General features: G+C 36.1%; 2 protein-coding genes and 1 non-coding gene across 4 annotated transcripts; 2 read left to right on the top strand and 1 right to left on the bottom strand.

Moving 5' to 3' along the window:
• Positions 1 to 11571: 11571 nt before the first annotated feature.
• Wdr49 (WD repeat domain 49) lies at positions 11572 to 146629 on the top strand. Of its 2 annotated transcripts, XM_047564786.1 has the most exons (20): positions 11572 to 11707; positions 12225 to 12482; positions 31626 to 32066; positions 39905 to 40078; positions 40878 to 41052; positions 53257 to 53424; positions 55816 to 55964; positions 71519 to 71752; positions 79544 to 79708; positions 83022 to 83137; positions 94867 to 94997; positions 95657 to 95674; positions 96968 to 97066; positions 100898 to 101062; positions 103003 to 103190; positions 104308 to 104505; positions 109366 to 109547; positions 126622 to 126731; positions 128720 to 128881; positions 146121 to 146629. In XM_047564786.1, the coding sequence occupies exons 2-20, from the start codon at positions 12318 to 12320 to the stop codon at positions 146249 to 146251; spliced, it is 3171 nt and encodes a 1056-aa protein (XP_047420742.1). In that variant the 5' UTR covers positions 11572 to 11707; positions 12225 to 12317; the 3' UTR covers positions 146252 to 146629. The 2 variants fall into 2 exon arrangements, with proteins under 2 accessions (XP_047420742.1, XP_047420743.1); XM_047564787.1 differs by lacking the exon at positions 95657 to 95674.
• Positions 89303 to 89385, bottom strand: LOC124993841 (small nucleolar RNA SNORD60). Its single transcript, XR_007110359.1, has one exon. It is a non-coding gene; the product is annotated as a small nucleolar RNA SNORD60 (small nucleolar RNA).
• Positions 146630 to 154116: 7487 nt separating the features above from the next.
• Serpini2 (serpin family I member 2) lies at positions 154117 to 187582 on the top strand. Its single transcript, XM_047565574.1, has 8 exons — positions 154117 to 154363; positions 159145 to 159375; positions 160951 to 161145; positions 161227 to 161419; positions 177587 to 177684; positions 180839 to 180925; positions 183536 to 183625; positions 187506 to 187582. The coding sequence occupies exons 1-8, from the start codon at positions 154120 to 154122 to the stop codon at positions 187580 to 187582; spliced, it is 1215 nt and encodes a 404-aa protein (XP_047421530.1). The 5' UTR covers positions 154117 to 154119.
• Positions 187583 to 236550: the final 48968 nt, after the last annotated feature.

The raw sequence follows: 236550 nt of genomic DNA, 5'->3' as shown, positions 1-236550 counted from the left end.
GAGAAAATAAACATAGTCATTTGATACCACCACAGGGAAAGAGCAGTCATCTCTCTAAATCAAATCAGCTATTCACAAACGTGATGAATATTACGTTTTCTTCTATTGTTATCCTATGTGTCTGGCTTTTCAAGTATGAATAGGAAGTTATTCTGTATATTCACTAGTGTCTTTCTTAATTTTCGTTTTCAACAGTACTCACAAGTGCCCCCTTTCTGAAGGAAACTGCTTAACCCCTGGTTGCTACCCCATCCATTGCTGAAGAAAAGGGATCTGGCCTCTTCCTATGAGATTTCTCCCATCTCTGAGGATTAGACCAAGGGCAGAAACCTTATTCGAGGGTTAATGTTGCTGCCCATGGGCTTTTAGATAGCATGTCCACAGTATAGCTCTGCTCAACCATGATGAGTTGGGTCTTTTCAAATTCTTGGTCCAAACTCTGAACTTGGTAATTCTAAGACTAAGTCTACAGTGGGAGAGGAAACCAAATGAACCCCATGAGACGTAAAGCAAAAGGGGTCACACGAGAGGAAGAAGGAGAAACCCCTAGTAAGGATGAGGTAAAGAAACTGATCACAGGGTAAGTAATCAGTTGACAGTGGAAAAATAAAATGTAGAAATGAAAAAAGAAGCAGCTGAAGAGCTGCTCAAATTCCATTTAGATGAAAATTCAGCTGACATACAAGAATCCCCAGCCCTGGTTTGGTGGCAGAATGACCTCCCAGTTTCAAAGGGATTCACTCAGCTGTGCTATAATCCCTTTTGTCTCTGAACTTTCACTTTCTGTTTCCATTTCTGTCTCCCGCTTCCCTTCCCCCATTCCTGTCTCTTTCTTTCTTTCACTCTTACTCTTTTTAAGGACACATAGCCAGTATACAGAAAGTTCCCATTACTTGGCTACTTGAGTGAACCAGTTTTTTATCATCAAAATAGCCTGACTTACATTACCTAAATGGTTGTGTATGGGTAGGTCTCTGAAAGTAACAACATTTAGGTACCCCTATTTATTTTCCTGATGTCAAAATACCTCAGGTATTCTCTCAACTTCCTCATTTCCCCCACCCACCTATTTTTGTTTTGGTTGTTTTTAGATTTACCACTAAAATGGTGGAGGAGGGAGAAATGAAAAAAGTTGGCAGTGTAGTTATGTACTGCTCTTTCTGTTAATCTTCACAATTATCAACCATGGAACTCCCCTGGCTAAATCAGAATTTTAAGGAGTACAGTAGGAAATGGTTTCCTTATAATTTAGAAAAGATTGATTCCTAGCATTTTACCCATAACTAATGAAGAAAAGGATAGCTAGAGTTAAAAAAAAGAACTTCAAGAATAGTACAATACACGTATGAGTGTGCACGTATATTTATCATTGTTATGCAGTACATATTATTATTGTTGAACCAGTTGAAAATATTGCAGTCATAATGACTCTTACCTAAATAATTTACCATTTATGTCTTGTGAATAAATACATTCTTTTATGTAACCACAGAGCAATAATTAAATTCAGACAATTTCATATTGATTCAATACTAGTATCAAATATCATTCCACATTCAAATCTTGCCTATTTTCCCAATCCTCTTCCCTTCTGTCCACCACAAATTCTTTTTCTAAGAAAATTTAGAGATTTTGTGATTTAAGCCTTTAATTTCACAGATAAAAATTCTGATACCAGAGAAATTAAGGAACTTTACTATTATGGTGTGAATATTTAATGTCCTCCAAAGCTCATGTGTTAAGCAATACAGCAATGTCAGGGTAAAAAGATTGGATTATAAGAGGTGTAATCTCATCAGTACATTCATCCATTTGATGGACCAATAATTTGAATGGACTACTGTGTGGTAATTGTAGGCAGGTGGAGAATAACTGAAGGGAGTAGGTCACTAAGGGTATGTCCTGGGTCTCTAAGTGTCTCTGGCCCCTTCCTTTCTCTTTCTCCACTTCCTGGCTACGATGAGCTGAACAGCTTTCCTCTACTTGATTTTTCACCATGATGTTCTAACTCAACTCAGACCCAGAGCAATGGAGTGGACCAACCATGAACTTTACCTCTGAAACTGTGAGCCCAAAATAAACGTTTCCTGCTTCTGAGTTGTTTTTATTGGGTATTTTGGTCACAGTGATGCAAAGCTGACTAATGCATTCACCAGAGACAAGCAGCTGGTTATTGTCATAGATCTGTATCATTTTCCCTTTAATTGAAAATTTGACTCACTTCCCTAAATTTAGTATCCCATTTGGTAAAGCTGTAAGCCACACCATTGCCACTACTGTATTTTCCCAATATGTAGATGAGCTCTTCTCCTGTGCTAACTGCCAGCCTCCCACATCTGTAGTGGACATGAACACAATAATTAGTGCTTCTATCATCTGCTCAGAACATGCATAACTCTCTAACTAATTCAAGAGTTGCCTTTTTAAAGCTTGCCCTTAAAGAATCTCTTATTTCTTCCGACAGTGGAGAGAGTTAATTTTGAAAATTACAAAACCAAAACGTGTTAAGTAAATTGAGATTCATTTTCTCTGACAGCATTTGGGCCTAGGCAATGATTGCAAAACTCCATCTGCATTTTGTAAGATGCTTTCTCTGTGAGTACATGCGCAGCAACTTGATTTAGGAATGTATTTCGATATTAATTTGACAATCGCTGCTCCCGCTGTGAAGAAATGGAGGCCCTTAGTTTCAGGGCATTTAATCAGAAGCGCCATGTTCAGGAGCACTATGTTCTGTGAGAAATATTTATCGTGGGGTGTTCTCTCTTGGGACCACAGCTTTCAATCTTCTAAAGTGCCGTTTGTTTCAGAACTTTGATTTTTACAAGTTTCGAATTCCTTTTTATTGCCTTTTCCCCTTTATTTCTGCTTTCCTCCACAGAATTTCTTAGAGTAAACAAAGGTGAAGTGGCAGCATTTTTCACAGGAGTGTGGACTTTTCTGATTTTTTTTTCTTTTCTTAGGAAGTAGAGGATTGACCCAGAAAAAAAAAAAAAAAAAAATTTAAACAAGAGTAAGAAACAGATTTAAAAAAAATATATATTTGATGCCAATTCATTTCTCATTCTGTGATCTCCTTTTTGTTTATTAAAGCATTCATTCAATAAATATTTATTTGGCGCCTACTATGTGCCAAGCATTGGCTATGACCTTAATATTATATCATTGTGTTAAAGTGATTATACATATTACTATTTTATGTTAGTTTAATAATAGTGATACATATTAGCAACATACATTTCTATCCATCAACCGCCTTTCCATATAACCAACAGAATTAGTTTTACAAGGGCTGTCATAACAATGTACCACAAAGTCAATGGCTTGAACAACAGGAATTAATTTTGCCTTGGTTCTGGAGGTAGAATTCTATCATCAATGTCCAGCAGGACCATATTCCCTTCAAGGCATTAAGAGAGGATCTGCTTCTGGCTGCTCTGGTCGTTTCTGATAGTTCCTTGACTTAACTGCAAGGTGTGTATATACATACAAATCTCCCCTTTCTATATGGACATTGCACATATTGGATGGGGACCCACCCTATTCCAGTGGAACCTTATTAGCATAACTATATCTGTAATTACCTTGTTTCCAAATAAGATCATGTTCTGAGATACTGGGGATTAGCACATCAATATATGCATTTTGAGGATACACAATTTTAGCCACAACACAAACTCCAATATGATCTCTTCTAAAGCCATCTTGGCTCCATCCACCCAGCCTCCTCAACTCTATGTAAGCAACGTTTGTCTGTATCATTTTTTACCTATATAATTCATTTATATAGTTTAAATTGTTCTATAGATTTTATGCTCCCTAATGTTAGAACTCATCACTGATAGCTATTGGTATTACCAGAGTGAAGCCCTACATGTTAAGTAACACAAAAATATTATTAAATGAATGAAACAATCAACCACCATATAAATATTTCCACAGCCCTTTCTGGTTAGCACATATTTCCACAGACATGATCACATTTAAGCTTCAAAGTGATTATTTGAAATTTGAATAAATGAATGATTATTTCCACTTACAACTGAGAAAACTGAAGCCAAAAAGGGTAGGCTCCAAAGTCATACCAATGTAGTGTAGACTGCACTAAAACCCAGGTCTCCTGACTCTGAAGTGAAAACTGTTGTCCCATTATACTTTGTTCATTTCAGAGATATTTTAATCTGTATTTTACCTTTCTATTTCTCCAGTCAGTGACCAGTGCTCACCTGAAGCATTGTAACTTCCCTCAAACCCCCTTGTGAGGCAACCTATGTGAGAAATTCCCAGTCTCACACTCTTACTTGTTTTCTCTTTTCTCTCCCTCAGCCTCTCGTACTCCCCGTCTTTCTCTGTGTGTATGTGTGCATCTGTATGGCAGGAAAATGTTGATATATGTTCCCTTGGGAGTAAGTTAAAGGTGAGTCCATATTGAATTAAAATTCACTCCTCTTCTAGCACAGAGTTTTTAATACTATACAAACCGTAAGCACAAAATCACCGTTGCAGACCTCAACAGATTCAGCAAAGCCAGTTATTCATTCACAGACTCAATCAGTCAGGTACTGTAGGGGCTCATTTTCTGGGTACGAAAATGGCCTTTGGTCACAGAAGGGGTTTGAATTTTATAGGGTATAATGAGGGTTATTTAATCATTGGAAACTGTGGGTATGCTGATTGGACAGTTGGGGAACTGGTTGTACAGGTTAAAATTTTAACTCAGGAAGGCAGTTGTAAAAAGTATGAAACTCATTGTTAGTGGGAGGAGATAGGAACTCAGATCCCAGATGAAAATTCAAATCCTGCCCATTGCTTTTCCTCTTCCTTTGGGATTCATTGTTTCCCAGAGTTTCACTATTTACTGTGTCTCCTGTTCAGGACTAATTGGCAATGGGGGGAGGTCAAAGTTTAGGGCTCAGCTTTCAGTATCTGCCTCCTCCCTTTAAAACCCATTGTGGTTGGGAAGGGATGAATATTTGCTTTTAGTGGAGGTCCTGGGGGTGAACCCAGGAAGGGAGGAAAGTTTGCTTTTTCACTCTGGGCCCATTGTTACTGGGAAAGGATTTACTGGGAGACTTTAATGTTTGGCTAATTTCCCACCCTCCTCCTGAGTCACACTATCTTTCCATTTTTCCCAGGGGCTGTCTTGTAGGAATATTATTTTCCGTAACCCTTCATAAACAAAATATCTGATTCAGGGAATTCAGACAGTCATGTTATAACAGAGTAGTTACATTATTTTGGGTATCATTTCTGCTGTTATTAAAAATAGATTGATACAGTGCCAAGCAAACCAGGTCTTCTTGGGGAAGACTTCTATATTTTCATTAGCTCTGACTAACCCTTAGGCAGAAAACAGTTTTTCAAAGTAATAACCACCCCCTCCACCGCCTCCACCTCACATACACAATCTTTGCATAATCTTGAAATATTGATACAGCATTGCTCTCTGGGATGGATTCAGGCATAAGATCTTCCTAGAAGCAATGAAAATGATAACAGAATCTCAGCTTCAGTGTGAAATGCCACAACGTGGATTAACTTGGCTTCATTCTGTTTCATGATTGCAGTATTCCAATCCTTCTGAGAAGCCCTACCTGATCTCCCTGAGGTTGCAGGAAATTTACCTTTCTTAGACTATGTACTAATATTGATGTTATATGTGAATAATTTTTTCACAATTTACATAGAACTTTTGCCATATTTTCCCATTTCACCCTCAAAGCCATTCTAGGAGATAAACAATATTGCAACCTTCTCTTTGGGAATTGACTCAATCTGACCAAGATTATAGGACTAAACAGGAGAGAACCAAGACTTGAACCTGAAATTCTGACTCCAAATTCTGAAACCCTTTGACTTGATTACTTTGGACACATCTTAGCTCCCAAACCGCATTAAATTTATTGTGGTATTCAGCATAGATTATCCTACACAGAGCTTAATATTAGGAGTACATGGACAGATCTGGAGTTTGAATTCCAGTTTTATTACTTCTTTGCTGGGCAATCCTGGACAAGTTATGCAGTCTGGCCAAGTTTCAGTTTCTTTATTTAAAAACAGTGCCCATAGCATGGAATTTTCAGGGGAATTGAATGAAACAATGTATGTGAAATGTACAAAGCTGCTCTCCCCACCCTTTCCATTGCAGCCATTTCCCCGCCTCCCAGCTACTGTCAGTCTGTGAACATCCTAGCTAGTTATTGGTTCATTAGTCAGCTTGCAAGTATCCTTCTCCATTATTGGTCCCCTGTTAGCCCAGCGGGATTCTTAAAAATAGCTTCACTGCCATCTTTTCTCTTGCTTTCTCTTCCCCTGACTCACTTTCTTTCTCCTCCTCGCTTTTCACATTCTTTCTTGCGTGCGCCCTTTCTCTTTCCCTTTCTTTTCCTCTCATTTTCTCTCTTATCCTGCAGGGAGACACTTTGTTCACTTAATAAACTCCCTTATGTGATTTCCTGTGTCTGGCGTGGTTTTTGTGGGATTCCTTACAATATGTATAATTCTTAGCAGAAGAATTAGCATCTTTCCACTGGTATTATTGCATAACACAATTTGCAAGTTGTATGAAATTGAATGAGATACTGAATTTGCTTTAGTTCTCCAGTCAGAACTAAAGAAAAAGAAAATTGTATCTTTTAGGGATATCATGAGATTTACATAAAAAAAAAAATCTGTGAAAGTCCTTAACACAGTGTTTGGCATATACAAGGAACTTGATAATTATTCATTGCCAATCTACCTCTTTCTGTCTTTTCAACAAGGCAATCAATACACACTCACTGGATTCTCATTGACTCCTTTCATGCAATGATTTTATGACTTTTTTTTAGTGGTTCTACACATGGAGGCAAGTGTTCAATATCAAGGTGATTTTGAAAAACTGTTCAAAAGTTCCAAGTAGAATAAAATGCAGTGTTCTCTCAGTAAGGAAACATTTAAAAAAAAAAAAAATGATAACCTAGTTCACAGTAATTGCCCAGTTAGTGGCCCCCTGGTGAAAACCCTTCTGTTGACCCAAAGACCCCCACATGACTGCGAACAAAGACACTGGATTTCAAAAAGAAGCATGTGTTAAAGCAAAGATTGTCCTAAAGGGATTTGTGGTTGGGGATGCCCACAATAACTTGCACAAACAGATTGAACTTGAGAATATTTCTAAGTACTCGTTCTCAATATTAAATTCAGTGGATCCTAAGTGCCTACTGATAAAATCATTGTGTTAGTCAGTTTTGCATTGCTGTGGGGGGAAAATAAACCTGATAAGAACCTAGAGGAGGAAAAATCTATTTTGGCTCATGGTTTCAGAGATTCAGTCCATGGTGGGCCAAGTCCATTGCTCTGGTCCTTAGGTGAAGCAGAGCATCACATCATGGCAGAAGGCTGTGGCAAAGGAGAGTCACCCATCTTCTGACTGCCTGGAAGCAAAGACAGAGAAGAGGGACAAGGCTGCAGGAAAGGTTAAGTCCTCCAGGGCAGGTTGCCAGTCGCCCACCTCTTCCAAGCACACTCCACCTGCCTAGGTTATAACCCAGTTACTCCATTTAATCATTTCATCAATGAATATTTCTGCATTAACAAGGAGATTTTCAGGGACACCTCATATCCAAAATATAATAGTCACAGTGGCCTTTTTTCAAATAGTAAAAACAGTGAAATCAATAATTAAGGTTTTCTCTTGATTTTACATTTTGCTTCCTTATATGCATACATGAATATGTAAATGTGTGTTTAACTACTACTATTTGCCTGGACTAGAGTTTTACATATGATGGTAACTAATTTATTGTGAAGTTATGTATTAAGTCATTTTAGGATATCAATATTTCATGAATTCTGCGTTCAAATCATTGAAAAGTCTGGGGATTGCTGTTATGAAAATATAATCATGTTATTGTGAATATTGCTTGGTAGGTCAAAAAGTTTAACATGTGCCTATGGTTAAGCTTTCTAAGGTTTCTTAAAAGATAGGATTAATCTAAAACCAACGTTGACTGTTACATGAACAATGGTGGGCACAGAGATGGCTTTCACTTTACCTTTGTTTTTCTGGTGCCTAGTGCAGTGTCAGGAACAGAGCAGAGTCTCAACCCTTATTTGCATATACACCAGAACTATGTGTATAAAAATAGACTGCATAGGTGCTTGAATAATTTAAGTGGCTTAAAAACCCAATCTGTTCTTTCCATTTACAGTTTACTTTTTTTTTTTTTTAATGAGTGCACTGTAGATAGGTGTGGTGGGGGGAGGGGTGTGGAAGTGGGGGGAGGGGTGGAAAGCGCTGGGGATTGAATTGGAGTGGGTTGAGTTCCACACCATTGTGATAATGTAAGGGTGATCCTGGAGTTGTATAGAACTAAAAGGAATGAATTGAAAACATCCTAGGGGAGCACCATCAGAAAAAAAAAAAAATTCAATTTTGTTTCTCTTCATGTTTTTCTTGTTTTCAAAGAATCAAGCCTCTTTTTCTGACTTGGTGCCACCTACTCCCAGGACCCCTCACTGTTGGATAACTCAAGGTTGCCAGTGAATGCTGCTTTTGCCCATGCCATCCTACAAATGAGCATGCATCACTGCACTGCGGTACAGTTTGTGCAAAGCTCTATGTTGGACAATGTGAAGCTACAGGCATTAGTGGGGTATCATTGCTGCTCCTCCAGAGGTAATCTAGTGGGAGAGAGGGATACACAGACAGCTATTTGTATTACAAGGCAGAGAGGAAAAGTGCTGTGGTTAAAGGATAAAAAAATGCTGCAGTTGCAGAGTGGAAGGAGTAATTAATCCTCACTGGGAAGATTAGGAACAAGGAAGGAAAGAAACTAATATTTATTAAGGGCTCACGAGGCGCCCCAGGTGGGCTGGCGCTTCACACTGGGCTCTGGGAGGAGGTTGCCTTTAAACTGCTGTGTTTGGTCACTGGGGCCTCTTGGGGAAGGCCTGGGTTCAGAGACAGGAAGAGAGTGGGAAGATAGCCTTCTTCCAGCCCAGAGAGAGAGGGACAGGGACAAGAAGCAGCCTTGACTTAAGAAAATTTGATGGGAAATGGGATTAGTAAGAGGAAGCAGGTGTCAGTTCAAACCAGGAGGTAGAGAATTCTAAGCAAGGGTGAAGAATGTGAGAAGGAAGCAGCCAACACATGAATGGAGGAGGAAGAAAAGGAAAAAGAAATTAGAGGAAAGAGAAGTGGAGATCAATTATGGGAGAAGAAGAGGGCAGGGGTTTGGGTGTGGAGTGTGGAGTGGGGAGCTGGCATAAGGATCCAGACCAACGGGAGTGAGCTCAGTGGGGAGAATTATTCAATCCCTTAGTTTCGAAGAAAACAAGGGCTAGTGGATGGACCAGCTGACTCTGCCCGCCTGGGTGCTCGGCTCTCTGATCTAGCTAGCATTGGCCTGTTCCTGCAGGAGAAGGGAGCAAGCATCGACTTATTCCCTCTCTCCTGAGACTCAACACTCGGTCAGCACAGATGGCTTCAACCCTGCAACATTCCCTGTGGAGCCTAGTATTGGGGCATGGCGTGGCCTTTCACAAAGCCCTAATTGATTCCCAGTGCGCAAGGATTTGAATTTCAGCAGTCATGGAGCAAGTTACGATTTTACAGTGTCACAGAAATTTAACCTGAAAATTAGCCACATAGTTCTGGACGAAGGTTAGAGCTATTGAAGAGTTTACTATCAAGAATTCTAATGCCATAATTTTACAGAAAGAAAACTGTGTCAATTGATTAACTTTGCCTATAATTTGTTAGCTGCTCATTATACTTTCCTGTCTGACTAATGAAAACGTTTAGAGCTGCATCTTTATGGAAGCTAACTGGACCAGGCAGCTTGCTGGTCTTAGAATAATTAGAAAATTTTGCATTATCAGCCAGTGGGATACCTGCCTCTCTGGTGCAGCTTCACAGAATGTTTCTTCTTTTTCCTCTTCTCTTCCTCATTAGTGTCTGTTACTGAACTAAGCCCAACTCTGTGCAACTTCACTATAAAAATATAAACATTTATGAGGCTGATCCAGCTGATTTAAACTATTATTCATTTACTCACTAGGATGGTAGAAAATAAAATTTGTTCCCATGTGAAATAACTTAGGGGAATTTCTATTAGTAGGTCTTAAAAATGTTTTCCTAACTTACATGAAATGCAAAGCCAGGAAAGGCAAATTTGTAGCAAATATGCTCTCCCACCACCTTTCTGGGTCCATGATACATGTCTATAATCTATAATGTCCTGTCCTCTTAGGCTATCTTTGACTTCAGAATCCTTCTCATCACAGCATTATAAACAGCAAGAGGTTGGAACTGGTCAGGAGGATGAATTAAGCAGATAATTGCTCTATCAGACTGTAATCTCCTCAAGAGAAGGAAACAAATCAATCCAGGACTTGATGGTTCTTAATGAATGATTGAACAAACAATGGAAAGATATATGAATGTGTTCATGGATGCAGAGTGAATTTTACTTTTTCTAAGATGGTACAGGAATGTTTGCAGGATGCCTCCATCTCTGTGCTAGGAAATGCACCGCGTACACCCATGCACCTAGTGAACAGCAGCCCATAGACCCTTGATTGGAGTAACCTAAGAGAGCGTCTATGGCCAAGCTTTCAATTTACAGAGATAAAAACAGGCGCAGAAAGGACATTCAGTTATAATGCAAGCTCTGAAGCTTGGGAGTCATTCTGCTGCATTCCACATTTGGCTAATGTCTCCATGTGGCCCCTGGCATTTTTGTTGCAATTTCATTCATAAAGTGGGGAGAATGTTCACATCTGCTTTGTATAGTTTTGTGAATTTTAAGCAAGATGAGGAGAATGAAGTAATTAGTGTAGTGGCTAGAACATGGTATTTGAAAAAAGTTTTTCTTCTTTTTCTCCTTTTTTTCTTTTTTGCAGCACTTGGGATTGAATCCAGGGGTGCTCTACCACTGAGCTACATCCCCGGCACAGTTCATTTTTTATTTTGAGACAGGGTCTCACTAAGTTGTTGAGGCTGGCCTCAAACATGTGATCCTCCTGCCTCAGCCTCCTGAGTCAAGTAACTGGGATTGCAGGGGTGGTCACTGTGCCCAGTTCCTTTCCACTTTTATTCACTAAACCAGTGATATGACATAAGTAGTTTTGTTATTAGGTTTATCATGTCATGTTTTACTTTGCTTTTTTTTTCCCCCACATTTTCAATGCTTTGGAAGCTTTTCTGAGCCATCCTTATTATATATAAATAGAAAAGACAAAAACAATATAAGGAATAAATTTGTAATAGATGAGAATAAAACACTTTCTGTGTGAAAAACATAAATTTCCGGAATCTCATGCCATGCTTCTTTCCTGGGCTAATCATATTTTTTCATGATATACAACATGCTTCCTAGAAAATAGGTTTGTAAAAATTGTCTTCAAAGAATACAGGCTGCAGTTTTATACAAATATGAGTTTGCTGACCTGTTCCTTTAAAAAATAACTCACACGTAGACTGTGCATTCAAACCTTCAGTTCAGTCATTAGTCGGGGAGGAAAAGTTTAGGTTGGTTTGATGCTGGTTGCCAGGAAACATACAAAGGCATCAGGAACAGATGAAACAAACAACTCCACATTGCTGGGAAGGTGGCCTTCGGGGGCAGGCACTTCACTGGTGGGGCAACTTTGCAGCTGCGTCCTTTAATGTCCCCAGACAAGAAAATGGAGTCGAAAACCACAGCTTGTTAACGTGATCAAGGTTAGCCACAGAGATCTTGAGGAATGGCTGTTCTAATGCATTTAAATGAGGATCTGAAGGTGTTTCAGTGTCAGTGGCTGTAATCATGGGAAGCTCTACACATTTTTAATCAAACCAGGTTAAACAGTACAAAGAAAGGGGACTGTGAGTTTTAAAATAAACTATGGAACTGAGTAAGTAAGGGGATTGAGGATTTTCCTTTCCAATCCTGGCTGAGGCATTTTGCCTTCTAAGGATATGCTTTGAAAGGGTGGTGCTTTTCTTTCTTTTTGGGAGGGTGGGGAATAACCGGGGATTGAACTCAGGGGCACTCGACCACTGAGTCTCATCCCCAGTCCTATTTTGTATTTTATTTAGAGACAGGATTTCACTGAGTTGCTTAGGGCCTTGCTAAATGGCTGAGGCTGGCTTTGAACTCACCATCCTCCTGCCTTAGCCTCTTGAGCTGCTGGGAATACAGGCGTGTGCCACTGGCTCTCTTTGGAATTCTACTGCTAAGCTGAATTTCTTTTCAAAGGCACCTGTTAAAAGGAAAAAAGGAAGAAAGAAACAAACAAAAACAAAGAAAGCCACAGAAAGAATCGAAGGCTCCTGAAGAGGTGAAGCTATCATGAGTTACCAAAACGCTGCCCTTGATTTAAGCACCGGGTCCCAGCCGGGGCCCAAGAGCCCTGAGGGGACAAAAGGAGTGCCTGTGGATGATGACTATGGCACAGGCCTGCTTGAAAACCAGCTCAGCGTGGGTGACTTTGTGAAGATACAGAGGGCCTTCGAGGTAAGCGTCAAACTTGTAGACCAGACAGTTTGAGTGGTTCACAAAGGACACTAGGATGAATCAGAGAGAGGCTGCTCTTTAAAATTATTTAAATATATTTAATGATTAAAGCAGGGAATTGAAAATAATTAGGCCCAGCTGTAACATCATGTGCTTGTTAACTTTATCCCTCAGTTTTTTGGGATGAATAATAATATTTAGTTTGAAATTGCTGCCCATGAATATTGTTACCGTCCAGGAAGGACAGTTTATTCTTGGGCAACGTTTGTTTTCAAAATCGACATATTTTGGGGAGATCAAAAATTGTGGTTATGAATGAGAAAAGCCAGATTACTAAGGTAACTCCCAGTAACAGTTCTTGCATTTGACATGTACATAAAACTAAATAAACACAAATCTGCACATCTCCTTTGCAAAAATTCTCTCTTGCCTCACCCGGAGTGGCACAGCTCTCTTTCAAAGCTGATTTTGGCACTTGGTTGTCTCAAGATCCCACATGAGGGACCTGCCTTTCGTGCTTCTTGAAAATCCTGGAGCAATGCCCGTTAAATAAAAAATTAGAAGTTTTCATTTTAATTCCACATAGAAAATAAACCACAGGAATTTAACTACAAATGAATAATTTCCTTTTCCCTTTTTTAGTTAATTAATTTGAAATTCTGCAGCTCTGCATAATGAACAGCACATATCAAAGTGATTTTAGTGTCAAATATGAATAGGAAGAAATGCCTTCTGTGTTGTACAATTTAGGTAGACATGAGCCTCCATCCTTCCTGTTTCATTATGTTCACTAAAATATGATCTCAGGGCTTCATAAAGTCCTCCAGGGGGTGCTTGGAATATCCATATTAGTTCGAAATAGTCATATAATATTTTGGAAAACAACCTTGCAATTTATAAAACATGAAATGTAACAATTATATTGACCTGTAATTGGCACACAGTTTAATCTTAAAGCTATCAAAAGAGCAAAAAAAAAAAAAAAAACAAAAAACAAAAAACAAAAAAACAAAAAGTGTTGCTAATCATTGAAATTCTGCTATACTCTGTTTTGTATAACAACTTAGGTTGTACATTAATAAATTGATGTCCCAATAATACAGATCATTTCTTTATAATAGAATCTATCATATTCAGTAGTAAAGGTGTGCTCTGTCTTACACTTTTCTCATTTTAATCTTTATGTATTTGCTGTTTTTCTAACTGCATTTTGTCTGAAAGATTTCAGTGCTGCTCAATACCCAGTGCCCCCAAATGAATTTGGCATATTTTGATAGACATAGCCAGCATTTTGACAGCTTGAGGACAATCAGAAAAATGTAACAGTGGATTCTGATGACTTTAACTTCAGAAAGATATTTGGCAGTTTTGTTCTGGTGGTAAGAACACAAAGAATGTGAATGCTAGAGTCTATTAGGAGAGTGAACATCATAAAGTTGATGCATTATTGAAACTACTGCAGAGGGTTGGGAGTGGGTGTCTTTTCAAACTATAGATTAAACCTATCAAAGTTGGACCAGTAATTTTGAAATTACCAGTTGGAAAAACAGATACTGATGAACCAAAAGGAAGAAAAGGACACAATTCAGAGTTTCTGTGAACAAAGAGTCTGTGACAGTTTTTTTTTTTTTTTTTTCCCCAACTGAGCTTTGCAGGTGTATTTTCAAGAAACAGTGAAGCTCCTCCATTTTAAAACCATTCAACAGAGATAGATAGGAACAATCCAGTGGCAAGTGTATAGCCAGCACTAAGAGTGAGGCCCTTGAGCAAATGTGAATTCCAAACACAGCAGGGACACCTGGAGAAGATGGTATGCTGGATGAATCTAGTGGAATGCAGCCCTTCGCCAGGAGTGTGAGGCCCAGGGGCCACAGGAGAAAACTGCTGCAGAGGGTGTGTGTACTCCGCAGCAGAGGCTCTATAGACAGTGGGTGTGCTCACAGAACTGAAGACATACTCTTGGAGATCCCATGATTCTAGCACCAGATTCCTTTACCTCTTACTTTGTTTTGTTTGTTTTGCTTTCATACGGCTTGCTTATTGGGGACTGAAGGTTTGTCAGATGTTAGCTGAAGTTCATCTCCTTGAATAGCAGGGGCAAGGCTTAATGAAAGACAGGAAGTTTGGTCTTTGAATTGTGCAGTGAATGTTTTACATATATCTCTAAACAGAACATCCCATGCCAAATTAATCCTAGTAATGACATTTAGAAATAAAGCAAATCATTATGTATAATGAGTCAGAATCACTTAGTGTTTAAGAGGTAGGGGTCAGACTCCCTAAATTCCAACATCAGCTTTGCCACTTACAATGTGACCTTGTGCAAATCAACATCACTGGACCTGTTAACTTTATTTCTAACTGGGAATAACAAGTTTTTTTTTTTTGTGAGGATTAAGTGAGGTAATATTTGGAAAACCCTTGGAAGAGTGCTTGCCACACAAGGTAAGGGCTCAATTAACATTAGGTGTTACATATTTAGTCAGTAGAAGTTGAACCACATGACCTCAAACATTATCTTGATTCAAATTCATTTATTTCCTAAGGAAATTAAGCTTCCAAGGATACTTGCTACTTTTTTGTTTTTTTACATTTCTTTCTGTTGTGGTAGGAAATGGTAGCAACAAGTGTTGAAAAGGCAAATAATTATATAGAAGTGGAAAAAACCACATAGTTTTCCATCTCCCATTTCGCATTTTATTAGCAGGAAAAAGATTCTAATTGATGTCTTGATCCTGTTCTTTGGAACAAAGAAGTTACATAGATAGAAGGATGAGAAAAGTAACTTGTGGATTTAATTTTCTTTCAAGTGATGGTGTCAAAAGGCCATATATCATCCTGAAGGGAGTGAAACTTGTATTATTCATAGAATTTTAAAATGGTTGTTACTCAAACTTTCCTGCAGAACTTGCAATGCTTAGAGAAATGACATGGTCTCTGGATGTTCATATTATTTTCGATGTCAACCATATTTCACATTTTCTTAGATGCTTCAAAAGTCAGCTATTGTATGAGACAGAATGACTGTGGTTGATGATTTTATAGGAATGGTAAGAAGTAAAAATTATGGCCTAAGGGAAATGAGATTTTTGGAAAGTCCCATTGGGGATATATATATATCTGGGCATCTGGTTATGTAGACATCCAAGTATTTTCTTACTTTCATTCTCTGTTGACTTCAGTGTCAGGACGTTCTGCCTGAGATCCTGGATTCTCTGTTGCCCGTTTGATCTGGGATCTCTGGACTGCTTCAGCTCCTGGCACATCTGCTCTGGCCCAGGCTGTAGGTCCAGAGGCAGGGACTGGCCCCACATATCTACTGTATGTTACCACTTCCCCAAGCCCACTCTCTCTAGAAACAAAAACTCCTAAACTACATGGAACACAGGAGGTATTCATGCTCAAAGTAGGAAGGCCCAAAATAGTTCAGTGTGAGAACAGCATGGCTAAAATCCTAGCAGGAAGTCCCTAGAGACCATCCAGTGAGAATTCTTGGAACACATATGTCTTTGGAGTCAATGGAATCTAAACAATTGTCTTGTGATACTTTAATCTCAAAAGACCAGAAAAGTTCAGGAGGCAAATTGGTAAGTCCTAAAATTGTGCTTGAGGAATAATAAAATAATTACATTTACAGATTTTTATGGTACCTTCATTCTTGATTATCTTTTTAAAATTCCCACCATTCCTGTAGACAGATTCTATAGCAGGGCCTGTGAACTATATTCTTTGCTTTAACAAGAAAAGACGAGGAATCTGATACCCTGCCAGGCAGGCTAAGCTTTAAGGGAAAGCAGAAAGTCAGATTTGCCTCTTTCTTAACTTCTCATGATTTGTCCTTCTTTCTAAACTGTCAAACTTCTTTTCAATTTATTAAGGATCCGGAAGTCTCTAGGGCTTCTTGTTGCCCACCATAATTTCACTATTAAGGTACCTCAAAGGACAGGCCCTACAGTTGTACCTCATGTTCTATAGCTATTCTCATCTCTTGCTTCTTTAATTGCCACCCCAAGCACCACAATCTCAAACGTGTAAATAAAATTACTCAATTTGTTTTAGTCCCTTCTTTCAAAACATTTAGATTTTGTTGTCTCTGATAAAATATGAAATAGTCCACGAAGATCATTTAAATTTTTTTCTTAGATAAGACTGATAGTTAAAATATAAAATTAGACAGTGTTATTCAATAAGGTTCCAAGTTAGAAAATCTTTGGTCTTATAGGGTGTGCAAATTGTACAAAAATACAGTCATGCATCACTTAGTTAGAGCACTTATTCTGAGAAATGCACTGTTAGGCAATTTCATTATTGTGTGAACATCATGGTATATTATTACACAAACTAAGATGGTTGCAACATCACTAAGCAGTATGAACATATGAGACCAACATCCTATATTTTGGTTCATTGTTTACCAAAATGTCATTATGTTGTACGTGACTGTTGTTATGGTTTCAATATCAATATGTTCCCCAAATGTCTGTGCATTAAAGCCTTTGAACCCATAGTGGTGGTATGAGAAGCTGTTGATCTTGAAGTAGGCCTAGTAGGAGGTCATTAGGGGTCATTGAGGGTACACACAAAGGGAACCAAGGGACCCCCGTCTTTTGGTCTCACTTCTTCTTATTTCTGTACCTGAGCAATTTACTCTGCTGCACACTTTCACCATGATGTGCTGCCCTCACCAGAGGCCCAAACTATTAGGATCATCCAATCTTGGACCTGAACCTCCAGACCTGAGAATTAAAATAAAACTCTATTTACTTCTTAAGTAAGATGCCTCAGTCATTTTGTTATAGTGATTCAATGCTATAAATAATAGACTAACATGGTATATACTTCCTTCTTTCTCACGTAAAGTGGAAAAAAGACATTTCTAATTGGTGAACAGTTCTAAGTAGGGATTTAGGTCTTAAGCTTCTTACCTCTTCTGCTTTCCCAGCTTGTCATGCATCAAGCTGCAAGAAGAGGGAAAGCAATAGGGGAGCAGGTAGAGAATATCTCACTGGCTTGTGCTCAGTCAATTAGTCACCTGATGGCAAGGGAAGTATAGAAAGGTGTGTTCTCAGAAACAAAATCTCACAAACGATCCTCTTAGAGTTCTGGGGTAGAAAATGTCCCATCTCTCCTTACAAATCAATATATTTCACTTGCAATTTAGGGAGAGCCATGTGCCTAATTATATTTTGTGTTTTGTCTTAGTTCAAAACTAAGATTACTGTTCAATCCATACAACTTGTCTTAGATCTTCTGGAACAATTATTCACCATTTCTATTATATGACTCTTGTTCTTTTATCTATGCTGTAATGTTTTTTTATCACCTGTACCTTTGTTGTAACTGAACCTAAATTCTGGAAATCAGTGAAGGTGAAAGTGATGAATAAAAATGTATTACCTTTCATCTGGGGAAAGATTTTTAAAAAGCACTTCTGTGAGCATGATGTTATTTGATCCTCTCACCAGTCTGAAATCTAGGCAAGGCAGACATTTTTATTTCCTTGTTACACATAAGGAAATAGAGACTCAAAAATATTTAATTGAATTCCTCCATGGGTCAGAGCCAGGACTCAAGTGGATTGTCCATTTTCAGCCCATGCTATTGGATGACTTCTACTGGCCCCAAGGCAAACTTCCTTTGGGATGCTCTTCTAAGGAACAAGACTCAAATAAGATAAAGACTTCATTAACAAACAAGCATGTTAACAGTGTACAGGTTTAGGCTCTGCTAACTTGGAGTTGATGCATAATCAGCAAATAATCAACAATGCCTACAGTAAAATCGATGCAGAGAAGGGCTGAAGAATGAAAAGATAAGAATACCCCATTGCTTTTTATTATTTTTTTCTTTCTAAAGGCATCTCAATGGAGACTTGTGAAAAAGTAAACAGATAAAGCTTAATCAATAACTCTATTATACAGTGCAGAGTGCATTCAGTAGCCTCAGTCAATTCATTACCTGCTGAACAAAGGCAGCAGGTCAGAGCGTTCCTCACCCAGCTCCCTTAGTGGAATCAAAACACCTATTTTTGATGGCGAAGCAAATCAGTGAAGCTCTGCGGGTCCTCTTCCTCAGCATTAAGGTGATAGCATGAGGACAAATCCAATTTCACTGCAGCTGGCACAATCGGAAATGGCAGAGGAATTCTTTGGTGATTTTGCTCCTCTTGTTAAAATTCGTGGGTGATGGATTGCAAACGGTGTCATAACCAAGAGTCAAGGAAGTGAAGCCGTGTCAGGACAGATAAAAAATGTGTCTTCCCAAATGCTGCAGCCTTTGTGCTGAACTTTGTGACAAGTTCTAACAGCTTCAAGTCTTTTCCAATTTCTCTGTGTACTTTTGTAACAAATGCTTATAAATAAAAATTAATCTGGATCAGAAGAGGTGATGAAGAGAGATTTGGGGAAGCAAATGTTTTAACCTTGATCTTTGGCCAGGACTAGAGAAAAGAAGGCAACTAAGAAGCTTGTTATAAAGGAGGAGAAAGAAGGCAGAGATGCCCATTGCTAATCCCCTGTAGTGCAATTTAGTCAGACGTGTGGACCAAGGGCACAGCTTCTTTGTCAAATTTCCCAAAGATTAAACAAGAAAATGGACATTGCAAGAGTGTGATATGAGCCATTTTGATGTTGCGTTTGTCATGTTTTAGCAATCCAATCAAGACACCACCAGATCTGTTGTAGAAAGGACACCATATTGTCCCTTGGTGATTTCTGACCTTTTACCAAGGCTCTACCCATTAGGGAGGTCTGAGCAGTCGTATGCGAGCTGGGGGCATCAGGCAGCCCTACCGCTCCAAAGAACAACCAGACACGGGCAGAGAACCCCAATGGCGCCTTGCACCCACTTGTCACTCAGTGGGACCCCCAGCCAATTGCGGACTATAAAGATCCGGGCCAGTCCTGTACCCTGGCAATCCTGTACCCTGGCCTTCGCTCTGGAGGACTGGTGAATCTTGCCCGAGAGCCAAAACCCAAGAAAGCCTTGTTCGGCAGCTTTTGGTCTGACTCCTATCTGGTCACCCGCATCTGACCTTACACTACCTGGTATGTGTTCAGGACCAAATCCCAGAGTCTCTTCTCCCCTCATCACGTCTCACACCATTTTTGGTTACACTTGAATGGAACCCAGATTCTCTGAGTGCTGCCATTCTTTGCTGAGGACTACTGGGGCTGCTGGTTTCCCTACTCCTCCACCTCCCACATGTGTTTATCTTTCCCTAATTCTCTCAATTCACCTCAGGCTAGTTGTCATACTAGTCTTGCTGCAGACCTGTATTTGCCCAATGGCCTCAAGCTACATGTGGTTATATAAATTAAATAAAAGGGGAACTTAATACAATTTAAAAATCAGTTCCTCACAAGTACGAGCTATATTTCAAGTACTCTGTATTCAGATAAGGCTAGTGACTCCCACACTGGACTGCAGATATGATAGACCATTGTAGAAAGTTATTGTTCAGTGCTACTTCAGAGCCTTCTTCCTCATGATTTCCTACTAACTTGTTCTGTTTCCTCACTTTGGGCCACATTTATGTGGCCATGGGACAACTCTCAGCTCTTTAGTACCTTGGAAATGCAGCAGACTACCCGTACCTTAGAGTCTATAGGCCAAATTGATTTTTGGCCCCAGAGATAGCAGAAAATATTTTCCTTTACTCTAGACTAAGAACTGATTTTCTATGTTCCTTTTTGAAAACTGTGAAAAATAGAAATTCCCTTTCAGAGACTCCATCTTTCAGTCTATTCCCCTGCTCCCCAACTCCCAACACACACAGGTGTTTGGTCTGGATTTATGGCTCCAGCAAATGAGTCACAAAAATCATCTGACACTCAAGCATTACCCGAAGCGTTTCAATCACACCAGCCATATTATATTTACTTGAACATATTCCTGTTTTAGGGCTTACCAAATGCTGGTCCCTTAATTTGGAGTATTCCTCTCTCATGCCCAACAATTTTCCAGCTAACTTCAACCCATATTCATGTTTAAATATCACTGCCTCAGCAAAGTCTTCTCTCACTACCCAGACTTTAACAAGATCCTCTTTTTGCAGAGCTTCCTGTGCATTCCATTTTTTATTCTTATCACAGAGGCTTTGTTAACTACGATGGCATTGTTTAAAGGTGAATAGAAGAGCCAGAAAAGCTAGGAGAGGGAAGTCAGTGTGAGAGGATCTCGACTTAGAGACTGAGGGGAAGAACACAGGGGCAGATGAGGTGAGCTATTATCTCAGAGTGGAGTGTTTAAGACTGGAACCCAAGGAACTCCTTCAAGGTGTAGAGAAACAACTCTAATTGGGACAAGAAAAAATATGAAACAGGGTTATTTCCTGGAAGTAGAAAGAGAAGCAAACAAACAAAAAAAGGAGTGTAATCAGGCATATATGATTGCATTTATTTTTATGATTTCTATTTAATAATCTCTTCATCATTACAAAATTAGAATACATTATTCCCAATATAAGAAATCCAAATCAAACCTGAAATTTCCCTCTTGCCATGGCTCGCCTATATCCATGACATTCTTCCCAATAATTATTCTTAATGCTGTATCTTTTCAGTGCATTTTATGCACTTATATTCATATATGCACATACATATATCACATGTAGTTTTATTTTGCATAGAACCTATTTATCTACACTACAGTTTATGTCTTCAAGGGGAAGTGCCATACACATAGCTCGAAAAGTCACTCAATTTCTTTAGGAATTTGATTTGAAACTTTAATCAAAAAACAAAACTTCCTTATTTCAATTGTCAGAATGTAAAGATTAAAAGATCAATAATATTCACTGTTGGCAAATAATTGGAAAAACCGGCACAATTGCTAAGACTGTCAGTTGGCAAAGCTTTTTTGGGAAGGCAATTAGCTAATATATTTCAAACATAAATATCACATGTATATTTTTTGATTCAGAAAATCTACAAGTTACCCTGAATAAATTGATATGTTCAGAGAAAGATGCATGCAGAAGGATATTATTGTACCTTTATCTATAAACTGGAATATTTTTTAAAAACCCATCCATCAGTAGATGAATGGATAAATAAATATGGGGTACTTGTACAACTTATCTGTTAAAGAGAGTAAGGAAGATTTATGCAAGATTGCCAAGATTTACTGCTCAGCGAAAATAAGAAAATCATAGAATACTGCATAATACATGCTAAAATAAAAAGTGTGTATATTTGGGTGTGTGTATAGGCCTCAAGAATGGAAAAACTGAATTGTGTTTGTAGTGGGGGGGGAAGTTATAGCAAATGACTTTGTGGACATTTTATGCCATAATTCAAGGCAAAGAAAAATGTTACTAAAATGTCAATGTACCATAATAACAAAGCATCTGTGGTACTATTTCTAAATGTATGTCTCACAATGCTGAATTTACATAGCACAGGATTGTAAACATTTTGTCCTTCTACTAAGTAGTGTTTCTTCATTGGCGTCCTTTGAGTTTTAGCATCAAGGGAGAGACTATAGCAGACTATTTTACTGTCTTCATCTTAGAGATGATGAAACAAATATCCAAAATAAAGGATTTGTCATTCTTCATTTGAACTGTTGACAGAGTTGAAACATTGCCCAACATGGTTTGATAACCAATTTTTGTCTCTTTTATCTTGGTTAACAACTCTAAGCCAATCTCTATTCAAATCTTTTTTTCTAATTTTCCAAAGATATTTTACACATTATTATTTTATGCTCTTGGCCATCATTCTCTACTCTGATCCCCTCAAACTTGATATTATCAGAAAAATTGATAAACATCTCTTCTGCAGTATATAAAATTTATATTCATATAGAAAAAATACTTTCAATGCATTCATTAATTTGCTCCTTCTTACAACAAATATTTATTGGATGTCCATCCTGTGACAATTGAAAACCACTTATATTCAGGCTTTTCCTACTGGAGGGGCTTACTCAAAGTAAACTCTGTTACTTTGTAATTGCTTGGGGTTTTGAGAGGGAGAGAAGATTGTGGAGGGAGCACATATCTCATACCTGGGACAGGTCTCTGGGAGGGTTGTTTTGTAGGAAGTAACATCCAGGTTGCTCACTGAGGGCAGGATCTCACTCAGGTAGGTGGGACAAGCATATGTCCAGAACACAGAAGTTCTATTGTCACAGGGGAGAAGAAGGATATATACGCAGGGCAATCTGTAGGCAGGGTTCAAAAACAGCAAAGTTCCCACCTGATTGATGATTCCTGCTCCTTTCCATACCCTTTCTTCTGCTTCTTTATTCCTGTGAATTGGGAGTCAAACTTCTCTATTAAAAATGAACAAGGGAGTGATGAACCAGGAATTTGAAGAAAGTGTAGAATGCAACTAAAAGTTCAGCAAAGAAGCTTGGAAGGAACCCTAGTAATATGGAGAGACCATTGAGGTTGGAGATCACGTATTTCATTTTAGTGGCAACTTCTGCCCATTTGTGTGATCTTTATTCATCAGTTTTCGGTATCCTTGGTGTAGACCTGAAGAAGATTATTTTGCTAAATAATTGATAAATGGCAGATCAGGTCAGAGAATGTTGGAAGTGTTGAATCTTTGGTTTGAGAAGTTTGCAAGAAAAAGAAAGTTAAAATTTCATAGAAAGGTTTCTTTTAGAGTCTTAGAACCTAGTTCAGTCTTTCCATCTTCACTTTTTTTTTTTTTTTCAGTGCTGGGGACTGACCTAGGGCATTGCACATGCTAAACAAGTGCTACACTACTGAGCCAAATCCCCAGCCCATCATTTCACTCTTTACTTTCTAAGTAAAATTTAAGTGTATTTCTATATGAAACTTTAGACTTCTAAATATATAACTTAACAAAATGTATGAGTTAATTGGGATATACACATTCTAGCTTCATATCTTTCTCATTTAGTAATGATTGTGTCATCCTGGAGAGAATCAGGTTTTATTGAAGTCATTGTTACAGTGTGGTTAAAGTGGTTAGAAATTGGAAATCCTTAGTTTTCGGCCTGTTTCTGTCACTAGGGAACTGTGTGATCTTATCTATGTGGTCTTTTTAGTTTCCTGGACCTCAGTTTCCTCTTTATAAATGAAGGGTTTGGTATAGATTCTCTAAACTTCCTTCCAGTTGCAACATGCCATTAATTCATAATCTTATGGATGTGTGAAATTCTTTGCCACACTTTTTGCCAACAAAGAAAAATTATTTTTAAAATCTATATTTATGCTGAGATTATTAGATTTTCAAGTCAATATCCACGAAACTGAATTGTCTGTTGGCTACACCAGTCCATTGGTCAGGTTTCTCCACCCACCTGCTACCCCAAGTTTCTAACTTAGGCAAAAAAAGATCATAATGATGAATACCATCTTATATGTAGAACAGAGAATTGAAAACTTCCATAGACTTAGAGAAAAATAAGAACAATTAGATTTCTCAGGGAATATGATCATCCTTATTTAAAAGAGGAAGATGGATTTATTGATTTTGCTTTCCCTACAGCTCCAAATCACTTCTAATTCACCAGCTGGATAAGAAACCTAATTGTTAGATTTGGTTCGGGAGAGTTTGATTGTAAACCTTAAATTCAATACAGGGATTTCCAAGCCTGTATCTGTCTTGCACAGAGTACTCTAATTCCATTTGATTTGGTGAGCTAATTCCATTTGAATTGGTGAGCTCTTGAGTCATTAATATCATAGCACAAATGAAAATTAAAACCAAATCCATGGAAACAAGAAGAAACAGTGCTATGAACCTTAGCTAGCAGACTAGCCTCTCCTGTTCTTTTGCTCAGTCTCTCATGAATGTTCATTGTAGGTGAAAATTGCAGGGGATGATATAAACTGATGCATCTGGTTTGAAATAACATCTAATCTTCGGCTCCAGAAGATGTTCACAGGTTTGACAGTGAACCCTAATACATATTCATCACCAATATGCTTTGTAACCAAGGGAAATTGAGGCAAGTGCAACAGAATGAAGCATGAGAAAGCAGCATGTTAATTTTAAATTTAATTACAAAGATAGGAGAAAAGAATGTATTTTGATGGTGTATACTCGTTCAGCTGTCATGGAACATTACCCAAAAATCATGCCGAATGGCTGACAAAAGAGATATTAATTTGGGTGAAATGGCTGCTAAAAGTAGCAGGTACTGGAGAAAACAAGATTCTGAGATCCTATTATAAGCTATTTTTCATGTAGAGAAAAAGAAGCATTGAGGAATTCCAGTGATCTGAAATAAAAGCAAAAAAATTTACCAACTAAGGAAAAGTTTCTGATCCCTGTAAGATTTCTGTTTATAGATTATTTCATCATATTTAGAAGATACATTCAGTTTAAAATTAGAAGAAATAAAAGTTATGGTAATGCTTGTGACCTTATTATTTTTGGTAACCTAGAACAACAGGTCAGTCGGTGTGAATGACACACCTAGTATCTCCACTGAAGTTCAAGTATTTGAAGAGTGTTGACCTTGTCTGTCTTGCTCAGAGTTAATGCTGAGTGTTTAGAATAGCTTTTGGCATGGATCAGGCACTCAATAACTAATCATTTCATGAATAAATAAAAGGGTAAACCTACCTCATGCTGTCTTTTATTATGTACATACTTATCATGCATTTGCTAATGAATGGACCAGTGGATGGATGGATAGATGCATGGATGAAAATACTGCAATTCACCATTTCACCTTTATTTCCAGTACCTGGAAGCGAATACCAATGAATGAGGTCAGTGGTCCCTAGGTCAGTGTCATGCTAACCCACTGCCAGGCTTTGACAGAGGAGAGAGTATTCAGATTTCTGATGGAATTGGATTATGCTCTTTCCATAGTTGTAAACTTGGACTTGCATTATTGTCTTATGCAAGTCCTTACTTATAAAGTAAGAGAAAAAAAAAAAAGAAGCTTTTCTTTCTTCATTTAATCATTAAATATCATTATAGAAAAGGATTAGGAAAAAATATGTAAACAACATTTTCAAGACTCAGCATATTTTGAAAGACAGTTAAGTGTCTGCTTTGGAGAATATCATGCTGAGTGAAATAAGTCAATCCCCCAAAACCAAAGGCCGAATGTTTTCTCTGGTAAGTGAATAATGATACATAACAGGGGTTGGGGGCTGGAGGAGTAAGAGAAGAATGGAGGAACTTTTGATTGTGTGGAGGGAAAGGAGATAGGGGAGGGGACTGGGGTAGGAAAGAGTGGAATGAGACAGACATCATTACCCCGTGTACATGTGTGATTACACGACTGGTGTGACTCTACATCATGCACAACCATAGAAACAAAAGGTTGCACCTCATTTGTGTACAACGAATCAAAATGCAGTCTTTAAAAAAAATGTCTGCTTTGGGAACATATTACTCTTTTGTGCAAGAAAGTGTGTAAAAATTTAGGTTTACCAGAATTATTTTATAGCAATAGTTGACAAATCTTACAAATAATACCCAAGCTTGGTGAGGGTCTTTGGTATAAGCAACCTCATACTTTTTAGATGGGAATGTAAATTTTTTCAAGCATTTCAGGAAGGACTTGGCAAGACATATCAAAAATTTTAGGAATGTGCAAATGCTTTGTCTCAGCAATTCTTCTCCTAGGAATTTTTTCTCAGAAATTAATTGCTCAGTGGGCAAAGATATATGTGCAGGGATATTTGTTGCAGTATTGTTTACATTGCAATATATCAGGAATAGTTGAGATTTTTAATAATAGATGCCACAAATAGTTGAATGTTCCTTCCATAGATCTCATGTTGATAAAGACCAATATATATTGTAAGGGGCACAACTTTGTGATATGATGTGAGAAAATAACGTGTATATCATTACATTATTTGGTAAAAGTAGTCATTTCTATTTCTTCCTAGAAAAACTATGAAAGGTTTATCAGTATGGTGAATTTTAATTTTTAGCTTAATCTGTATTTTCTCTAGTAAGCATGGGTCATTTGTGCAAAATACAAACAATATTTGAAGCATATGGGTACACTCACATGTTGCCAATTCAAAACACAGTATCTCTTCTTAATGACAAAAAACAGCTGTCAAGTTTCTTACTTAAGATGTATTTTGGGAGTTTTACACTTAGATTTAAAGCTCAGTTTTCATGTAAGTTACAATGAAATCTAAATCTAACAATGCTCAGAGGCTGAAGAGAATTTTACAGAACTCATGCTTTAACACACACATACACACACACACACACACACACCAGACAGATACCTCGCTAGCACTAACTATAGCTGCAGAAAATGCTTTCAAAAGGAAATGATTTTTATAATGTTCTTTGAAGGAGATTCAGGAGGACAGAAAGATTTCCTAAAGACATAACGTTGTGCCTAGTGAGACAATCAGCCAGACCTTTTGAGTGTATTAGTCTTTTAGCTTTTTTATAAGAACCGTTAGGGACAATATCTAGTTATTTTCTTATTCAGTAGTTAAATAGGCATAGCAAAATAAATTTACAAATACTGTCTTGGGAAGCACTGAATGAGAATATGTTTTCTAATTGTTCATATACTTTTCACCTTAATTTGAAGTGTTGTTTTAAGTGCAGCAAGAGTACCAATTTTTAATTCATAAAGGCCAGACAGAATATTGATTAACAGAAGTGAAAGGATATTTCTTTGAAAACACTATCAGGTAGTTTTTGTCTGAAAGATTGACATTCATTTCAAAATGCATTTTCTATTGCAAAGAAGGCTTTATTAATGCCAAAGTAATTAAACTTTCAATTGAAAGGAATGAGAATTAATTATTTTATGCTGTTTTATAATGAAATTGATTTCCTAAATTCCTAATATTTCCCTGTCTGTACTAAATATGTGCTATGAATTTAGCTTAATATGGACACATCTTCAACAACAAAATGTTTGAATATAGCAGTTTAATGTAAAGATGGCCTTTTATATAAGTGTTCTTATTGGCACCTCATACAAACCTGAGAGATGTTATGACTGCCTCAAGATTACACAAATATTATGTACAAATTCAGGCATAAAATCCAGATGCTAACTTAAATTAATATTAACTTTAGTAAATACATATGTACATGTGTGTATATCAATGACTCAAAATAATTTATCAAAGAACAAATAATATAAACTCAAACTAATATAAACTCAGAGTTTTTGACAATTCAATCATGGCATATGCAAGTTCAGTTTTAGACTGATGAATTTCTTATGTTCTTTTCCATGGGGTTACCTCTTTCCAAGAAGTCCAGTATGGGACCTCAGCAGACTCCAATGACGCCTGGCAAGATAGAAACTATGGATGTTATCATGAGTATGTGAAATAGCTGAGATTTCTGGGAAAAGATGAATTTTACTTTTACAAGACTTACTTAGGACAGTGTTTGCTTCTGAAAAGCAGCTGAAAGAGTGTGCAAAGTTATCTCATTTTAAGCTCAAAACTAGTCTACACAGTCATGATAGCCATGGACATAGAAGTAGAGAGCTTCAGATTATCCTGTTGGTAGTGTCTTCTCAACATATTTCGACCCCCTCCCCCCAATAAATCTCTTAGAACCATCCAATTTCCAATGAGTCACTCCTCATAGAGAAGATCAATGTACTAAAATTAAAAATTATTGACACCTCAGTTTACACACACACACACACACACACGCTCAGGAGTTTAGGTAAATTCTCAGACAGTAGTCACTGATGGCACAATGACTTGATTTATAGAGTTCTTAATATTCTTTAAACCCTTTAGCAAGAAATTAACATTTATTGAATATAAATGTGCTATCGACACATTAAATTATCTCATGCGCTATACATACATGAAATTATCTATTAATCTTGATAATAACCCTAAGTTAGTTATCATTATTTGTATTTAGAAGTACAAACTATGGCAGGGGTTTAGAGCTCCAGTTACACTACCATGCAATCTCTCTACAACAGAGTACAATATGTATTGCTAAGGTGGAATGAATGAATTAATTCTAGTCCCAGAGGGCAAGTGGGAACCACTGATAAAATGAGAATAAATTGTGCGGTAAATATGAATGCTTTTATGCTTTTCAGCTTATGTAGGAAATCAAATACTGTATTAGTCAGTATTGTGTCACTGTGACAAAATACTTGAGAGAAACAAACAACTTAAAGCAGGAAAGATTTATTTTGGCTCACCGTTTTAGAGGTTTTTGTTCATGGTTGGCTGGTTCCATTACTATGGGCCTAAGCAAGAGCATCGGGGCAGACAGGGCATGGCAGAGCAGAGCTAGTCTCTCCCTGGGAAACTCAGGGAGAGAGAGGAGGCAACCAGGGATAAGATATGATTGCCAAGGGTATACCCCATGGATCCACTTTTTCCAACTAGGTTCACCTCCTATGGTCCATCACCCTCCATCCAGTAATGAATCTCATCCAGTAATGAATCTCTCAGTGGATTCATCCACCAATAAAGTTGGAGCCCTCATGATCCAATCACTTCACAGAGTTTCCACTTCTGAACACTGCTGCATTGGGGACCCACCCTTTAACACATGAGTCTTTGGGGGATACTTCACCTCCAAACCATAACAAGTATGTTAACAGTACATGTAAGTAATTTATTCAAGCTAGCATGTAATAGAATTAATCAATATAGGCCACATATTGTTTGAGACATAAGGCCTCTTGAAAAAAGGTAGGATTTTTTTTAGTAATAGCAAACTCTTAAATGTTAACCAAAGATGTGGTAAAAATATGGTTTTATTTCCAAACTTAAAATAAGAAAGTAATGGGTGAACAATTAGTAATGGAATTGTCATGGAAAGCATACATTTGGACTTTACTTTTTTATCAATTTCATAAATTGAGAATATTTCCTCTCTCTTTACCAGTGCATTTGGTATTATCAATGTGCAGAAAACTATGTAGTTAATTGTTTATGGTATTGGGGAAGAAAATCTGTTGCTCATGTTATATTTACATTTCCATATTCTTGAATGTAAAAAAATTTTTTTTTCAATATCTGTCAGAACATTCTTAGAAATAAAAATAAATTACTAGCCCATAGGAAGAAAATGCACTGAGATTCTGCTTTAAAATGTTGTTTTATTAATGAGATTATAATATATGTGAGATTGATTGATGTCATTATGTAATAGTTGAAAATAAAGATCAACATTGACTTAGTTTTCAAAAACATTTTGCAGTTTTGGTTCAGATGGAGTACTTTTAGGCACATATTTCTTTCTCTGTGCTAAATCTTTCTCTGCACTAAAATCTGGGTCACTGAAAAATTACCATCTATCTAAGCTTTCTAGACTAAAAAATAATTTAATAAAGATAAGATTGATAGACTCCTTCTCCTTTTTTTTTTTTTTTTTTTTTTTTTTTGGTACCAGGAATTGAACCCAGAGGTACTTAACCACTAAGACAAATCTCAAGTTCTTCTTATTTTTTATTTAGAGACAAGGTCTTGCTGAGTTGCTTAGTGCCTACTAAGTTGCTAAGGCTGACTTTGAATTCTCAGTCCTCCTGCCTCAGCTTCCTGAGCTGCTGGTATTATGGGCATGCAACACTGTGCTGGGCAAGACTGATACACTTCTGATTGGTTCAAAGGACCTGATGCTAATTATTTCTTAGAAAATGATTTAGTTAATTAAAAACCTATTAAACATCGGATTATTAAGTTCTTGCACACATGATACCTCAATCAATCCTTACAACAATTTTATCATTGTACTGATGTAGGGATTAAGGCTCAGCGATGAAGTAGCTTGCCAGTAGTGTTTACAATACTGGCAGAATCAGGATAAAACCTACATCTATTTGACCAGCTGTATAATATGCTGCCTTTTGGGCTGAGTGTCAATCTTGACCCCTTGCTCCAATGTAGTAAGAAAAATTGATTGTCTTATCACAAAACAGTAAACAGTCTTTCACCATTAAGCAACATACTTATTCAAAACACAATAATTATTATTCATGGATTTTCTATTTGTGAATTTACTTACTTCTTAAAATTTATTTATAACCCCAGTCAGTATACACATGGTACTTTCATGGTCCTTTGCCATCATGTGAAGACTAGGGAAAAATTTGAGTCTCCTAATGCACACATTTCAGTCTGAGGTCAAGCAAGGTGACCCTCTGTCTTTTTGTTCCAGCTTTCACACTGTGAATAAGCATCCTTTCCCCATCTACCTAGTGCCATCTTTTTCTCATTTCTGTGCTCTTTGTTGATGATTTTGCTATTTTAAAGGACCCCCAGGTGTAGTGGCAAAGTGCTTTTTAGTATTTCAAAGTGCAAGAAGGCTGTGAAGTGCCTTATTGAGAAAACATGTGAGTTAGCTTCATTCAGGCATGCGTTATAATGCTGTTGGCCATGAGTTCACTTGTGATGAATGCACAATAATATTAAAGAAAGGGTTTTTAAACAAAAATACACATAAAACAAAATTATGTATTCAGTTGCTTATGAAAATGGGGTGACCAGAGGGTTGCAGAAACCTGATCCTGTGTTCCTCCCTGAAAAACAGTGGTTCAGAGTCTTCTAATTCATATTTTATAGAACATTAGCATAAACAGCAATCCTCAGTGGCCTGTTGGTTTCATTGTTTTTGTAATGGTTTGTTTACAGAGGTGAACTACTTGCATTTGGATTAAAGTTTCACTACAATGTAATTTCACTCACTGTGGTAAAGCCTCTTTGGAGATTCACCCATTTTCTGTAAGGCATTATATTAATTTCCTATTCTGCCATATCAAATTATCACAAATTTGGTAGCTTCAACATGAAAATGTATTAATCTACTGTCCCAGAAGTCAGAAGTCCAAAATAGGCTTCACAAGGCTAAATTTAAGGTGGTGTTTGGATTGCAGGAGGCTACAGCAGGGAATCCTTTCCTCTCCTTTTCTAGCTTCTAAAGGCTGCTTGCATTCCTTGGCTAATAGCCCCACATCCCTCCCACCTCTGTTTCCACTGATAAACCTTCTCTGACTCTTGTCTTCCAGTTACAAAGATGTTTCTAATTGAGGATGTCAGCTTTTAGCCCTGTAAATTATTTGTCCTGTAGCCCAAATTCATTTAATATGGTGTCACTATAAAGTAAAAAAAAACATTTTTTCTTTGCATCTTGGAAGAATTGTTGATTAGATCCAGTGCTGGGGTAGCATGATGCTCTTGTACCTGTGGATGCTTTCACTATGGTCTTATTTTTTTTCTATTTCTAGTCTCCAGACCCAGGGGAAACCATTTGTATGTCCAGAGAAGAATTCATGCATAGGATGACAGAGATCGTTGGTTGGGGCCCCGCAGAAGAATATGGGAAACTCTTTGACAAAGTGGATGTGGCCCGGGAGGGCTTCATCAACTGGGACAGACTGACTTCATTTATCCTGTTATCACTTTATGAGAAAGATGCACGAACAAAGGCAACTGTGGTTCCTCAATGGAAGGACCTGGAATTCCTCCCGGGAAAACACAAGGACACCATTCAAAAAGTAATTTTCTTAAAAAGTTCATGCCATTATTTGACTATCAGTAAAGAAGGCTTATTAGGAATCTGGGGAGAAAATTTAAAGCTACAGGAAACATTTCCTATCACTTCAGATGCCACCAAACTGAAGCACCTCTGGGTGACATGTCTGGTTTCTCTGGAAAATGTAAATAAGGTACAAAGTCTTTATAAATAAATCTTTCTGTCATTTTATTTATTTATTTGCAGTGCTGGGGATGGACTGGGGCTATATGCATGCAAAATGGGGGGAAATGAGGGAACAGGGCTTCTAGTCAACATCAAGTGCAATGCCAGCAGAGACTTTTATCTGACCTGGAGGGCATAAAAGTAGAGCCAAGTGAGCTGCTCCACTTCCCAAGCTGTTCTCCTGGATGCCTTAAAATGACTCCACTGATAAGGACTCAGGTGCTGGATCTCTCCCACATGTGGCCATGCTGCATGTTAGCTTAAAGACTTTCACTCCTTTCCCAGTTTGCAGCAGACTCAGGGATCCACATGCAGGCAATTGTAATATATGGCAGAGCTTAATGCATTTACAGGGACATGGTTATCCGAGTCTGACCATTGCACTAGTCAGTTTCTTAATTCTAATAGGTAGGTCCTACTCAGTCCAAATATCTCCACATTCTTAATATATTAAGCAACAAGTAGAAAATTTTATTATGAACAATTTTAAATGGAAACACAAGCAGAGAGAATAGCATTAGGAATCAATTGATGTTTTCTGGATCTGCCCTTAATAACCATTTTAAAGTCATAGCTAATTTTGTTTCATATATGCCTTCCTGGTTAAGATCCAAAGCACCAAATATTTTGTCTGTAGGTATTTTCCTGATTGTTGTATGATTTTAAATATTTTGCTTGAATCAAGATCTAAGGTCCACATATTGGGTGGGTTTATATGTCTCCCTCCAACCCTGCCCGTCCCTCTCTGTCTCTGTCATTTAATTTATTTATTTGCCTACTGGGGAGGGACCCAGACCTTATCATGCTAAGCAGACACTTTATCACTGAGCTATACCTTCACCCCTGATATGTCTCATAGTTTCCTTCATCTATTCTTCTTTCTTGGAGTTTTTGGCTATTTCAACTGCATTTGTGTTAAAGGAACTTGATATTTGTCTTTGAGAGTTTCCTACATCTGGATATTGCTGACTGTACTTTTTTTTTTTTTTTAACAAGACCACTTGTTGTTTTTATTTCCAGCAAATCAGTAGTCAAGTCTAAGGCCTCAATTAGTTTCAGGTTTGTTTGCTTCATTCAAGAGGTACAAATACCTGGTTCTTTTCTTGTTTTGGGATGTTAGCTCTTAATACCAATTCTTTCTAGACCCAGGCACGTATTAGAGGTTGCCAGATGATGATATACTAATGTTGTTTCTTCTCCCTTTATGATATGGAATTCCTATATAGAAAGAAACTTCTTTCATGAATGACTTAGTTATCATGCAGGACAAATTACATAAGAAAGGGCAAGTGCTCCGTTCTTTACTTTTATTTACCAGTTTTCAAAATAATGAACTGTTTTTAGTATCCTCTAAAAGGATCTAAAGGATCTGTTCATCTAAAAGATGAACGAGGAGTGCTCATATCATTGTTATTGGTAAAATTGAAAATTCTTAGGTTTAAAAAGTTGATTTTTTAAAATCCACTGAGTTATTATCTCCTGCAAAAACTGTATCATCTTTACACAGTAGGAACTAACACAAGTTATCTTCTGAGTCTTTTTATAACTATAACAGTCTTTGAAAGCTTCGTTGCTTCCTGGTACGACAAGATGTTGCAGGATTGTCTTGTATATTTCCTGTGCCAGACCTAAGAATCAGCCATTTCTCCAGAAAATCAGGTTCTTTTTAGTAGGAAGGGTATATTCTACTGCCTGGAACCATAAAGAATCAGCGTCACTAGCTTCCTACAGAACAAGCCCCGATCTTCTAATCTTAGGAACCACCAAGTTCCTAATAGTCCCACTTTAAGGATGAGAGACTGAGCAAGAAGTAATCAATCTTGCTTGGTTCGTGGGATTCAACCAGTGTTGCCACAACTTGTAAACTGAGGCAGCTGGTCTTTGGAGCCTGCGCCTTAACAGTCTTCCCTGCCTGCATAGTGGCTGTGGGTATTGTCTCCATTTCTTTGCTGAGGATTCAGTGTTAATTCTTACAAGCATTAAATGACAGTTTAAAAGATTAAAACACATTTCCAGTCCAGATTACACTTGTGTACAGCATTCTGTTATCATCATATGATGTCTGTCTTGCAGGATTTCTTCTTCTTAGGACTGATAACTAAATCTTAGCCTGTCCTTTGTAGTCACTCTACATAGAATCTTCATATTGCCTTTCTGTTGAACGGTTTCATTGAGGCATAAGTATTCAAAATGTTCTACCCATATTAAAAGTGCCCCAAGTTGATAGTTGTTAATATATGCATATACCCATGAAAAACTAACAGCATGACAAAGATAATGAGCACATCCATCACCTTCAAAAGTTTCCTGGCACCCTTTGGTAAACCTCCCACCCCATCTCTTGTCAGGCAAGTGCTGATCTGCATTCTGTCACTATCAGCTTGCATCTTATAGAGTTTTCTATAATTGGTGTCATACTGGGTAATACTCCTTTTTTTGTCTGGATTTTAAAATTTGACATAATTATTCTGATATTTCTCATGTTGTTTGGTCAAACCATAATTTTTTTCTTGCTGTTCATTATTCTGCCATGTGGATCTAGCATCTCCTGATCAATACTAGATAAAATCAGGCATTGTTCTCTCTTAATTTTAGCCATTTTAAAAGGTTTATATTGGAATATTGTTGCAGTTTTAATAAACTGTTCTATAATTTCTAACCATGTTAATTACATTTTCATATGCTTATTTACTACCTATATATCTACTTTGGTTTAGTTTCTATTCAAATCTTTTGCCCATTTTTTTGCAGGGAGATACCAGGGATTGAACTCAGGGCACTGGACCACTGAGTTACATCCCCAGCCCTATTTTGTATTTAATTTAGAGACAGGTTGTCAATGAATTGCTTAGCACTTCACTTTTTTAGAGGCTGATATCCTCTTGCCTGCAGGGATTATAGGTATGTGCTACTGCACCCAGCTTTTGCCCATTTTTACTGGATTTGTTTTCTTATTATTGAATTTTTGGTGTTCTTCACATATCCTGGGTATATAGATTCAGATATACTTAACAGATATCATATCCAATCTGTGTTTCATCTTTTTATTCTTCTAATACTGCCTTTGGTAATTTCATTTTCAGATTGTTCATCGATGAAAATACAACAGTTTAAAAAAAAACAAATACATATCCTGCAATCTTGCTGAACTTGTTTCTTTGTTTTTTAGATTTTTGAGGTTTTCCTATAAGATTATGTTGTCTACAAATGAAATATTTAAATCCTTTAGATCCTTTCGAATCTAGATACTTTTTTCTTTTTCTTGTATAATTTCTATGGACAGCAGAAACCATGCTGAAAGAAATGGTGAGAGTGCACACTCTAGTTTTGCTCCTGAATTTAGGGGTAAGGCATTCAGTTTTCCACCATTAAGTAACAGCTAGAGATTTTTTTTAATTGTACATGCTCTTTACCAGAAAGAAGTTCCCTTTGATTCCTGAATTGTTGAGTGGTTTTTATGAAAACAGGTTGAATTTTGTCAAATGCAATTTTTTCATCTATTGGTCTGATAATATAGTAGTTTTTGTAGTTTATTCTATTAAAATGATTTCTTACTTAGATTGATTTTCATTTGTTCTTTTTAGATATACATGACAGTAGAGTATATTTTGACATATTATAAACACATGGATTGTAACTTATTCTAATTAGGATTCCATTCTTGTGATTATATATGATGTGGAGTTTCACAGTGGTATATTCATATATGAACATAGGAAATTTATGTCCTATTCATTACATTGTCTTTCTTATTCTTATTCCATTCCATCTTCTTCATTCTCCTTTGTCTAATTCACTGAACTTCTATTCTTCCCTTCTCCCTGTTATGTGTTAGCGTCCACATATCAGAAAGAACATTCAACCTTCATTTTCTTGGGATTGGCTTATTTCACTTAGCACAATAGTCTCCAGATCCATCCATTTTCTGATAAAATGATAAAGTCATTCTATTTTATGGCTGAGCAATATTCCATTGTGTGTGTGTGTGTGTGTGTGTGTGTGTATATATATATATATGCCACATTTTCTTTATCTGTGCATTTGTTGAAGGGCACCTAGGTTGGTTTGATAGCTTAGCTATTGTGAGTTGAGTTGTTGTAAACATTGATGTGGCTGTGTCACTGTGGTGTGATGATTTTTTTAACTCCCTGAGATATACTGAGGAGTGGGATAGTTGGGTTGAATAGTGGTTCCATTCCTAGTTTTTTGAGGAATCTCCATACTGCTTTCCAGAGTGGTTGCAGTCCCACCAACAATATGAGCATACCCTTTTCCCCACATCCTGGTCAACATTTGTTGACTGTTCATATTTCCTCTTTTGAGAAGTATCTGTTTAGTTCCTTTGCCTCTGTGGCATGGCTGAAAAAATGGCTCGTTCCTCTGTCCTCTCTAGGCAGCTGGGAGAGATGAAGCTTCTTTCTTGCACAAGGATATTGTGCAGCACATCTTTCAGGTTAGTCAGGAAGTGTCTTTGAGTTTTGATTTCTCCATATCCAGATATGTCACAGTCCTCCTAAAAATGCAGCTTGCTTTAATTCCTTTATCCCTCCACTTTATTTCCCGGGGGAGGGGAGAATGCTCTGGCTGGTGCCAGCAGTGGCAGTGGTTGTGGCGGCAAGGGGGATTTCTTCCTTATTTGACTTTATCCAGTTTCCTGAGAGTTCCCATTCTGCTTTCAATGTCCAGTATTAATTCACAGTGAAGTCCCTTTTTTTCTTTCACCCACCTTATTGAGAAGCTACCTATCTGCTTTCTTGGTTTCAGGCCACAGAGCATCCTGGAAAGTGACCTTCTCTATTCTGCCATCTTCCTCTTTCCCTGGGATTGATTTTTGTGTGTTGAAAAACCTTACATTAGTAGGATAAATATCATTTGGTCACACTATGTTAGTGTAATGGTAATGGTTTGGTGTGTTTTGCTATATTCTCTTTGCTAGTAATTAGTTGGGTATTTTTACATCTGTATTCACAAGGGATATTGATCTTCAGTTTTCTCTTCTTTTTAAGGTGTCTTTGGTTTCAGTAGTAGGATAATACAGACATGACAAGGTGATTTCATAGGAAGAGTCTGAGTAGAATCAGCATTAATTACTCTTTAAATGTTTGGTAGAATTTATCAATAATCTTCACTGCAATGTTCTTTGTAGTAACTTTGTTTATTGTTTATTTATTTATGTTGATTTAATCTTATTTTTTATAGTTCTTTCTCTTTTTGTCTGTAATTTGGTTAGTTTAGCTAAAGTTGGAAAATATTATTGATCTGTTCAAGAACTGTCTAGTTTTGTTGACTTTCTCTATTGCTTTCCTATTCTCTATTTTTAAAATATCCTGATCTAATTTTTATTATTTCTTTTCCTTTTGTTAATTTAGATATTTTTCTTAGTTGTAGATGGACACAATACCTTTATTTATCATTTATTTTATGTGATACTGGGATTGAACCCAGTGCCTCACATGTGCTAGGCAAGTGCTCTACATTGAGATACAACCCCAGCCCCCCCTTTTTTTAATTTAATAAATGCCAGCAATCATTGACTTTATTTTATCCTCCTAAGCTATTGACAATTTGGGCATATGGTCAAGTAGGAAAGAAAAATCATTTTCAGTTCACAATCCACCCTAGCATTGCAACATCAAACCACACTGACATTGTTAGTCGAAGGCATGTTTTTGTCAGCAGCTGGTAATATCCTCTCCTTTGCATGATCTTGGGACAGACCAGCATTATGTGAGCAACAACACCTTATTGATGTTCATGTGGCTTATGTGATGGTTTTGGTACAGTAAAGAGCAGAAAATAATTACATTTTTCTATCCAACTATCCTTTTACAAACAAAATTAAGATATTTAACATAATATGTTTAAAGAGTAGAATTAATAGCTCCACTAAAGACTAAATTAAAATAACACACATAGAATATACACATAAGAACAATTTTGTACCTTACACATAGTTAAAACTGTAACCTTCATTTTTCATTTGATACAATTAGAGTGCCCCTTGCTAAGTCACCTGAATACTTCCAGCGTCTGTCTTCTAAGGATGACTCTAGGGTTTTGGGTCAGCTTCTCTCTACCTTTTGGAAACATGGTTCTTGTGTATTCTGATTGCTACATGTTCTATCAGTTGGAGCTAATTAAAAGGTTGCCTCCTTCTACTTCTTGATGTAACCTTTTATTAAAAAAAATTTTTATTTGTCCTTATTAGTTATACATGATAGTAGAATGTGTTTTGACATATTATACATATATGGAGTATAACTTCTTATTCTTCTGGTTGTACATGATGTAGCATTACATTGGTCGTGGAATCACATATGCACATAGGATAGTAATGTCAGATTCATTCTACTGTCTTTCCTATTCCCCTTCCCCCTTCATTCCCTTGTGTACTCCAAAGTACTTCTATTCTTCCTTACACAGCCCCACCTTATTGTGAGTTACCATCTGCATAGCAGAGAAAACATTCAGCCTTTGATTTAGTTTTTACTTATTTTTCTAGTTTCTTAAATGAGAAGTTAGATGACTGATATGAGGTCATTATTTATATTGGTGTTTACAACTGCAAATTTCAATGTAGGCACTGTTTTTACTGTATTTCAGAAGTAATTGCAATTATGTTGTTTTCATTTTCTTTTCCTATTTTCTTGTTAATCTCACTCCAGTGGTTCCCTCCATTATTGAAAGTAGGAAACAGGTATTGAAATGCTGTTTTCTCTCTTCAACTCTTTCAGTTTTTGCTCCATGTATTTTGGGACTCTGCTGTTTAAAAATGCGAATGTAAATTCTACCTTGTTGGTAATTATATTACGTCTAAATCAATATAACAGTATGATTCTTTAATTAATAACATACTGTTTATTTATATTCTCTCTGATGAGATAGCAGTCTTATACCTTAAATTTAGTTCTTTTGATATAGTTTCCTCTAGTTGTTTTTTGTTTGTTTGTTTGTTTGTTTTGCCATAGTGTATATTGAACACACTAGGCAAGCATACCACTGAGCTTCATCACTGGCTCTTTAAAAAACTGTATTAAATTTAATTTATTGTCTTTTATTTTTTTGGTACTGGGAATCCAACTCAGGGTTTCCCATATGTGAGGCAAGTGCTTTGCCTCTGAGCTACATCCCAGTTCAAATTTTAGACAGTGTCTCACTAAGTTGCCAAAGTTAGCCTTAAACTTGCCTCAGCCTCCTGAGTATCTGGGATTACAGGCGATTGCCACTAAACCTGGCTTCTTTAATGATTTAAAATATTTTTAATAGCTGAGTTAAAATCTTTGTCTAATAAATACAATGTGTGGCCTTCTATAGGGATATTTTCTATTGACTGATTTTTAAGTTATTTAATCATTTGTCTTCTAAAAAATAGTCTTCAGGATTTTATATGACTAAGAATAAAACTTACAGTTTTATCAGTTGATTTCTGTGAACATCTCTGTTCACTTCATAAAACGTGGTTAGTAAAGTTTTTTGATATGGGATGCTATAGCTCTCTGTGGTTTGTCTTTCCCATGCGATGGGTTGTGTAGCCTTCCATGAATGGAAGATGTTGGTGGGTGTGTGGAGTAGAAATAGGAAAGCAAGTTTGTTCAAATGCCTTTAATGGGAAAAAATTTCATTTTTGGCTACAGTCCAAGGTTGGAATAAAGCACATGTGTGCCACTGTGCTGCATTTCCATAACGCTATTAAAGACTTTCAGGAACAATGTCTGATTTGGAGATCAGATCTGTATGTCTGCTTTGCATAGTGATGTCACTATATCTATCAGAAATTCTTTCTGATTTTTTACTCTGCTACTTTAGATTGCGGTGGCTTTTACAAGTAAAGAAATTTGTTTCTATGATCTTCTGTCCAAAGAATTTCCTTGTCAATATAAACTCCAAGGCCTGAAAGGAACACCGATTTGCATGGATTATTGGTGTGATCCTCTTGATGCCAATGAATCAATTCTTTCTTTTGGGGACATAACTGGAAAGGTAAGTGAGGGAAGGATAAGATTGAATGGTATGGGATGTAACCACCAAATTGTAGATCACACTATAAATTAAAGTGGTGTGAGTGTGACCTCCTACATTATCAATTATAAAGTCACACATTTGGACATAAAGAGATTATAATTTAACTTCTTGCTTATACAATCAAATCTTTACTGTATTTTCTTGGTCTGTGTATAGTTGCATTTCACTCATTCAGAAAAAAAATCTTGCTAAGTCTATACCATAGAATGCTTAATCTAACGGATCCCAATTTTAATGAGTGTTAAATATGAAATCTCTAAACTTATCTCTCATAAGCCTTTCAAATTAACTGTTCTGATTTTCATTCATAAGATTTTGGAATTCTCAGTGCCAGTCAACAAGGGGGTGCTCATTCTCTATGTCATGTAGAAATCAAGACAATGAATTCAATTATTTTTTGCTTCCTATCAAATTCTGTGTAACAAGTGAAAAATCCTTACTTACTGAATAACACTGGAATATGCCAGGGACCTCTCAAGTAGCTTAATTTGAACAATTTCGTTTACTAATTTTGAAAGCTTCTCATTCTTGCTATTTTTAAAGACAAGAGTATTTAAAAGCAATAATAAGCTGTTTTTGGGAATTGCTTTGCCAACTTATAATTGTTCTGTCCTTTATTATACTTGCCTGTATCCTTTCGATATTATTGAAGAAATTCTTATTAATTCATTATCTGTTCCTTATTAATCTTAAAGAACATAGAACTTTCTTGCAACAATCACCTTGCCTATACTTGTTTTTCTTTCAACGACTTAAGGTCCAAGCAATAGCTTTCACAGCAGCCTTGATCTCCCTGTTTGAACGGCCTGCTAGTGCATGTGATGACAAAGAAGCCACCATGACCATTAACTGGGCAGAACTGCTTTCTGGATGTCACAGATGTTGCCATATTTTAGGACATAAACTTCACCATGGAGATTGGGTCAGACAAGGTACTGAATTTGAACAGTAATGAAAGAAAACAGTCACCTTCGACTTCTACATTTGTATTCTTTGATGAAAATGTTTCACACAGAATGTTTAAGTTTAGAAACCAATAATTGGTTCTCTGGAGGGTTTGGTCTGGACTCTCTGCTATCCTCTGAACACTAGTTCAAATCACTTCTTTTCTTTCCTTCTAAAATTTATGCTTCATACAATTAATTCAGATGAACTGTGCACTACAGAAATTTCAAGAGAAGAAAGAAAATTGTCATAGAATCCATTTAGCTTCAATCCAACTTTGATCATTCAGGGCTGCTTAATAAAAGAATTTAACAAGGTCCCTCACAGTCACACTGTGGTTTTCTTTATGTTCTTATGGGAAGTATATTAGTTTGACTGATTTCACAATGGAATTGCTTTAATTTTCTTTTTTTCATTTCTTCCACTTTTTGATATAGTGACTTGAGTTCCTTCCATCTACAGTACTTCAGCAGCAATTCTTTTGTGGGATAAGATTATTTTATAAATTAGCATCTGTAGAATATCATAACTTCCTTAAAACTGAGTCACCAATGAATGAGTTAGTTTCATAATACACTTTAAATTTACAAAATTCGTATCTGATGTTCCAAATCAAATGTGCACTATCTGTACTGATATCTTGGTCCACATACTAAGGATTATGGTAATTTTCTTACTTCTAATTTGCTACATTAAGGAATACTCACTGAAAAGAGCAGAGATTAATAATCTCATTGACTTTAATGAGATTTAATGAGATTAATGATATTGGTCAGTTCCTGACATAGTTTGAAGAGGCAATCCAAATGGATGTGGGTGTTGGTTTTTCTGTTAGTTTTACCCTCTTTGGGTTTAGGAACTTGGAACTAATTCTCTAATGTATGCCCACAAAGATCATATCCTACAGGAGGAATTATACTTTTTGCATTTTTCTTCCACGTTAACTCACATCATGGTTTTTCATAACTTCCATCCATCCTTCAATTTTGATATGATACTAATTGGGGGAAATTTAATAGATGATGTTTTTTGGTCACCTGCTAAGTGCGACAGGCACAAATGATGTGTTGAATTTTCTGAAATAAGAATCAGTACTAGAAATAACTGAATAAAACTATTTCTGCTGCTTCCAAAAAACATTACATTTGACACATAAACCCCAAACTAGACCATAATAATAAAGCAGTGGTTCTTGTAGTGAGTTTTCTGAAGTTGAGTGTATTGAGTTCCATGATCTTAAATTAATATGGATAAATAAAGAGAAGTAGCCCATAGAATGATAGTTTTGAAAAGGTTGAGGATTAAGCTTTGAAACCTGTCAATGAGCATTTGTCTCTTAAGTTGCAGAATAAGAATTGTTCTCTAGGTCAATTTGAATTTGCTACTTACCACATTTCCATGATCTTGTTCTGATATTTGATTTCTTTATCTGCTGATAAAGAATTATGGAGCATAGCTTAGTATAAGCATAAATGATATTTGTAATCTAAGGAATTCAGCTTGAGTCTGGACTCTAAATCCTGCATATTAGGATTTAACTACAGATGTGTTATATATATATATATATATATGAGCAATTACATACATATCATTAAAAATCTTTGTTATCTTATCTGGATCAGCTATTTGAATCAAAGTTCATTTTAGTCAAGTGGATAATCTGGAAAAATAGCTGAAATATATTTATATAACAATATATATTGCAAGAGTAAATATGTATGTATACTTATTTTAGCCAGCTTATTTGAATTGTGGAATTGAAATACTAATCAATCAGAAATTATCTATTGATATTCTATGTGCTTTTTATAAACTATCTTAGGCATTTGAGAATGTAGGAGAAAGATTAATCATAGGCTTTGTAAGGAAATACCACGAAACCACGCTGGACACGGGAAATCACATAAGGGAATTTATTAAGCAAACAGAGTGTCTCCCTGCAGGGTAAGAGAGAAAATGAGAGGAAAATAGAAAGGAAAAGAAAGGGTGCGATAGAGACAGTGGAAAGCCAGGAGGATAGAGAAAAGTGAGTAGGACAGACAGAAGAATGGAAAAGATGGCCGGGAAGCTACAGTAAAACAGTTGAATCCCGCCGGGCTAACAGGGGACCAATATTGGAGGATACTTGCAAGCTGAGGATCGAACCCAGTGCCTCACACATGCTAGGCAAGTGCTTTACCACTGAGCTACAGCTCCAGTCCCCATATAATAGTTCTTAAGAAAGAAAAATCTTCCAGAGCACCTAGATGAGCAGAGATTTATAAACAAAACAAAATACAACAACGACGAAAATAAAAAATAAAAAAAGAAGGAACAGTCATGAGGAAAGCTTTAGAGATAGTTGGAAAACTTAAAGGCTGGAGAGGTGGAGGGAAGAAGAGAGAACATGATGAACTTGAGTAAAGGAAGATAAGGAGACATACTTGACAGAGGGAGGGATGGACATGAATAGAACAGACTGAGTACTGAGGAAATAAAAGTGAATAGATCAAACAGGGACATATGTGGGAAGATCTTAGCAATTAGGCCACATTCTTATTTGGTACAGTATGAAATAGTAAGGCATTGAAGGTTTTTGAGGAAGTTTAGACAGATCTGATGCAGACAGCATTTAGGGAAGGTACATTTGGGTAATTCCATACAGCACAGTTTGGAGGAGGAACGCGCATACACACACACACACACACACACACACACACACACACACACTCACCCAAATAAAAAAAACAAACCAAAAACCACAATCAGACTTGCTAGTTAGAAGGCTTTTGATTCTAAGAAAATGAAATTGTAGAGCAAAGACAGAAGCAAGCAACTTTCCAAACCAAGAATTTTCAGGATTTAAGATCTAAAACTGCAGAATGATGAGCCATTTTAGAATCTTACAGAAATTTCACCTGGTGAAGAAATTTCTCTATTTGCAGATCATAGATCCTCACCTGAGCCAAATATTCAGACTTTTACTAGATAATCTTCTCAACTTTGATCACTTCTGCAGATTTCTTCATTCTGCAGTCAAAGAAAAGTCTTTTTTAAAAAACCAGAATTGTTCCTGAAATTTTCCTTACCTTTTGCTATTTCACTTATTATCAAGCTCCTTTTTTCATGACCCATCTAATGGAAACAGACTCTCCACTGAGTGATATGCGAGAACATCAATTTCTGCTTTGCTCCTGGATTCTTCTTTAAAATAATGCTCTTAGATGCTGTTCAAACTGTGAACTAGACATATGAACTTTTGTACCCATGGTAGAATTTGAGTCCTTACTCCCATTACCCTTTCTACTCCAGGAAAAAAATCTGATGTCTCACATGCCAGTTACACTTACATATAAATAGAAAAAAAAAAACTCCTTTATTGATGAAGGCAATATTTCTTTTATTCTCCTTAGTGTCTATGTTAGTAACATAACACATAATGAAATATTTCATAATATTTCTTTTTAATTTGATTTGATGTGCCTTAATTTTTCTTGGTGTGTGCATATGTGTGTGTGTGTGTGTTGCTTAGAATTCATTTAGACTCTTGGACATGTTAATCTATCTCTAGTTTTAATTAAACTTGAAAATTTTTCTGTAATATTTTTCAAAGTTTTCTCCCCCCCACCACCTTTTTTTTTTTTTTTTTTTTTTTTTTTTAGAATTCTAGTTATTTACCTTTCCTTAAATTTTCCCAACTTCTGGCTGCTTCACCCTTTTGAAACTCTAATCTTCAGCTCCTCAACTCAGGAGGTTCTGGACTCTGTGTGGTTCCCCTGTTTGTGTATCCACGTTTGGAAATTTCTTCTAAGGAAGGGGTGATTGCAGAGTTCACTTCATTTGTTTCTCTTCTCTCAAGCTTTGCAGTTCTTTGTTGTCCGTTGTCAAATGCCTGAAAAAATAGTTTGTGCAGTTTTCTAGTTGTTTATGATGGGAGATTCCATTTAGCCATCATGTCTAGAAGAGGAAATTAAACATGATGCTTTTAAAATACTGAATATGCAACAAATATTTGTTGATGATTTAGTTTCTTTCCTTGTTGAGATCTTTCAGGCCCTTTAACAGCCCTTTACCTGCCCTGTTTATAGGAGCCTTTACCTGCACCTCACTCAGACAGCACTTGTTAAGTAGCTACTATGTAGCAGGCACATACACTGATAAGTTCAATGGACTGTGATGTCTAGCCCAGTCCTAAGAAACTGATCTTCCAATATATACACTAAGGAGAATTTTAAAATAATTACTTCAAGGTTTATTTATTATCATGATCACTTGGACGTGTTCAAAACCCAGCTGCCAGTCTGTAACACTTACTGAGTATCGGTATGCACGGAACATTGTGTACTATGATCTCTGTGATAACTGTGGTAGGAAACAATGGCAACTTATTTGCCAAAAGATACTAGGGGGAATCAATGTCCCTCTGAGCTTGGTTCAGGGTGGAAAAGAATTGGCAGTTTTATCAATTTCATGCCGAGAAATTAGGCTGTGTTTTGACAGGGAAATGCCAAATTGTGAACTACCTGAGTTCATGAGAAAGAATTTCATTAACATTATTTTTTCTTTCTTTCTCTTTTTAAAGTATTTTATTTGAGTCTAATTAATAATCCTATTAATTTCCTTTGTGAAAGTTTATATTTTGACTGTGTAAACAAAAGTCATTTTGCAATTTGGCTGTCAAAGTTCTTGGATAACTTATTGAGTAAATATTATTGAAAAATATAACAAGTAAAAAGAGATATCAAAAGAAATCATGCTTAATATTTGTAGAATTCCTTTTCTTATAAAAATAAGAACTTATAGATGTAATAAAAGCATTTAAAAATCATCTTTAGTTACATACTATATGAATGAATGTTGAGGAAGAGGCTGAAGAGGAGATTATTCAAAAAGAGGAAAGTAAAAGAGTAAAGAAGGTGAGTTATCTATATAAGATTTTAATCTTCTTTCAAGTTTTAGGCTGAGAGTGATGATGGACACCTGTAATCACAGTGGCTTGGGAGGCTGAGGATTGTGAGTTCAAAGCCAACCTCAGCAACTTAGCAAGGCCCTTATCAACTCAGTGAGACCCTGTCACTAAATTAAATATAAAAAAGAGCTGGGGATGTGACTCAATGGTTAAGTGTCCCTGAGTTCAATCCCTGGTACCAATAAATGAATGAATAAATAAATAAATAAATAATCAAGTTTTAGTTTTAAAACTCAAGTGCCTCCGAAAGGGGAACCTGCTTCAGTCTTGAGCAGCAAATGAGGAATTATAGCTAAGGATATTGCAACAGAGATTAGAAGTTTAAATATGACTTTTTGTTGTTTGAAGCTCAGTTATTTCAGTCTGAAGAGAAGGAGGAATACTGGAATGAAGAAGAAAGTAGAAGGAGAAGAGAGGTTGGAATCAAATATAGCACAGTGGAATTCACAGTGATTATGGATAATGCTCCTTGGCCTGCAAGACTTATTCTGTCAGCAACAAGCAACTTAGGGCTGCCTTTATTTTATATGCTTTTTTACTCCAGCAACATGAATTGATATTCTTAGAACCCCTAAGAAATATTTTTGGCGATTTTCTTCTCAGTGTGAGGAGGGAATATACAATTGAGGATAGAAAGAAATACTTGAGCGAGTATGAGAGTAAGCTTTTACCAGAGCTAAGGATAAAATGTCTGCATGGCTGAAATGTGAAAAGAAAAGCTCTGTTTCAGACACAAGAGTATTATTAGCACACTGCTTTAAGAGAACATTCAGACTTCTTACTTAAAACTTTGAGGGAGAAAATGTTTTCATCATGTTGAATGGTTCTGTGCCATATTTTAATAAAAATAATAATTGCATTCTGAAATGCTCGTAAAGTAAATGTAGAGATTTTGGGCAACATGGTGAGACATAAATGTCTTCAAATACAGAGAACTTTCCTTTTAATAATTGTCTTCTGGGGCTGGGGATATAGCTCAGTTCATAGAGTGCTTATCTAGCAAGCTCAAGGCCCTAGGTTTGATCCCCAGCACTGCAAATAAATAAATAAAATAATGGTCTTCTCAAATAGGCAATAACATTAGAAATCTTGGACATGATAGACTGCGAGTATAGCTACTGAAAGAATGATCATCAAATTGCCCAAATGAAAACCATTTTTTTTTTTTAAATCATGTTGATAGGTGTTTTCCCATCAGGACTAGAAAGAGATACAAAACAGTTGGAAATCATTAATTGCTGCATTATTTAATGGAGCAAGTGTCAAAGAATTTAAAATACAGACACCAGGTTGTGTCTCCTGAGGCAGGATTCATAATTGATAAGTTTGGAAGAGAAGCCAGATTTAGTGTCTTGCCTTGGTGTTGCTCTAATCCCTGAATCTGAATCAGTCTTCATACAAAACGGGCCCGCACCACTCAGTGATTCAAGCACCCTGCCCATCCTCCCAATTCCCTCACTGTGTTTAAGGCAGTTGATCAGCTACAAGCTGGTGGCCTGAGCTTGAAGAAAGAGCTGCCTACCTGCAGCTTGTTCAAGGGCATGGTAGAAGGGTAAGATCTATTTGTATCCAGAATGGGTATCAACTTTCTATTTTGAAAACTCATGAAATTAATTGTATTATTGTCTATAAGTAGGGTTAGCAGTGCTTCATTTTTTTTAAGTGCATTTGATTTTTAAAGAGCACATAGATAGTTAATCTTTCTTGTCTTTCCTCTTTGAAACAAATGGCGGTTGCTCAGCATGTACATCCATAGTGTTCTCAGGGAATGGAACTCCAATTTCCAAGTAAGATGAGAAGTAAAATTGAAAATAACCCTCTTCAAACAAAACAGTATCAAAGAAAGTTCAAAATAAGGTGTTGTCCCAAGTCACATGATGTATAAAAGCCTGAAAATTGATAACAAGAATTCCTGGTTATAAATGGCCCAGTTTTCTACCCTGATACAGACTCTCTCTGTTGGCAAATGCTTTAGAGAGGCTTATTCTGTCTTATTCTAAGTGCACTTAATAGCATTACTTACTTAGATTTTAGGGATCACTTTTCATTTCCAAATCATTTCCCCACATTAACTAATTGCTATTACTCAGGGTCATTTTGACAGCACATACAGGGACAAGGATCAAGAGCAGGTTCCCTTAATGCCTTTTTTTGTGACTATGTGGAGAGAGAGTGGAAGAGTTGAAAGTTAGCATCTTAATGGACAAATATATTCAAGCTATCTTTTTTCCTCTCAAAATGATATATAAAAGTAATTTTAAAGTATTTTCCTCTTCTAATCCTTAAACTTGCTGAGAATATTAAAAACAAATAATTTATTTTACCAGCTCATCCCATTCCCTAGCTTGATATTTTAAAAACATTTTTATCATGACCTATCGTTTTCTTACCTCAACTCTAGAAGTGAGGAAAACATTTTTATTTATCAGATAATTTGATTTTAAGGAAATGGCTTTTCTCTCACCTTTTACTCAAGCATCCTCAAGAGTTCTGAAGTTCTACAATTTAATCAGAAACCAGTTATATCTTGCTTTAGAAATAAAGTGTGAATTGTTGAGCTTCTGGTATATAACAGTGCAGAACCATAAATGTCGCATGGCAACCTGCGTGTGACATATCTTAAAGCAATATTCTGAGCACCAGAACAGAATGCACTTTTTTGTATCTTTCTTTATGGTCTCAAAACTAAAAATAATTCTTTGATATAATGGGGGAACATATGACAAAAGTAATCTGTGTAGAAATATTTTATTTTGATTGTACTATAATTATTTTATGGAATTTCCATGGATAAGAAGATAAAATTATAATGTAATATTGATTCACGGAGTGTCAAGTTATAATAACCCTTAACATTTTCAGTAAACAAAAGAAATATTGTCAACCAGACTGCTTTCTAAATGGTAATACATTCCATCAGGTTTATACTGTTGGTCCTGCCAATAAAGACTCAGTAGTAAAGCAAGCACTCAGGGGTCCTTATGTCTCTGGAATTAATTGCTCCTTAATGAAGCTGAAGATACCCCTTTTATAAGAAATCCATTATTAAATCATAGGGTTCCCTTCCCTTCTCTTCCCTTCCCTTCCCTTCTCTTCCCTTCCTTCCAAGAAAGACAATACACCTGAAATTCTAGCTATTTGGGAGACCAAGGCAAGACAATTGCAAATTTGAAGCCAGCCGAGGCAATTTAGCAAAGCCCTGGTTCAATCCCAAGCACCACACATCTAAGGAAAGAAAGGAAGGAAGAGGAAGAGAGGAGGGTGGGAGGGGAAGGGTAGGAAGCAAAGAAAGAATTGCAGATCTTGTCCTGGCATACACACAGCAGTGTGATTTACTAGAAGGAGGAGGATATAACGTAAAGGAAAGGAGAGTTCACAGCCAGATAGGACTGGGTTCAAGCTCATCTCCACCTGTAATTAGTGGCATGCCCATAGGCAAATTTGCTTTCAGAATTTCCATCCCCTCATCAGTAAACGTGGGATAATTTACCCACTGCAGACTTTAACAGGGTGAAAGCATCAGACATGCTGTCTGGTACATGTGAGGGATTCAATAAATTATCATAATTATAAAAAGTAATCCATTGGTCAAAAGGAAATTACATAATGGGGGATGAGCAAGAATTCATCCATGTGAATTCTAGGCAGACTGGAGAAATAGACCGTATTGCCTCTTGGCAGTCCCGTTTCACGACACACTTCACAGTGAATGATTCTGTGCCTGATGCTCTGTGAGGTAGCTCTGCTCTGGTCCCCTTTCTGAAAGTCTCTTTTACTTCCCAGTTCCTCTTTTTCCTCCTGAAATTGTGTTCTGACATTAAGAGGACCCCACTGGCAAAGGTCATTTAAACTCATTTACATTAAAGAAATAGAAGCTAATCATGGAAAGGTGGTTGTGCACTAACACAAATGGCATATATTATTGGTAACAGAAATTTTAAGAATTACCTGAGAAGCAGGTAGAGAATTACTTTCCAGTTCAAAATTATCTTGCAGCCAGAGGCTCATGTCCTGCATTTTTCAGATAGATCACTGTTGGGCTTTATAAACATTGATGGGAAGGTTCTTAAATTTCTGATATTTTATACAAACATTTGTGAGTATGCACATCTTTCTGGTGGAGAGAGTATATGACTTTCATTAGATTGCCAAAGTAGTGTTTGGCCTCACACATTTTAAGAAGTATGGATTGCTTCTCTAGAGTATAAAATGATGTCAGCACTTTCAAGAACACACTCTAGTGCCTTGTTACTTTGAGTGTGGTCCTTGGGGAGCATCAGCAGCAACTCCTGAAATGTGTGAGAAATAACCAATCTCAGGTTTACTGAAAGAGAAGCTGCCTTTGAACACTGATTTTCACGTGATTCATGCAGATATTAAAATTTGAGAAAAGTCCTGCTGCAGCTGTCAAGGGATCAGGTCCTATATTTTGAATTTGTACTCTGGCTCTGTCAAATTCTAATGTACTGAGCTTGGATATATAACATTGCATGTTATGTGACATTCAACTGCAACACTTTTAGAGTTCATCTCAGGACTCTAGGCCTGAGTTAGAAAATAATCAGTTGCTGACTTTGGCCAGATCATTGAACTTATGTGGGCAAGTCTGTTTCTTCATCTTTACTACAAAGAAGGTTAGTTTTCTTTAAGCTCTGAATTCTGGAGTTTACCATTTGTTTCCCACACAGATGTTTTTGTCATGACCTCTCATCTACTGATATGCTATCTTTTTGTCAATGTATATTAAATGTTTCCAAAAACCTGAAACCCATGCTGTTTTCTTTCTTTATTCAGCTCCTATTGTATTTTCGTACTACTCAATTTATCACTTTACTATGGGCTATAATTCTAACTGTTTGATATACATATCTTTATTTCCAAGCTTGCAGACATATGATAAAGGTTCAGGCTTTATCTATTTCTTCTCTTATTATCCTTGTCATAGCACAAGATGTATAGTAGATGCCCAATAAATCACTGAAGATTGGATGCTATGTTTTGATAAAGGTTATCTATAGAAGACACACTAAGTAGGATCGATTTCATTAACTTGTTACAAATTGTTCATGTTAAGCCATTTATTTCCTAGGGAGATAAGTATGAAATATGTTAACTTAAGCTATTCACATATCAATATCAGCTCTTGAATGAATACATTCTAGTTGCTTTTAGAAGCAATTAATCCAATTGAATAGGTCAAAGGAAAATGAATGTAATGAGCTATCTTATGCATTTCATAATTTCCTTGCCTTTGGTAATTATTTGGAAACTTATGTATACATATTGATATACATGCACATACACACGTATATATGTATGTATAAATACACACACACACACACAACTCACATAAAACACATTTAATTCTGTCACCAAAATAGTAGAACTTGATGGTCTCCTTAACTCTTTAATGAGGGATGCTTTGCTTTTTACAAAATTGCAAGTATTTTTGTACAAAAGTTCCTGTTTCAGTCTGTTCAGCTGCTCTAATAAAATACCCAAAACTGGGTGGCTTATAAACAACAGAAATCTATTTTCACAGTTTTGGAGACTGGAAAGTTTGAGATTAAGGCAGCAACATATTTGGTGTCTGATTAGGGTACTTCCTGATGCATACATGGGGCCTTTCTGCCATTTTCTTTCCCCAGATGTCTTTTACCAGGCGCTTATCCATGCAGGAGGCTCTGCCCTCACGATCTCATCACTTCCTAAAGGCCTCACTTCCTAATTCCATCACCTTGAACATTAGGATTTCTACATAGGAATTTGGGAGGAACAAACATTTGATCACAGCAGTGCTGACTAAGAACTGTGAAGGGTCTAACTTTTTATGCTGTGTTTAAGCTAGCTATTTGCAGATCAGCGTGCCATTTCTAATATAGTCAGCTACAAATAAAGTACTCATTTGGAGTGAATGATTAAAAAAAAAGATCTTACGGTGATAGTGGAAATGAAACTCCTATGTCTGAGAAAAGTTCTTTGTTATTCACAGGAGAGCAAGCAGCTTAAGTATTGGTGTACTAGTTCAGTTCCTCTGGCTACAAGTTCATAATAGAAATAAAGAGAGGCACAGATGAGTGTCTGCACAGGCAACACATGCATTATAGTAAAGGAACCCCCAAATTTATGGAATCTGAATCTTTTACACTTTATAGGATCTGTATTTCCTCCTCCTCTAGAGGAAGACACTGTCTTTATTATGTTGGACAAGAAGCATTCCTGCTATTTGCTCCAAAGGGAGACAGCTATCTCTACAATTCAAGGCTGTTTGCAATGCAAACATCTTTGAAAAGATAATCTAAAATAAAGGGCAGTCAGTGCTTAGTTTCATAAGAAGAGAAATGCAAGCGATCATGAAGGATTATCTTCCAGAACAGTCATGCTTGATTCTATATAATAAGTAGATCAGAAATAATTTCTGAGTCATTCTATTAAAGTGACAAAATCCTTCTCTATGGGAGGCAGGAATTTGAGGTCAAATCAGAAAATTTTCAACTTTGGGCACAATCACTGAGCAAAATTGAAAAAAAAAAAAGAACTTCCACCCAACTGTCGAGGGCATAGTGGTTTGAGCAGCTGTGTCTATTTGCCTCTGGGAGCTTGTGAGTCTGACAGGAATGGAAAGGTCCCGGTGGCAAAAGTCGTCAGGGCCGTTATCCTTGTTTGGAAGGTAAGACTTTGCTCTGCCACATCTGGCACTGGTTCATTGAGAACCCAGGCCAGACGTTTTGTCCTGAGCCTCTTGTTGTGTTGTGAATCTGGACAGGGAGTTGAGTCCTGGCCATTCAACACTCAGACATTCTAGACCAGTAAAATTTAAATAAACCATTGTTTGAGCATGAGCTGGACCTTTGGGGAGCAGCAGATGGTTCGTAATCTCTTGTTTGCCTGTTCCAGGCCCAGGAGGAAGAACATGGGAATTTGATCAATACTCATTTACATCTCCAGCATCCCATATGATTATTGTGATTAATATTGTTTCTTTCCATGTGTTCCATAAAATATTTTAAGGTGTCCCTAGAGAGAGAAGAAATTCTGAGTGCAGAATTTGCTGTAACTTCTCACTATAAATTCTTTGCTGGGAAGTGGGGGAAGGGTTAAATGAGGTGTTTTCTAAGTGTTGAGCTATATCTTCATCATCTGAGTTTAATTTTTTAAGATCACCAACTTAAACAGTTCTACTTTCCTAATGTCTTAAGAAAAATAAGCTAAAGATTGCTTTCCTCTTTTTAATTTTTTTCAGTGACTTATAATGCATCTTTGGATGTTATCATTTCCAGTACAACCAGCAATACAAACACTGTGGTGCTGGCTTGGAGAGAGAAATCAAAAAAGCATCTTAAAATTACATCCTTCAACATTGCCCAGGGCATTCATGCTTTTGATTACCACTCTCGGCTCAATTTAATTGGTATGTAAAATAAATCATGATAACTATGAGAGCCTCATAAATAGTCTAGCATGCATATTTGTATGCATGAAGTCTCTCTACCTTGTTGCTTTTATTGCCAGAGAGACCAACTTGAACAGCTCATATTTTATTGCCTGAGAATGTCTGATAATGATGCATTATTATGTGTGGTGTATATAAACTACATTGGGGTGAAAATATGAAAAAGTACCCCAATGCCTTAATGAGTATTTTTTATTAGAATTGGTAGGGGGTGCATAATGATACAGACAAAGAAGACAATTTGTGCAACATCTGCCATTCTGCCATCCTTCCCACACTACCAAATGCTGCACCCAAACAAATATGTCATTTTCATTGCGTACACACACACACACACACACACACACATGCTTGCCCTAATAGAGAACTGCAAAATGCAGAATGTTTTTCAATTACCTTTTTGGAATACAATTTTTGAAAAATTGAGCTTATCTTTAGTTTACTAAGGAAGAGTTCTTTTGATGTAAAATGGTATATTTAAGCTGAGGAAATAGAAAGGTTCTCAGACATTAACTGTTTAAATAAAATACCTAGACATTCTTAAAGTTGATATTTGATATATGTTAATGTTCAAACATTATAAAAATGTGAGGTGAATATGTATTATTTAAAAATTAACAAGGTAGTTACCGAGAACATTCATGGCTTACAGGTAATATTAATCCTCATTCATTAGGTATCATTCATCAAAAGAGCATTGATACTAGCTAAGGGACTGGATTCCTAAAATTCCCAACAATAATAGCTGACAATCAGGGTGAAAAGTATCATGAATGTCAACCCAGAATCTAAAGGAGTACTATCGCGTTCCCTCTGGCCGCAGAGAGAGACACGACAAACGTCTGAAGCTTTGGAAGTTTATTATGCACAGTCCCTCTCCTACACTTCTCTTACTCCCAGCTTCCGCGCACTCCCAGCTTCTCTTCTCTCAGCTTCTTCTCTCAGCTTCTGCGCACTCCCAGCTTCTTCCGCCCCCAGCTTCTTCCGCCTCCCCAGCTTCAGCTTCTGCCCCCCTACTCTCCCACCCACCAGGCTTATATACACTTCAACCAATTGGGGGGGGGCACACGAGGTAAACCGCGGACAGCTGCAGGCATAGAATAGGTACACGAGGGGGGGCATGCTCTAATCACATCGTTAACTAGCCAATCATTGGAATTCGCTGGTTGTTTACTGTATAGCTGGCCGCTTTTGGCTCAGCGTCAGGCGCCATCTTGACCGTGCTCAAGGCTGGGGGTCCCAGAAACCCTGACAGAGTACTATCAATTTATTAGAGAGGACTGAGGGGTGTTCATGGATTGATTTGGCAAGGAGTCAAATATCAACCATTTAATTTCTTAGCTGATTAGTTATTCATTCTATGTATACTGGATCACTATTTTCACTTGCCACAGTGCTGGGAAAATATAGGTGAATAAACTCAGCTCCACAGCTGGTCCTCAAGTGGGAAACAACAGTGTTACATTGAGTTTCCACGCACCAGAATAAGTACTATACCTCTTGATCTTGAACTGTTCCCTGAATATAACCAACTCATGTTCACAAAATGCCTTATCTTACCAAGAAAGCAGAACAAACATATATTTGTGATGATAGTTTTCATGTATATACTTGGTTATTTCATTAACCATGAAAATAATTTGTTCCTTATACTTCATTAATTTGGGAACTTTCAATGTTGCCCTCGTCTGTTCTTGCTCCTGGATAGTTCCAACACTGTCTACACTCCTAGTCTGTGCTGTTCAGAGAGAGGGAACTTCAGAACTTGGAAGGATTCTGTCCCCTCCAGGACAGGCTGGAGGTGGGCTCCTAAATGGAACTGTATTTTCCATCTTGGCTCATGCATACCCCTTCCCCCTAGGCAAATGGTTTTTCTCTTACTCTTCTGTTTAGATAATTTCTATTGCCAAAACTCATACCTTGGTCTAGTTGCCTAGTCTAGTTCAGCAATGGCAAGACTTTCCTTCCTTAATGACAGGATGTGTTGATGTTCATCAGAAGGCAGTTACTAACCATAGACATGTGATAAACTCTTTTTAAAAAGAAAGTGCAAACCAGGTGCCATGGCACACACCTGTAATCCCAGTAGCTTGGGAGACCAAGGCAGGAGGATTTTGAGTCAAAGCCAGCTCTAGCAATGGCGAGGTGCTGAGCAACTCAGTGAGATTCTATTTCTAAATAAAATATAAAATAGGACCGGGGATGTGGCTCAGTAGTCAGGTGTCCCTGAGTTCAATCTCTGTTACCCCACCACCCCCGCAAAAATAAAAAAAAAAAAAGAAAGAAGAAAGTGCGGGTTATTCATGCTATTTAAAAACAATTTTTTTTTTTCTTTTTAATTCTGATTAGCAACTGCAGGCATTAACAATAAAGTTTGCCTTTGGAATCCCTATGTTGTTTCTAAACCAGTTGGTGTCCTTTGGGGTCACTCAGCCAGTGTAATTGCTGTCCAGTTCTTTGCTGAAAGAAAACAACTTTTTAGCTTCTCCAGAGACAAAGTAAGTAACATTGTGCATGTAATTTAGTTCTGCCTTCCCAATTCCTACTGAAATCTCTCCAGGCCCCTGAATTTCTCTGAGAGCTGCTGCCAATTTTTAAAAATAAATTGACTAACTACTATGTCTTTGAAAATCTATATTTAGAAAAAGTGTTGATTGATGGTTACTTAACAATAGTTCTTGGGTAACTACACAAGTATTTCATTAAAATTTTGTTCAAACCCTGTACTTATGGATTTAACCTCTTTTGTTGGACTCTCAATATGTCACATTAAGAGTTTCCAAAGTTCTCACTAACTCAAAGATTAAAAAATGGGGACAATTCTTGTCTTATCAAAATGTTGTTTCAATAAGACACTAAATAGGTATAGCCAATTAGCTAATTTTGCTTTGATATAGGAGAGAAATTAGAAATTTATATAAATCTGAAGAATAAGAAATACATTAAGAACATTTCAATTATATTCAACAACTCTTTTCTATTTGATGATTTCGAAGGGATGTTTATATTTGTATTTTGGGATGCTGGAAATTAAGCCCATGGCCTTGCATATGCTAAGCACATGCTCTATCACTGCGCTGTACCCTAAGCCCTTGAAGGGATATTTTAAATATTGTGGAAGAAATATGGCACCAGAGCTGGATAGTCCAAGTTGAATTCTGGTCACACTATTTTGCTGTACATATCCACTTAGAGGTCAATTTTTAATCTCTAAAAATATTGTGTTTAGTGCTTCTGTAAAATTTACATTTTACATAATGCCTGACTTAGGGATTCAGTTTAAAATATGATAGATTTCAAGATACTTGGTTATGGTGAGACAAGGGGGCAATAAGTTCATTGGGGAAAATCCCTGAGACTGGATTTTTGTTCTATGCTAAAGTAATATATATATATATATCACTTTATATACACATATATATACACACACATATATATCACTTTATATACACATGTAAACATACATAAACACACATAAACATATATGCATACACAAATAATAGTATAAATTTAATATATAAATACATATAAAGTATATGTTTAAATATACAAATATGTATGAATTATATATACATATTACATGGAAATTCACCTTCAACTCCTAAGTCACACACAAGCCAAAATTCCTACTAAACTTACTTGTTTCACTGTCTTACCTATCATGTAATTCTTCTCCCTTTCCCTTATCTTCAATCCTGTTGATTCTACCATCAATACACGTTTGTCAGTCTCACATCTCCATCTCAGCTGCCATTGCTCTTATTATAAATCTTGATTTCTTTCCTGCAAAATACTGAAGTGTTCCTAAAATGTCTGCTACTTTAAGACTGGTTTGACTCCAGCCTATCCTCGGTTCTAATAGTAGTTTGCAAGAGAAATTCTTCACGGTTTTATCTCTGTCCTCCATCTAGTCACTCTAAAATTCTTAAACTTTCCCCCTGTTTACCAGTCCTATTTCACTTCCTGCTTTTCTCTTTCATGTTTGGTGCTGTAGAACTCCATCAAACCGTCAGCTGTTCCTACCATGTGGTTTCATGGCTTTGCAACATGCTCTTTCTTCTGTCCGTAGTTCCTTCTCTTCCATTAACTGACAGATGCTGTCTATCCTGCAGGCTTCGGGCATTTTGGAGCCTCTTGTGGAGACCTCTGTGTTTCTCTCCTTGCACTCTGCTGCATGTGTCCTTGGAGCGTGTGTGATGCTGTGCTGAAAGTGGTAGTGTTTCCTAAACCAGGGTCAGGATCTTTTCAGCTTGTATTCTTGGCGTCTCTCACAGTGCTGGACACCTGTGGTGTTTATTCAGTGATTATTTGTTGACAGCTTGAAGTGAAGGCACATTACAATGAACCAAAGTAGTGAAGAAACTCAGAGTGAAAACTTTTATGTCTTAGTTAGATCTATTTGTTCCTTTTTATTTAAAACTTTTTAGCACATTGTCTTAACTTCCACTGTTGAACTTGCAATCTAACTTGTGTACTGGAGCATTGTGTATGTACATTGTACCTTTCATTAGATTTTGATTGCTTGAAGGCAAGGATCATTTGTTGAATTTATTTTTTGTGTTCCCAGGACCTAGCAAGTATTAATGTATTAAATATATGTTGAATATAATATGTGAACTAGTGTAACTGTTAACTAAATAATGGGACTCGTGAAGTTAGGAACTCTGTCTTACTTGAATTGTGTTATATACATGCAAGGTCCTCAATAAATCATAATTAAGTGAAGGAATCATTATCAAACATAAATATGAAACAAATACCAGATATTTTATTTCATAGAGTTCTCTGAAGAAAGGTTTTATAACTTTAAAAGCAAGTGAAAAAAATGAGTTTAAAGTCAAAACTGATTGTGAATAGCTGGAATCAATGCTAAGACTACCTGGACTCTTTTGAAAAGGTTCTGTCCTTCCATTTTTGCTCTGACTTATGAACCATTACATCATAATAAAGCTTGTCATGCTGTCGTTCACATTAGTCTGAATCCATTACACTTTGATAAATGCATGATAATCTCAGTTCTCATGTCTTTACAACAAAGAACAGAGCTTTCTGCTGCTGGATTAAACCTCCGCTTTATTGCCATAAATTCTAAAAAAAAATTTTTTTTTTTTTAAATAAGACTAGAGGTAAGTGAGGGAATGGGGAAAATGAAAAAATATTCTTTTTCAAACAACCTTTGATTGAATCAGGTTTTGGTCAAAGAGTTGCTCAATTAGAGGATTTGTAGACCAAAGAAATTTAGATCTAAGAAAATTTCTTCCAAAAAATGATCCAAGACTTTAGATCTTTTTTGGAAGATTGTTCTATTGCCACTTCCCAGTGATGAATAAACAATAAGTTTATTTCTACAGAATTTGGTGTCATACGGAATAACAACCCAGTTGCATTATATTTTGGAATTCTAAGCAGTTTCTCTTAATAGCAGTTACTGGTGGCAAGGCCCTGCTGGGAGTCAGTTATCTGGCCATTTGAAGGAGGAACCACCAGGGAACTAAAAGCATTTTCAAGGCCCAAGAGAAATCTCTCTGCTGGGGGTTAACGTTCCAATCAGTGAGCCGGATCCAGCTTTTCTTTCTAATTCCTGGGCCACTAATCCTGATTTGGCCTCCAGAATCAGATCAGTTTGTAACATAATCCTTTGTTTGAGGTTCGATTTTTTTCCAAAGCCTGGTGTCCATATTGTAGAACTGTGGTTGGCGAAGAAAATACAAAGCCAGATTTGGTGTTGGTGTTTGTGTTGTACCTGCTTGTCTTCTTCTTTCCACACTACCCTCCACCCCAACTTCTATCACTCGTCCAGAAGCTAAGTATTTTCATTTTGTTTAAAATGCACAAATAAAAGGATTACTTCTCTCTCATAAAGATTACATTCTTTTTATTTTTATTTTATTTTTTTGCAGCACTAGGGATTAAACCCAGTTACTCGCACATGCTAGGCGATGCTATACCACTGAGCTATCCCAGCCCACCTCTAAAGATTACAATGATGAGGAATCATATAGTGCAAAAAGTAAAATTTTTTCTCATTTCCCCTTTAAATCAATTTCTCTCCCAAGAAATAATTGATAGTTGTGTACATCTTCTCACAATGTTATTATATACTTAATGTATTGCTACGTACATCATCCTATGTGCACAGAAAGAGTAGTATTTATTAGTTTTTATGTAAAAGGTAACACATGAAATATACTTTTCTGCAATTATTTTCTCCTAAGCAACATCTCTTGGATAACATTCTATGTGAATATGTATAAACTTTTTTTTTGATACATAGTATTTTATGATATGGATGGCCATGATTCAATTATTCAATCATCTATTGATTAAAAGTATATAGTTCCTAATTTTTCACCTTTATTGACTCTCTTTATCTCTCTCTCTCTCATGCACACACACACCACACACGTTTTTAAGACCTCATAAATTAATTTTTTGTGATAAATTTCTAGAAATGATGCTATTGGATCAATAGGCATGTAACTTACCAAAGAATTTTCTTATATGTTGCCTATTCAGTGCAGAAGTGTTGACCAACCGACATACTCATCAGAGAAGTTTAAAAGTGCCTGTTTCCTCATGCTCTTTTTGAGAATGGAAACCATCAGGGTGTTCATGTATTTATTTATTGTAAATCTGAAGGGCAAAAATTACCGTGAATTTGTTTTTCAAATATTAATTGATCATTTAAAAAATCTATTCTAAGTAATTACACATAACAGCAAAGTACGTTTTGATTCACTGTACATGAATGTAGCACAGCTATCCATTTCACTGGTTGTACAGGATGTAGAGTCATACCATTCGTATGATCTTACTAGTACCTAGGGTAATGATGTCTTAACTGATGATTTATATTTTCTGATTTTAATGTATTAATTGATCATGCCCTTTATCTTATTTTTAATAGATTTAACTATGTTCCTGATGATTCATAGTAGCTTGAAAAAAATTTGATCAACTTTTGTTTATTAGAATATTTTACCTCTTTCAAGCATACATTTTAAAACCTTATGTGACTTTGTTCATTCAAGTTTTTAATCTGTGAAATTGAGTCAGAAATGATTTTCTTTATGGGGCTGGATTTTGTGTTTATCTTAGGAATGTCTTCCATAATTCTCCTATTTATAAATTTATCCTCCTTTATTTTCTGTTAACATTTTTTATACCAGTGATTTTTTTGTATTTAACTTGGCAATTTATTTTTGTATTTTTTTTCTGTAAATGGTTATCCAAGATTATTTTATGAACAACCTGTCTTTTCTACTAGTTTGAGTTGCCATTGTTATCATCATCTGAATTACTATATGTCACGAATTGTTTCTAAATATTTTATTCTTTCTGTTTGTCAACTTGCTTTATCCTACACTAATATACATTCTGCTGTTTAACTACAATAATTTTATTGTATATTCTGATACCTGGGAGGGCAATTTCTACTTAGTGTTTTTCTTTTTCAACTTTAACTATCCCCTGGCATTTTATTCTTCCAAGTAAATTTTAGGATCAATACTCATGTTCCATGAAAAATCCTATTAGTATTCAGGTTGGAATTTCAATGAGCTTGGTAATACCTGACAGCTTTAAAATAATGAGAAATAACATCCAGTATTTCCCCATTTATTTATTTGCTATCTCTCTGAAAAAATTATGTATTTTTTTCATTTCTTTGTTCAGATGTTTGTTCATATTTTAGGAAGTATCCTTATCATACTCGTGACCTGAGCAAGGGTGTTTCTGAAGGCACTGTGTCCACATTCCATATAACTCATACCTTTATTCTTAATCTTTCCTAAGCTTTTCCCCTAACAGGTTTGTTTTGAACTATGTGATCATTTTGGATAGCCTCTTGCTTCTTATGCATTTAGGGACTCTGACTTTTAGCTCTTTACATTCAAACTTATACTTTTTTCTAATATTCCAATACCCAGAGTCCTTGATATTTAAATCTGTTATCTGTTATTCTGGCAATTTTCCCTCATGGAGACTTAGTTGTTTTCATGTTTGGTTATCTTTTCTTGTTACCTCATTTTTTATCATTGTTGATTTGTAGGCATTTTGAGGAACTGAATTATATGTTTCATTCAGAGATGATGTATGTTTCTACTCGGTGGAAACATGGAAAACCGCTTCTCCAGGCTGCACCATGTCCTGCCCAGCTGTCCCTGCTTCAGGGGCCACTTCCTGCCAACCCCATCCAGGCTTGGCTGCTGGTTAAAAGTCCTTCCTTTAAGCCTACTCTTCACTGTTCCCATTTTAAGTTTGTTGCTTTTCCTTTCTTCTTTTGGACTCATGGAGATTGTCTCTCCTCCCTGAAGGCCCATCAAGGAAACAGAAATTGTTTTATTCTGAGCTGTGTTTCTTTGAGGGAAAGGTCCTTTACAAATACCTAGGTTTCAATGATTATTGAATAAAAGTTCCTAGTTCAAGCTGTTGTCTGTTTCTTTGAAGGTTGTTAGTACAGATACTAAGGGAGTAAAAAGAAAGAACCTAAAATTTATATTTAAAAGTGGAACTGTGATAGAGAAGAAAATTTGAAGAGTTTTTTAAAGACTGGGATCATTTCTGCTACAATTTTTAATGTTATATGGATAATTATAATGACAAAAAATCAATTTAATTTATGAAAAACAAAATAGCCTGAAATGAAATGTTGGCACTTCTAAATTTATTGTCAAACTGGAACTGAGAAATCAATGCGATTTCTGTTGAACAGTTCATAGTGTTATGAAATATTTTGACTTTTTCAAGTTCAGTGGTAGAATACACAACAGATGCATAGTATAAATTGAGTCTTAGAGATATACATCTTCTCTCACTTCTTGACCTGAGTGAGAAAAGAAGTGGAATGAAAATAAAGAAAATAAAATAGTCATGGTAACATTCAAAGATAAATAGCAGAGGAGAAGATTTTAATTTTAGACTAGTATTTTAAATTTGATGTCATTCTTGGGGGCAGGTATAACATTTTTTCTCAACCCTTTTTGTCCCATTGTCCCAGATACCATATTTGCCCAATGTCCCATTTATAGTATGACTTTACATATAAAAGCAACTTTTATATACATAAAATATATTGTCCTAGTGTCCTATTTATAGGGCAATCTGAATTTTCATTCTTGATGATAATAAAAGATATCTCAGCTCTAGATTATGATTTCTAACATATTTTAATAGTTCTGTGTGAAATTCATTGAAATATTTACAAAATTGAAAACTTAAGACTTAATTTAAAGGAAGAACTGTTCATAAAAATATTAGTTGAGCTATGTAGTAGAAAACTTCTGCTAACCTATATCAAGTCAAACAAAATTGCCTTTAAGCATTTACTGATTATGCTTTTGTGGATTACTGAAAGGCTTAAATTCTGAATAAATAGACTTGTTAATACATAACAGTGTATTCAGGACAGACAGTGCCTTCAGTTCCTGTTATCCTATTATCTGCAAGTGGGTGATCCAGTTCTGTGGATTACTCCTGGAGAGCTGGGTTGCTGAACTGCTGTCCTCAAAATCCTCTTGCAATTCATACACACACCTTCTGTCTCTTTCTCCTTTTTCTTGTCATCTTTTTATATTTATCTCTTACGGAATGGCAGGAGTTAGTAAATGTTTAATGAAATCAAGCAAATCTCCTGTCAACAGACTCAGTGAATCTGTTTCCTACTTCTCCTTCACTTTCATGTCATTATGAAGAAACTATGAATCTTTTTGGAACCACTTTTGATTAAACTTGATATGTTGCCAGTAGGTAAATAATGTTGATTTACATTTGAGATCCTAGGGATGGAAACTAGGGCATCATGTATGCTAGGCAAGTCCTCTACTACTGAGACACATCTCCAGACAGGATTTTGTTTTTTTAAAAGTGCAGTGAAAACAGATTCTCTATTCATACTTACATCTATTCATGCACCTACTTATATCCTGTTATCCTTTTTATAGATGTAATATTCATCACACAAAATTAATATTATTTTATTTGTTTATAATAATTTTATTATGCCTGGGTAAAAATGATGGTGATTCTGTTTATCTCTGGCAGGAAGCAGAGAATTCTGCAGAAGAGCTAGCCTGCAAACATGTGCTGTCCTACATTTCTAAAATTCAATCTTCACAACATACCTTCCTGAATTTGTTTGAATTGTTGTTATTTTGAAATATTTAGATAATGGATCGAGCAATTTCACTACATTCTAGACAGAATTGACAGAATCTCAGAGCTGGCAGGGCCTCTTTATCAGAAAGGTAAAGAAATGGATGGCAGAATCACATACCTAAGCTGACAAACCTGTTAAAACAGGATTCATGTATATGCAGCCTCAATACACTAGTTTCTAGTTATTGTTATGTAAATAATATAGTATTTGCTTATAATCCTTCATTGTTAAAAGGTTAAAAATTGAAATAGGATAAAGATTATGCAGTAAAATTTCATCATTAGTTGAAAATCTAAATTTTGCCTTAATAGTAAACCAAAAGCATAGGTATTTATTCTGCTAATGTAAAAGTGGATATGAAATGGAGAGCCCCCATATATGCCATTTAAGTCTGAGTTGCAATAGATATCTCAAGATCCTGATGTAAGTAGATGCAGCAGAGTTCAGTGAAAATTTGTGGAAAATAAAAATTAAAAAGAACCATTATTCAATTGTAGTTTTTAAGCTTAGGAGTTTGTCAATCTCTTTTTCTTACTAAGAATTAAGAAAACACATGTAGAAGATTTAGAATGAAAATTGATATTACATATGCTCTTTTCTGAACTGTGTGCTAATTCTTTTAGAAGTTAACTTGCATGTAAAATTTGGGTAGAACCCATGATTCTCAAATAATAACTAGATGTCTAAGTGACATTTTGTCAAAGGGCTTGATTAATAAAAGTGAATTAATATGAGTTCTTTTGTGTGATTAAAAGGATATAGACTGATTAGGAAAGAGGAGTAGAGTTATCTGGTTTAAAGCCAAGGCATGTGATTTTACAAATTAAGCTAGGAGAAAGATTTCTTCCTCAAGGAGATTAGCACTGACCTTAAAACCAAGTAGAGCAGTTAGATGTTTAATACAAAGGAAAGACCTGGGGAAAGTATTTTGAAAAATACTAATGTCTGAGTCCCATCCTCAGAGACTCTGATTTAATTGGCCTGTGATAAGGTCCCAAACTTAGGTGATTTCTAAAGCACTGTAGATTATTTCTAATATCAAGTTTAAGAACCACTGGTATAGAATAGGGTAGTATTTGGAAAATTGAAAAATGTATGAGAGATCACACATGATCACATAATTTCTAGGAGCATGCTAAAACATTTTTTTTTCAGTAATGGGGACTGAACCCAGGGCCTATATGCTAGGCAAACACTCTACCACAGAGCTACATTCCCAGTCCAGGAGCACTGTTTTAATCATTGATGTCAGTATATCAACCCTGTTGTTTGACTCTCAGAAGAGATAAAACTTTTGAATCAAAGATGGAAGGCAGACTTAGTGACTTAAGGAAAATTAATTAACATGCGCATTGCAATAAAAATATTTCTAATTTTAATTGCTAATAGCAAGAAGTTACCTGTTGTAGAATAGAGAGGTCATAGTTCATGTATTTTTCATTTATGTGACTAAATGCCAATGAAATATTAAAGCCAATACAAATTACTTGAGCAACAAAATGGAAGTTGATTCTGGTAAAATTCTAGTCCACTGATACTTTTGAGCTACTGTCAAACTATACTCATATATACCCCAGATTATTATTCTGACATGAAGTTAGTTTCTATTTCTTAGAAGGGTGTCCATATCAAATAAGAATTCTCAATACTATTGTTAGGAACTTAAGTATTTGAGAGTAATCTAAAATCTTCTAATCTTATGGATACAGCATTCAAAAGAATAATTTATCAATTCTATTTATATTTATAACACCTTGAAGTATATTTATTTATATGTCTTTGTTCTTATAGAATTTATATTTTTGAGAATAAGATTTCTTGGGATGCTGCCAGAACATTTAAAATTAAAATAATTTTTTTTAGTAATAAAAAAAAGGACAAGATTTTTAATAAAATATTCATGCCAAGATAACCAATTATTCTTTATAAATACATATTCTTGGTATTAGAGGGATTGGTAATGCTATTTGTCTTAAAGGAATCAGGCCAATGCTCACTGTATAAGGGCTGGCAGAAATAAAAGTTTAGACATAAAGCACAATACTTCTGTAAGACATTTGAAGAAGTCCTATGTTTTAGTCAATTTTTTCACTGCTCTGACTAAAAGGAACAGACCAGAACAACTGTAGAGGAGGGAAAGCTTATTAAAGTGTTCACAATTTCAGAGGTCTCAATTCATAGATAGCAGAGTCCATTGCTGAGGCACAAGGTGAAGCTGAACATCATGACAGAAGAGTGTGGCAGGGATCAGAGAAAGGGAAGAAAGGAGGGAAAAGGGAGAAACTGGGGAATGAAACTGACCAAATTATGTTATGTACATGTATGAATATATCACATTGAATTTCACTATTAGGTAAAATTATAATGGGCCACTAACATTTTTTTTTAAATCTGATTTTTTGAAAATAAGATTAGGAATTTTTCTAGTTTTAATCCAGAGTTGCAATGTGAAAATATAATTTTGAATCCAAATTCAATTATATTGACAATTCCTGTCTGTTTTTTCCATGTATAACACAGGACATAGCAGATACTGAATAATTACTTTTTAAATTTGTTTAAATTGTGGCTCATTAAATCACTATTATTTAATCCAGTGTATTGATGTAAACATTAGTTAGGATAGATCCAAGAATGTAACACTTAAAAAAATTGACTTACTTCCACACAGTTATTCAACCAGTTCAAGATCTCATGTAATCCACAATGAAATTTTATGGGGTGTTATGGCTTGAAGTGAGGTATCCCCCAAAAGTTCACATGTGAGACAGTACAAGAAAATATGGAGAAGAAATGATTGGGTTATTACCTTAACCAAACAGTGAATTGGTCTGTCTTCTATATTCATGAGCATCCCCAACTCCCTCTTTTCTTTTGTCTCTCTAGCTTCCACACATGAGAGAAAACATATAACCCTTGACTTTCTGAATCTGGCTCTTTTCACTTACCACAATGTTCTCCAGTTCCAGGGTAAAAGTCCCCTGGTGCTATTTGATTTTATACAAAGGACATATCCTACTATGAATTTTAAAAGTGAAGGACATAATTTTGTTTTTTTTTTTAATAAGTAAATAAAACTCCATTGTGTATATATACCACATTTTCTTCATTCATTTGTGAATAGACAACTGGGATGATTTCTTAGCTTGGCTATTGTGAATTTTACTACTAAAACCTTGGGTATATGTGTGTCCCTATGGTGTGCTGACTTTAATTCTTGAGAAACACCAAGGAGTAGTATAACTGGGTCATATAATTATTCCATTCCTATGTTTTTCAGAAACCTCCATAATGATTTTAAGGGGGGGATGTTAGATGTCTGGCTAGCTTATTTGTTCCTGAGAATAAAATCTAGAGCTTTGGCTAATCAGAATCTCAAGACAATTGGAAAGCATGATGAAGTGGCTTATGAGCCAAAGCAAAATTATGGTGATTTAAAAGAGTCATAGCCCCTATAATGGTTAAAACTCACTTGAAATATTGGCTTAATTCTGGGCACTTTTCTTAAAAACAGATCCTTGAGATCCCTAAAGTGATCAGAGATAGTGTCTTAAATTAGTGGTGCAATAATTATAAGCACATTATTTAAAATTATAATAACCAATGGGACTGAAATCTTAAAATATTCAACTTGGGAACACTGGAAAATGTAAAGCAGAAAAAGTATAACTGCTTTTCTTTCAAAAGACAACACACACACACACACACACACACACACACCTTCAATACATATACATATACATGATGATATTGATAGTGTTATTATGGAGAAAATCATAACCTTGGAAGAGTTAAAGAAGACTGTATCCAAGGAGTGGGACTTAGGGTAGAAATATGGGTTGGGGTAAAAGTCCCCTGGTGCTATTTGATTTTATACAAAGGACATATCCTACTATGAATTTTAAAAGTAAACAAAGTCTGCATCACTATTCTTTCCTGGAGAGAAAGTAGAAACAAAAATGAAGCCAGAGATAATCTAGAGGCTACCTTGATGAGAGAAATGAAATCTGAAAACTGATATTAAGATGTCTGAAGGGATTATTTACCCTGGAGAAGAGGCTTAACAGGAGAGTTCAGTAGAGGTGAAAAAGTTTAGGATAGAATCAAAAGGTAGAAGAGATTTTTTGGTTGACCATATTTAATAATTACTGTTATGGTTTGGATATGAAGTGTCCCTCAAAAGTTCCTGTTCATGCAGGAATATTTAGAGGTAAAAGAATTAGGTTTATGAAAGCTGCAACAATTTGTCCATCCTTCTTGGTGGTAACTGTAGGCAGGTGGGGTATGACTGGAGGAGGGGAGTCACTGGGGGTATGCCCGGGAAGTGTACATCTTTCTGGTGGTCCTTTCATTTCTTTATCCCTTTCTGCTACCTGACACCACCATGAAATGAGCAGCTTTCCTTGACCGTGTCCTTATATGTTGTGATGCCTTAACTTGGGTCTAGAGCAGTGGAGCTGGCCATCTATTGACTGAGACCTCTGAAATGTTGAACCCCAAATGTACTTTTTCTCCTCTAAGTTGTTCTTGTGGGTACTTTGGTCAGTGATGCAGAAACTCACTAAAACAGAAATTGGTTCTGAGAAGTGGGGTAGTTACTGTGACTAACTTGACCATGTATTTCAGAAGTCTTTGGAAATAAATGGTTTGCAGGAATAGTTTGGGAAATTTTGGAAATGCAGGCTTGAAAAGTTTTAGACTGTTGTAAGCAGAGCTTAATGGGTGATTCTAGTGGGAGTTCTAGAAGACTAGAATGCCGAATGGACTGTGGCTTGTGCTCATGTTTCAGAGAAAAATGAGAACTCTATTGGGAGTTGTAGAGGCCACTTACGGTATATTCTGACAATGAACTTGGCTACATTTTGCCCATGTCCTGAGACTATGTGAGGCTAAATTTAAAAGTGTTGGAGTAATTAATCAGGTAAAGAAAATTTCAAGGCAGCATAGTGCTTAGTCAGTGACACACATATTTTTGGCAGCTTTAAACCAGGTTTTTTATAAGAATTGGGAAAAGAAAACAGAGCCAAAGAATTTTCAAAAATTTCAGTTTGACCAGAAAAGTGCCTGTAAAGCTGGGATCAATAAAGCTCTGCTTGTTGAAGAGATTATGGTCTCTAAAGAAATGCTAAGTACTTTGCACAGAAATAAAAGGAAAGATGCCTTGAGGGTATTTCAGGAATTTGAAAGACCACACTCACGACAAGCTCAAGGATGTAGAAGGTGAAATCCTTTAGAGTAGACATCTTGGGGGTGTCCTACTGACACAGGGATGGGGGGGTCTAGGAGGTTGTTTCACCATGTTGATCCATGCAGTACTCAGAGGCCACTGCAGTCATGATTCCAGGTAGCCCAGGTATTGTGTGAGCTGACAGCAGACCTTGGCATAATCCACATGGTGCTGATTGTGTAGGATGCTAAATTTAAGGGGTCCTGGATACTTCCACCTAGATTTAAAAGGAAAGCTTGGGAGGTCAGGTAAAGTGTAGTGGGTCAGAATCCCTGGAGATTGCCCCTGAGAGGGTCATGTGTGAAGTTGTGAAGGTGAAGCCCAAGTTGAAATGGAGATCCCAGGAATTAAAAGATATTGGCAATTTGGACTGTCTGCCAACAAAAGCTGCTGGCTGTGAAGAGAGCCAAGCTAAAAGAAAGCACATGTGCATTACAAACATCAACATCAAATATATCCTAGACACTGTATGTGGAGTTACAGAAAGAGTTCTGGGACCTCTTTGACTGGGTTAGGTTTTGGGCTTGTTTAGGTCCCATCTCTTCTTTCTGTGCCATCCCTTTTCTTCCTTTTTGGAATGGGAATGCTTACTCTGTGCCATTATATGTTGAATATATGTAACTTACTTTTGATTTTACAGCAAAGAGTTTGTTTTGAGTCTCAGATGAGACTTGGACTGAACTTTTGGGAAATACTGAATATACCCTAGGCAATACCCTAGGCAATTGTGGCATGGCTGGAAGAGGTGGGTCACTGGAGGCATGCCCTGTATCTTTTTGACAGGCCTCTTCCCCATGCCCTCTGCTTCCTGACCTGTCTATGAGCTGCAGCCATGGTCTAAACAGCTTTCCTCTACTGAATCCTTACTCCGTGATGCCCTGCCTCATCTTGGGCTCAGATCAATGGAGCTGGCCATCTATGAACTGAGACCTCTGAATTTGTGAGCCCCAAATAAATTTTCCTCCTCTAAGTTGTTCTAGTCAGGTATCTTGGTCACAACAATGCAGAACAGATTAAAACAATTACTGTAGGAGCTCCTATCTTGAATCTCAGGACCTATTGATATGTTTGTGAGGTGTGTGGCTATGCACGCAAAGAGGTCATATGCAAAATAATGTTCACACCTGGGTATTAGCGTTTGGGGAGGGGGCTAGAACTATCATTTTTAACAGTTTTTTTTTCCAAAGTAGCATATGATTTAAAATAGGTTAAAAACTATGTTGTTGCCTGTTTTATGAAGTAAATAAACACATTTAAGCAGAAGCTATCATTTATATTTAATTCAGAAATGATTCTCACATTGAGTAATATATACTAGTTTGTTTGAACAAATCTTTTCTGCTCTTAGGTTCAAATATTTGTATGATGAAAAAATAATAAAATAAGTAAAACAATAAAAGCACCATTAAACAGTTATTATAATATAGTTTTCATGCTAAAACCTGGACATGGGCTCCCATTCAATTCTCATAGCACTTCATTAAAAACTCAGAAAAAGAAACTTGCTGAAGTTCACCCTAGAAGAAAGAGACCAGAGGTAAGATTAAAACCACAAGTCTGATCCTGGAACTTGCCTGCTAACCCTTTTTGGAGAGATTTTTCACTGTTCATTTTGACTCTTTCCTCCTCTTTAGCCTAATTAATTCTTTGCCATTACTGATAGTCTCATACTAGTCCCCCCAAACCTGCTCCTTTAGTTTTCTTTTGTGAAAAACAAAGTGACTCACCTTCAGGGAATAAAGAGAGCTTTAAGAGACTCAAAATATAGGAAAAATGATTATTTAACATCTGTTGAATTTAAAGCAACTCTTCTGAGCAGGCATTCGGTGTTCTCTACTCTCTATTGATCTATGTCTTGATTGTGTTTCCATAAGACTCTAATATCTGGCTTATTTGAACTTGATTTCACTTAATGCCATTTATTATATTTCACCAAAAATGCATAGATATCTAAATACATATAGAGAGAAAGAATTATATTCATTTTCCATGACTACAACTGACCACAAATTCATTGGATTGAAACAACACTAATTTACAGTATTTCGTGTTTTTCTGGTTAGAATTCTGGCGGGACCGCAATCCTTTCTGGAGGCTCCAGGGAGAATCCCCGTTCGTGCCTTTTCAGCTTTCTTGGATCATGGTCCCCTTTCTCCATCTTCACAGCCAGCAAGTCTAAGAAGAGTCCTCATGCTGTTTCATGCTGTTCTCTTTTTCTGCCTCTGTCTTCCACACTTAAAGACCCTTGTGATTCCTTTGGACTCACCCAAATAATCCAGGATGATCTCCCCACCTCAAAGTTATTAATTTAATGACACCTGCAAAATTATTTTGCTTTATAAAATAACATATTCATATGTTCTGAAGGTTAGGACATAGGCATCTTTGGAAGAGTATTATTTTGCTTACTATAAGCACATGCTACAGGTCAAGCCATGTTCCAGGGACTGGGATAAAACAATCCCTTTCTTAGAGGAGTTTACAGCTTAGTAGATAATTTAAAAGGCAACTGAAACACAAAATAATATGTGCTATGGCAGAAAGAGAAACCAATTTTGGTACTGTGGAGGAAATAACTATGCCTTGGGTAAAGAGCGAGCTAGAAAAAATTGGTTAAAAATTAGAATTATCTTTGGCTTATTCTTAGGATCTGATCACTTTTCATGCAGGTTTTGAGACTCTGGGATATTCAACACCAGCTATCCATCCAGAGAATAGCCTGTTCTTTCCCCAAAAGTCAGGACTTCAGATGCCTCTTCCATTTTGATGAAGCCCACAAACGACTTTTCATCTCATTTAATAACCAGCTAACATTGCTAGCAATGAAGAGTGAAGCCAGCAACAGGGTGAGAAGCCACCAGAAACCAGTCACTTGCATTCTTTACAATTCACTCCTGAAGCAGGTAAGGATGCTTTCTGCTCTGTCGCTCCCCTCACACCTCCAAGAGCAGAGACTTGTTTCCTTAATTCATTCTAACATCACACTGAAGACAAGTCTAGCAAAAACAAATGTGGGGAGAAAATGATTTAATGATCATGTACTTTCCTGCTATCATGTGTGTCCAGGTGAATTAGAAGAGGGATTTCATTTTTGGTCAGTGACTATAGCAGCACTGCTAGAGTTACAAGGAATTACAACATCCCAGCTAAAACAAACACAACATGTGAAGTAATTGAACTTATCTTTGTTACCAGTTAGTTTGAATCTTGAGCCAAACGCAAGGAAACCTGGTTGTAAAATTCCCTTTTATGAGCACCATTCTCCTGTATCCCTGTGTAAAGTTCTGAAATATGCATGAAACGTAATTAGCAGAGATCCATTTTGCCAGTGTATTTTACACCAGTGGCTCACAGTGGCAGCCCAGAATGTATTCATAATAAAATGATTCAGTTAAATGGGATGGTACTTGGTATGCAGCACGACTCTTGTTTGTCTCCCCACCACTTTAATGACGCTCTGCAGCCCTTGCTTATAGGGAGCGCTACCTGCATCTCAATGAAGAAGCAAAGCTCCCCTTGAGCAGAGATGCCACTCAGACCACAGCCCTTCTTAGAGGATGGGGAGGTGCAGCAAGGGAAGCCTGCAGAGCTGGGTAGGGGGCAGCCTGTGGGTCTCGTGGAGTAAGGAGCAACTGGTGGAGGTTAGTCTGCTGCGATGATTACCTCGGGCTGATGGTAATAGCACAGCATGAGCCAAGCAGAAAGCAAGTCTCCAGCTTGCGGCCAATTAAACAATAAGTCCAACCCATTCTTTCTTTTCCCTTCTGTAGAAGCTTCTGCATTCGTGCAGAAATGAGTAGTTCAGATTTTGCACAAGGGGTGGAAAGCCCTTTGTTAGTAATGACTAGTCTGTCATGTCACTACTTCAAATGTTCTGTTTTCCGGTTCTTCTAGGAGGTAAAAATCCTTTACAAAACTATCCATTTTGAATTCCATCTGCGGGGAAACATTCCCCTGCAAATGTTTTGCTGAACTTTATGAAGGCAACCAGCTAATTCGGCTCCCTGGTGGCCGCTGAGAGAGAGAGAGATGTGTTTGTTTCCAAGAGAGTATTCTCTTAATTGAGATCTGCAAAGTTAAAAAGCTGGGTTTGCTTGTGTACGTTAAGATCCTAAGTTGCATGGCCATAAGATGAGAAACGCTCCATGAGGAAGTCAGGAAATGGGATGCAAAGAAATCTTCCACCAGGGAAGTGAAGATAAAGCCACCGAAACTCAAACATGTGCAAGTTACAAGTGACAAAAAAAATGTGCATATGACAGACGGTGTAGAATCACTGTACAGTGAGTATAGCTCTACTTGTTGCTGTTAATGGCTTAAATAATTTAAAGCCTTGATGTGTATATAAAGCACATACAGCTGTGTATCACAGATATCAGTGTTTTCTAAATGCAGCTAAGCTATAATTGCTTTGACATTATTTTATTTGTAATTATAAGAATGCATTGTAGAATAGAAAATAGTACCACCCACAGTCCTATCAGCCAGTAATAATCTGTTTAAGAGGAATTAGACAAAGCAAATAGTTTTGAACCACTTTCATGTGCTAGTCATGAAGAATTAAAGATTAATAAGCCTCATTTCTTTGCGCCTGTAGCTCAGGGAGACTTAGTTCTTTAAGGGCAGGTCCAGGTTCTTCCCCCTGGGCTCACTGCTGGGCAGGTTCTCATTAAGAAAGGGAGGCTGACATACTACTGACTGGCCAGGAAACAAGGGAAGGCAGCAAAAGGAAGTAGAGGTAAAAGCAAAGTGCTGTTGGCAAAAAGTGACCACTTCTCCCTGGACTGGGGTGGATGGCATTTCAGCAGAGTCCTGAAAGCTGGAGTGGGAGTCTCTAAGAGGAGGAGACATCCCAGGCACAACAGGAGCGCCTGCGAAGAGACTTGAGCACTCCTGGTGCCTTCGCTGAGGTTGACCTGGCTATTTGGGGAGTTTGCAGCAGTCTGTGGAGCTGAGGAAGTCAAGGGAGCTGAGGGCCAGATTGTGAAGGTCCTTCATTGGTCAGACCACCATCCAGTCTCAGAAAATTAAGCATGGACTTGAGATTTAGATAACAATTCTCACCTTGGACTCCTGGGACACTCAGATCCTCTGTGAGAATCTGAGAGGTCAAAACATTTTCATCATAATATGAATTCTCTTGTTTTCTCAGGCGTGTACAGTGGTGTTTTCTAGAGGCTGCATGATGTGTGATCACATCATTGCTCTGATGGCTAAGGGACGTGTGCTTTTGTATCCTTGTGTTTTAACAATCGGTTCAAAAAATTTATAATGTGATGAACATATACATATGTGTGTATGCATTGTCTATTATAAGTGTACACACATATGCTATGTTTACATGTAAACACATCCCATAGAAATGAAAGTCATTTCAATTCTTCGGTAATGTTTGAGAATGCAAAGTGATCCCAAGGTCAAAAGTTTTGAGAACTGCTGGGCTAGAGAGATGGGGGGGTTTTGGGCAGACCCTTTAATCTGTCTGATCTTCAGTGCTCTGGCTTTTAAAAATATTGTGTGTTGGGTGAGGGGATAATATTGGCACTGTGCCTTTCCAACATTGCCTTGCCAGGGCTGGCCCACTGGACACTTGGAAACTGTCCTGGCCCTGATTCTACCAGCTCCCCTGGTCATGGTAGGCTGAATGTTGCTGCTTCATCACACATCTTTTTTCTTATTAACTTGTTGGGATTTTTTAACCTTGTGTCATGTAACAGTTGTCAGGAAGAATTAAAGAAGAATTGTGGTTTGGTCCTAGCCCTGCTCCTCTCAGGAATGTTCCTTGAGGTGAGATTTTCTCTTTTTGACCATTGCAGTTGCTTCTTGTGGACATTCAGGGACAAAGATGAGCTTTGCAGATGTCCAGGGACATCTCCAGCCATTCTTGCCTCCCCATTCTGAGCGTTGGTCATGTACCAAGTTGTTTCCTCAAATACTTAAACTCTCATTTTTGTGTCTTCCCATGTTTGTGGTGCAAGGGGAAGAGCTTGTCTTTCACTTCTTTATTTTCCCACATCTCCTAATACTGTTCTGAGCACAAAACGGATGCTCAATGGCTAGATGTGGTCAATTATTGCCATTTCTCATTGCACATTTACCAGGCACCTGTGCCTTTTCAGTCTCCTGGCTCCTGCTCTTTGAATATCTGGTTTGGCATCATTATCAAAAGCTTTCCCTTTGTCTGAATTTAATGAAAACCTTCCCTTCTGCTGTCATTTCAACATGTTGCCCACATTTCATTATTATTTCATTGCATTTGGACTTCAGTGGGGGAGCTGACGTAATCCCTCTGTGAAAGCAGCTTGGCACATTGCTGTGACTTCTCTTTATCTTCTTGCCTTTTGGTTTCCTCACCTCTTAACCTAAGGACATGGTGTTAAGGACACAAACCTTTTTAAATGGAACTACTTGCTTATTTTATCCAGGAAAGCTTGCCCTCACAGCTAGTAGCATAACAAATTGGGACTAGATGAGGAGTCCCAGGAATAGACTTTTTTGAAGGAATTAATCTTGGAGGCCATTCTAAAGAACCATCTTTGCAGTGATTTCTTAAATGAAGCTTTTATTAAAAAAACATAAATATTAAGAAACTCATAAAATGCAATTTGAGATATCATATAAAGTAGAATAGGTAAACTTTCTGCATTATGACTAAGGTCCTCATCCTAATGATGTTGTTTTATATGCTTTTATAAAACAGGTAATGTTTCAGTTTGTTTTACATCTTGGACACATAGTCAAGCTAGATAGCTAAGTGTTATCAAATCTTGGCAGAAATTATATTTATTATTTCTGTGGAAATAAATAAGTTTTACAAAACATTATATGTGAAAAGTTATACATGTATTGTAAGAAATTAAAACAGTGCAGTGAAGCTCAAATAAGGATGAGCTTAAATTTCATCAGCTAGTTCTAAAACCTCTGTGCATAGGTTTTTTACATAAATATGGTTCTGTAACTTTTTATTCAGTAATATGTTGGAATATAGTTCCTTGTACCTAAATGGAGATCTACTTCATCATTTTTGAAAGGCCGTACAGTATCTTTTTGTATCATAATTTAGTGACCCATTTTCTTTGATGAATACTTTGTTCTTATGAAATGTTTTGTATATACATACATTCACATGGATGACTTTATACTTGTAGGGTAAATTCTTAGAATATACTTCCAGATTAAAGGATATGCATATTAGATAGTTTGATATACAAATTGCCTCCCAGAATTTTAGCATTTTATCCAATCCCTGCAAGTATACAAGGTTACCTAAAGAGACTTGTCGGACTGTGGCCAGGTGGCTTCTTCCAGTAGAACTCCTGAGATCCTTGATGGGGTTCCCATTATCCACATGGAATGTTTGCAGATTTGAAGACTAAACCCTCTTCATTTTGTCCAGAGTGGTGCTGATATTTGAGAATTGATTCTCTCACTGTCACAGGACACCTGAGGCCAAATCATTCCTTAAAGAGGGGGCCCATGTCCTTGGTTCTTTCTGTACACCATTTTGTGGGGAATTGAGGTATTTAAGGATCCAAATAATTCAATTGCTAGTTCCCTTGGAAATTGTAAAATCTGAGGAAAGGGATGAGGATATCCTTGAGAAAAATTTACCTTTACTTATAATGCAGTATATTTGTTTAGTACTTGTATTTAAGGCAAAGTCAATGAATTTCTCTTTTGCATAGACTTAAATGAACACTAATGAAAATTTCCTCCTTTCCTGCTTTATTGCTGGGATTGATTGACATCCTGCAGTTAATATAGCTTTTAGCCATTGGCCAGGTTAAAGTTCTAATTGGTTCCATTATCAATCCTGAGGCTATGTGCTCTGATCACTTGATGTCGACATAAGAAATAGACTAGTTTTATAGATGACACCAAAATATACACACATGTACACACACACACTTGTTTGTTTATTTAATGTGATTAGTTTGGAAGGAATAATCATTTACATGTTAGAGAATTTAAAAGGACAAAAGGATATATGGTGAAAATATCCCTTTGTGCCCCGTTTCTACCTACTCTTCTTTCCCTGCAAGCAGCCAGTTTTATGAGTTCCATGAGCTATTTTTAAGGATTATTCCATTCCTATACAAGTTAACATATATATTATTTCATACATATTATTTTGAATGACTATATAATATTCAACAATTATTAATATTTAATATATATATATCATCTAAAGACTTTTTACACAAATGTAACCTGGTGCTTTTGTGTTTTGAATACCTGTACATTGACCACAGTCAATGGCTCCTCCTTCCCCTTACACTGCCCAGGGCTTTGGATCTCCTTGACACTGGGTGGACATGCCAAGGGTACTCATACAGGGCTTCGCATTGCTGTTTCCTTCACTGTTTTACCCTGGTGTCTATCTCCACGGCCCATTCCTTCATCTTAGTTATCTTTCCTACAATGATTCCTTGGGAAGGCCTTCACCAAGCCCCTAATTTTGTACCTACTTACAATACTCTCTTCTTTCTCTTCAGCTGTATTTTTCTTTGTAACACTTTTCACCACCAAACATCACATTTTAATATGTGCTATTTTTTCTTTTTCTTTTTCTTTTTTTTTTTTCTTATCTGGTTGGTTGCATCTCTCCTCTCTCCCCACAAAATAAAAGGACAGAAAATTTCATGACTGGATCCCCAATGCTTAGATCCAGTATCTTGAACATTAGAAGTGTTCAATAAATCCAGGGAATGAATTTGAAAGAGAAAATTAAAGGTTAATTAAGGAAGATGTAAAATCTAATGGAGAATGACTGCCTTAACATTTTTGACTTCTTTGTGCCAGTACTCTGAGATACTTTTGTTCTCTCCTTACTCACCGAGATTGAACTTCTAGAGATTTGATACAAAATGGAAATAAAAGAAGTAATCTGCTTTATGTGATGACACTATAAATAGCACAGATTAAAATAATAAAATCATAAACACAAATTAAACCGAACATCCCCATTGCCTGGTAGTCAATGTCTTTGGCTGCTGAAATTTTTGATTTCTGCTTCCTTAAACCTAGGACTTGAGATGCATATAAAAGACAACTAACATACCTACTGTTTTTGGAGTTGCAAGAAGACAATTAGGTGACACAGATACAGCCTCACATCTCTTGAAATTGTCTGATTAGCTCTGACAGCTTTAGATGAGAGAGACAGAAAGGACCCTGGAATTCCTAAACAGCTATTAACTCAGGTACATCAGATGGATTGCATTCCCATCACAGCCACGATCTGCTGATGACACCCATTTGCACCAGAGTATAGTTACGAGGACAATGCAACTTCTGCTCTGCAGATTGTCATGGTCCCATCCTTACTGGCTGAGGTTTAGTCTGATAAGAGACATCCAGGAATGAACTGCACACCTAAAGAGACCTGGTATTACCAAAAGGTGGTATGTAAATGTGTTGCCAATATTTACTCCTTAATTACCAATAAAAATGATTTGCTAAAAATAAAGTCCCACTATCCTAGAGTGAAACCACATCCTTCATCTGCCAAGTGATATTTGATGTACTTCTTTCTTGCTAAACCTTGAAAGCCTTTTCACTAGCATTGTTATTCTTATATGCCAGTATTGTCATAGTTAGAGTAGATTCTGGTTAATACTGGTCATATGTTTGTGACACAGACAGTTTCAGTACGTTGTTTTCCTGCAGACAGCACTGGAACCCAGATTGCCATAAAATGAAATCAGACTGGCTGTACGCTGTTGTCACTATTGATTCAGATTTCATGAGAAATTGTTAAACAAGCAGGGAAAGGTGATGGAAACTGATGAACAGGGTGCTGCTCAGCCAGGTGGGCAGGAGAGAGTGTACAAAGGAGCAAAAGTGAGCAGTATTAATTTCTGATCAAATGTCTACATTAGGGAAGAGTGGTGCCATCTATGATTCCATGGTTTGTAATGTGGATGAGGCCAGACTGTCAACAAGGAAGCAAGTCTTTACTTAGAAAATGACCTTTTAAAAATTTTATTTTGTTCTTTTTGTTTCTTTGAGGGGATATTAGCCGTCTACTTGCTACTGCAAAATTTCTTATTTTTAGACTACTCTGTGATAATCCTGTTTTGCATTCCTTTTGAAGCATAAATATTTAACTCGTGGTCTTTATTTTTAGTGACACATCAATAATTGTGTTTAACTGTAAATATATGTATATATAGTGCCTTGAGAAAAAAATCAAGGGACTCACAGCATAAAAAGCAATAGTTCTAGTAATTTGTTGAAATTAACTTATTCCTAGAATGGCTGGAAGTACTATTCTGAGTGCTAAATGAAAGCTGATACATAATAAAATGTTTCCTTTCACATAGTAAATAGTGTCAGTGCACCATAACTGGTAAAATCAGCTTTCTTATCTAAATGTAAAAGATTTATAAGTTTATTTGTGGTCGGGTTTGATTTCTGGATGGCCTCTAGATGCTATGCTGAATCGTGGGTAAAGGAAGCAGATTCCTATCTTCTCCGATAAAGAGGATCATGACTTCATTACCTCAGTAGTGGCCTAGAAATTGAAATGTTATCAGCCTAACAGAAAGAAAGAAAATACATTGCAAAAAATGTTTCTAACTGTTGGGGGATCTCAGTAGAGGAAATGCATTGGCTACATTTTTTTTTATTGAAATAAATAAGGTTGGCCCTGGATCTATATTTAATTTCTGTACAATACTATTTTCTCTTAGGTAATCAGCTCTGATGCGGGGTCTACAGTTTCCTTCTGGATGATAGACACTGGGCAGAAAATCAAAGAGTTTACTGGTTGCCATGGCAACGCAGAAATCAGCACTATGGCCCTCGATGCAAATGAGACACGGCTTTTGACTGGCAGCACAGATGGTACTGTAAAGGTGCGAACCCAAGGATGCTTTTTCTATCCAGATATGAGAAGGCTAAAATACTGTGTGAGGAGACTCAGCCACAGATTCACTTGTTTTTGCCCTACAAGAAGAACCATGAGACAAGATGAGAGCTAAATAACTTAAACTACCTCACAGTAAAGCTGCTAGGAAAATAAACCTCTGTGGAAAAATGAATAAATGACTTTTCTGAATAAATTATTTAGAATAAAGACACAACTTGGCTTGCTTATTTCAGAAAGCCTTTTTCAGTGTAATGGATAAGGGACTACTTTGGGGAATAAGAGACCTGAATAATTTTCACATGCTTCAGCTAATGTCTCTAGGCTTCTTTTCCTAAGTTTGTAAAACAAGAAATTAGGGCAACTTAAGTAAACTTTTAAAGATGGCATAGATGCAAATTTTTTAGAAATGAATATATAAAGTTATTCTACTTAATAATTTACATTTTTGTTATATGAAAGAGGGAGAGTAGAAAAAAACAATCATCACCTCATTTAGTGTCCATCCTAAACTGACACTATCTCAGTGCTTACAGTTTTCTTATTTGTAACTGTTATTTGTTTATTCTGGGAGGAAGGTGATATTTTACTTTGCAAAGTGACCAAATTTTCATGCAAAGCTAGATGCTTGCTATGTGAAACCATGGCCATCAGTGACTCTTCTCTGCTTTCATCAGCCCAGAGGGTCATGCTGGTCTGAGTGGAGATGGCTTGTCACACTTAGAGGCAACAGAAGGCTGTGTCCTGAATAAACGTTGAATGGTCCTCAAACCTGTCATAACTGGGGGTCAGACAGATGGTAGACCACCTTCCATGGCAGTCTATGAAAGGGATTCCATGGTAGGTTTGTGGCACATTCAGATAAGCAGCTGAGGAGAGAGGATCAAGAGAGCCCCTTGGATATGTAGCTAGAATATCCCAGGAATTGGGGGTGAGTACCCAGGGGGCAACTGTCACTGTGAGGGAGTTACTATGGTGGGTACAAGGGAGAATCTCTAGAAATCAGCAGAACTTGGTTCTGGGAAGGATAGATTACGTGAGGACTGGGAAGTTGTATTTAAAGAAGTGGAACGATCATGCAGGAGATGGTAAGATATATGATGGTATGAGAACAAACCCAATCCCAATAGCTGAGGTGAAATAAAACAGAAATAAATGGAACTGGAGTGTTAGGTTGTGGTGTAGGCAAAAGGAACTCAGCACTTTCTCATTTTCCTGTCCTGGTTTTGAGATTGAACTCAGCAAGAACACAAGTGGATTATTTCCAAGATATACCCTTATCCTGGAAATAACTGACTGTTGTCTAGAGGAAGGCAGCTAAAATTATCCCAGATAGGGGACTTACTAGGACCTGGGACAGAAGAGCTTTGTAATACTTACTTGTACAAATTATTTTAGTCATGTTTAGAGAAAAAGAAAATAACATGGGTAAAGAATAGGTACATCTCTCAATTCTCTGCAGAAGCCTTGACATCCTTGAGATTAATGTGAATTTAGTAATATAATCACTGCTTTTGAAGGTGCATTTATCTTTATCACAATAGCAAAACAGAATTCTTAAATCTGGCAACTTCTGCATAGGTCACATAAATCAGGGTTAAGCTGGTCTGGCTGTATTCTACAAAGAAACAAGAGTGAATGACATTTTCCTATTCATTTATAATTTAGAATATAAATTCAGTACCTGTGTAATCAAAGATGTAACATTAATGCCCTGTATATCATAGTTTTGAAGGATCTGTTTGTAAATTAACATTTTAAGTAATTAATGTGTACATACAATAATTTTTTTGAAATATAGAATAGATGCGCAGTGGAAAATCACTCTTTTTTCTCCTTCCCATTCCCAGCTCCTTTCCTGAGTCTACCACTATTATTGGTTTCTTGCACATTTTTCTATCCTATGAGCTATGAGCTGTTTGTTTCTTGATGGTAACATGTAATGCACAAAGTTCTGCATTTTGCATTTTTTTGTCTTGGATATTAGTTAATATAAAGGCATAGAATAACAATGTTAACTGATTTTCATTGTAAGTTTACTATGAATGAGACACCGTTGCAAGCATTTCATAAGCACGTGTGCACATGCACACTTACGTTTGATGTTATTATTCCAATTTTACATATGAAGAAACTTGAGCTCCAAGACGTAAAGCAACTTACTCAAGACATCATCACTGATTGAGTTTTGGAAGAGTCTAGAAGCAAGGAAACAACTTCTTTTCTTTCTTTCTTCCTTCCTTCCTTCCCTCCTTTTTTGATGCTGAAGATGGGCCTTGCACATGAGCTCTGCAACTGAGCTATACCCCCAACCTCATTCATCCTTCTTAATGGTTACATTATACGCTACTATACGGATATTCCATATTCTGACCATTTAGTCACTTACTAATGAGCAATTAAGTTGATTCAACTTTTTAACTTTTGTAAACAATGCTGCAAGATAGATTTTAAAATATGTCATTCCAGACAAATTACTGTATCTGTAGGATGATTTCTTAGAAGTTGAATTTTTTAATTAAGGGATATATGTATTTTAATTCTGAGACATAATGTCAACTTCAGTGTCAACTCCACACACATCCAAATGTTCAGCTAACCTGAAATGGAAGCTCCTTCATCCTTGCCCTTGGGTTTTATGGAGGTTTTATTATGTGGGCATGATCAGTTACATTACTGGTTACTAGTGATCACTTGAGTTTTTAGTCCTTCTCCCTAAGAAGTATTTGGGGCCCAAAGTCCAGACCCTCTAAAGTTTTTTGTCTTTCCTGTGACTAACCCCCACCCAAATTTTGAGACATAATGTCAACTATGTAGGGCACCCAGTCAAAAGTCCTTTTATTAGCATACTAATGACACTGTTATCACTCTGAGATTTCAAAGGTGTTTTTTGTTTTTTGGTTTTTTTAACCAGAGAAGGGATAGAAGACTATATATTATATTGTGATCTATGATGGTGGGTCATCACTCTCTATAATCTTAGGGAGGAAGATCTGGGAAGACCAGAATGAGCAAATATATAATACAATATGGTATAATATATATTATGTAGACATATTTCACAAATAAATATATACACATACACACATATATATTTCACAGGGTCACAAAAGTGTTAAATATAATGGTTAAATCAAATGGTGAGATGATTTTCTTGAATTATTACAGAGATTTACAGAGTCAACTCTAGTTCAGAATGTAAATATGAAGGTTTAAAAAGATCCTATTATACTATGTTGTTTTAGTCATTGAAGATAATTTCATTTCCTGCCTCAAAGTTGGCTTTGATTTTTCTCTTGAAGGTATGGGACTTCAATGGCTATTGTCACCACACTCTAAATGTTGGGAAAGATGGGGCTGTGGATATTTCACAGATCCTGGTTCTTAAGAAGACAATACTGATAACAGGCTGGGAAAGGTACGGTATGCTTTATACAGTTCTGTAGGAAGGTAAAATGAGTATGTTTATATTTTAATCAAAATCTAAAAGGAGAACAACATAAAAATCTTGGCTGATTCTGAGTCATTAATGTGTTGGTGACCCAGGTGAGTGAAACTTTAGTTGGAAGTGACTCAGCATTTGGTAAATAAAATATTCTAAGATCACATAACTTGAATGGCAATGAGAAGTGATACAAGGCTTTCTCCTGGCTTCAGGAATTTGATTTTTTCTTTAAAAATTCCAAACATGAATGTAATAGTGCTTTCTGAGTTCCAAAAGTTTTCCAAATTTTAAAGTTAAATTATTTTTCCCCCATTGTTATTTGGTGCATTATAATTATACATAGTGGTGAGACTTGTCATATAATTGTACAAGCTAAAGTCAATAAATTCTTAATGTATGAGTTACAGTCTTCCAACTGTAAAGGGCACACTTTCCTCCCTCTCAAGTTACTGATGTTGAGTTGCAGGGCAGGACAGATGTAGCCCACTGATTTCTGTGCTGGCCTGCTTCATATTACTGCATAACAGTGCCTTCCACAGCCCACTTACTCTTCTTGTGGAGTGTTTCTTACATTTCATTACAAGGAAAATTACTTCTATTTCCTTTTGTTTTTTCCTGAGAGAGCAAAGACATCATAAACGGGCCTTTTTCTATGGTGTTATATAAACCATAAGGAAAACTAAAGTGTGATATGTTTTGAAAAGATATTGTCCATAAATTCAATAGTTCACAAAATATTGCTCTAACAAGCAATTTGCCCAATGTTATTCATTGTAAAATTATGTTGTTAATGGTCCAAATCTAGGATTAAGTCAGATTTTATACCTAGAAAACCAGGAGTGTATATTTTTTTCTAGGGCAAATGAGCAAACACCGGGTAGCAAATGTCTCATACACTGCTTCATTTTCATGGTCTTTTGATAATAAGAAAGGAAAGTACAGTACAGATTATTCTACCTGATATTAAGAACTAATTTAATAATTCTTACCCTTGAAGGACAGGCCTCTACACATCCCTGGGAGCAACCATGATCCATTATCAACTACTTCAACAGTTTATGGCCTAAACACCTCTGTAATTAGGCCATAGCAATGAATAAATAAGTTTAATTCTCTAACACCACAGCAGGATATTTGTAGTTCCGAGCTGACCCAATTTAAATGTTGAACATAACAAAAGGACATTAAAAAAACCTAATCAGTGTAAGTCAAAAATCAGATGTTATTTTCTTTAATTTTTTTTGTTCTTTTAAAGTATTTTTATTTTATTTAATTCATAGACCATGCAATTCACTTGTTACAATGAAATATTTTTTGATACATTGAGACCATTTTTAAAATTTTTGTTGCTAGCCATAGTTAGAAATCAGCATCCAATCTTAGCTTACAAAAAATACTTATAAGGGAAAATTTAAGAGTCTATGAAGCTATAAAAAGTGACTTAAAGAAACATCTGGTATTCTGGTCTATGTTGGTGGGTCATCACTGAGGTCTTAGGGACTCCTCTGGGAAGACCAGGATGAGAGTTAAAAAGAGACGTCACTGCTCCTGTGTTCCTCCAACTTCATCCTCCTTGAAGTTATCAGCCCTTGGATCCTTTGGTTGGAATTACAAACAGAATCAATACATTATCACACCTATTATTTCACTTTTATATTGGTGGACTTAACATTTTTATTTCCTGAGTCAGAGATGTTATGTTAGAATGGATTTTGCAGGATCTAAGACAGGATCCTTATTACCAGGAGGCAAAGGCAAGAGGGCAAACAGTTTTTGGTTGTATTTGGAGAAATATGGACTATTAATCCAGCTCCTTAACAGTGATTAGAGAAGAAATGACTGCAAGATTGACAGTCAGTTTATTAAGCTTTCTGTAAAGCCCAGCGAGAGCCCGTTAGGTTAAGCTGTAGCTTTAACTTCAGGCTCTATCTAAATACAGAGATTGGTTTGATAATTTTGCCCAGGGCAGAAAAGAAATTACATTCATCGAGTGAGGAACCTAATATGCCATTTAATTTATTTTATTTTTAGTGCTGTGAAGCAGTAAGCACTTTACACACATTGTCTAATTTAATCCTCATCTTTATCTTAGAAGGTAGGCAATATTCTATAGATATCTTGAATATCTGTCTTCAGCTCTTATTTCTCTAAGCTCAACTTATCTATTTGCTTGCTGGATGTGTCTGACTGTGACTTCAAATCTAACATGATCTAAACTGTATTCATTATATATCCCCCTCTCTAAAATGTTCTTTTTGTTTTACATTTGGAGGTTCAGTTAATGCCAGGAGGTCTGGACTTCTGCCTTAGTTCTCCCTTCTCACTTAACCTCAAAAACAGTAGTCCCTAAGTCTTGCCTGTTTTATATCTTAGATAGTTCTTAAACTGCACCCATGAGTATCATAGCTGTACCAGTCAAAGCATCATTTCCACTTGGATGGCTTCTAGAGCCTTTTAATTTGTCCTTTGCTCCAGTGACTTCCACTTCTCACTCTTTAAGCAGATTCTGTACACTTAAGCAACAATGATTTCTTTTACAATGAAGTCTATCTATGCTATTCCCTGGTTTAAAACTTTTCAGAATGTCTACAAGATAAATGTAACCTCTCTCTGGTCTGGACTTATTTTTTGTTCTCTAGTTCCATTTTTACACTTTCTTGTGTCTATTCTAAACTTTATCAGATACAAACCTGCTGTCAGGATGTTGCCATACAAAGTATTGCATTTCACATCCCTGTGCCTTTATCCCTTTTCCTTATCTAGAAATTCTCCCACTTTTTCTTTTTTTTTTTTTTTTTTTTTTCATGTGGCTGACATTTATTCCTATTTCCAGGCTTGTTAAGATACCTTCTCTATCAGGATATTCCCTTTAACTTCCAAGATGAAAATATGTACTCCATGTGTCTTTTGTGCTCTCTAGTCTTTTGTACTCTATTTAACTTAGGGAAAAGAATCTTATTAGATGTCCCGACCCGCGGGACATCAACACGGGACCGCAAACCTGAGAGAGAAGGAATGAAGGGACAAGAGACGCAGGGAGAGGCAGCAAGACAGGAATTCTGATCAAGCTGCAAATTTTTATTGTTCACACAGGGGTATTTATACTGAGGGAAGGAGGGGTGTGACAAGGTGCAGGCTGGTTGGCTGTGTTCTTCTGCTGGGTTCCTGATAGGGTGCAAATTCGCGCCGGCCGGGAGGTGAGGTTCGCGCCGGCGGGAAGGTGAAGTTTGCGCCGGCGGGAAGGGAGGGGCGCTGCTGCTTATTGTAAAGATCAGAATGTTCTCAGAATAAGAACTTCTTGGTCCCTGACAATTAGATACACAATTATGTTTGTTTTTTATTGGTGAATTGTAAATTAAACAAAATAGCTTATACACAGTAGTAGGATTCATTATGTCATAATCATCCATACATATGACATAATCTGATCAATTTCATTTCCAAGTACCTTCCCTTTCCTGTTCCCTTCCTTCTTCCCTCTCCCAATCACCTTGCTCTACTTCTCTACTTTACTGGTCTGCTTTCCATTATTATTATTTCTTAATTAGTGCGCTGTACCTACAGTTTGGTTTGGGTATGTGGTGTTCCCAATAGTTCTTATGTGAGACGATGCAAGAATGTTCAGAGGTGAATGATTAGGGTTATGAGAGTAATGACCTAATTGGTGGATTAATTTACTTAAATGGATTAACTGGGTGGTAACTATAGGTAAGTAGGGTGTGAATGGAGAAACATATCGCTGGGGACGTCTTTCTAGTTTATATTTTGCGATGAGTTAATCTCTCTCTCTCTCTCTCTCTGCTTCCTGATTGCTATTTCCTGAACTGCTTTATTCTGTCATGGCCTTCTGACATGATATTCTGTCTCACTTTGGGCCAGAGCTATGAAGTCCATCAACCATAGACTAAATCACTGCAACCACAAGCCTAAAACAAATTTTTCCTTCTCTAGGTTGTTCTTGTCAGATCTTTTGGTCAAAGCAAGGAAAACCAAGGAAAAGTGGACTAAATAGTATATAAAAAAGTGGAATTCATGGCATATATATATGTATATATATATATACACATACATATATGTACATTGAGATCAGGTGTTGTGATGCCTTCAGCATTGCTTTTTGCTGGCGGTTCCCACCCCTGCCACTTAGAATTGCTGTGGCTCTTCTTTGTCTTTGTTCTTTCATATGCATTCTAGAACTGTTTTCTATTTCTGTGAAGAATGTCATTGTTATTTTGATGGGAACTGCTTTGAATCTGAGATAACTTTTGGTAATATGGCCATTTTGCTAATATTAATTCAGCCTTTCAAAGAACATGGAATGTATTCCCATCTTCTAATGTCTTTGATTTATTTCTTTGGAATTCTTTAAATTTTATTATAGAGATCTTTCACCTCCTTGGTTAGATTTATTTTCATTTATTCCCAATGGAACCATTTTTATGATTTCCTTCTGAGTAGATTTATTATTGGTGTATAGGAAAGCTGTTAATTTTATATGTTCATCATGTATCCTGCAATTGCTGAACTTGTTTATCTGTTCTGGAATTCTTCTAGTGGAGTTTTTTTGGGTCTTTTAAGTGTAGGATCATGTCATCTGTGAACAGAGATAAATTAACTCTTCCTATTTGTATCCCTTTAATTTTCTTTTCTTGTCAAATTGCTCTGGCTAAAATTTCAAGTACCATATTAAATTGGAGTGGTAACATCCTTGTCATGTTCCTGATTTTAGAGAAAATGCTTTCAGTTTTTCCCCATTTAGTATGACGTTGACTTTGGGTTTGTTGCATTACTCATCTATTTGTTGAATAGATAAGGAAACTGAGATTACACATTCTTTGTAAGAGGCAAGCAACACTGATATCTCTCTCTTCACCATGGTTTAGAAGGCAAAGTATTATCAATCCTCTTTATGTGAAAGAAAATCAAGGCTTTAAGAGACAGGGTAGACTAATGAAGTTTACAAAACTACTAGTTTGCTGTCTATGTCATAGTCTTTCCTTCAGTCCTGTAATGGACTTGTTGCAAATAGAGTTATAAAACCATGCAAAAGTAACTATGTATATATGTTTTAAAACAAATGATTAAGAAAACATCCAAATGATTGAGTAGGTTGGTTATTTCAAACAAAACTAATCAATCAGTTTTGTGCATATGAAGAAACACAAAAAATGTTATCAGTTTAGCAAGATCTCAAATATTTCGCTTAGTATATTTTTTCCCTAATATATATTATAAAAACTTCATCTTTGTGGAAAACACTGAGTAAGGAACTATAGTAGACAGAATATGAAAAATCATGATTCCTGCTGTCAAGAGCATCACAATTTGAAGAGTCAATATGTAAAAGGCAGGATATATTAAATGCTATTGTAAAATGGTACTAAAAAAATGAATTAGAGAGCCCATGTTGTTTATTTAGGAATACAGTCATTTATATCAGAATTTACCTATCCAATAAAACAATCTCAAAATTCAAAACTGCTAGAAATGTATTTTCTATTTTTAAAGCAAAATATACTTAGAGACAAAGTTGTAAATCGATATAGATCAATTAAAAATATCTCTTTGACTCCTTGGTCACATTTATGTTGCTCACGTTAAATGAAAGGATTATCAATTATCTTTATCTTTGTTCGAAGTAGGCATGTAATATGTATAGCTATGGTAAAATCAAATAAATATTCCTATTTCTTTAAAGATTTTTAGCCTGCTCTAAATTCAGTGATTTAATACTAATAACTCATTAAAGAGTATACCTAGTTTTCTTTCTTTATTTTTCTCTTTTGGGTAAAGGAGAATTCTCTGTTTTCTCCCCAGCCGCCCCAAGTCATAATTGAAAATGATTTATATTTATGGTATACAAGGTTGATGTTTTGGTATTTGCATACATCATCAGATGATTAATTCAAGCTAATTACTATATCCTTCATGTTAAATAAATGTCATATTTTTGTGAGAAACCTTTGTTCATGAATATTTTAAACTCCTTAAAAATATAGATATATACAAATACTAAAAAGAGACTCTTCCATGTAATTTAAAATTTAAAATTACTCTGAAAATATGATTGATAATAATATCCTTTGAGTCTGTAAACAGTAGGTGCTCAGAAAATATCTAGTGCTATAGTTATTTATCAAGCCTCTGTCTTGCACAATAATCAGACTATATATGCAGTTTTCATACAAGGTGTCAGGAATTAAAGTAGTTCATTACAGGTTTAATTTGATTTTTAAGTGTTTTCTAAGGTAAATGACATTAAGGATTTGAAGTTACCTAGGAATAAAACTTAACTTATCCATTACGAGATATTAAATTCTTAATAATTGCCTTACTAAGAAACTATAACCCCATATGACTCAATTAATTTCTATTATTAGGCTAAGAATCAGAGTGGAAAGTTCCAAAGTTGTAACTTATTCTAAATTAGCCATACTGGAACTAAGGAGAGAGAAAGTATGTTTGAAATTCACAAGTAATTCTCAGATCTAATTTTGTGATTATCCCAGTGTCCAAAAATCTGATTCCACAAATTTTAGGAAGAAGAAAATAAGAAAGAAATCCAGATGAATTGATTCATGTTGAATTTATTCTCTGTTCTTTGAAGTATTCTTTAAGCCTAAAGAGCAATATATCGAAGGATAGCCATTATCAAGACTTATGATAATTGGACCAACAACACATGAACAATTAACCTCCAAGGGAAGAAATAATTGCATTCTTGTGCACTCTCAATTACTACAAGGTTAGGATTCAGTCTAAACATTATTTTTAGGCCTGGGAGTCTAACTCAATGGTAGAGTGGGTGCTTAATATGCTCAAGACTCTGAGTTCAATCCCAAGTACCCCCTATACACACCAAAACAACAACAAAAAAATTTAATTTTCTTAACCTTATCATCCTAGAAAAAGTTTATTTTTTTTCTTTTTTTTTGTTCTTTGCACTTGACAGGAAAACTAATTTCCTTCTCACAGAATTGGCCATCCTATCTGAATTCTGAATTAGATATGCAATCCTCTTCACAAGATGATGAAATGGCTCAGTAGAGATGCTCTCAGGATTTCAGATGTGAGGTGTGTGATGGAGCTAGTAAACTCCTCATGCCAAAGGGACTCTGAAAATGCCCTGAAAAATTGACTCATTCTGAACTTTAATTTTACTCTTGGCAAAAGTACAAATTAAAAAAAAAAAAAAAAAAAAAAAAAAAAACATTGTCTTAGAAATGGAAAAAGTGAGAACCACAGTGTGAATTTTAAAGGTATTTTCAGGACAACTGTCATTTCACATCAAAGTTTCAGGTTATGCTTTAAGGGAAAGGTGTCAGGTAATTAGTTTTTCAGCATTTTGACACATAAGGTCAAATACCAGAAGGGTTACTTTTTACACCATCTTATAAAATGCATTTTGTTCCTTTGGGTGGTGTTTCCTGAATATATTTAGTATATCTTTTTAATATGACTCTTGGTATAAAGACATTTGACACTGAATTCTGGTCTAGAGATAAAGGTGTAGGATTAAACTCTTTTCTTTCACTCCCACCCCACACTCTCCATCCTCCAAGGAAACTCTTTTCAACCAAACTTACTAGTAGCTATTCTAAGCTATTCTGACATTGAACTGTAACTTTAGAACTTAAATTTGTCTTAGCTATAATATCTGACTAAACCTCAAAAATATTATTCAAGTAATACTTTAATTAAAATTGTTCATTATTTTTAAACATAGAAGAAAAATTTATCGATTCAGCATATATTTATTACTCACCTATTATGTGCTTAGTGTCATACTGGGCACTGATGATGCAGAAAGAAAAAAAAGCTTACTTTATAGCATATGAAACTTAAAATAAACAGACAAATAAATACAAAACACCATGCTATCCAATGAGAAACTTTTCAAAGAAAAACGAGGCAGAGTGAGGACTGAGAGACCCAAGGAAGAGACTTGAGATAGGGTGGTCAGAAAAGTCTTACCAGAGGAGGTGACATTTAAGCAGACAGTTTTCCCTTACTCATTTGCCAGATATTTATTGAACACTCTGCATGTGTGGATCACTATGTTGGCTACTGTGGGTTATGGAACGAGACATGATCTTGATATCTTAAGAACTTACAATCTATCCAAGGAGTTGAAATAATGAATAATCGATCCAAGGAGTTGTAATATTGTAAGTGGAATGATGTAAGAGTTCAGAAGAAGGAACTCTTTCTTTAAATCCTAGTCATTACAGAAACCTACTGGAATAAGACTGGACTTAGAGAATGGTGTGGATGGGTAGATGTGGGCTCTATGTGGAAGGAAGTCCGTGGGGGAAACAAGAGTATTCCATGAGTACAAATAGTGCCAAAAACATAAAGGACACTTAGAGAACAAGGATATGGTTTGGGTTGGACGAGAAACTGTACTGCAGAAACTTACCCCCTAAATGCCCCCAATAGTTCAAAACAGCTCTTAAAAGAAATAAATTGATTTGAATTTGTATTCTGTCTTAAAAATTTAGACAAACTTTCCATTTTATTGCATGACTTCATCTGTCTTTGTTTTAATGGAAATAGTAATTTCTCCAAAACTGTATAAAACACAATTAAATATAGCACACTGTATTTACCCTATGGTTTCTAGAGCCACTGCCAAATAGTTAGTTGGTTATTCACATATAACTTTGAAAAGAAAGAACATAAGAACCAATAATTCTAAAGAAGTAGATTGGACCAATATATTATTGGATGTTGAAAAGCAGTTCCACATATTTGAATTTTGTCATGTAGGAAATGGAAAACTAGTAAATATTCTTAAGGCAATTAGCCTCATCTTTATCATATTTCCTCTAACTAGATTGCTTTCCTCTTTCAAGTCCTACACATCTTTTATGGCCCCTTTTAAAATATCAGACTTTATGTAAACCTTCTGTGACTTCTACTCGGGAATTTCATGTCAGTTGATTAGTATTTCCTTGGCGCTTACCACCTTTCATGTTGCATTTTAGTAAGTTTATGCTCATAGCTTTTTACAATTCAGATATGAGGTGTTCCCAGAGAGGTTATGTGTGAGACAATGCAGGAATGTTCAGAGGTGGAATGATTGAATTAGGAAAGTTACAACCTAATCAGTGGATTAATACATTTGATGGGCTAATCATTTCAAAGGATTACTGCATTGGGGGCTAACTGTAGGCAGGTGGGATGTGGCTGGGGTAAGTAGGTCCCTGAGGTGATGCCTTAGAGGTTTATATTTTCCCCCTGGTGTCTTAATTTCTCTCTGCTCCCTGGCTGCTATAAACTGAGCAAGAACATTTCCCCTGCCATACTCTTCTGCTATGATGTTCTGCCTTGCCTCAGGCCTGGTGCTATGGAGTTGCTGGCCATGGACTGTGAACTGTGAGCAAAATAAACTTTTTTCCCTCTAAGTTGACAGAGACAAAAAACAGACTAGCACACAGCTCTCAACCTGTAATACCATTAACAGGAAATTTAACACAGAAGCAAGACATGTTTATAGAATGAATGGACCTTAAGAACCCCAGAACTAAATGAGTAATCTAGTAGCAGGATGAAGAATAGGGCAGACTAGAAGCAGTGAAACTGGTAGGAGGCTGTTGCAATTGTTCAACCATGAGGTAGTATGCACTGGACTAGAAAGCTGTCTCTGGTTGTTTAAATTTATTAAAAAGGAAGAAATGGCTATGTGACATATGTCAGAGGTAAAATATAAGCATTTGATTTGCCTGGGGGAGAGAACTACACACAGGAGGCTATAATGCTGGTTTATTTGGGAATCAGGATGGGGGGCTGGTGTGGAGGGAAGATGGCGAGGTTTGGTTTTTGGTGTATTAATATTGTTTGCTGATGGTAGCACTGTATGGAATTGTCAACTGGCAAATGGATACTATTCAACAACTGGCAGAAGTTATGAATGAAGGTCAGCTTTAGAGCATATGTATAGAACTGAGATGGGAACTATGGTTGTACACTGGATCTCTCATTAAGCTAGTTTGAATGGATAGAGAGGAGTGGAAGAAAGGCATTGAAGAATATCCATATTAAAGGGGCTAGAGAAAGAAGGGAGAAGGAAGTAGAGACTAAGGAATGAAAGGTAAGGAGGCAGAAAGAGAAGCAAGAAGTACTGAAAAAAAGAGGAGTTTCAAGGAGAGAGAGAGTTACCTCCGTCCAAGGCTGAGGAGGTTAACTGGTAGAGCAATTAGGAGACTTTCAAAGTGGTGGGAAGAAAAGCACAATTTCAAAAAGGTGAAGAGAGAATGATAGAGAAGACCCAAAACATAGGGTTTAAAATATTCATTTGAGAAGTGGGTAGCTCTAGAAGGAAGAAGAGGCTTAGTACAAGCTGGCCAATGGAGCTCAGACCACATAAAAATAAGGTGGTGCTGATGGCCCTACAATTTAATATCAACAATCTGTCCTTCTCAACTAGGAACCAGGCATTTCATTCTCTACCCATTCTGGTCTGTTCTGAAATTTTTTAGCAGTGCTCCAAGATTCTTAGTATTCTTACTGTTCAAAATATATCTGTCCTATATCCCATTTCTTTGGAATGGTATTCTCCAAAGGAGATCCACTTTAAGATGGAGTGTACTCCAAGAGGATAGATATGAAACCACCTTCATATAGGAAATGTTAATATGTTAAACATCCTGAGATACTTTGGTGAAAGAAACCTTATTGATTTTGCTTCAACTACCTACAAGTATTCATAGACCCATCCTACTTTTTATTATTATTGATACAAAACTCTCACTAGTTTCATGGTACCTGTGTGGGGAAACTGCGCTTTAGGGTTTTGGAAATGAATAATTAATCCAGTAAATGGATATGTGTTTGGTGTTAATTGTTATAAAAGAATAATTAACCTCCAGACGTTAAAGATTCATAATTTACCAGGGAATTCAATGAGAGAATCTAGAAGAAAGCCATTTGTTAGTCTTTGTTTGTTTGTTTGTTTGTTTGCTTCTGTGCCAAATACCAGAGATAAACAACTCAAAGGATAGATTTATTTTGACTCACGTTTTCAGAGGTTTCAGTCTATGTTGGCTGACTGCAGTGGTTCGGGCCTAAGATGAGGCCGATCATCATGGCAGAAGAGTGGAGTGGAGGGAAACTGTTCTGCTTATGGAAGCCAAGAAGGGGTGGGGGAGGGAGGGAGAGAGAGAGAAAGAGAAAGAAACAGAGAGAGAGAAGCAGAGAGGTAGTTGGGACAAGATATAGTCCCCAGTTCCATGCCCCCAGTAACCTACTTCCATTGCTTATAGTTTCCACAACCTCCCGGTACATTCAAATCATTATCAAATGGATTAATCCACAGCCTTCCTGACCCAATCATTTTCTAAAAAATCCCATCTCTGAACATTGCTGCACTGGGGAACCAAGCCTTCAACACACATGACTTTGGGGGACTTTCTAGATCCAAACCATAACAAGGGGGAAGCTAAATGTTATGGATGACAAGAGGGTCAGTGTAGACATTTACTGATTTACTTTTCCCCATTTATTTATTTATTTGTGGTGCTGGGAATTGAATTCAGGGCCTTTTGCTGGGCTAGGTAAGTGTTCTGTCCCTGAGCTAAATCGCCAACCCCAACCTAGTATTTTAGACTTCTCAAATCACATGACTCAAGTGGATAATGGCTGCTCGATACCTGTATCAATTTCAGATTCACAGCTAAATTCCATATCCTTCCTTTTACTAGAGCTATTACTGTGTTTCGACCCCAAAATTTCAATCGATTTTTCATCCAGCCTGAAGAATGGAAAGGAGGAGTATGGCACCAAGACGATATCCTGTGTGCTGCCTTTTTACCTCCACAAACTCTTGCTACAGGTAAATTGAACCTTCACAGTTGGGTGGAGACAGTTGGGTTTGTGTTGGTTCACTTTAACAAAAACTTTTCTCAACTGAAAAATGAATAGATTTCCTAAAGAAATAGTGCTCGCCTTTAAACCACCTTTCAGTCCTTATTTCTAGGGCAATATATTCATGCTGATATCCATCAGTTCCTATGGTAGGGGCTCTCTGGCTTCTCATTCTGGCCACAGCATGATACTATGAGAGTTATTTAAACATTAAATCATAGTTTTCTCTGGCTAATACTCATATATTTATATTATAGTTTTAAACTACAAATTACCTGTGTAAGTGTTTATCATTGTGTTTGGCATACACATCGATCATTATTAACTTTAATTTTTATTGTCCATTTTCCAAGAGTAGCGTTATGATTGTTGAGTACAAATCACACCTTGGTGGTACTCAGATGTTTCACAATGGGAACATTTTAACCCCTTGGTATAATTAAGTTCAAAAAATATTCATTAAGATGTCCTCACGAAATGTCCAAATCCAAACTCTTAATACAGTTCCATTGGTATACTTTGATGTAATATATTAAAGGGTATGAAAAGTCTTATAAAAGCAATTTATAGAAACCAATTATACCTTTTGAGGTCCATATTTTCACAGCTTAAATTTTTTTTTTATAGAATCCAAAGTGTCATCAGGTAAGAGGAATGAAAACATGCCAGAGAAGAGTTGAAGTGTCATTCTATGAGATTTACTGATCTACATTTAAGGTTTCAGTATTTTTTTAGGACTTACCTGATTGTCTTCTGGTAGGGCTAACTCTGTAGTTGAAACCACTTTACAGCTTCTGGAAGACCTCACATTCAGGTAGGGTCACATCCTGAATTGTGATGGAGATAGTGAACTATACAGTTTGTGTGGTTGTTATTGTGAAAGTGTTGTAAAATACCATTGTATTGGTGAATAGATCATCTCTTCATTCATTCTCCTTCTGCTAGTTCTATGTGAAAATGCTCAGTCAAGCACCTCACAAATAGAACATCCAAACATTACGAGAAGACGGGTATGCTGTGGATATCTGATCTGAGTTAAACAGGCTGCTCTTTCCAGGACAGTGCAGAGTTTTGTGTGCATTTCTCTGGCCTCTCCAGATCCCAAGGAAGTCACTATCTGTATGTCCTACTTAAACTCAACCCTCCACTTAACATTGACACCCTGCCAAGGACTCTGTTAATCTCCTTGAGCCACTGAGCATGGTGATATGGGCATTGCTGCATTTTCCCTCCACAGAATAGGCTTGTCTGATTTAGCCTCACTTTGAGCTTTTTTCTGTTTCCTGTGAAGAGAAATAGTGAGTACTTTCTGCACGAAGAATTTTAGGTTTTCAAAATGCAATGTTTAATTAAAAAACATGGGAAGGGAGGAATGGAAAGAACACACACACACACACAAGGGTGTGGGGAACAGAAATCTAGGAGAACTTGATTCACTTGTTCTTAATAATAAAAAGTAAGATAATGATTAACACTTTTCAATTCTTACATTGTGCTCAGCACCATTCCATATTCTTTTCATTCTTCACAACAACCTGGTAAAAGAAATACAATTATTAACCCAGTTTTGTAGATGAGGAAATTATGGCATCAAATAGAGTTAAATATCATGTGCAAGGTTACACAACTAATAAGTTGCAGAACTTGAACTGAAACTTAAATTGTTTAAATGCAAAGCCCTTATTCTGAATATTTGATTACTCCAAAAGAAGGTAAGAGAAATTTTTATACACCTACTACATAGGTTATTCTGTGAGGATTTTAAATAAAAAGTTAGTAAAAAATAAGTTTTCTTTCATGTCTCCAAAAATATAGAGAGAATGCCTACTATGTGCCAGATTCTGTGTATGAGGCATCAATAATGTATTCTAATTATTATTGCATGAATTTTCTATCAAAAATTTTGACAACTTACATTCTTTATCATGGCTCATGTAGGGAGTTATGATGGAGAAATTGTTTTGTGGAACAATAGCACAGAAAATGCTCACCATGTACTTCACCCTGATTACCAGAAGTTGCTAAAATCACAATCAGGTGAGTGCAAATTTGAAACTAAAATGATGCAACCAAGTCAGACCATTTAGGACTAGTTGTTTATGCCTGTATCTAAAGCAGCTTACTGTTGAATTATAGATGATCAGCTATAAGCACAAAGGATTAGTGATAATGTTGTCTTGTCAAAGTGACTAAAAAGAACCTTGAGATTTACTTGGCTTAGCAAATTCTCCATGGCATGTTGTTTCTTCTCTTTATGCTACATCAGCATTTCTGTATTACTGACAGCAGGGAGCAGGTCTCTCATTTTTATCTAGCTCAGTCTTTGCCAATAAACCTTGCCAAATTGCCTTTGAGTGAACCTTGGGTACCCCTTGGTAGGAAAATGGGAACTGTGTTCACTTGATTGGCTGTTCAGACTCAATCTGGGGCTTCTATTAAATATTATACCACCTGGAAATCTTAAATTATTCCTCACTTTAGAAATCTGCGAGGAGCATTAGACAGGAGTATGTTGTACTTTATGGGAATTTAACAGAGCACATGAATATTTTAGACTTAAGCAAAATATCTTGACAATTACCTTTCACATTTTATTTGAATTTTGTTAAATACTAAAGGTTTTTCCTTAGACTAATTTATTTGGGCAATGAATATGTCATTCCTCATGACTGGGCCAGGTTCTGTTGTCTCAATTGGATAAGCTCACAGAGAATGAATTCAACCTGAGGAAAGCCCTGGTCATCAGATGCAGTTGTTTGGAAAAAGCTGAGGAAGTGATTTATGGAGAGTAAGAAAACCAATTTAAGAGGTTGAGGATTACTTGGCTGCAGACACAAAGCTCTGACCTGTTCAAGTACAAAGAACTTACCATAAGTGTTCCTCTGAGTCTTCCAGGGAAAGGGTGAGATATCATCTCTTCCTCTACATGGGCTTTCAAGAGAGCACTGACACCTACAGCAAACCAATTGTGGCTACCATTAACTACACAGTGAAATAAATAAGATAGGAAAAGAAATAATTCCATATTTCTAAAAGACATGGCTCTAGATTTCTGGCTTTGAAATTTTGAAGGTATCTCTGTAGAGATTTGTCGTAACTATGTGCAGACTAGTCATAGATTTGGAGATGAATCTTTCTAGTGTGGACTACAGATGGTATTAGCTGATAATGGAAGCAACATTAAGAATGTCCTCTCCAATGTTCTATTCAACATTGTCCTCAAAACTCTAGTCAGAGCAATTAGACAGACCAAGGAAATTAAAGGGATACGAATAGGAAAAGAAGAACTCAAACTATCCCTATTTGCTGATGGCATGATTATATATTTAGAGGAACCATAAAATTCCACCAGAAAACTTTTAGAACTCACAAGTGAATTCAGTAAAGTAGCAGGATATAAGATCAATGCTCATAAATCCAATGCATTTTTATACGTAAGTGATGAATCTTCAGAAAGAGAAGTTAGGAAAACTACCCCATTCACAATAGCATCGAAAAAAATAAAATACTTGGGAATCAATCTCACAAAAGAGGTGAAAGACCTCTACAATGAGGACTACAGAACACTAAAGAAAGAAATTAAAGAAAACCTTAGAAGATGGAAAGAGCTCCCATGTTCTTGGGTAGGCAGAATTAATATCGTCAAAGTGGCCATACTACCAAAAGCGCTATACAGATTCAATGCAATTCCAATTAAAATCCCAATGATGTACCTTGCAGAAATAGAGCAAGCTATTATGAAATTCATCTGGAAGAATAAAAAACCCAGAATAGCTAAAGCAATTCTCAGTAGAAAGAACAAAGTAGGGGGTATTGCAATACCATATCTTCAACTCTACTACAAAGCAATAGTAACAAAAACGGCATGGTATTGGTACCAAAATAGGTAGATCAATGGTACAGAATAGAGGACACAGACACAAACCCAAATAAATACAATTTTCTCATACTAGACAAAGTTGCCAAGAATATGCAATGGAGAAAAGATAGCCTCTTCAACAAATGGTGCTGGGAAAATTGGAAATCCATATGCAACAGAATGAAACTAAACCCTTATCTCTCACCCTGCACATAAATCAACTCACAATGGATCAAGGACCTTGAAATCAGACCAGAGACCCTGCATCTTATAGAAGAAAAAGTAGGTCCAAATCTTCAACTTGTTGACTTCGGAACAGACTTCCTTAACACGACTCCCATAGCACAAGAAATAAAAGCAAGAATCAACAACTGGGACAGATTCAAACTAAAAAGCTTTCTCTCAGCAAAGGAAACTATCAGTAATGTGAAGAGAGAGCCTACAGAGTGGGAGAAAATCTTTGCCACTCATACTTCAGATAGAGCACTAATTTCCAGAATATATAAAGAACTCAAAAAACTCTACACCAAGAATACAAATAACCCAGTCAACAAATGGGCTAAGGAAATGAACAGATACTTCACAGAAGAAGATATACAAGCAAACATATGAAAAAATATTCAACATCTCTAGTAATAAGAGAAATGTAAATCAAAACTACCCTAAGATTCCATGTCACCCCAATTAGAATGGCGATTATCAAGAATACAAGCAACAATAGGTATTGGAGAGGATGTGGGGAAAAAGGTACACTCATACATTGCTGGTGGGGCTGCAAATTAGTGCAGCCACTCTGGAAAGCAGTGTGGAGATCCCTTAGGAAACTTGGAATGGAACCACCATTTGACCCAGCTATCCCACTCCTTGGCCTATACCCAAAGGACTTAAAATCAACATACTACAGAGATACAGCCACAACAATGTTCATAGCTGCTCAAATTCACAATAGCCAGATTGTGGAACCAACCTAGATATCCCTCAATTGATGAATGGATAAAGAAACTGTGATTATATATATATATATATATATATATATATATATATACACACACACACACACACACATACATACATACCATGGAATATTACTCAGCCATAAAGAATAATAAAATTATGGCATTTGCAGGCAAATGGATGCAGTTGGATAATATCATGATAAGTGAGATAAGCCAATCTCAAAAAAAAACAAAGGATAAATGATCTCACTGATAAGCAGATGATGACACAAATAGGGAGTGGGAAGTGGGCAAGAATGGAGGAAGGAGGGACTCTATAGAGGGATAAGAGGGGTGGGAGGGATGGGAGGGAGAAAAAAAAAGAATGAATAGAAAACTATTAGCCTAGGTAAATGTATGATTACACAAATGGTATGCCTCTACTTCATGTACAAACAGAGAAAAAAATAAATAAATAAAAAAACGTCCTCTCCAAGGTAACTCACTAGCAAAAGCATTACTAAAAACACCCATGTATTTATTTATTTAAAATTTTTTTTTAATTGTAAATGGACCTTTATTTATTTATTTATTTATATGCAGTGCTAAGAATTGAAACCAGTGCCTCACACATGCTAGGCAAGCATTCTACCACTGAGCCACTACCCCAGCCCCAAAATTCTCATTTAAATATTTATAAATATCCATTATATTTCATGTTCACTACAATATTTACAAGATTATTGTTAATGATTAATAAACTGGAAATGTCATAGTAGTATTAGAAACACATTTGTCTTTAGTAAGTCAAAAATTTCTGAGATGGTAGCAGTGACTATGGTATGAAGTTCATATTAATTCATGTTAAGAGAGAACATGGTGTATGGAATATGCAAAACAAAAACAAAATCAAATGATCCTTCAAGTCGAGGAAGCTAATAGCATGAGACTTCAAGGATGTTGATTGTATGTCTGTTATGAGACGGTGACTGACATGGGCCTATTTTCATATGCACTAGTTTGAACAGCAGATGTTTCTCTTCATTAAGACACCTGACTTTGTCTTCATGACAGATAGAGAACCTCAAGATCTTCTCAGTGCTGAGAAGAGCCCCTCTTCCCACCACATGGCAGACCAGGCCAGCCTGGCAGCCTACACCTCAGAGATTGACACCGAGGGTAATAATGCTGTTATGAGGCTTTGCTTCCTTGAAGCAAGGAAAACCAATGCAACAGCAGGTAAAATATGTATTTATAGTTTGCCTGTAATTGTGAAGGGGAGCAATAAAAATATTCAATCTCTTTCTATTTAGGTCTTGTAGCATTTGATTCCATGTAGTTAACAAGTCATTCCTGGGTCATGGGCAGCCACAGGTCTCACAGAGGAGATGAGGGTTGAGGAGAATGGGTGCAGAAGCAGGAGCCAGACTAGAAGTGACTACGTATTTATTCAGTGATGTGTATATATGGATCAGAATGTGCAAAATTCTGACTGTTTGTTATGGGCTACAGTCAAAATTGGTGTCTCAGCCATGGTGTAGAGATATTTTAGCAGAGTAGGAGACACAGCTAAATATACCTGCCCCAAACATGTCAAAGTTTAGGTTCACATACAACAGAAGAGTAGAATCTGTGTCTGAAAACTGACAGTACAGGCACCTGACTGAGAGAACATAATGATGAACTTGGAGACTCGAGCAAAGACAAATTCTGAAATAACTGCTGATCCAAGGATGAGAACTCCGTTTCTCTCTCTCTCTCTCTCTCTCTCTCTCTCTCTCTCTCTCTCTCTCTCTCTCTCTCTCTCTCTCTCTCTCTCTCTTAATGTTCTGAATATCTTGGATAGTTGTATATACTTTCCAGAAGAAGTCAGAATCTTGATTTAATTTCTATTGAGGTGAATGCCAACGTTGGTGCTATCAGATGATTTTCTGTAGTTATTTGATATTATACAGGTGAAATACCCATTTGCCCTATTTTCTCTGTTTTCAATAGTTAGAGTAGTACAGTTTCAAAGAAGATTGCATCTTCCCAAATAAAAATCTTCTTTTGAGAATAATGCATATGTTTGAACTTTCATCTAAATATTAGGAATTATATTTATAAGTATATTTTCTTGAAATTAGAGATCTAGACTTACGAGTTATATGTTTGAAAAAAAGAGATAAGCATATCCACATCATGTTTCCTATATTTTCTTTCCCATATTTAATTTGCAAATGGGAAAACTGTATGATACTCATAGAAAACTTTTCATCATCAATGTTTTAGGAACATTGAGGAATATTTAAAACAGTCCTGGAACAGATTATAAAACTTTCTATTTTCTAGAACCCACTTATACTCACAATATGAACTATTATCCTAAAATTACTCTCATTTCCTCAACACTAATTCTTCTTAATGTTATCAGTATTCCCAAATTGTTTCCACTGAAGTGACTACATGCCATTATTTCTACCTTAAACAGATATGATTGTTAATCACCAGTACATTTGTGAAGGAAATTGGAAGTCATCTACAGATTTATCAGATAATAGGAACTTTGCCACACAAGAATAATTTAGGTAAAGTGCTTTCTGCAAAGCACATAAAAATGGAAAGTGAAAAGGTTATTTCTAGGTCTATTAACCAAAAAAGGGTTCCATAAGGACTAACAATAAATTCTTGATGAAAAATTTAAAAACAAGCTCAAAAACAGAATTCTAAGCCGGCTGCCAAACAAAGAACTTAATAGCTACGCTTTTATCACATAATACAGGCCTTTAACTCTGTGCACCAGGGTTTTTACTTCTTCATCTTATGCCCAATAAGTGATTAGGAAAGATAGTTTTATGTAATCAGAATATTATTATAATGTTGAAATTAATATCTTATAAGTTTATTTGAAGAAAGAAATGAATTCTAACTTTAAAAAATCCAATAGCATTAGAGTAACGAATAAAGGAAAGGAAACTACAAATAATGAAATATCTTATGTATCTTATCTCATTTACTACTTAATATGGTTTATTTCCATTCTGTATTTTAGAGCATCAAAGTGGAACTGGGAATTGTTCTCAGTCCTGTCTCCTTTCTAATGCCACATGCTTTAATGACACAGGGAAAGCCACTTGAGTAAGTTCTTTTCTGGTATTTGTGGTTTCAGTTTCCTAGTTAGGTTTTCCATTTCTTTTAAGGAGGAGCTAACCTGGTATCATGTGGTGGGTCTGGTTATGTCAGATTCTGGGATACATGTAAGAAACTTCTTCTGGCTGAATTTTTGGCCCATCGTGGAGCTAGATCCATTATTATGTCTATTGATAAGTTGAACCGATACCTTACCACAGGAGATCTTGATGGATGTTTGAAAATCTGGAATATAGAGGTAAATTGAAATTATTTTCCCATCATCTTCATTGTTTTTGATTGCCTCTTGTTGCAGATAACAAAAACTCTATAAAATTATATTCAGTCATATAGATTGGGTCTTGTCTGTTTCTTTTTTTTTAAATATTTTTTAGATGTTGATAGACCTTTATTTTATTCATCTATTTATATGTGGTGCTGAGACTCGAACCCAGTGCCTCACACATGCTAGGCAAGCACTCTACCACTGAACCACAACTCCAGCCCCTTGTCTGTTTCTTAAAGGAAGAAATACTTAGTTTTGAGTATTTTAAAGAAAGCATGTATTGAGCAGAGACTTCTTTTAAAAAAGCCAGCTTTTTCTCAGTTTGGAAACCTATTAATATTTAGTCAAGTCAAGTACCCAATTTAGGAATGCAATATTGTCAGCAATGTACTGCAGCATCGTTTAAATGTAATAATTAGGTTATACTTTATTCGAAATGAGATTATAAATGTAATTTAGAGTACTGGACCTTCAACTAATATTATTGCTATCATAAGTTAGTTTGATTTTTCTTTTTTTATCACTGATTACATGTTCAATTTTTGAATAATATTATAATATTATTTATATGTGACTAACTATACATAGCAAAGCTCCTTTCTATCAAATTACTGTCCATCTTTTTCTTTCCAATCTCTTCCCTCTCTTTTTTCTACTTCCCAATTCAATCAAATTAGTGTTTTTAATGTTAACACCATTTTTCTAACCTATTTTATCATGAACTCTCTTTTGCATTCGGATCATAGATGGTTATTATCAAATATACATTTTTCATTTTTTTTTTGTTTTATTTTTTTGTGCACCAGAGATTGAATTCAGGGATGCTCAACCACTAAGCCACATCCCCATCTCTATTTTTGTATTTTATTTAGATCCAGGGTCTCACTGAGTTGCTCAGTACCTTGCTTTTGCTGAGGCTGGCTTTGAACTCATGATCCTCTTGTCTCAGCCTCCTGAGCAGCTGGGATTACAGGCGTGTGCCATAGTGCCTGGTTTATTTTTCATTTTTGTATCAGGCTTTAGAACAAGTGCTGTGTCATTATGAGCTAATATTTGGATTTTTGAAATTCTGAAATTTGTTTTTGTTCAGGAGTACTGTCTTAATTCCAGTAAGAACAAAATCACACAGCCTCCAACTCTGATAAGATCATTCCGACCTCATGAGGACCAGATAACTTCCTTGGAGGTGTGTGAGCGAGGTGGCCATTTACTGATTATCTCCTCCTCTGTAGACTGCAGCATTTGTGTGACTGGAATCTGCGATGCTCCTATTTGGATCTTTGGTCAGGTAGAAATATTGTTCCGTCCTTATTCCAGTATGTACTTGACCTTTAGTATGAACTTGGGCTGATTTCCACTTGAATCTTGCCAGCTGTTCAATGTGCATCAGTCATGAAAGAACTGACCTAACTAACATTTCTGAAGCTCTAGTTCCAGGCATCTCTTATCCTGTCTACCGTTAGCCACAATAGTTCTATCGAGTGGAGGAGACACCAGAGACATGAAAGACATTTGTTCAGTGTGGCTCAAAATATTTTAGAATTTTTGAGAAATTTTTCTCTTCTAAAATAAATAAATTCAAGTTCAAAATTTAGTAAGAATATAATAAATATGGATAAAATTAACATATTATCATTAGAAAGGTGACTCTGGCTATCAAATAACAACAAGGGTAATAATCAAATATAGAACATTCTGGAGAAAGACAAATTTCCTGGTTTACTTTTTCTAAATATAATAGTTAATATTTGCTGGATGTTCTGTGTGTACTCAGAAGAATCTAGGATTTTTACATGAATTATCTCATTTAAGGTTCACAATGGTCCACTCCATGAGGGTGGAGGTTTCATTATTTCCATTTTATGGCTAACAAAACAGGCACAGAGAGTTTGAGTGAATTCTCAGCCCAGAAAAGCTCATAATGGCAGACTTTGGCCTTTTACCTTTGCTGGTTTACTTCAGAGCTCATGCTTTAAACCCTTTCCTCCTCTGAAATTAAGCTCTCACTAGTTCCTGACTAAAATAAAATGGAAGTGGGAGGGCATGAGAGAAAGGGAATATTCATTGTTTCACATTTTCTGTTCTTGTTTTCATTTTGCTTTCATGGGGACTCTGCTTCTCTTCCCTTTGTGCTATGGAAACATAATATATCTGACTGGTTTTAACCAGTACTGTTCAAAATGGTGGAGTGAGTTTAAGCTGAAACCTGGTTCTGTTTGGCCTGCACATTTGGTTCTTTTCGGTAGTCTCATGAGCCACTCTCATGCTGTGACAGTACTTGATTCTCTTAGTGTTGGAGGACAAGCTTTATTGTTTTTGTATTGGTCAAGTCAGTTTGCTAATGTCAACCGGTGCTGACAGAATTCTGTGCAACCCTTTAGGACACAGAACATTATGGTAAATAATAGAAAATAGTCTAGGGAGGTGGACCTGTGTCTGACTGAGCAGTGTGGGAGTCTCCATGTAACACTTGGGAGCTGTATCAGTGTCTTCTACTCTATAAATAAGGCAAGTGCTAGACTTTTCTCAATCAGGAAAAACAGCAGCTGAGTGGAAGCTCAAAAGGGTGTGTGGGTAGGTGTGTGGTGGATGAGATGAGTGGGACATGACTGTTAATCTGCGTAGGAGAGAAGTTGAAAGCCTGCTTCTGGCAATTGGAGAAGTCCATGCCATGCTGATGTTGGCAGACAGCCACGAGGGCTGTGGAAAGATGAGGGGGAGTCTGGATGACAGGTCAAGAAATAAAGTGTTACCAACTGGGTGAGGTCTGAAGTATCCGTCCCTTTTAGATGAGTTAGAACAAAGAATAAGACCATGCCTAGGTATGGGTAACATTCAAACTGTGCCTACCAAATGCAATCTGTTCCTGAATTTCTTAATTATAATTAAGAAATGTGTCCTAGTAAAACTATTCATTTTTATGTCATTGACATTTCATAACAGGGATGAGGATGGTTTATCCATGATATTCATTTATCCCAGGAAACTGGAATTGTGGGACAAAAATAAATTAGATGAGTGCAATTCTTTAGTGCCCTGCCTTAAGTACTAAATGCCATTGTGCAGCTCTGATCATATACTGCTAACTCCTCATCAGATCATTAGGTTGTTTTTTTTTTTTAATTTGAAGAACTTCATTCCCCAGAATGCTTTTATGAAAATAGTGCCTTTCTCCCCTTCTGTTTAAGACAGAGAAGAACCACCAGAGATGGATCCATTTTAGAAACACAAGGCTGACAAAGTTGAGGACTCTGGGCTTTCTTGTACCTTCTGCTTGAGCCTTTTAATTTTAGTTTTAAGAAGCATTGACTTTTGTCAAACTGCCTTGAATATGGGTGCTGCTAGTTTCAAGGGGTATGAGAAAGAGGAGAGGTGAGAAGAAAGAGAAGGGGAGGATACAGGAGAAAAGAGAAAGAAGGGAGGAGAGGGACAAAGGAGGGAAGGAGAAGAAAAGGAGGGGAGAGGAGGGCATGAATGAACAGGGGCTGGAAAAGAGTAAAAGCAACTAAGTCCAGCTCATGACAAATAAGAATAAGAAGAGAAATTCTTTACAGAAAGAAAAGACTATTATGGAAGTCAAACCCAAGTACATGGGTAAGAAGAAGGGACCCAGTGAGTAAAGTATAATAGGGTCAGAATAACTCTTCCTGAACAAATTTGATCTGTACAGTGCAGTGACTCTTGCCCACACTTGAATGCAGCATTTGTCTTTCAGTTGAATTAATATTGGTCTAGTAGTTAGAAAACAGGAGAAGCAGTCATGTATTTTGATTTCTTTGATTTGACTTAGCTTCCCAATCACATGCAATCTGATTAAAGTATTTAAAATGTATTCCAATGTGATTTCATATATTTCAGAAAAAAAGATTTAAAAAATAACATTGAATTGCTTTTATAACATAGCTATTGATCTTTGGCTAGTTTTCAAGTGAGATTTTTAAAAGTAAGTGCTGTGGTATGGCTATTTCTAGAGCTGAAGAAACAGGGTGACGATGATTTATCCTTGAATACACATTTATCCCAGGAAGCTGGCAGATGATTATGGGATAAGAAGTAATTAGATGATGCCAGCAATTCTTTAGTGCCCTTCCTTCAGCACTAACTGCCGTTGTGCTGGGCAGAGTTTATCTGGTAACTCTCCTCATCAGATTGATTTTATGGCCAGGGACTTTGGTTGTGCCTGCTCACTTAGTGTTTGCAATTTGAATTAAACATTAAGTGATTTCTTGTAAAGATAAAGATCTCTTCTCTTGAGCAAGAGCATATGTCACTCCCTGAGAGTTATTATGACCCCTGAATTAGTCTGCTTTCTGTTATTAAAATGACATATCTGAAGTTAGGTAATTTTCAAAGAAGAGTGGTTTATTAAGCTCACTGTTTTGGAGGTTGACAGTTAAAACAGCATGGTTTTGACAAGGGTCCTGGCTTCATAACTTCATGTAAGATGGCATCAGAGTAGTGGAGCCACTGTGAGACAAAGGGATCACATGGTGGGTGGGGTAGGGAGCCAGAGAGCTGGGAAAGCCAGCTGAAAAGACAGTAAGGAATTGTAGGCTTACTTTGCAAGACAAGAATTTGCCACAAGAATTCGTCTCTTCCAAAGGCATGCCACCAACAATAAAGACCTCCCACTAGACTCTTTCTTAAAGGTTCAACACTCTATCTCAATATCACCACGCTAGGGCCCAAACTGCTACCACATGAACTCTTGGAGTACGCAGTGCGACTATTTCCACATTATCACAGCCTCTTTTACATGGGACACACTTTGAAATTCAGTGTAGTTCCTACTCTTCCTTATTGCTTGTAAAGGCTTCTGTCAAATTTAATTTGCTATTTATTTTTTAAATATTTTTGATTGTAGATAGACACAATATCTTTTATTTTAGTTTTTTACATGGTGCCGAGAATTGAACCCAGTGCCTCACACATGCTAGGTGAGTGCTTTACCACAGAGCCACAACTCCAGCCCATTAATTTGCTATTTATTATCCACTTATTATATGAAGATTGATTCACACATTTGACATTATCTTCCTGGCCCTTATAGGCATTTTACTTTACAAATGCTTGAGAAAAACTGATCAGTTTGAAAACTGGTCAAATATGCCCAGTGCTTTTCTTCTAGCACACAGATAGTGTTCGATGGTACATTCCTGTGTATACGATGTGAATTGATACAAGATAATGAAATTGGTCTTATATTTAAAATATAAAATAGATTTTCAGTGTGAAACTTTTGCTAGATGGGTGCATATTAAGAATTGTAGGCATATACATACATGAGATAATAATGTCTGTTTCACTCTACTATCTTTCCTACCCTCAACCCCCTTCCCCGCCCCTCACTCCCCTCTACCCTCCTTATTGTGTGTTAGCTTCTGCATATCAGAGAAAACATTCAGCCTTTGCTTTTTAGGGTTTGGTTTTTTTCACTTAGCATGATATTCTTCAACTGCATCCATTTACCAGCAAATGCCATAATTTTGTTCTTTTTTAAAACTGAGTAATATTTCATCATGTGTATATATATATATATATATATACATATATATGTACCACATTTTTATCTACTGTCATGTACAACTAATTACAACAAATAAAATTTAAAAAATAAATGAATAAAATGCAGATTTAAAAAAAAAAGAAAAAAGATTGTAGGCAAAATCTGATATGTGAAAACTATTATGTAATACATTTTTTTCTGGGAAAAAATTAATACTTTTAGAGACTTTTTAGGAAGTAGTATGTAAAGAAAGTACTTGTGGGAAAAATTAATTCTAATTCTGGCAATTTTTCAATTAAAGTTTTATTTTAGTTCTTAATAAATATACAGTTTGCTATTTAAGGTTGTAAAGTGAAAGTGTCTATAATTTTTTTTGTTTATTATTGACTTTTCGGCAAATTTCTGTTTCCTTGTTATAATGTATGTCATCTTCTGCCTTTATTAACATAACATGTTTCAACTCCTCCTAAGATTGTAAGCTCCTGTAGATGGGAGTCATGTCAAAGTCATTTTCTATTTGTTTGTGTTCCCAGTACATCAATTAGTAACCTCATACATAGTAAATACATAAAAATATTAGATGAAAATATATTTTATAAAAATAAAATAGACTTTTTTTTTTTTTTTTTTTTTTTTTTTTAGGCAAAGCATTGGCATGTTGACAACTGTCTTTCTCTTCCTAAAAGAGATACTGATTTAATGGAAAGTGAAACTCAAGAAGAAGGTATGAGAGCAAAATCTTTGTTTCATAAAGAGGAATCATGTTTAGATCCAACAAAATATTCTCTACTTAACAAGAAAAACAAAGATGACTCAACATACAAGTAAGCAATTTTAAGCATTACCCAGATGTCAACTAGAATGGAGAACAGAAAAGATAAAGTTGGTCCAAACTTCCTTCTGTGCTTCTGTGGCTGTCCAATGACCACCTCCACCTCCAGATTTCTCTAAAATTTGGGGGCTTAGTATGTGGGAGTGCACTCTTGATTTGTATTCAGTGTCTTCTAGTCTTTTATTTTTATAGTCTTTTATTTTTATCCATCATCATCTTAATTGTGGAAATTAGCCCCTTTCCTCAAAAAAAAAAAAAAAAAAAAAAAAAAATCTACCTGCATTTCTAACACACATTCTCTCTCTCTCTCTCTCTCTCTCTCTCTCTCTCTCTCTCTCTCTCAACAGTCTATCTGTTGTCTCAGAACATCATATCTTACTCCTGGTTTTGGTAAAGTGCACAGGGGTTTGTATAAAAGAAGTTCTAAGAGTTTAACTGAATGTTAGACGTCTCCCTCTTTAAAGCTTCTAGCCTTTCTACCTTGCTCAGACTTTTCTCCTCTTCACATTGCTGTGCAAGTTTCCATTCTTACCTACCATTCGCTCCCTAATGCCAGGCAATTTCAGTATCATTTTTTGTTTCCTAGATTCTCATTAACCCATGCTCTCATAATTTCACATTCAATACTAAACAATGGATTCATTTTGAGAGGATATTTTATTTATTCTATTTTCTTCTAAACAATTGGAATTTCTACCATATGTTTATATTGCATATTTAATTTTTTTAGGTTTATAGAAAAATGTCACAGAAAGGAAAAAATTTTAGAAATAACCCTCCTGCCACCACACACACACACACATAATGTCTTGTACTAGAATGGTACATTTGTTACACTTGGCAAATAAATACTGATATTGCACTTTAAAATCCATGGTTTACACTAGGGCTCACTGTTTATTTTGTACAGTTCTACTGACTTTCACAAAAACATAATGTCAATATACCCACCATAACAGTATCAGAGCAGAAAATTTTTGCTGCTCTAAAAATGTTTCATGTTACACTTACCCATCCCTCCTCACATCCTCCGATCATTGATAATTTATTATCTTCTTTACCTATTTCAGAATTCATATAATTGGAGTCATATAGTATGTAGCATTTTTAGGTTAACTTCTTTCACTTAGTAATATGCATTTAAAGTTTCTAACTCAATACAATAACTCATTTCCTTTTTATCACTGAATAAAATTTAATCATATGGATGTATCACAATTTGTTTATTGATTCACCATTGACAGGCATCTTGATTGCTTCTACACTTTGGCAATTATGTGTAATATGATTATTAATAATCAGTTTACAGTATTTATGGGTACTTCTGGGCTCTCTTCTATTACATTAATCTCTCTGTTCTTTCAAGATACTACAGTCTTGATTGCTGTAGCTTTATAGTAAGTGAAGTGGTATTTTTTAATCCTTCTACTTTTCCCTTCTTCAATATTCTGTTGGATATTCTGGTCTTTTATGTGTTAAAATAAAATTTAGTCAATTTGTTGATAACCCAAAGTAATTCTCTAGAATTATGATTAAGATTATGTTGAATCTATAAATCAGATGGGAAAAAATGGCAATATTAAATCTTTCTTCTCATGAATATCTCTACATTTTTGCAGGTGTTCTTTGATTTTATTCATTAAAGTTTTGTATTTTTTCTAACATAGATGCTATTGTATGTATTTTGTATGTATTATAACTGAATATTTCAGTTTTGGTGCTAATACGAATGATCTATTTTAAATGTCAAATTTTAATTGTTTATTGCTAGTATTTAAGAAAGAAATTGATTTTGGGGTGGAGTATATTAACTCTGTTTCCTAAATACTTGCTAGATTATGAGTTCCAAAAGTTTTTTTTGTTGACTCTTTGGGATTTCCTATGTAGACAATTATGCCAGTTTCAAGCAAAGATAGTTTTATTTCTTTTTTCCAACATGTATAACTCTTATTTCCTTTTTTTATTTTATTGCATTAGTTAGGACTTCCAATATGATTTTGAGTCAGCATGGTGAAAAGGAACTTTCTTTTTTTTTTACTTGGTCTTAGTCTTAGCGGGAAACCATATAGTTTATCATTATTAAATGTGATAGCTGAATGTCTTTTATACATGTTCTTTATCAAGTTGAGGAAGTTTCCTTCTTTTCTGTTTTCTGATAGTTATTATCATGAATGGGTATAGGATTCTAACAAATGTTTTTTCTGTACCTGTCAATCTGATTTTATGATTTTTCTTCAGAAGTCTTTACTATGAGTGATTATATCAATTGATTTTCAAATGGAGAACCAGCTTTGTATACCTGAATAAATTCCTCTTGGATATGGTAGATAATTATTTTTATACATTGCTAGAGTTTATTGCTAATATTGCCTTGAAGATTTTTATAATTATGTTCATGAGAAAGAATGGTCTATAGTATTTCTTTTTTTGGGGGTGGTACATACCTGGGATTTAACTCAGGGACACTTGACCACTGAGTCACACCCCAGCCCTATTTTATATTTTATTTAGAGACAGGGTTTCACTGAGTTACTTAGTGCCTCACTTTTGCTGAGGCTGGCTTCGAACTCGTAATCCTCCTGTCTCAGCCTCTTGAGTTGCTGGGATTACAGGTGTGAGCCACTGTGCCTGGCTGTAGCATTTATTGAATTATCTTTGTCTGATTTTGGCAGGAGAGTGATGCTGACTTCATGGAATTAGTTACAAAATGTTTCATTTTCTGGAATACATTGTATAGAATTGGTATCATTCTTCCTTAAATACTTTGTAGAATTTGCCGAGTCTAATGCTTTCTGCTTTGAAAGGTTATTAAGTATTAATTCAGTAAAGAATTATTAAATGTTTACAAAAAGGAACATCCCCTAATATACATGTGCATTTACAAAACAGGATTCTGGTAAGGATATATATTTGCACCTACGATGTAAAGACAAAAAAATATTTTTGGTACATTCGATTCATTACTTATTCCAAATAAGAAAAGAAATAGGACTTACTCAGAACTGACAAGAAGATAGTCCTTCTATCAGATTCTCACCAAATTTCAATTCAATGCTACTGACAGTTTTTTAATCTTGAACACCATAGCAAAACTGTCTTTTCTTCTTTCCTGTTGCTCACTGGTCACAGTTTCCCATTCACTGAGGATATGAAAGGAGGATGAAAGAGCAGGAGAATGCTGGCATTGCTGCTCTCCTGGCTTGGCAGATGGACAAAGCTGACTCTCCCCTTTACTCCCCACCCAAGGATGTAGCTGAGTGTTCTTTGATGGTCCCACTCAGGACCTCTGTATTGCACATTTTCAAACAAATGCATTCTTTGGTTCTTCTGTGTGCACCACAGTTTATTTTTTAGTTTTTAATTTTTTATTTTAGCCCCCTCATCCTTCCCTTCTTGCACAGTTCCTACTTGGCTCCTAGGAAACCCATACCTCCTCGCTATGCCAACTGTTCCACCTGCTATATCCCTTCCTTACCGAATAGGGCCACGACTTTTTACCTGTAGACTTCTGTAGGTTTGAATGAGAAACCAATCCATCATGTCTCTCTGTTGATTATCCCAGAGGCTGTACACCAAGTTCTTTGACTGGTCAACATGAATAGAGGCTAGAAATAAGGGGTGGGGGAAGCTTCCCTCTCTCATGGGAGTGACCTCAGCACACACCTGCAACTCTCTCTGACACAATCCTCCCTGTTAACGGCTAATGTGTGTCTCTTGTATCCCAGGGTGCTCATAGCCTAAGCATCACAAGTCAGTTTTGGAACTTTCTCCTTGGCAAAATGGGCCTATACAAGGAATCTAGCACCTCACCTTGGAACATGGGAATGTTTTACTTCCTAATTAATAATTCTGCTCTCAGAAATTTTAGAATTATGCTGACAGCTAAATAGAGGAGAAAAAAAAATCTTCTTTAAACATCCTCTTATACTAAATTACACTTTGGTATTTGTTCTTCCATTTCCTTGAATTGTGGCTTGCTGAAATGTCAAGTGGCATTTTATTTTCAGGCAGAAGGATATTTCCAATTTAGAAATATAGCATAAGAAAACCTGTACAAGCAGAGAGTGTTTGAGAACGGAAAGATAAAATGCCCCTACCCACACACCCAAATAAATTATGCAGATAAGGAAATAAAGTCACCCCAGGGCAACAGATCACTATTTCTCCTCATATCACACTCCTGAAAGAGTGAAGGCAAGTGTTACAGATTCCTGCTTAAGAGTATTTCAGTCAATATGCTTATTTCCCATTCCCTTAGTTGTGCTTTTAAAAATTTTTATCTGTCTTTCCTTAGATTTGAAAATTGTAATTTGAAATGTTTTACTACTTTCTCAATTTCTATCTCATTTTATTTCACTACCTATTCATCCTTCGAACTTTGTTTTATGAAAATTAGTGTTGATATGTTTTTCAATGCATAGATTACTTTTGAAACTCGAGCTTTGTTCTCTGATACAATTAATGGGCATACAGAAGAGCAATCTTCTCACACAGGTGGTGTTTCTGTAGGCTGTGGGAGGTTCTCAGGAGGGGGCAGAGATGATGCAAAATCTTCTCTGTTGTACAGTATTTTCTTTTTCAAAGGACAAAATAATATATCAAAACTGGTATTTAAAAATGCCAGTTTTTATCTAATTCAAATGAAGGAATTGAAATGAGAGAGTACAGAATAATGTCCTTTAGAAATTACCAAACTAATTGAAATAAAATGGTTAAAAATGTGTCTTTAGAATTGAATTGTCAGGTGCCTCTCTCACTTCTCCCAGGAATGTGAGCAGGAATCCTATGTAGAAAACACAAGTCCAATGGAATTGTCAGCTAAAACATGTCCTTTGAGTTTTCTGTCCAACACTGAAGAGATTATCAACAAATTTTCTTTCTGAGAAAATGTTTTCTGAAGAATATGCCCCTTTACCTAGTCAGATTAATAACTTCAAGGAGGATATTACATCAGTTATTGTCCATAAGTAAAAATTTGAAGGAAAAACAAATATGTGTAGAAGTTTAGAGAGACAAAACAGGAAAAAGTATACTTGACTAGAGGAAGGGAGAAAACACTAAGAAATATGGAGAAGGAAAAAGAAAAAGACTATAGAAAATGAAAGAATCATCAAACATGTAGGAAAAATTAAATAATTTAAAGTTCTATTCTCATTTTACTGCCTAAGATAAAATGGTGTATATTATCTTCTTGCTTGTTCACAAATACTTTGTTTCCATATCACTTACATATTTTATAATATTATATGTGAGAAGAAGGTAGGTGATCAAGAGAGTTCTTCCATTTAAGTCCTGGGGAGATGAAAATGAATATAGAGTTTAAAAGTCCAAAAGGAAGTCCTAATGCTAATTTAATAGCTGATACAGAGATACAGATTTCCTCCTTCCTTAAATTCTAAAAAAATCATATTCTGATTAAAAAAGATGATATATATACACAATGGAATATTATTCAGCCATAAAGAAGAATAGTATTATGGCATTTGCAGATAAATGTATGGAATTGGAGAATATCATGCTAAGTGAAATAAGCCAAGACCAAAAAAACCAAAGGCTGAATGTTTTCCCTGATAAGTGGATGATGATATATAATGGGGGTGGAGGAGTCTGGGGTAAGAGAAGAATGGAGGAACTTTATATTATGTAGAGGGAAATGAGAGAGGGGAGGGTGTGGGGGTATGAAAGATGGTGCAGTGAGACAGACATCATTACCCTATGCATATGTATGATTACACGAGCAGTGTGAATCTACATTGTGTAAAACCATAGAAATGAAAAGTTGTACCCCATTTGTGTACAAATGAGTTAATTATTGGAAGTGGAATTGTTGAGTCACAAGGTTTAGAGGTCTTTGCAACATTCACTAAAACCCACTGTTAGGAAATGTGGGATCTCCCACAGGTCTTATATGAAACTACTGCTTTTTTGGCTTGGAACTGAGATTGGATGCTACTATCATCTTAAAACTATGAGGGAGATATCATTGTTTTCTTTCTGGGAAAATTTGAAATTACTAGCAAGCAAGAAGAAAAAGATGAAATCAGTGTAGCAAAGCCATTATTAACATTTAGGCATGTCACTTTCCAGACTTCGTTCCAAGCATATTTATGAAAATAAAAAAGTTTAACATTATAAAAATGGAGACTTAGTATAGTTTATAGTGTGTTTTGTCATTCAAAAAATACAGTGAACATACTTCTGTATTAATTTATATGCATATCTATGATACCAATATTCATAATGACTCTAGGAATTTTTTTGTGTAGCTTTCTTGTTGTTGCTTGTGGTGTTTGGAATAAACCCAGGGCTTTGAACATACTAGGTAAATACTGTACTGTTGAACTGTATCCTCTGTGCTTATCATTTAGCTTTTCAAATATGACCACTGTTTATACATTTTAACTGGGAAAAACATTTAAGTTCCTTCATGTGCCTGTGTTGGAGTGCCAATGGAATTCATCATTAGAGTTAATTCTTGGAAGTGGAATTGTTGAGTCACAAGGTTTAGAGGTCTTTGCAACATTCACTAAAACCCACTGTTAGGAAATGTGGGATCTCCCACAGGTCTTATATGAAACTACTGCTTTTTTGGCTTGGAACTGAGATTGGATGCTACTATCATCTTAAAACTATGAGGGAGATATCATTGTTTTAAATTGGATTCTTTGTTTGCAAAGTAAACATTATTTTTCATGTTTATTAACTTTAATAATTTAATGATGACACTGAAAGAGATATTAGAAGTATACCAGGCTAACCCTTGTGGCATCTTTAAGAAGCACAGCCCAGTCTCTTTTTGAGTAATTTCTATGTGATTTATTCACTCACTGTCTTACACTCTTTATTACAGAATGATTCTAATGTTGTCAGACCTACCCTGTCACAGAACTCTCAGTCACTGATCTTCATTCTTATTCTAGGTCAACAAGGATCAATTCTATTTCCCCTTCATTATCTGACACATTTTCCCTTGTCTACTGTTAACAAAATCACTTAACAGGAATAAATTCATTATTAGAAACCAGGATAAAGAATCAGATGAGAAATTAAACAAATTTCTGAGTAAGTTTACACGTGACAGATTAAGGCACTTTTAAAATTAAGGTGTTTTAGCCAGGTTAAATTATAGTGTTCTAAATTCCTTCCTATTGTTAGAAGGGAACTGACACTTGTATGCTATTGATTACCTAATGATTCTGCCAATATATTTTGTGAGAAAAATTAAATTAGAAAATGGATGGACAACTTGAAGAAAAAATTCACAACGTTCAAATCCCATTTCAAAATAGGCATTATGTGAACAAAACGCCTAGGGGATTTACTGTCTGCTTTTGCTAACAATCTATGGCAATAATTATCCTATGCTCAGGTATGACAAGTGAAAACAAATAAAAGTCTACTTAATTTTGAAATTTAAGGCTAAAAATCAAGGTAGGTGCAGAAAGTTATTATTTTGTAGAGCGTCTTATCTTCTTCCTTTTTGACTTATCATAACGGCAGCTTGTAGGGGTCAGTTGGGATGCCCTGCTTTGAGTGAAAAGTATTACCTTATTCTGTCTGAGAGTAATAGTAGCCAGTACCTATAGAGCTCAGACCCTATTCCAGGCACTGTTCTAAGGCCTTTCTATGTTTAAGTCATTTAATTCTCACTCTACTCGTAGGGGATTGCTGTTATTATAATCCCCATTTCACAGCTGAGCAAACCACAGCAGAGAGAAGCTATGTGGTTCTCTCAGAACCAAATTGACTAGCAAGAGGTAGACCAGAAATCCAAACACAGACACTCTGGCTTTATTCAGTCTCTGCCACCACTTTGTGCTACTGTCCAACAAGCATCATATAAAAAAAAACAAAAACAAAAACAAAAAAACCTTAAAAATTGGTGGTCTCCCAGTCACGGCTGTTTTGCCAAGTGGTGGCTATGTGAAAGTCACTGTTCGAGGCCCTTTGGTTTTCCTCTTGTGTCTAGTCTACTGTCTACTGCAGCGAGTGTCACTGCCGTCACCTTCCTTCTGCAGCCAGAGCTGAGAGGAGTGAGGTCAGCTACTTTCTTTCTCACAGAATTGGTGCCGAGTCTTCCACAACAGGCCCAACATGTGATGTGTTTTTGCCAAAAAGTCCTTGAACTTTCTTTAAGCCTTTCATTACCTTCTTCTTCATCTTCACCCATGACATCTACTCTTAGTAACAGTCACCACTTTCCAGTCCCCAACACACTTTCATGGTAACCAGTCCCCCCATGTCAGATATCTATGGAAGGAAGCAACACATCATTGGCCTTCTTTTTGATCTAGGCCTGTGGAGAGTTTCCCTTTCTCTTGCAGCTTTATCAATCTAACCACATTTCGTAGGCAACTAAGTAAGTAGTGCAATTTGTTACAATTCATAGAAGATTCTTTTATGCCCCGGCTGCTTCCATCCTAACAAAATATTTTGTTTTTACAAAAAGATACTTAATTTAGACACCATCAGATGAGTCAGTCAGAAAGCAAATAGTCAGAAGGCAGGGGAGAGAGTTCAGTGTGCCTTGGGGAAAACCAAGGTCTGGTGCTAAATAGTCATATAAAAGGAAACTTCCAACTTCTAGGTGCGCACCCCGCCGCCCAGCCTTTTGTACTTCATCAACAATTTCCTTAGGGAAAAAGTGTATCCTTTTTTTTTTTTTTTAAACTCATTAATTTTTTATTGTGTCTCAGTTTACTTTTTTAAAATTTTTGTATTTGGTACTTTTTTTTAATTGTAAAGAAATGGGATACATGTTGTTTCTCTGTACATGAAGTAAAGGCATACCATTTGTGTAATCATAAATTTACAGAGGGTAATATTGTTTGATTCATTCTGTTATTTTTTCCCTTGCCCCACCCCTCCCACCCCTCTTTCCCTCTCTACAGTCCTTCCTTCCTCCATTCTTGCCCCCCTCACTAACCCTAACCATAAACCTAACCCTAACCCTAACACTAAACCCTTCCACCCCCCATTGTGTGTCATCATCCGCTTATTAGTGAGATCATTCGTCCTTTGGTTTTTTGAGATTGGCTTATCTCACTTAGCATGATATTCTCCAATTTCATCCTTTTGCCTGCAAATGCCATAATTTTATCATTCTTCATGGTGGAGTAATATTGCATTGTATATATATGCCACAGTTTTTTTTTTTTTTATTGTAAACAAATGGGATACATGTTGTTTCTCTTTGTACATGGCGTAAAGGCATAACATTTGTGTAATCATAAATTTACATAGGGTAATGTTGTTTGATTCATTCTGTTATTTTTTCCCTTCCCCCCCCACCCCTCTTTTCCCTCTATACAGTCCTTCCTTCCTCTATTCTTGCCCCCCTCCCTAACCCTACTCTAACCCTAACACTAACCCCTCCCATTATGTGTCATCATCCACTTATTAGCGATATCAATCGTCCTTTGGTTTTTTGAGATTGGCTTATCTCACTTAGCATGATATTCTCCAATTTCATCCATTTGCCTGCAAATGCCAAAATTTTATCATTCTTTATGACTGAGTAATATTCCATTGTATATATATATCACAGTTTCTTTATCCATTCATCAATTGAAGGACATCTAGGTTGGTTCCACAATCTGGCTATTGTGAACTGAGCAACTATGAACATTGATGTGGTTGTATCTCTGTAGTATGCTGATTTTAAGTCCTTTGGGTATAGGCCAAGGAGTGGGATAGCTGGGTCAAATGGTTATTCCATTCCAAGCTTTCTGAGGAATCTCCACACTGCTTTCCAGAGTGGCTGCACTAATTTGCAACCCCACCAGCAATGTATGAGTGTACCTTTTTCCCCACATCCTCTCCAATACCTATTGTTGCTTGTGTTCTTGATAATCGCCATTCTAATTGGGGTGAGATGGAATCTTATGGTAGTTTTGATTTGCATTTCTCTTATTACTAGAGATGTTGAACATTTTTTCATATATCTGTTGATTGCTTGTATATATTCTTCTGTGAAGAGTCTGTTCATTCCCTTAGCCCATTTGTTGATTGGGCTATTTGTATTCTTGGTGTAGAGTTTTTTGAGTTCTTTATATATTCTGGAAATTAGTGCTCTATCTGAAGTATGAGTGGCAAAGATTTTCTCCCACTCTGTAGGCTCTCTCTTCACATTGCTGATAGTTTCCTTTGCTGAGAGAAAGCTTTTTAGTTTGAATCTATTCTAGTTGTTGTTTCTTGATTTTATTTCTTGTACTATGGGAGTCCTGTTAAGGAAGTCTGATCCTAAGCCAACAAGTTGAAGATTTGGACCTACTTTTTCTTCTATAACATGCAGGGTCTCTGGTCTGATTCCGAGGTCCTTGATCCATTTTGAGTTGAGTTTTGTGTAGGGTGAGAGATAGGGGTTTAATTTCATTCTGTTGCATATGGTTTTCCAGTTTTCCCAGCACCATTTGTTGAAGAGGCTATCTTTTCTCCATTGCATATTGTTGGAACCTTTGTCTAGTATGAGAAAATTGTATGTATTTGGGTTTGTGTTTGTGTCCTCTATTCTGTACCATTGATCTACCTGTCCCTTTTGGTACCAATACCATGCCGTTTTTGTTACTATTGCTTTGTAGTATAGTTGAAGGTCTGGTATTGCGATACCCCCTGCTTCCCTCTTTCTGCTAAGGATTGCTTTAGCTATTCTTGGTTTCTTATTCTTCCAGATGAATTTCATGATTGCTTGCTCTATTTCTCTAAGGTACGTCATTGGGATTTTAATTGGAATTGCATTGAATCTGTATAGCACTTTAGGTAGTATGGTCATTTTGACAACATTAATTCTGCTTATCCAAGAACACGGGAGAACTTTCCATCTTCTAAGATTTTCTTTAATTTCTTTCTTTGGTGTCCTGTAGTTCTCATTGTAGAGGTCTTTCACCTCTTTTGTGAGATTGATTCCCAAGTATTTTATTTTTTTCGATGCTATTGTGAATGGGGTAGTTTTCCTAACTTCTCTTTCTGAAGATTCATCACTTATGTATAAAAATGCATTGGATTTATGAGCATTGATCTTGTAACCTGCTACTTTACTGAATTCACTTATGAGTTCTAAAAGTTTCCTGGTAGAATTTCTGGGTTCCTCTAAATATATAATCATGTCATCAGCAAACAGGGATAGTTTGAGTTCTTCTTTTCCTATTCATATCCCTTTAATTTCTTTGGTTTGTCTAATTGCTCTGGCTAGAGTTTCAAGGACAATGTTGAATAGAAGTGGTGAAAGAGGGTATCCCCGCCTTGTTTCAGTTTTTATGGGGAATGCCTTCAGGTGTTCAACATTTAGAATGATATTGGCCATGGGCTTAGCATAGATGGCCTTTACAATGTTAAGGAATGTTCCCATTATCCCAATTTTTTCTAGTGTTTTGAGCATGAAGGGATGCTGTATTTTATCGAATGCTTTTTTTCTGCATCTATCGAAATAATCATGTGATTCTTAACTTTAAGTCTGTTGATATGGTGAATGACATTTATTGATTTCCGGATGTTGAACCAACCTTGCATCCCTGGGATGAAACCCACTTGATCGTGGTGCACTATTTTTAATATATTTTTGTATGTGATTTGCTAAAATTTTGTTGAGAATTTTTGCGTCGATGTTCATTAAGGATATTGGTCTGAAATTTTCTTTCCTAGATGTGTCTCTGTCTGGTTTAGGTATCAGGGTGATATTGGCTTCATAGAATGAGTTTGGAAGGGTTCCCTCCTCTTCTATTTCATGGAATAGTTTGAGGAGTATTGGAATGAGCTCTTCTTTAAAGGTTTTGTAGAACTCGGCTGAGAACCCATCTGGTCCTGGACTTTTCTTTGTTGGTAGGCTTTTGATGACCTCTTCTATTTCATTGCTTGAAGTTGATTTATTTAAGTTGTGTATGTCCTCCTGGTTCAGTTTAAGTAATTCATATGTCTCTAAAAACTTGTTGATATCTTTGAGGTTTTCTGTTTTGTTGGAGTATAGATTTTCAAAATAGCTTCTAATTATGTTTTGTATTTCACTCATGTCTGTAGTGATATTTCCTTGTTCATTCCGAATTTTAGTAATTTGAGTTTTCTCTCTCCTTCTCTTTGTTAGTGTGGCTAAAGGTTTATCAATTTTGTTTATTTTTTCAAAGAATCAACTCTTTATTTTGTTAATTTTTTCGATTGTTTCTTTTGTTTCAATTTTGTTGATTTTTGGCTCTGATTTTAACTATTTCCTGTCTTCTACTACTTTTGGTGTTGATCTGCTCTTCTTTTTCTAGGGCTTTGAGCTGTAGTGTTAGGTCATTTATTTGTTGATTTTTACTTCTTTTGTTGAATGTGCTCCATGAAATAAATCTTCCTCTAAACACTGCTTTCATAGTGTCCCAGAGATTTTGATTTTGTATCTTTGTACTTGTTTACTTCTAAGAATTTTTTTTTATTACCTCCTGATGTCTTCTGTTATCCATTCATCATATAATGACATATTATTTAATCTCCAGGTATTGGAGAAGTTTCTGTTTTTTATTCTGTCATTTATTTCTAATTTCAATCCATTATGATCTGATAGAATACAGGATAGTATCTCTATCTTCTTGTATTTGCTAACAGTAGCTTTGTGGCATAAAATATGGTCTATTTTAGAGAAGGATCCATGTGCTGCTGAGAAGAAAGTGTATTCGCTCTTTGTTGGATGGTATATTCTATATATGTCCATTAAGACTAAATTATTGATTGTGTTATTGAGATCTATGATTTCTTTATTCAATTTTTTTTTGGAGGATCTATCCAGTGGTGAGAGAGGTGTGTTAAAATCACCTAGTATTATTGTTTTGTGGTGTATTTGATTTCTGGAATTGAGAAGGATTTGTTTGACATACATGAATGAGCCAATGTTTTGGTCATAGATATTTATGATTGTTATGTCTTGCTGATTTTTGCTTCCCTTAAGCAGTATGTAATGTCCTTCTTTATCCCTTCTGACTAGTTTTGGCTTGAAGTCCACATTATCTGATATGAGGATGGATACTCCAGCTTTTTCGCTTTGTCTGTGTGTATGGTATGTTTTTTCCCATCCTTTCACCTTTAGTCTATGGGTATCTCTTTCTATGAGATGAGTCTCTTGCAGGCAGCATATTGTTGAATTTTTCTTTTTAATCCAATCTGCCAGTCTATGTTTTTGATTGATGAGTTCAGGCCATTAACATTCAGGGTTGTTATTGTGATATGATTTGTATTCCCAGTCATTTGACTCATTTTTGTTTTTTGACATGATTTGTTTTCTCCTTTATTTGTCTATTCCTTTCGGCTAGTTCCTCCCATTGCTGATTTGCATCGTTGTTTTTCATCTCTTCCTCATGGAATATTTTGCTGAGAATGTTCTGTAATGCCGGCTTTCTTTTTGTAAATCCTTTATCTTTTGTTTATCATGGAAGGATTTTATTTCGTCGTCAAATCTGAAAGTAAGTTTTGCTGGGTATAAGATTCTTGGTTGGCATCCGTTTTCTTTCAGGGCTTGAAAAATGTTGTTCCAGGCCCTTCTAGCTTTAAGGGTCTGGATTGAAAAATCTGCTGATATTCTTATTGGTTTCCCCCTGAATGTAATTTGATTCTTTTCTCTCGTAGCCTTTAAAATTCTGTCTTTATTTTGTACGTTAGGTATTTACATAATAATGTGCCTTGGTGTGTGTCTGTTGTAATTTTGTATATTTGGAGTCTTATAAGCCTCTCGTACTTGGTTTTCCATTTCAGTCTTCAGATCTGGGAAATTTTCTGATATTATTTCATTGAATAGATTGTTCATTCCTTTGGTTTGTTTCTCTAAGCCTTCCTTAATCCCAATAATTCTTAAATTTGGCCTTTTCATGATATCCCACAATTCTTGTAGATTCTGTTCATGATTTCTTACCATCTTCTCTGTTTGGTCAATTTTGTTGTCAAGATTAAATATTTTGTCTTCAGTGTCTGAGGTTCTGTCTTCCAGGTGTTCTGTCCTATTGGTTTTGCTTTGTATGGAGTTTTTTTTAACTTGGTTTATTGTTTCCTTCATTTCAAGGATTTCTCTTTTTTTTTTTTTTTTTTTCAGTATCTCTAACTCTTTATTGAAATGATCTCTTGCTTCCCATATTTACTCTTTTAACTGTTGATTGGTGCTATCATTTAATGCCTGCATTTGCTCTTTCATCTCCTCATTTGCTTCCCTGATTGTTTTAATTATGTACATTCTGAATTCCCTTTCTGACATTTCTTCTGCTGTTCTGTCATTGGGTTTTATTGATATAGTATCTAGGTTTGTTTGGGACATTTTCTTCCCTTGTTTTCTCCTATTGGTCAGATATCAGTGGGACTGTGAGATGTTGCAGATTTCCTCTATTGTCTTATAGTGTCCCTGTAGATTTCCAGTATATCACCTCCCAGCCTTCAGTAGCCTGAAGTCTTTGGGGAACTTGATAATGCAGTGCTTCTGAAGAAAGCTGCCCCTAGCCCACTACTGGGTCCAGGACTGGGGGCTGGTTTTGCGTGGAAATCCTCTCACTGGGCGGTCCTGCTCTTAGAAGCTGGCTACAGACAGGGCCTGCCCCCGTCTGGGGGAGCCAGGCTGCTCGGGGAAAGCCTCTCCCTGATCTGCCTTGGTCGCAGAAGCCGCCTGTGGGCCGGGCCCACAGCTGGGTCCTGGGCTTGTGGTTGGCTCTGTGTAGAAAAGCTCTCACTGTGCTGGCCTGTTCCTATAAGCTGGCTGTGGATTGAGCCTCCCGCGGAGGGAGCAGGGGTGCTTGGGGAAGTGTCTCGCTGCCCTGCCCTGGTCCCAGAGACCACCTGGGTCTGGGGCTTGGGGTCAGCTCTGTGTAGAAAAGCTCTCACTGGGCGGGCCTGCTCTTAGAAGCTGGCTATGGATCGAGCCTGCTGCTGGAGAGAGCAGGGCTGCTTGGGGAAGACTCTCGCTGCCCTGCCCTGCTCCGAGAAGCTGCCCCTGTACGGGCCTGCCACCTGGGCCAAGCTTCACCAGGTGGGAGAGACTCACCACGCAGCTCTATGTTGGTCTGAGTCTCTCAATACCTCCCCTTCTTGAATCCTGAGTTCTGGAGCGACGGGAGATGCAGTCACCCTCTAGTCTGCCATCTTGGATCTCCAAAAAGTATATTCTTAACCTAACAACTTCAAGGCCTAACTGCATCATAGCCCACCTTTCCAGTGTTCACCAACTTGTTATTGTTACCAATTCCCTTACTCTCTTAAAATGATCATTTTGTTTTCAAAACTCAGACAGTGTTTAAATAGTATGCTATTATTTATAGGAGATGACATATTGTGAGGGAGGCCTTATGGCTCTTGGATGGCAAAACTCTCCTAAAAAAACTGTGATTCCAAATAACTTATGTAGATACTCTGCCTACTCAAAAAACAGTGCTCAACTCCTCTCCTCAGCTCTCTCTTAAGTGTGAGCTGTGCTTGGTAAGTTGCTTCCAGAGACAAAGTAACATTAAGAGTGGATGCTGTAAGCTGTTGTTACTATGAAATGGGCTAACACGGTCTTGGCCAGGTGACCAAGGCTGACATCAGCAGTGGAGAGTCAGGTTAATGGCTCATGTCCTAGATTGGATGTGATGGAGGCACTTCCTTTTTATGGGCTTCCTCTCAACAATGAATGACACCAGTTTAGGAAAAATGTCAGACAAACCTAAATTGAGAAGTATTATACCAAAAGTCTGACCCATATTCTTCACAGTTGTCAAGATCATGATCAACAAGAAAAGTACAAGAAACTGTCACAGACCAGAGAAGGCTCAGGATTAAGATAATAAAGTGGAATTTGGTCATTAAAAAGCATGGAAATTAGGAAAATACTAGCAAAAAACCCTAAAAAATTTTGAAATTTGATTACTCATAATGTACCAATATTGATTTCTTATTTGTGATAAATGGTACTGTAAGATATTAACAGTAGAGAAAACTGGGTGAGAGGTATACCAGAACTCTGAACAATTGTCACACCTTTTCTGTAAAACCCCAAAGACTTCTAAATTGAAAACTTAATTTATATCTAAAAAGCAATTAATACATTATTACTTCAAGCTATAAAAATAGCATCTGATATTAACTTTAAGGATACATAGATTTAATCTTGCTTGTATTGACATTTTAAGTTGAATTTGTGAGATACAGTGCAACTAGAGGGAAAAGAAGGAAGGACATTAACATTTATTGAATAGTATTATTTATTAGGCGCATCACCAAAATTTATCCATTGTACCTCTTAAAGGAGGAGGTAAACCACAGCAAAAGTCTCAACACATAGAAGGAAAATTTAGGTTGAGAACATAAGAAAAATCTCAAGGTCCTACAGCTATGAAATATGAATTGGGAAGGAAAGGGGGTGTCCTTGAGGAGCCAGAGCACGCAGAGAGGGGAATCCAAAGAAAATAGACAAGCGAAAGTCCCCAAGGCTCTCCAGGGCTTGGGGGAGATGGGTGCGTTTTTAGGTCTGGTGCTCCGTAGACATTAATAATGATTTTCAACAACATCAGCTGTGGCTGTTAAGTTTGAAGTTTATAATAATGAATATTAAGTATTTGAGATTATTTTCTTTTTTCTCACAGAATTTCATAAAGCTAAATAATGAGTTCCCTCTCCATGTTCTGTTGATAAAAATTTTTTTCTGGATTGAACTAAAGTTCTTTTTTTAATAGATTCATGTGGTAAGCTCTAAATATAATGAACATTTGCCTTTTGGATACCTTAAATGAAGATGGAGGACTTGACTTGGACCACTGCTACTTGCTCCTTATTGCCCATGAAATTTACTCCCAGGGCAAGGATGTGTGTGTGTCTTTCTGTGAAATTTTATTCTGCATAATTTTTCTCTGACTTTCCAGTTGTTATGGGAACCGAGTCCTTGCTTAACTAGACTCTTGGCCTCTGGTTCTTACTTTTATATCATCACCTGGGTAGCAGGCATTTTATTCAAAGATATGACTTGATTAATGTAAATAGATGTCACTACTTAAATACACAGGAGCAAAATTTTTTTTAGAAGTATAGTGCCACAAACTGTTTGTCCTTATAGTTAATATTTTATTTTATCATGAATTATTTCTTTCTAGTGTCAAACCATCAGAAGATATAAATTTAGACATGAAATGTGAGGAAAGAGATATTTATAAGGAAAAAATATCTAAACTTTATTATGGTGAAATTATACAAAAATCAACCTGTAAGTAATCACTGTTGATATGGTTTTGTAATGTTATTATTTTATAGATCAATGTGAATAAGGGAAATAGCTATTCTGTATGCCGGGAATGTCTGTATTTCTTGAAAAACCTAATGTAAGATTTTATGATATGCACTAAACAAAGGAAGAAAGTAAGGCTCAGAAATATTAGGTGACTTATACAAGGCTACACAGCATGTAAGTGATGCAACTATAAGGGCTAAGCCAGAAGACATGTGTAAAGTGTTTCTTATGATTCCCAAAATAGAGATTGCATCAGAATGTTGACACTTTCCTGTAAGCATTTAAAAAAAATTTTTTTTAGTGTTGACGAACCTTTATTTTCTTTCTTTATTTATATGCAGTGCTAAGTATTGAACCCAGTGCCTCAGCACATGCTAGGCAAGCACTCTGCCACTGAGCCACAACCCTAGCCCTCCCCTAAGCATTTAAGAAATGATAATGCTAGCAACCTGGATAGAACTGAAGACCATTATGTTAAATGAAACAAACAAGGCACAGAAAGACTAGTGCTACATAACCTCGCTCATGTGGAATTGAAGAGAAGTTAATTTCAGAGGATTTGGTGGTAGAATGGTGGTTACCAGGACTGAGAATGTAGCTAGAGCATTGCCTGCCCATCTGAGAGGACCCGGGTTCCACCAGCACCGGGGAAAGAACGAACGTGGGGTTTCCAGAAGCTGGAGGTGGGGGTTGGGGGTGGAGAACAGGTGACCAATAGGTACCGCATAACAGTTAGGCAGGAGACCTTCTGGTGTGCTACTGCACAGGAGGGTGACTCCAGGTAATAATGGTGCTCTGTATATTTCATGAAACTAGAAGAAAGGATTTGGGGTGTTTTTACTACAAAAAAACAATAAACATTTGAAGTGATAGATATGTGTAGCTTGATTTAAATATTGCACAATTTATATTTGTACCAAAACATCACGATACCCCATTAATATGCAGACTGTTGTTTTATGTATTAATTAAAATTAATTTTATCAGTTTAAATAAATTAATGTAAATTTACTTTAATAAGGAAACTTGTCAGTTTTATCTTTTCTCAGAGTTCCTCTTTGCTAAATTTGTAGTTTAATGAATATAATTTAATTTTAAATAAAAAATAGAATAAAGAGGAAAATATGAAAATGAATAAAAATCATTCTTGGGGCTGGGGAGATAGCTCAGTCAGTAGAGTGCTTGCCTTGCAAGCACAAGGTCCTGGGTTCTATCCCCAGCACCGCAAAAAAAAAAAAAAATCATTCTTGCTCTCAGGACCCCAATGCACTACATAGGACTTGTTGTATAGTAGGTGCTGACTGTGGAACTTGCTCTAGGTACTGAGCCTCATAATCACAAAAGTACAGTTTCTATCTTCACAGAGCTAATAAGATAAATTCACATCTTGAATCAAGCTTTCGTTGATTTCTATTCCATTACCCACTTACATGTGAAGCCAGTTTTTTTTTTTTTCATTCTGTCCAAAACATTGATTTTAAGAGCCCGATTAAAATGGATTCCCAGCATCTCTTTTGTGTGCATAATAAATACAATAACACAACCCTGGTTTACATTATAGTGGAGTGAAAAAAGTATTTGCCAATTCAAAATTATAGATTTTTTTTAAAAAAATTAAATACTGAAAAGTAAATAGATTCTATTTTACAAAGGATATAATTTTCTCGTAGATAAAAGAGAAACTGGAACATTTCCAAAATTGCAGAATATTCATTTTCAAGGGAAAAATAGCAAAATAAAAATAAATAAATAAACGAAAGGGAAGTCTTGAGTTCATCTTGGTCCCTTTGAATAGAAAGGACCCTAGATTTATTTTGAACAGCTGTGTTTATAGTGTTTGCTGATCATTGCAGCTGTACCAGCTGAGTAACAGGAAGGTTCAGTTTTAAAAAGTTAACTTGCAAATGTGCTAGCTTCTTCTAAGGGATGAATGATATTGTCCTTTTCCCCTGTCCTTCCCTAAGCCTGCTGTTGTGAAGGAACATTTAGGTCATTAAGCATCAGAGACCTCAAAGAGCTGCCTGAAGTGAAGAAACCTGCTTTTCTTGTAGACCCTGAGAAATATTTTAGAGAAGAGCCACAGGAGGAGCATCCCCAAATTCCAGCGCTTCCTTTACTTTCTGAAAGTAAGTCCTCAGTTATCATGCACCTCCATCATCTCTCTCCATGAAACTCAATTTAAAAAACAAAGTAGAAAAGCATGAGATTAATACCTTTGCCTTGTAGGTTACAGTGGAATGAAGTGGGTAGTTTGCTAAGATTTATAGCTCAGCTGCTGGTCTGTACTCTCAGGAGAGTCAACAGACTGGAATTCACAAAAGGGATATTTTTATTTCATCACTTTCTGAAGTCAGAATGCCATGAACTTTTATCATGCATCTACTATGGATGAGAACCTCTCTCCCCAAAATAACCTTAATGTTCAAAATTGGTCCCAGAAAATGAGCCGTCATGAGACTGCTTTAGAAGAGAGTCTCTGGCAATCTGGTTTTGTTCTATTCATGTCTCTAAAAATAGAGGCCACTTAAAGTGTATTGTCTCAGAGGCTGCCAGCTGCAGTGCTGGGCTAATAAGAGAGGGCAAGAAAACCTAGCTTAGAAAATACAAGTGAATGATCTTTGAAGATTTGAAACAAGAAGTGCAAAAGAATGCTCAGCTTTTTAGATTATTCTAATTATCTGAGTTTCTAAGAATTTGAAAAATAATTTCTGCATGAAAATCCTTCCCACAAAGGGGAGCCCTACTGGGAGCACAGGTAACAGTCTGATTCTCAGTGAAGCACTTAGAAAGCATATGCACACTACAGGGTTGCTCATTTAAAATAATTAATGAACAGCACAAGTTTTCAACTTGCAACAGTCAAAAAATCAGAACTACATGGCAGCTGTCTGAGATCTGTGGCTTTTCAAACTGTCTAAATCCTCTGACATCAGATTCAGCATCATCCTTGAGCAATAATAATCCTTGTGGTAAAATGGTGTTTCCTTATGTCCGCACTTGCGGATGCTTGACCTTCTCCTCTTCTCTTGGTCCCCTGTGGAAAGGGAGAACAGCTGCTCAGCTTTATGTATTTATTTTTGCTTGAAATTCCACTTATGAGCAAAGTATATCTGTCATTTCTCATCACCATAGGTTCCAGTCTACTTATCATCAGTTTCCTTTTATCTTTTCCTAGAGTTTCTTTTTGCTAAATTTTGTAGTAATTTGTTTGTTGTCATGAGGGTCATTTGTGGTTTCTCTTAGAAATATAAAGCCATAGGCTAGGGTTCTAAATGACCTTTAATGTGTCTGGTGATGCTTCCAATCTATCCCCCTATCATTTTTCATCAGATGATCCACTTTTAATAATGAACAAGGGGAGTACTCATCTTGTTCTTGTGAGATGCAGACAGGGAGCATCTGGGGAACAGACATTAAAAAATGATTCTGAGAGCCAGGTTGAAGCTCTATAGACTGTTCAGACCCAGGGTATGCACAGAGGAGAAAAGCAAGATGAAGCAAGGAGCCTGATTCAGGCAAGATGAATAGACAGCAGGGGGTATGCAAAAGCTGGAGAGCAAGCAGAGGGAGAGACAGGTAAACAGAAGCACACCCCATTCACAAAGGGTCTTTCATACTCTGCAGCAGAGGGAAGAGTAGAGGAATTCTGCTTATGAGCTGGGAGAATGTGCATGTTGTGGGTTGGGGTTGGGGGTGATGACTGGATAAAAATATGCAAAATATATAAAAGACTGTAAGACATTTTCTAAGAAAAAAAATTAAACTAAATCTCGGATGCCGTATTTTTCTTGTAATTTCCCCATGGTTTTAAAAAAAGAATGCTTTCCTTTCCTTTTGAATTTTCTTTCTTTAATTTTTCTTCACTGAACTCTTAAAAAAATGTTTCCACTCACGTGCCTTTTCTGCAAGGGAAAACAGTTCTGCCTTTAAAAATTCTCATAAGCTTGCGAGAGGTTCTGATGCAAAGTACTGGTTATACAGAATACATGACATAGGACACCACAGATGAGGTTTTGCAAAGGTATCAAGGAAGAAGCCAGATTCCTCCTGGCTGGGGCCTGGGATGGAAATCAGAGTGAGGGTCACATTTCAGCTGGGTCTTACAGAATGAGGAGGAGTTCAAAGGATGAGGAAGGAGACCAGGAATTCAAGACTAAGGGAATAATGTGAGAAAAGACATATCAGAGATAAAAAAGGGACAGAAGTAGAAAATGACCCCAAGTCGACTATTATAGAAAACTCCAGATGTTGAGACAGTAACTAAGCCTGACACACAAGAAGGTGTTAAATGGAATTGGTTTAGGATGTATTGAGTTTGAGGCACCTGTGTGCTATTTAGAAATAAAGAAGTAGAGCCAGTAAGAATGACAATTATCAAGAATACAAGTGACAATGAATGTTGATTAGGATGTGAGGAAAAGGCACACTCATACACTGCTGGTGGGACTGAAAATTGGTGCAACCAGTCTGGAAAGCAGTATGGAGATTCCTGGAATGGAACCACCATTTGATCCAGCTGTCTCATTCCTTGGTTTATACCCAAAGGATTTAAAATCAGCATACTCCAGTGAAACAGCCACATCAATGTTTATAGCAGCTCAATTCACAATAGCTAAACTATGGAACCAATCTAGTACCCTTCAACAGATGAATGGATAAAGAATCTGTGGTATATATACACAATGAAATATTACTCAGCCTTAAAGAAGAATGGAATTATGGCATTTGCTGTCAAATGAATGGAACTGGAGAATATTATGTTAAGTGAAATAAGTCAATCCCAAAGAACCAAAGGCCATTTTTTTTTCTCTGATATGTGGATGCTAATTCACAATAAGTGGGGGGTGGGGGCTAGTCCTATTTTGGATTAAATAGAGGGGAGTGAAAGGAGGGGAGGAGGAGAAGAAGGGGGTTGGAATGATAACAGAATGAATTGGACATTATTACCCTATGTGCATATATGATTACATGACTGGTGTGATTCTACATCATGTACAACCAGAAGAAAGAGAAGTTATACTCCATTTATGTATAATGTGTCAAAATGCATCCTACTGTCATGTATAACTAATTAGCACAAATGAAAAATAAAAAAAAATAAAAAGAAATAAAGGAGTAGAGGGTGGAAGCAGATTGTAACATACTGTAAATAATATCACAGCCTTCCACTAGAAGATCCTGAAATAATGCTTGTTGATGTACACATTTAGGTATGGAATGCCTTCCCTTTGTGTATCTGGCTTTCCCTAAGATAGATAAGGAAGAGCATCTATGCTGGATGTTGGAGACACAGAGATAAAATGTAGAGGCCCAGCCTTCAAAGACCTTGAAAAGTCTAGTTGGGGAAGTAGATAATCATGTTTACAACAAGGGCTATGGTACAGATAAGCACTGGGTACTGTGGAAACACATGGAAATTCAGAGAGGTTTTCTCAGGGAAACAAGATTATGCCTGAGCTATATATTAAATGTTAAATTGCAATAAGTCAGATAAGAAAAGTGGAGGGTGTTTCTAGTAAACGAGCAGCATATGCAAATCTAAGGTAGTTTGAGTAACCAATGTGTTAAGGGGAGAGACATAGAGCTCCTGATGGTTGTGTTCTAGAAGGGACATGAAGAAAATTAGGCTAGGTAGGCAGAGGGGGCCAGATCATGTGCCTACTATACTAGTCTAAGGACTTTGGCATTTATTTAATCAGAAGTGAGGAACCATTGAAATGTTTCAGTTAATTATTCTGAATTACTACATGTTATTTTCTCTATGATAACCTCTTCAGTTTTTATATCTCTTTGTATTATTGTTTTAGTGATTGCCCTAGAAGTACAATACTCTTTTCTGTGCCCTTCAGTCCCTCTTGTGATACCAGGCGTCCATCTGAAATCATTTCCTTTAGTATGAAGAAATTGCTGCAGTATTTCTTCTACTATGGGTCTACATACCAATATTTTCTCTAGCTATTATGTGTCTGAAAAATGCATTAATTTCATTTTGACTCCAGGAGGAGATTTTCCCTGGGTTTAAAATTGTAGATGGCAGGGTTATTTTTCTTTCTACTCTTTAAAGATAACATGTTTCCTTGCTTCCCTAGTTCCTGTTTGAAATCCTACTCTTAACATTACTGGTGCTTTTTATTCTGGCTGCTTTTAGGAACTTCATCCATAGATTTTAGAAGGTTTATTGTGATGGATTTAAATACAGTTTTTGCTATGTTTATATTGCTTAAGGTGCATAGACATTCCTAAATGCATTTTTCTTCAACTGTGACCATTCTCAGCAATTATCTTTCTCATATAATATTTTTCCCCTTCCTGCTGTCTCCTATTATTCTAGGATTGTGATTACATGCATTTTAGAGAGTTTAATTATATCCCAAATGTTTTCATGCTCTTCTCTTCTTTCCATTTTTTTTCTTGTCTGATCTTCAGTTTGTATATTTTATGTTACTTTTCTTTGAACTTCCTAATTCAATCTTTTGCCAGCTTAATCAGTTCCCAATTTCAGATTTTATTTTTTTTGCATTTTTATTTTTTTAATTTTTAAATTTGTTTTAATTAATTATACATGACAGTAGAATGCATTTTGTCTGTTTTTATTTAGCTTTTAATTTTTTACAGACTGCATTTCAATTCATTGTACACAAATGGGGTACACTCATTCCTCTGACTGTACATGATGCTGAGTCACATCAGTAGTGTAATCATATATGTATATAGGATAATAATATCTGTCTTATTCTACTGTTCTTCCCATCCCTGCTGCCTCACCCCTCCCTTCACTCCCCTCTGCACAATCCAAAGTTCCTTCATTCTTCCCTACCTCCCGCCTCCCATGTCCCTCCCCACCACCACTGTGGGTCAGCATCCACTTATCAGAGGAAATATTTGGCCTTTGGTTTTTTGGGGATTGGCTTCTTTCACTTGGCATGATAGTCTGTAGTTCCATCCATTACCTGCAAATGCCATAAGTTCTTTCTTCTTTAAGGCTGAGTATATTCCATTGTGTATATATATACCACAGATTCTTCATCCATTCATCTATCCAAGGGCACTAGGTTGGTTCCATAGTTTAGCTATTGCGAATTGAGGTGCTATAAACCTTGATGTGACTGTGTCACTGTAGCATGCTGATTTTAAGTCCTTTGAGTATAAACCGAGGAGTGAGATAGCTGGATCAAATGTTGGTTCCATTCTAAGTTTTATAAGAAGTCTCCATATTGCTTTCCATAGTGGTTGAAACAATTTGAAGAGAGAGCATACAAAATGGGAGAAAATCTTTACCACAAGCACCTCAGATAGAGCACTAATCTCCAGGTTAAATAAAGAACTCAAAAAACTTAACACCAAAAAACCAAATAACCCAATTAATAAATGGGCTAAGAAATTGAACAGACACATCACAGAAGAAGAAATATAATTGATCAAGAAACATATGAAAAAATGTTCATCATCTCTAGCAATTAGAGAAATGCAAATCAAAACTACTCTAAAATTTCATCTCATTTCAGTCATATTGGCAATTATTAAGTATACAAGCAATACTAAGATGAGCATGTGGGGAGAAAGGTACACTCAGACATTTCTGGTGGGATTGCAAATTGGTGCAACCACTATGGTTAGCAGTATGGAAATTCCCCAATTTAAGATTTTATGTATGTCTAAAATTACACACACACACACACACACACACACACACACACACACTTTTATTTCTAGAGTGCCATTTGAAAGTATACATGTTTTCATTTATTTTGTCCATCTTTTATCTGTTCCATTTATTTATTTATTTTTTGAGATGGGATCTTGCTTTGTTGCCCAGCTTGGCCTCCAATTCCCAGACTTAAGTGATCCCCCTGCTTCAGCCTCCCACATATTTGGGACTATAGGTGCATATCACTGCACCTGACTTGTTTTCTTAAACATTTTAATAATAGCTATTTGAAAGTTGTGGTATGCTGAACACCAATATCTGGATGAGCACTGGTTCTATTTCTAATGTGGTTTTTCTTCTTGGTTACTGGTCATATTTTCCCACTTCTTTGCAAACCTTGTAAATTATTATTGAATGACAAAAAGTATGAAAGATCTATAGATATTGAAATTAATGTTATTTTCTCCCAGCAAGAGTTTGCTCTTTCCTTAGTTCAGCAGAGAGGGTAAGGGACTGATCACCTTTATCAAAGTAGGAACTGAAATGGGTCAGTGCTGAGGTATAGCTTTAGCTGGTTTAGGCCATGTCTGATTTCAAGTGTCTGCTATAGACCTCTCTGGTTAGTGATATATTATCTCCTAAGTCCAGCAAGACTGTGGACATTGCTTTGCATTTCCAGTCCAATCCACAGTCTCCCACACACTACAGAACTCACAGAATGTCCTTTGGGGAACACTGGCCCAAACTGTGGGTTTTCTCTAGAGTCTAGCACATTACACCAACCCACAGAGCCATCAAAACTCTTTGGATTTTACTTGTACATAGAACAGCCTCTCAGTCTTTGGAAAGTTTGTGTCTTAGCAATGCTCAAACACGATAAGCCTCAGAGGGAAGACAATATTTGTCCATCTCCACTCATCTAGCATGTATTATGTTTGGAATTTTCTTTAAATGGTCACCTTGACTTCCATAGCCCTTTGATGACTTTAAAAACATTATTTGTAATCTATCTGTTTTTTTCTTTACAATCTGGTGCAGTGAGAAGGATGACTTGCCACTACCTATCAAATCTTATCCAGGAGCAAAATTCCTAATGAAATGTTTGAAACAGGAAAGTGACATGACCAGATCTGCATTTTAGAAAGCTTCTTTTAGAAAGCTTCAGGGAACAGTGGTGGATGGATGCATTTTAATGGGGCCAGATTGAAGCTGGCATATCATAGTAGTGGGACCTTGTGCACAGCCAGCTATTTGCCTTTGACTCTCACTTTGCCTTTGACTAGCAGTTAATATATGGATACATTACCACACCCACTCTGGTTTCTTGTATATATTGGGATAGTTATACCTTCCTTTGGAGCTATGTGGGTTAATTATAGCACAATTACTGACACTAGTCACTCAGCAAATTGTGTGTATTATTATTTTGAAAATAAGAAGGACTTAGAAAGTAACTTAGAAAAATTTAAGGAGATTGAATTGAAAGGATTGTGTGCTGTGACCAAAGATGAAGAAATGCATGGGTGTTATTTTTCTAGGTTGGATAAATATTTCAAAGTAAAAGACTATCATTGAGAGAGGAAATGCATGAGAAGAAGATACTTTAAAGTTAGGAAATGAGGTCAGTTTTCAGAATGTGTTGAGATGGAGTTGCCTGTGATACATCTACCAAGAAAAACTAACACTTGTTCAAGAAATTGGCTATAGTAGGAAGGAAAGAGAGTGGAACTGAAGAGCACCTATTGTCAAGATAGGCATGTTTTAGAATGAATTTTAAGTTTAGTTTTTTCTTCTGATTTAGATGCAATATACGGGCATTCCAGAACATTGATTAGTAAGAAGTAAACTGAACTCTAAGGAATATAGGAGCAAGACATCAAAAGGCAGCCTCTACTAGCAGGCATGAGATATGGTGCCTAACTACTAGCAAGAGACTCACCCATCCCAGGGCTGAGACTGAGGCATTGTTGGTGAGGATTTATCCATGCCTCACTGCGTGGCAAAGCTACACAGCTACTGCAGGTAGAACTTTGCTAGAAATTGACCATGGAGGTGCCAAGGAAAACTACCCACAGGGAGGTGTCAGATCTCAGAACTCACTGCAAAGCCCTTTAGGAGTATGGGGGAGACTATGTGCAGAGAAGAGTCATTTGGGTGGCCCTCTCTTGGTCCTGTGGGGATGTTATGGAAGGTTATTCATGGTGTTGTTCTAGACAGGTGGCACTCTGCTGACAGGGAAAGTTGCTGGTTCTGGGCTCTCAGGAACCATGTGTACTGGACTCTGAAGCTGGAGGGGCTACTGCAGGACCTTGGGGCTGTTGAAGTCCAGTGCTGGAGAATGTGTGCTTCAGGAGCCCCACGAGAGGAACACATAGATGTAGAAGAGCAATTCATTTCTCCTCCAGTGCCCATCTGTTACCAATCTCTGAGGGTTCCTGTAGGTTCAATTTAAGGAAATCAAGAAAATACAAAGTATAGCTCTTTTGGTGTTGCTTCTCTTAACTCTTTGTATTACCAATTCTTTTTTTAAAGCATTTATATTTTTATTGGTGCATTATATCCATACATAATGGTGGGATTCATTACCACATATTTCGATATGCACATAATTTGATCAGTCTCCTTCCCCAGTACCTTCCCCTCTCCTCATCCCTCCCCCATCTGCTTGCCCTACTCTACCAATTTCCCTTCTATTATTATTTAATTAGCGCCTTGTAATTATATATAATCAGAATTCAATGTGGTAAATTCATACATGGACAGCGTATAATTTGGTATATTTTGTTCCCCAATACTTCCTCATAGCCCACCCCCAGTTTTTGGTCCCATTCATCTCCAGGATTGGTCTCCTCCCTTCTATTTTCATGAGATCCGTTTTTTATTCCTTTTATTTTTCTCTCTAGCTTCCACATATATGAAAAAACACTCAACCTTTGACTTTCTGGGTCTGGCTATTTCACTTAGCATGACATTCCCCAGTTCCATCCATTTACCAACAAATGACATAATTTCTTTCTTCTTTATGGCTGAATAAAACTGTGTATATATACCATGTTTTTTTTTTTTAATCCATTCTTCTGTTGACAGGCACCTGGACTTGTTCCATAATTTGGTCATTTTGAATTGCGCTGTTATAAACATTGACATGCATGTATCACCATAGTAGGCTGATTTTAGTTCTTTTGGATAGATTCCAAGGAGTGGAATAGCTGGATCATATGGTGGTCCCATTCCTAGTCTTTTGAGGAATCTACATAGTGCTTTCCAAAGTGGTAGTATTAATTTGAAGTCCTTTCAACAATGTGTAGCATACCTTTTCCTCCTGGTCCTACCCTACAGTTGTTGCTGCGTATTACCCATCTCAGTTTCCAGCTCAGCCTGCAGTTCTTTCACTTCATTTGAGACAGACATTGTAAAAAGGCAAAACAATACTGTACATACAAGGCTTTGTTGGGACTTGTGCTGGAGCACAAGGGAAAAAGTGTATAGAGTAGTGGATCCCAGAGGAATCCTTGAGGATAGCAGGAGAAAAGGGGCAGGTTTTGCGGGCATTGGTGCATAGTCAACAGTTGTGCCAATCTCAGTATTTTCTGCACATCTTGTGAGCTCTTTGCACTTGACACTGAGGTTTGCACCTGACAGGGCAGTCTGCACTTGTGTGTTGGGTTGTTGGATCTCAACTGGTAAAATATGACAGATGGGCTTGCCACCACCACCCCAGGGTCATATATCCATCAAGTTGAGGCACATTGTACAAACAGGGAGGTCAGGGCTGCTGGACAGTTTGTGGGAGGAGCTCCTGGATCTTATTAGTGGCCAAAACAGTTCTTCTAAAGCTGCTAGTGTTGGGTGGCAAAGCTTCATGGGGGACTCAGGGCCTCCTTGCTCTGTCTCACCTTCAGTGCCCTCTGGCTAAGGAGATGAACATCATGCCAACTGGCAATGAAGAAATATTTATAAGGACTCCAATCTATTATCACAAAACAGGCATTGGAGAATAGATCTGGAGCTGACAGGCAATATTTTGTGACCTCTGGAATCACAGTCATTATCCCTGCTAAGTGATAAGGTGACAATGGTTTTCTTTGAGGGCAGATTAATGTTTTTTAAGAGACTAGAATATGGAAGCAATAATAGTATAAAGGTGAAATTTCAAGCATAAGACTGGCTTCAAATCAAAATTCTTCTACTTGTTTGGGTGACCTTAAGCAGGTTAATGAAATGCTGTGTTTCTTCATGAAAACACATGAAAATGAAAATGGGCTTCATATTAAGTACAATCCTCGTAAGGTTGCTGTGAACATTAAATGTGCTAACCTGTGTGGAGCTCTTAGCACAGAGCCTGATGCCTTGTAAGAGGGATAATTTCATTTATTGATAATATTTTACATTATTATTCCACCAAGCAGCTCTATGATATATGGATGATTATTGACTCACTTTTCTATGTGAAGGATTTGTGGCATCAAGAGTTTAAATAACATTTGTAGGTTCACGGAGACACGCCAAGGTGGAGCCTGGATGAAAATTCTGAAAGATATTTGCAGATGCAGTCTCTCCTTTTCAATGGTGTTCAAATCATATTCCCTAGGCAGCCTACTCTTGTGCTTGCTTTTCAAGCCAGCCATTTTACTACAATATTACCTATTTTTATCACTTTTATTTAAAATTGTTCATCTCCTTTTCAGAAGGATGCTGCAGCATTTTAAAATTGTTATTATAAAAGAACACTTATTTAAGTCTCAATTACCAATATATTCCCCCTCCATGCTATCATTACAGAGTCTACCTTAAGTCCTCACACTGCATTTTATCCACATTCATGCAGGCTCCATAATTATAGTGTGTGGAAGGTTATTTGGCAATTGTACAATGAGAAACATTTTGCCAGACATATTTTCAATGTTCTAAACTATCACTTTGGAACTTGGGACACTTTTCAAACACTTCCTAATCCCCAGGTGACTTTTTAGTTTTACCTACTGGGTTTTTAATGTCCTTTTGTATACTCTTTCTATTCCTTTTAACTTGAAACGTCTTTTGCACTCTCTTTAGCTTCCAAGTTGTTCCCGGTAGATTCTAAACAGCTTGAAACCCCTCTTTGATATGTCTTATTAAAAAACCAGGAAAGTACTTAGATCTGGCTCTGTCTGGGTTGGGTTTTGCAAATAAATTTCCCCAAATCCATTCACTTTGTATCTGCAAAATCTTTAAAACTTCTGGTGTAGAGAATATGCCATATTAGTGATACCTCACAAATTGCTTATTGGTGTTGCTATTGTTGTTGTTGTCTGTCAAAGACAAAATGCATTGGGACCATTAAAGAGATGGTTTTAGTCAGGTTGTTGCAATGGGGAGAACATGCATTAATGAGGAAACATCTTGAATAAAAGAAATGAGTCTTAAGCTTTTATGGAAGCCAGAAAATGAAAAAAAAAAAAAGTGAGTCCTTGGAACCATAAGGAATAGAGAGGGTCTTATCTGTAATATGTGAGGGGTCCTTTGTGGTTAACTGTTGCTGGAACAGAAAAGGACTTGGGGGCTTTCTTAACCATCTTTGCTTTCCAGGAGTACAGGACTTATATGAAGGAGAACTTTGTGAGTTCCCCAAACCCCCATTTTGTTAAAGATAAATGAATATCACTCATTGCTAAACAACCCAGAGATGATCATAAACCTTCTGGGTGGGGCAAAATAGATTCTCAGAAACAATAGGTCATGGATTCTTGTTGGCATTGCTCCTGTAAAACCAACTGAACTGCACTTGAAGATCCTGGCAAGGCAATCTAGAATCTGGGTAGAGGAGTGGGGTATCAGGATTTAGTGTTTGGTGATGTTTTTAGCAGGGAGAGAGAGAAATTGGAAAAGTTAGTTTTGAGAGTTGTAGCTAGATGTGGAAGGAAACTAGAGGAACTGAAAATTTGACATTGATTGATAATTTTTGCAAAGTTACAGGCACTAGTCCAATTTAGAGATAGGTACTGAAGCTGATATTTCCAAGGACAGGTGAGAGTCAATTGAGTAGCTACCAGAAAAAACAGAGTTTGCATATCCATTTGTAACCTTCTGTGTTGGTCAGCTTTGTGATGCTATGTCAGATACATGAATAAAATAAAATTATAGAGGAAAAGATTTATTTGGGCTCACAGTTTCAGTCCATCGTTGATTGGACCTACTGCCATTGGGCCTGTAGTGGACAGTACATCATGGCAGGTGTGTGTGGTGGAAGAAGCTGCTCACTTCATGGTGGCTGGGAAGCAAAGAGAGAGACAAGAAGAGACAGGGGTCCCAATTGCCCTTCAAGGGCATGTCCCAATGACCTAACTTCCTTCTAGTAGGCCCCACCTCCTAAAGACTTGGCCACCTCCCATAGTGCCACAGGCTGGCAACCAAGCCTTTAGCACAGGGTCCTTTCCAAACAAGAGCACCCACGATTTACAATGAAAGGCAAAACAGTTTAAAGAATAGTGAACTAAGCCAGAATCTGGAAAGGTGTGCTAGAGACAATACATGGTTTTTCACAGAAACACAGTATTTCTCACTGTAACTTTTAAACTACAGGTGAAAATTGTACAGGCAAGCTTTTAGCAAAAGTCAGTGTCATATATCTTTGCTTTAGTATGCAATCTTAAGTCCTTGTAAAGAAAACTGATTTTGATATTATGTTAAAGTTGTTCCTTGAACAAATACTTAAAATGCAGTTAAAAATTTATAGTTAGACTTAAGAAAGAGATGAGAGAATGCTACATATGACTTATCCCAGGAAACGTTAGATTATTAAAGATCCAGAGTGAGACATTTTAGAAGCATAAATCCTTGGTATTAGTCTATATCTTTGTTCACTTTACACTAAATCATCTTTAAATTCACAAATACATACATACATACACCAAAATTTGGGGTCTACAAAGAAGTCGTTATTAATATGTACAAAACATATTTTAAAAGATTCAACAATCCCAAAAAACCATTAGTTAACATTCATATGAATGTGACTGATATTTTGATCAGTCACCAGTCTGCCATCAACCTGGCTCTGTTACCTGACTGTTAGCCAGTGGCAGAAATTGAGGGACAGCTTGGGGATACTGATCTAGATTTTAGTTTTAGGAATTAGAACCTTGACATAGGAATCTGTTGGGAAGGTAACATCTCAGGCCCCAACCCACTTTTATTGAGTCAAATCTGCATTGTAATGAAACCTCAGTGATTCTTGTCTGATTGAAGCCTCATAGATAAAGACTTGCCTAGTGGACTCAGACTATATTGGAAAATGTGAAATAGAAGATTTGCAGAATGCTGTATGCTTATAGCCTATCGACAGCTGTCATTGCATGCTCTGTTTACACGGCCTCCAAGTCCCTTGTTGCCAGGGTGTCTTTGTGAGTTTTGCCATTATTGCTCATCTGATATAGTTAGTTGCCAATTAGTGGGTAAGGAAAGAACCAGAAAGTAACAGATAAAGCAACACTTTTGTGCTTAAATCATAGAATCATTTTATTTTAGTGAAAATGTTTTGCATAACCTCATGAACACCACATCTTTCATTTGCATTGCTTTAAAACCACTTTTTGGTTATCATTATAACAAACTTTGTCTGGTAGTTAACTATAAAATGAAGGGATGAGTATATAAATGTCATATTTTCCCAGGTAGGAAAGAGTGAATGTAAATAGTTACTGATAACACTAGTTGTTGATTTTTTAAGAACTGGGATTGTGGTTAAATGGATAGATATATGGATCTAAGATGTGAAAATACACGCTTTTGTCATTATTGTAGAGCCCTTGGGTTTCTACAATGAAGGAATTCCCAAAATGTGAGGAGCGAATGGCATTTATTTATCTGTTCATTCATTCGACAGGTGTATTTTTTGATTCCCTTTCTATGAACGGGACACCATGCTGGGTGCTAGAGTATTTGGTATACAGGGACAGACAAGGACTTCACTTTCTATGAATTTATTGTAGAGGGGGACAAGTAGACAATAAATAATAAAAAAAAGAAGAAGATAAGTTTGAATAGTGATATGGATAAGAACCATGCAGAGAATAAAGCAAGATAATATAGTTGAGCATAACTAAGTTGGGTGTTAACAAAGGTCTCTGACATTCTAAGCTGAATTCTGAAAGACAAAGTCCCACAAAGACTTTGGAGACATATTAGTTCAAGCTCAGGGAACAGAAGTATAAAGCCGCTGAGGTGGGAATGATGTTGAAGTGTTCTAGGGACAGAAAGAAGTTCACTTTGCTGGAATAGAATGAGAGACTGGTGCAAGATGAGCTGGGAGTCCGGTCGTGTGGGACCCTGCTGCAGGGGCAGGGAATCTGTACTGTAAGCATGAAGGGAAGCCTTTAGAGTGTTTAAAGAGGGAGGTGACACAGCGAATCTAACCTTTCTGAGCAAAATATTCTCCTGGATTCTAAGTGGTATGGCCTGGGAGGCAAGTAACTGGAACTTCCAAAGCTAGTGCCTATGTAGGAACTTAATCAACATAAATTTTTCAGTAATTTGTTGAGATTTATTTTCTCATTCTACCAGCTGATCACTTTTATGAATAATTTAGTGTTTGTAATTTTGTACTCTTTTTCTTTAACACATCTCCTAAAATTGTATTATCTTTAAGCTGAGTATCAGGGATCTATACTGCATATGAACTGTTAGTCTTCTATTTATTTAACTCAACACCCACCTCCAAAAAAAGGAGTATCCAAGTGAGATTATTTCCTCTCAAAATCTTACAAGGGCCTAACTGTTCATTTGTAGCTTAATTGTCCTGAAGCCTATTCAATTCTGGTGAAAATTCATCCATTTGAGAGACAAATCTCAGTAAACCACTAATTTCTTTCAGAAGTAATATTCTGACTTCTACAGTATATCTCAGGGAACCTCAAAGGATTCAAAATTCCTTGTGATTCTGAAGTACTAATCTGCAGTCACAGGAGACAGGATCAACTGCTAATGTACATCATAAATCCACATTACCTCAGACTATGGGTATTAGGCAGATGGCAATTGTGGTCTTTTCATTTGTTGCTTAGAGGACGTTCCAGTTTTCATTGTTATCTTATTACTATAAGACAAATTCACACAGTTCAAATTGTAGGTTAAAAAAAATAACATTTAAAAAGGTGTTTCCTTCCTCCTATGAGAATGAACTCTTCAATTCCCACTCTCATTAATTTCTGACAATTACCATTATGAGTTTCCGTCTGTCCTCTTAGGGTTTCTGTATATATTTATGCTTTCAGATTTTGGCTTTTATTTGTCTGTTATACTTAACCTTTTATTTAAAAATTCCTAAGTCACCTGGCTTTTGATGTGTATTGAGTTTTTCTTTTAATCCAATGAAAAATTATTTTTTAAAAAGGTTTGAAATTGAGCACCTTTAAAGGTGCAATGATCATATTTTTATGGTGGTGGTTCTTATATTGATTAGTTCTGTTGTTTTTCTCCAATATGATTTGTTTCTGGTTTTTGTTCATAATACTTTCATGTTCATACTATGCTAGCCTTTAAATGTTCCTTTTTAAAATTAGTTTAATGAGTTGGATTTTCTTAAGACTTGAAACACGTGGTAGATTCCTGGGTGAAGAGTTGAGATGTGGACTCAGGGGGCCTTTAGGTTTTTGCAACCCATGAAGACTGGTTTCAGTAAAGAATGACTCACGTTTGTAGTAAATACTTGAGGTAGCTCTTCTTCTTCTGCTTCTTTGAACCAAACTCGGTCAGGGAGACTTCTGCCTCCAGCCTTCTTCACTTCTTTTCAGCATCCACGGTTAAAAATGAAACCTTGTACTTCAGGGTGATACTCACCTTCCGAGAGCATCTTTTTGCCAGCACTTTCTGAGATACTGCTTGTGGTCTTATGCTGTTTTTTTTTTCTTTTGCAATTTTTGCCCAGTCTCAGCTGTTTGCTTTTCTTCTTATATTGTAGGCAATGGATTACATCTCTGAATCTGTCTGAAAGTTGAATTTATTTGAAGAGTTATTTTCCCTCATTTTCCTGATTGTTCTTGTATGATTTCCAGGAAACAAGAGAAAGATATGGACATACAGCAATGTTTGTACTAGAAGTAGAGAGTGTTGATTTGAATCTGAAATTTCACCCACAAAAATTCATGCTTTGAAACATGGTCCCCAGTGCAACAAGATTCAGAGGCAGGACTTTAAGTAAAAGATGGTTGATGGAAGCTATAATCTCATTAATGCATTTGATAGATTAATAATTTGAATAGATTACTGGATGGTAACAGTTGGCAGGTGGGACATGACTCAAGAAAGTAGGTCACTGGGGACATGGCATTAGATTATATCTGTCCCTGGCCTCTTCTCTCTTTCTCTCTCTCTGCTTCCTGGCTGCAATGGACTGAGCAGCTCTCTTCTGCCATGCCTTTCTCTTATGATGTTCAGTTTCAACTGAGGCCCAGAGCAATGGAGTCAACTGACCATGGATTAAAACCTCTGAAACCCTGAGCCAAAATAAACTTTTCCCCCTCTAAGTTGCTCTTGTCAGGTATTTTGGGCACAGTGATACAAAACTAATACACAGAAGTTTTTTTTTTTTTTTAATACTAATATATAAAGATACCACTGTGTTATAAAGTTATCCTGTTTGCTTTTCTCCTTTTGTCCTTGGTTTTGCATTTAAAGTGCTCCTCAGTCGAGTTCCAACTTCATTCCACTTGACTTCTTAAATTTATGCTTCTGTTAAATTGTACAGAATGATCTAGTTACCTCAATAGCAGCTCCTATTGCACTGAACTTTTATTCACTTTGTTCAATAGTGGACATTTCTGTTCCCTAAGCCACTCCTACTTCACCTCCATTTTTAAAAAATTAGTTAAATCCAACCTGGATTTTAAGATCTACATAATAGCACCTAATTCTTAAAGCTTTTCACATGATCTCGATATATTGTCAAAATCTCTTTACAAATTTATGTGTAATTTATGTTCCTATACTCTCTTGAAACTACTGTATCTATTGTATATGGTATTTTGGTTACATGGGTAGTGCTACTACATCCTACCAGTTGGAAAAATGTTTGTGACTTGGTCATATTTGTGACACACTTATGCTTGGGCACAGAACATTGTGTACAATATACATTCAATAAGCATTCATTGAAATGATAAAATTATGCAAAAGGCCAAAATTATTTTCTTGAATGCATGGCACAATTTCCTCCCACTTCTTGCTGATGAACAATATATCCATTCATAGGGGTAATTTGGCTCTTTTTTACTGAAGCCACAGATCCCTACAGATCAAAGTATTTTATAAGAATGTGATTGCAGATGCATGGGTTTAGTCATGCAGATAGTCAAACTGTGTTTTGATTATTTTAATTGTCTTATTTCAATACAGAATAATTTGTTCTTGGCTTTTTACAAGTCCTTGATAACTGTTAAGTAGATTAAAAAAAAAAGACTGAAAAACACACACTCCTTTTGTCTCTACTCTTAACTGGCAGATCTCCATCATGACATAAATGCATTAATAGAACAAACTTTGTTAAAAATTAACTTTTAAATTTAAATTGCAATGAAATGAGTAGCAGAAGCTTAGAAAAAATTTTCTTAAATATACTCTTGGTTTTAGAAACACACGATTGTTTTGGAAAAGAAAACTTGAGCATTTTCTCCCCACCACTTCATTGAATTGGGTCTCTTACCAAATGTAATTTACATGTCATTTTCTTCATCATTTTGTAGCTTTGAAAGCTGTATTTGTAGAAAAAAACCTGTTCCCCAAAGAAATTCTGGATCATGAAAGAAAAGTCAAGCAATTACATCAGGAAACAAGTTGTGAAGTGAAGATAAAGAGAAATAAGAAGCAATTATAATTGCAAGAAAAATAAATATTTCATTGTCACAGAAAGTACGTGCATAAAGTGCAGAAAACACATCAAGAATGCTGCCTGTCTTTCACTTTATATTTGAACTTCTGGAGGCTTCATTTTCTGATGATGTTTTATTGCTGCTTTTATCTGTCGTCTTTCACTTCGTATTCTTTTTTTTTTTTTTTTTTTGCGGTACTAGGGATTTGAACCCAGGGCCTTGTGCTTGCAAGGCAAGCACTCAACCAACTGAGCTATATCCCCAGCCCTCACTTCATATTCTTAATATGAGAAAGTTTGGACTAGAGAAGGCGAAATGTTCATTGGTACTATCTGTTCTCAAGTGTTTTTAGGTAAAAAAATTTACGACTCCAGAATAAAGTACTTTAACCAGTTGCATTTCTACTTGCCTCTCTATATAAATGTGTTTGGTCATTTTTTATTATAAAACCTCCATTCAAGTGTATGGAAGCTATTGACACAGTGAACATCTACAAATTTGAATAAGAAAATTGTTCCCAGTTATTTACACTTTCTAGATTATTTTTCAGCAGTTCTGAAAATGGCAATTAGATCTTGTTGATAGCAACATTTCCTATTAATTCTTTTAAACTATATTTTATTTTAAGCATATAAATCTATGGTATACAGTGTCATAATTTGATATGTGTATACAGTACTTAAGGATCAAATCACAATTGTTAACATTCCCATCTTTTTACACACTTAGAATTGTTTTGATTAATATGTATAGCTGGACTGGTGACATCGTCCTGTAATACCAGCAACTTGGGAGGCCAAAGAGGAAGGATTACAAGTTCAAGACCAGTCTTTCCAATTTTGGGAGACCCCCATCTAAAAAAAAAAAAAAATGAACCAAGGATTAGTTCGTGATAGAATGCCAGAGTACCCATGTGTTCGACCACCTGTACTACATACACATGAATAAATGCAATAATTGTACATATTTATGGCATACAGTCTGATATTTAGATACATGTATATAATATGTACTCATCAAATCCTGGCAATTAACATTTCCTATTAATTTGAGTTGGCTCATATTTATTGACATATACTTTTAAATAATTATGGGAAAATTATTATATGTGACCTACTTCTGTATTTTGTTATACTGTACTTTAAAATGGAGTGGCATGGTGTAGCACAACCGAAGAGGTAATAGCCTTAAAAAAAAAATCAAAGGGTCTGGGATGGTATAAAAGATTTGCCCTACAAGGACAGTCAGATAGGAAACATTTGTTTCTGGAATTTACTGCTTCTCTTTGTGGACCTATTTTCCTTTATACATTTCATCATCCTCCAAGCAACCAATATTCATATGTTGCTTTTTAATTGTGTACAGTAGAAAGAACTAACAAATTCATTTACACATTGTTAGTTACTCAGTATGTATTTATATTTTAAAGAGTTCTTTCAAAATATGTTTTTGTTTTAAGAAAAATCTTGTGACAACCCATACTGGTAAATAATTAGCAACATAGGGGCTTACTTGACATAGCAGCTGCATTAGTTCAATATATCTGGAACTCACAATAATTTATAAGATAGACCTATAATGTTAAAATCTGTCATTTTTACCTTTTTAGGGTATTGCTCAGTTTTATCAATGGCAGAGTTGGCACTGGAACCCAGGTCTGTTTTATTCCTGAGGCCACAGTGTTTGCCCTTTCTCCTTCTGTTCACTTACTTCTTAATAGGGTAAATTCAAGAAATGAACCCTGATAGTAGAATTACTAGCATCAGTAGAGCGATGCTGGGGTGCTACATTTGGGAGAAGGTGGTAATAGAGAGGTTTTCAGAAGGCAGTCACCACTTCCATGTACATTTAAGTGCATTCTGAGAACTTACATGTACATTGCTTTTTCTCCTTATGGAATGACAAGCACATATGGGAAAGATGTAGGAGAAACATATATTTGTGTGAGCATGTATGCTGTGAGGTGATTGTGTAGGAGGGTGCTCTTGTTTTAGGAAAATACTGGAATGGTCAGATATGATGGAAAACTATGCAACTTGCTCTTACATGATTCATAAAAATTATTATACATATAAAATATATACAAATATTTATCTATCATCAAGTACATATATATAATTTTTAATATACATATAATTATAAAAATGTGGTCAGTGATAGTAATTGGGGAAACTGAAAGACAGGAAACATGAAGGTAATAGATCTTTGCACTATACCCACACATTCATGTAAATTTGAAAAATATTTCTAAGTAAATTTTTAAAAATTGCAAAAACTTGTCTTGGGATGAAGGATTCCTTGTGATGTTTGAGCAAAAATAACTCTCACACAGGGCTATTTCAGAGAATTCTTACACTGAATGGGAAGTTTGATTGTATAATCCATCATTTCAATCTCAGAGCATATGATTTATGAATCATAGGTTGGTGATAGTGCAGTGAAGTGAAATCTGAGTCACATTTCCAGAAATTTAAAGGAATATTAAGATGTTAAAGAGATGTAACATGAGTACTCATTATTTTGTAAAGGCTTTTTCCTCCATCCATCAGTCCATCCATTTATCTATCCATCCATCCATCCATCCATCCATCCATTTATTCATCCATCCATCCATCTATCATTCAGGACTGTTTTTGATATTGGGTATTCATATACAAATAAGATACACTTACTCTGCCCTCGGCTTTCTAGAGTGGAGTCACATAAAGTGTATTGGTTTATCAAGTAAAGATTGAAGGATCCTACTAATTTTTCTGGTATAATTTGAAATTCTTTTACTAGACATATTTTATTTTTTGTCCCTGGTGATGACTTTGTTTGAAGGGATTAGTCTGAAATAGTCTGGTTCATGTACACAGACCTCTCTATAGCCTACCATGTGTGAAAAGCTCTATCCTGTATGTAACTTTAATTCCACCCTTAATTAACTTCAGGACCTCTTCTGTGAGATGAATTAAAAGGAGCTGTCTCACAAGTACCTTTAATGAGACTAGAGCCTTTAAAACTATGAAAGTTTCTTTTAATGTTAATATCTCTAATAATTTGGCACAAAAACATCCACAAAAAGAGAGATGTTTAGTTATTGTCTCACTCTTCTTTCATACCTTATAGTATCTAATTGTGCTAGGCAGCAATCAGGGTCTTGCCTGTCAAATGCTGATAGAACTAGAGATATTATAAATGGCTTCTGAAATTAACATTTAGATTCAATTATTTGAGATCCATTTTTCTGCAGTGAAAGGAACTTGTCACATTAAAACAGGATGTGTCATAATCTTCAATTTTTGTTTGTAGCATGCAGATTTGCACTAAATATAATTTAACCTTTTCTCTTTTTAGAACATTTCCCTCTTATCACTCAAAATATATGTAGCAAACTGACAGAGAAAAATTGAGATTAACCCATGCTCAGTTGGAAAAATTAACTTTTTTAAGCTTTTTATTGATGATGACACTTGCTTTTAGGTTTTTAAAGTTTAGAATTAAGAATATTTTTACTAAAAAAAACCTATAAAATGCTAAAAAAGGTGAGGGGATTGTAACTGGGACCCCTTGCTAATTATTTTTTTATATGTTCCTAAATTTATTTCTGAATGGTGGTAGAGGCAATGGTGTTGAAATTTATACCAAGTCACTCTGGCTCTTATTATGAATATTTTTTTTTCTGATTTTTTAGGGGCAAGAGTGATGCAAGGAACAGATTGGTGAAAATATTTAAAAGCTTTGCAGTAATATTTTATGAACAATTTTGATATCTTTATTGTCTATTAAAAGAGCTTAAACCAGGGAGGAGAAATTCATGGTTATTGCTTTTTGCTACCTAAGAGCCAGGAAAATGCACATTTTGCTTGAACTGCACTAATAGAAGGTCCTCACAGAACAGCTTCATTAAATGATCTTAATAAGACAGAGTGGCTGTCTATGCCATTGGAAGGCAAAGTAATGGACTGTTTCGGAATAAATCACATTATGATATGAGTAATGTACAGACATCTTAATTTAGTAGTCAAGTGTGCTGGTGATGGATGTTTTCTGATGTCACTACATGGGTAGAAAAGCATTGATTGACTGATAGTCTTAGACATTCAGACTTATTATTTATGTATCACAGTGTGGAATAAATAGGGATTGTGCTCTTGTGTTAAACCTCTCTGATTTTCGAAAATTGTCTCTAGCAATGTTAAGTTGAAGGTAGAAAAATTTTTGTATTTTAATGAATATCATATTAGAAAAAAATAAGATTTAAACATTTAGAGATGCTCATATAGTTGATTAAGAACATCAACTAGGCGATTATGGTTTATGATAGATATCAGGCTTCTCAAGTCTGGAATTAAGTCGTAACCCTATTAGAACACTGAAAGGTATCAATAGAGTCCCCCAAAAAGAAACCTAAAGATGAATTCCTTATAAAATTGAATACATATGTAATATATGTGCATATATATATGCTCATTTTATTTCTTTCTCATAAATTTATCAGAAATAATATTGTTTAGTCATCAGTATTGACATATCTGTTTAATTGACAGTGGACCAGATTTTTCATTTCTTTTCTCAGAGGCCACTGATGAATAATGCAATGTGTTCAATATCTAATTGCCAGTGAGGTGATTGATTTGAACTACAAAAATGAGATTAAAAACCCATTCAATTATGCATACTTTTTTAAATTAATGGCCTGTTTGTAGAGAAAATCATGTAGAATTTTAAAAGCATAAAAAGTGACATCAATGTTCATTATCAAGTTACCTATGGTTAATAGGTAATACTATTAACCATAGTAAATATGTAAATAGGTATAATTTGGTAAATCAGTAATCCTAATCTGGTCTTTTTTTGCTAAACATAAAGAATATAATTTTTCAACATCCATCATTTTTCCTAAAAGTTTAAATAGGTCTCATAGTCACAGGAGTCTCCTATGACTATTGCATAATTTGATGAATTGTTGAGAACTTTGTAAATGCAGCAGTAATTTGTCTTTGCACTGTGAACTTGATTTAGCTTTATTCTGTTTCTCATAGGCATTCTGAAATATTTATGATGGGGCACATTGGTAATCTGATATAGGAACCCTATGAGAAACAAAAAGAAATAATTACCAGCAAAGTTACAACCACTAGCACATTCTTCATAATTCTGTTTTTTATTTTTAAAACAAGCAAATAATGGATACATTTAATAATTTTTAAAAATCCTAATTTTTCCTCTGTCAATTCTTGCATAGTTTATCACTGATCATTACTTTGGCATGTTAGCCCTTTCCTACAAATGTAGTGAGCACCTGCTATGGTTCCAGAAGAATTAATAAAGCAAAATTCAAGACAAATATATTTGGCCTTGGCTGATCAGGTGTTCCGTGAACAAGTGTTTCCCAGTAAGCACATTCAGCTATAACATTCCAGTAAGTAATCAGAAACCAATTTGGGGTAAGTACTTTAAAATTAAATAGCTTTTGAATGAAGTATGTATGTAATAGATTTGACTCTGAGTGTTTAGTAAAGTAGAAGAATGGCATTTCAATTTGCCTGGTGCAGAAACCATTTGAATTTATTAAATTAATGCATTGCTTTTATTCTACTTAAAAGATTTTACTATAAATTGGAAGTTCAATTTCTTATGGCAGAATTCAACAGGATGTTTAGTTTTCAGTACATTGTGCTTTTTGATGAGATTTTAGCCAAAAACCAATGAGGCAAGTGAAATTTTCAAACCAATTATTTGTCAGATTATAATTGATTAAGTGTCCAGAAATTTTCTGTGAGACATGGGTGCAAAAAATATAAATTTTAATTATGAAAATTGTTAATAAGAGGATTACTCTAAAGGCAAGATTCTATTACAATGGGAAAATTACATTCTTCATAATATTTTTTATTATTTAGCAGTAACTTAGTAATGAATTACCATTTGATGACTTAAAGGTACCAATAATATTTTCACTACTTATGAAGCTATGAAAAATATTTTCATCAGAACTATTTTGAAAAACTGAATATCTCAGAACAATGATTTTTCCCATAAAAGTATAGGTGTTTATTATTGCACTTTCACATCCTAATGTACTGATCCAATCAGTCCTTAATATTTGCTTGATAATATATAATCGATATTTAATTATATATTATCTATATTTTATTGACATTTAAATTATCTATATTTATTATTTATATTTATAATTTACCAACACAATATTGTCTAAAAATCACTTTGGATTACATTTTGAGCTTTTTCTCTATGTAAAATGTATGTTTAAATAAATAAAGTTTAACTAAATATATTTAAAAAGTGCTTGAGATATCTAAATAATCAGTCTATAGTTTTGGAGAATATTCAACGATTAGTAATTTTTACCTACTATGGATCACAATGACCCTCTTAATGGTCTGCAAAACACTCCTGAAATGTAGTTTTCCATTTCTTAGCTGTGCATCACAGTATTCTGAAGACTTTCATTTTTACCCCAGTGAAGGGTTCCTTCCTGGCAACTTACTAAGTGTCACTAACATGTATTATTTAAAAAGTAAAATTAGAATTACTAAAATTTATGAGACCTCAGAGTAAGTATTCTACCAACGGTGTAGCAATATTGCAAAAGTAATTCTGTTCAAAATATAATCAGATAGTTGAATTTCCTATAATTTGACTATAGGGATCATGAATATGGTGTCCATCTTGTGACTCAGTTATGGTTTTCATTTGTTGCTACTCTCTTATCTGGTAATCATTTTATCAAAAGACAAGAATCACATATATTTTCCCATATGTGAAATCTACAGGAAAAAAGATGACAGGAAACTAGAAGGGGGCCGTTGGGGAAGGAGAAGGGGACTGAAGTAGAGGTGAGGGGATAAGAGGGAAATAGGAAATGTGGATATGATTAAAGCATGTTGTATGCAGGTATGAAAATGTCATGGTGAAGCCCATTATTCTGTGCAGTTAACGTGTGATAATAATCGTAATAAAATGATTCCTTCATCTTTTAAAAATCACTTTCTTCCTTTATCATTTTATTTCTTTTTATTCCTCAATACTGAGGGTTGAACCCAGGATACTCTATTCCTGAGCTACAAGCCAGTCTTCCTTATTTTTATTTTGAGGCAGGGTCTCACTAAGTTGCCCAGGCTGTCCTTGAACTTGTGATCCTTTTGCATCAGGCTTCTGAATCTCTGGGATTACAGGTATGTAACAATGTGCCCAGAAATTGTCATTTTATTTCTTTACATATTTTGTTTTGTTTTGCATTTCTTTTCCCCTCCTTTGAAAAGGTATAAGAGTATAAGGTAGGTTTTGGACTATTTTGCTATTTAGAGTGAGATTCCGTAGTCTGTGAAAAAGCTATTGGAAAGTTAGATTACTCAAGTGATTTAGAATACATTAACTTCCTAATACTATAGGTGAAAAACAGATTGTAGGGTGCTTGTCTTTATTTCATTTCCATGCTTGGTCTATTAACAATTTTAGAGTAGCCTGTAAGAAGTTTCTCTTCATATCAGAGTTACAGGTGTGATATAAAACCATGAGAAAAAATAAGAAAGATGCATCATACAGTTACTTAAAGACAGTATTGCCATTGATAATGCTCCATAATTGCCATTTATCCTTTAATTTTAAGAAACTACAAATATATTTTGTCTTGGTTCTTGAAGGAACCTAAAAAAATACCAGTACCACATAAATTGTTTCTTCTATTTGATGATAGTTGGTCAGAAAACTGCCATTGCAGTCTTCTTGTGGTAGTGTGTTCTAATGAGATAGAAAGTTCCAGTAGTAGGTATAAAGTCTTCTGTTGGGTGTAGTATAGTATAGTAAAATCTTATCTTGAAAGCCAATAATATTTTAAATTAAACAATAAACAGAAGAAGTCAAAATGGATAAAATCTTGTGGAGTCTCCTGTTGATGTTTTCTGGAAGTCAGATCTCAAGAACCTTGGCTCAAAAAAACGCTGAATTTGCAGTGGATCTTTATCAAACTATCTGCTTATCTCACAAGAACAACATTGTGTTTTCCCCCCTTGGAACAACTTTGGTTCTTGGAATGGTACAACTGGGAGCAAAAGGAAAAGCACTGCAGCAAATAAAACGAACTCTGAAGCTGCAGGAAAACCCAACTGGTGAGACTCATACACTTGATTATTTATAGTCAACATGATATGGTCAAATTGATTTTTTAAGTATTAGAGGGTCAGGATTATAGAACTTGAATAAGTGAAAAATATAGAAATTATGAAATTATTATAAAATGTAAACATAAGTTATTTTCATTCATCTATTGTTTTCCAATGAAAATGTTTAAAATAATTTAAGAAATTAACATTTATACAGATATCAATTTTTGTGCATGTTTGTATTTTTTTCTGATCTGTTTGTTTTGGTTAGTTTAAGTTGAGATTATGCTGTGTGCGCATATGCACGTATAATACTAATAATAATTGTATGACATAATAATGACATAATAATCATATTCCTTCATATACTAGTGTCTTTTTGTTGTTGTTGTTGCTGTCCTGGGGATTGAACTCAGGACCTTACACATTATAGGCCAGTGTTCTACCACTGAGCTATATCCCCAACCCTTTCTTCCTTTATTTACTTTGCAAAGATCATTTTCCCATATCATGCTACTGAATTAAAATACAATTTTAAATTGTTGCACTTTATTTTCTATTATGTATATTCCACTTATTCAAGTCTTCTTCAGTAGGTGTTTCCCACAATTTTCTTATTAAAAATGCACTTTCACCCACAGTGAGACCAAGAAAATCATTAAGAGTTTATTCAATAGTTTTAGAAGAAAATTTGAGAAAAGCATTTAAATAATCCATCAGAGGTGTTTTGCTTTTGGGTGGTGGTTGCTTGGAGTCCCACAAGGTTTATGCCAGAGACTGTATTTTCTTTTGACATCCTGTTTGAAACATCGTTTGCATTTTACACATTGACATCACTATTAGACAATGTGGACCCAACATTAAAGGAGACATCTGGATTCTTAATTTAGGAATTTAGTCACTATTACTGATTTCTGCCTTATCACAGAGTAGCTATATTTAGGAATTATTTTCCTGAAAATACTATTTACAAGGTTTTAATTGCTTCATTTCAAATAAAGCCAATTTTATACAGAAAAGGAGTTGGTGATAAGTTAATTGCAAGAGTTTTCCTTTGTGAATAATGTATAATGAAGCCACTGTATTCCAGACTTAGTCTTGATTAATTTCAGCAAATCCCATTACACCATTCCCAGAAACATTTAAATCACATGATACTGCTTTGAAAAGTAACAGAATGTTTATGAAGATATGTAAAGTTGATTCCATGATAAGCTAGTAAGATTAGAGCCTCCAAAATCTAAATTCCTTTAAATGCAGGCATCTTAGTAACAGAAGCCTTAAGAACTGTGGTTTCTGAACATAATAATCATAATAATAATCATGCACCATCAAACACACAGAGGGTATTAGCTGCTGTTTTGTCTGCTTGATATATAGTATCCCATTTGATATTTATAATTGCTCTATAAGATAAACAAAACTCTGCCATACAGATGAGAAAAAACTGAGGCAAAAAGAAAAGGTCAACTAATTTGGCCAGGACTAATTCCAAAAGTGATTCAGAGAGACTAATAGATAGTAAGAATTATAATGACATTTTAAATATTTTCTGTGCAAGAGTACATATGGACAATTAAACATTAACACTTTAATGCATTTGACAAAATCTACCCAAACAGTGCATTGTGCCTTGTTAAGGGATGGAGAGTGACACAGAGTGAGGGAAAGCTTCAAAAGAAAAGAAACGCAGGCCCAGAGGGAGAAAATGTGAGAAATAAAATTCAGAAAATAAAGAAGAAAATGAAGAAATAAGAGAAAGAGAGACAGGAAGTGGAATAGAATGAGTGACTGACAGGGAATTAGAGAGAAGGCCCAGGTAGTCTAAAAATGAGCAGAAAGGCTCTAGGTTGGAACAAAAGGCAAACAGATCAGAAGACAGTGTCTGTCGCAGCTATATTGAAACCAAGGGTGAAAATAAAAATCAGAAATACCAGTCCCCTTTTTTATTTAAAGATCTTATATTTTGTTCATCAAAATTTTTGCAGTGATTTTAATTTTGGCATTAATTTTGCAATTGAAACATATATCTTGATTATTTAAACTTTTAGCATCTCCTTACATTTTATGCCTGAGATAAGTGTCTCCTTGAGTCATGTTAGTCCTGGTCTTTCCTTCAGTCCGCCTCTCATTTGAAAAGATGCTATATCTTGAATAAGTCTTGATTTTGCTTTTCCTGCAAATCTGTGGTGCCTGCCCTGCTCTTCCATGTTAACACTTGCTTATTCTACAGGACATACAACTGAGGGAATGACTGGGGCTCTTCAAGTCCTCAGTTCTCCTTTCTCCCTGTGTCAAAACATCTGGTTAGAATTTACCTTGTCCATTTTGCTGATCATTTTGATAATGCTCCATTTTGCTTTGCTTCTGTCATGCTGCTGACTGATGAGAGGCTAAATTAAGGGTGGTTCTTTATTCTAAGAGGGTTATGAAAAGAGAACTTGGCTGGGTATGTAGCTCAGTGGTAGACTATGAGACCCTGGGTTCAATCCCCAGCACTGCAAAAAAGGAGATGAAGCATGAATTCCAATCCTAGTTCTGCAATTAAGTGACCTTGTTATTGGCATAAGTCATGTCACCTCTCAAGTTTCTTCCTCTCTGTGGAGCTGATTTCTCACTGTAAAAAGGAAGGACAGATTAAGTGATTTATATGAACCTTTCTGCTGAGATAATCTATAATTCTATGACTACTTGTATTTTCATCTTTGGATCTCTCAAAAGCATACAGAATTGGTCACTGAACTCTTACGAGCAGAAGAGAACAGGTACTGTAATTTTAGAATATTATTTGGAGGTTTGGTACAATCACCCTTAAAGTCACATTCACCCCATGGTCTGTGGGTTCTCCATGGCTCTATTTTATGAAATGAAATCAACTTTTCTCATTGCTTATTAGGAGTCATGCATATGTACTCTTTTCGATCTGTGCTAAATGAGATCATTAATCTATAAATTAAATTTATAAGGCAGATAACTTTAGATTCTCTTCCAAACTTGTGCTACTTGGTGACATTTTTTTCATTGACTTGTGAGTCCAGTGATTTATCAAAGGGCAGTTGTTTGTCACACAGTCTTAGACCTTAAGTACATGACATAAATCTGTTTGCTCTGATAAATGAGTTAGAACTAATTTTTCTTCTTTCCTTTTTTCGACATTCCTTAAAGATGTTCATAAATTTCAAATTCCTGAAAATTAGTTTCAAATTCCGTCATTTCTTTCTGACCTGAAAATTGGTTTCAAATTCTGTGGCTTCTTTACTGACCTTAATTAATTACTTTGGAGAAGCTCTGATGTCTTAAGAAATCTCTGAAGTCTCCCAGCTGTTGAGATATTTCTTTCAAGCTTCAAAGAGCAATAAATGATTGCATTTGGAATCATTGTATACACAAGTGAATAGATTAACTTTCTTTCTGTATGTGAAGAATTCCAGGGTTATAAAGAGTCACTGAAACTCAGATCAAGTCATACAGGAGCTAATTCTTTTATTTAGAATCTTTTATATCTTTATGTACTAACGAGTAGAGAATTCTAGTTTGAAATATACTGCAATATACCTGGCAGAGCCTCCTGTAAGGGTATTGTTGTACCTGTGCCAGAACACCAGGCCAAGGAGGCAAATAGGAACTGAAATGTAACCAACACAGCTGGTCAAGGTGTTAAGGCCATGGATTTGCTGTGCCCCAGAGGGAGCACTATTGTTATTTGCACAAAGACACCCTGTGAGCTGCTAACCTTCTGATAAAGTTTGTGTTTACACAAACACACATACACACGTCTCTTATTTTCATTATACCTAATAGCATGTTTCTTGCAGTGAAACTTTTTAAACTATTTGTCATCTTTTAATGACAAATTACTAATTTTCTTCAATAGAAGTGAATTGAATACAATCAACTTTAATTTATGCAAGTATTATTTTCAATATTTAACTAGAAATGTAATGAAGACCCTGAAAGAACCTATTGATTCAAAGAGTTCAAGACTTATGATTGAGTTCTAGGATTAAACCAGAAGGCAGTGAAACTTATTTGTACCGTTTGGTAATGAAAAGAAAGCTCTGAAGAAAGTATCAGAAGAGATGTTTCTCATATGCATATACAACTTACCGACAGCACTGTGGTCAGACAACGCAAATGGACGATCCATGGAGATTCCTTTAATTGACTCATTTGTCTAGCAGCCGTGATTGGAATGGTTAAAGAATGTTTATTGTTCATGTAGACAGTCAAAGATTCACGAACCTGAAGGAATAGGCAACTCTGATTCTTACACATCTCTAGAGATGATCATAGGGTTTACCTTGCACATTTGAAAACCTGGACAGGCACAGTTGCTTAAAAGAGAGCAGTTCTTTCTTTCACTGAAATAAAAGTAACATCGAAAACGATAGCTCATCACTGCCGAACCCCACCGACATCCATTAGCATAACCGTTCCCTAAGTATTGTGTGTTCATATTATGGAACGTACAAGATTCTACATACATATTTCCAACAACTAAAAAATGAGCTAAATGAGCCTATAAAGAGATTTTCCTTCAACCTGTAAAAATGCATAGTCTTATGTTTGTCAAATTTTGAAATGACATGGGTATTTTTCCTATATAAAAGTTGATTTCTCTAAAAGAGTGCTTGAGATAAAATGCTTGAAATATTTATACTAACTTCAGATCATTAGTTATACCTAGGGGTACAAAAAAATGGTGATATGAATCAGAACGCTTAGATAACAAATGCCGTTGTGTTATGTTGTTCAATATGTCAGTGTATGTTATAATTATTTTTTAGGAGAAGAATTTTCTGTGTTGAAGTCATTTTTCTCTGCCATCTCAGAGAAAAAACAAGAATTTACATTTAATCTTGCCAATGCCCTCTACCTTCAAGAAGGATTCACTGTGAAGGAACAGTATCTCCATGGCAACAAGGAGTTTTTTCAGAGCACTGTAAAACTGGTGGATTTTCAGAATGCAAAGGCTTGTGCAGAAACAATAAGTACCTGGGTAGAAAGCAAAACAGATGGTAAAGTTTCCCATTTTCAAAAAGTCATTATTTGCCATTGTACTCCTGGCTTTTAATATCTTAGAGTAAAGATTGAATGAATATTTAACTATTCCACTATGGATCAGAAGGATCAAATCTCATATTTCACCACTATTTAAGTTACTATTAAAATACGAAATCAAGAGAAATTATAAACTGCTTTGAGAAAGATGCTGGTTCTTTTATATTTTTTGAGAGATACCTATTTACAGAATTCTTAATTGAAGAATTTAAAAAGTAATTTTAGTTTTTACATTGATTTTTCAAATATTAAAACAGGAAGATCTTTGGCCAGGTAGAACTTAAATATGTCAATCTCAAATGACTTTTTTCCCACATGTACTGTAAATAATTAACACAGTTAGTTGATGGTGTTAATGTTTAAATAATAATAAACATTCTTAATAGTTCTATCATAATACACATAATGTTAATAGTTCTATCATAACATGTTATTTAAATAAAAGATTAGACTAACACAGCCATGACTAGCAAAGACTAAATTGGATGTAATAAGCTTAAACTCAGATAGATCTGTGTTTAAAGGAACATTTCAGGATTATTGAAAGTTTTGAAATAATGTTTGTGAAGTAATAATCACACACCAGTCCCTTAATTTAGACTAGTTTATTTCTTTGATTATTCCTTAAATTGCAAAACTTGTGATGGTATGAGATGCTCTGTAGTCTTTATGGGTAGCCTCACTTGGGGAATCATAGTTGAAAATCTGAGTTGCGTGTGGTGAACAGTGTCCACAGGCATACAGACTGGGAAGTCTCTAGACAGATTCATGACACCCAACAGTGCCTATTTTAACTTGGAAATACTTACTGTGCATAGACTGATTGTTTAGAAGAGGAAAATCACAGATGGTAAAGTTTCCCATTTTCATAAAGCCGTTATTTGCCATTGTATTCATGGTTTTTAATTTCTTAGAGTAAAAGATAAAAATGAATGAATATTTAACTATTCCACCATGAATCAGAAGGATCAAATCTCCTATTTCACCATTATTTAAGTTACTATTAAATTGCAAAACCAAGAGAAATTATGAACTGCTTTGAAAAAGATGCTGATTCTTTATTATTTTGAGAGATACTTTGTCCACTCTTGTCCTATTCCTATGGTACACAAGAGTGGCAAGTTCAAGTCTACAATTAACCTATTAAATATGATCAACCTGCTGGAGAACCTTGAAATAAAGTCTGAATAATACCAGTAAATATTCAGAAAGAAATATATTGTTTTTGTCCTTTCTGTCTGAAAGGCAGATGGTAAAATAATCTCACTGAAAAGAATCCATTACTGGGTATGTCTGAGTTTGCCCAATATAGTCACATAGTTCCTATTTCCTACTGGAATCCATTTGCACCTGTTTCTTAGTGAAATATTTGATAGAATCTCCCTTTATTCTCAAAATTGCTAGGGTTAGATTATAAGACAAGTGTCCAAAATATCTGTGCATAAGACATTTTTGCTTTAATCCTCTTTAAAGCAGTTCCACTTAATTATTATGGAATATTTCTTCCTGCTTCTTTCTCTACCTTTTCATAGGAAAAATTAAAAACATGTTTTCGGGGGAAGAATTTGGTCCTCTGACTCGACTTGTCTTGGTGAATGCTATCTATTTCAAAGGGGATTGGAAGCAGCAATTTAGAAAAGAGAACACGCAACTGATGAATTTTACTAAGAAAGATGGTTCAGTTGTCAAAATTCCAATGATGAAGGCTCTCCTGAAAACAAAATACGGTAATAGGAGAAACGCTACTTCTTAAAGCCTGGCTCTGGTAATTGCCAGCAACATTTAATAATTTATTTCCTTGGTTCCAGGTTACTTTTCTGAATCCTCCATGAAATACCAGGTTTTGGAATTGCCTTATAAGGACGACCACTTTAGTTTAATCATCATACTTCCTGTAGAAGAGGTGAACATAGCAGAAGTAGAAAAACTAATTACTGCTCATCAGATCCTGAAATGGTTCTCTGGGATGCAGGAAGAAGAAGTGGAAATAAGTCTCCCTAGGTGGGTCATGTCATTTTATTTTCCTGGTTCCTATGTTCCTCCTTATGGAGATATTTGAAAGCCAGCTGAAAGATAGCAAATGTGTGAGAAGGTTATTGCCATAAATAAAAAGAAAAATGCATTTAAGAATGTTACTCCGCAGAATGGATTCAAAAGCCAGTCTTTCCCCTGCCAGTGTAGTTTCTCCATGAGAAATGAATTTCAGTGTTTTAATTCTTTCTGAAAGAGATGAAGAATTATGTTGTAAATTAAGAATACTGAAATTAAAAAGAATTATCTTTTTATTTTGCAAATTTATCCTTCTAATTTCTTTCTGATTAGAGTTTAAAATACTTACTTTCTATCTAGAGAAAACAAATTCTCCAATAATTTATGATAGTATATATGATACTATTAAAAATATGCTAAATCACCTTTGACAAAATAGTGCTCTAACAGTCACTGAATTATACATAGAATCCTATGGCCAATTTTACATAGTTAATACAACATGGAAATTGCAAAGGATGATTGTAGGAAGCAATGATTATAAACACTGATATCATAGTTCTAAGGGACAGAAGTGACTATGGAGAGAAAGTTGTGCCCAAATAACCCCAATCCATATTTCACCTGAACTTTTAAGAAGAGAGATATTTAACAGATTTTATGCTCTTCTTTGATTTCTATATTTCTCTGTAAGCTCCACAATTCCTACATGGTCTCTGCTCCTGGGTCCCTGGCCTCTGGTCTCTTAGTCCTCTAGGCTTTTACTTCCTTTGCACTTAGCCAGGATCCATTCATAAGTCATACCAATCATACTCTCACCAAGATTACCAGTGTTTTGTCTCCTGGTTTTTGTCCTTTTAAAAAGTCACTCCTGCTCCTCCACTACTATTTGGTGATGAAAAATCTGGAAAGCAGTCATAGCCTTGCAAGACTGGAGCTTGGGACTCCTTGTTTATCTTTGGAGACTTCACTAATGCCCACCCCATGTCTGCTACTCTAAATCTGTTTCTCTAACTCTTAGCAGATGTCTCAACCTCATATTTTTAAAAGAAAATCTATCATCAAACAATTTTTTCACCTGTTTTTATGAATCAACTAAAAAATTATGTGAATCTTTACTAATCTTTTCTTTACCTACTTTCCTTGGCACTCTGGAGAAAGAACTATTTGATGCTTTTCTCACCCTTTGGGCTCTTGATCATCCTTTTATTTTTACTTGTTTGGTGGTGGGGACTGAAATCAGGGTCTTGCCTCACTCATGCTAGACAAGCTTCTGTCACTGAGTTACACCCTCAGCCTTACTAATCACCTTTAAAAATCTTTCTTCCTTTATTCCTTTTGCCACTAATCACTTTCTCTCTCTTCTGCTCCCTGACTTATTTTTTTCCTGTTCTGTTCTCAAATGAAAATGTTTACTAGAGACTTATCTTCAGAATTTTCCTCTTCTTATGCCTTCTGAGAAATATTATTTTCCTGTATTATTCATGTCTCTGGAAGTCTGAATCACTAACTCAACCTCTCTTACAATTTCCTACCATTGTAATCTCTACCTGAATGTTATCCAATCTTTCAAATAATCTATATTTTTTAAACTCCTACTATATGCCAAACGGGATATAATAGCTTATTTATTTATTTATTTATTTTTTCTCATATGTACCTTATCTATCGGGACTGAATCTTATGCAACAATTTTATGCATGAAATGTTTTTTTTTTATATATTTATTTATTTTTTTAATTGTATACAAATGGGATACATGTTGTTTCTCTATTTGTACATAGAGTCAAGGCACACCATTTGTGTAATCATACGTTTACATAGGGCAATGATGTTTATTTTTTTTTCCCTTCCCCCCCACCCCTCCCACCCCTCTTTTCCCTCTATACAGTCCTTCTTTCCTTCATTCTTACCGCTCTCCTTATCCCTAACCCTAAACCTAACCCTAAACCTAATGCTAACCCCTCCCACCCCCCATTATATGTCCTCATCCGCTTATCAGCGAGATCATTCGTCCTTTAGTTTTTTGAGATTGGCTTATCTCACTTAGCATGATATTCTCCAATTTCATCCATTTGCCTACAAATGCCATAATTTTATCATTCTTCATTGCGGAGTAATATTCCATTGTATAAATATGCCACAGTTTCTTTATCCATTCATCAACTGAAGGGCATCTAGGTTGGTTCCACAATCTGGCTATGGTGAATTGAGCAGCAATGAACATTGATGTGGCTGTATCTCTGTAGTATGCTGATTTTAAGTCCTTTGGGTATAGGCCAAGGAGTGGGATAGCTGGGTCAAATGGTTATTCCATTCCAAGCTTTCTGAGGAATCTCCACACTGCTTTCCAGAGTGGCTGCACTAATTTGCAACCCCACCAGCAATGTATGAGTGTTCCTTTTTCACCACATCCTGGCCAACACCTATTGTTGCTTGTATTCTTGATAATCGCCATTCTAATTGGGGTGAGATGAAATCTTAGGGTAGTTTTGATTTGCATTTCCCTTATTACTAGGGATGTTGAACATTTCTTCATATATCTGTTGATTACTTGTACATCTTCTTCTGTGAAGTGTCTGTTCATTTCCTTAGACCATTTGTTGATTGGATTATTTGTATTCTTCGTGTAGAGTTTTTTGAGTTCTTTATAGATTCTGGAAATTAGCGCTCTATCTGAGGTATGGTTGGCAAAGATATTCTCCCACTCTGTAGGCTCTCTCTTCGCATTTCTGATAGTTTCCTTTGCTGAGAGAAAGCTTTTTAGTTTGAATCTATCCCAGTTATTGATTCTTGCTTTTATTTCTTGTGCTATGGGAGTCCTGTTAAGGAAGTCTGATCCTAAGCCAACAAATTGAAGATTTGGACCTACTTTTTCTTCTATAAGATGCAGGGTCTCTGGTCTGATTCCGAGGTCCTTGATCCATTTTGAGTTGAGTTTTGTGTAGGGTGAGAGATAGGGGTTTAATTTCATTCTATTGCATATGGTTTTCTAGTTTTCCCAGCACCATTTGTTGAAGAGGCTATCTTTCCTCCATTGCATATTTTTGGAACCTTTGTCTAGTATGAGAAAATTGTATTTATTTGGGTTTGTGTCCATGTCCTCTATTCTGTTCCATTGATCTACCTGTCTATTTTGGTACCAATACCATGCCGTTTTTGTTACTATTGCTTTGTAGTAGAGTTGAAGATCTGGTATTGCAATACCCCCTGCTTCGCTCTTGCTACCGAGGATTGCTTTAGCTATTCTAGGTTTTTTATTCTTCCAGATGAATTTCATAATTGCTTGCTCTATTTCTGCAAGGTACATCATTGGGATTTTAATTGGAATTGCATTGAATCTGTATAGCACTTTAGGTAGTATAGCCATTTTGACAATATTAATTCTGCCTATCCAGGAACATGGGAGATCTTTCCATTTTCTAAGGTTTTCTTGAATTTCTTTCTTTAGTGTTCTGTAGTTCTCATTGTAGAGGTCTTTCACCTCTTTTGTGAGATTGATTCCCAAGTATTTTATTTTTTTTGAGGCTATTGTGAATGGGGTAGTTTTCCTAATTTCTCTTTCTGAAGATTCATCACTTATGTATAAAAATGCATTGGATTTATGAGCATTGATCTTGTGACCTGCTACTTTACTGAATTCACTTATGAGTTCTAAAAGTTTTCTGGTGGAATTTCCAGGTTCCTCTAAATATATAATCATGTCATCAGCGAACAGGGATAGTTTGAGTTCTTCTTTTCCTATTCGTATCCCTTTAATTTCTTTGGTTTGTCTGATTGCTCTGGCTAGAGTCTCAAGGACGATGTTGAATAGAAGCGGTGAAAGAGGGCATCCCTGCCTTGTTCCAGTTTTTAGGGGGAACGCTTTCAGTTTTTCACCATTTAGAATGATATTAGCCATGGGCTTAGCGTAGATTGCCTTTATAATGTTAAGGAATGTTCCCACTACCCCAATTTTTTCTAGTGTTTTGAGCATGAAGGGATGCTGTATTTTATCGAATGCTTTTTCTGCATCTATTGAAATAATCATGTGATTCTTAACTTTAAGTCTATTGATATGGTGAATGACATTTATTGATTTCCGAATGTTGAACCAACCTTGCATCCCTGGGATAAAACCCACTTGATCGTGGTGCACTATCTTTTTAATATATATTTGTATGCGATTTGCTAAAATTTTGTTTAGAATTTTTGCGTCGATGTTCATTAAGGATATTGGTCTGAAATTTTCTTTTCTCGATGTGTCTCTGTCTGGTTTAGGTATCAGGGTGATATTGGCTTCATAGAACGAGTTTGGGAGGGTTCCCTCCTCTTCTATTTCATGGAATAGTTTGAGGAGTATTGGAATGAGCTCTTCTTTAAAGGTTTTGTAGAACTCGGCTGAGAACCCATCTGGTCCTGGACTTTTCTTTGTTGGTAGGCTTTTGATGACCTCTTCTATTTCATTGCTTGAAATTGGTTTATTTAAGTTGTGTATGTCCTCCTCGTTCAGTTTAGGTAATTCATATGTCTCTAGAAATTTGTTGATGTCTTCGAGGTTTTCTGTTTCGTTGGAGTATAGATTTTCGAAATAGCTTCTAATTATGTTTTGTATTTCACTCGTGTCTGTTGTGATGTTTCCTTGTTCATTCCGAATTTTAGTAATTTGAGTTTTCTCCCTCTTTCTCTTTGTTAGTGTGGCTAAGGGTTTATCAATTTTGTTTATTTTTTCAAAGAACCAACTATTTATTTTGTTAATTTTTCCAATTGTTTCTTTTGTTTCAATTTCGTTGATTTCGGCTCTGATTTTAACTATTTCCTGTCTTCTACTACTTTTGGTATTGGTCTGCTCTTCTTTTTCTAGCGCTTTGAGCTGTAGTGTTAAGTCGTTTATTTGTTGATTTCTACTTCTTTTTTGAATGTGCCCCATGAAATAAATCTTCCTCTAAGTACTGCTTTCATAGTGTCCCAGAGATTTTGATATGATGTGTCTTTGTTCTCGTTTACTTCTAAGAATTTTTTTATTTCCCTCCTGATGTCTTCTGTTATCCATTCATCATATAATAGTGTATTATTTAATCTCCAGGTATTGGAGAAGTTTCTGTTTTTTATTCTGTCATTTATTTCTAATTTCAATCCATTATGATCTGATAGAGTACAAGGTAGTATCTCTATCTTCTTGTATTTGCTAACAGTAGCTTTGTGGCATAAAATATGGTCTATTTTAGAGAAGGATCCATGTGCTGCTGAGAAGAAAGTGTATTCGTTCTTTGTTGGATGGTATATTCTATATATGTCTGTTAAGTCTAAATTGTTGATTGTGTTGTTGAGATCTATAGTTTCTTTATTCAATTTTTGTTTGGACGATCTATCCAGTGGTGAGAGAGGTGTGTTAAAATCGCCTAGTATTATTGTGTTGTGGTCTATTTGATTTCTGGAATTGAGAAGGATTTGTTTGACGTACGTGGATGAGCCAATGTTCGGGGCATAGATATTTATGATTGTTATGTCTTGCTGATTTATGCTTCCCTTAAGCAGCATGTAATGTCCTTCTTTATCCCTTCTGACTAGTTTTGGCTTGAAGTCCACATTATCTGAAATGAGGATGGATACTCCAGCTTTTTTGCTGTGTCCGTGTGCATGGTATGTTTTTCCCCATCCTTTCACCTTTAGTCTATGGGTGTCTCTTTCTATGAGATGAGTCTCTTGCAGGCAGCATATTGTTGGATTTTTCTTTTTAATCCAATCTGCCAGTCTGTGTCTTTTGATTGATGAATTCAGGCCATTGACATTTAGGGTTATTATTGTGATATGATTTGTATTCCCAGTCAATTGACTCATATTTGTTTTTGACATGATTTGGTTTCTCCTTTATTTGGCTATTCCTTTAGGCTAGTGCCTCCTGTTGCTGATTTGCATTGTTGTTTTTCATCTCTTCCTCATGGAATATTTTGCTGAGAATGTTCTGTAATGCTGGCTTTCTTTTTGTAAATTCCTTTAGCTTTTGTTTATCATGGAAGGATCTTATTTCATCGTCAAATTTGAAGGTAAGTTTTGCTGGGTATAAGATTCTTGGTTGGCATCCGTTTCCTTTCAGGGCTTGTTATATGTTGTTCCAGGCCCTTCTAGCTTTTAGGGTCTGGATTGAAAAATCTGCTGATATTCTTATTGGTTTCCCTCTGAATGTAATTTGATTCTTTTCTCTCGCGGCCTTTAAAATTCTGTCTTTATTTTGTACGTTAGGTATTTTCATAATAATGTGCCTTGGTGTGGGTCTGTTGTAATTTTGTATGTTTGGAGTTCTATAAGCCTCTTGTACTTGGTTTTCCATTTCATTCTTCAGATTTGAGAAATTTTCTGTTATTATTTCATTGAATAGATTGTTCATTCCTTTGGTTTGTTTCTCTAAGCCTTCCTCAATCCCAATAATTCTTAAATTTGGCCTTTTCATGATATCCCATAATTCTTGTAGATTCTGTTCATGATTTCTTACTATCTTTTCTGTTTGGCCAACTTTGCTTTCAAGGTTAAATAATTTGTCGTCAATGTCTGAGGTTCTGTCTTCCAGGTGTTCTATCCTATTGGTTATGCTTTCTATGGAGTTTTTAACTTGGTTTATTGTTTCCTTCATTTCAAGTATTTCAGTTTGTTTTTTTTTCAGTATCTCTAACTCTTTATTGAAATGATCTCTTGCTTCCCGTATTTGCTCTTTTAACTGTTGATTGGTGCGATCATTTAATGCCTGCATTTGCTCTTTCATCTCCTCCTTCAATGCCTGCATTTGCTCTTTCATCTCCTCATTAGCTTCCCTGATCGTTTTAATTACATACATTCTGAGCTCCCTTTCTGACATTTCTTCTGCTGTGCTGTCATTGGGTTTTATTGATGTAGTATCTAGGTTTGTTTGGGACATTTTCTTCCCTTGTTTTCTCATATTGGTCAGCTGTCAGTGGGACCCTGAGATATTGCAGTTTTCCGCTATTGGCTTATAGTGTCCCGGTAGATTTCCAGTGTATCACCTCCCAGCCTTCAGTAGCCTGATGTCTTGGAGGAATCTGATAAAGCAGCGCATCCGAAGAAAACTGACCCTAGCCCCCTACTGGTTCCACGGTTTGGAACTGGTTCTGTGCGGAAATGCTCTCACTGTGGGCCTGCACCGTGCAGCTGGTCGTGTGGGAGGAGCCCACTGCAGGAGTGTGGAAGGCTACCTTGGGAAGACTCTAGCTGCCCTGCCCGGCTCCGATAAGCCACCTCTATCTGGGCCTGCCACCCGGGCCGAGCTTTACCCAGTGGGCAAACTCACCTGTGGCTCTATTTCAGTCCGAGTCTCTCAATGCCTCCCCTTCTTAACTCCTGGGTTCTGGAGCGACTGGGGGTGCAGTCACCCTCTAGGCTGCCATCTTGGATCGCCCTGTGAAGAGAGCCTGCTACCGGAGTGGGCAGAGCTGCCTGAAGAGTTCTCTGGCTGCCCTGCCCTGATCCCAGAGTCTGCTTGCGGATCGAAGTTCTCCGTTGGTTCGGGGACTTGTGGCTGGTTCTATGTAGAAAACCTCTCACTGGGCGGTCTGGTCTGAGAAGCTAGCCTTGAAAGGCACCTCCCACCGCAGGGGTCCAGGCTACTTGGGGAGGTCTCTGGCTGCCCTATCCTGGTCCCTGAAGCTGCTTGTGTGCCGGAGTACGTTGCACTGCAGTGGCTCCGGGACTCGGAGCTTGTTCTGGTCAGAAAGGCTCTCACTAGCGGGCCAGTTCCGTTCCGAGAACCTGGAGAAGCTCATATAATAGCTTATTTGATAGATGATTTACCTTCTAAAAATTGAAATAATAATTTTTGAAATGAGATTTTTTATCTCCAAAGTTACTTTTCCTTTTCCCTTCTCTTTTCCTGCATTGGAAAGATCATTGTCTTGAAGTCAAAAAATACTGAGTTTAAAAACTCTCCGTACAACATAGTATGAGAGTGGTCTTAGGAGAGTCATTGGATTATTCTGAGTAGCAGTTTTTATCAATATAAAATGCAGATAACTGCTTGTAGTCACTTGCTTGATTCTAGGTAACAAATACTTCAATTACGCAAGAGTCTCAAACTTAACTGACAATAGGAAGTAGACTTTGGCCAGAATTTTCTGCTCCAGCATTTTCAGGAATTGCTGCAGGAATGCCTTACAGCCCCCAGGTCTGTGCAGGCTACAGCAGCTGAGGATCTTCTCTTTTTGAGCCTTATTATCAGCTTCTCCAAACTACGGCTGTACCTCCGATACCACTACTTCTATCATGTAGACTCCGACTTCTTCCATAATTCTTCCAAGTCCAACTGCTATGGTTTAAATTATGTTCCCCTTACTTCACAGGGTGAGGTCTTATCACCCAGTACCTCAAAAGTGACCTTATTTGGATACATGGTCTTTATTGAGTAATCAAGTTAAAGCAAGATTTGGTGGGTGCTAATCTAATGTGATTGGTATTCTTATAAAAAAGGGAAATTCGGACATAGATTCACATAGAAGGAAGGTGATGTGTAGAGAAAGGGAGTTGATGTCCACCTGTAAGCCAAGAAGAGAGGCAGAAAAGAAATCTTTCCCTCACAACCTTCCAGAAACCAAAACTACTGTCCTTGATTTTGGACTTCAGGCCTCCATACCTATGAGAAAAACATTTCTGTCATTTAAAGCACCCAATTTGTGGTACTTCATTATGGTAGCCCTAACAAACTAATACAAGTAAGAAAACTTCAATTTTTTTTTAACAAAGTTTACTGGAAGTGAGGTGAGAAAGCTGGGTACCCGCTATGACTGCTCCCCTAGTGTAGGCCCTTCTTGTCTTTCCCTGTCTGTTAATATTCGAAGCCTGCTATTGCCATGGCACCAGGCCTTCCCTCACCCAATGAACTCTCTTTACCATTCCCTCCTATTCTGCATCCAGAGTCCATCAACTCTTCCACAGGAAGAAGGAAACCCAGATTCCTTTCCACCCCTCTAAGGTCAACTTTCCAGGTGTGACAGGAATCTATAGCAGTAGATTTCAACACTCAATGAAAATTAAATTTTCATATCATACAGAATAGCTCAGACCCTCATCATCTCAAACTTAAACATCTCCATCCCACTGATTTTGTTTGCTAGTGTATTACTTTTCCCAAACAAATGAACCATTTGCATTAAAAGGTGAATTTAAATCATCATATATGTAGAAATAGAAACAGAAACAGTAGTTGGCAGTAGTACATCATTTTTTCCACTCAAATTCCAACAACCAAAGATTTTAAAAACTTGGTGACAGTTTCACTTACAGTATCTCATCACATCTATTCATAGCACAAAGTTTGGCAAATGGAAGGTACTAGATAAATGATGTCTTTTTTTTTTTCTTTGTTAAGATGACTGCCTAGTATCAAATGAGAAACATTATCTTCTCTGATTTCTCAGTCCCTTTCACTCCTTTCCCTCTGTCACCACGGTCCTTCTTCCTAGTGTCTGACCAGTAAATTTCCAATTATTCGTCAAGGTCCCCCTCTTGAATGACTACTTCTATGAAGATTTCTCCAAACATGTCGAGTTAAAAGAACCATTGTTTATCTTTATTTTCAAAACACTTTGTGCAAATTTACATCATAGCATCTATTATATTACATTTTCATTTCTTTCTCACATTCTCGTTTACCCTGTTAAGACGAAGTCCTTGAACAGAGGGTTATGTGCCTTATATTTTGGTTTCTGTAGCCCCTAGCACAGTTCACTGTATATAGTATTTGTTAAATTAGTACTATTGAGTTGAATTCTATAAAATGTTCACAGAAAGAGACTTTGTATTATGGTCTCCTTATCTAATCTTAAATATCACAAGCAGAATTCAATTTTTAATTCATTTCCTATGAGGATCCTGATGAGGCTGACCCTCCTTCCCATATGTTCAGCATAATGAAGTAAAGGAAATCAGTCATTTATTTGGAAACATCTTTCTAGAGAAGAAAAAATTAGATTTTTTTGAGATTCTCTTTTAATTCAAAGGACTGAAAATTTGCCAATTAATCACATGAACATCACATTTAAAATTATTAACTTTTCATTAATTAATTAGAAATTTTCTAATTTCTTAAAAGAATGATTTTCTCATATGTAAAATTCATTGACAATTTTAATCCATCAGAAATAAATTAGTTTCCTAAACATGAAACTAAGTTTCCTAAACATGAACATAAATTTAAGTTTCCTAAACATGAAAATCATGGGTTGAAAGTTAAGAAATACATTTTTCCAAAAATGAACAATTTCTTTACAAATTGAAAAATTCCTATTTTAAAATATGTATTCAGCATAGAAAAAATTAGAGGGGCTCAGTGATTATTTTGTGTGGACTGACAAATTTATATATTATCATTCAGTGCTGTGGTTCTTTTGTATCTGAATGGATACACACTGGTTATCAAATTGATGAGTGAAAATTTTGGTAAAATGGGAACAATTTAAGTGACTGTATTATTTTCCTAGTGCTACTGTAACAGAATAACAAAACAGACTAGGTGACTTAATCTAATAGTAATTCATTCTCTCTCAGTTCTGTTTTCAACGTCCAAAGCCGAGGTGTCACAAGCCCGCTGTCTCTCTGATACTACAGTGAACCCTTCCCTGTCCCTTTCCATCTTCTGGCTTGGCGCTCCTCTGTTCACAGATGCACCACCCCAGTCTTTACCGCTGTCATCATGGCCATCTGTTCTCACATGACATTCTCAGATTTCTCTCTTTCTCCTTCTCTCTCTCTCTCTCTCTCTCATACCAGGGATTGAACCTAGGGTTACTTAACCACAGAGCTACATCCCCAGTCCTTTTTATTTTATTTTTAAATTTTTTATTTTATTCTTTAAATTTTGAGACACAGCCTTGCTAAGTTACTTAGGGCCTTGCTAAGTTGTTGAGGCTGACTTTGAACTTGTGATCCTCCTGCCTCAGCCTCCTGAGCCACTGGAATTACAGGCATTTGCCACTGTGCCCACCTCATATTTTTTTAAGGACACTGGTCATACAGGATTAAGGACCCAACCTATTCCAGTATGACTTCAACCTAATTAATTTTTTCTATAAGGAACCTATTTTCAAATAAAGTCATATTATAATTGCAGCTGGGTTTTAGAGGTTCAAGCTATGAATTTAGGAGAAAGGGAGGGGGAACACAATTTAACCCATTATATCAGCTATACTAAATTTTATGTTATTGTAGAACAAAATGCCTTCTTAGAAAAATTTCATAAACACCAAAGATGGAAATATTAATTGTGCTCCTATATCAAAACTACAGCAGGAAGGAACATGTGACTGTTTAGATTTGATAATCCCTGAGAAACACTCCTCCTTCCCCTCTTTGAAATATAACTAGTTTAGAATCAAGGCCAATAAGACAGACTATAGTCTAAAAATACTAGAGTGATAGCTAGTTTTTATTGTCTATAATATTCTAGATATCTAATTTTAGACATTGTCCCCCAGTTGGATATTAGCTGAAATTATTCTATCACTTATTTGGATGTAATATGAGGTCTTATACATATTTTAGAGGTTAAAATTTCTTAATTTGAAGAGTCTAACACATACTTGCAATATGTTGGATTACTTTATGAAGAACATTCTGAGAATATGCTTTTATGATTATGTGTATGGGCAAAGGTGTTCATTTAATACATGAAAACCAGGTAAATAAGCAAGTAACTTTCATCTGTAGAGCACTTATAACTTTTTCAAGCATTTAGCATTTATATTTCAACATTAAATGCTGTGGTTCTATTTTCTGACTTGGTTATGCCTCGTATTTCACAGATAAGAAAACGGAGACACTTGAAAGTAGTAAGTTGGTTGCGTTCAGCCACTGTTGAGAGAGACAGGATTGACTCTCATGTCTTTGGCTCACAGCCTTACTACTTGAGTTGACTGTTTTTTAGAAAATTTATTTCCTGTTTGTAAGCACAGATTGATTGGGACTGTACTGTGGGCAAAATGTGGGACAGATGTAAGGGATAGATGTGCTCCCGAATTACAGGACCCTTACTACTTAGGTGGAGCAGGGCAAGATTTCCACTAGGAACTTACGAAGATTATAGCAGTATACAGTAAGTACTAAAATAATAGTATACACAGTGAGGCCTGGGATAGTCATAGGAGGAAGAGGGAGCACCAGAGATTGTGACTATAAACAAAGTTCTCTAGAAGAAGGACTTCAGAACTTCACTGTTAAAGAACCAAGAGGGATAAACTCCATTTACCATGGGGAATTCATGCAAATATCCAGGTCAGCTTAAAGATTAAGACAGTCTTAAAAAAGAAATATTTGTTAATTGCAATGTCTTTTACATGCTAATAACTTGTCTGAAATCCACATTCCCCCACCATCCCGTCCCCACCATACCCATTTTTTGGGATAACTTCTATTTTTCTTTATGATCAAGTTTGACTTTTAGACAGCATTTATGATCTCTCTATGCAAGATTCATAAACATCTTCCTTTCTCCCTGCTGGGAAAAGTTCTTTTAAGATCTCGTGTTTATTTCTTCATGGTCGATGGGCTAACACTGTTTTCTTGTTTTTCCATTGGCCTGTAAGCCTCTTGAGAATTTATGCATGTTTCTTCTTTGTGATCCCAGCACAAAGCATGAGTCTGAAAAATGGTAGTTTTTCAATCAGTGTTTGTTGCTTTAAACTGAGTAGTAGTGATGTTCTGAATGTGGCAAAGAGGGGCAGACTGAAATCCCAAACATCATTTAAGAAAGCACTGCAAAGATTCAGGCATTAAGTAATGAGTACTTAAAGGGAACAGCTTTACTTGGGGGAGTAACTGGCAAAACAGAAAAACATTAATGGAATGTGTGACTAGATATGGGCTGTGAAAGAATAGATTGGTTTGGGTTTCTAAGTTTGACTTGCTAGGAAAATGAAAGAGCTATGATTTCTCATTCCTTTGTAGCAGTCCTTAATTGGCTACCATGAATTTCTTGAGAGTCATTGAAATCAATAAAATTATTTACTAATTTATGCATGTAAGGTCAAATTTGTAGTTTCCCTGGGAAAGGCTTAACAGATGTCATTATATTTTCAAAGGTCTGGGTCTTTACACTTGTTAAGCACTACAGTTCTATTCAAAAGTAAATATATAAATAATAGGTGTAGTTTTTCCTGATAGGTACTTTTCTTTGAAAATGTTGAATGATGTGACTGGCATCTCACAGTTTCTTTTATCAACTGTTAAAACAAGATAATGGAATATAGAAAATATTGAAGACCCAAGAGTTTTGCTACTTTAACTTTAATCTCTTTATTTATCTAAGGATCTTCTTTTATTGTTAGGTGGAAGAATGATAAAATGCCTTGTAAGTTTGTGTTAAGGCACAATCTTTATATGTGTATAAAATTGTAGTATTCAATATTAACTCTATTATTTGCATTATTATTCTCATTCAGTTCTGCCATTTGGTGACACATAGTGATACCTACACATCTTTAATGCCTATATAGTAAATTTGATGGACATTGAGTTTTATATTCAGGTTATAGGTGAAGTGCACACAGTGAATGCCTGACCTGGGTTTACGAAGCTAATAAACGGTAGAGAAAAAATTGCAAGAGGATAGCTAAAAGTCAGAAAAGTGATACCGTGTGGGGAGAGCATGACAGGAGCCTAGACAGAGCAAGAGATGGTGAGCAGCAAAATCAAAGATCTGGAGCAGCTGTGCCAGGACTTTCCAAAGGACAGAACATTTACCCTAGGAAGTATCACATTTTGCTCTTCTGGAATTAAATTCCAGGTGGGGGACAGTCTTCTGTCTGTAAGTAGGTGAGTGAGAAGTATGCATGGGTGAGAAGAGGGGAACATGGGGAATACCAAATGGCTATACATGATGTGTAATGATTGCAAAATGCTTGGTGACCTACTGGACACTGATAAAAAAGGGAATAATAAGTATATGTTAAATGTTGTCTCATATGTGACAGGAAGTGTTTTTAATTCAGTGCATGAAACTCAAAGGATATTTTACCCCTACACCCACATATGCACCCATATAACAGACCAGGCCCAGAACTGTCAATGATTGTGTTTTATTTTACTTCTTCTTCTTCTTCTTCTTTTTTTTTTTTTTTTTTTGGCAGTAGGGATTGAACCCTGGGGCACTTAACTATGGAGCTACATCCCCAGTCCTTTTTCTGTATTTTTTTTAGAGACAGGGTCTTTCCTGAGTTGCTTAGTGCTTTGCTAATCTGCTGAGGCTGGTTTTGAACTCGAGATCCTCCTGCTTAGCCTCCTGATTTGCTGGGATTACAGGTGTGCATCACTCGCCTGGCTATATTTTCATTCTTCTGGATAAACCTAAGACCGGTTTGGTTGCAAATCACATCTCTAGCACCCCTCTTGACCTTGAGCCTGGAGAAAGTTGTTTCCCATGAGTTTTGAGGAGATTGAAGATATAATATATATTAAGTGCCTAACCCAGAGAAGTGCTTCTTCATACCTGGCTATTCATGGCTTTAATAATTATGGATAATTTGAAATCAACTGCAAATTATACCTTTATTAAATGGCCAAATGGATTTCTATTGCTATAGGTTTCTTTGGACTATATTAGGAGTAGGACTATTATTTAAATGACTTTCTCATGATAATTAGGTATTATTAGAAGTTATAATAAGTCTTGAGTTATTCTTGTCATTATCTTAAAATTGTTGGACTATTACACTAAAAGTAGCCAATTTGTAGGTTTATTAGAAAATATATTTTTCACCTTTTAGAAGTCCATACTCCGTTTAGTTTAAAGACTATGATAATAAAAATAGGGGGAAAAAAACCCTCAAAACCATCATGTTGCATTTTATCGTTTTTAGTAAAAAGTTACAAGGAAGAAATTGAAAATAGTTGGCATACAAGAAGCTATTTCCATTATAAGTAGATTTTAATATGCATGTTGCACCTGTTCCCTGTTAGCGTGGGTTCTGAATGAGTTAATGTCTCCCAAAAGTACACATTATTTTACCAGGAAATAATTTAGATCCAGTAAAGTTCTGCCACAGCATGTTCATTGTTTTGAAGAATTATAATTAAGAAGCTTGTTCAGTATTTGCCAATGAAAACAGTGATTAGACTGATTGCCCAAGCTAATTTCTAGCCCTAGAAGTGAGCTCACCTGTTAGATAAGAAGGATCTTTGAGTAATAGTGTCTGTAGTACCCTGGAGCTTAGCAGCAAAAGCCTGTCAGGCATAAGCAAAGATGCTTAGTCAGGAGTTACTGGGAATTTCACTGATGTAGAAATCATAGTTTCCTGTTTAGGAATGCTACATTTATCTTTTCCCTTATAAACAACATTTCCAATCTAGTTTTAAAATGCTTTCAGCATCTATGAAATAAAAAGTACCAGCCCGCCCCCTGCCACCCAACACACACTTTATGTGCAGGAGATTCAGCGATTGATGAGGTGGTGAGGTTCAGTGCCTGAGAGAATTTTTGAGATTCTCTGGTCACAGGCGAGGAGCAGAAGTGAGTCAAATATTAGAGTCCTAACTATTTCCTTGCACTGGAAGCATCGGGTAGTTGTCTTGCTCACCTCACCCCAACTTCCTGTAAGTTATCTTTCCTTTCCTTTGAAAGAAGCTTTGTTTCCTTTCAATCTCTCTCACCCTTTTACAGGGTCCACTGGGAAGATATTAGGTGTGTCCATCAACTGAAAAAGTTACATCAACTGTGACAGTGGTGGGATGGTTGACTGGTTAAAAATGCTCTCAGTACTTAAGGAGACAATAATCTTTTCTATGAACTGTGGACTCTTTTCCTGCACATGGTATCCTGGATGTATGCCAGGAGCCATCTTTGGTGGTGTGAAAAACTTGAGTACACAGAACTGCTGGAGGGAAAATTTATACTTCTTAGGAAGGAGCTAGCATTGCCCATTCAGCTAGAACTGTCGTGTTGGGTAATTGTTACTTCAAAAACTGGAGTATTCTATTTATCATTCCTACCAGCCATTTATCTAGGAGGCAAGTTATTAGCAATCTAGTGCTTATTGGTGGAACTGGGGAGAAGTGATGTGAAATGTGAGAAAATATAATTGGGAAAATGAAAACAAAAGATTTCACAGTGCAATCTCTTCCAAGTCATCTGTTTTATAAAAAAGCAGTTTGCTAGCAAATATGTACAGTGTTTCAAGATTTTTCATCTTTTTTTTTTTTTAACAGATTTAAAGTAGAACAAACACTAGACTTCAAAGAAGCTTTATATGCTTTGAACATAACTGAGATATTTAGTGGTGGCTGTGACCTTTCTGGAATAACAGGTAGTATGATGGATAATTTTTCTATTGTCATGTTAGTTTGTTTTCTTAGTACTGTATTAACTAACTGATCACTGATCGTAAAATTGAAAGAGCCTTCATTCCCAGCATACATATACATGGTGAATAAATGTCATGGGCATGCTGATCTGTCTGTAAACAAGCACCCTATTTTGCATCTGGGAAGTTTTCCTTAATGAAATTCAAAAAACTTTTCATAATGTTAGATAAGCATTCTAAACATACTTTCCATAAAATGATGTAGGTAAGTGTATTATGTGGGCTATTATTTCTGCTTTGTTTGTATTTCCTCATCTGAATAATGGTTACAACTTTGAGTCTCTCATCTCAGCAGAGCTAATAAAACTCTAATAAACTAATTTCCAAATGTTAATTCAGTAATATTAGAGCCCATGGAATAGACATCCTCAAGCTGCTGGATGAAGAACTCCATCAAGAAATTGTAATGCTGCAGCTGGCAGATTTAGCAACAGACTCCTTTGGACTGACAAGAATTGCACAGGGAACTTTCATGCTGAATTGCCCCTGGGGAATTGTGTGTGGTTAAGGAGATTGCTTACACTACAATGCCAGGATATTCTTTTAATTCTTCTGGGTTTGGTAGCACTCAGTGTTCAAAAAAACACAACAACAACGACAACATTAAAAGAGAAAAAAAAAATGAATTCAAAGGGTCAGTTCATCACAAGTTACCCTTTTTAAAATTCTGTCTTATGTTTTAGAAAATGGTCCTAATGACATAAGCTTATCAGTTTGGTTTTTGTATCATAGCATGCAATATTGTGGGACTGTTTTGTGTTTTTCTATCTAAATATCTGAACTTTGGAGAGGTATTCCTTAATCTATTCACTCATGAATATGTGGGTGGGGGAATGGAAGGAATGACCTTTCCTGGTGGAGAGGTGAATGGGGTTCACAGGAGACATAGATGTTCATTATCACCCTCACACACGATAAAGTCACTTGTTCTCAAGCGAAAGATAGATCTGACTTCTTTGACAGTTTCATCAGCACCAGGAATGAGACAGTCAACATTAAATACTACAACAGGGTGCCGTCTAAATGTGCCCTGGCACACAGCCACTTCGACAATCTATAATAAACCAAACCATTTTCAAGCACTTCTTCCTCTTAAGTTTCTTTTTGGCCTTAGGAAACTCACTCAATATACCTTAGACTTTCAAATAGCTACTCACTCTGCAAATTCCCAGCAATCTGTGACTTTTATAACATCTCCTTTTACGGGATGATTCAAGAAAATACCTCCAAAATTTTTCCTAAAAGGATTTGTGCAAGAGAATAACCCTGAGCTGAGAAGAATAAACTTTCAGCATTTTTCTGCTTTCTTCCTCCTAAGTTACCTATTTGAGTTGTTTTAACTACTCTGACTTTGTCTTATTGCCTGGAATAGAATAGCTCCAGCCAATGTTGACACTGCAGCTGATAGTAGCATAACTATCCTGCTATCCCTGTCCCTAGTGATCATTTGTGCCATGAACATTGTCTAAATGAAACTAATCTGGTCCAACATTAATGATATGGGACATATACATGACAGAGGAAAGAGATGCTACCTTATATGCATGCAGTGTGCAATTTTTGAATAAAATATAAAGTTACTTTGGAAACTTTAAGATTCATATTTGATTTCTCTGTTGTCAGTTCTTGTGCCAGCTCTAGTAAAATACTTAATCTTATTAAACCTCCATTTTCTAATTTAAGTGAAATAATATATCTTAATAACTTTTGGGGCAATAAATAAAAGCATGTAAATAAATCACCTTTTCATCTATACATAGTAAATGCTCAATTAATGTTTAAAAATCAAGTGAAAAGTGGTACCTTAATCTTCACTTTCATATTTTCTATCAAAGTTTTCTTGTCCTCAATTTAACAATGACATACTTGGGATTTTCATGGAGATTTAAGAGAACTAGCACAAAGACTTAGAAATCAGTGAGTTTGTGGAGTTTGTATTCTTGTTCTAACCCGTCATCTCTGCAGTGAGGTGGAATACAAAGCAGCTCAGTCTAAGTGGGAGCCAGTGGGCTGGTGCCAGAACTGAATGGGGTGAAATTCTCTATTCTTCCCCGACCTGCACTTTAGCTCTTGGTGTGGGTTCTGAGATCATTTACTCTGTGCTTTATTTATGAATCCTGTCTCATTCCAGGTGATACTGGAAGAAGGTGTTTAGTTTTTTATTGTTGGCAATCCATTCTCCTACATTTCAGTTGATCCATACTGACATTGTGGATTCCCCCTTTTCCTCCATGTTACAGGTTTCTAACATGAGGCATATTCACATCCTTTGGTTGACTTATTTGAGCAGTGTTTACTGTAAGCCACTCAGGTGCCAGGCAGTTTTCTAGAGCATGTGTCTATTGACACTCTGAGGAGCTTTGTGGGATTTACCTAGTCTTGCAAAGCAGACTTGACATGACTTATAATCTCATGCTTCTCTTCCCACTTCTCAAGGAGACTATCATTTCACATCCTTATACCGGATGTGCTTCACACATACATGAGTTTCACCAAGGGGAGAAGAGGGGCATTCCCTCTCAGTTCGAATCTATTCCAGAATAAAATGTTGTAAGACACTATCTTGCACTGAAAATTTTAACAGGTTTTAAAGCATAGCTCTGAAGTGATTTTGTAACAGATGACACAAAAGTTCTTCGGATTCTCATAGCCTCACTGTCTTGAAGGAAAGTAAATTTTGTTTTAAACTCAGATCAAAACTGAATATGGAATTTAAAAGGCAAGTTGGCTTTGAGGTTGAATACATAAGGTGGGATTAAATTCAAATCTGAAAAACTTCTTTCACTCTGTCTATAGATCCTGGTTAAGGGGGCAAAACCCTTTGTCCATTCAAGTATTCCACTTGGTGGGATACCTGGTTTGATTCTTATATCCTTCAATCTTTACCTCATCTATCAGGACAAAACCTAATCTTTCTGTGTATCTGTGTCCTGCCTATAAGAGCGAAACCCAGATCATTTTCATCTCTAGAAAATTGAACAGAAAGGAATTCATTATGTTTGATTTCTGTTCTTTGTTCATTTGAAAATAAAATTAATCTGGGACTTTCAGGATTGACTCTTGATTTTAACCCTTAAATATTTAATGTTTTCATCAGAGTCATCTGAGGTGTACGTTTCCCATGTCATGCAGAAAGTTTTCTTTGAGATAAATGAAGATGGCAGTGAGGCTGCAACATCAACTGGTAGGACAAATGGTTTTTCAGCAAACTGGGATGAAGGCGTGGGTGAGGGTGAAGGACGCTGGTCATTTTGCTGTGCTCTGATCTCTCTTTTCTGTGTATAACACTGCAGGAACAACAACAGAAAGACAATGCTTTTATAAGTTGTTCATACATCTGTTAAGTAACGGCCTAATGCAAAAGGGAAGGGATTTGATTAGGACTTGAGGCTCATCTACCGATATTTGTTCATTCGCAAATTGGATCACCTGCCAATTAGCAGATAGGACTGACGGAGCAAACCTTAGGGCTTACATACAAAATCATTATTATTTAAGAATGCTCAGTCTTAAGTAATTGTGTTTAATTTCATTACTTCATTACACAAAGTTTGTCCTCATTTTTCTAATTTGATTGTTGTTATTATATCCATGGAAGGGACTCTCAAACTTAGCTGAATATTAGAATCATCTGGGAACTTTTAAAAAAATCCTTTGCCCAGACTACACTTCAAAATAATTGAATCAGTATCTCTGTAGGTAAGATCCAGTCTGCAATATTTTCTTGTTTCCCTAAGTAATTCCAGTGTGCATCAAGGTTGAGAACTAGTGCTGCTTTGTGGCTTGGGTCTACCCTTCCTGCTACAGATGCAGTGCACAGGATAACAGCAATGGCATCACACAGGAGTCTGTTAGAGATGCAGTCTTAGATCTAACTCCAGACCTACTGAATCAGAATTTCTGAGTTTCCCAAATTCACCATGTAATTCTGTGTATATTCTAGGTTAAGAATCATTCCTCTATATTCCACTTCCTTGAATAAATGATATTTTGAATAATATCTATGCTGCATATAAGCAATACTGGAAAAAATTGGGGAAAACAAAGTCAATTAAAAATGGAAAAGGAACTGCGCATTGTGGCACACACTTTAATCTTAGCCACTATGAACACTGAGGATAGCAAGTTCAAGGCCAGCCTTGGCAGTTTAGTGAGCTCTGTCTCAAAAATAAATAAATAAATAAATAAATAAATAAATAAATAAATAAATAAATGGGTCTGAGACATAGCTTAGTGGCAGAGCACCCTTGGGTTCCTTCAATTCCTAGTACTGGAAAAAAATTATATCCACTTAGCAATTTCTTTGATTAAATTGTAATGCTGCTTAGGGTCAATGGATTTTGACATCTGGTTGGGACACATTGGAATTTCACTACCATTTTGTCATCTCTTAAAGGCTTTGCATTGCTGTGCTCAAGAAACTTAGATTATAGGGGATGAGCAATATCAATCCTTGGAGAAATCAAAAGAATGCATTTGGATGAGGTTGCTGGCTCATGTAGAATTCTCCAGCTGCTTTTATACAGAACTGGAAAAGTTCTTCTAGGTCATTGTTGGATCCTCTCATTATATTTGTGATGACAGAGGTCTGGCAATGGGAAGTGGTTTGCCTGGAGTCATACTATTAATTAACAACAGAGTTTGAACTAAAATCAGTTCTATTTTTTTTTTTTTTTTTTTTTTGCTACAAATTCAGAGCTATTTCTCCTACTTCCCACTGCCTCTCATTGTAAGTCTAGAATTCTCTAAGAGGATGCAGCAAGCATTCAGGGAAGACAATAAGAGGCAGAGGTGATCCTGTTGAATTACACCTCAGCATAGTTAGCCTGAGCATCCTGACTTTAGAAGAAGGTCTGCTTATAGGATACTCAGAAACAAAAGTCCAGACATGAATAAAAAACTGTCTTTACTTCTCTGATTCTTCTAATTCAAGTATAAGCCTATATTCTCTCGTAATACAGGCAGTATAGCCCTGATGTTCCAGATAGAAGAGTGCCATTGTTGTTATAACAGTAAGGTTATATTTGACCGTTTTCTGATTCTATTTATACATGCTAATTTTGTTTTTCTTTGGGTCAGAAAAAATTATGCAAAATTATTGCATTATTGGTAAAGAAAATAACTGAGTGTAGACATATTTACTCTAGAAGAAAAACCATCTAACCATTTAATTTTTCCCACCCAAAATATTGACAAATGCCATAATGGATCCACATGCTGAAATTATCATTGTAAATAATTTTTAAGGTAGCAAATCTCTGCTTCTAATCTCATAAAAGAAATCTCATGTACACTTACTACATAAATCCTAAAAGCTCTGAGCTCATGGAATAATTTTGGAAGAGCAAGCACAAAATAAATTTGAACACAGATGTGCTTACCACAAGCTTATAGTATAGAAATGAAGTGCAAACATATCTGGATCAAAATTAAAAACTGAAAACATTGTAAGAATAAATCGTATAATGTAAATAAAAAGTGAACCGAAAATTACTATTTAAAAGATGACATTTTCTAACTGCTTCCACCAAATTGAATCTAGTATCTGGCTTTCTTCTTCACTGAACATAAATGTGAATCTAGGATTATTCCATGAATGATCTAATATTTATTTTTCTGCACTTTGGTTTTGAAATTTATTGCAGATTCCTCTATATTTAGAAAATGTTTATTTTTTCCCACATGTTAACTCCTTAACCAAAATGACCTTTCTTGTCTATAAAAAGTGTTTTGGGTTTATTGTCTTTCCTGATATTTAGAAGTGAGTATCTAAATAACTGTCTCTATTTCATAGGCATAGATACCCCTGTGATCATGAGTCTGATTAAAAACCAATTTATAGCAAATCATCCATTTCTGTTCATTATGAAGAATAACCCAACAGGTAAGTTTTTGGAAAATTCTTGGGGGTACTACCTAAGTTAAGCTGCCAGTTGTCTTCTACGTATCTGAAATCATTTGCTCTTTCAATAGATGCTGTTAAGTATATATTATGTACCAAGCATTGTATTTTTAGGGAGGATAAGGGCCTAAAATAGGGCAATGGTAATCTTGGCTTCCACCCTAGTTATCACACGGCTAAAATGTAATGTAGCCAGTTTATACTCCTCTCTCCAAAGTTGACACCATGCTAGTAGGTAAGATATTTGCCTATTAATAACAAAGAAGGTCAGAGAAAAGATATATATTTTGCCTAAGATCATGTAACTAGAAAGTGGCAGAGTAGGAACTAAGGTTAACTCTGTTTCTATGATATCACAATGGAATGGAAATGGAGACTTAATGGAGTTGAGAGAATAAGTGAGGGATTGAATATAATTTTGAACCTCCAATCTGGGTAATTGGTGAAAGATGAGGTAGTTGATACAAAGAACATAAAAGATTCTGCAGTGGATTAGTTTGGCATTTAGAAAATGGTCTCTAGGCATGTATGGGACTCTTCAGCAGTCATAATGGCCATGTGAGAGTCATAAACCCCAGGAGAGCAGAAATTATATCTTAATCAGCTCAGTATTTGGCAAAATTTCTTGCAGAAAATATCAGTGTCCCTAGAAGTTGAGAATGTGTACTTGGGAGTCAAAAATTCCAGTTAAATTAACTAGTAGTGGTAAGACAAGTTGCTTATACTTTCTAAGCCACATTTTCTTTGTTATCTATTTGAACATAATATCAAAACTCATAGAGCAAAATACAAGGATACAAGAGGACCTGGGGATGTAGCTCAGTGGGAGTGTGCTTGCCTATCATGCAAAAGCCTGTGGGTTTGCTCTCTAACACCACAAAAACAACCAACCAACCAACAGAAAAGAATATGGGAAGACTGTAATACTATGCCTGGCACATACTAAATTTTCATAACAAATAAATCAATAAATTTCAGTAAATGAATGAATGAATAAATGAAGGAAGGAAATTGAGAAGGTTCTCTCCATAAACCATGGAAAAGAGACATAGTTAATCTCAGAATCTGAATCTGTTTGATTAAAAAGAGACAGTGATACTGGTCCATTCAGGGATATATCAATATCTCTTTCTAACTCCATGAAACTAGTGCTGAGTGATCCTTTTTGAAAGTTATATCTTGGAGATAATGGAACAGTTTTAGAATTGCTGAGATAGTATTAACACAACTCCAATTCCAGTGCTGGATGTCAGTGTTCAAATACATTCTGAGTATGTCATTTGATATATACATCTTTAACCTTTGGATAACTCTAATTTCTTACATTTACTTGGTAATTATTGAGTATAAAGAACAGATAGAAATGAAGCTGCATCAAAGCACAGGAAATAGTGACATTTAGAATAATTATGTTTGACTTTATTTTTCAAGTTGATGACTTATTATATTCTAAGGCCATGCAAAACAGCACTGAAAACTCACAACCCAAAATAATCCCCTTATTTATTTGTGGTAATGTTTAATGATCAAACCTTAATGACATTTTCCACTGTTTTATGATCGTTAGTGTAATGAAACATTCTAAACTAGTTATTCCTTTAAAGTATTATTTAAAATGAATGGCCATTCATGTATTAGGGGTTAAAATTGTTGTTATATAAAATGTAGAATAGGTTATTATATTAAAATAATATACATTTAGTGATTTATCTATTTTTCTTTCACAAATGAATGCAAGAAACCAGTGAGATTAATGAAAATGGTGATTCAGCATCACTACAGAGGACTATTAAAGGGCTTCATGCTTTACATAAAATGCATTCAGTTGACTATTTCTGAAGAACAAGGATAAATGACTTTAGGAGGCTTAGTGCAACCAATTTTTATCTAGATTTAAATTTTTCTTTTGGCCGAACAGCCTTCTTGTACAAACTCTATATATTATTTGGAGTTTCCTATCAGGCATCTTGTACATTGCAGTATATTTATTTAAAGCTCTAAATTAAACTTCTAGGAAAATGAAGAACTTTTTTTTTCTTTTACTAGGTTGTGGATGTAGGTTTGCTTTATAGACTTTGAGAAAATTGTGAAAGATGTTTTGTGAAATGTGCCATTTCTGAGAAAGCAGTAAATCGTGATTTTGGAATAGATCTCCACATGTAATAAAAATTATTGCATTAGAAACTCTTTCAGGCCTTTGGTCAAAGGGAGAATAGACTGTAGGGTATGGAATCTTTTATTCTGACCATTAATTTTGGTTATGCTATGTATGTCAATATTATGAGATAAAAGTTGCCCCCTTTTGACAGAGTTGTTGCATAAATATTTGGATTAAAATGTATAAATGCCTCCTATTTTAAAAAGAGGCATGGAAAAAAAAAAAAAGGAAAAGATAGTGATTTCTGCTTTGCTCTGCCTCCCAAGTCCATTGCTATTATGTCAAGAGACATTTCAGTAATCTCCCCAGTTTAGCAGTGACTAGATTGGTGACTCAGAAAAGATTCAATTCAAAACGTGGTTCTCATTGGTTAAAGAAATGAATGGATTGAGAAGGCTGGGACAAATGGCTTGTAGGCAATGCCCTGAACTTCTGAATGTTTAAATTTTTAAACTATGGCTTCAATTATGTGATCGGTATCTGTAAAAGTGACTTTAAATAATTCCCAAACAATTCTGAAAAGCACTTTATACCACAGCATAATGAAGATACCAGAGTCACTGCTGGTTCCTAGTGTGACTAAATGTATCATTCACTCTGGGAAAAGTGTATGTGTATCTTTATCTATCTGAAAAATAGGAGTATTTGCTTTCATTTTCTCACAATAATTTTAAGATTTTGAGGCCAGGCATTATTGAGCATAATTATTTATGAAAAGAAAACATCTTGGGAGATTATGTTTATTTCCACACTATTGGCCCTTTTATGAGTTAGTCTTTTTTTTTTTTTTTTTTTTTTTTGCGGTATTAGGGATTGAACCCAGGGCCTTGTGCTTACAAGGCAAGCACTCTACTAACTGAGCTATATACCCAGTCCCACAAGCTAGTCTTTTGACTGAAAAATGAAGAGTTAAATATGGCTCTCCCACTATAATTTCCAATACATTTGAATATAATTCTAATTAGCTTTCAAAGGATGCAAAACCTTTTTTATCCTTCTTGAAATTAATCTTTATTACATCTGACTGTAAGGAATTTATTTGACATTGACCCCTAACCACTTTCTTTACCCCATTTGAAAAAAAAAAAAAGAGTGAAAAGATTTGACACATCATTTATTTCTATTTTGCCCTCTAGTTTTTTGTTCCTTTTCACTTGCAAACACAGAATGGCTGGAAACAGGTGTTTGCATTTATGCTCTATACTCTATCATCTCTGTGAGGATTTGAAAGTAGTAGCGATATGAAAATATTGTCTTTAGCAGGAAAGTAAGCTTTGATTCAGAGCTGAAGGGGGAGAACTGGTGAGATGCACTTTTAACCCTGAGGCTTACATTATGTGCATGAGAGATGACTGCTGATGCCTACGATTTGAAACTCCACTGTGCTCATCACCATTTTATTATGCTATGTTTGCCTGACTGGGTCTCTATATTTAGAAAAGCACCTCTCTCACTTTATTTTTGCTTTCCTCTGTGAAAACTAGGGCTAATGCAATTTCCATGATGAGCTGTTGTGAAGTTAATTTTCTTCATAAATTGCCAGAAAATGATTAATAAAGATCTAGTTATGTATTTTAGACAAAGAAGAGGGTTCTAAGGCATTGCCTATAGAGGAAAAGACTGATTTCTTAAAATATTAAGAAAAACTAATTATTGTCATTTTCTTCAGAAATATCTAAAGTGTGTGTTTTTTTCTTTTCCTAGAATCAATTTTGTTTATGGGAAGGGTGACAAATCCTGACACCCAAAACATGAAGAGAAGAGACTTAGATTCATTGTAAATGAAAAGCACAGCCCCAGAATATAAGAGTGTTCCTGGAAAAAAGTTGATTTGCAAAATACCATCAATTTGAAAATATCTTCTTGGTATCATTTTTCTGTTTAAAACTATGCCTGTATAAACCTGTATTATTGTAGCTCTGTATTAATGAATAAGTGAAATCAGATGCATGTATGTTTCTGTTTTTCCATAGGTTTTATAAAGCCCACGTGAATCAAAAGCAGGGAGTTCGCATAAAATATAACTGTTCATGCTAGAACAATTCTAAAATTGCTTAAATATCAAAGTTTTGTGTTAGATACCAAATTCCCTATATTCCTAGAAGACTGGTCTGTCACACCCCCACACATGGCATTATCCAGCCCAAGGGGAGGTAAAGTCAAAAAAGACGGAGTGTGGTATATGCCTCTCTGGGATGTGGCTCAGGACACAGAGACCCAGTATCTATGACAGTTGACAAACTTTGGGTACTTTTAATCTTCACTTGTTCTTCCAGGTGTGGCATTTAATACTGCCCTGCTGCAGTACCTCTTGGAACATAGCATTTTTTTCCCTGATGATTTATTCTTTAAACATGGAAAGTGGAAATGCTAAGAACTTTTATAGAGCTTTCCTAGTTTCATTGACAAAAGTGGCAGCCAAATTAGTGTGATTCAGGAGGGTAACCTTCCATGATCCTACCATACTGAGCTAAGGAAGTGTTAGAGCCAAGTGCATACTATATAAAGATTAAAAGCAGAACCTTTCTTCTGAATATCCTGAAATATCTGCACATCAAAAATAATACTACATTCCCATATGACTTCATGAGACTTGCTTCAGTTTTTTTCCCCCATTTTCTTGCTAAAAGTGTAAAATGTTTTTTGTTTATAATGGTAATTTTTGGTGGGGAGCTTAATGATAATAGCTACCTCTGGTTGAGCCCTGATCATGTATCAGATACTTTAGGGACATTATGCTAAATGTACCCTAAATTCTATGAAATAATATTATCTCTCTCCTGGATGAAGAAACTGAGACTCAAAGAAGTTATATAAATTGGTCAAGGACACAAAATAAATTAAATAAATATGGTGGGTAGATTTGAACTCAATCTATCTCAGCTAGAAGACCCATTTAGGGAAGGAAGAAAAGAATATTTCCTTTACTCTTCATAATTCTTAATTGGGACCTCCTGTAGCCAATGAGAGATTAACAAAAGAAAAAACAGAGGTTTTTAACATGTATATTTAATAATGATGTGATGTGAAAGACACCCAGGGAAAAAAATGAAAAATCTTGAAGATAGAGTATACACAGCATCTTCCATAAAGAAAAATACATTCTTTTGGAACTGACAATACAAAAGAAAAAGACATTTGGTTTGTAGGGAAGGCAAATGTATGGTAGATAAAGGCTAGTTAGTAAAGTTTTTTTAAAAATAGATATCTGCGATACTGTCTCCAGTCTGATAAGTATCTGCAGTTGTCTTCAATGATCAGCTTTTGTCCTTCCTGATAGAGAGGAGAAGGGGGACACCCTTGTAAATTTATTTCCTGCTTTTAGGCAAATACAAGGAGGGCAGAGAACTTTTCTTTTATCTACTTATTCTCAATTGCCTTTGGTTCAATATAATACTTATGCCAGAGTGGCATATTTTGGAGTGGCATATTCTGTTACATTTTCCATTCTATTTAAATCTAGTCTTCAAAATGTAGGTATCACACAGCAAAGCCCAGAATAATACTGGAATACTGTATGAAGACAACTTTAGAATTGATTGTGATTGCTTAAAACTATAACACAATTGAAAACAATGTCCATTCCTCTGCTGTCAATTTGAAACAACTTAGATATAACGCAGTAAATGCTAATCTGTATGCTAATGATATACCAAACATTTGTGGCATAAATTTCTAGCTCTTCTTTACTAAAGGAAGTGGTTTAAAAATATACTTTGTTGGTTCAGGAAGAAGAGAATAATGAGTTCAGTTAAGAGAAGAGTGGTTTTATTCAGTGTGATTCCTGTTTACCTAGGATTACCTAAGTTCCTCTTCCATGTATCATATATTGGTCTGCAGTGGGGCTTCTTTCATTCACAAATATTATTAATATCATATTCACAATGTTAATTGAACTTCCAGGAGGTTCCAGACACTGTTCTAGGCACTGGAGATACACCAGTGAACATAACTGACGACATCTGTGCTCTCATGGAGCTGACATTACATTGGCAATAAACTGTTGGGGGGGGGAAACAAGTTAATTTAAAACACTGATAACTGATGACATTAATAAAGCAAGATAAGGAAATAAGAGGAGTTTTAATAATTGAGATGATACAAGTAGGTGATGCCTGTTTCAGTTTAAGAGCATATTCTTAAAATGTATTATTAACATATTTGCTTTTCTTTGATAAGTTTTGCTAAATGTCTGACTCAAGTTTCCACCTGTTGATTCTAACTGAATTATGTGGAACTTTTGATTATCTTCTTCTCTGATTTCATGAACTTCATGTGGTCTGGTATTTAGCTGAAAAAGGGAGAGTTTAAGCTTTTGTAGAAGATAAAGTCATTTTCTGATGTAGGATCAAGGTGAAAATATCTAGAAATTTAATTGCCAAAATACTTCCCAGATTAACACCTTCAATCTTCACCTTCAATTGCAATGAACTTAGTAGTAATTATATTTCCATATCATGAGGTTAAAATGCCTGGAATATATTTATAACACATACATCTAATGCTGGACATGGTGATGCTTCCTTATAATCCCAATAACTCAGGAGACTGAGGCAGGAGGATTGGAAGTGTGAGGCCAGCCTCAGCAATTCAGCAAGGCCCTAAACAATTTACTAAGACACTATCTCAAAATAAAAAAAAAAAGAAGGACTAGGGATGTGGTTTAGTGGTCAAGTGTCCCTGGGTTCAATCCGTGATACCAAACACATATACACACACACTGTTTATCTATTAATGAAAGAAAATAAGTATGAAATAATTTTCTTGGTGAAGAAATCTTTGTGAAATTTTTAGGATACAATATCCATATGGGACAAAGATGCTGACAGATTCAAATATATGTATGTATAAATATATATATATATATATATATATATATATATATATATATATATATATATATATTTCCTCCTTAAGACAACATGATCATTCAGGTAGTAGAATTCCAATGGAAACTTTGGAATTGAATTTATTTGGAATAATATATTTAGAATTCATGACATATTTTAGAGGAGTGTGCTGTATCAGGTGCTCAAAGGTCTGAGATAAAGAACAATTTCTTCTTTTGGGAGAGATATATGAAGTTCTCCTGGATTGAATAGTAACCCTTGAAAGATACAGAAAAAACTTCAGGCAGGTTTCATTAGAATTCAGTGCTTTGGGTCCTTGAAAATAAGACATTTCCTCACAATGTAACCTCTAACCACTTAAATTTATTCTATGAGGGACCTTGATGGACTCCATATGGATGGTGGAGAGGTGGGTGTTCTTTAATCTGTTTGCTTGCTAGGAGCAATTTTTCCCTCACATCTTTCTCCTTTTTTCTTCCCTGGTTTCCTATGTGATAATGTGTGAATCCAAAGCCTGATATTGAAGAGGTAAAAAATCTAGTTTCTTTCTTCTTTTGATGCCTGAGGTGACCACCCTGATGGTGTAATATAAAGGAATTGAAAGAGGAGATACTTTTTACTGTCTAACATTATACTTCTTGGCTTGTCACCTCAGTTCTCTGGGACTTCAGTGTCTTCACCTATACAATGAAGAGTTAGACAAATGCTATGTAAAGTCTTTATTCCAGATGCCTACCATTGTAAATCTTTTGACTTCACAAGCAAAGATACATCTTTGAAATAATGTCTTCATATAAGTGGCATTTTTCCACAAAACAATATAAATTCCAGACTGTGCCTCTCACTAGGACCTTGGTCCAATACATCATTTGGATTGTGTATGGGTTTGAGATTTAATTTTTAAAACCAATGCACGTTAAGAACTGTTGTACTATTGTGGTGGAGACCTCTGTCTAGTAAAGGCTTTTGACTATGGTTTCACAATGTAGGGCTGTGCTGGGCAGTCTCAGTCTAGCCAGGGACTTTGCTTCATCCATGCTTGCAGTTTTCCAAGTGGAGCTTAGTAAATGGTTCTTCTAAGCAGCAGAATGTGAAGGAAGGCCAGTGTGTCACTAGTGAGCCTATATGGTTAAGTAACCATAATAGTTTTTATCTGCTCTCTTATCTGGCCATCTAGATGCCAACGTGACCCTCTAACTCATGTTTAGAAGATGATAGGTCTCCTGTTAGCCCCAATTCTTCTATGACTGTGTGTCACAGAGACCCTCTGCAGACTGGGCTCAAATCAGCCAGGAATTCCCGCATTGAACTATGATATGAGCAGAGTTCTATTTTTGTTGGCATTTGAGAGATTATTGGTGACAAGAGTTAGTGTTAACTTGGTATCTCTAATGGGGTGCTTCTGTAACACAAAGAATGTGGCATTATTTGAAGTTGGACAGCAAAAACACCACCACCAACATCAACACAGACATAGCAGGCTGGAAGAGAAGAAAGCTTGTTAAATTGGAAATACTTGATGACATTGTTGCCAATGATAATTGGGAAAGCAGACCATGTGAATACCGCCCAGAATCCACCCAAAGACATTTCATGTCACCCTAGGACTTGGCAGATTGCAGAACCAGTTTTTACCAATGGAATACGAGAAGAAATGATATGTGTTACCTGTGGCTAGGAAAAAAGTTTGCTTACTTTTCTTTCTCTTTTGTCCATTCTGTTGGCTGGATGTCAGCATTAAAGGTGACCATGGAAACGTTGTATAGAAAAGAGCAGAGATGCCATCAGTCGTGGTTCCTGAATAATTGAAACATCACATTGATCCTTATCTTCTGCATCACATGGGCTCTTCTAAGAGCAAGGAACACACTGCATGATACTAGGCCATGGGAAGGAGGTAGCCAGTACTCACCTAAATAATACAAGTATGTTCTTAATACATGATTTACATGCATTAGCACATAGTATATGTTTTCTAATCCTGATGCTTGACACCTGGTAAAAATTTTTGAAATAGTTTTTCGACTTGCTTAGTTCTGTGAAAAAAGTTTAGGAGTGACATTCTTGTACATTTTCCCATGCAAATTACTCAGCTCCATGATAATAATGGAGAGACCAAAGAGAATTAAAAACAGAGAACACAGATGCCCATTAACGGAGTACTTTGCAGACTGAAGCACACAACTCTCCTGGTTGTGACTTTTTTCATAATAAAAAGCACCCTTTATCTCCGAGTTTCTGAATTACTGCTCTCTCTTTCTGGTTGTACTGAAGGTGGTAGATATTTTATATAAACATTTGTCTCAGTTTCTCAGTCTTCTTTTTTGTTTTTGTTTTTTGTACTGGGGATTGAACCCAGGGATACTTTAGTAGTGCACTTCATCTCTAGTCTTCTTTATTATTATTATTTTTTTTATTTTGAGACAGGGCCTCACTAAATTGCTAAGACTTGGCCTCAAACATGTGATCCTCTTTCCTCAGCCTCCCCAGTCACTAGAAGTATAAACATGCATCACTGCACTTGGCTCAAACAGATTTTTAATAATTAAAAAATTATTCCCAGTTGCAAGGGTTGAGGACACAACCTTACTAATAACATTTAAAAGCACATACTTTAATGCTTCATAGAAAATTACAGAAAAAAGGCTGATCTGAGCAAGTTTTCAACAGGTATCTGCAGAGACCAAAACGGATTTTCCTTTGGATTATACACACTCACTGGTTTGAATTATTTGGTTGTCATGATTTGTACCACACTATTCACATTCTCATATCCATCAAGGTATTCAGAGCAAAACTTCTCCCAGGTTTCCTCTTTTGTAAATAACTATAGCTTATGTTTAGAGAGATCTTAATGATTTCGAGTGGTTCATAGTATCTTATATAATTCTTACATCCCTTTCGCATCCTTTATAAAATGAGGAAATTGATTTTCCAATAGGTTAAGGAGATTTGTTCAAGGTTCACATCTAGCTAATGGTAGAATAATATTTAAACTAAATCTTTGACTTTAAACCTCACCTCTCAATCACAGAGCCAGTAGTTCTCACACTTGATGGAATCAGAATCACCTGGAGGGGCCCAGTCCCCAGATTTCTGATTTGGTGAGTCTGGGTTGGATTTCAGTACTTGCATTTCTGACAGACTGATAGGTGATGCTGATGCTATTGGTCTGAAAACCACACCTTGAGAACCAGGTGTTTTTCTTCTATGATCTTTTTAATTTTCCCTCCCTCCCTTTCTTTCTTTCTTTCTTCTTCTTTTTGTTTGTATACTCAGAAAGATCTAATAATCAATAAAGTAGAAAAGAAGCTGCTGGATCCAATGAGGAAAAAACCAATAACAAAATATAATATTAAAATTCCAAAAGAAAAATCTGATGATTCCTTACTACATAGTGCTCCCTACTTCATAGAAAAAAAGCAAGACCCTTTAGGTAATATTCAAAACCTTCCATAGTTTCATCCTGCATTTCCAGTCCTCACTTACCTGTGCTTGATCTCCAAGTACAGCCCCAATCTCACTGCTTAAGCTGCTGCTTCTGCTGAATGGATTTCTTTGACCTGCAACATTTACCTTTTATTTTTTTTTAACTTTTTTTATTGATTCTTTTTAGTTATACATGACAGTAGAATCTGTTTTGACATAATAATAAAAGCATGAATATATCATGTTCTAGTTTAGACTCCAGTACCTCTCCTTCCCCTTTCTTTCCCCATCTCCTGCTCCCTTCCCTCTATTGATCTTTCTGTCATTTACCCAGTTATTTTTTAAAATTAATTTCTTGTGGATGTACACGGTGGTGAGATTCACTGTGGTATATTCATGGATGTATACAGGACAGTTTTCTCAGATTCATTCCACTGTCTTTCCTTTCCCAATCCTATCTCCCTTCCCCTCAATCCCCATTGTCTATTCCACTGAACTTCTTCCTTCCCCAGAAGTTCCATAGGCAGTAGATAGTCTTTGCTTAAAGGCCAGGTTCAGATATTTCCTCTTCTGAAAAGACCATTTAAGGTGCTTTCAGTTTCTCCTTCTTCCCATCAATGCTCTTCAACCATTTATATGAGCTGCTCCTAACGGAAGGAGCCCAGGATAAATTTATATATTTTAAAAACTACCCTGTGGTCTTATTCATCTTTTGTTTCCCCATAGGACCTAGGATTTTGCTGCTTCTTGCAATTGCTCAGTGAAGACTCACTGTATTTGAAGTTGTCAAATCAGGAAGAATTTAGAAGTTTTTGTGATACAAAAATTATAGATCATGATCCTGGGGATTTCAAATCATGTTTTGAAAAGCTCACCTTACAGTGGATACAGTTCAGTTTACAAAGCAAAAAGGAGGAAATATTTTGACCTTTTCCCTGGCTGTTACACATTAACATTCTTTTCAAGGCACAAGAGAGCCACGTATGTTGATCTGTCTACAGCTGATTGGTTTAATTTCCCTGGATCATGCTGATAAAGACATAAAGCTTATGACTTCTGTTTAGAATCAGAGATACTATTTCAGTAAATTGGAATGACTTCAGTTTAATTATATGGGCAGTTTCCTCGAAGTATGTCTGATCTGTGACCTCCATTTTTTTTTCTTTAACAAAGCAAATACAGAACTTTATATGAGTTGAGAATTACAGGAACAGTTTTGTATTTTCGTCTGTTATAAGAACCTCAGACAGATAATTACATAAGGGAGGGTGTGTTTCAAATGACTACAAAAAGTGACTCATAAAATGACACAAGTTTACTTTGTCAAGTAAAAGAAATCTGCAGGTTGTCGGTCTAAGGCTGGTTTTGAGTTTCTGTAGTAAACATAGACTCAGTCTCTTACAACAACTCTGTTCATGTGGCCTCACTTTTATCCTTCTGGTCTGGGATGGTTTTGGAAAACTCTAAGAAGCAAGAAGGAAGCAGAAAAGAGAAAGGTACTTTTCCTTCTGCAGATTCCAGAAAGCCCCATAGGACACTTTCATTTTGGCAGTGCTTAGTCACATTATCATTCCTAGCTTTGGGGGCTAAATAAGACCCAGGTTGAAAATGATCTAGATTCAATTAACCAGAAGAGAAAGTACAAGAATAGGTAATAGCTTGGCAACACACTAAGTCTTTGCCACAATATTCAAATCCATACCTCACTGAAGTAAAAAATAGAAGTTTTCTAATATTCTGTTCAAAATAAAATAAAATTTGTAATACTTTGGCCACAGTTTTACCAAATGTCTTTATATCTTCTGGTTTTCAGATACGTTTATGGTGGATTGTATTATATACCTCCACAGGACACTGTAGCTTTGTTCATGTTTTTCTCTGTGCTTTAATTTGTATAGTTTCTATTGTAATATCTTCAAGGTTATTATTTTTTTCTGTTGGATCTAACTTTTATTTAATTCTATACAGTAAAATTTTACTTTTAAATATTATATTTCAGAAATATTTTTAAATATCCTTTATTTCTCTCCAAATTTTATTCAGGTTTTCCTTTAAGTCTTTAAATATAGTTATAATATCTATTTTATGTCCTTGTCAGTTAAATCCATTATCATTATACTTTTGTTTTTCTATTGACTAATTTTTTAAATTTATGGATAACAATTTCTGCTTCTTTGTCTATGTAGTAATTTTGTTTGGCTGCTGGACATTATTGTTGATATTATTTTGCAATTCTGAATTTTGCTGTTTTCCCTTAAAGCAAATTGAATTTGTTTGAGTATCCAGTGAAACTGTTTTCAGATGAGCTCAATCATTTTAAGACCAAAGACAGAAAATTCACCTATGTACAGAAAATGATAATATGAGAAGGAAAGATGTAATTTGGATGTAAAACTCTTAAGTCTTTAGAAAACTTGGAAACCACTGACCAAAACTGTTGTTTTTCTGCTGATCGTTAAATTCAATATAAAGAGTGGTTTATTTGGTTTTGTATCCACATTTTCTCACTTTGTCTTTAAATTGGCACCACTCCTCAGAAGAAGACTATAGAACACTAGAGCTCAGCAGGGAGAAAGGAGATACATGTGTCCCCAGTGCCCTTTGCCCTGTGGTCCCTACAGTCCAGGCAGCTTTCCATTAGTGGCTTTCACTGCTCTTAATGTCACCTTGGGGGTCGCGGGCATCCATAATGGAGAAAAGATAAGCAGATAGCTTTAGATATGGTAAATACTGGATCTGGCATGGAACTAGTCGTCTAAGAGAAAAGAGACAACGATTAACTGAGCGTTGCTCTGGTGCATTTTCAAAAGATTGTAAGAGGAAATTTTTACTTGAACAAATTATCTAGAGCTTATCAAAGACAGATAATTTGGAACTTGGGGTATTTGAGCTTTCTCAACTATTCCAAATCCTGGCATGCCTTCTTTTTTATTTAGTGATTTGTAGACTTTGGTAATTTTATTATACCTGGAGTTTAGGATAAAAAATATACCAAGCCTGAAAAATAGTAGATTAGTTCAATTATATATGTGAGCGTTCAAAGGAAAAAGCAAAGTGAATAATCTAAGACATTTATGCAAAGTTGGTTAGTGATTTATTTATTTTTATATACTTGGTGATGAAAACTTATACTGGTATGCTATCCAGACCAATATATAGGCATTTTTAGATTCAACTTAAAGATCACCAAATTACTTTATAGATTGTCAATTTTAAAGTAGGAATGTGATTTTTCTTTCAGAAGTTTTGATCAAAGATGTCTCCAATACATAAAATTTGGTCAGCTCAGTTAAAAGCCACAACAAAAATATGTTTTAAAATAATTAACTTTTTACTTTTTGATCATTAGGCTAATCTCTTTACTTACATCACAGGAAGCACTTATCAAAGTTTGGTCTTGGAATTCCTGTGGATGCCTGAACTCTATGAAGTCAAACTATCTACTAAATAATATTAAGAATTTTTTACCCATTTAACCCTCAGTCTCATGAGTGATAAGACATGAGATATATGATATTGCAACAGACTGATTACAGATATAGAAATGAGACCATAGCTCTCTTCTACTAACCAAGATATTAAAGAGGTATGAAAAGTATAAAGCAATGCTACTCTTCTCTGATTTTCTTTAAACTTGGAAAATAGGGTTCTAAAAAATGTTATGTTAACATGCAATAGGTTTATCATTGCTACTTTAAAATAAATTAGTATAAATATATTTTAAGTCAGTTTTATTTGCTAATATGACAAATATATCTTTGGCATGCTCAATGATTTTAAGAGTACAAACATATTTTGAGACCCAATATTTGCAAATCCATGGTGTATGTTTATATAGAGAACATTGACATGAGAGAGATAAAATTTACAAAAATGTCTGATAACTAAAGGAAAAGAGAAGTGGAAGTGAGTCTGGGAAACCAGGAGCGTGTCACACTATGGAATCAGCACATCACGGACTTAAAGACATCTGCACAATTTCAAGTAGCACAGTGCCAATGACTTTCTCTCAAACCAGAAAATCAGTCAGAATAACTGCAAGTCTTTTACAGGACTGATGGGAGAGAGCAGAATACAGCCACAGGGAAGGTCACTGAGTATCAATGTCGATTTTTAAAAACTACTTTTCCCTGGAGGAAAAAAAAAATCATACATATCATATAAAAATTATAGAAATTATTTTTAGAGAACATGCAATAGGGGAATAGTGAGATTCCTTTCATTTTCTTCATCATTCACAGAGATCTTTACAAAATACATTAGAAATTCTAGCAATATTTAGTCAAGGCTTTTTGATCACAGAGACTCACTCATGCTTATAGAGGGGAGAGGAATTTATGTGAAGACACAGAGGCAGTTCATTACCAAGGAAGAAAGGGCAACTGAGCTTCAGGAAGACCAGAACCTGGAGAAGACCCACATTAAGTCCTCAGAAGGTTATAAGGCATTGTACTGTAGGAAAGACTGTGGTTTTCATCTTTACTTCTCTTTGGGGTGTTAGTAAATTCATTTGTCTCCGCAGATGGACTTTTTCACTTCTCCATTTTTTTTTTTTAGTTAGCTTTTTCACCTCTGTGACCAAAAGACCTGACAAGAACAATTTTAGAGGAGGAAAAGTTTATTTGGCACTCACAGTTTCAGAGGTCTCAGTCCATAGATGGCTGAGTATTCCTTAGGAACCAATGTGACACAGAACATCATGGAGGAAAAGTGTGGTGGAGGAAGGCAGCTCAGAACATGACCACCAGGAAGCAGAGAGACGGCAGGCGCGAAGGGTGGTGGAGAGAGACCTTCCCTTAACAAGGACAAAATATATAGCCCAAAGGCATTCCCCCAATTTCCCACTCTTCTAGCTACACCGTGCCTGCCTACAGTTACCACCCAATTAATCCCTATCAGTGGATTAATGCACCGATTAGGTTAAAGCTCTCATAGCCCAATCATTTAACCTCTATGCTTTCTTGCATTGTCCCACATATGAGTTTTTTTGAGGACACTTCATATCTTGACCATAACATCCTTGTATATAACTTAATAAGACCTATGTAAATTCTCTTATTTACAAACCAACCTATTAACAGATATTATTAACAGATTATTATTATTATTAAATTCCAACTTCAAATACTTAGAATGATTGGCCTAATTTTGGGTACATGTCCAGTCCTGACCAAGACAATTATTGCCTTGAGGTTTTGGGCAACTCATAAAGGAATATGTTAATTTCCAGAAAAGTGACTTGTCAATTGGACTAGCACTGCTTTTCACTAGAAATATGATGTGTAAATACACCCTCAAAATTTTCATTTATTTCTGGTTAACTTAGTTACCCAACCCAGCTTTTAACCAAATCAGATTTCAGCACATAGCCTCCATAGCTTTAGTATGTGGTGTCTAAATCCTCTTTCATTGTGGGTAACTGTCTTGGTAGAGTCCCCTGAACAATTCTTTTTAGGAAGTTGGGGGTTTCCCAAGCAGTTGCTACACTGTAATGAAATTTCTTTCTTTGGGCATCAGACTCTTACCTAAATTAATCCAAACCTATATATAAATGGAGACTGATGCAATTTGAAAAAAATATCTGTGAATGTATGTATGTATGCAATGGAAGTATGTAGTTGCCTTAGCATTGGGAACGATATTAAAATACTGCATTCAGAAGGCTCTTGTCCAAAGGTCTGATCACTGTTGGTGTGTTAGACCATACCCAGTTACACCCATGGGAGGGAAGGTCTAATGCCATCCCTCCCTGAAAGCCTGCATCAAGGAGACATACACCACCTAACATAACAGTGGACATTTCCTAGAACAGCCAAAAGATGAATCTGTTTTCTTGGGAATGGAGTTTGCTCCCCTTGAGCCCTGCTTAGGGAATGCTGAGAAAATATAACATCTTGTTCTCATTTTTGGCCGCTTATCTTGTCTTTTATCTCCCTAGTTAATGGGAGAGATTGGGAGTGGCATGAAAGCTTGCTTTTGTCTTATCCAGGCCTGTGAACCTGTGTTGCTATGTAAATATCCACTTCATTTAGAGGGAAAAAATCATTTGTATAGTCCTACAACTGGGACTAGAAAGTTAGATATTAATCAGACTTATTTAACTAGGACAATATGACATAGACTGCTGTGAAGGTTCTTTTTATAAACAGTTAATGTGAAATCTCTATTGATCTCCCACAAACTCCCTATGATAAACTATGCTTATCAAAGCTGTGCCTAAAAATCATCATTTCCATATCCTAGGGATTCAATGTGATGTGACCAATCTCCTTGTCATCATGCGTATAGCAAACAGTTGGTATACTCAAAAATACTTTTTGAATGTTGAAACTGGGTGGTAATCATAGGAAACAGGATCGAAAACGAATTCCAAATTTCCAGGCTGTCTACTGCTGTCCTGGATCCAGAACCATCCTTAGACCTAGGCTAATGGGTTTGATCCCATATTATAAGCTTCCTCTCTCTTTCCTAGTCATTTCCTCCCTCCGGTGAGCTAAAAGACCACAAAGTCAGGGTAATTCTATCCATGTAGAGCTTGGGTCTCTCTTTTTACACTGTGTTTTAGATATCTAAAACCTTAGAATTCATTTCCCAAGAGCCTCCAAGCATTCTTCCAAGGTGTGCATAGGGCACTTCCTACATTGTATCCTTTTTAGAACATATAAAACTTGCAGAGGGCTCACCCCAAGATCCAGAAAGGGGCAAAGGACTGTGTATACTTGGCAGATGGAACTGGGACTTAAAGGTTGGGATGGGCATACAACCAGGTCCCTGGCAGTGTGGGATAGAGATAAAGTTGAAAGAGAAAGGAGCAGGTTACTCACTTCTGGGGAGTAAGAAGTGGTTCTTCTCATGATGCCATATTTTGTTGTAGAAACTTAGTGAATTCAAGAATTCTAATTTTATTTTATTTTAATATTTTTATTAGTTCTAATTAGTTATACATGGCAGTAGAATGCATTTCGACACATCATACATAAATGGAGTATAGTTTCTCATTCTTCTGGTTGTATATGATGTAGAATTACACTGGTCATGTAATCATATATGTACATAGGGTATAATGTCCTATTCATTTTGCTATCATTCCTACCTCCATGCCTCCTCCCCTCCCTTCACTCCCCTCTGTCTAGTCCAAAGTGCCTCTATTCTTCCCCCACCCTTTAATGTGAAGGAATTATAATTTAAAATCTATCCTATTATAAAGATTTATTTATAGAAGTAGAAGAAGAGAAGAAGAGAAGAAGAAGAAGAAGAAGAAGAAGAAGGAGAAAAGAGGAGGAGGAGGAGGAGGAGGAGGAGGAGGAAGAGGAAGAGGAAGAATTATTTCCTTTACACTTGTGGCATGATTTACAGCTTTTAAATATTCATAACCATGGCATGTGGGCAGGCCTTCAGTTGCACTCTTGTCTAGAGACCCACAAATTTTGAAGTCTGCATGTTCAGATTCTTAAGTTTGTAGAAAACTTCAAGTGCTTTATTAATACACAACTGTTTATCCTAACCTTAAATATTTGTTTCCTAGGCTAAGTTGGGCAGGAAGAGACACAAACAAAATTTTCCAGCTTATGATAGGACAACTTAAACTAGAATGAAACCGGTTAGGGCAGCTTGTTTATGTCTTTTCCAATCCCAGAGTGACTTTTCATCCTGTTTCACTCAATCTTCAAAAGTAAGGGAAAGTAAGTCTAAGGAAATGCCTGCTAAAGGGGAGTGAAGGAGAAATGGTTCACTTTAAGACTTACAGAACAGCACACACAATTCATCTAGTCTAGAATGCTTTTCTCTGAGATCTAGTTCTGAGTTCCTGGTAGGCATTGTTTCTCTATGCACTTGGGTATGATTTTTCTTTTAGTGAAGAGGCATTAAATATTACCATTGAGGCAGTATTTGCATTTGCCAGAAATATGTCAGGTTAAAAAGCTAGAGATTGGGTTCTTTCTTCCTTGAGTCATTTTGCTTTTATGTCTACATTGAGAACAAAAATCCTTTTCAAGGATTGTTATGGATGAGCACCCAGACTTGACAGGCCAAACATAAAATTGTGGCTGAAATTACTGTACATAGAGCAGGCTGAAAGATGCTCTTAAGCAGTGCCCCTTCCAGAGTGATGCTTCAGTAATGTCAGTGTCTTCCCTGGTGTGCCCTAACTTGCACAAACGAGCCTTAGATGAGGCATCAGGGACATCCAGGATTGCTGTTACACAGCGTCCAGGTAGTAACATGAATACTAACAATCTGAGTTCCTTATTACCCTTCATCTGAAAAATTAATCCCACAGTGTTCTTCTGGTTTGTTTTTAGTAAGTTTGGGCATCTCACTGTTCATGAAATTTTATGACGCCTAATATTAAAGCACAGTGCAGATGTCAATAAAGTTAGTAATGTCAGTATTACTCACTGCTGATCTTCTAATGAACTGCCACATTTTCTGGCAGGTCCGAATGTAGAAGCCAGTTAAACATTAGCCGTATGCTCTGTTTTCAAGGTCAATGTTGTATATATGTATGCAGCCATCTTACTACTTATAAAGCTTAGCTCCTTCAGGGTTCTTTTGTATAAGCAGGTTAGGTAGCTACCTATGTGGCCTGATTTTAGAAGCTGTGAATCTTTTCTATTTCTGTTTTTCTATATCTACAGTGCACCTAAGATTAAACCTAAGCCTGTGTTATGCTAGAACTAGAAAGACAGTATTTGACTTCCAAGTCATTAGTGCTGTGAGAGTCTCAGACATAACTGGCTTGCCAAGGTGTGGAGAATTCTCTCAGTAAAGATGCTCCTTGTCATTAAGTAACTAGGTCTCCATTCTGAGAGTGTTAAAAATGCAAACATGGAAGAAGAACCTCACTGGTCTATTAACATCCGTAGTAGCTAGATAAAGGTTAAGCTGCTATTTTGGAAAGTAGGTCCCCAATACGATAGCCTCATAAGATTTGTAATTTCCTAGGAAATGTCTTCACTTACATGATCGAAGCTGAGGAAAGGAATAGAACAAAGTCCATGGCCAGCAATTTTCTTTTAAAACCAATGAGGCAGAAATTGTACTTATCACTCCCACTTAAGTTCCCTTGGTAATAACTAAGTCACATCCCAGAGAGAACTGCAAGGAGAGTCTGGAAAATGTAGTCTTTAACTGGATGATTGGATGTCCAGTTTGAACTCTTTTATTATTGAAGAGTAAGAGGGTGGATTTGGATAGACAACTAACCATCTCTACCATAGAATCATTCAAAACTGCAGTTTCCCACATAGTTCATTCAACAAAGTAGCCATTACTCTAGTAAAATCTTGATGGTATGGGACATAGAACAGGAATATTTTCAATAGGGCAATGGTAGGTAGGCACTCTGCAGGATAGTTGTGCCTAATTTTGAGTGAATGTGAAGACAAGACAATGGTTTCCTAAAATAAGCTTGAAGGAGAATGTAAAAGCCAAAAGTAAACTTGGAAGCTCTATAGGGATCATCTAGGGGCATCGTGAGATCTCATACTGACAAGGGAAAGATCATCTCAGAGCTGTCTACAAGAACATCAGTAAAACTGTCACACATTTTGTTTTTTGCAAACATTATTATACCTGTATCTGCCTTTCTATATGGAAAAGTCATATAGGTATGGAGACTTGCTCAGGACATTATCACATATGAAATATTTTGGTATTAATATAAGAAAAAGTCATTTTAAATTGTATATATAGTTGAATTTTCTCATACCTTTTTTTCTTCCTGGTATCATTTTTTGGGGGGGGAGGGGTGGAGATTTTGTTAGAGAAATTTAAAATACACAGTGATAGTCATGAGCATATATTACCGTTATTTACTTGAGGTTTTGTGAAATGCTTGATGCAGCTGGGATCTATAGTTATGTGATGATCTGGCGCCACCCAGCAGAACAAATGAACATTGGTTTTATGGTCACTTGTAACACCAGCTAAGAATGAAGAAAACAGGCAGGGACAGCACTTGCAGGGATGGAAGAGGTCTCAACCTGCAGCCTTTCCTCCTGGTTCTTGTGTCCATAGACAGTCAGGTCACTTGGAGCTACTAGAAGAAAATTAACTGTGTTAAATGACTGTTTTTCAAATGCAAAATTCTGCACACAAAACTTAAAAATTTCCACCATTCACAATTTTCTTTCTTCTCTCAATTATAGTATCAGAATTAGGGATAGGCTTTTCATTTGCCTCTCCTCAAAATCATCCCACTGTGTTTCTAGAGGTTATAGAGGAAAACTGAGAAAACTTTCCACTTTGCAGAGGAATTTGAGCTGTCCTGGATGTGTCTATGCTTCCCAAGGCAGGGATCATCATAAGGAGAAATATCTTATTGACAGGCCAGTAAATCATATTTCCCTACCATTTGCATCTGTTCCACCTACCTTTCAATATCTTGAGTTTCCTGGAGAATATCTCCAGTCATATAAATTGCTACGATAGGTCGGTCAAACCTTCCCATTGTTTGTTGAGAAAATTATAAGTAGGCTTTTATCTAGATTGCTTTTATGTTTTTCACATTCTTCTTTATAGATATGTCTTTCCTAGGCCATTTGCACAAATGGCACTGCTCATAAAAACATGCTTTTAATTATTTAACTAGTTACCTCTGAAGATGTCATTTGGGTTGAAAACCAACAAAATACAAAAGGAGTAGAAAAATCAAATTAGTGATTTCTCTCTAGTTGGAAAGAATTTATTGGTTGCTTAAATAGAAATAAGTACCTACCTTTGTCTTTCTTACAACTCAAATAAGTGATACCAATTCACTAGGAAAACCTTCTTCAGTTAAGTGTTTCCAGGTCAGGAGTTCCTGTTTAGCTTAAAAATCACATTCTCTAAGAATAACCTATATTAAATTTTTCTTCACCTTTTTCTCTCATTCAGTTTTCAATTCAATAAAATCAGGTTTCCATCCCACTTCTTGAAAACTGTTGGAGTTGGGAGCAACCTTTTACTCACCAAATGCAATGGAATTCTTTCAGACTTGTTTCTCTTTGTAGCACTTTCATGTGTGAACATTAATCCTCCTCTTGAGTTCCTGTTTCTCCTGGATTTTTTTTTACAGCAAGGTGTTTAATAATTGTTGATGGCAGAATAAATATCAAAAGGTGTTATAGAAGACACAAATAATATTTGAATGTAAATATCATGTGTGATAAGGATAGACATATTTGAAGAAAAATCAGACCTTCCATAATTATAGATTAAATCATGTAGTAACCTGTATCCCAGTGATTACAGTAGCTGAGTTTGAAGACCTTTTGGATGTACATGTAGGAAGCCAGCCTTTGGGACACAGCTGGGATACCATGGTGAATAAATGACTGAGAGAATTGGAAATTTATGGAAGAAACACAGAAGCAGCTTCTCTCATGCTACCTTTCTTCCTGGACAATTTTCATGGGATGCTCACAGGTTTCCAGGGATAACAATGAATATGGCATGCTCCCATTCTCCATCCTTATCATCCCTATCAATGGGTAGTTTCTTATTTTTTTTTAATTCATTTTTATTGTAAACAAATGGGATATATCTTGTTTCTCTGTTTGTACATGAAGTAGAGGCATGGTGTAATCATATATTTACCTAAGGTAATAGTTTTTGATTCATTCTGTTAATCCCCCCCCCACCCCTACCACCCCTTTTATCCCTCTATAGAGTCCATCCTTCCTCCATTCTTGCCAGCTTCCCACCTCCTATATGTGTCATCATCCGCTTATCAGTGAGATCATTTGTCCTTCGGTTTTTTGAGATTGGCTTATCTCACTTAGCATGATATTCTCCAACTGCATTCATTTGCTTGCAAATGCCATAATTTTATCATTCTTTATGGCTGAGTAATATTCCATGGTATATATATACCACAGTTTCTTTATCCATTCATCAATTGAGGGGCATCTAGGTTGATTCCACAATCTGGCTAATGTGAATTGAGCAGCAATGAACATTGATGTGGCTGTGTCTCTGTAGTATGCTGATTTTAAGTCCTTTGGGTATAGGCTGAGGAGTGGGATAGCTGGGTCAAATGGTGGTTCCATTCCAAGTTTTCTAAGGAATCTCCACACTGCTTTCCAGAGTGGCTGCACTAATTTGGAGCCTCACCAGCAATGTATGAGTGAAACTTTTTCCCCACATCCTCGCCAACACCTATTGTTGCTTGTATTCTTGATAATCGCCATTCTAATTGGGGTGAGATGGAATCTTAGGTTAGTTTTGATTTGCATTTCTCTTATTACTAAAGATGTTGAACATTTTTTCATATGTTTGTTGATTGCTTGTAGATCTTCTTCTGTGAAGTATCTGTTCATTTCCTTAGCCCATTTGTTGATTGGGTTATTTGTATTCTTGGTGTAGAGTTTGTTGAGTTCTTTATATACTCTGGAAATTAGTGCTCTATCCGAATTATGAGTGGCAAGATTTCCTCCCACTCTGTAGGCTCTCTCTTTGCATTGCAGATACTTTCCTTTGCTGAGAGAAAGCTATTTAGTTTGAATCTGTCCCAGTTATTGATTCTTGCTTTTATTTCTTGTGCTATGGGAGTCGTGTTAAGGAAGTCTGTTCCTAAGTCAACAAGTTGAAGATTTGGACCTACTTTTTCTTCTATAAGATGCAGGGTCTCTGGTCTGATTTCAAGGTCCTTGATCCATTGTGAGTTGATTTTTGTGCAGAGTGAGAGATAGGGGTTTAGTTTCATTCTGTTGCATATGGATTTCCAGCTTTCCCAGCACCATTTGTTGAAGAGGCTATCTTTTCTCCATTGCATATTTTTGGCCCCTTTGTCTAGTATGAGAAAATTGTATTTATTTGGGTTTTGTCCATGTTCTCTGTTCTGTACCATTGATCTACCTGTCTATTTTGGTACCAAAACGAAGCCGTTTTTGTTACTATTGCTTTGTAGTATAGTTGAAGGTCTGGTATTGCAATACCCCCTGCTTCCCTCTTCCTGCTAAGGATTGCTTTAGCTATTCTGGGTTTCTTATTCTTCCAGATGAATTTCATAATAGCTTGCTCTATTTCTGTAAGGTATGTCATTGGAATTTTAATTGGAATTGCATTGAATCTGTATAGCACTTTTGGTATTATGGCCATTTTGACAATATTAGTTCTGCCTATCCAAGAACATGGGAGATCTTTCCATCTTCTAAGGATTTCTTTAATTTCTTTCTCTAGTGTTCTGTAGTTCTCATTGTAGAGGTCTTTCACCTCTTTTGTGAGATTGATTCCCAAGTATTTTATTTTTTTTTAAAGTTATTGTGAATGGGGTAATTTTCCTAACTTCTCTTTCTGAAGATTCATCACTTATGTATAAAAATGCATTGGATTTATGAGCATTGATCTTATATCCTGCTACTTTACTGAATTCACTTATGAGTTCTAAAAGTTTCCTGGAGGAATTTCCGGGTTCCTCTAAATATATAATCATGTCATCAGTGAATGGGGATAGTTTGAGTTCTTCTTTTCCAATTCGTATCCCTTTAATTTCTTTGGTTTGTCTAATTGCTCTGGCTAGAGTTTCAAGAACAATGTTGAATAGAAGTGATGAAATAGGGCATTCCTGCCTTGTTTCAGTTTTTAGGGGGAATGCTTTTAGTTTTTCACCATTTAGAATGATATTGGCCATGGGCTTAGCATAGATGGCCTTTACAATGTTAAAGAATGTTCCCGCTATCCCTATTTTTTCTAGTGTTTTGAGCATGAAGGGATGCTGTATTTTATTGAATACCTTTTCTGTATTTATCAAAATAATCATGTTATTCTTGACTTTAAGTGTATTGATATGGTGAATTGCATTTATTGATTTCTGGATGTTGAACCAACCTTGCATCCCTGGGATAAAACCCTCTTGATCGTGGTGCACTATCTTTTTAATATATTTTTGTATGCGATTTGCTAAGATTTTGTTGAGAATTTTTGCATCAATGTTCATTAAGGATATTGGTCTGAAATTTTCTTTCCTCGATGTGTCTCTGTCTGGTTTAGGTATCAGGGTGATATTGGTTTCACAGAAAGAGTTTGGGAGGGTTCCCTCCTCTTCTATTTCATGAAAATACTTTGAGGAGTGTTGGAATGAACTCTTCTTTAAAGGTTTTGTAGAACTTGGCTGAGAATCCATCTGGTCCAAACTTTCTTTGTTGGTAGACTTTTGATGACTTCTTTTCTTTCATTACTTGAAATTGATCTATTTAAATTGTGTATGCCCTTCTCGTTCAGTTTAGGTAATTCATATGTCTCTAGATACCTGTTGATGTCTTCAAGATTTTCTGTATTGTTGGAGTATAGATTTTCAAAATAGCTTCTAATTATGTTTTTTATTTTCATCGTGTTTGTTGTGATATTTCCTTGTTCATCCCAAATTTTAGTAATTTGGGTTTTCTCTCTTCTCTTTTTTAGTGTGACTAAGGGTTTGTCAATTTTGTTTATTTTTTCAATGAACCAAGTATTTATTTTGTCAATTTTTTCGATTGTTTCTTTTGTTTCAATTTTGTTGATTTTGGCTCTGATTTTAACTATTTCCTGTCTTCTATTACTTTTGGTGTTGCTCTGTTCTTCTTTTTCTGGGACTTTGAGCCATAGTGTTAGGTTGTTTATTTGTTGATTTTTTCTTCTTTTATTGAATGTGCTCCATGAAATAAATTTTCTTCTAAGAACTGCTTTCGTAGTGTCCCAGAGATTTTGATATGTTGTTTCTTTGTTCTCATTTCCCTCTAAAATTTTTTTAAATTTCCTTCCTGACATCTTCTGTTATCCATTCATCATACAATAGCATATTATTTAATCTCCAGGTGTTGGAGTAGTTTCTGTTTTTTACTCTGTCATTTATTTCTAATTTTAATTCATTATGATCTGATAGAATACAAGGTGTTATCTCTATCTTCTTGTATTTGTTAACAGTAGCTTTGTGGCATAATATATGGTCTACTTTAGAGAAGGATCCATGTGCTGCTGAGAAGAGAGTGTATTTGCTCTTTGTTGGATGGTATATTCTATAAATGTCCATTAAGTCTAAATTATTGTGTTATTGAGATCTATGTTTTCTTTGTTCAATTTTTGTTTGGAGGATCTGTCCAGTGGTGAGAGAGGTGTGTTAAAATGACCTAGTATTATTGTGTTGTGTATTATTTGATTTTTGGCATTGAGAAAGGTTTGTTTGACGTATATGGATAAGCCACTGTTTGGGGCATAGATATTTATGATTGTTATGTCTTGCCGATTATGCTTCCCTTAAGCAGTATGAAATGTCCTTCTTTATCCTTCTGACTAACTTTGGCTTGAAGTCCATATTATCTGATATGAGGATGGATACTCTGGCTTTTTTGCTGTGTCCATGTGCATGGTATGTTTTCCCCCATCCTTTCACCTTTAGTCTGTGGGTATCTCTTTCTATGAGATGAGACTCTTGCAAGCAGCAAATTCTTGCATCTTTCTTTTTAATCCAATCTGCCAGTCTATGTCTTTTGATTGATGAGTTCAGGCCATTACCATTCAGGATTATTATTGAGATATGACTTGTATTTCTGGTCATTTGGCTCATTTATTGTTGTTGTTGTTGACATGACTTGATTTCGCCTTTATTTAGTTGTTACTTCAGGGTAGTTCCTCCCTTTGCTGATTTACATCGTTGTTTTTCATCTCTTCCTCATGGAATATTTTGCTGAGAATGTTCTGTAATGCCAGCTTTCTTTCTGTAAATAATTTTAGCTTTTGTTTATCATGGAAGGATTTTATTTCGTTGTCAAGTCTGAAGGTAAGTTTTGCTGGGTATAAGATTTTGGTTGGCATCCATTTTCTTTCAGAGCTTGAAAAATGTTGTTCCAGGCCCTTCTAGCTTTTAGGGTCTGTTGAAAAATCTGCTGATATCCATTTTGGTTTCCCCCTGAATGTAATTTGATTCTTCTCTTGCAGCCTTTAAAATTCTGTCTTTATTTTGTATGTTAGATATTTTCATTATAATGCATCTTGGTGTGGTTCTATTGTAATTTTGTGTATTTGGAGTCCTATAAGCCTCTTGTACTTGATTTTCCATTTCCTTCTTCAGATTTGGGAAATTTTCTGATATTATTTCATTGAATAGATTGTTCATTCCTTTGGTTTGTTTCTCTAAGTCTTCCTCAATCCTGATAATTCTTAAATTTGGCCTTTTCATGATGTCCCATAGTTCTTGGAGATTCTGTTCATGATTTCTTACCTTCTTCTCTGTTTGGTCAACTTTGTTTCTAAGATTAAATATTTTGTCTTTGATATCTGAGGTTCTGTCTTCCAGGTGTTTTATCCTATTGGTTATGCTTTTTACAGAGTTTTTAACTTGTTTTATTGTTTCCTTCAAGGATTTCTGTGGTTTTTTTTTTTCAGTATCTCTAACTCTTTATTGAAATGATCTCTTGTTTCCCGTATTTGCTCTTTTAACTGTTGATTGGTGCAATCATTCAATGCCTGCATTTGCCCTTCATCTCATCCTTCAATGCCTGCATTTGCTCTTTCATCTCCTTGTTTGCTTCCCTGATCGTTTTGATTATGTACATTCTGAACTCCCTTTCTGACATTTCTTCTGCCATGCTGTCATTGGATTATATTGCTATGCCATCTAGGTTTATTTGGGACATTTTCTTCCCTTGTTATCTCATATTGTTCTGGTATCTACCCCTCTACTAGTGAAACTGTGGGATATTGCGATTTCCTCTATTGACTAATATTGTCTCTGTAGATTTCCAATAACTCGCCTCTTAGCCTTCAGTAGCCTGAAGTCTTGGAGGAACTTGATAATGTGATGCTCCACTAGGAAGCAGCCTTCTTGGGGTGGTGGCCTTCAGATGGGGTATATTCCCTGGTGGCTCTGAGTTGGTCCCGAGTCTCTCAGTACCTCCTCTTCTTGGCTCCTGGGTCTTGTCAAAGGTCCTCTAGCCTCCTGTAGGTGTCTCAGGAAGGGAGTTACCCTTCCAATGATGATGGCCATGCCCTCAGGAGTAATTCAAAATGCCTGCACCAGGCTATAAAGAAGCCTCTGGCTAACTGATGGCAACACACCTTGGGGTGGTGGTTGGGCAGGTTTGTTCAGTAATGGCGTCTCTCTTTGGCCTGGTGGTTGGGCGGGTTGGCTACCCACCCCCCAGCTCCACAAGGCAGGTGCGTTGGGTGCCTGCCTGCTACCTCCAAGATGCAAGTGACCTGACTCACTCGCCAGCTTGCTCTGTGTCTGCGACCAACCAGTGATGGCACCAACCTAGGTGCAGGGGTCAGGCAGGGTCGCTCAATTATGACGTCTGTCCTTGGCCTGCTGGCTGGGCAGGATAGCTGCCCACCGCCTACCTCTGCGATGTAGGCGGCCTGACTCACCGGCCCTCTTGCTCTGTGACTGTGACCAACCAGTGATGGCACCAACCTAGGTGCAGGCTCTCCTGGATTTTTATTATACACTTTTCCTGCTTACACTGTCCTTTTCTTATCCATCCTTAGTTTTCATGGTAGTTTCTTCTTCCTCTGCACTGTTTATGTCAGGGTTGAAGGGTTGGTTCTGTTTTGACCTACTCTCTGTTTTCACTGGTTTTTGTCAATCATTCCAGTGACTTCAAGCACTCCAACTATATTTATCTGGATCTTTTCCTGACTACACACTCTCATACTCAATTGCCCAACAACACCCTACAGAAGTGCCCCCAGGGAAATTCATTACCTTTCTTAGAGACGATTTTCTTCCTTCACATTGTTTTGATGAAAATCATCCATCTAGACTCTAGCAAGAAACATCGGATGTTTGGGGTGTCTTCCTATCGCAACCTCACCTGCCCCAAACATCTAAGAAGTGACATATTACTGTCCATTTTAGATATCAAATACATCTCCTTACCTTCACTCTATGCCCAGAGTTTCTGCATTAATTAATCCTCTCCTCTTTCCATAATGACTGATACTTGGCTGTCTTTCTCTCCCTATACCCACAGCTTTATTTCATCCCTCTTGCTTTTAAGACTTCTTGACAATTCCAACAGAATGAAACAAATGGAAGTCTGATCACACTATTTTCATAGTAAGAGATTATTCAATTAATCAGTGACTGAAGGATATTGAAGTTACCTACTACAATTATAAATTTGTTGATTTCTACTTTAAGAAATGTTTAAAGTCTCCTAAGGATTTGACTGAATGTATATATATATATATATTTTTTTTTTTTTGATTAAAATTTTGCTGACCTTACATTTAAACTCTGTTAATAGGAGTGTGTGTGTTTGGAAATATCAATCTGTGATGAAAGAACCTATTTATCATTATAAAATATACTTTGTTACTTCTGGTAATACTCCTTTTTTTGGAGGGCACTTTGTTGCATATTAATTAGCCATACCAGGTCTCTTGTGATGGGGTTTGCATGGTATACCATTTTTTCATCATTTTATTTTTAACCTATTGATATTGCACTTAAAATGAAGTTTCTATGGAGAGGATATTATTAGGTCCAGTGTTTTTACATTTTTTACTCTAACAGTTCATATATGTTTTCACATATATATTCCTATATATGTTTATATACATTCATATATATATATGACTATACCCTATGGCAACCAAATTCCTGCTCATGCATTTTCATATATATTCAGTTACATAGTAACAAACAATAACTAAAACAAATTGTAAACATCTGTCTCAAAATAAAAACAACTATACACAAATTTATATCCATTTAAATATTTTCAAGTATATTTTTACATATATATTCATATTTGTATTCTTATATATGGATAAAATTCAATCCCTAAACTAACCCTATTTTTCTACATTAGTCCTATACCTACCAATACACCTCTTATAAAGCATAACATTTTACATGAATGTACCCATGTATTTGGGGATATAAATTCATAAATTCACACAAAACCCCATAGATAATTTATATATATACACAACCAGAGGTATAACCCAAATTCACATGTAACATAATATTGCCTACCTTAAAATATATATAGATTAAAGTATATATGTAAATTTGTATATATATTACCTCTATATTCATATTTATATTCATATATATTGATATATATGTTCCAATGGCAACGTGTCCCCTAAACAAAAGACATAACTCAGAACTAAGCCTAACCTTACCCATAATTATAAGCCTTTAAACAAAAATTAAAAATATTACTTTGAATATATATATAAATTTTCACATATACATTCTGCGTATGTGTATTTACATTCATATATATATGTATGTACCCTAATGGCAAACAAAATCCTATCCATAAAGTTTCACATATATTCAGCTACATAATCATATCTTATATCTTACCAAAATTGTAAACATCTATCTGAAAAGAAAAACAAGTATATAAAAATCCATATCGTTCTAAATATTTTCATGTATTTTTGTTGTTGTTGTTGATAAGCTGTAATATCTTTATTTTTTTAAGATATGATTTTTTTATTGTAAACAAATGGGATACATGTTGTTTCTCTGTTTGTACATGGAGTCAAGGCATACCATTTGTGTAATCATAAATTTACATGGGGTAATGTTGTTTGATTCATTCTGTTATTTTTTCCCTTCCTCCCCACCTCTCCCACCCCTCTTTTCCCTCTATACAGTCCTTCTTTCCTCCATTCTTACCACCCTCCTTAACCCTAACCCTAAACCTAACCCTAACCCTAACGCTAACCCCTCCCACCCCCCATTATATGTCCTCATCCACTTATCAGCGAGATCATTCGTCCTTTAGTTTTTTGAGATTGGCTTATCTCACTTAGCATGATATTCTCCAATTTCATCCATTTGCCTGCAAATGCCATAATTTTATCATTCTTCATGGTGGAGTAATATTCCATTATATATATATTTATCACAGTTTCTTTATCCATTCATCAATTGAAGGACATCTAGGTTGGTTCCACAATCTGGCTATGGTGAATTGAGCAGCAATGAACATTGATGTAGCTGTATCTCGGTAGTATGCTGATTTTAAGTCCTTTGGGTATAGGCCAAGGAGTGGGATAGCTGGGTCAAATGGTGGTTCCATTCCAAGCTTTCTGAGGAATCTCCATACTGCTTTCCAGAGTAGCTGCACTAATTTGCAACCCCACCAGCAATGTATGAGTGTACCTTTTTCCCCACATCCTCGCTAACACCTATTGTTGCTTGTGGTCTTGATAATTGCCATTCTAATTGGGATGAGATGGAATATTAGGTTAGTTTTGATTTGCATTTCTCTTATTACTAAAGATGTTGAACATTTTTTCATATGTTTGTTGATTACTTGTAGATCTTCTTCTGTGAAGTGTCTGTTCATTTCCTTAGCCCATTTGTTGATTGAATTATTTGTATTCTTGGTGTAGAGTTTTTTGAGTTCTTTATAGATTCTGGAAATTAGCGCTATCTGAAGTATGAGTGGCAAAGATTTTCTCCCACTCTGTAGGCTCTCTCTTCACATTACTGATAGTTTTCTCTGCTGAGAGAAAGCTATTTAGTTTGAATCTATCCCAGTTGTTGATTCTTGCTTTTATTTCTTGTGCTATGGTAGTCCTGTTAAGGAAGTCTGATCCTAAGTCAACAAGTTGAAGATTTGAACCTATTTTTTCTTCTATAAGATGCAGGGTCTCTGGTCTGATTCCGAGGTCCTTGATCCATTTTGAATTGAGTTTTGTGCAGGGTGAGAGAGAGGGGTTTAGTTTCATTCTGTTGCATATGGAGTTCCAGTTTTCCCAGCACCATTTGTTGAAGAGGCTATCTTTCCTCCATTGCATATTTTTGGCCCCTTTGTCTAATATGAGAAAATTGTATTTATTTGGGTTTGTGTTTGTGTCCTCTATTCTGTACCACTGATCTACCTGTCTCTTTTGGTACCAATACCTTGCTGTTTTTGTTACTATTGCTTTGTAGTAGAGTTGAAGATATGGTATTGCAATACCCCCTACTTTGTTCTTTCTACTGAGAATTGCTTTAGCTATTCTGGGTTTTTTATTCTTCCAGATGAATTTCATAATAGCTTGCTCTATTTCTGCAAGGTACATCATTGGGATTTTAATTGGAATTGCATTGAATCTGTATAGCACTTTTGGTAGTATGGCCATTTTGACAATATTAATTCTGCCTATCCAAGAACATGGGAGATATTCCATCTTCTAAGGTTTTCAAAAATTTCTTTCTTTAATGTTCTGTAGTTCTCATTGTAGAGGTCTTTCACCTCTTTTGTGAGATTGATTCCCAAGTATTTTATTTTTTTCGATGCTATTGTGAATGGGGTAGTTTTCCTAACTTCTCTTTCTGAAGAATCATAACTTACGTATAAAAATGCATTGGATTTATGAGCATTGATCTTGTAACCTGCTACTTTACTGAATTCACTTATGAGTTCTAAAAGTTTTCTGGTGGAATTTCCAGGTTCCTCTAAATATATAATCATGTCATCAGTGAATGGGGATAGTTTGAGTTCTTCTTTTCCAATTCGTATCCCTTTAATCTCTTTGGTTTGTCTAATTGCTCTGGCTAGAGTTTCAAGGAAAATGTTGAATAGAAGTGGTGAAAGAGGGCATCCCTGCCTTGTTACAGTTTTTAGGGGGAATGCTTTCAGGTTTTCACCATTTAGAATGATATTGGCCATGGGCTTAGCATAGATGGCCTTTACAATGTTGAGGAATATTCCTACTATCCCTATTTTTTCTAGTGTTTTGAGCATGAAGGGGTGCTGTATTTTATCAAATGCTTTTTCTGCATCTATCAAAATAATCATGTGATTCTTAACTTTAAGTCTGTTGATATGGTGAGTGACATTTATTGATTTCCGGATGTTGGACCAACCTTGCATCCCTGGGATAAAACCCTCTTGATCGTGGTGCACTATTTTTAATATATTTTTGTATCCGATTGCTAAGATTTTGTTGAGAATTTTTGCGTCGATGTTCATTAAGGATATAGGTCTGAAATTTTCTTTCCTCGATGTGTCTCTGTCTGGTTTAGGTATCAGGGTGATATTGGCTTCATAGAATGAGTTTGGGAGGGTTCCCTCCTCTTCTATTTCAAAGAATACTTTGAGGAGTATTGGAATGAGCTCTTCTTTAAAGGTTTTGTAGAACTCAGCTGAGAACCCATCTGGTCCCGGACTTTTCTTTGTTGGTAGGTTTTTGATGACCTCTTCTATTTCATTACTTGAAATTGATTTATTTAAGTTGTGTATGTCCTCCTCGTTCAGTTTAGGTAATTCATATGTCTCTAGATACCTGTTGATGTCTTCGAGGTTTTCTGTTTTGTTGGAGTATAGATTTTCAAAATAGCTTCGAATTATATTTTGTATTTCACTTGTGTCTGTTGTGGTATTTCCTTGTTCATTCCAAATTTTAGTAATTTGAGTTTTCTTTCTCTTTCTCTTTGTTAGTGTGGCTAAGGGTTTATCAATTTTGTTTATTTTTTCAAAGAACCAACTATTTATTTTCTTAATTTTTCTGATTGTTTCTTTTGTTTCAGTTTCGTTGATTTTTGCTCTGATTTTAACTATTTCCTGTCTTCTACTACTTTTGGTGTTGGTCTGCTTTTCTTTTCTAGGGCTTTGAGCTGTAGTGTTAAGTCATTTATTTGTTGATTTCTACTTCTTTTGTTGAATGTGCCCCATGAAATGAATCTTCCTCTAAGTACTGCTTTCATAGTGTCCCAGAGATTTTGATATGACATGTCTTTGTTCTCGTTTACTTCTAAGAATTTTTTATTTCCTTCCTGATGTCTTCTGTTATCCATTCATCATATACTAGCATATTATTTAATCTCCAGGTATTGGAGAAGTTTCTGTTTTTTATTCTGTCATTTATTTCTAACTTCAATCCCTTATGATCTGATAGAATACAAGGTAGTTTATCTATCTTCTTGTATTTGCTAACAGTAGCTTTGAGGCATAAAATATGGTCTATTTTAGAGACGGATCCATGTGCTGCTGAGAAGAAAGTGTATTCGTTCTTTGTTGGATGGTATATTCTATATACGTTCGTTAAGTATAAATTGTTGACTGTGTTATTGAGATCTATGGTTTCTTTATTCAATTTTGTTTTGGAAGATCTATCCAGTGGTGAGAGAGATGTGTTAAAATCACCTAGTATTATTGTGTTGTGGTCAATTTGATTTCTGGAATTGAGAAGGATTTGTTTGACGTACATGGATGAGCCAATGTTTGGGGCATGGATATTTATGATTGTGGTGTCTTGTTGACTTATGCTTCCCTTAAGCAGTATGTAATGTCCTTCTTTATCCCTTCTGACTAGTTTTGGCTTGAAGTCCACATTATCTGAAATGAGAATGGATACTCCAGCTTTTTTGCTGTGTCCGTGTGCATGGTACGTTTTTTCCCATCCTTTCACCTTTAGTCTATGGGTATCTCTTTCTATGAGATGAGTTTCTTGCAGGCAGCATATAGTTGGATTTTTCTTTTTAATCCAATCTGCTAGTCTATGTCTTTTGATTGATGAGTTTAGGCCATTAACATTCAGGGTTATTATTGTGATATGATTTGTATTCCCAGTCATTTGACTCAGTTTTGTTTTTCGACATGATTTGGTTTCTCCTTTATTTGACTATTCCTTTAGGCTAGTTCCTCCTGTTGCTGATTTGCATTGTTGTTTTTCATCTCTTCCTCATGGAATATTTTGCTAAGAATGTTCTGTATTGCCGGCTTTCTTTTTGTAAATTCTTTTAGCTTTTGTTTATCATGGAAGGATTTTATTTCATCGTCAAATCTGAAAGTGAGTTTTGCTGGGTATAAGATTCTTGGTTGGCATCCGTTTTCTTTCAGGGCTTGAAAAATGTTGTTCCAGGCCCTTCTAGCTTTTAGGGTCTGGATTGAAAAATCTGCTGATACCCGTATTGGTTTCCCCCTGAATGTAATTTGATTCTTTTCTCTTGTAGCCTTTAAAATTCTGTCTTTATTTTGTACGTTAGGTATTTTCATAATAATGTGCGTTGGTGTGGGTCTGTTTTAATTTTTTATATTTGGTGTCTTATAAGCCTCTTGTACCTGGTTTTCCATTTCAGTCTTCAGATCTGGGAAATTTTCTGATATTATTTCATTGAATAGATTGTTCATTCCTTTGGTTTGTTTCTCTAAGCCTTCCTCAATCCCGATAATTCTTAAATTTGTCCTTTTCATGATATCCCACAATTCTTGTATATTCTGTTCATGAGTTCTTACCATCTTCTCTGTTTGGTCAATTTTGTTTTCAAGATTAAATATTTTGTCTTCAATGTCTGAGGTTCTGTCTTCCAGGTGTTCTATCCTATTGGTTATGATATCTATGGAGGTTTTAACTTGGTTTATTGTTTCCTTCGTTTCAAGGATTTCTGTTTTTTTTTTTCAGTATCTCTAACTCTTTATTGAAATGATCTCTTGCTTCCTATATTTACTCTTTTAACTGTTGATTGGTGTGATCGTTTAATGCCTGCATTTGCTCTTTCATCTCCTCCTTCAATGCCTGCATTTGCTCTTTCATCTCCTCGTTTTCCCTGATTGTTTTAATTATGTACATTCTGAACTCCCTTTCTGACATTTCTTCTGCTCTGCTGTCATTGGGTTTTATTGATAAAGTATCTAGGTTTGTTTGGTACATTTTCTTCCCTTGTTTTCTCCTATAGGTCAGATATTAGTGGGACTCTGAAATATTGCAGATTTTCTCTATTGGCTTATAGTGTCCCTGTAGATTTCCAGTATATCACCTCCCAGCCTTCAGTAACCTGAAGTCTTGGAGGAACTTGATAATGGTGTTTCCGAAGAAAGCTGCCTCTTGCCCGCTACTGGTTCCATGGCTTGGAGCTGGCTTTGTATGGAAAGGCTCTCACTGGGTGGCCTGCTCCGAGAAGCTGGCTGTGGAAGGAGCCTTGTGCCGGAGGTTGCAGGGCTGCTTGGGAAATGCCTGGCCGCCATATCTTAGTCCCTGAAGCTGCCCTGGGCCGGAGCCCGCCACTGGCTCCAGGACTTGGAGCTGGTTCTGTGCAGAAAGGCTTGCTCTGGGAATCTGGCCATGTGGAAGGAGCCTGCCGCCGGAGGGAGCAGGGCTACCTGGTGAAGACTCTAGCTGCCCTGCCCTGCTCTGTGAAGCCGCACCTATCCGGGCCTGCCGCTCGGCCTAACTTTACCTTGTGGGGGAGACTCACCCCGTGGCTCTATTTTAGTTGAGTCTCTCAATGCCTCTCCTTCTTGAGTCCTGGGTTCTGGAGCGACAGGAGATGCAGTCACCCTCTAGTCTGCCATCTTAGATCGCTTCATGTATATTTTTCCATAAATATTCATATTTGTATTTATGTATATAGATAAAAATGTTCAAACATCTGTGGGGTATTTGAGTCTTGCAGTTGATAAGGGTTTGTTTGATGTATGTGGATTCTCCATTGTTTGGGACATAAGTATTTATGATTATTATGTCTCATTGCTGTTTTATAATTCTCTTAAGCAATATGAAATGTCCTTCTTTGTCCCTTTTAATTAAATTTGGCTTGAAGTCCACTTCATCTGATATGAGGATAAAAACCTCTGCTTGTTTAGGCAATCCATGTGAATGATTTGTTTTATTCCATTCTCTCACCTTCAGTCTGTGGATGTCTTTGTCTATGAGGTGAGTCTCTTGTAGACAGCATATTGTTGGGTCTTGCTTTTTAATTCAATCTGCCTGTCTATATCTTTTAATTGATGAGTTTAGGACATTAATGTTCAAGATTATTATTGAGATATGATTTGTATTCCTAGTCATTTGAGTTTATTTCAAGTTTTTAGTTTGAGTTAGTTTCTCCTTTGATTGACTATTCTGTTAGTGTAGTTTCTTCCTCTGCTGATTTTCACTTTTATTTTTTTCATTTCATCTTCATGGAATATTTTGTTGAGAATATTCTGAAGTACAGCCTTTCTGGTTGCTTATCCTTTTAATTTTTACTTATTATGGTATATTTGTATTTCATTTTCAAATCTGAAGTTAATTTTGCTGAATATAAGATTCTTGGTTGGCATCTGTTTTATTTCAGATCTTGGTATATGTTATTCCAGGACCTCCTAACTTTGAGGGTCTGGGTTGAGAAATCAGCTGAGATCCATATTGGTTTCCCCTTATATGTAACCTAATGTTTTTCTCTTGCAACCTTTAATTATTCTGTATGCTAGGCATTTTTGTTATAATGTGTCTTGTTGTGTGTCCATTGTAATTTTGCACATTTGGGGTCCTATAAGTCTCTTGTATTTGATTTTCCATTTCGTTCTTTAGATTTGGGAAATTTTTGATATTATTTCATTGAAAAGATTGTGCATTTCCTTGGTTTCTATCTCCCTACCTTCATCTATCCTGATAAATCTTAAATTTGGTCTTTTCATGTTATTCCATTATTCTTGCAAATTCTGTTCATGGTTTCTTAACATCTTTTTTCCATGGTCAACTTTAATCTCAAGATTATATATTTTGTCTTCATTGCCTTAGGTTCTTTCTTCCAAGTGATCTAGAGTGTTGGTGATGCTTTCTATTGAATTTTTAATTTGGTTTATTGTTTCCTTCATTTCAAGGATTTCTGGTTTTTTTCCTTCAGAATCTCTATCTCTTTATTGAAGTGACCTTTATCTACCTGTATTTGCTCTCTTACATCATCTTTTACTTCACAGATCAGTTTAACTATGTTCTCTGAGTTTTCTTCCACTGTGGTGTCAATGGATTCTGTTATTGAAGTCTCTTGGTTTGCTTGGGGTGATTTGTTCCCTTGCTTTTGCATGTTCTTTGTGTGTCTACTCATCTAACAGTATGCATCTGAGGCAGTAGAGTTTTTACCTTGTGGACTTATATCCCTGAATATATGTGAACTATGCCCTTGAATGTTTCCAGTACCTCACTATTTAGGGGGAGACAAATAATAACGATAACTAATGCAAACAATTTATAGGATTAAATCACATGGTTTCTACTTTGATGTCTACAATGTTAATTTTATCACAATAAACAGAAATGATAAGATCAGTTATTGCCTATAATAAAAACAGCAAGTTTGCAAAAGGGTTTACATTTTCAGATGGTGGACAGGGAGAGAACAGAAGTGATACAAGGTGTGATGATTATGAGGGAGGAGGAAAGAACACAGAAGTGAAAGATTAAAGGAAGAATGAAAGAGGGAACAATAGAAATCCTTTTTCATCTTCCTCAGCCTTTATAGTACTTCTTATAACTAGTAAAAAAGTAGCCATTTTAAATAACAAATGAACAAAAATAGAGAGAACAATAGAGATTGGCTGTTAGCAAAAGAAAGGAGAGAATCAAGGGAAACAGGAATGAGAAAAAAATATAAAAGCAAAAATTTAAAAAAACTTAAAATAAATATAAAGAATACAAAACGAAACTAAAATATCCTAGTTTACAGAAAACTAATTCATGTAAAATCACTGGTTTCAGAAATGCTAGAGATGAGAAGATTAAAAAAAAAAAAAGGAAACTGTATAAATGTTCATGTACCATTAAGGTCACAATTAAACAGTGAAAAAAATTTAAAAAAGAAAAGAAAAGAAAAGAAAAAATATCTTGATGAAAAGTTAAAGAATTCTTTCTATTTGAATTCAAAAATTCTCAGTTTCTCTTCTCAGCAGTTTTCGGTGGGGTCATCTGGAGCATGATGCTCCACCCTCTGGATGGCTGGAGTGAGAGGTCATCCCCTAGGCGGAGTTCCTGGAGGCAGGGTTTAGGTTCAGGCAGGCTCCAGGCTTTTTGCTGAATGCCAATTGGTCTGGAGATTTTAAATCAGCTCTCCTGCAGTGCCCAGTACTTGCTGGTTTATGCTGGAAGACTTTACCCCAGGGATCTCCCCTGGGTCCCACTTGTGTGGTGGGGGAGCCAATTCTTAGTCCCCTATGTCACCTGCAGTTCCCACATTTCCTGGTTTGGGCTTCAGTCTCCAGTCTCTCTCATCCCTGCCCTTCTGAGTCCCCAGTCAGATGTGTCTCTCCCAGCCTGGCCTGAAAGTTGTCAGATTGGAGGGGAAGGCATAGAGCTGGGTGGGTTTCCAAGACCAGTTGACCCCTGTGTAAACCTCTCTCCACATTTGATATTCTCCTGGTCACTTAAGCACATTCTATGCTTGCAGTGTGTTTACCAGGCCTGTATTTCAGGCCAAACTTGAGTTTCTAGAAATTGACCTCCTCAGTTGCAGGTCCCAGGCCGCAGCTGCAAAATGGTTCCTTTCTTTGTCCTCTGCACGCCTGCTGGAGAGATGGTGGCTTCTTTCCCCACACACGGATATTGTGCAGCTTGTCCTTAAGGTCTGTTGGGCAATATCCTTGGTCTCTAAAGGCTCGGTACCCAGATACACCTTGGTCTTCCCCCAAATATGAGTTCCTTTAATTCCCTTATTCCTGGGGGGTTTTTCCCTATTTTACTATATCCAACCTAGGCTCCAGTAAAGTCCCCCCCACCTTTTTTTTTGTTCACCCACCTTGCAGAGAGGCTGCTAATGCTTTCTCAGTTTCATGCCATGAAGCAGCTAAGAACATGACCTCTTCCGTTCTACCACGTTGGATCTCCCCCCATTTGTTTTCAATTCCCTCTGACAATATTGCTTTTTTTGGAATGCTTGGTCAATTTGCATTTGATTACTGATATTGTTTGCTTGAAGTTTGACATCTTATTCTTATTTTCTCTTTGTTTCCTCTGTTGTTCCCTTGATCTCATTTTACTGATTTCTTTTAAATTAATCTAGAATTTTTCACATTCTGTTTTATATAATATTTTGAATTTTTATTTTATCTTTTTGTTTTACTTTTAAAGTAGAGTTGACCCTTGAATAACACAACTTTGAATTTTGTAGGCAAATTTATACACAAATTCACTTATTTATCCTTCTTTTTCTTCTTCTCCTTCCCCTTCTACTTAAGATTAGCAAAAATTTGAAAAAACTCACCAATGAATCATGTAACCTAGAAATATTCAAAAACTAAGAAAAGCATATGGTTTTCACGAGTGCATAAGATATTACGTACATAATAGTCTATCTTATCATTTACTATCATAAAACATGCCGAAGTCTATTTTTTTATATTTTATTTTTTATTTATCTTTTACTTTTTTACAGATTGAATTGTGATTCATTGAACACAAATGGGGTACGTCATTTCGTTTCTATGGTTGTGCACCATGTAGATTCGTACCATTCGTGTAATCATACATGTACATAGGGTAATGATGTCTGTCTCATTCCACCATTTTTCATACCCCCTCCCTCTCATTTCCTTCTACATAATCTAAAGTTTCCCCCATTCTTCTCTCACTCCCCACCCTCCCACCTTCATTATATATCATTCTCCACTAATCAGGGAAAACATTTGGCCTTTGGTTTTTGGGATTGGCTTATTTCACTTAGCTTAATATTCTCCAATTCCATCCATTTATTTGCAAATGCCATAATATTATTCTTCTTTATGACTGAATAATATTCCATTGAGTATATATATCACAGTTTCTTTATCCATTCATCTGTTGAAGGGCATCTAGGTTGGTTCCACAAACTAGCTATTGTGAACTGAGCTGCTATAAACATTGATGTGGCTGTGTTACTGTAGCATGCTGATTTTAAGTCCTTTGGGAACCAGATAGCCCCTATAAAGACTTTAACATTATTGTAATGATTACTATTTACAGTATTTTAAAATAGTATTTACTATTAAATTTTAAATTTACTATTTAAAATAGTATTTACTATTTTAAGTATTTACATTATTGTTCGATTACTATTTACAGTATTTCTAGTTGTGAACAAGCGGATGAAGAGTGTGGGATGTAAGTGAGTAAATAGAGGGACCTGTCAAAGGGCCTCCAGTCTCCTGTAGGTGTCTCAGGAAGGGAGCTGCCCTTCCAATGATGATGACCACACCCTCAGGAATAATTCAAAATGCCCGCCCCAGCCTCCAAGGAAGCTGGGGAGTCCCAGCAAGGGTGCGCTGAGTCAGCACAGAGGCAAATGCAGGGTCCGTCAACAGTAGTGGGGCAGGCGGGCAGGCTCAGCTTCAGGCCTCCGACCTCGGTGTGGGAGGGCAGATTCAGCAATGGCTTTCGACCTCCGTGTGTCCAGAAGTCTATTTTAAAAGTTGAAAATAATCTTATTTAAGGCACACACATGCAGGATGTACACAGAGCATTTTTTAGTCAGGAGATTTATAAATTAACATAAAGAGGCAGTATCCAAGCATAACTGTATAAAATTAGCTGTACTACAGATATAATAATGTTAATAATTTCCTAGCCACCTCTTGTTGTTATTGTGGTGAGATCAAATACTGTACCGTGTACAGCAACTATGTAATACTTATATGAGTAAGCAGTTAGTTTCCCAGTAAATTACATATTGCCATAAAAAGTGATCTCTTACAATTTTCTATATTTTTTATGATACATAATACATGTAGCATACAAATTATGCATTAATAGAATATTATTGGTAAGGTGTCTTGTCAAAAGTAGGCTATTTGTAGTTTAGTTTTCACAGAATCAAGTCAAAAAAAGAATTTTGACTGGGTGGTGGCCAGTTCCCTGAAACTCTGTGTTTAAGGGTCAACTCTAGTTACTTTAGGGAATACAGCATGCGCATTAACCTATAACATTATGATTTTCTAAGATCGATCATTGAATTAATTATACTTGTTAACCCTACAATGCAGATGTTTTGTTTTAGCAGCAAAATGGTTTCCAAGAAACTGGGAGGAAGTCTTATATATTCACCTCCTTATGTACCATTTTTGATTCTTCTTACGGATTTGCATTTCCAACTACTATCATTTCTCTTCAAACTAAAGAACTTTCTTTGAAGTATTTGTTACAGTGCAGATCTGATGGCTACAAATTCTCTCAGCTTTTATTTATTATTCATTCATTTACCTAAAAATATAGTATTTTGTCTTCACCTTCAACTGTGAAGGCTATTTTTGCTGGATATATCATTCTAGGATGGCATTATTTTTGATGACTTTTTTTTTATTAGTTTAAAATGTCAATCCAGTGCGTTCTGGTTTGCAATGCTTATTTATTTATTTTTTTGAATAGATTCTCACTGTGTTGGTCTGACTAGTCTGGAACTTAGGAGCTCAGGTGCTCCTCCAGCCTCAGCCTACAGAGTAGCTGGGACTATAAGCTTGTGCCATCACATCTGGCTGTCTTGCATTCCTTTTGATGAGATTGTTACTTCTCCCTGTGTGATGTACTTTTTATTCTGGTTACTTTTAGTGCTTTTTTCTTTTCTTTTGGATTTCAGTTGTTTGACAATGATATGCCCAGTGCATTTTCCATGAATATATTCCACTTGAGATTCATTGAGCTTCCTAGAGTCGTAGATTTATATATTTTTAAACATAAAGAGAAAATTTGCATTAACTGTTTTCCAAAGTTCAGTTTTCCTCCCCTTACCCACTTATCTCTTATTGTTCTGAGACTTATTTGCACACTTGACAGTTTAGGTCAACTAATGCTCTATTTAGTTTTTTTGTGGGGAGGAGTGGTCTATTCTTTTGCTTCATGCTTTATTTGGATAAATTCCCTTAACTTGTCTTCAAGGCCACTAATAATTTAATTGCTTTGTTAACTTTCCTGTAAATCCCATTGAATTTTTTACATATTTATTTTTCAGATACATAATATCTATATTTTTCCAATGCTTATCATTTCTTTGCTAAAATTACCTATCTACTCATCTATTCTTCCCATTATCTTCTATTTAAGATAGATGATTTTAATTCTTTTAAGATAATTTCAGTACCTGGATTATTTGTGGTTTGTTTCAGATGTTTTTCCTCCATTGTGATTCTGATTCCTCATCTTTTTAGATCTTATAATTTTTTATTGCATCTTGAAAAATACATATGGAAGAAAAGTGGGGAATGAGTAGTAATACTATTTTTCTTTTTTCCCCAGAAATTTCAAATTCATTCTCCTATCTGTTGGTTTCTGTGAGGAGGTGATAATTCAGAGTTCACTAAGGGTTCATCTAGTCTGGGACTGAGCTGATGCTCATGTGTGATTAGTCTAAGCTCTAATATCCAGTTTGCTAAAGAAAGGCTTGTCTTGTTGCTCTTATTAGGATTTGCCTGTGAATTTCACATGTTCTTCAGTTCTTTTGGATTTCTCATTTTCAGGCACAGGGAGAAGATGGGAGATGGGGCAGATTGAATGATTTATTTCTGCTTATCAATCTGCTTTTGCTTTCATTTTTCTCAGCAAATTTAGGTGGAATAGAGTAGATTACTGTGCTGAGCTAATTATTATTGTCTTTCAGACTCCAGTTCATTCCGCTAATCTCCACCCTTGCTGATAACTCAGTTGACTTCATCTCTACCCAGGAAAGTTTGGGGTTTGAGCAACCTTTGCCTTCCCTGCATCCATACCTGCCAGTCTCACTGTTCACCAACGAAGGGCTCCTCTACCTGGAAACCAGTCCATTGGGCCTTTCTTGTGTTCATTGTTCTTTGATTGTCCCATATCAGAATGATTTTTGTATTACCCACTTTTTAAAATTTTTTATTTTTTAATATTTTTAATTTGTTCTAGTTATACATGACAGAAGAATGCATTTTGACACATCATATATAGATGGAGTACAATTTCTCATTCTTCTGGTTGTACATGATGTAGAGGTACCCAGGTCATTTAAGCATATATGCACATAGGGTAATAATGTCCAATTCTTTCTACTATCATTCTTACCCCCATATCCATTCTCCTCCCTTCATTCCCCTCTGTCTAATCCAAAGTACCTCTATTTTGCCCTAGTCCTGACTCTCTCTTACTATAAATTAGCATCTACATATCAGAGAAAACATTCAGCCTTTGGTTCTTTGAGATCGACTTATCTTATTTAGCATGATATCCTCTAGTTCCATCCATTTACCAGCAAATGCCATAATTTCATTCTTATTAAAGGCTGAGTAATACTCCATTGTGAATATATACAACAATTTCTTTATCCATTCATCTGTTGAAGGGCACCTAGGATGGTTCCATAGTTGAGCTATTGTGAATTTAATTGCTATAAACATTGATGTGGCTGCATCACTATAGTAAGCTAATTTTTAAGCCCTTTGGGTATAAACTGAGGAGTGGGAAAACTGGGTCAAATGGTGGTTCCATTCCAAGTTTTCTGAGGAATCTCTATACTGCTTTCCATAGTGATCACACCAATTTTCAGTCCCACCAGCAATGTATGAGTGTACCTTTTTCCCCACATCCTCGACCACATTTAATGTTGCTTGTATTCTTGATAATTGCCATTCAGACTGGACTGAGATAGGATCTCAAGGTTGTTTTGATTTGTGTTTCTATAATGGCTAGAGATGTTGAACATTTTTTATATATTTGTTGATTGATTGTATTTCTTCTTCTGTGAACATCTGTTCAGTTCCTTCAACTATTTGCTGATCAGTGTTTTTTTTGGCTGGTGTTTCTATAGCAGCTCAGGTATTCTGAGCCCTAATTGGAAACAGAATGTGCCTAGTGAACTTATAAACATTTTTGGGAGACTCATAAAATTCTTCATGGAACTTTCCTTTTGAAACTAATTGTATTACAGTCCCTATATATAATCTTAAAATATCAGCTATGCCACTTTGGAGTAGTAGTTGAATAGAATTTTCTTTTTGTAAAATGATAATATATTTGAGTTCAGAAGTTGCCTTTTATTTGCCCAGTGAGTTCCAATGAAGTGTAGATTCTCCCTCACAGAGATATATAATAAATAGAGATATATAATAAATATTTTTGAGTGAACCATTTACTCTTGTGCCTCCATGACCTCACATGTGCTAGAATCCCCCCCCCCACACACACACACATACATACTGCACCCACTTGTGTGAGATTTTCTTTTATTCCTTTACCTGGGAAACTCCAAGTCATACTTCAGCATCTAGCTCAATCTCTTTTTAGTCACACTTTCCTAATTCTCTTTCAGAATTATATAAACTTGGCAAGTTATATAATTCTAAAGTTTATATAACCTTACCAAGTTTTGTAGTAATTTTAAGCATGACCAGAGTACAAGGTTTGGAAGACTGAGGAAGGGGAAGGGGAATAGCTTAGAGCGGTTTGAAAGATGATGTGTTTCATTTCAGGTTTTTTTTTTTTAGGTACTGGGGTCTTGCTAGGTTGCTTAGGCCTTCCTAAATTGCTAAAGTTGGCTTTGAACTTGAGATCCTTCTGCTTCAGCCTCCCGAGCCACTAGGATTACAGGCAGGCAACACTGTGCTGAGCCCATGAGGTTCAGTTTAAATGGATTGGGTTTGTACTTCATAGGTCTAAAATCTTTAGCCCGCTTCTCAATTTTTCTGAAACTTCATAAGTACGATGTCTAACACTTAAATGACACTTTATAACTGGCAATTATTATTATCTTTGTATAATATCAATAACATTTGTTGTTGCAAAGAACTCACAAAATGTTTAGTGACTGAGTGTGAGCATGAACGAATGAACAATATCAGTAGTGAGCCGATTGAACTCCTGGACGCTTTAGTCTTACCAGTATAATCTCTATAAACTACTTTTCTTGTATCTGAGATTTTTCCAATATCATCAGTTTGATAATGGCTGTTAATTAATGGCTCCTACATAGAGTTTAAATGAAGTATGTTGGTCTGTGACAGTACCCTGCCTCTATACGAACAATTTCTAGTGTCATATATACATTCAAATTTTGATAAAAGTTTGAGAATTTCAGGTATCTAAGATTTTCCTTCATTTGCCATCATAAGTCTTTAAACAAAATTAATAAATACTAATAGTGATAATGAATACATATTAAATCTTTTTGCAGTAGATTTACACATATTACATAATAAAATTCACTAGGTACAGAAAATGTTTTCTGTCTAATACTACATGCATATCATAACCTATGGGCTGTGATTCTTAAGTTCATAAAAATTCAGACTGAATTTTTTTGAAGGATTGAGAATCTTTTATTTTCCACAGTAAAAACATATTATTGACTGTGTTATCAAGTTCTTTAGAGAATGTTATTCCTTTTTGTGTCTTTTGCAGGCTGACAATAATATATTTGACACTTCAAGATAAAAATTTGCATTTCAGTTATAATCATCATCTCTTTTTTCTGTGATAAAATATTGAAAGTGGAAGAAAGAAAACTCAGTAGGATATCCTGACACATCTACATATTTCTGAAATATAAACAAAGCAAAGAATTTGAGAGCCCACAAATCAATTTTCCATTGTAGAGATTCATGATCTGTTATCTTGCTTGACTGAACAGTTCTATGACTGAACAAGAATTAGAGCTCATTCATTTTTTTTCTCCTTGTAGCACATTCATGAAACAAGTGCCAGGGAGAAATGGGTACACTCCCACTATGACCATTTTTCTTTTTGATGTCAGGATGCTGTCAGCCCAAATGTTCTTCGTTGCTGCCCCCATCTCCTCTGCTTGATTTTCTCTTCTGCAATTTGCTGAGCTTAAACTCATTTTACAAGCAAACACATAATCTATTTTTTTTTTTGCTTGTGAGTTTGTTTAGTATTTCAAAAATCACTTAAGCTTTTTTCCCCCCTCCAAATGCTGCTGATTCAGCAGGACATTTTTCCTTTTGAAAGGCAAACCTATTTCAAATGAAAGTTCTCCTAAAGATGATTTGTTTTTTCTTAGTCTTATAAGTTTTGTCATCCTCTGCATTTCTCTCAGCCTAAAAGGCTCCCTTCTGCCTTTTCCCTTTATTTATTGGCTTTTGTACTAACAATAGTTTTCCTGGAAGCAGAGAAATTTCTTACCCTCTGACTTCTTGCTGGTCAACACAACGCTACTCTGACATATTACATTGGGGAATGAAATATTAATGTATGAGACAAGGCAATCTTTCAAGAAAGATAAAGTAAGGAAATAACACACATCGGAGAATTTTCTCATAATATGGAAAAGAAAAAGTATGTGTATGTGCATGTACATAAGGTGAAATGGGAGTAATTTATTTATTTTTAAAATAGCATTGTGGGCCAACTGTACCATATATTCACGGAGACGTGTACCTTTCCTGATTCCAAGTGGTGCTACTTCATTTAAATGAAATACGGCAATTCATTTGGGGGGTATAGATTAACCCTCCTTGCAATGCAAAGAAATTATAGACTTGGAAGATGTAGGAGAAGGCATTTGTTAAAAGCTGCCAAGTATCTACCCGTAAGAATCTGTAATTTGTAATTAATATCTCATTGATTCCTCGGTTGAGTCATTGAATTCTTAATACATATGAATGAAACACTCAGGAGCTGGACGATTAGGAAAGGAAAAAATGGTAAGCAGTGGATGCTCACCACATCAGACAAAAGCACGGGGACTTTCTCCCTGGTCTTTATTCTTTAATAGTAATAACTGGGTCTGACATTATGGTGATGTTTTATTTAAGTACTATGAAAAACAAAAAAAGGTTAACCATTTTCCTTTTGAAAAAGGTATCACAAATGGCCTTTGCTTTCACAGGACATAAATTAAATAAAATGTCCCTGAAGTAATTTTGCTCTATCTCAGTCTTCATCACCCTTTGCTTTTTGAAAGAAAAGGGCAAGAAAAATTGCTAATGGAATTTTTCCCATCGAAATGGTCATGGGCAAAACTTTAAAGTTCATCATCATCATTGTGCTTGATGTGAAAGGGTTTTGTTATTTGTGCACTCACATCCATGCACTGCAAGTATTTATTACATGCCCAAATATTCATGCTTAGTTTTAACAAAACAAAATGAGGTACTCCTTCTTAAAAATAGGACAAAGCAAAACGAGGTGCTCCTTCTTAAAAATAGGACAAATTTGGGCATAGCAATCTAACAAAAGTTCTCTCTTTGTAAACTCCAGTTTTGCCCACTTGTTTTAAAGTATTCGTGAATCCGTTTGGAAACTTTATCATACATATTGGTCGCTGTGTAAATATAGTGTGTTTTAAATCTGACCAAAATAAGATTTTCATGAAGTTTAATAACATGATTCTTAAAAATTTGGTTCATAAACCATCTGCTTCAGAATTATCTGGATTGGGCTTCCTAAACTTGGTGTGACGAAGATTTTTTTTTTTTGATCCATGGAGTATCAAAATATATGTTCTACACTCTGTTCACTGGAAGTTGCAATCATGTCAGATCTCTAAGAAAGTTTCTGTACAGACTGGACATTGAACTCAAGGGCACTTGGCCACTGAGCCACATCCTCAGTCCTGTTTTGTATTTTATTTAGAGACAGGTCTCACTGAGTTGCTTAACACCTTGCTTTTGCTGAGGCTGGTTTTGAACTCATAATCCTCCTGCCTCAGCCTCCTGAGCTGCTGTGATTACAGGCTTGAGCCACCGTACCTGGCTTGTCCTGTACTCTTAATGTCTGCACTTCTTTCTTCCAGGAATGATAAGAAGTAGTTCACAAGCTCACACTGGTCCTCAGTGCACACTTGGAATACCACTAAATCAGGAGGCTTGTGAAATTCTTCAATCAGAATTTTGTAAGATGGTTTAGGAATGGCATTTTTAACAAGTCCTTCAGGTGGTATTTATACTCCGTACAGTTAAGAACCATTGCCTCCAGATAAATCTAAATATTGCCAATCACAAACTCATTGAACATAACAGCAATTATAATACTTTGTAAAACAAGAGGATGTATACCAGCATATGCTCCATAGCCAAGTATATTGTCTTCTCCCCGACAGTCACTTTTCATCTCTATTAGTCACTTTCTAGCCATTCTGTTCCCACTGCCTCACTGAAGTTCCCTATTCCCTCTGCATATTAGGCACATTTGATCATTTTGTTTGTTGTTGTTGTTTTTTTCTCCTTAACTTTCTAAGCAACACACAGGGTCATCCATCTGCATTTATTTTACTTGTTTTTATTTCTCCTGCCATTAGTCTTGCTTTAAATTCCAACTCATCTCTGTTCAGTGTTTTGGTTGAGACTTTCTCCCTTGGTGACTTTACCCATTGTGATGGTTTTCCTCTAGCACCTCTAAAATAACAACTCCAGCTTTTCCAATTATAATCCAGTATTCATTCCATCACTCCACTCTTAAGATTACTGTCCTTAAAACATTTTCTTCCTCTCATTCCTGTCTGCATCAGTGCCAATCGCCTTCTGCCTCATGCATTGAAGCCATATTCCATACAAATACCCTGTGCTCATTCCTGTCTGCATCAGTGCCAATCGCCTTCTGCCTCATGCATTGAAGCCATATTCCATACAAATACACTGTGCTCTACCAGGCATACTTTAGTGCTAACGTTGCTCCCCAAAGTCGTGCACCCCAGCAGAATCAGATCCTGATTCTGGGCTTACGAGGATGCAGACTGAAATTCCATCTTCATTCATTTACACATTCTGCAACAGAACCCGGGTGGGGACTCTGACTGCGGGCATGAACCCAGAAAATCCATCCCATAGGAGTCAGTGCCATTGCCAGAGAGTGTAGAGTACATGAAAAGTAAGGGTGGACACGAGCGTAAACACACCCTCCACATAGCTTAAATACATTCGGGAGCCGTGTTTTTGCATGGATCAGATTGGGCCCAATCAAGAGGAAATTTTGTTAGGAGAACAGTGAGTTCTGAACTCATAACCTGACGACTCTCTTTGTCCTCAGGTGATCCCTATGTGAGGTACAAAAAAGGTGAAACAACACAAAACAATATTTTATATTAACTGTGATTTGGATCCACTGAACTAGGGTAAACCACACAGAAGTCTTATTTACCTGATGAGCTAAACACTCAAACCAATGCAGGCCATGTGGCTCTCTCTCTCTCAATTCCACGCTCTTGTATTATCTCTTCTAAATTTGTAGTTCATGATATGTATGACAAAAGAGGTAAATGGACCAAAATCTCAGAGGAGAGAGAGAGAGAGAGAGAGAGTGAGGAGACAGAAAGAGAGAGCTGCCATTTGCTCCAGTGTGCTAAGTCTGGTTTGAGCAGCCTCCTCAGTCTGCCCAGTCTGGAGCAGCATGTCTAGCCTCTGTAATTCTGTAATCATGTGGGAAAGGGAAGATGCAAAGGAGGACAGAGGTATTTTGCCCCAAGGAGCACACCCTGGCTCTCTCCTCTGTGCATCCTATACTGAGTGGAAGAGGAGGAAGGCGGGACCACACAGATCAGGGTGTTGACTTTTAGCTCTTTTAATACATGACCTGAGTCAGTGTTTTACATTCTAGAGAAGGGGAAGGTGATGCAGAGCGTGTCCTTTTCTGTGCCAGGCAAATGGGGCCCAGAGAAAAACGAGCCATGGTGCCTGCCTTGAGGAAGCTCAAAAGCACATCTGTGAAAGGAGGAAGCCAGCTTTCTGGTTCCTGTTCCTTCCTCTGGATGCAGTGTCTGACAAGGGTGTGGTAGGTACTTGAAAAATTTCACACGTGAGTTAATTGTCAGAAAAGCACTTAAAATTATTTAAGTAAAAAGTTGACTACTTCTTGGTGTTTGTGATTATGTAAGCACATTGATATATTATATGGTGCAGTGTCATTATTAGTTTGGAAATGAATATTTTTATGATTTAGAGATGAGGTGTCCCCCAAAGATCATGTGTGACAATGCAAGAAAGCTTAGAGGAGAAACGATTGGGTTATGAGAGCCTTAACCTCATTAGTGCATTAATCCCCTGATAAGAATTAACAGGATGGTAACTATCAGTAGGTAGGGTATGTGGCTTGAGGAGGTAAGTCATGGGGGGCATGCCTTTGGGGTATTTATTTTGTTCTTGGTGAGCACAGCTCTCCTTCTGCATTAGTGCCAAGTCCTGAGCTGCTTTCCTTTGTCACATGATGTTCACCTTCACCTCAGGACCCCATGAATGGAAATGGCCGTTGTGGACTGAGACTTCTGAAACTGAACTCCCTGGAAAACTTTTCCTCCTCTCTATTGTTCTTGTCAGGTGTTTTTGTCACAGTGGCAAAAAAGCTGACTGAAACTTATTCTTAAGGATTTTTTTTTTTTGTGAACATTTCTTCGAACAAACGTGTCTAGCACACAGTGTTAGTGTATATCATATTAAAATTCATCAATTATAATGCTTGATGCTATTTCAAGTGTATAATCTTATTTCCTCTTTATTGACTGAAATAACAATACTAGACTATATTGCCCTTGAACACATGAGCTTCACTAATATAAAAAGATATTGTCTGACTAATACGTTAATACTTACACAGTACAGAAATTTAGAATAAAGTCATGGAGAAACATTTCTTAGTTATTTTTTTTTCCTGTTCATAACAATGCCCTGGGCATGTGTTTTAAAATGCTGATTCTCAGACGTCTCAGAGATTCTAACTCAGAAAATATGCTGTGGGGCCAAGAAATTGGATTTGTTAAAAATTACCTCAAGTGAATTTGGTGATTAGAAAATAACTGTAAAGAATCCATAACCTCTAATGTTGTATAATTCTAACATAATCACCTCAATTATGAGCATATCTTTTATGGCTGTATCATGAGAGGGTACTTCATGAAGAGCAGAGAAGTTGTTGAACATTGATTTAATTAGTCAATGGTGAAGATTTTTACTTTAAGGCTTTCATTTGCATACACCATTTTTAGTATTTTCATTCTATTTTTTACAGACTGCATTTTGATTCATTATACACAAATGGGGTACATCATTTCATTTCTATGGTTGTACACGATGTAGATTTATACCTTTAGTGTAATCATACATGTACATAGGGTAATGATGTTTGTCTCATTCCACCATTTTTCATACCCCCCTCTCATTTCCTTTTACATAATCTAAAGTTCCTCTATTCTTCTTTCATTCCCCACCCACCGACCCCCATTATATATCATCATCCACTTATCAGGGAAAACATTCAGTCTTTGGTTTTTTGGGATTGGCTTATTTCGCTCAGCATGATATTCTCCAATTCCATTCATTTATCTGCAAATGCCACAATATTATTCTTTATGACTGAATAATATTCAATTGTGTATATATAACACAGTTTCTTTATCCATTAATTTGTGAAGGGCATCTAGGTTGGTTCCACAATCTAGCTATTGTGAAATGAGCTGCTATAAGCATTGATGTGACTGCGTTACTGTAGTATGCTAACTTAAGTCCTTTGGGTATAAACCAAGGAGTGGGATAACTAGTCAAAAGGTGGGTTCATTCCAAGTTTTCTGAGGATTCTCCACATTGCTTTCTAGAGTGGCTGCACCAATTTGCAATTCCACCAGCAATGTAAAAGTGTGCCTTTTTCCCCACATCCACACCAACATCTATTATTGTTTGTGTTCTTGATAATAGTCATTCTAATTGGAGTAAGATGAAATCTTAGAGTTGTTTTAATTTACATTTTTCTAATTACTAAAGATTTTGAACACTTTTTCATAAATTTATTGATTGCCTGTATGTCGTCTTCTGTAAAGTGTCCGTTCAGTTCCTTGGCCCATTTATTGTTTGGGTTCTTCGTAATTTTGGTGTAAAGTTTTGTAAGTAGCTGATTTCTAACACTGGGTCTTCTCCTTCATTTTATTTCACACACCCAGCAGAGGAAAATTCATTAACTCCTTCCTCTATTTACAGGTGAAACTAATTGGTACTAAAACTGATTACTATAATTCAGAAAATTTGAGTCTAAAATACAGAATTTAATGACTACTATGTCTTTCTCAGAAGAATTTTAGTAATTTCTAAAGAGTAAAAGAAATACCCTTTGAAGTATAGGTTCCAAGGTGGTGGCTCAGATGAATTCACAGTGTTGCAGCAGATCTCCAAGAGTAAATAAAATAATCAGTGTTACAGCAGAAAACTGAGGTAGGGAAATCAAGAAAAAGCAGGAAGGGGACTCAGCAAGTTAGTATTCAGAAGAAAACAAAAAATATTGGTTTGTAGACTAGAAAAATAATTAATAAAGGTAGCAGATGGTGTCAGTGTCACAAATGCTGTGATTCAGCAGGAGGGAGCACTTCTCTATCAAGAAGAAAGACACTTTCCCACCAATCTTAGGAGAAATAGCTGCTAATCAATGAATTCACAATTGAAACAGAAAATAAACTCATGAAGACTGGGCTCCGAAGAAAAGACTAGCAGAGTGGATTACAAAACAAGACACAACTATGTGCTGTTCACAAGAGACTACTTTTCAAGCAAAGACATCATAGGCAGGAAGTAAAATGATGGAAAAAGATATTACATGCAAATGAAGTCCATAAACAAGCAGAAGTAGGTATTCTCATATTCAGGAAAGAAGATTTCCAGCAAAAACTTATCAGAAGATACAAGGAAGGTCACTACATACTGGTAGAGGGAATAATTCAACAAGAAATAATGATAGTAAATATTTATGCCACAAACATCAGCACACCTCATTATATAAAAACAAGTGCTTCTTGACATAAAGTATCAGATAAACCCTAGTACAATAATACTGGGTAATTTCAACATATTCTTCTCACCAATAGATGGGTTTTTCGGACATTAATTCAATATAGGTACTTCTGATCTAAATACTACTAAAAAACCAAGGGATGAAATAGACATCTA

The sequence above is a fragment of the Sciurus carolinensis genome, chromosome 9 (genome assembly GCF_902686445.1).
Source record: "Sciurus carolinensis chromosome 9, mSciCar1.2, whole genome shotgun sequence".
NCBI lineage: Eukaryota > Metazoa > Chordata > Mammalia > Rodentia > Sciuridae > Sciurus > Sciurus carolinensis.
This window is presented reverse-complemented; position numbering and strand designations above follow the sequence as displayed.

What these genes read in the sequence shown, in the direction of transcription:
- Wdr49 (XM_047564786.1), top strand. Translation starts at nt 12,318, where the DNA reads ATGAGTTACCAAAACGCTGCCCTTGATTTAAGCACCGGGTCCCAGCCG. An exon ending in TTGGGGACATAACTGGAAAG is followed by an intron (nt 40,079 to 40,877) that starts GTAAGTGAGGGA and finishes CAACGACTTAAG; the next exon opens with GTCCAAGCAATAGCTTTCAC. An exon ending in GTTGCTAAAATCACAATCAG is followed by an intron (nt 97,067 to 100,897) that starts GTGAGTGCAAAT and finishes TCTTCATGACAG; the next exon opens with ATAGAGAACCTCAAGATCTT.
- Serpini2 (XM_047565574.1), top strand. Translation starts at nt 154,120, where the DNA reads ATGGATAAAATCTTGTGGAGTCTCCTGTTGATGTTTTCTGGAAGTCAG. An exon ending in GGTAGAAAGCAAAACAGATG is followed by an intron (nt 159,376 to 160,950) that starts GTAAAGTTTCCC and finishes ACCTTTTCATAG; the next exon opens with GAAAAATTAAAAACATGTTT. An exon ending in TGAGGCTGCAACATCAACTG is followed by an intron (nt 180,926 to 183,535) that starts GTAGGACAAATG and finishes TCTATTTCATAG; the next exon opens with GCATAGATACCCCTGTGATC.